Here is a 288,358-nt window from a genome sequence, read left to right as displayed (position 1 = left end):
ATCCTTAAAACTATTTTTCCCTGCTGCAGTTTACTCATAAAAAGTGCTGAAATTTTGCTTCAGTTAATTAGCTTTAATAGGCAAAGATCAGCTAAATCATTTCTTTCATCTGACATTCTACTCTGAGTTGTCTATTTTTGAAAGATTTTGACTCGATGTCATAATAAAACATTAATCATAAGGTTTAATCTTTTTTCTTCAACAGTTACATAAAATATGTGGTACTACATCTTGAAATATTGAAAGCTACTTAATGTTTTGGTAACCTGTTACTTAAATTTTCTTAGGATTGTTTTTTAGTTAAAACTTAAGAAGATCAAGTATCACCTATTACTGGTATACTGTTGAGCAAGTCACTAATTGTTGGCCTCCTTTCAGGAAAAGGAGAGACTAAACGACCTCCCTTTCTTTGTGAACCTAAACTGAGTTATATAGTCCAAATATGTTTTCCTCTATTCAGTTACTTGCCACCCTTACTGTAACAGAGGGGGAAAAGGGATTTAATTTTTCCTTCAGACACTTGAGCCAATCAGTATAAATATTTAAGAAAAAAGAAAAGGCATGGGCATAATAGAATAAAAAGAAGACTGTCAGGAATCAGACCAGAGGTTCCTCACAAAAGTTGAAGGCATGACTGCCCATAATGGCAACCTGGAGGGCCACTGAAATGAAACCCGAGATTGGAAAGTAAGGCTCAGTTACCGCCTGCCTTGGTGAAGGGCCTTCTTCCTCACATTATTGCCGGATCCTTACAGATATTTTCCTTACTTATAGAAGGTTTAAAAAAAATCTACAGAAAATTTGATTTGTCATTGTGTCAGTAGTGTGGCATTTTTGCAAGTCGCACCGTTCACACCTTTTCTACTAAACTTACTTCATTTTTCTAGCGATCTGGTGGAGAAACGTCATCCACCACCATGTATCTGGCATCTGCTTCGCGATTTCTTGGAGCCACTGAAAGGTTAAGTGACCTGCCCTAGGTCCAACCCAGCGGGTGGGAGGTAGAGCCTGCCCACAGGATTCAGGCTGGGCCGCCCCTCACGCTGTACAAAAGTTAATAAAGTGAACTTAGTTCGTTTGTACTCCTACGGAGACACTGCAATGTTGATGCTCTTCATGTGCGTGAGGCAGGGGGCGTGTGGAAAGGAAAAAAGACTGACCTTGGATTCTAGGGTGACTGCCTCACCCCATTTACTGGGCTTATCCCGTGGTGGGGCATTTTAACAGGCTGCCAGTTCGGCGAGGCAACTGGGTAAAAACGGAACTTGGCACTCCCGGGCCTGGAAGGACGAGCCAGGATGGCCTAGCTTGAACCGAGACCCACTTCCTGAGTCCAGTGGCTCGGCCTGCCCGGCAGCGGCCCGCGGCAGGAGGAAGTGCCCGCGTGTCTACGTCAGCTCCGCTGGCTGGACCGGGGGAGAGGCGTGGCCAAGGCCGGCGCAGGGACACGGCGGCGGGAGGGTAGGCCAGCCCTGTACGTGGCCCTGCGCTGGTTGGGCAGGCGCGGGGAGGTCTGGGTCGCTGCCTAGGCCGGGCTGAAGTGAACCGTGCTGCCTGGGAGTGCGGGAGGCCGAAGGGGCGGGGTAGGGGGGGTGGGGTGAGCAGGAGCAGCATGGCGGCGGAGCACGAGCCTCCCAACGCTCAGCCGCGCCGCCGTCGCAGCCGCCGGAGTCGCCGGGAACCAGTGGCCTTGGTGTGTCAGTAGCCAGCCCGCACCCCCCCACCCCCCGGCCGTCTCGTCTGCCGCAGCCGTCGCTCCCTGCCTGAGGGTTACGGGCTGGACAGCCGGCTGGCCCTCCAGACCGCACCAACCGGCTGGCCGGGGCCATGGAGGACGTGAAGTTGGAGTTTCCCACCCTCCCGCAGTCCAAAGAAGATGCCGAGGTAAGTCGGGCCGCTGCCTGGCAGAGATAGGCCTCCCTGGCCGGGTCCGGCCTAGGGGCGCCCCCCAGGCCTCAGCCTGGCCCTTCCAGACTGCGCCTCTGGCCGGGGGCTCCCGGGACTTCCCTGGTTAACGTGGGGTTTACCTGGGAGCTGAAGCGATGACCCCCAAGATCGTCTCACTCCGCGGAGCAGAGCAGGCTGTTGCCCTCCTGCTGCCTCCTTGCCGGGGTGCTTCGAGACGAGCGTGGCCGAAGAAAGCCCTGCCCGGCTGAGGACCTGGGTTTTTCCCTTCTACCCCCCTGAAAGCCGGGCTCGCTCTCGGCCGGGCCCTCCGGGGGGGGGGGGCAGGACTTTGCCAGCACGCTTGGAGTTTTCCAAAGTTTGGTAGACTTCTGAGTGGGGGCGGAGGGAGGGGGCTGAGCATTTCCATCTACAAATCTTGTCTCCTTGAGATAAATGTAAGGAGTAAGGTGACCGAAAGGTACTCCCGAATGCTTCCCCAGCGCTTGTTTTTGTTGGGGTTTACCAAAAGTCCACGTTACCTGATTTGGGGGTGATTTTTCTTAGTCTTCTTGAACATATGGAAATAATTTTTTGTTTTCAGAAGTATGAATGTATGATGCTAGAAAGAAATCTAACATTACTAGCGATCTCAACTTTCCAATCCCAAATTCAACCCAAAAATGTATTTGGGGAAACAAATGAGAGAATTATTTCAAGATGAGCCTGAAAAGAAGCATTTGTTATTCAAAAATGCCATCCTTTACACTTTAAGGGAGCCTGGTGTGTGCAGTTATTTGAGCATTTGCTCTCCTCTGGAAATCAGGAGACCTGAAGGAAAAAAAGTAACTCCAGAATGTGTATTGGTAGAACCACGTTTGAGCTCTTCGAGATATTCTGTGAGAACAGTTTGTCTTTTGATATTAGAATCACTGCCACACATTTTGGTTCACTGCTGCACATTAAAATTTCTTACTGTCATTACCTAGGTCCTAGGGAAGATTTTGAAAATAGTAGGTTTTAAAATCCTGTATTCAAAAGTGGGGAAAAAGAACTAAGTAAGATTTACAGTATAGTCAGTTGTTTTTAAGAACCTTTTACAAGATTATCAAGACATGTAATGTAATAAGTATGCATATTTTGGGGATGCTATTACTTAAGAACTGAAAGCACAGTAATGTCATTTTTATGTTATATTTTTTAAAATCATTTAAGTAATGTGAAATTTATGTAATAATCCTTATTTGGATATTTGCACAGTGAGATTTCTGTGATTTGCGTATTGGTTTATTTTTCTTTCCTGATTTTCCATGTAGGACTTTTAGGCAAATACTTTATGTATAAAATTTGAGCTGTCATAACGATCAGCTAATATCTTGAGTGACAGCATTAAGGGAAGAAGGGTAAGGTAAAGTTTTTCAGTTGTGGCCCTATCTGCAATTTTCTTGGTAAAGATACTAGAGTTTGCCATTTCCTTCTCCAGCTTATTTTACAGATGAGGAAACTGAGGCAAACAGGGTAAAGTGACTTGCCCAGGGTCACAGCTAGTAAATGTCTGGGGCCTGATTTAAACTTAGATCTTCCTTGCTCCAGGCCTGGCCACTCTCTCCACTTCACCACGTACTGCCCCTTGAGGTAGAGTAGGCATTGAAAAGGATGGAAAGAGAATTAAAATACCTGTCATATTGAGGAATGGTAAAGTACCATGAAAAAGTAACTTTAAGTGCCACTTGTTAGATATCAGGATGCAAAAAGATTTCAGCAAGTTAGAATGGTGAGCAAAATATAATATTAGGTTACATTTGGTAAAGTGGGTATTATGTTCTGGCCAGTGGGAATACAAAAACAAAAAATCAAATAGTACCTGTCATCAAGGAGCTTAAGTTATTTACTCTTGGTTTCAGAAACAAGTACAAGATTGAGAAATGAAAAAGGGAGGTTTAGTAGTGTAACTATATTGATATTGCATTATATGTAAAGTTTATAGCGCATCTTATGTACTTTATTGCATTTGATTTTTATAACAGGCTTGTAAGGTAGTTATAACACTTATTACTCCCATTTTAGAGATGTGGAAACTGGATTCCAAATCCTGGAATTAACCCTGGCTTCCCCCACCCCTTTTTTTTTTTTTAACATTTTCCGTTTTACCCATTCAACCAGTTCCTAGGTCTTGTTGATCCTATTTCCATTTTTTTTCCATTTCACTCATACAAATCTTTTTTTTTTTAGTTGACCCTCATCATCTCTTGCCACAACTATTGCAAAAGCCTGCTAATTTTTCTCGATGCCTCCAGTCTGTCCTCCACACAAATACCAAATTGATACTCCTAAAACAAATCTGACCTTCCCCATCCCTAATCATCATGGCTCCTTACTGTCTCTAAGATAAAATATAAACTCGTTAGCCTGGAATCTTAAGACACTCCACAATAGAGCTGCCAACTACCTTTCCAATCATTTTTCAAGTCAAGTCTATACTGATCAGTTTGTCAGGAAACATTTATTAAGAACCTGTACCATGCCGAACAGTAGGTATACCAAGACAAAAGACAATCCATACCCTTGAGGAGCTCACAATCTAATGAGAGAGTCAGTATTCAAATAAATGTACAAACTACATAGATGTGGAATAAATAGGAAATAAAAAAAGGAAGACACAAGTTCTAAAGAGAGATTGGGAAAGACTCCCTGTAAAATGGATTTTATCTAGAACTTGAAGGATGCTGGGGAAGTCATGGAGCTAAGATGAGGAGGGATGAAAGTATTTCATGCTTCAAAGATAGCAAGTAAAAATGCTCACAGTTGGGACATGGAGTACCTTGACTGGGTACATGGGAGGGTGTAGTGTATTGTTGTTGTGTTTATCCTTAGTTGCCAAAGAAGACCATGCCATCAGAGAAATGATATGACTTGCACTTGACTGTTTTGAGTGAGGGAGATCTGTGCAAGGTCACCAGCCTCATTTCTCCTCCAGAGCCTTCTGAATGCAGTGATCAGATATTCATCAGGATGACTGGAGATGGCCCAGGATGCAATGGGAGACCTTGGCCCCTTTAAGCCAAAGTCAGTGCAGTTACTCACTTAGGGTGAGGCCATTCAGTAAATAGGCCTGTTTAGGAAGTATTCAGGGGATGGCTTCTTTAGAGAGTCAAAGAAAAATAACTACATCAGGCTGGGAGGAAAACAGCAACAGTTGCTATTGATAATCAGTCTTAAGCCTGGAGGGTCCAGAAGAACAGGAAGGTGAAGGAGGCAGGTTAGAAAGGACTTTGAATGCCAAATAGAAAATTTTATATTTGATAAGGAGGTGATAGGGAGCCACTGGAGTTTATTGAGTAGGGTAATGACGTGTTTAAGTCTGAGCTTTAGAAGATCATTTTAGGAAAATTATCTGTCCAGCAGATGGATTTAACGAAGCTATTGCAACAATCCAGTTAAGAGATGATACCCTCCAGAACCAAGATGGTAGCAGTGTCAGAGGAGAGGTGAGATCAGAAACAAGACTGTAGAAAGTTAAGAAAATAAGCAGAGAGGCAGTAGAGACACCTAGTGACCTTCCCGAGGAATGTAGCCACAAAAGATAGGAGAGATGAGGGACAGTAGCTAACTGAAATAGAGATAGATCAAATGAGAGTTTTTGAGGATGGGGGGACCTAGGCATGTTTTTAGGTAATCTGGAAGTAGACAGGGAGAAATTGTAGATAAGTGACAAAGTAGGGATGATAGAGGAGGCAGTTTACTGAAGAGAACATGCAGTGGTATCACTTGTATGTGTAGAGGGGATTGCTTTTGCTGGAAAAGCCAGGTTTTCCCATGGGATAGTGGCATATGGATAAATTGAGATGAGCAGGGAAGAAGACCCTCTCAGAAAAGAGGGGAGTGTAGCTAGAGTAAAGGTGATGCTTTGGGAGACAACTGAATATCAGGATTTTCAAGGCTATGGTGTTAATGGAGAATAGAATTTGTTTTGGGGAGAGAAAGAATGCCAAGATAGCATTATCAGATAAGGGAATTTCAGAGTTCATAAACATGGAAGTAATGCTTTTGTAAGTGATGGCAAGATCAAGGTTCTGACCATTTCTGTAGCTGAGGTGGGATGAAGGTCATGAGAAAGTAATAAGTTGAAGAACTGAGAGGTTAAGGTGTTAGAAGGAGTATCCGTGTGCATGTTGACCTAGTTTGAGGGCAGGCATTTGGGAAGAAAGATTGTCAGCTAGGCATTGAAATCATGGAGGGAAAAGTGGAAGTTCCTCTTGGAGCTTGGTAGACAACAGCTAGCAGAATTTTATTGGGCAATTAGATATGAATTGAGTGATCCTCAAAAGAGGAAAGATTACTGAGTGATGGTGGAGGGGGAAAATCTGGAAATGGCAATGGAGAGTAAGAAGTTTTCCAACTCCTCTACTTCAGCTACTGAGTTGGGGCTTGGAAATACAACCAGTGCTGGAAAGGGTGGCCAAGGGAAGCTGTGTTATCAGAAGGGAGCCAGGTTTTAGCGAATGGAAAAGTAAAAGATTTAGAATGGAGTAAGTTTGTTGCCTGTGGAGCAGGCATTCTAGAGAAAACAGTGGGAGGCATAGGCAGCTTTAGAGTGGGATTTGGGGGGCTTGGGGTTGAAGGGGAAGTAAGAATAGGAGTAGTAGGTAGGAATGGAGTGACAGCTGGGGAGACAGGATTTGCTGAAATGGGGAGAGTTTGTCTCTGAGGGATGAGTTTGAGTAGATTTTCATGGTCATTAGGTCTCTGGGTGGAATCTTGCAGTTCAGTTGAATAGATACTTGCTTGGAGCAAGACTGGAGATTTGTTGGAATGGCCTTTCTCCTCTTTCCTAGAAAGTAGTCTGGTGCTTGATGGAATTGTGTTTCTCCTCTTCCAGCAGAGGCAGGAGACCTGGTGTGATGGAATAGTGTTTTCACCCCTTTCCTCCTTTCGCTGTGGAAAATGCCAAGAACTGTGCTAAATTCTGGAAATACAAATACAAACTGAATCGTAGAAAGACAGCTTATAAAAGAAAGCTGGAAGATGGAGGGGGGGACAGGGAGGAGGAGATGTGAGTACCTAATGTTTGAAGACTGTTTTAGTTTTAGTAAAACTGCAGTTTTTTGAGCAAATGATGCTAAACTAATTATCAAACTAAAATTATCATTAGTTTGTTTTTTCCGCCTCAGCATTTTCAGTCAGTATCAAGTGACGTATTTCTTTGTACCCTTTACTGTCTTATCATGAGAAAGATCTGTGCACAAAGAAAGTCTTTTTGGGTCAATAGTTAGGAATATTCCCTAAACATATTAAGGTGTGCTCCATTAGCAGATTATATTGCCTTTAGGTACAATCAAAGTACTAAATTCTTCTATAGTCTAATAAATACTAAAAGCAAAACCCAACACTTTTAAGTTTTGATGGAGGGAAAAATCTAAAACGTCACCTTATTAAAGGAAGCTGAGATGTGGAGGAGGGGCAGAGAGGAGGAGATGTAAGTACCTGGCACTAGAGCTTGGTAAAGGAAGCTGGGAGAAGAATCTGGAGTGATAAAGATCTCTATGATCTTGTCATCTTTCTTAAAATGGAGATTCTGGGAGGAATCAGAGGGAGAGGTTGAAGAGGCAGAGGGTAATTCCAGTTTATGAAACTTCCAGAATGGAGAGGTTTCTGGGGCATGGTAGATAGAGTCAGAGAAGAATTATGTCACTATGTGGGGAATATGATTTTATCTGGAATATAGCTTTATCCATGGTCGTCTTAAAGGTTCCTATGAAAATAAACATTGTCTCTGATTTTTTAAAATGAATACCTGATATTGGAAGCATATATTTTGAACAAAGATCTAGCATTGAAATGGAGAAACAGTAGAGAAAGGTAAAGCAAGAATACCCCATCTTCCTGTTGTTATTTCACTTATTTCACTAGAAATTGGTAATAGGACAAGGACAAAATTAAAGATAGAAATATGAGCAGAGAGGAGTCAAAACTGTCCCTAGTTGTGAATGACCTAATGGCCAAGTGTTCTCATGAAAGATAATGAAGCCATTCTTGGTAATTGGATAGCTTAAGGGACTACAGTACAGGCTTCAGGCTTTTGACATCACTTCTGGTTGTCAGAATAGAAAGCAGCCATGAGGAACTTAAAAGTGTTCTTGATTAGTGGACCACAATGGGCAACTCCTGCAATCGAGCTTCTTTATGCTAAATGAGCTCAGGTGGCCTTAGTGTGTGTCCTTATTGAATATCCTTCTGTTGTGACTAAATATCCTTTTGTTAGTGTTGAATGATCTAGGCGTCTCTTTTCATTCCAATATGTGACACAGGACAGTCCCCCTCCTAGTCTGAGTCAGGTCAGGCCCAGTAAGGAACAACAATGTAAATGAAAAATCACTAAAAGGAAGTTGAACTCTGAAGTAATGGGGAAAAGTCCATGAGGAAAGGTAAAACATACCTTGCCTCCTCATGGCAGAAAAGTGGGATACGGTACTGTGGGGCACAAAGTATTTATGTAGTCTTAGAAAGGTTTCTATATTAAATGTTTTTGCTTCATTGTTCTTTGTCACAGGAGAGGGGAGGATTCATTCTGAAAGTACTTGGAAATAACTAATGTAAAGACAAATTTCTTCAATAAAACTTTTTTTTTTTAAGTACAAGATGGAAAAGTATGGCTGAATATCACTTTGAAAAAGATAGGTGGGGGGGGCAGAGCCAAGATGGTGGAGTAGAAAGACGCACATACACATAGCTCTGAACCCACAACCCATAGAACATCTACAAAAAAGTAACTCACGGCGAATTCTGCACCCAGAGGCCACAGAACATTGGAGCGAGGGAGATTTCTGTTCCACAGAGACCTGCAAACCTCTCACAAAAGGTCCTTCGCGCCGCGGACTGGGCGCCGGGACTGGGAGCTGAGTACAGCCCTGCTGCGGCCGCCACACCGAGAGGAAAAGATCCGAGCAGGCTTCAGGGACGGAATCTCCAGCGGCCACGCGGGTCCCTCCACCCACAGGTGACGAGGGTCGGTGAGAGGGTCTCTTTGGCGGGGTGAGAGGGTCTCTTTGGCGGGTCGAGAGGGGAGTGGGGTGCCCCCATAACTCAGGCCCCTCGGGAGGCAACAGTGGAGACGGGAGCAGACCTGGGCTCCCCAAGCAGGCAGGAGCCTGGATCCATTGTTGAAGGTCTCTGCATAAACCCCCTGAGGGAACTGAGCCCGTGAAGCGGCCCTGCCCCCACCTGAGCACCTGAACTTAATCTCGCGCTGAATAGCAGCCTTGCCCCCACCAAAGGCCCTGAGGCTTGCAAGCAGCATTTGAATCTCAAACCCCAAGCGCTGGCTGGGAGGATCCGGAGGCGAGGTAGGTATGAGGAGAATATTCAGAGGTCAAGTCACTGGCTGGGAAAATGCCCAGAAAAGGGAAAAGAAATAAGACTATAGAGGGTTACTTTCTTGGGAAACAGGCATTTCCTCCCTTCCTTTCTGATGAGGAAGAACAATGCTTACCATCAGGCAAAGACACAGAAGTCAAGGCCTCTATATCCCAGCCCACTCAATGGGCTCAGGCCATAGAAGGGCTCATAGAAAATCAAGTTAGAGAGGTGGAAGAAAAGCTGGGAAGAGAAATGAGAGACATGCAGTCAAAGCATGAACAGCAGATCAGCTCCCTGCTAAAGGAGACCCAAAAAAATGCTGAAGAAAATAACACCTTGAAAAATAGGCTCACTCAATTGGCACAAGAGGTTCAAGAAGCCAATGAGGAGAAGAATGCTTTCAAAAGCAGAATTAGCCAAATAGAAAAGGAGGTTCAAAAGCTCACTGAAGAAAATAGTTCTTTCAAAATTAGAAGGGAACAGATGGAGGCTAATGACTTTATGAGAAACCAAGAAATCACAAAACAAAACCAAAAGAATGAAAAAATGGAAGATAATGTGAAATATCTCATTGGAAAAACAGCTGACCTGGAAAATAGATCCAGGAGAGACAATTTAAAAATTATGGGCCTACCTGAAAGCCATGATCAAAAAAAGAGCCTAGACACCATCTTTCATGAAATTATCAAGGAAAACTGCCCTGAGATTCTAGAACCAGAGGGCAAAATAAGTATTCAAGGAATCCACAGATCACCACCTGAAAGAGATCCAAAAAGAGAAACTCCTAGGAACATTGTGGCCAAATTCCAGAGTTCCCAGATCAAGGAGAAAATATTGCAAGCAGCTAGAAAGAAACAATTCAAGTATTGTGGAAATACAATCAGGATAACACAAGATCTAGCAGCTTCCACATTAAGGGATCAAAAGGCGTGGAATAGGATATTCCAGAAGTCAAAGGAACTAGGACTAAAACCAAGAATCACCTACCCAGCAAAACTGAATATAATACTTCAGGGGAAAAATTGGTCTTTCAATGAAATAGAGGATTTTCAAGCATTCTTGATGAAAAGACCAGAGCTGAAAAGAAAATTTGACTTTCAAACACAAGAATGAAGAGAAGCATGAAAAAGTAAATAGCAAAGAGAAGTCATAAGGGACTTTACAAAAGTTGAACTGTTTACATTCCTACATGGAAAGACAATATTTGTAACTCTTGAAACTATTCAGCATCTGGGTACAGGGTGGGATAACACACACACACATGCACACACACACGTACACACAGAGACAGAGTGCACAGAGTGAACTGAAGAGGAGGGGATCATATCTTTAAAAAAAAATGAAATCAAGCAGTGAGAGAGAAATATATTGGGAGGAGAAAGGGAGAAATGGAATGGGGCAAATTATCTCTCACAAAAGAGGCAAGCAAAAGACTTTTTAGTGAAGGGAAATAGAGGGGAGGTGAGAGAAAAACATGAAGTTTACTCTCATCACATTCCACTAAAGGAAGGAATAAAATGCACAGTCATTTTGGTATGAAAACCTATCTTACAATACAGGAAAGTGGGGGATAAGGGGATAAGCAGGGTGGGGGGGATAATGGAAGGGAGGGCACGGGGAGGAGGGAGCAATTTGAGGTCAACACTCATGGGGAGGGTCCGGATCAAAAGAGAGAACAGAAGTAATGGGGGACAGGATAGGATGGAGGGAAATATAATTAGTTCTTACACAGCACTACTATTATGGAAGTCATTTCCAAAACTACACAGATCTGGCCTATATTGAATTGCTTGCCTTCCAAAGGGAAGGGGTGGGGAGGGAGGGAGGGCAGAATGGCAGACCGAGGCAATTAGAACGCTCGGTGTTTTGGGGTGGGGGGAGGGGACAAAAGGGGAGAAAATGTGGAACCTAAAATTTTGTGAAAATGAATGTTAAAAGTTAAATAAATTAATTTTTAAAAAAAAGATAGGTGGGGTTTAATGATCTGATAGTTAAACAGGTCAACAATGTGATGATATAGCAGCAAAAAAAAAGCCTAATGGAATATGAGGCTGCAGTCATAGATCTGAGGTACTGATGAGTTGATGGTCTTAATGTGTTCAGCCTTGGTCAGGCCACCTCTAGAGTGTTCATTTCTGGGCACCATATTTTGGAAAGGACAGTGATAAGGTGGAAGTCAGCCAACATAGAAAAGAGTTGTTGAAGAATTAACCCAGTGTGCTGCATTTTCATACTTAGCCAAAGGATTTTTATTTCAAGCACAAGGGCAGAACTGAACTGTGGACACTATTACCTTTGCACAAACTTAGTAAAGCTGAACAATTTATATTTTGAGGTTTTTGTGTGTGTGTGTGTGTGTGTGTGTGTGTGTGTGTGTGTGTGTGTGTGTTTTTGAGAGGGGAGGCGAGGCAATAGGGGTTAAGTAAGTGACTTGCCCAAGGTCACATAGCTAGTATGTGTCAGGGGTCTGAAAGCTGAATTTGAACTCAGGTCCTCTGGGGTCTTCATTGTGCCACTTAGCTACCCCTCAATTTATAGTTTTAAAACTAGGTTGAGAAGAGAGAATAAATTGAGTAGTGTAAAGTGTTGAAAGATTAATGTCAGAAAAGGGAGAAGAGATACACAGTAATAGGGAGAGAGGTACGAAATGAGTGATGCATGTCTAATTAGTGGAGGAATAGTGACATCCTTGGGATTGAAATATTCTGGGAACAAGAATGGCAAGTCAAGCACCTTCTCCCTTGTTAAGGAAAACTACTTTTCTTTTTTGCATTTATTTAACATTTAATTTTTCCCCACTTACTTGTAAAAATAATTAACATTTGTTTTTAAACCTTTGAGTTCCGAATTATTTCTCTTTCTCTCTCTACTCCCCCTTCCCTTCCCCCATTGAGAGATCAAGTAATTCCATAGAGGTTATATATGTGCAGTCATGTAAAACACATCCATAACAGTCATGTTGTAAAATAAAAACATTTTTAAAAACTCAAGAAAAATAAAGGAAGTTTAAAAAAGAGATTAGACACTCTCAGTTCTTTCTCTGGGGATATATAGCTTTTTTCATCCTAAATCCTTCAGAGTTGTGTTGGTTGTTTTGCGAGAATAGCTACGTCATTCACAGCTGGTCATCTTACAATATTGGTGTTACTTTGTACCCAGTACATTATGCTTTGCATTGGCCCATGCAAGTCTTTCTAGGTTTTTTCTGAGAGCATCCTGCTCATCATTTCTTATAGTATAATAGTATTCCATCATAATTATACACCCCTTGTTCAGTCATTCCCCAGTTGATGAGTATCCTCTCAATTTCTAATTCTTTACCCCCAGAAAAGAACTGCTATAAATACCTTTGTACATAGAGGTCATTTCCTGTCTTTTGGGATACAGACCTGATAGTGGTATTGCTAGGTCAAAGTGTATGCATGGATGTTATAACCCTTTGAGCCTAGTTCCAAATTGCTCTATAGAATTGTTGAATCAGTTCACAACTCCACCAACAGTACATTAATGTCTCTTTTTTCCCACATCCCCTCCAACGTTTGTCATTTACCTTTTCTGTCCTATTAGCCAATGTAATAGGTATGAGGTAGTACCTCAGAATGGCTTTCATTTGCATTTCTCCAATCAATAGTGAATTAGGGTATTTTTTCATATAGTTACAGATAATTTTAATTACTTCATCTGAAAACTGATTATATCTTTTGATCATTTATCATTTAGGGAATGGCTCTTATTTTTATAAATATGACACAATTCTCTATATGTTAGAGAAATGATGCCTTAATCAGGGAAACTTCAAATTTTTTTTCACAGTTACTGTTGCTAACTGTATTTTCCTCCATCCTATTCCTCCTACTCCCATTTATTCTGTTCTTTCTCTCTTTTCACCCTGTCTCTCTTCAAAAGTGTTTTGTTTCTGACTATATCTTCCTCCAGTCTGACCTCCCCCCCCCCATTCTCTTATTGTCTTCCCTTTCTACTTTCCTGTAGGGTAAGATAGATTTCTGTACCCGATTGAGTGTGTACCTTATTTTTTCTTTCAGCCAATTTTGATGAGAGTAAGATTCACACATACCTCCTCTCCGCCCTCCCCAGAAAAAAAAACAACTGAAGAAAACAATACCTTAAAAAACAGGTCAAATGATAAAAGAGATACAAAACTCCAATGAAGAGAAGAATGCCTTGAAAAGCAGAATTGGCCAAATGGAAAAAAAAAGTAGAAAAATTTACTGAAGAAGAGAGTACCTTAAAAAGTAGAATTAGTCAGATGGAAAAGGAATTATAAAAGCTCATTGAAGAAAATAATTTCTTAAAAATTAGAATTGGGCAAGTGGAAGCTAACGACTTTATGAAATATAAAGAAACAATAAAACAAAATTTTTAAGAAGGAAGAAAATGTAGAATATATCTTATTGGGAGAAAATTTGACTTTTTGGTAAATAGTTACAGGAGAGATAATTTAACAATTATTGGATTGCCTGAAAGCTATGATCAAAAAAGAACCTAAACATTATCTTTCAAGAAACTTAAAGAAAACTGCCTTTATCTCCTAGAACAAGAATGTAAAATAGATCCTGATAGAATCCACCAATCACCTCCTGAAAGAGATCCCAAAATGACAATTCCCAAGGATAACCTATCCAAATTCTAGAGCTCCCGGACCAAGGAGAAAATATTGTAAGCAGCCAAAATGAGACAGTTAAAATATTGTAGATCCACATTCAGTATAGCGTAAGACTTAGTTTCTGTATTCCTGGATCAGAGGGCTTGGAATATGATATTCCAGAGGGCAAAAAAGCTAGGATTATACCCAGCAAAACAGTGTAATCCTTCAGGGGCAGAAGTGGAAATTCATTGAAATAGAGAACTTTCAAGCATTCCTGATAAAACAGGCTGGAGCTGATAGAAAAGTTGACTTTCAAATACAGGACTCAAGAGGCGTATAAAAAGGTAAACAGGAAAGAGAAATCATAAGGGTTTCAAAAAGATCACACTGTTTACATTTCTACATGGGAAAATAATACTTAAACTCCTTAACTCCTTAAAATGTTCTCATTGTTAGGGCAGTTAGAAAGAGTATACATAGAGAACACAAGTATGAGTTAAATTTGATTTCATATTATATATATATATATATATACATATATATGTATCATTAAGGGGTGAGAGAGGAATGCACTGGGAGAAGGGGAAAGGGAGAGGGAGAATGGGGCAGATTATCTGATATAAAAGAAGTAGGTGTGAAAGAGCTTATACAGTGATGGGGGAAGATAGAGAGCAAGGGGAGTATATGAGCCTTACTCTCATTGGAATTGTCACAAAGAGGGAATAACATATGCACTCAATTGGCTATAGAAATCTTTCTTTCCATATGGGAAAGTAGGAGGTGAAGGGGTTGGGGGGGGGGGGGGGGTGATGCTGATAAAAGGGAGAGATGATTGGGAGAGGTGTTAGAATCTTTTGACTACATTTAAGGATGGATGGTAAAAAAAGAGCAAGAATAGGATAAATGGGAAAAATAGGATTGAGGGAAATATGTAGTAATCATAAATGGGAAAAAAATTTTAACAAGTTTTCTGATACAGACTTCATTTCTCAGATGTGTAGAGACCTGAATCAGATTTATAGAAATAAGAACTATTCCTCAGTTCACAAATGGTCAAAGGACATACACAGGCAGTTTTTAGATGAAATGATCAAAGCTATCTATAGTTACATGAAAATATACTGTATAAATCACTATTAGAGAAATTCTAATTAAAACAACTCTGAGCTGCCACCCTGTACCCCTGTACCTCTCAAGTTGGCTAATATGACAGAAAAAGAAAATAACAATAAGAAAATTGAGACTAATGCATTGTTGGTGAAGTGGTATACTAATTCAGCCATCCTGTAAAACAGTTTGGAATTGTGCCCAAAGCATCATACCCTTTGATGAAGCAATGCCACGACTAGGTCTGCATCCTAACGAGTTTAAAAAAGAAGAAGAAGAAAAGGATCTATATGTACAAAAATATTTATAACAAAAGTATAACAAAGAATTGGAAATTGAGATGTCGATCAATTTGGGAATGACTGAACAGATTTTTGTATATAATTGTGATGGTTTCTGTTGTGCTACAAGAAGTGATGAGCAGGATGCTCTCAGAAAGATGGGGAAATTTTGCATGAACTGATGCAAAGCAAAATGAGCAAAACCCTGGAGAATATTGTACATAATAATAGGAATATCATATGATGATCAACTGTGAATGACTTAGCTTTTCTCAGCAACACAATGATCCGAGACAGTTCTGAAGGACTTAGTGATGAAAAATGCTGTCTATCTCCAGATAAAGAACTGATGGAATCTGAATGCAGATTGAAGCATACTTCCTTACTTTTTTAATTTTTCTTGGGTCTTTTTGGTCTGTGTTTTACAACATGGCTGACATGGAAATAGAAATATGTTTTGTACGACAGCACTCGTATAACTATTTCAAATTCCTTGCCTTCTCATGGTGGGGAAAGGGAGGGAGGGAAGGAATTTGGAACTCAAAAAAATTTTAAAGGAATGTTAATTGGGGAAAAATAAAATATTAAATCAAAATTTTTAATTGTAATAGATGGTAGGGAATAAAAAGATTTCCTTTAACAGAGAAGGCATATTTAATACTGTTGAGTAAGCTGTTGAATTTGTAAATAACACAGCAAAGCAAAAAAATAGAAAAAGAGGAAGTGTTATATTTAATAAATGAACATCTGCAATTTACACTTGTTTGGAGACTCTGAAGCCATGGAGGACAAGTCTAATCCTCTTTCATTTAGCAGCCTCACAGATAAATGTCTACTCTAAATTTTTTTCTTCCAAATAGTCCCAGTTCCTTCTACCAGTCCTGGTATTATCTCTAGTAGTCTTACAGTCCTGGTCATCTGCCTCTCATTTTACTCCCATTTCTCAGTGCTTTTCCTAAAGAACACTGGGAAAAGGATGGAATCAAGTGTGAAAGGACCTAGGCTCAAATTCTGGTTCTTTTCACTACTGTAACATTGGGCTAAATGTTGAAACCCTTGAATATCTGTTGTGAGTTTTTTGAATGTGATTAATGATAACATATAGCTGTGTACTGTTAATAAAATCAGAATCACATCTCTAGAAGTTCACTCTATATATTTTAGTTATTGTTTCTTGGTACTTGTCAATAGCATTATCAATATAAAATTATTATTTAATAATCTATGACAAATTTTTTTAAAAAATTATATAGCATACAACTGGGAAATAAGAAATACAAGTAATGGGGTATAGAAATTTATCTTGCCTATAGGACAAAAGAGAAGATGAGGATAAGGGAAGGGAGGGGTGTTAAAAGGGAGGGCAGATTGGTGGTAGGGGTAATTAGAATGCTCGGCGTTTTGGGATTGGGGGAGGGGAGAGATGAAGAGAAAATTTGGAACTCAAAATTTTGTGGAATGAATGTTGAAAACTTAAAATAAATAAATTTAATATAAAAAAGAGAGAGAGAGAAGGACAATGGGACCAGACTGGGACCACACAGAGAATTCTGTGCAGTCCAACCTAATGTCAGAACCAGGTCTCTGCCTGGGCTGGGCCAGGCTACTCTCCAGTTTTCCCAAGAGTTTTTGTCACATAGTGAGTTCTTGTTCCAATAGCTGGGATCTGTTGCTTCCAGGATCAAAACCAGAAACAACACTCTTCCTAACTTAGGCTCCTCTGTCTTGCCTTTCTGATCACTGGCCTATTCCGGACTATTCCACCCTACCCTCCCAAACCCTCTATTTTTCAGCTCTGGGCATTTTCTCTGGCCACCCCCCTAAGCCTGGAGTGCTCTCCCTTTTCATCTGTGCCTGTTGGCTTTCCTGTCTTCTTCCATGTTCCAACTAAAAGCCCATCTTTTTTCCCAACCCATCTTAATTCTAGTACCTTCCCTCTTTTAGTGATTTCCTAATTTTCGTGCATATAGTTTGTACATATTTATTTGCTTGTCATCTCCTCCATTAGATTGTGAGCTCCTTGAGACCAGGGACTGGCTTTGGCCTCTTTTTGTATTGCTAGCCCATAGTGTCTGGCACATAGTAGGTGCTTAATAAATGTTTATTAAGTGTATGATTTTTATTGTCCTTGTTATTAACTTGGTCTTAAAAAAAATTATATAGTGCTGCTGTGTAACTTCTTTTGCTTTTTAAATTGGGAAAATTTTTACTTAACTTTTGGTTTGTGTGTGTTTTTAAGGATTGGACCTATCCCATGAGGCGAGAGATGCAGGTATGATGTTAATATTTAGTCCATTTAATTTATGTTTAGTTTAAACCTCATGGTTTTGTCATGTAAATGCATTAATTATCCCTTTGCTTAAAGTAAATCAGATGCTTAAATCAGATGACCAGCACAATTGAGAGTAAATAATTTTCTACCTAGAATATAGTCCAAAGTATTACAGCATTGACATCTTGATAGAAAATAAGCCTGTTGACATCATCTTGACTGATTATTAGAAAATAAGCTGAGACTCAGCTACAGATTTTCTTGTCTAATTTGTATGAACTTGAGTAAATCAGTTCTATAAAATGAGAATGATACGTTTATAAGCACTTAAAACATTAGATCATGTGTTAGTTCTAGCAGAATTCTATTGTGCCTAATTTCCTTTGGAAAAATATCACTCAACATACTGAATTGAAAACTTTTGATGTGAAAGGAATTAAGTTATTGACTTAATATTGACTTATTCCTGCATGTTGGGAAGCATGCATTATAAGACACAGCTGTTTTCAATTTGCTTCTCCCTTTTTAGTACAAATATTTATGATATTTAATAGAGCTGGACTGCTACATTACACTTAGCCAGTGGGTACTACCATCTAACACATAACCATGGTGAACATTCTTCAACTTTTGTAGAGTAAATGTTTCTTTGCTCTCTCAAGTTTCTGACTTCATAATTTGATGTATTGAGTTTATTTAGAATGGATACCTGTATTTAACACCAGCATTTTTGAGGTTGCCTTTTTAGACTCAGAAGGTACGATTTTAATATTAAATTTGTGGTGTTTTTGTTAAATGTACAGTAGTAACTGTATTCCTGTCATCACAGTGTCTTTTAATGCTTTTGAATTGGATCAAAAAGAAGTTGAGCTTTTTCCTGTAATTTGATCATAGAATCTATCAAGGAATGGCTGATAAGAAGCTATGAGGATATAGAGATGGCATTCTTCTAAAAAGTGGCCATATCTAATGTTTTTACTAGAATTAGCTGTTTAAATGAGTTCTAAATATAGTTCCTAAAGGTAAGGTTTAATGTCTGTTTTAATTTTAGCAAGTAGCACGCATTTTCATTACGTATGTCAGCCATTGGCTACTCTAAATAACAAGAAGCTTTGGAACATATTTTGTACTTCCATGAAAACTCTCAAATCAGTGAACATGATATAAAGTGGTGTGATTTAGTAGAAAAGACATTGGCTTGGGAGTCAGGAACTGAATTTTAATTTTGTCTTTGCTACTGAATTAATAGTGTGACCTTGGACAAGTTGTTTCCTCTCTTGACCTCTTTGTTTCTTTAACTATATAATGCAGTGATTGGGTTTTCTTCCTGCCCTGAACTTAAATTTGATCAGTATTTGTAAATTGGTAATTGTAATTAATTTTTCTTTTAGGAAATCTTACCTGGATTGTTTTTGGGCCCATATTCTTCAGCTATGAAAAGCAAGGTATGACTTTTTTAGGTTATGTTCATAGACATAATTTATTAATTGAATTTTCTGTTACAAGTTATCCTAATAACACAAGAAATCTTTTGAGGGTGGAGGCTATTGAGACAGTGCATAGCCATGGTATCCCAAAAAGTATTAGTGCACTTTTAAGTTTATAACACTTCATAGTTTTGTATAAAGCTATGAATTAACCTGTATCTAAATTTATGAGAGTAGCTAGGTGGCACAGTGAATAGAATACCAACCCTGGAGTCAGGAGGATCTGAGTTCAAATGTGACCCCAGACACTTCTTATAGCTGTATGACCCTGGGCCAGTCATTTAACCCTGTTTGTCTCAGTTCTTCATCTGTAAAATGAACTGGAGAAGGAAATGGCAAATCACTCCAGTATCTTTGCCAAGAAAACCCCAAGTGGGGTTACAGGGACACAACTGAGATGACTTAAATGTAAAAAAAAACCTAAATTGTATTATTTTGCTTTTTGTTTTCTTAATGTTTTATTGAAAAGAACAAATATTTAAAGACTAAATATAAAAATCACTTTAGAAAACTGTTCTGTGCTAGGTTAGTATAAAATTAAATGTTAAAGTTTAAATTAGCTCCTGATTAATTTTCTTTTATGCTAGTTTTTTTTTCATTAAAGGTAAAAGATATAATTTTTTAAATTCCACTTTAAAATGCTTAATTTGGACTTCATTATCTTGAAGGCCTACAAATAAATATTTGCAGTTTAAATTTCAGTTCTGGAAAAAAAGTCTTGAAGGATGTAAGAATTGGCTTTTAAGCATTCTTTACACATTCTCGTGTTTATTTAAGCAGTTAAATATGTTATCAGCTTTCCGCCTAACTTTTGACAATATCGCTGGAATTGTTGAAATACTATGGACTACAAGTGGAGTAAGTAAGGCTAGAGAGCCAAAGCGAGTGAGTATTCTTGTGCGATTACAGAGAGAATAGTACAGAATCCCATTTTAATATATACCATTTCTGTAGAGTAGGGGTTAGAGACTGAACTTGTGATTTCATTAGTAGAGAATACCCTAGATAAAGAAATTTCCTCAACTAGTACAAGTCAGCACCTCTGCAGCTTTTAGTCTTAGAGTTGACTAGAGTGCTGAGAGATTTAAGTGACTCCGATACATTAAACAATTCCTTATTTAACATGCATGACATTTTATTAGCTTCTGGATTGAGATTAGATGGTCAGTGCACTCAAGTCACACTCAGTGTAAGTCTAGTAGGGTTGAAAACAGATGATTGTCACACAGAATATTACAGAAGTGCTTTATAAGGTTACAGAGATCTGAGAGAGCATAGATTTAGAGATGAAAGGCTTTTCAGAGGCCATCTGGGGCAAACTCATATGCAGTTAAGGAAACTGAAGTGCAGGCAAATTAAGTAACTTTGAAAAGGTCAAACAGATAGTAAAGGTCAGAGGAGAATTTGAACCCAGGTCCTCTGACTCCAGAGCTAGTCCTCTTTCTATTCTATTGGGGGAAGACCTTAATCAAGTAGGGTGATGGAAGAGAAGCTTCTTGAGAGAGAGATATCATTTGAGTAGACCTATAAGAATGATTAGGAATTTAACAGTTAAACTCCAGACCCATACAGTGTATGGGACATTTCTAGCTGGATGTCACATAGAAATCCTGAAATAAAAACAGAACTCATTACATTTCCCAACCTGCCTCCAAACCTCCCTTTGCTTCTTACTCCCCCTCCTCCCTGCCCCCTACGTCCCAATTCATTTTTCATTACCCTCCAAGGCTATGTGTTACTACCGCTATGCTCCTCTTGTTCTCTTCCTACCTGTCTGATTATTCCTCCCCAGTCTCTTACTGGTTCAACATCAGTATCATTTGTGGGTGTTCCCCAGGTTTATTTCCTACTTCTTCTTCTATTTTCTGTCTATATTATTCTCTCTTGGTAATCTCATCAGGTCCCATGAGTTTGTTTCTTTGCAGATGACTCCAAGATATAGAGATCTAGTCCCCACATCATCAGTTGCCTGTCAGATATTTCAAATTGGTGTCCTAGAGATATTTCAGAGTCTGTATGTTGCAGTCTTTTCCCTAAAATACTCCCTCTTTCAAACTTTGCTATTTCTCTCACAGATACCATCCTTCTGGGTTATTAGTCTGCCATTATCATGGACTCCTTATTCTGTTATCACACATATCCAATCAGTTACCACTTCTTGTTTCTTCTTTCACAGTAGCTCTTGAATCTGGTCTCTTTTGTCTGCCCACTTAGTTTAGGTTTTCATTGCCTCAGTCTCCCTGCCTTAATACTCTTCCCTACTCCAGTCCATGCTATATACTCCTGCCAAACTAATTTTCCTCAAGCACAAATTTGACTGTCTCCTCTAATGCCAGTGGCTTCCTATTGTATCTAGGATAGTATTTAAAACCATAGTCTGGACCCAACCTGTCTTTCCATCCTTAAAGACACTATTTTTCTGTTTCTTAGTATTCTCAGGACTTAGCACAGTGCCTTGCACTTAAGTGGTAAGAAATCTTGAGCAACTACTCTGTGTTCCTCACTCCTTGACCCTCCATCTCCTTTTTTTGTTTCTTTGTACTTCTCATCTCACTTTCCTGGAATGTACTTACTCCTTATCCCCATTGCAAAGAATCTTTTTCTTATTTTAAGACACGCAGTTCAAAAACTGTTTTCTCCATGAACCTCTTCCTGATCTCCTCAATTGCTAGGGCCCTCCCTATCACTTTGCTTTCTATATATAACTACTTTGTATATTTGTATTCACTTTGCATTTATGCTGTATATATTCATATATGTAGTTGTCTTCTGCATTGTTCCCTGAGAGTTGAAATTATTTCCCTCCTTGTTTTGTAATTCTAGGGCCTAGCATATAATAGACTCTTAATAAATACTCTCAGCTTCCAGTCTTTTCTCTCTCCAGTACATCTTCCATGAAAATATCTTTTAAACTTATTTAAAGTACTCCTCTGCATACACTCTGTATTCTAGTAAACTGACCCTGAATTTGGCATAAAATCAGAAATATATTCCCATGGGAAAATTCCCTTAGCATGTTGTATTGAATACTTTTTGATAGGGAATTAATTTTGATGTTAGCCAGCCCTTTGACATGCAGGACATTACAAGATTTAAACTGTAAGCATCATCTCTGTTATTGTTGAGTCATTTCAGTTGTGCCCAATTCTTCATGACCCCAGTTGGGGTTTTCTTGGCAAAGATACTGACGTGGTTTGCCATTTCCTTCTCCAGCTCATTTTACAAATGAGGAAACTGAGGTAGACAAGATGAAGTGACTTGCGCAGGGTCACATATCTAGTAAGTGTCTGAGGCCAGATTTGAACTTAGGAAGATGAGTCTTTCTGATTCCAGGCCTGGTACTCTGTCCACTGCACCACCTAGCTGCTCTTAACATTGTGTCTTCTTTTTAGTCAATACATTTATTGTATTGAAGGTGTGATAACTGCTGATTCTTTTCTGGTAGGTACTATCAGTACTGTCATCTAATAGACATCTAATAGACTAGGAATTCTTTAGATTTCAGCTTATGTAGCAAAAATATTTATAGACTTTGTTAAGTTTCTAATTTGGCACTAAATTAAATATTAAATATCTCTGTTATTCTTTTTTTCTTAAATTTATTCTATGGACTTAAACACCAATAACTATGAAGAACAGATAAAAAACTGTTAACTTCTCTTAGCATACACTTTTTTAAAAGTATGTATTTTAACCTTAATGTAATAGTTACAAAACAGTTCTTTTTTAGATTCCCTTCTGAACTTCTACTCTCTTTTGGGTATTTTAAAAATGTTTCATTGATACTGTTTGCTTTCTTTCCTTTTTTGTTTTACATCCCTGTAATAGAAGCCCTTCCTAGCTATACTTATTAGCTAATAAGTATAAGTATATATTTTGTGGCCATAATATATCATCTTTTATTATTCTGCTCACTCAATTCTGCCTCATTTGATGAATCTGTATTCATCCCTAACTTTCCTCAAGGTTGAGTTCTTGTGCTACTTCGTACAAATTTTTCCTTATCCCTCTATATGTTAGTGCTCTCTCCCTACTCAAACTATATTATATTTATCTATTTAGATGTTATATTTCCTAGTATAGATCCTAGAAGGAAGAGATTGTTTTTATATCTACTACCTTGCGCAGTGCTTTGTACATACCATGTAGTTATCCCTTCTACATCATGACTTTCCCCATCAAGGGTCAGCATAAGAAATTAAATGGGAATTTGGGGGGAGTTTTGCAGAAGCTGCAGATGACATATGAAGGCCAGTATATAACACAAAAAAGTTTGGAAATTTAGAAATGGATAAAATACATGTATAGTATTGAATAATATCAACATATTTTATCATTTAAAACCTCAATAATTCAGACTTCTTCTCTGGTATGAAGAGGTGATCAAAAACTATTACACAGATTTTCCAGATGACAGGGGGTTCTATGCCCCTAACCCTTGCAATGTGGAAGGGATAACTGTACTTAATAAATTTCTATAAATGGAGTAGAAGCTCTACTAGATGATCTACAGGAATGGAATAAACTTGCCCATCTTGGTATCCCTAGGTTTCTGTCTTCCCAACCCCACCTGAGGACTCATTTCTTCTGTCTGGCCTCAGGTGTAAAAATGGTTATGGTTCTGAAAAAATACAAGGGTTGCAATTAGGTGGGTAGTGGATGGAGTCCTGGGCCAGGACCCAGGAAGGCCTAAGTTCATATTCAACCTCAGCTTTGTGATCTTCAAAAAATCACTTAATTTTTGTTTGCCTTATTTGCCTTATTATTATAATAATACACCTATCAGGGCTACTAGGAGGATAAAATACTCAGGTTATTATGAAGATAAAAAATGAGATCATATTTATAAAGTGCTTATAGCATAGTGCCTTGCACATAGGTGCTGCATAAATCCTAGGAATGGTGATGATGATGGTGTTGATGTCATCTATCTGAGAACCCTGGAGAATCGATGTAAAAGTTTATGTGCTATTTTGTGTCAGTGGTGACCAAGTGGCAGTCAGCTCTGTTAATTGCTTGTAGATGATTCACTTATGTATAAAATGGGGCATATTATGAATCTTAGTCTGATTATCTCTCCCTCTCCCCCACCTTTGTGTTCAGGGAATGTGAATTAATTCAAATTTGTAATCAGTGGTAATGAGGAACAGGAAAGAAGAGCCAGTTCTTGGCAAACGGTCTCAATTTTTTTTTAGCAAAATTAAATTGAAGAGTTCTCAACTGAGGGTAGAAGAAAGGAAGAGATGTGGGAGGTTTGAGGAGGAATGAAAAGGTTTGGAAAAGCCATTGTGATGAGACTCAGTTTGTAAAATAAGTTCTTGTCAGCTCGGAAATTTTATGTATTTATTGCGTGTCTGTTATGACCATCACACTTATATTTTAATTGTCTGGAAAATTCATCATCTTAGTGCTCTTGTAATCCTAAACTATGCTACTGTGATCACCATTTCTGGGTTCTCTGTTATGAATGAATGAAAAAGTATTTATTAAAGTTAGTATGTAAGTTAGCAAAGCACTTTGCTAACTACTGAGGATACAAATAGAAAAGGAAGTCAGTCCCAGCTTTTAGGATGTCACTTCTGATCGTGAATGACAATGCATATAGGAGTTTTTACCTGCAGGTCAGATGAAAAAGCCCAGTTGTCCCTAGCATTCAACAGCAATGCAAGTGGTGATGCATATTCTTTAATTTCATTCCCGTTGATAGAGCCATTTCTGTTTCTAATGTTGAACCATTTGACAATGCCAAGGACTTTGGTGTTGAGATTTTCTTTTCTACATCCTTCAGTACCTCTGGCTGCTGATGAGCTTAGGGCTACATCACCTGAAGAGAAACAAGTTGCTTTCTTGGGCATTTTCTGCAGGGGTTGAACAGATTGGTATAGGGAAGCATTGCTATTCCAGGAGCTTTTGGATTTGGCAGCTTCTTAGTGACACTTGGTGTTGGTGCATAGCAAATCTCTCTCTAAGCACCCCCAAGGCCAGCACACTCCCCCCACAACAAATACACAGAGCATGAGAACTTCATCTTCTAAGAATTTTAATATGTTTTTAAAATGTATGTTTAAGAAGATGTTTCATATTTTAAACTTCTATACTTTTTTTTACAGCTACCTATACTACAGAAACATGGAATAACCCATGTAATATGTATAAGACAAAACATTGAAGCAAACTTTATTAAACCAAACTTTCAACAATTATTTAGGTAAGAAATGTGTGTAGGTGTAATTTGGGGTCGGAGAGATTGGGAAGTGGGATTCAACATATCACATACTAGGCATCAGAAAATCTAATAAAAGCTTGTTGTGGTTAGTGTGAAGCTTTACTGAATGGCCTTCTCTTTGGTTTCAAAGAAAAGTAACTTGTGCCAGGTGATTTTGAAATCAAAATCACTTATGATCATTTATAATTGGGTTTGCCAAAGTTTAAAATAAATTAATTAGGAGTGTCTTCTTAACTTAAATCATGTATTTTCTGAAATAACACTTTATCTTATATACTATTTACTTACAGATAATGCGTATCATGGTTACCAAGCCCCTCAGACACAGAGCTTCCCTTCAGTACCTTAGGATTTAAGCCAGTTGTCACCTAAATAAATGCCAGATTTCCTTAAGAGTAACTTTATATTTCAGTAAAGAGCAATTACCCTTTAAGAAATCATTTCAGTATCTCATTATTTCATATACTAGCTGCCCTAGCATGTAAGTATGAGGTCACTAAATATACTCAGTATAACAGTGATATCTTACATTTGCAATGCTTTTATTTTTTTTATACTCCATTTGCATCTTATTTGAAAAATTCAGAATTTTTTATTTCTAGTGATGTCTTGTTTTTACATTTGTTTCTGATCCTACAAATACCCATCCCTTCTAAAAGATTAAAAAAGAGAGGAAAAAAGGAAAACTGACCAATATTTCTACTATATCTGACATTCTACACCCTAATTTCTCCCACCTCTGAAATAAGAGGAGGGAGGTATGGTTTCATTATACCAGTAGGTGATCTTCTAAGTAGAATTCATTTCATGGCAAATTACTCTTATTTATTTTATGTACATTTCTCTGGGCCATGATAAGCTTCCTACTCAGAACGCAGACTCTTCTTCCAGTCACCCTGAGATCCTTGAATGTGAATACAATATTCACAAACTGAACCTTGCCTTCCTACCTCTAAAGCAGTACTTTTTATTCTCAGTGTCATGACCCTTGTCTTTTCTGCTCTCTAGAACCTTGGTTCTCAGATTTCTTTTGCTAACAGAAAAAAGCATCAAGGCTTGCTGAACTTTTAAGATGGCAGTGGAAAATGGTTCCAGAGTTGTGGAACAGCCAACTCGTCACCTGGGCCTTGAGATTCCTCTGTCTTTCTTTCTCCCTTCTACTGTTTTGCTTTTTTCTTTAGAACATGTGGATAGAAAGCCAAGCTGGAAAGAACAAGTAGCTGAAGGTGAGAATTTAGGATTTCAAGACACACTTAGTGAAACTGGAGGCACAATCTTTGAGAACTACTTCTTAGATTGTCCTAGGAGAGAAGTAAAAACACTTAAAAGGAGTTAGGAACAGCTGGGAGAAATCCGGGTGTCCCAGGGGAGGCATATAGAGTATTGACAAAACAACCAACAACTGAAGGACAGATAAGAATGACCTATTTCTATTCTGGCTCCAGCATGATCTAGTAATTTTCTGAGTGTAGGAAATACTTGAATAGTTTAAAATGTATTTAAATGTTTACAGATCTGAAGATTACTAACTTTAGAATTTTTCTGCGTTGATTGCTTGCAACATAACATTTTTTACAAATATATTCCTGTTCATGTCATGGAAATAGTTGATGTCCCATTTTGTGTGTGTGTCAAGAAACATTGTCTTCTTTGCATATTATTTTAGCATTTTAGGTGTAACCCAGAAGATTTGGAAATGAAAATCCAATATGAAAATTATATGGTCTAAAAACATTCTTTAAATAATAACTTTAAAGCATCTTTTAACATTTTAAAATTTTAATTCACATTTTTTTCAATTAACAACTGTCAACTCTTCCTTTCATTAAATTTAAAAAGAAAACAAAAACACCCTTTGTAACAAATAGACATAGTCAAACTAAACTAACTCCCACATTGGCCGTGTCCAAAAAACCATAAATCTCAGTCTGGACCCTGAATTCATTACCTCTTTGTCAGGAGATGGGTAGTAAGTGTCATCATGGGTACTCTGGAATTGTGGCTGGTCACCACATTGATCTCAATTTTTAAGTTTTTCAAAGTAGTTTATTTTTACAGCTGGTTATGTTATTCTTGGTTATAAGCCTTTATCTTTTGTCTTTGGGAATATCATAAAGCTTTCTGATCCTTTATAGTGGGTGATTGCTAAATCTTATATGATTCTAACTGACTCCTTGGTACCTGATTTTTCTTTTTTCCCTGGCTGTTTGCAAAATTTTTTCTTTGACCTAGAAGTTATGGTTTTGGCCATGGTATTCCTGGAAGTTTTAATTTTAGTGTTTCTTTCAGGAGGTGCTGTGACTGGTGGATTCTTTGAATTTTCATTTTGCTTTTTGATTATAAGATACCTGGGCAGTTTTCTTTTGAAGTTTCTTAAAATAAAGTAGGCTTTTGGGGGATAGGGGGGAGGGGGGGTCATAGTCTCCAGGTAGTTCAGTTATTCTGAAATAGCCTTTCATCAATCTGTTTTCCAGGCATTCTTTTTTTAATACAAGATACCTTATGTTTCCTCTTTTTTTTTTTTAGTATTTTGACTTTATTTCATTATTTCTTATTTTCTCATGGAATCATTAACTTATTATACTTGATTCATTCAAAATTTCAAACACTTTTGGTTGGGTTAGGTTTTACTTATGCTAAACTCTAAGTGTTCTGTGCAAGTCTTTTCCAATATAGCTTTCTTTTTTTTTCAGTTCTTTCCTCAAAGGCTTTCATTTATAAAATCATTTTCAGAGTCTTCACTTTTTAAAACTCTTGTTTCATCTCTTTATTGTAAATAGTATTTTTTTTGCAATTACATGTAAAAGATAGTTTTCAGCCTTCCATTTTTTATAAGATTTTGAGATCTAAATTTTTCTCCTTCCCCTCTTCTCTCCCCAAGACAGCAAGTAATCTGATATAGGTTATATGTGTTCTTACTTCATCTCTTCCCAGAATTCTCGTTGAAATTGTACCCAAGCTATATTTTTATTTGAGGCTTTGACTGAAGATATTTTGAAGTCATTCTCTTTTTTCAGTGTTTATTTATTAGACATCCCTACTACTATAATAGCTCTTTATGATGGGATGTTTTTTTTAACCCATTCTTCCAGTTTTGCTTACCAAATCCAGGCTTTATGTTAGAGACTGGCACTACACACACTTTCTGAAGAGAATATCTGGACCTTTCAAGGCCCTCTTTTGTATTCTTCATATATTGAGTGCTGTGTCCTTCAAGGATCCTGAGAGCTACTCAGGCCAGCTTTCATTGTACCCAGAGTAATCTGATCCAGAGCAAAGTCTGATCACTATTTTTCTGGTCAGTTTTGCAAGCTGACTTGTGTTTGGGCCTGAGCAACATCATTGTGGACTTATCCTGGTTGGAGCTCCAATAGACTGCTACAGTCAGTCATTTCAGCCATTTTAAGGTAGCTGGAAAACTGTAGAACTTCAGAGAGACAAAATTGCAGTTTACTTCTTGATCTGAGCTATCTGCTGTGGTTGTTCAATTGTTTCAGGTGTCAGACTAGGCTGGGGGCTGGTTTTGAGACTTTACTGGGCTCCTGAGGTCAGAGTCACAGAGCTACCACTTGCTTCTCAACTTGTTTTTTGCACAGTACATAGCCTGATGCCTAAGACTGTTCCTTCCCCTACACTGCCACCCTCGGTCTTCATTTATCTCTGGAGTTACGAGCAACAGTTCTGCATTGTTCCCCAAACTGCATCATACCTCCTCCGCTCCCTACTGGACCTTTTCTTGCTCTACTACATAGCCCTAAGTTCTAGTTCAGTTTCTGTTCTAGAAGGCTCTGGTAGCTAGACCCCTTCTCCAGTGTCCTCAGACCTTTTTTTTCTATTTGCCTATGATGACCTAGGCTGGAAAAATTACTCACTCTGATTTTTTTTTTTAAATCTCCAGTCAAGAATTGGTTTGGTCCATGTTTTAGGATTTTGCAAAACGGCTATGACAGGGAACAGGGCCATATTGCTTCTTCCTACCCTTCCAACTTGGGAGGTGTCCTATCAACAAGCATTTATTAAGAGCGTATTAAGAACTATGTTGTGACCTGTGGTTTCAAAGTAAAACAGCAACAGATATCAAGTTTTATTAGGATGTTTCTTTTAAGAAGTTATATGCTTTTAAAAAATCATTAGTAGGAAAAGGGGGAAGAAAAATTTGGAACTCAAAATCTCTTTAAAATGAATACTAAAAATTGTCTTGACCTGTTGGGGAAAAACATGCTATTTTAAAACATCATTAAGCTAGGACTGAGACCAAAGAGAAATGTATCTTTCAATTTTATCTTTTAACTTGACTAAGATATTTAACCACTATGTGTTATTTGATTTTTCTGCTATAAAATGGGAATGATGTTGTTTTTCATATGCCTGTACATGTTCAAATATTTTGAGAATATTTATGAAGCAATATGAGATATAATATGAATACTGAATATTGATTCTGTTCCTCTGCTAAATTTTACATCCATTTAATATATTTTATAGTTAGGGTTTAAGAAGTGTTCATTATTAACTGTTTCTTGTTCCTTTGCCTAAAGGTAATTTAATTCTGAATTGCTTATTTACTTTCAGGTATTTGGTACTGGATATTGCAGATAATCCAGTTGAAAATATAATACGTTTTTTCCCAATGGTATGTATCACAATTGACTCTTATTGTAACTTAGTTTTGAATGGAACTCTGCAATTTATCTAAGGAAATAATATGCCTTCCTGGAAGAATCCAGTAATAATAACTCATATTTCTGTAGTGTTTTAAGGATTATAATACCTTTTTCAAACTGAAATGCTTAAATTACACTGGTTATTAAACTTTATTGGTGCATATATGAACATTATATAAGAAGCCAATTTATATTCACTTTTTAAGGATGACCTATTCAAGAAAACCACAGGTATACTCTGGTTTTCCCTTTTTGATTTTTAAAGGGATTATATCAATCAATGAGCAATATCAAACTCTGTGCCATGGATTATGCTAGGTACTGAGGCTACCAAAAAAATGAAACATTCCTTGCTTTCTCATATTGGACCTGTGAACTTACTGATGTGAAAATTCCTCCCCTAGTAGAGTTAGCTCCAGTTTGGCTGGAACATTACTAGTTGTGGGAAATTCTTGATTTTATGCTGGGAAACTTGCTTCGTCAATCACATTGACTTGAAAAGTTTGATCCTCTTTATGGGAATTATAATATAACCACATTAACAATATGTGGGCTAACTGGTAGTACAGTTTGATTGTTTTCAGAATTGGTTTAAACACTCACACCTGAAGATAGTTATTGAGAGTTACTGGGTCTGAATCTAAATTATATGACAACTCTGGAAATGTCTTGAGGTGTGCCCCAAGGATTTGTACTTTTAACATTTTTATCTGTGACTTGAATAAAATCACAGATGATGTGCTTATCAAATATGCCAGGGGTCTCAATATATCCCAGATAGGTTAGATAACGTGTTTATAATTAAGTACATAAAAGACTCACCTCTACTTCCTTTCCTCTCTCTTCTTAGTTCTGTGCAGTCTTAACTTCCAACCTCATTACTCAGCTGAAACTGATCTCTCCAAAACTGCCAATGATTTAATTGCTAAACCTAATGACCTTTCCTTAATCCTCATACTAATTGACCTCTCTGCATCTTTTGACATAAATTGTCTTTTCCACTAGAATGTAAGTTCCTTGAGGACAGAGATTTTTTTAAATTTTTATTTGTGTTCCCATTACTTAGCCCATTGCATGCATAGTTAGCATTTAATAAATGCTTGTTATTTGATTGACTTATTGATGGAGTCATAGAACCAAGCATATATAAGAGTTTAATATTTTTATCATTATAGCAAACCAGTAATGTCCATAGGTTTATTTTGTTATGTTAGTATTTTCCCAGAGGCTGAGAGTTTTTCACTGTATAATTTGTTTCTGTAGTTCTGACAGGGCTAGTTATGTATGTCTCAGGCTATCAGTGTACCTCAGAAAAAGCACATTAGACATTAACAACACCTCTGCAGTGTATATGAGAAGAGCATTTTAGATCTCAGCCGCTTAAGGGCATCACTGTGCCCATAGGCATATCAGTGAGGGTAATTTTTTCCTAATGCTAGACAATGGTAATGTTCACTCTGAAGAAACATCTGGGAATATTTTTAACATGTACAGGGCATGTTACTTCATTGATTCAATGTGTGCATATGGGTATCATTTAAGAATTTTCATGAGGAGACTGGTTCAGCATTTAGGTAGTGCTTTGAAAAGTTGTAATACCAAAGATACAGTTTTGTTTCTGAACATTATAGAGGACTTGGGAAAATTGGCTTAGTTTTCAGAAGTATCATCATCTGGCTTCATATAAAGGCACCACACTGCAAACCCTGTTACAAGGGAGGCTAAGCCTAATAGATTTCTTAGTCTCGCAGTGAGTGAAAGCTGATTGGGTATCCAAATTAAGTCCAGCACCAGTATAGTGAGCCTTTGTAATAGGGGGCCCACCAGGCTGTATAGGGAGGGTGTGAACCACCCCAAATTGGAAATAGCAGGTCAAAACTTCCATGCCAGTCAGCAGAAATTAGGCCCGTGAATGATTATTGTACTTCTAGTTTGGGTGAGACGGGGAGAACTGGTTTAAAAATAGATAGTGTTCTAATCTGATGACAGTGATGAAACATTCTTAAATATTGGAGTAAATTCTCCATAGCACCTTAGCCCAGATTCAGTAGTGGGTACAATGTAACCAGAGAAGTTCTTTGACAGTTTTGTATTAGTGCTAAAGAAATCATACATGTTTTGAATGTTATTCATTAATCAGAGGACATCAGTAGCATTGGTGATAACTTCTGGAGAGGGGGAAACCCTTTTGGGAGAAGGCTGCCACCTTTGATTCACTCCTTTGTATCAGCTGTGTTATGCTTCTGAAGGAGTCGTGCCCTTACGTGTTTCACTCTATGCAAAACCCACAAATGACCGCTGAGCAAATTGTCATCAAGAGTCTGAGAGGATTTCTGCTGGGGCCGTAGCTATTCAGTTCTATCTGCCACATCATCCACAGTTAACTGCAGCATATCATCATTTTTTATAGTGATGACATTGACCTATCCAGAAGCAAATTAATTTTGTTTTTATTTAGTACAGTGCCTGGCACATAGTAGGAGGCTCTTGATAAATACTTGTTAATTGACCATGCTGTTTAATGAGGAAGCATGGCATAGTGGATAGAATGCAGGTTTTGGAGCCAGGAATACCTGAACTCATGATATATTGGCTGTGAGACTCTAGACAAATCATTTAACCTCTTTATAAAAGGTTCTCCAGGCAACTACTATAAGTTATAGAAAAGATTACAATCTTCATTGGTGGCAGGAATTTCATTATACAAGAGTTCCTTATACCCATGATACTGAAGGTCTAGTCCCTGTCCTTAACACCATTAAACGGGATAGAACATAGTATGCACTTAGATTTGCATTTGAAAAACTAAGTAAAATACTTAAATGCACCCATGATCTTATTGATGTATATATACCTGCTAAGGATACAGATTCCATGCCAGTTGACCTTATGTGATTCTTAACCATGTTTTCCCATAAGTTCCCACCTGACATGCTGGGGGGCCACCCTCACTTTTCCATGACATTGCAAAAATATCAGTTAAGCACAGGGACTCTGCTTTGGCTGACCCTTGCTCTTGTCATGTGACTAGCCCATCTTTTTCACTTGTGCACTTCTTTGGTGACATTTTTTGCTAGTCTTTCTGAAGTCCTTTTTTGTAACGTAGCAACCTTTCTGCTTGCCAGGAGCTTCTTCATTGTCTCCAGCTATCAGAAAAATTCATAGAACTAGAATTATTCATTCCCTAGGAATTCTGGATATATTGGATATTTTTGTTTAAAACTATTTTTAAAAAATCTTTCATGGGTAGTTTTTTGGGAATGCTGCCATTTAGTAGTTCTTTGTTTTGCTGGTAAAATTTAACTTGTCAAGTGAACAAAGTTAGCCTTCATCAGTTACTTAAAAATAATAATTGTTAAATGTTTGAAACTAAGAAATACCCCCATATTCTGCAACTTTATTATTTCTAAAATATTTATATTCTTGAATTTTTTTCAGTTATATGTGATTTATTTTTTGTAGATCTTAATTGTTTTCTTTTTTTTTTTTTTTTTTTGCAACCTTTATTTTTATCCTCAGACTAAAGAATTTATTGATGGAAGTTTACAAACAGGAGGTAAATCTTATTTTCTTTCCTTAATTAATTTTAATTATCAGTGGAGAGGAGTCAAAACATTTTTTTTAATGTCTGAATTACTGGGCTACTGATTAAGAATACGAGATATAGCAAGTTTATTGCCATTTTTATGAGGATGGAGATTTTCAGTGTTGATTATTCTTGTTTTCTGAGCTCATAGAATTTTGTTGCTGTGTCTAGCATTATCATGGTTTAATTATAATATTAGGCTACTGATTTGCTTTAGTGGAGGAAGTTCTTCATGGGGCTCCCTGTACCAATAAAATCACATTTTGCATTAAAAAAAGAAAATTCAACTCAGTATGTAAATTTGTACAAATATCATGGATTGAAGAGGCTTTTGAATTCTTAAATAAAATCTTTGAAGAAGTGTGTTTTGTTTTTAAAAGCCTTTCTTAAAGAGATGACTACTTATTTGTGAATTGTCTTTATAAAGTGATGAGTATATTTTAGTTGATGGTTAAGATAAGTCTACTAGAATACAAAATTCTTGTTTTTCAGGAAAAGTTCTTGTGCATGGAAATGCAGGAATTTCCAGAAGGTATGAGGCTACCCTTTGTGTAAAGTATTTAATTAATGAGTAATTTTGACTGGTTATCCTAAAAATATTTTTCTTTTCAGTGCTGCCTTAGTTATTGCATACATTATGGAAACATTTGGAGTGAAATACAGGTAAGGAAGTATTCCACAGCCTAATGTAGTGTTTGTGGCATGATATTAACTAGGTCCACATAGTGAGAAAAGTTCTGTTAGAGTTATTGATCACCTGCCTGCATTTAACTTTGTAGTCAGCTTCCTTGACAAGAGTAAGATAGTTTGTTAGGAGAACTTTTAATGTTGCCATTTAAATTTACATCAAAAATAGAAAAAAGAGTTTTGTGCGTTTTTTTTTATGCCATACTGGTACTGAACAGATAGATTAAAAAAAAATTTGGTGAGCTAATAAATGTTTTTCGTTTGATAGATTTTAAAGGTTGATTGCATTTTGTTTTATTCTGTTTAAATGTAGGTAGCTAATTTTTCTCACCCAGGATAATCTTTCTTTTTAAAAAAATTTATTCTGAACTTCACAAACACAAAACATTTGCATTTACATTGTAGAATAAAAGGAGGGATTCATTTGTCTATGGAACTGCAAATTTTTACTATGTAGCACTTGCTTTGCTTTTTAAATATAGGATAAATTCAACACGTAACTATTAAAACCTCCCTGCTTGTCTGTGATTCCTTCTGTTCTCTTCACATTTTTTGGAAGCCTATTCATAACCCTTCTTTCTTCCACCCACCCTCATCCAAAAGAGAGAGAGAGAGAGAGAGAGAGAGAGAGAAAAACTCTTGTTTATGTAATGGGCAAGCAAAATGAATTTCCACTTTGGCTATGTCCCAAAGTATAAGCATCATTCTGCTCAAGATAAATTTTCAGAGTCTTCTTTCTAGATAGAAATATGATGTGAATATACATGAAAACTGGTCTTAGCGATAATCTTTAGTGTGGGAAGTTTCTTCATAACAGTCCTATAAATAGGTAGTGTAAATTGAATTAATCTTGTTCTGTAGGTAAGAGAAATAAGGCTCAGAGAAGTTAAGTAAGTAAATGCTTTACTTAGTGTTAACATAGCTAATAATTCTTGCAGCAGGATTTGAATTTAGGTCTTGCTTGATACCATATCATTGATTTCTCTATTTCTTCACTCTGCAATGATACTTTACGTTATAAAGCAGTATTTCTGAAAGAATTATAAATTCATGACGCATAATGGTACATCTTTTTTAGCATTTTTGGTTTTTTTGTTTTTACTCTTAAGGGAGGCATTTACATATGTCCAAGAAAGAAGGTTCTGTATTAATCCTAATGCTGGATTTGTCCATCAGCTTCAGGTAACTTCTGTTACTCCTTTTATTCTTCATTTAGACATTTGCTTAATTAGGTAAGATTGCCCATGCAGTGGTAGCTATAGTTTGGGTGCTGTATTTGATTCTAAAATCTTTAAAGTACTAGTACCTCACTATTTACTATACCAAATTACTATAGTTCTCTCTCTTTACTATAGGTAGATGTAGACTAGAAAGTAATGCATTTAGATAGATTCAGAACAAGTTGATTGGAAGGAATCAAAGAATAATTATAGATATCAGCACTTTGCAGATGGAGATTGATTCTTTTTATTCCTTTTTTTAGTAGGTACTTGTTGATTGAGTAATGTTGATTAATAAATTAATTGTTGTTAATTGTTGATTAATAGTTTGACATCAGGGCATAACCTAGGGATGTGTGCTAGTTAACATTTTTAATAAACATTTAACATTTTTATTATTTGAATAAAAACGTAGTTGGCATGTTGACAGGTGACGATGAACTGGGAAGGATAGCTAACACACTCAATACATTGGGATCCAAAGAGATATTAGCAAGCTAAAATATTGGGCTAAATTTAATAAAATGAAATTGGGGAAAATCTAAAAACTTACAAAAAAATTTCACAACTAGATGATGGAGTCAGAATTATCAGTTTGTCTGAAAAAGATTGGGGACCAAGATCAATATGAGTCAGTGTGATGTGGTAGATAAAAGTCAGTACAATCATGGGCTACATTAAAAGAAGCTTAACTTCTAAGAAATAAGTAATTGATAGTCTCTCTTTACTCTGCCCTCACCAGACCTTGTGTGGAATATAATGTTCAGTTTTAAGTGCCATAGTTGGAGGACATTGATAAGCTGGAAAATGTTCGGGGCAGGGCAACCAAGGTGATGAAGCCCCTTAAATCCAGGACAAATGAGGGGGCAGTTGAAGAGACTGGGGGTGTTTAGCCTGCATTAGAGAAGACTCAGAGAAACATGATAGTTATATTCAGTATTTGAAAAGGTGGGTTAGTTTTGTGCTGTTTGACCCAAGAGACATAGTCAATAGCTAAGAAGTCAATTTAGACCTGATGCCAGGAGAAACTTGTAACCATCAGAGGTACCCTGAAGTGAAATGGAATTCCTTCAGAGGTCATGGGTTTCTTCCCTTCTTTGAATGTCTTTTAGCAGAGAATGCATGACTAATTCTTAACTATGTTACAGTGGGGATTCTTACAATGTATGGTTTGGAGGAGATGGTTGCTGAGACCTTTTCCAAATTTTTAATTCTGTGAAATTACCATAATTTTTATTATAATGATAACCAATTTAAACCAAAACTGAACACTAGGTATGTATAGTAACCAAGCTGATCCTTAAAAAAAAACATACAAAAATACACCTCTCTTCTTTTTTTGCTGAGGTGGGAGACTTAACTGTGGGTGCATAACATTGGTTTATGTGGTATTTAGTTTTGCTAATCTACTACTTACCCCTTCCCCTTTTTAATAAATTCTTTGTTGTAAGACATGAAGGAAGGGATATATCTGGAAATAGAGGATGATGTAAAGACAAAAGATCTTTTTGAAACAAAAAATTTTGAAAAACTCATTTAAAGAAACTCTAACAGATGAGAAATATGCCTAGAGGCATTAAGCTGCCCTGAAACTTAGAAACAACTAGCCTCAAATTATTTATATTCTATAATAAGAAAAGCAAGATTAGACAAGTTATTTAATTTACAAGATTATGAAGCCAACATGGTAGTAGAAAGAGTCAAGATACTGGCTTCCCATAACACTTAAATAAGCATGTGACCATGGGCAAGTCATTTTGCCTCTCTGAGACATGTTTCCTTATCTGTAAAATGGAGATATCTGTAGTACTTACCACATTGGAGCCTTTATAGTAATGATCTCCATAAGAAGAGTGACCTGGGCTTCGCCTGTAGGAAGGTGGGAGACAGCTTGTCCCCAACGTAACCACGCCTACCTTTGTCCCCCAGCCTTCAACCATTGTTTCCCTTTGTTATACAAGTTTTCCCTACTCTCTTTTTTCTGAGGTCAGTTTCAGCTTATTAGGAAAGCTGTAACCTAAATTGACCACTTCCCACAGCAGATCTGCAGCTATTAAAAAAAATTCACCCCCAAACGACCTTATTGCATTGGTAAGTATCCATTGAAGGCAGAGACAAGTGAGAACCTCACCCCTTTTCATTTTGAGTGGATCAGAATGTTACATAGGATGAGCAGGTTTTGATGGATTTTTATCTTAATCATATTCATTGTTACCTTTCTTACCAATTTGCCTGTCTGCCATACTTCCCTGTTAACTCTCTTGGATACCACCAGTCTTCTAGTCTCTCATGTTTTCACAACCTCATATTCTGTTCCACATAGTAGTGGTTCTGCCTCCACATCTCATATCTGTTCTCTTCTTTTTACTCATGCAACCACTGTCTCTTTTCTGTGATAGTCTCCTAATTGGTCTTCTTGCCTCATATCCTCCTCCTCCTCAGTTTGCCCACCACGCAACTCTCAAGTTACAGATCTGACCATCCCTAGTCAATAGCTCCCATTTGACTCCAGGATCAAATATTATTTCATTTTTATGTCATCCTTTTATGACTTTCTACTTGTGTGAAGATTTTATAATGTACGTAATATTTATTACAGTAGTTTGTGTAATTATAAATAAGGAAATGTACTCAGTGCAAGTAATTGTGTTCAAAAATTTTTTTTTTACTGCTAGGGAAGAGATATGTGTTCAAAAAGGTTTGGAGACCTGTTTGTGTGACTTTGAAGAGGGACAGTTTCCCTTTGTTGCTGGTATACCATGAGCGTTGATAAGACTTGCTATCTCAAGTCATCTTTTTTTGGTCCATCATGATTTTCAGTTTGTTTCTTGATTTTTTTTGTGTTTCTCGTGCCAAGCTGTAATTTCCTTTTCTAGTTCTTTCTTACATAGCTCTTATTTCTTCTCCACTTTTTCCCTCTATTGCTCTCATTTCATTTATAAAAACTTTTCAAACTAATTTTTTAAGCTTTTAAAAGTCTGCTTTCTTACTGAACTTGATGTTAGGGCTGAGCTCTTTGCACTTCTGGAGGGAATGACTGGGCTGTTCCTGCTGCTGCTCTCTTGGGGTCAAGTGGGAGGGGATGAGGGTATTGAATTCCATGTTATTACAAGCTCTCGGGGACATTTCAAGCTTTCAGTGCTATCAGAGGGGTCTGATCCAGGGCAAAGTCTGATCAATGCTCTACTGTTCTGCAGGTTTCTGACATGTTTGGGTCTGAGCTGTGGGTTTGCCCCTGATTGGAGTATCAGTAGACTGCTGCTTGACTTAGCCAATGGAAAGTTCTGCAGTTTCTCTTTTTTTGGTCTAGGGCTCCTGCCCTTGAGCTTAGAGATAGAACTGAGACCTTCACTCCTGTTGTTAGAGCCACAAAGCTTATGCTTGCTTTTAAACTTGTTTCTTTTTCACCTTTTATGCCCTTTATAGTCTGTGTCACATCTTTCCAGGCTCATTATATATTACTCACCTTACTGTAGTGTACGGTCAGCCAAACTACTTTGCAATTCCTCATACATGAAACTTCATTTCCTGACTCCATGCCTTTTGCATTGGTTGTCCCAATGCCTGGAATGCCTCCTCTGCTCTATCTCAGAGTCTTTGACTTCTTTTTACACTCATTTCAAGCTTTCGTCCAGCATCGCCTATTTCCTACATTGGATTTTCAAACATTTCAAACTCATTGTGTCCCAAATCAAATCCATTATCATTCTTCCCAAACTACCCCTCTTCCAGACTTCCCTGTTTCCATCAAAAGCATCGCTATTCTTGTAGTCACCCAGAATATCATTTCTTCATTGCAAATGTCTAGTCATTTGACAAATCTTGTCACCTACACATCTCTAGTATCCAACTGCTCTCCATTTACACAGCCATCACCTTATTTCAGATCCTCAGCATCTCTTTCCTGAACTATTGTAATAGCTTATTATTTGGTCTTGCTCAATTTGAATTCATCCTCCACAGAGCTAAGAAAGTGGTTTTCCTAAGTGCATGTTTGACCATGCCAAACCCCACTACACCACTCCCACCCCTACTCCCCATTTAGTAAACTCCACTGACTCCATATTAAGTATAAATTTCTCTGCCATTTAAAGCTCTTCACAATCCAGCCCTGCCTATATTTTTTTAGCCTTTACATATTACCTCTCTCCATGTATTTCACAGGCCTACTTCCCGCTTTTCATGAACAGTACTCCATTTCCTTCCACTGTGCTTTTGCATTTGCTGTCCACAATGCCTAGAATACTTTACCTCCTCTTGTAATCAATTCCTGACTTCCTTCATCCTCAGTTTAAGCTCTCTTCTCTGTATGAGGCCTTTCCTGATACCTTTAACTGCTTGTGCCTTCTCCAAGGTTACCATTTTATATAGCCCTATATGTATATATTGTTCCTTTTGTTTCTTCAGTGCAGGAATTGTTCCACTTTTGTCTTTGTTTCCTTAGCACTTACCAGAGTTTCTGGCATATATAGGCACTTAATAAATGCTTGATTAATATAAAACATCCTTGATTCACAATTCTTGATTTTTAAGGAATTCCAAAGCCAGTGTTGATTTTTGTCAGTCATGCCATATTAATTTGGTGGCATCTAATTGGTGTATCACAGAATTTCACTTGATCTATTTCTCATAGGATTGTTAAAGTTAGGACAGGCATTATCCCTATTTTACAGAATTAATCATCAAAGCTGCTTAAACCCCTATAGTCAGCTAACTGGAAATGGGGAATACAATTTTGGAATTTAGCTCTTATGTCTCATTACTGTGCTGGTGTGTGATGCTATTTGTAAGTCTATTTTTGTTTTTTCGAAAGTATAAATCCCAGCCACATACTTTAATTTGAAATGGAGAATCTGTTGTATGTATTTTGCTATTTTAGGCATTGAAAAACTTGTGTACATTTGCAATAATTTTTTTTCAAATAGGAATATGAAGCCATTTATCTAGCAAAATTAACAATACAGATGATGTCACCACTACAACTGGAAAGATCATTATCTGTTCAGTCTGGTACTACAGGTGAGAATTTTCTCTTAAGGTAACAAGAAAGGTGATATAAACTAGTATTGCTTTTGTCCACCTGAACCAACACTAAGCAGTTACAACTTCCAGGTTGCAACTACAACAGAAAGTTACCAAAATAAATAATTCAGTAGTGAATCATTATGAAAATTATGTAAGGTATACATCAGAATTAACATTTTTCTGTCAGCTTTTGGTGTCATGCCCTCTATTAGAATTGACTGGAAAAAAAACATTTAGTCCCCTAACTAACCAGTTTGATTAATCAATTAATTGGGCAAGGGTTCTTAATGATTCATTAGGCCCTTTTGGCATCTGGAACGGTGAAGTCTATGAATCCTATCTTTGAATGCATAAAGGAATTTATATATTACAAAGGAAACCAAGTATATTGAAATAGTTATCTAACTATTAAAATAAATTCATGGACCCAAGGTTAAGAACTCATGCATTTCTATTAAAGTATTCTTAAAATGCATTTTCTTTTCCAAAATGGTACATTTATATCTAAACTAAATATGAAGTAAGCAATGTTTATTATCTGCCAGCCTATCATTGTGCTGGGCTATTAAAAGAGTCTTCAGTGACTCATTTTCACTTGATATAATTTCTTGAGAGAAAAATGTGATACAGTGGATAAAAGAATGGCCTTATAATTTGCTTCTTTGTTACATAGTGTGTGACAATGGGTAAGTCAGTCTTTCAGTTGTGGCCAACTTGCAGATCTGCATTGGGGGAAGAAGTTTACATACTGGGAGGTTCCTGTGCAGATGAAATCACAGGTTTGGACCACATTTTTTCCTTATTTTCTTTCCACATAGCACAGCTGGTTTGGATTAAAATATTTGAAGATTTTGAGAGGTTTGTCAGGTGATAATTAAACCCTGATTTTATTTTTGCCCAAACCTGTGATTATATTGGTACACAGAGCTCATCTCAGTGATCAAAATTTACCAGTGCAGATTGGACAACTACTCTGCCTCCTAAAGGCTGACTTGGGAGAAAACCCACATTTTGTAGATAAGAAAACTCACTTAATGAGAGAAGTTAAATGTCTCACATAATTAGTACCAGAACCAGGTCTAGAATTCAGATCTTCTGACTTCTAGTAGAGTTATACCACACAGCCACAAGAAAAGGAATATTAGAAAATAAAAGTAGGTAAACAGTCCTACTAAGTAAAGAGGATGTTTCCTATAAAAAAAATAATCTTATATTTTATCAGAATGTGAGATCAATTACTTTCATGTTAGAATCTTCCCATGGAACATAGGATATTCATCAGTACCTACCCCATTACATAACACAGTCTTTAGGGACTGTTCTTTGGAACTGCTGCAAATAATATAATGCAAGAGAATTTACTAATAAAGCTGCCTTTCCTGACCTGTTTAATTTGTCCCTCCATTCCCTGCAGTTTATCCTTTATAAAAACAAAGGAATTTCTTTTGCATTTTTGTTGGGAAGCATTCTAAATAACTGGAAATTGTTGCTGTTTAGTGAGTTGAATGGCTCATATTTGAAAGGGTAGCTTCAAAAAGATGCCTGTATCTCAGAAAGCTTCCTGAACATAGTAGATTCCTCATCTGCAAGTAGCAACTATGAAATGGTTTCTCATGCTCTTTGGCACTGGTGATTACAGCTGTACCTGATATACTTGCTATAGCAAAATAATGTAAAAAAAAACATGAAGTAAAAAAAAAAAAAAAAAAAGAAAAAAAAGAAAAAAAAAAACATGAAGTGTTTAATTTGAATATTATTTTTCCCCAAATCCCTGAAAATTCTAAAAGATTTTCCATATTTCTTACTGCTAGGAAGATCTGACTTCAATCAGTTGTTAGGAGCACAAAGGCCCAAAATATCATAGAAACCACAGTTCGTTGCTTTCTTTGAAGTATTTTAAGACAGTCTTTCAGATTGATATCTCATACAAGAAGTTAAAAGTTTTAAAAATAAAATAACAACATCACTCTCTGCCACGCAAGTCTTTAGTCTCACAATGACTTTTCAGTTATGGGATTAGACTTTCCTGGAATACCCGAAAAAGCCCAGTTTATGTTCTGTTTTTGTTATACTTTCAGGCAGCCTGAAACGTACACATGAAGAAGAGGAGGAATTCGGAAATATGCAAGTTGCTGCAGCTCAAAATGGATGATGGTGCCTCAGACCAGCATTATATAGTGTTTGAATTCCTGTATGTGAAGGGGAAAATACATTAATAATGTAAAATGAGAAAAACACAAGTAGCTTCTTTTCAATTACATGTTGCTTCCAAATGTCTTTCTCTGCAACTTGCTAAAGCAACATTTTAAGAAAATGATGGACTTCTTGAATAGATGGCACTGATTGTTTTCTTTTTCTTTTTTTTTTTTTTTTACACTTTACAGTTTTATTATAAAACAAAATTTTTGGACTTGCAAAGAAGTATTATTGCAATAATGCACTTTTCATACTTGAAAATGTCTTTATTTGTATGATATAAAGTTATTACTTTAAAACAAAATGCAAGTTGGGGAGGCTTGTTTATAAAAATTATTTGTAATTTATAACAATTTACTAAAGAAAAGTTTGTTAAAATTCATTTTGTGTTTATACATTTTTAAAATAATTTTACAATTCAGTTTTATGGTGGAACTTCTTACAGGAATATTAATGCAAGAATCTGCCACATTTTGAGTAAAAGTTTATGTACCTTGATTTTGTTTGGAAACTTTCCTTGGACTTCTGCGATATATTTCAAATCATGTCATTGGTTCAGCTTCCCTCATCACTGCATTGGCTAACCTACGTAAAACTTTTAACGAAAGAGGAAAATACCTCCTTTTGCCAAGTATATAGATAGCACTACTATTTCTGAAAAAAATTGAGTTAGAAGTTTCAAGTGAATTTTCCCATTTGGATTTTCTTTTGGTGAAAGCCAGATGTATCTGTGTTCTTTGGAAAAGTGTCTAGCCTTTTTCTTTTGTCCAGAACTATTCCAAATACAGGTTACAACATGTACACTGTCTTACTTTATTATTTTTTTTAATTCTAAGTAGAAAAGTGCCTTCTATTATTTCTAAAATTAGCTTTATTGTGGCCTACAAATTGAATAGCACTTAGGAAAAGTGAAAATGTTTGCAAAAAATTTTATTATTTTTAGATATCTTAAGTTTTTAAACTGGAAGTATAAAACTTATTGTAACAATTTGGGCAAATTGTTTAAAATGGACATCTTTCCCAACCCATGTTGTGCTATCTTTTCGAGTATGAGATTCTCAGATTGAAGCTTCTCTTTGCAGTGACCTTTGGAATGGTTTCTGGATCAGTTACTTAACAAGTGTTGTTTTAAGCAAGCACATTTTATGGATTTTTGGTTTTAATGTTTTTACTTACAAATATAAAAGGTATTATAAGATAGCATGTATTGCTTTTCCAAAATGTTTAAACAGAAGTGAATTTTTCACCTTTTTATTTTTGTTGGATAGCAAAAACAAAACTTAACCCACTCTTCACTTTTCTCAGTGTTTACATTTAAATGCTTAATGGATTTTCTCTGGTAGGTATCTATTACACCTTGTTATTTTGGACTCTCCCTTTTGTTTCTATCCCATCCTTCTTCTGCTCACCCTATCGCTAAACCTTATGAATAATGCCAGTAAAAAATACATGAAATCATAAAACATTTTGGGAGAATAATTTACTTAATATCAGGTTGTCTGAGATATTTTGTTATCCCGCTTATTTGTTATATGCTTTTGGCCTCCTATGAATGAATGAAAGAGCAAATCAGTTAGTAAATGTCATATGAGTTATATAATCTTTTAAATAACCTAAAATCAAAGGTATAACTCCCACAAAACTGCATAGTAATCTAGAGTGTTCAGTTCTTACTACTTCTGTTCCATTTTGAAACATTAGTGCTAATTATTACATTACCGATTTTCACTGGAGACTTAACCAAAATCCATTTGGTGATGTCAGGTAACAGCTTTTACTTTAAGCGGATCACTGTAGCATTAATAAATGTCATCTAGCTCTTATTGTTAGTCATATTCTTAGTACTTGATACTGCAGCTTCATTCTGTAGTCATTTTGCACTTAATTTTTAAAAATCCTTCATGTAGGCCCAAAAGTTCAGACTTAACCTCTCAAAATTTTGTCTTTTGTTTTGTTATTTCCAACAGTTTAGAGAAATGCATGTACCCATTAATTTCTGGTTAGGTATTTGTCCTTTCGTTTTGTTTTCGTGCTATTTGATTATATGCTACCACTGAAGTGCCTTTGTAGCACTCTTAAGTTAAACAGTGTCTCACAGACTTGTCATTGTCTTGAGAGTGAAATTAATTAATGCCTACAGGAAAATTTCATTCTGGTACTGATTTTCTAAGTCTTATTTTCTTGTTGAATGTTGTTTAATTTGTCGTTTCCTTCCCTCATGGAATGTTTTCCATTCATTTTTCCAACTTTTAGTTTGTGATTCCTTTGTTCTCACTGATACTTAATTATCTAAATTTTTTCATCTAAATTTGATGCATGCAAATAACTCAGCCTATGAACTATGGCAATGAAAACTTTTTTTTTAATACTCCATTATAATTTTTATGATGAATACATATGGCTCTTTCTTTAGGGTTTTTCGGCCAATGTGACTTTAATCTAGGACATAGGTAGGCACAAGTGAAATTAAAGTAAAATTACATCACAGTCACATATATGCACACAGCAGTATGAAAATCTACTTTATTATTCTTTATTGCAGAAGAACATTTTACTAGTGGTTGTGTTTCAAATGTTGGAATTAAAATTTTTTCTTGCTTTTTAATCAGGTCATTTTGTTCATGATACTTTCTCTAAGCTAGAAAAAGTTAAGGCAGTATTTTCTGTTTACTGGTTACTTCTATAAGGTGAGGAATTTAACAGAGAGCTTTTGCTAATATCTCACCACTAATTAACTTCTGAAGCAGAATGTTAGTTTTTGATCTTATCCTTCAAGAGAACTAAGAGGTTACTGTCTGAAAATGTTAAATACTTCCTTCCCCTTAAAGGTCTCTTTTTATTCATAGTAATTCAACTGAGTTAAACCTGAAACATTTAACTAAAATCTTGGGTTGGAAAGCTGGGATATACATATCACGATCTCAATTTACTGTACAGTAAATATCTACAACCAAGTGCATAATTTAACAATGGTGACCAGTCTAAGTTATTACATACTAATACAAAATTTCTTATTAGTGTTCATCTGGATCACTGTACTTTCAGAAATGATTGGTAATTTAAATTCCCAAAAGGGAAGTTTTTACTTCGTTACAAAAAAAAAAAAAGAATTTTCAGCACCCTGAGATTTCAGTGGTTTTTGAATGCTGGAATTTCTTTTTATCCCTTCATGGCAGCTAAAAATCACTTAAGATATTCAGGTTTACATGCTAGCTTCCTCCTATAGGGAGGTATCATACCTCACAGTTCAAGGTGCATCCTGAATTGCTAACATTTTATTGACATGTAGTTGTAATTTACTATGCAGCAAAATTATTCAGAAAGAACAGCCTTGTCTTTGTATAGGTGATGTGTTTAATTTATTCTGCTTTTAACAAATGTATCTTGGACAAAGTATTGAGTGTATAGGAATGCCATAATGCAAGAGGCAACTAGTCCTCGCACAAAATACTAAAAATTTATTTTGTGAAACTATTAAACTCCGTACAAAATAGATTAAGCATTGTGTGCCACTGTGTCTGGAAAAAAAAGAATTTATTCATTTAAATCTGATTTTAGTCACTTGATATCATGAATAAATGATTGTTTTTATATTTTCTGTTGATACTGTGTGTAGTGTAGTCCAATGGTTCACACTTTCCATTTTCTAAGTACCTTTCCTAAGAATATGGTCCAGACTGGTTCAGAATTCCAGTTGTGTAAAAATGTGAATGGGTTTTTTAATGTTTTAGTTTCAGTTTAGTTTTTAATCCAATCTATATTTTTGAAATCACCAAAGCTTGTTTTGATGTTTGTTTTTTTAAGTTATATTTACTCAGACAAAACTATACAAATGGTTTTATAGAAAGCAGAATTATTGTATCACAGAAACTCAGAGTTGGAAAAGAAAGACCACAGGAACCTGAACAAGAAAGCACTTCAGGCATTCCGTTTTCCTTTGATAGCTATAATTACTGGGAAGTCAAAATTGGCCCCTCTGCAACTTGAATATTGCTTAATTCTGCCTTCTGAATTCAAGAATAAATCTGACCCTTCTTCCTTGTCACAGTCCTTCAAATACTTGAATACTAGCTAATTATCCTCCTTGCTCTATAGCTTAGAATTTAGATTCTATTGGAACACTGCGCCTAAGAAGGTCTAGTGAAATGAATCATTGAGAGTAAAGTTTTAATAAATCTCCAGCTTGGGTGTGATTTTTTTTTCCTTTTATTCTGTTTTGGTGCCACTTCATTTCTTTTCAGCATGTCTTCCTCACTAATAAGATAAGTACCTATGAGCATGACAGAGCCACTTACTATTTCACATGTCTTCAAAAAAAAACTGTGGATCAGTTAATTTTGATTTTTCATTAAAACGGGATGGTTTTTATGACTTACTATAAATCTGTTATACTTGGTTCTTTAAAAGTAATCTAAAAAAACAGCATATCCAGAAAAGTACTAGCCATCTTGGTAGGAATGAGAAGCAAAGCAGATACAACAGCAGATGATGAAAACAGATGATCTTTAATTATTTCTCAAACAGCTAATAAATAACACTGACCATTACCTGAGGACCTAGAAGTTCAAGAATTATTAAAAGGAAACAGGAAAAATTTTACAGTTCTGTTAACAGAGTACTATTCATGTGAATAGTAATTTTACATTTTTATTTGATACTAAAAATTAAAAAAAGCAAATACCAAAAAGTGCATATTATCACTGAGAAAATCCCCATCAGATTTTATGAATGCAACAAAAGCAATGTGATTTTCCCACAAAATATTCATCAGAATGTTGATGTGTGCATCAATGAAAAGCTATGAGACATGTTTTCCAGAATTGAAGGAAACCAGAGATTGCCACAATGTGTTGTACTTCTAAAATCAGATAAATACAGATGCCTAGATTCAGCAGAAATGAAATTATATTGACAAGGTTGGGTACATTAAATTTCACAGGTAAAACAGTTACTTCTTACTTTGAATCTCATCATCCCCCCCATATATTCAATAGGTCTTTATCAAATTACATTATTTCAAATGGAAGGTTTTTAATTTTTTATAAAGCTATAATCTGATATTTGCCAACATTATTACTTCCCCAAAATATACCTGTGTTCGATGAGTTACAATGACTAGTTTATTAAGAAGTCAGTTTGCAATTAAACCCATTGTCAGTTTTTTATTATAATTAAACTAGTTAACAATTTTTGTGTACACTACAGGATATTCTTTTACACAATCTTTCTGTTTCATAACAGTAAATAAGATAGTAAACAGATACTCTATACTTTGACTACAAAGAAATAAAACCAAACTTTAGAAAAATACAGGAAAAATTTCAAGTTAAAAATATATTCCTTTGGTTAAAAGTCATCTTCATAACATTCATTTATAGTCTGTTATCACAGCATGCTCCACCAAATCCAATTTAATCTTCTAATAATATGCCAAACTTGCAGACTAAAAACTTTTGTCCAGTATTTTATGGGGGTAAAGGGAGGTGTCACTGGTTTTGTAGCAATAAAATATTTTGATTTTCTAAAAGAATAGCCTAGTTGCAATAAATTTCTTTGCTTTCGTTCTAAAAATGATTCTTGCTATCATTACTTTAGAAACCTGTGAGCCATGTAGTTTTCCTCAGATACGGAATATCCAAACTTTTTGTAGAAACCAACGTTTTGTGGAAGACATTCAAGGGTAATTTTGTAACAGTTCAGTTTTTTACTTAGCAGAGTAAGAGTTGACAATAACCTGAAAAAGAAGAATGAACTCTTAAGAATAAGGTTGTTTTGAATAGCTTTTTGAAAGACAGATTAATTTTTTTATTGCAGCCTTTTTAATGAATTAAATTTTGTGCTTTTTTCAAAGAGTTTTCTCAGAATTAAAATATAACATGATTAAAGTTTATATACGAATTTTCACCTTTATATCAACTGCAAGATTTTTAGATGTCATTCCTATTGCATATGCAAAACAATACAAAATTGTTTAAGGAAATAAGAGGTTTTTTTTTTAATTGCTGCAAATATTTTAAATTTGTCAAAAAACAAAACAGAAATGTTACCAATGATACAAATAAAAACAACCCTTTAGACCTTCATTCTAGCATATTCATACTACTGAAGATCTACTGAAACACTTACGTGGATAAAGTTTTGTTTTTAGCATTTCATTTTAAAAACAAATTCCAATTACTTTTGAGACTTAACCAGGCACATGTTTTAATCAAATAAATTAAGATGAACTTGAAACCAAAATATTTATACTTTAACTATTAAAACTGAAAAAAAAACCCTATAATTAATTGGAACTTAAAGCAAGTAAAAAAGAAAATAAGCAGAAGTTAAAAGTCCTAATTTCCATGGTCGAGAGTTGCCAGGTCTGGAGTCAGGAAATCTTCCTGAGTTCAACCCTGGGCAAGTCACTGTTTGCCTCCGTTCCTCATCTATAAAATGAGCTGGAGAAGGAAATGACAAACCACTCCAACATCTTTGCCAAGAAAACCACAAATAGGATCATAAAGAGTTGGACATGACTAAACAATAAACTTCCCGTGGTCATTTATTTCAATATATCTAAGCATTTTTTTTATTCCTAGTGTTTCTAACGATTGTAGAATTAGTATTCCTGACATGGTAAGTCCAACGTCCTGTTTTTGTACTCATCTTCTGTATAACTTTTAAAAATTTAAGTTGGTGTATTCCTCTTGAATCCTCCTTTTAAAAATCTGTTATAAAAGATTTATAGGATTATATTGGAGAATGAATACAATTTTGAAAAAGAAATTTAAATGTTTTTAAAAGTCTTAAATTGATCAAGTTCCCTCTATTTCTACATCATTTTCTTCAGGCAACAGTTTTCTCTGCCTCATTGTAATTGTTTCTCTTTGTTATCTTCTCATTGAAAGGTTCCATCCCTCTTAATTCCTTCAATCTTGAAAAATGTTAAAAAAAAAAAAAAGTACTCCTATAATTATAAATAGGTTTAAGTATACATATACGTATACAAATGCACATGTATGCATGTATACACATGCTTAAGGATGAAAAATCCATAATGGGTGATTGAGGCTATTTGTGATAAATCTCTAAATCTGAAGTTAGTGTCATAGGAAATAATCATATTCCGCCCCCATTTGTTTTCTGTACCAATGTGAGAGTCAACTGAATGAACTCAAGTACATATACTTAAAGTAAAGATGTGAATCTTTTTGAAAGACAATGTATCACAGATTTAAAGCTGAAAGTTTTGGGACCTTAAAGGTATTGAGCCCAATCTCATCATTTCACAGAATTGAGGTTTACTGAGCTGCCAAAGTCATACAGGTAGCAAGCAGCAGGGTCAGAATTTGAACCCAGATCCTATGGCTTCAAACCTGCTGCCCTTTCTGCTGTACCATAGTGACAAATGGCTAGTCTTTAGAAAACTGTTGAGCCAGTATGGCAGCATGGTGAGTCCTGAGGCCTTTCCAGGAGTCTAAAATCACGGAGTGACATCACAAAGTTCTCTGGGTCCTAGCTAATAATTATTGCTAATTGCTCATATCTTAAAAGTTGCCACCAAAAAGTACTGCTCATTTTACCTTACACTGGAATTCCAAAACTAGCTTGATATTTTTTTAAGTCAGGTATTTAAACAATCAATTTTTAGGAATTTTTAAACTCTTGACTTATCTTCTTGAGTCATTTTTCAGTGGTGTCCAACTCTTTATGATCCCATTCCAGGTTTTCTTAGCAAAGATACTGGAATGGTTTGTCATTTCCTCAGGGTTAAGTGACTTACCCAGGGTCTCACAGCTACTATGTGTCTGAAGCCAGAATTGAACACAGGAAGATGAGTCTTCCTGACTTCAAGTCCAGGGTTCTATCCACCATACCACCTAGCTCTCCCCCTAATTCAGTCATGACAAGAACTCATTCATTATGGATTCAAGAACATCTAATCTACCAAAAGTTGATACTGTTTCTGTAGCAAAATACTTACAGTTTCCCCAGTTGTTTTCCTCTGCATTCATCACTCACAACAACATCTTCTACTCTTCCTCTCTGTGAAAATATTTATCCTTGTGTTTAGTTAAAAAAGGAACCTTTAGTCTGATAAATTAGTAAGTGAACAGTCTTTACTGGCATCATTTTGATAAGTAGTCACATGAAGAGAAATGTGTATCATTTATAAGCTTGTATGGCATCACTACCAGAAAACAGCTTTATGTACTTCCATCTCTATAATATTCCTGAGGCAGTATAGGATTTTGGAAGGAATACTAGATTTGGAATAAAAATAACCTGGGTTCAAATTCCAGCCCTGCTACTTATGACATGTGTGATCTTGGGCAAACTGTTTAACCTTTCTGGGTCTAAATTATTTCTTTTATAAAGAAACAGAAAGATGCCTTGTTTCGCACCAATTCACCTTTTCTTAAAAGCAATAATTTAGTCACAACTTTGCCTTACAGAAACTCCTCCCTACCGAAACTCACACAGAACCCAGCAGCCACATGCCATCATCTTGTTCCCACTTCTACCCCTGACTTGAGGTGCAATTTACTTACGCTCAGGAACTCTCCTCAGAACCATTAATCAATGCTTTAAAACTGGTAAGGCTTTTTAGAAGAGTATTGCTACCCTTAAAGGTACCAACAAGTGTAGCAAGTTCCCTATTAAGTATTCTAGATACTTGCTTCTAGGACTTCATGTACATGACCTGATCTTTTTCTTTACCAAATTCTGAATTTTTGGTCCACTTAGTCCTTACTGACTTCACTCCATGCTTGTTTTTCTTGGTATTTCTAAGCCTACATACTAAGACCAACTCCAATTGTACAACCAACTTCAATTATTAAACATGATTTTACTCTATTTAGGAATTAAGAATTTTTCCAAGGGAACAGATTTTTAATTTTAAAATAAGTCACTGAAAAAGATACATTTCATGGAAATTATTCACAATATTTGTTAACAAAGGGTTTCTCACGAAACCCTATATGGTAAAACACTGAAAGTATTATTCTTATTTTAAAGCTAAAAAGGAAGCTAGCTCAAGCAGATTAAAAGAACTGCCTAGAATCACAAGACTTATAATGCATTTGTCCAGTTTTGTCAAGGAATGTCAACTACTTTCACAGGCCGGAATAAGAAAAGCATACCTTTGCACATGAATGGATGAATTTATGTTCTATTATCAGAGTAGCTGTAGCAACAATCTGCCCTATAGTGACATCTTCTACAACTGTAACATAATAATCCCCTGATTTCCTCATGTGTTCAAATGATCCTGCAGGAACAGGAAAAGACATAATTATATAATAGATGTATAACTTTAGTTGATCACAGAACCACTAGTTCCACCTACTGAGCATTTTAGACTTATTTTGCCATCTTAGATTCAAATTTGAATTAGTAGAGGAAAAAATCATCTATTACGGAAAGTGACCAAGAGATTGAGAAGAATTATACCCAAAAAATATTTTAAAACAATTAAGAAACTATTAACAATAAAAAAATCAATTAAAATAATTTCAAACTTGTTTTTTGATAAGGCAATAATAGTATACATTCAATGGAACCTATGCCACATTCTCTATACAGCATGAGAAATTTCCCAAGCCAGGGCAAGAATTACATCAATCCACACACATACAGAAATGAAGATGTATCAGTCACTTTTGTTCTACTGCAACCTTCAGCTAAGGTAAGCCATATGTAGAGAATGCTTAACTAATTTTTCTATTTATGTTTTCCCAGTTTTGCCAAACGTAGACACACACTGGGACAGAACAAAGCCCACACAAGGAAAAACTTATCTTCCCTTTATTCCTTTTCCAATAACATACAGAGATGTGTACTCACTCATAAACTGCTCAGGGCTGACCATTCCAGTTTCTGTCAGCTGACCAAGTACTTTAAAAAATCCTAATTCAGAAAACAAATTTCATACAAAATGACAATTTTTTTAAGCAAAGGCGCATTTTGGAAGAAACTAAAACCTAGGTCTCTGTTTTCACATGTAATCCCAACTCCTTCCACCCCCCAAAAAAAATCCCATAAATGCATTTAAGTATCACACATCTCTCAAATGGCAATATTTATTTTTAAAAAGAGCATCTATATTGTGCAAGAAATAAAATATAAATGGATTTAATTCATGAATGATACCAATTATCATACAATACACGACTATTTTAGTTACGCCAGAATTTATGGCACTACAATCAAAAAACAGAAACTGCTTTTAAAAACAAACATGGTTTTTCTCAAAGAACAAAATTTTTTTTTTAATTCTTGTAGCCACAGTTATACACCTCACCAAAAATCACATTCTTCAGCTTTAAGTTGGAAATACTTTATGGTTTTTGACAACCATTTTTCTCTAGGTTTAGATATTTCAATTTGCCTAATTTGATGAATGAAAATATTTGTGTATAATCAGTTTCATTTTACAAAAGATTTTTGCACAGTGTGGCTTAACCTGAGAAAAAGATTACTGGAAAAAAGTTGAAAGACCTTATCTACTTAGTAACTTCCCATAGCCTGAAGAGAGAGGTATGGTTCCTTTTAAATCAAAGCACTTATTAGTAAGCTATTTGAAGGGGAGACAAGCAAAAAGTGAAAGTGGTATTCCTCCCAGGAGAAAGGATATTTGAAGAATAGAGGGTAAGGAGAAAAGATGTATCTTTACTGTTCCTCCTGAATTATCTTCACTGGGTATCTAATTTAATGTTGAACATAGTATTTCAACATGCACATTTAAATACAGATTCAAAAATACATCATAAATATATTAACCTTAAATCTTATCATTCGTATCAGTGCTAACTGGCTTTCATTAGCACAGATAAGAGTAAACCAATTCAAGGCATCATTAATAAATGTAATATTAATCGCTACCTCTGTTCAGATCTGCAGTACAAAGAGGCCTCAAAACCAAACCATCTCCTGGGTATGTTGGGGAGATGGCTGGAGAAAATGTTGCAGTATTCTGGCTCCAGTCCACCTCTTTCAATAGACTTGGGTCAAACATAGGTGTTTCATCAGGTTTCATGACTGCAATGAGGCCTGAAATTAAAATAATAATTTATACAAAGAACTTTTTTGTCTTAGAAAAAATAGATTTTTAAAGTTAATATTTCTGCAAAGCAAAGCAATACTTGAATAATACCAAAAAGGACTCAGTGAAATTTCAGTTTTTAAAATGTATGAGAGCAGTTAAGTAATTTTGTCTTCTCAATCCAATACATCACCACATATACACATAGACCCTTTAAAATAATATCTCACATTTATGTTGCAGTTAGCAAAGTATTTTAAATAATATTATTTCATTTGAGTTTGTAGCAGCTCCTCTCCTGTTCTGTCCTCTGGTGTTCTACCCAGAGGCAAGTACACCCCATGGCCAAAAGGTGCCTTTTTTTCCTTTGGGTTTACTGGCTACACTTCTTGCTCAAAGATCAAACCTTAAACCCAATTCGCTCTAGAGCTCATAGACTGGAAAACAAGTCTCCACCCACCTAGCACAGAGTGAATGTCATTACAAAATAGTAATTGTTGCTCTTTTACCTAGAAAACCTGAGGGTCTTCCCCTCCCAGTTTGATTTTTTTTTTATTAAAAGGGCCATCCCCTTTAATACTACTTATTAGTAGTATTACTACTTAACTACTTAAAAGAAGCCTATTCATTGAATGGGTATATCTCAAAGTGAGAATGTGGTAAGACCTTAGCCTGAAAGGGCCAGGGTCTCACATTCCATCCTGGGCCATCTCCAATCATCCTGTTGAATATCAGGTCACTGAACCCAGGTGACTCTGGAGAAGAAAGTGAGGCTGGTGACCTTGCACAGCCTTCCCTCACTCAAACCAAAGTCAGCTGCAAGTCATGTCATCATCTTGATGTCATAGTCCTCTTCGAGAATGAAGGACAAACACAACAACAAAAAGCAGAAAGTCACTACAGTTGAATGAGTGGAGAGGGTGTCAAAGTCTGACCAGTATTTTAGGAAAATCACTTTCGTGACTGAATGGAGGACGTAGAGTGGAGAAAGCAGAGGCAGGCAGACCCACCAGCAGGCTACAAAGGTGAAATCAACAGATCTTGGCAACAGATTGCATGAAGGGGATGAGGGATATTGAGAAGTCAAGAGTAACTCCTAAGAGCATCACACCTAGGTTTTAAGCCTGAGGGACTGGATGGTGTTGTCCTCTACAGTAACAGGGAAAGTATGGGGGGAGGGAAGGGAAGGTTTTAGGGGGAATGATAATGAGTTGTTTTGGACATGCTGAGTTTGAGATCCTATTTGAGGTGTCTGAAAAGCAGGTGGAGATGCAAGACTGGAGGTCAGCAGGGAGGTGGAATAGGTAGCCTGGAGAATTGTCACCATAGAGAAGATAATTAAACCCATGGAGTTGATGAGATCAAGTGAAATAATACAGAGAAAGAAAACAGTCAAAGACAACCATATGGGATACCCTATAGTTAGAGGGCATGATCTGGATGAAGAAGATCCCTCAAAGGAAAATGAGTAGTCGTCAGATAGGTAGGAAGAGAACCAGGAGAGTAGTGTCCCAAAAACCTAGGGAGATGAGAGTATCAATGAGAAGAGGGTGGTTAACAATGTCACAGGCTGCAGGAAGGTCAAGGAGAATGGAAACTGAGAAAAGATCATGGATTTAGCAGCTAAGAGATCAGTGCTAACTTGGAGAGAGCAATTTCGGTGGAGTAACAAGGTCAGAAGCCAGACTGTAAGGGATTAAGAAGAGAGTGAAGAGAGCACAGGTCTTTTTGAGGAGTTTAACCAAAAAGGGCAGAAGAGACAGGACACTAGTTAGTAGAGACAGAAGGATCAAATAATGGTTTTTTCAGGATGGGGGAGACATGGGCATGTTTCTAGGCAGAAAGGAATAAAACAATAGAGAGGAAGAGATTGAAAATAAGTGATAAAAGGGGGAAGACAGAGGCAATAATCTGTTGGAGGAGATCGGATGGAATGGGATTGCTTGAACAGGTAGAGGGGTTGTTGGCTTTGGTAGGAGTAAGGCCCCCTCATCATGTGAGATAGGAGTAAAGGAGAAGAAAACAGCAGGATGCATCTGAGTGATGGGATATAAAGAAGAGGGGAGAAGAGAGTTCATGGCGAATGGCCTCAATTTTTTTCTGTAAATTATGAGGCAAAGTTCTCATCTGAGGGAATGGAAGGACAGGAAATCATGTGAGGCTTGAGGAGGAATGAAAAGGTTTGGAAGAGCCACTGTGGAGGGGACAGTGGGATAGTGACCTGATAAGGCAGGTCAAGTACAACAACTTAGCAACAGTTGAGTTAATGTAACGAACTTAAAGTGGACCCAATCAGGGCAGTTGCTTGATTTTCTCCACCTTCATTGAGCCTCACATGTGTGCAGGGGTGAAAGTGGCAAATGGTGGGAGTGATCCATGGCTGAGACTTGGCAGGAAGTAATTGGTGAAATGATACTGGACTAGGGATTTGAAAGAGGAGGACAATGTAAAGTTGCATTGTTTCACCAAGGGGTCAAAATGGAAAAAACAGGAGAGAATAGCTAGTGCAAGTAAGATGGCCTGGGAGATAAAATAACAAGTCAAGGGATTGGAGGTCATGGTGTGGATGAAAAGTAACATTTTATAAGAGAAATTTGAAAGAAACTTAGTTTTAATTCCTTCCCATACCAAAAAAAAAAATTTCCATTATGATAACAAACTCAGTATAGAAAAATCAAGTGTGTAAATCTCTAACAATGGATAATATTTCCAAATCCAAGTAAGAATACCATTTTTAAAAAATGTTTTTATAAGTTATTTTTTAAGAAAGATTCATCTATTTTCTCCATGCCACAATTTTTTTTATCTATACAGTGAGAGAGTTAAGAATAGATGAACCCTAAAGTGTTTTTCAGCTCCAAATCTTTATTTAAGGTTTTTCCTCACAGGAGTAAAATGTTAATGATACAATCCATATTAGACAAAAATAAAAATGTGACTTAAGTCAATAAGCATTTATTAAGTGCTTCCTATATGTCAGGCACTGAGTTAAGTGCTGAAAATACAAAGAAAGGCAAAAGGTCTTGAGGTGCTCACAATCCCCTGTAGAACACAACATGAAGAGCCCTGTGGCACGCTCTTGGTTAGTGGGTATGACCTGGATGAAGCAAGACACTGAATTCCAAGGAACTATTAGATAGGTAAGGAGAAAACTAGGAATGGTATCCTGAAACTAGAGAAAAGACAGTATGGAGAAGAGGGTGAACAACAGTGTCAAAAGTTACAAAGAGTTCAAGAAGAAAGAGGATTGAAAAACAGCCATTAGATTTGGCAATTAAGAGATTACTGGTAAATTCTGAGAGCAGTTTTAGTTGAATGAGTTCAAATGAATGATGAGATTGGAAGGCAGACTGTTAGACACTGAAGAAGAAAGTGAGAGGAGAGGAAGCATAGGCACTTATTGCAGACTCTCAAGGAGTTTAGTTGCAAAAGGCAGAAGAGGTATAAGACAACAGCAGAATGGATAGATCATGCATGTTTTTTGATGATAGGACAGACATGAGACCTCAGCTAATCAGCTGACAATCTGAGCCTCAGTGTGGTAGAGCAGGCACACACCAACACCAAGACCCTCCACATGCCTTAACACGTAGGGAAACTGGATGACTCCATCTCCCAGAACCACCACAGACTGGGGCAAACAGGCATCCTCCAGTGGCCAGACCTCCATATGCTTCAGTGTAGCCCCAAGCAAACATTCATCCTCCAGCATCATGAGGAATTAGGCTAGATCTCCACAGCTCCAAAAGCCAGTCACCCTCCAGTGGCCAGACCTGCAAGTGCTTCAGCAGCCCCAGGGAAACGCAGAAATACCCACCAGGCTTCAGCACACATCAGACACCATCACTAATCCCCCAGTTTGGCAAAAAGTAAGCTGCCAGACTCCTACAGCCAACACCACCAACCACATACCCCAGCCTACTCCTTCAGCACAGCACCAGACACCAGGGTACCCATGGGCCTCAGGGCAATATCAACACAATACTAGCTAAATAGTTGGGGCCTGCAGTCCCTGGCACAAGAAGCATGAGAAAGTGCCCCTTCCATGCCAGGTGCAGAGCTCAAATTTAAAAGAAAGAAAAAAGGCAAAAAAAATGAGCAAAAAACAAAAAAGAATCTGACCATCGAAAATTATTATGGTGACAGGGAAGACTAAGACACAAACTCAGAAGAGGACAACAATGTTGAAACATCTATGGGCAAAATGCCAAAGAAAACAGGAAGTGGTCTCAAGTCCAGAAAGAACTCATGGAAGAGCTCAAAAAGGAGCTTAAAAATAATATGAGATGCAGAAGAAAAAATGGGAAAAGAAATGAGAGTGATGTAAGATAATTATGAACAGCTTAGAAAGCTATCTAAAAAGCAGAAATGGCCAAATGGAAAAGGAGATACAAAAATCCACTAAAGGAAAGAACTCCTTAGAAAGTACAATTGGCCAAAAGGAAAAGAAAGTACAAAAACTAACTAAGGAAAACAACAACTTAAAAGTTAGAATTGGGCAAGTGGAAGTTAATGACTCTCTGAGACATAAAGAATTAATCTAACAAATTCAAAAGAATGAAAAAATGGAAGAAAATACAAACTACCTCATGGGAAAAACAACTGATCTGGAAAATAGATCCAGGAGAGACAATGTCAGAATCACTGGACTACCAGAAAGTCATAATCAAAAGAAGGACCTGGACAGCATCTTTTAAGAAATTGTTAAGGAAAACTGCCCTAATGTCCTGGAAACAGAGGGCATAACTGGCATTGAAAGAATCCACTACCTCAGGAATGAGATCCCAAAATAAAAATTCCAAGGAACGCTGTAGGTAAATTTCAGAACCATCAGGTCGAGGAAAAATTACAAGTGGCCAGAAAGAAACATTTCAAATACTGGGGAGTCACAATCAGGATTACCCAGGACTTGGCAGCTCCAACATTAAAGGACTGGGAGTGATAGAACATGATATTCTGGAAGACAAAGGATCTAGGATTACAACCACAAATCCCTTACCTGGAAAAATTAAGCATAATATATCAAGAGAAAAAATGGTCATTCAATGAAATATAAGGATTCCAAGCTTTCATAAGGAGAAGATGAGAACTAAACCAAAAATTTGACCTCCAATATCAAAATCCAAGAGAAAGATGAACAGGTAAAAAGGGGAAAAAAACATAAGGAATTCAATAGAGCTAAACTATTTATATTCCTGCATGGAAAAATGATACTTGTTTAATTCTTAAAAGTTCTACCACTAGAATTGTATCACTATTGTACAGCTAGAAGGAATATACATGGACAGAGGATACAGACATAAGGTGAATTTGAGGGAATGACATAAAAAAATTAAGGGATGAGAAAGAGTAGAACAATGGATATAGAAGGGAGAGGTAGAATGGGATAAATTATTTCACATGAAGACCTATTACAGTGGAGGGGAAGATGGGAGGGTAAGCAACAAGCATCACTTGAACCTTATTCTCATCATTTTGACTCAAAGAGGGAATCATATACACAATCAGTTGAATACAGAAATCTATCTTACCTGCCAGGGAAAAAGGAGGGAAGGAGATCAAGTAAAGGGAGTATGGGCACTGACAGAAAGGAAGGCAGATTAGGGGAGGTGGTAGACAGAAGGAAAACACTGGTGAGGAGGTACAGACAGGAGAAAGAATTAGGATGGAGGGAAATACACAGGTAGTAATCATAACTGTAACGTGAACGTAATGAACTCTTTCACAAAATGGAAACAGAAAGCAGAGTGGATCACAAACCAGAATCCTACAATATGTTCTTTACAAGAAACATACTTGAAGCAGAGAGACACGCACACAGAGTAAAGATAAGGGGCTAGAGCATAATCTATTATGCTTCAGCTGAAGTTAAAAATAAGCTGGGGTAGGAATCCACATATCAGACAAAGTAAAAGCAAAAATAGACCTAATTAAAAGAGATAAGGAAGGAAATTACATCTTGCTAAAAGGTATCATAGACAATGAAGCAATAATCAATACTAAACATATATGCATCAAGTAGAATAACACCCAAATTACTGAAGAAGTTAAGAAGTTCTGAAGAAGTTAATTGAACTACAGGAAGAAATAGACAGCAAAACAATATTAATGGGGGACCTCAACTGTCCCCTCTCAGAACTCAATAAATCCAACCAAAAAAAAAAAACCAAGAAGGAAAATAAGGAGATAAACAGAATATTTGACAGGTTAAATATGACAAATCTTTGGTGTGATTCTGACATAAAGGGTGATGACACCATAAGCAAATTAGAAAAATAAGGAATAGTCTAACTGTCAGATCACAACCTAATTGAGATTGAGAGCATTATAAAATGTAAAATAGATAATTTTGATATTAAATTTAAAAGCTTTTGTACAAAGAAAAACAACACAACCGAGATAAGTAAGAAAGTAGAAAGACAGGAAACATTCTTTACAGTGTGTCTCTGACAGAGACCTCATTTCTCAAATACATAGAGAACTGAGTCAAATTTATAAGAATACAAGTCATTCCCCAACTGATAAATGGTCAAAGGATATGAACAGGCAGTTTTTAGATGAAGAAATCAAAGCTATCTATAGGCATATGAAAAAGTGCTCTAAATACTTCTGATTACAGAAATGCAAATTAAAGCAATTTTGCAGTACCATTTCATACCTAACAGATTGGCTAATATAACAAAAAGGAAAATTATAAATGCTAGAGAAGACATGGGAAAATTGGAACACTAATGCATTGTTGGTGGAGTTGTGAACTGATCCAACCATGCTGGACAGCAATTTGGAACTATGCTGAAAGAGCAACCAAACTGTGCAAACCCTTTGATCCAACAATACCACTACTAGGTCTGTATCCCAAAGAGAGCATAAAAATGGGAAAAGGACCTACATGTGCAAAAATATTTATAGCAGCACTTTTCGTGGTGGCAAAAAACTGGAAATTGAGGGAAGCTCATCAATTAGGGAATGGCTAAACAAACTGGGATATATGAATATAATGGAATATTATTGTGCAATAAGAAATGATGAGCAGGCAGATTTAGAGAAAAATCTGGAAAGGCTTTTATGAACTGATACAAAGTGAAATGAGCAGAACCAGGAAAAAAATGTACATTAGCAACAATGTATGACGATCCACTATGAATGACTCAGCTCTTCTCAGCAACATAATAATCCAGGACAAGTACAAAGGACTCATGAAGGAAAATGCTCACCATATCCAGACAAAGAAATGATGGACACTGAATGCAGATTGAAGCATATTATTTTCACTTACTTTATTCTTTCTCAATTTCTCCTTTTGTTTCTTCTTTCACAACTATGACTAATAGGGAAATGTTTTTGCATGACAGCACATGTATAAACTATATAAAACTGCCTACCATTTTTGGAAGATGAAAGAGAATGGAAGGAAGGAAAGAAGGAGAATAATTTGGAACTCAAAATCTTGTAAAATGATTGCTAAAAATTTTTTGACATGTAACTGGGGAAAAAATATAATGCCAATTTTAAAAAATATACCATTATATTAATATACTATAAATTGTCTTATCGTTCCCCAATAAGAAATGCCACTCCCTTACTTTCCAGTTTGGGGCTAGTATAAAAAGACTTGCTCTAAATATAAATAGCGTACCTGTTTTCCTAAATAAAGCCCTTCCAACATTTATCATTGCCCTCTTTTGTCTTCCTTTTCAGTCTGATGATTGTGAGGTGAAATCTCAGAATTCCTTTAATTAACATTTCTCTATTAGTGATTTATAATATTTTTTCATATAGTTCTTGACAGCTGGGATTTCTTTCTTTGAAAACTGCCTATCATTTTCAGAGGAAGAAGTTAAAGCTATCTATAATCATATGAAAAAATGCTCTAAATCACTACTGATTAGAGAGATGCAAATCAAAACAACTCCGAGATACCACATCACACCTTTCAGATTGGCTATCATGACAAAACAGAAAGATGATAAATGTTGGATAAGATGTGGGAGAGTTGGAACACTAATTCATTGCTGGTGGAGCTGTGAGCTGATCCAACCATTTTGGAGAGCAATTGGAACTATGCCCAAAGGGCTACAAAAATGTGCATAGTCTTTGACCCAGCAATATCACTTCAAGGACTGTATCCCCAAGAGATCATAAAAATGGGAAAAGGTTCCACATGTACAAAAATATTTATAGAAACTCTCTTTGTGGTGGCCAAAAACTGGAAATCAAGGGGATGCCCATCAACTGGGAAATGGCTGAACAAGTTGTGGTATATGAATGTAATGGAATACTATTGTGCTATGAGAAACGATGAACAGGAAGACTTAAGAGAAGCCTAAAAAGACTTATATGAACTGATGCTCAGTGAAAGTAGCAGAACCAGGAGAACTTTGTACATAGCAACAACCACAGTGTGTGAGGAATTTTTCTGGTAGACTTAGTACTTCATTGAAATGTATGGCCTTAAAAAATTTCCAATGGGAAGCAAGGAATAGTGTATTTATCAGATCTATGGAGAAGGGAAGAATTCTTTACTAAAGGAGAGATAGAATGCATTATGAAATGCAAAATGGATAACTTTGATTACATTAAACTGAGAAGTTTTTGAACAACCAAACCCAATGCAACCAAAATCCGGAGGGATGTAGTAAATTGGGAAAGAATTTTTACAGCTAAGCTCGGGGATAAAGGCCTCATTTCTAGAATTTATAGAGAACTGATCCAAATGTATAATCATACAAGTCATTCCCCAATTGATAAATGGTCAAAGGATATGAACAGGCAATTTTCAGAGGAAGAAATTAAAGCTATCTATAATCATATGAAAAAATGCTCTAAATCACTATTGGTTAGAGAGATGCAAATCAAAACAACTTTGAGGTACCACATCACACCTATAAGATTGGCAAACATGACAGAACAAGAAAATGAGAAATGCTGGAGAGGATGTGGGAAAGTTGGAACACTAATTCATTGTTGGTGGAGCTGCGAGCGCATCCAACCATTCTGGAGAGCAATTTGGAACTATGCCCAAAGGGCTACAAAAATGTGCATACCCTTTGACCCAGCAATATCGCTACTAGGACTATATCCCCAAGAGATCATAAAAATGGGAAAGGGTCCCACATGTACAAAAATATTTATAGCAGCACTCTATGTAGTTGCCAAAAACTGGAAGTCAAGGGGATGTCCATCAATTGGGGAATGGCTGAATAAATTATGGTATATGAATGTAATGGAGTACTATTGTGCCATAAGAAATGATGAACAAGAAGACTTCAGAGAGGCCTGGAAGGACTTATATGACCTGATGCTGAGTGAAAGGAGCAGAACCAGGAGAACTTTATGCACAGCAACAACCACAGTGTGTGAGAGTTTTTTCTGGTAGACCTAGATTTTTGTAATAACACAAGAACTTCTTACCAAAAAAAAAAAAAAATCCCAATGGAGGATCTCAAGGCAAAATGCCTGCCACACTCAGAGAGAGAAATATGGAAGTCACTCACATATTGTAGCAGATCATGTTTGTGTATGTGTATGTGTTTGTGTATCATGTTCTGATTTGTTATACGATTTCTTTCATTTATCTTAGTCTGACTACATAGCATGACTATAGTGAAAATATACTCAATAGGAAAGTACATGTAGAATCTATACAGAATTGTATGCAGTAGTGGGGAGGGACGGGGGTAGTGGGGAGTAGGTGGGGAGGGATAAAATCGCAATTGTATGGCAGTGATTGTTAAACATTACAAAATAAAAAAAAAAAAAATTTCCAATGGACTCGAGGCAAAACACCTTCCACATCCAGAGAAAGAACTATGGAATTGGATCACAGACAGAAACAAACCATTTTCTTTTATATTATGTTATGTTTTGTTTTGTTTTAGGGTTTCCCCCATTCATTTTAATTCTTCTATGCAACATGCACTTCATAGGAACGTACTTGTTGAACCTATATAAGATTGTAAGCCATCTCAGGGAGGGAGTGGGGAAGGAGAGAGGAATAAGGGGGAAGAAGTGGAAAAAATCTAAGATATATGGAAGTGATTATCAAACGCTGAAAATAAATAAAATAATTCAATTGACAAAAAAAGAAAACTGCCCATCTAAGTCCAGCTCCAAAATGATGAGGCACCAGAAGGTAGAGCTACCTGGCTGCCTAAGCAAGGGTGAAATGGACCAGGTTGGAAACAGAGCAGTTCAGTAAGGGAAAAAGGAAAAAAAGAGAGAGAGGGGAAGGAGACAAACTACTTAAGGTACACACTAAGGTACACACTAGTGTACTATTACTGGAGCTGTGAACTGGAAAGCAATTTATTACTATGTCCAAAGTGGTAAAATGTATATGATCCAAATATACTTTTACTAATCCAGACCACAAATAAATAAGTGAAAGAAGAAAAGTAACTAAATATACCAACAGAGGAAAAGTAACTAAACATACAAACATATTTATAGCAGCTATTTTTGTGGTATCATAAAACTATAAATTAAAAGGGTATACTATTGGGAAATAGCTAAACAGATTGTGGTATATGAATAGAATGAAATGTCTTCAGACATGATCAAATAGAAAATTTCAAAGGCAACTAGGAAGACCACTATGAATTGATAAAAACTGAACAGAACTAGAACAATTTATACATTCTAGAAAATGTATATATACATTTGAAAGCCTTAAGAACTCTGATCAATACAGTGATTAATGAGTCCAAAAGAATAAAGAGGAAATATGCCACTGACCACCCAACAGAGAGGTAATGAACTTAAAATTCAGAAAGACATACATTTTTCGGATACAGCTAACGTGGGAATGTGTTTTTGCCAGACTATGCAGACATGTATTAAGAGGCTTTATTTTTAGTGGTTGGGTTTTTTGGTTTTGATTTGCTCAGTTAAGAAAAGGAATCAGTAGGAAGCATAGATCAATAAGAAAAAACAAAGGATATCTATACTATCATATGCCACATTCATTTCAATATACCTTGTTGGTGCAGTGGTGTTGCTCTGAATTAAACTCAGGCACTGCCAAAAAAGTATAGTGAAAATATACTATATAACTTTGCTACCAAAATAAAAAATTTAAACACAATATCTTGTTTGGGTAAAACTACTATTCATATTACTTTTATTGGAAATGAAACTGGAGTATTTATTGAAAAGAAATAATGCAGCAAGTGCACAAGGTTTAAAGTGACAGGATTTGTAGTTTTAAATCATTATATTGTTAAGACGCTTTTACTGTGTAACAACATATAAAAAAAAGAAAACTGCTTCTTCTTATTTTTTGACCATTTGTCTTTTGAAGAATGGTTCTTAAGTCTTATAAATCTGAATCAGTTCCTTATGTATCTTGGATAATTAACAAAAACTATGCTGTAAAACATTTTTCCCATTACTTGTTTCCCTTCTGATTTTAAGGGTGATAGAATACAAAAACTTTTAAAATTTTTATATAATCAAAATTGTCTATTGTATCTTCTATGTTCCTCTATTACTAGAGCTATCACTTCTTCCATTATATTTAGTAAGTAGTCTTCAGTCTTTCCCTCTCCACAGATCTGAAAGTTATTTCTTTGTAAGTTGCTTATGATGTGCTTTTACATCTAAAATCATGTATTTACTGTGAAATGTTGGTTATACCTAGTTTCTGCTGAACAGCTTTTCAGTTTTCCCAATAGTTTTTATCAAATAGTCTTTACTTTAGGAAATGTAGTCTTTGGCTCTACTGAACACTAAACAGCAATTAACAACTGGAAAACTGCACCACAACATTAATAGAAAGAAAAACACAAATTCAGCTCTGAAGTTCCACCTCACATCTATCAGACTGGTGAAGGTGACAAAAAAAAAAAAAAAAAAAGAAAATGACAAATGTTGAAGGCTCTTCAAGAAAACAGGAACAAAATTGTTTTAATAGTATAAGAATGTATTTTTCAAACCTTTTCAGTTGTACTCTACATTCACGCATTTATAAGGGTACTGTAACACTTTTCTTATTCAGAAATTATTTACTCAAAAGAACTCAGGTCCTCCTGACTCCTGCACTGGCCCTAAATGTCTCACCTCAGACACTTGACACTCATTAGCTGTGTGAACTTGGGCAAGTCACTTAATCCCAATTGCCTTATCCTGGGTCATCTCCAGTCATCCTGGTGACTGTCTGGTCACTGGATTCAGATGGCTCTGGAGGAGAAGTGAGGCTGGTGACCTGCACAGCCCTCCCTCACTCAAAACAAGTTAAGAGCAAGTCATGTCATCATGTCTTCTTCGGCAACAAAGAACAAACACACACTCAAAAGAACATATGCAAGACGAAAAGGTCTTCTGAAAGGTCTGGAGACTGCAGGATATAGTGAAAAGAGCAAAGGTCTAGTAGCCGTAAGACCTAGCTTAGAATTCTGGTTCTACTGAACCAGGGAACAACTGTATCACAGTGTATGTCATTTAACCTGTCCAAGCTTCAGTCTTTCCAGTTGCAAAAAGAGAATTCTAACTGTCCTGTCTCTCACACAGTGTTATATTTAAAGGATAGGAATAGGGACTGAAATTATTTACCAAAATTTATTTACTGGCATAAGGAACCTCCTGGTTGAATAAGCTTTCCCTGCCAATGTAGATTGACACCTTCTCTGCAATTTACAATCTTAGAAAGTTGCTTTGTGCACCAAGAGATTAAGCGATTTACCATGAGTCTCAGAGCCAGAATGGCAGAGGCTGGACTTGAACCCACAGGACGTAGCAGAAGCAGGATTTAAACCCTCATCTTCCTGCTTCACAAGCTAGCTTTCTGTCCATGAAATCATGGTCTAATAATACTCAAATGGATCTGTGACCTCATTTGGGTGTACCCCTCCTCCAAAGGAATGTCTAGGAAGTTTGTTTTTTCTTTCTCTACTTTTGTGTTTGTTTTGACAGACCGGTGATCTCACTGATAAAGAGAACTCCTAGAGAAGAAACCCTCTACAACTTCAAATCTTTTTGAATTTTGACTACTATGAAAGATACAGATCTTCTACGTCAAAGTTAAAAAATGTTATTCAGATTTTTGAAATGTAGCAAAATCTTTACTTAGGTAACGCTATACAATATAAATACATTCAACGTGAGATTTGTTTAAAAGTTTTTTGGGTTTTTTTTAATCATCTGGAGTTCTGAGAGAGGTTAAGTGACTTGCCCAGAAGTCATACATCCAGGATGTGTTAGGCAAGACTTGAACCCAATCTTCCTGACTCTAAGGCCAGCTCTCCAGTCACTCTCCTATACTTCCTTTTACACTACATAGGAGTACTGAGGCTTTGTGGTATAGGGGGCTAACAAACCCAACACACCTCAGAGGATTCTCAATGCTTCACTGTATTACAGCATAATACAATACTGAATTCTAACATGAGTTTTAAATTACCTTAATAAATACCTAAAACAATTATAAAGATTTTCCTGAAAAAGATATTTAAAATAAAAAGTTCTGGTATTTAAAGCAATAAATTTCATTCATCTAGAAAACAGACTTCATAGGGAACACGTTCATCCTCCCAATGAGGCCAGGTAAGCGAGATGTGATATAGCCGAAAAAGTGTGCTAGATTTGGAGTCAAAGAACTTGAAGCTCAAAACTCAGCTCTCATCTCCCTGGGTTTGTGACCCTGGACCAACTACTTTTCTAGGCCTTACTTTCTTCATCTGTAAAAGGAGGGAACTATATTAGATGGTCTCAAGAGTCCCTCTGAGCTCTATTATTTATGCTTCTTAAATATTATATATGTTTAGTGAATGTAACAGTGAGAAGGTACCTTTCAGATCATTTTAACTCATTTTACAAATAGGAAGCTGAGGCCTAGCCAGGTCTAGAACCTGAGCCCAAAACCACACAGCAAATAAGAGGGAGAATTATGACTAAAATCCTGACGTAAAGCCCAGTGTTCCTTCCAGTAACCAGTATGGGTAATCATAACCCCAAGGGAAGTCAGTGGAGCTCTAACTCAAACCTAGTCTATAATAAATATACGCCCTGCAATTCACTTCCATCTGCCTCTGGCACAGCTATACCTTTCTTCCCTTCTGACCTGTAATTCATGCCAGAATCAGTCTTACACTTACTGGGCCATTGGTCTTGCCATATTTATCTAATTACTATACATTTTTCAAATAATATTTACTATCTTCTTTTCCACAACTTCGAGAGTATCCAAAGCATGCATTTTTATCTCAGTTTTATCACAATGCATCAGTCAAATAACTTCTCCACTCTAACACTGCTAGTTAGTGGCAGGGCTAGAACTAGAAGCCACAAGTCATTTATCCACAACCACAGGGAAGAACCTGAGATGATCTAAAGGCTGGTGACTCCCCAAGTGGGAGGAATGTTACGCCCAGCAATCTACACAGCACCCCAAGCTGGCTCTCTCCTTCTCTGAACAATCAAGAGGTACTTCTTCTTCCACTATCTCATATGGCCGACTTCAGATGACACCCCACCAGAGGAGCTCTGCCTCCGTTCAACCTTAGTTTAGGTCGACGTTACCCAGGCTAGAAAAGGGGTATTTGAGAAAGATTCGAAATACTTGAATTCTATTTGCATCGGTGCCACTAGCTGTGAAAAAGCTTTGGGGTCGGCTTCCCTGGTAAAGTACAGGAACTGAACTAGAGGGTTTATAATAGGCCTCATCTCTAAAATGATTTTAACGCTTCCGTTTAAAGCAATAAACTTCACTCATCTGGAACTTGTGCTCTGGAATATGACGAAATAACAGGTGAAGACGCTCCTTGATATAAGAGGCTATCTCCCATCCACTACACTGCATGCAACTGGCTTTTTTAAAGGAACCTAAACAGGATCTCCGAGGGAGGAGGCCACCTTGGTGGGTTTCCTGGGCAGTTTCAACAGCCAGTGAAAATGAACAAAGGGCAGTGCCTCACGTAGCCCCGGGGGGCACCCGCACCCCGCGCGGATGCTACTTGCTCCAGCGCTGACCCAACGTGCAACAGAAGCTCGGGGTGCTCAGTGACTAGACTGGCCTCCCGAGGTCGCCCCACGGAGGGGGACACTTCATGCCTCCTCCCGGAAAGGGCTAAGGTGAAAGGAGCACAAACACCCGCCCTCGGGGCGCTATCGTGAGCGGCGGGGTCCCGCAGGCAGGGCGGCATGTGCGGCCGGGCGCCTCCCTGAGCGCCCCAGCTCCGGCCCGCGTCTCTAGGGGTTCCCTCCAGCGGACGCCGGCGCGGTCTGCGTTAACGTCCCACGGCAGCTCCGAGCGGGGCTGGTAGCCTCGGCTCAGCTCCCTCAGCCGCGGCCGGTCCGCGCTGGGGCCGGAGGCTGGCTCCGCCGAGCGCCGAGCCTGGGGAAGAAGAAGCGGCCGCACGCTCCTAAAGCCGCCTCTCGGCGCTCACCCAGCATCCTCTATGCCTAACCTCACGGAGCGAACGGCGGACCGGTCCCGACACAACTCGGCCTCGACCCCTCTGGCATAACCGCATTCCGCGAAGCGGCCCGGTCGGCCCGGTCCGCCCGGTCCGCCCGGCCCCGCAGCTCACCTGGCGGCGAGGCGTCAAATCCGCATCCGGCTTCCGCTTCGGCTCCGGCTTCCCCTCGTCGCGCTTCTCCCGCGCCCCCGGCGGCGCCGTGGCGGCCCAGACGTGGCAGCGGGAGTGCCCCCGCCCCCTGACGCACGGGCCGGGAGGAGGGCAGTGTCCTGACGGAACCGGACCTGAGGGACTGGGGGAGGGGACGAGGGGAGGAGGGAAGGAGAGAGGTCTCGGGTGGGGTGAAGGCCGGAGCTCCCGGGAGCCCCGGCACTAACGCCACGCCATGTTCTCCCGCCCACCCTGGAACTGCGTCAGCCCGTGGGCCTCACCTTCCGCAGACGACCCCACCTTTTCCGTGGTCTCCGAGCGTTTCAGCCCTGTGGGGGCGTGCGCTCGTCCCAGGAGCAGACTGACTCCGAGTCCCGCAGGACCGGGGTTTTCTTAGCGGCATGAGTAACGAACAGGAAGCGCACAAGTAGCAGATTCTCTTGGCTTCTCCAAGGCTGTTCTCATTTCCCTGGCAAGGATTTAGTCTGGGAAGTCGTTCCCTCCAATGCTCTCGTTTTACTGACGAGTAATAATCCTCTAAGTAGGGAGGTTTCCCGGAACACCTTGGTCCCTCTCTCTCGTCTCTCCTCTCCATGATCTTGGCTCTGCTCTGTACTTATACTATAAATGATACAGTGTAGCATTGGACTTGGAAGAGTTCCAGCTCTGCAACTTACCCTCTCACTAAGGTGACGGAACAGATTTCACATAACTTTTCTTGGCGTCGTCTACTTCTGTCTGTGGACCTCAAAGGATTGTGAGAAAAATAGTCAATTCAACAGCAATTATTAAATAATTATTTGTAAGATAGTGTTAGGACAGTAAGGAAAGAGAGGAAAGACCCTGTTCTCAAGAAATTTTAAAATGTAATTGGGAGAAAGGGGTCAGGAGGAAGAAAATAAATATTCATTGGTCCCTGCCACCATCAGGTAGTGAAATAATTTCTCTAAAGAAGAACCTTGTGGCCTAAATGAGTTCAGGTATCTATGAATAAGTACTTCAAAATAAAAAAGGTCTAACAATTGTTGAAACAGAACCTTGTGGAATTTCAGAACATGGAATTATAAAACACCGTTTCTGAGTGGCTTAAAAGATAAGGGAGGATTATGACAACAAAATTTATGACCTGCATGGCAAAAAATAATGAGCAGAATAGGAAAACTGGAGTCTTCAATGGCAAGCTGAGGCCAAAGAAACAAAAGAGAGAATAGATTGAGAATACAAATACACAGAAGTGAAGGATGAGCTAGAAGAAGAGAAGCAAAAAACTTATTGTAAAAAATTTACCCACTGTATGCAAGTAAAACATACTGATCTCAAAGACAGGATGTATACAGGTAACATAATTTACAAAACATAACAGGACCAAAAAACCTTAACACCACAATGCAGGAAATAATAGAAGGGAACTGTCTAGATAATTAATGAAATGCCAAATGAAAAGATCCAGAGTCTTTCCAGAACATAACCCAAGAGTGCAAACTACAGGGCACAGTGATTAAATTTAATAACAGGTTTTGTAAGCAATCAGGAAAAAGATCTTCAGATACAAAAAAAAAAATTAAAATAATGAAAGACTATTCTGGACCCACCAGAGATTTTAGGAGGGAATGTAACAAGCATGTTTCAAAGAGCAGGAGGCAGCCCAGGATGACCTACCCTGCAAATCTGAACTCAATTATACAAGAAAAAAGTTCAACATTCAACAATAAAGAGGCATTTGAAACATTCTTAGAAAGAAAATAAGACAGGGGAGTCAAGATGGTGGAGAACAGGCAGCAACCCAGCTGAACTCTCTCAGCATTTCCCTATGAACACCTTAAACATAACTACTTTTATATCAAATTTTGAAATGACAGAGCCAACAAAAGGTCACAGTGAGCCATTTTTCCAGACTAAGACAACTTAGGTCAGCAATAGAGTTCTGTGACAAAGGGTTATGCCAGCCCAGAGCACAAGTAGCACCAGTGGTGGGCCATGATGGTAGCCGTGACAGTGGTGGCAGCAGCAGCAACAGCTTTAGGAGCTCTCAGCCCAGAGATTGGTTGAATACAAGGGATTGGTCAATTGCCCAGAAAGGGATTACAGGGGACTTTGCTGACACTGGCTACAGTTGGCACTGATTGATCAGCAACTATTGCCCATACACAGTTCTGGGTTATAGTTCCAAGACAGGAAAGAACACTTCTCACAAGGAAAAAAGGAATTAAAAAGTTTTTGTACAAATAAAAGCAATGTAGCCATTATTAGAAAGAAAACAGAAAATTGGGGAAGGTGAGAGGAATTTTATAGACAGTTTCTTAGTTAAAGATCTCTTATCTCAAATATATAGAGAACTTTGTCAAATTTATGAGAATATGAGTCATTCCCCAATCGATCAATGGTCAAAGGATACAAAAAGGCAATTTTGGGATGAAGAAATTTTTGAATTAGAGAAATGCAAAGTAAAACAACTTTGAAATATCTCACACCTATTAGATCATCTAAAATGCTAGAATGGGAAAATGCCAAATGTTGGAGGTGGTGTGGAAAAATTAGAACACTAATATACTGTTGGTGGGACTGTGAATTGATCCAATTACTTTGGAGAGCAATCTGGAATTATGCCCAAAGAGTTATAAAAGTATTTATACCCTTTCACCCAGCAACACCACTATTAAGTCTGTTTCCCAAGGTGGTAAGGGAAAAGGAAAAGAACCTATATGTTCTAAAATATTTATAGCAGCTCTCTTTGTGGCAGCAAAGAACTGGAAATTGAGATGTCCATCAATTGGGAAATGGCTAAACAAGTTGTGATATATGATTGTGATGGAATACTGTAAATGTGCTATAAGAAATGATGGACAGGTTGATTTTAGAAAAATATGTAAAGACTTACATGAACTGATTCAAAGTGAAATAAGCAGAAGCAAGGGAACACTGGATACAGTAACAGCAATATTACTTGAGGAATAACTGAATGATGAAGCTATTCTGAGTATTACAAATATTCAACTACAAAGGACCCATGAAGGAAGATGCTATCCACTTCTAGAGAAAGAACTGATAAATAGAAGTGTGCATGTATGGTGTGTGTGTGTGAGAGAGAGAGAGAGAGAGAGAGAGAGAGAGAAATGGTGGCCTTCTATAGTGGAGGATAGGGAGAGAGAGAAGGAGAGAGACAACTTGGAATTTAAATGTAACAAAATGAACTAATTTAATTTTCTTTAAAACAGAGAAGAGGCCCCGGTCACTGTTCCAGTGTAGAGGAGAGTACTAGCACTTGTGGCTGCAGAGGAACAGGAGACCTGGTCATAGTTTCAAGGTCAAGAGGAGTACTAGCATTTTTGATTACAGGAGAGCAAGGACCTTTCCTAGGTAAAGACCAGGAGCGCAGGGACACCTCCCACAGGCTCACACCACCTTGGAAGCACTGAAAACTCACAGACCCCTAGAAAGAGCTCTGAAAACAGCAGCATGAAAAAGCCTGAAGAAAGTCTTCCACCCCAAGAGAGCAGAACTCAATAGTAACATAAAGTTCAAAGTCAAGAAATAGACTGGAAAAATGAGCAAGCAACAAAAAAAGAACTTGACCAGAAAAAGTACCAAGGTGGCAGGGAAGACCAAGACACAGTCTCAGAAGCAGAAAACAGTGAGTAAGCAGGCCAAAGCCTCAAAGAAAAATGCTAATTAAGCTCATGTCCATCAAGAATTCCTGGAAGAGTTAAAGAAAGATATGAGTGGTACAGGATAACTTAGGAAAAGAGAGTGATGCAAGAAAATTATGGAAATATAATTAACAGCTTGATAAAAGAGGCACAAAAAATACTGAAGAAAATAAGACTTTAAAAGAGGCTCAAAAATTCATTGAAGAAAAGGAAAGAACTGCTTAAGAAGCAGAATTTGCCAAAAGAAAAAGAGGTACAAAAACTCACTGATGAAAATAATTTCTTAAAATATATAATGTATTTATTTTTCAGTTTTCAACATTCACTTCCACAAGAATTTGAATTCAAAATTTTCTCCCCATCTCTCCCCACTGCCACCCCAAGACAGCATGTACCTCATCCATCCCTTCCTCTAGTCTGTCTTCCCTTCTTTTACCCCCTGAAAATAATTTCTTAAATGTTAGAATTGGGCAAGTGGAAGCTAATGATTCCATGACACATCAAGAAACAAAAGTCAAAAGAATAGAAAAATCAGAAGAAAAGGTGAAACATCTCATTGGGAAAAAACTGATCTGAAAAATAGATCAAGAACAGATAATTTAAGATTTTAATTGAGATAATTTAAGAATTATTGGAGTATATGAAAGCCATGATTAAAATAAAAGAGCCCATACATCATATTTCAAGTAATTATAAAGGGAAAATGCCCTGATATCTTAGATCCAAAGGGTAAAATAGAATCACCAATCACTTCCTGAAAGCAATTCCAAATTGAAAACTCCCAGTAATATTACAGCCAAATTCCAGAGCTCCCAGGTCAAGGAGAAAATATTGCAAGCAGTCAGAAAGAAATCATTGATTTGAGTGAAAAGTGTTTTATTATTGTCATTATCTTTAACAAAATTGTTTCTATGATTTGTTCTTTGACCCACTTATTCTTTAGGAGTAGATTATTTATTAATTTTTAAGCTATACTTCCATGTTCGTTTATTGAATGTAGTTTTATTGTACTATGGTCTGGAAAGTGTGCATTTAATATTGCTGCTTTTCTGCTTTATTGGTGAGGTTTTTGTGCCCTATTATATGTTAAATTTTTGTAAAGGTGCTACATACAACTGAGAAAATGTATGCTCCTTTCTATTCCCATTTAATTTTCTCCAGAATTCTATCATATCTAACTTTTCTAAAAATTCAGTTAATCTCTTTAACTTCTTTCTTATTTATTTTATAGTTAGATTTATTTGACTCTGAGAGGGGAAAGTTGTGATCTCCCACTAGTATAGTTTTATTATTTCCTCCTGTAACTCACTTAACTTTTCCTTTAAAAATTTGAATGCTCTGCCATTTGGTGCATACATATCTAGTATTGATATTACTTCATTGTCTGTGATTCCTTTTAGCAAGATGTAGTTTCCTTGCTTATCTCTTTTAATTAGGTCTATTTTTGCTTTTGCCTAGTCTAATATCATGATTTCTAATCTTGCCTTTTTTACTTTAGCTGAAGCATAATAGATTCTGCTTTAGCTCCTTATTTTAATTCTGTGTGTGTCTCTTTTCATAAACAACTGTATTGCATTCTGGTTTCTAATCCATTCTACCATCCACTTCCATTTTATGTGTGAGTTCATCCCATTCACATTCACAGTTATGATTACTAACTGTGCATTTCCCTCCATCCTATTTTGTTCTGATTTATCTTTCTCTCTTTTCTTTTTACCCTATCCACCTCAAAATTATGTTTTACTTCTGACCACTGAATCCCTTAATCAGTCCTCCCTTTTATCACCCCCTACTCTTTTTCTCCCCCTTCTACTTCCCTGTTGGGTAACATAGATTTCTATTCACAACTGAGGACGTGTGTTTGTTTTCTTCCCTCTTTGAACAAATTCAGATGAGAGTGAGGTTCATATGTTGCCCTTCCACACACACCATTTTCCTCTCCACTGTGAAAGCTCTTCCTTGCCCACTTCTTTTGTGTAAGATAATTTTCTGAATTCTTCCTTTCCCCTCTTCTATTAGTCCATCCCTGTTTCTCATCCATATTTTTTTAAGATCATCCCCACATAATCAGTTCTTTCCTATGCCCTCTGCCTATGTAGAGTCCTTTTAATTGCCCTAATAATGACAGTGTTCTTAGGAGTTGTATGTATTATATTTCCATATAGGATTGTAAATGATTTGACTTTATTGAATCCCTTACAGTATCTCTTTAGTTTTACCTTTTTATGCATCTCATGAGTCTTGTATTTGAAAGTCAGATTTTCTATTCATCTCGGTTAAAAAAAAATCAGAAATGCATGAAAACCCTCTGTTTTATTAAATATCCATTTTTCCCTTTAAGGACTTTTCCCTTAAAGGAAGTTTTCCTGGGTAGGTTATTCCTGATTGTAATCCTAACTACTTTGCTTTCTGGAATAGCACGTTCCAAGCTCTCTGCTCTTCTAAGGTAGTAGCTGCTAAATCTTGTGTGTCTCCACAGTATTTGAATGATTTTTTTCTGGTCACTTAAAGTATTTTCTTTGATGTAGGAGCTCTGCAATTTGATATTCCTGGGGGATTTCATTTTGGGATCTCTTTCAGGTCATTGGTGGATTTAATTTTTTTTTTTTTAATTTTACCCTCTGGTTCAGTTCTGGAGTTTTCTTTATAATTTCTTATATGATGTCTAGGCTCTTTCTTCGATCATAGCTTTCATTAGTCTAACAATTCTGAAATTCTTTCTCCTTGTTCTATTTTCCAGGTCAGTTGTTGTTCCAATAAGATTTTTTAACATTTTCTTCCTTTTTTTTTTTTGTTCTTTGGGCTTTTAAAATTATAACTTAAGTACATATCATAGAATCATTAACTCCCACTTGGCCAATTCTACTTAAAATTGTTTAAAAGCAATTATTTTCATCAGTGAAGTCTTGTACATCTTATTCCATTTGATCAATTCTGTTTTTAAGGAGTTAGTTTCTTCAGGGTGTGTGTGTGTGTGTGTGTGTGTGTGTGTGTGTGTGTCTCTCTTACCAAGCTGTTCATTTTCTTTTATCATTTTCTTGCATCACTCATTTCTTTTCCTATTTTTTCCTCTATCAGTCTTATTTGATTTTTAAAATAAATTTTTAACTCTTCCAGGATTTCTAGTTAGGCCAGTATCAAATTCAAATTTTTCTTTGAGGCTTTGCTTTCTTCTGTTTTTGACATCATTGTCCTCTGATTTTGTGTCTTGATTCTCCTTTTCACCATAGTAGTTTTTTATGGTCAGGCATTTTTTTTTGTTGTTTGCTCATTTTTCCAATCTATTTCTTGACTTTGAACTTATATTAATGGTGGGATCTGTTCTGTGTGTGGGTGTGGGCAGGCACTATTCCAACCTTCCATTTTTTTTGCACACTGCTCTTTTCAGAAATAGTTCTGGACATCTGGAAGTTTTCAGTGTTTCCAAGGTGGTATGAACTGGGAAATGTGGTCACTTCTTCCTTGCAAAAAGATCAAAATTAATACTAACTCTAGTTTCTACTGTATGGATTTCTATTATATTGATTCTATAATGTAATTGATTTTATACTATATTGATTTTATAATTGAGTCTGTGTCTGCCTAAGGCCACCTTACTATGTCCTTGAGTTGAGCACATGAATTTAGCTTTCCCTCTGAGTTAAAGGTATAATTAAAAGAAAAAACTGTTTTCTACCATACTTTATTGGCCTACAAGCCACTTACAATGCCCTCAGGATGAAGATAGATCACATAAGTCAATCAAACATTCCTTAATGACAGAGAGGGGTAGTTACTAACCTCACATGGATGCTAGCCTGCTTTGTTTGATGTAACCAAGCATATTATGCCCACACCCATTATACTGGCTAACCTGTAACCAATCTCATTGTCTTCCCCACCTACTCCCCAAAACTATATTAAAGCTGGTGAGCCCTACCTTAGAGTCTTTTGTTGTTGAAAAAAGCCCACTGACCCAATTTATTAGTTAATGCTAGCCTAACCAGATCATTGGCTTTTGGTTTACCTTAGTTTTCTGATGTAACACTTGAGATTGGAAGTCTCCTGCTTCCCCTTAAGATTGCTCCTCAGGGCCCCTGCTCCCTTGGGGCAGAATATGCTGCTCTTCTCTGGAACTGTGAACCAGAAGTGGGTATAGGCAATGGAGTTGCCAGATAGCACACTGTTCTATGCCCTGTACTAGCGCAGATATACCCTGTGATCTTCCTGACCAGTTGCTTGATCCCTTTCTCATCTCTGGCTTGAAAACTCTCAAAGCTGCTGTTGTTCACACCCCGTGTTACTGTCACATTGGCTCTGGGCCAGCCCCCATGCTGGGTGCTGTAAACCTCTCCTTCTGACCTCTAACTTCTGAACAAGTTGTTCTGGATTGTAAAATGTCACACCCTGAACTTTTGTTGACTGTGCCACTACAGAATTCTATTTGAGATGTTATTTTAAAGTTATTTGGAGGTAAATATTGGTAGAGCAAACTCAACTGCTTTCTCTACTCCACCAATACGGCCCCACCCCCCAGAAGTCTCCTTCCCAATTTTTCTATTAAAGTATGCTATGATTCTGCTGTTCCCTTTTGTGCATAGAAATAAATTACCTATCCCACACCTGATTCATATTACAGATTGAGTACATCCTTGCTTTCTGTCTTCTGGGCAAACTTGTGAACCATACTCTAATTACCATCATCCTTGGAATTCTGAGTAGCCAATCAGTGTAAGAAGGGAAAGCCTTGCCTCTCATTAAAGGCAGATCATCCATGACTAAACTCAGTCCAAAATGGCATAAATGAGTATAAAACAGGGGGCTCAACTGAGTGATCCCTCAGTGCCCTAGAATATATGTGTGATCTTTGACCTAGAAACAGTATTACTAGTCCTATACTTCAGTGAGATGAAAAAAAGAGGAAAGAGACCCTTGTTTATAATAATTCTGTTTGTTTTTAGCTAAGAACTGAAAACTAAAAGATACACATCAATATTAATGTAATGGAGTATTGTTGCATTGTATTAAATGATGAGAAGTACAGTTCCAGAGAAATCCAAGAAGACCTATGTGAATAGACAGAGTTAAGTGAGTAGAATCTGGATGACAATTTTTACAACAATATTGTCAGGAAAAACAACTATTGAAAGACTTAAAAATATGTTCACTAGAATGACTAACCATGATTCCAGATAATGGAAATTATATGAATGCATGCTACCCACCTTCTGACAGAGGGATGCTGGACTTAAGGTGCAAAATGAGTCATTCATTATAAGAAATAGCCAACATGGGGATTTTTGCTGCTGTTGTTATTCCTTCACATACATATTGTTATGGGTTTTCTTTTTTAATTTTTGAGGGAAGATGATTGGAAAGGGTAGGGAGATAGCAATAGGTTTACCAAAAAATGAAGAAGAAAAGAAAGAAAGAGGATCATCAAAGAATTTATTTTTTTAAATGAACAGAAAAGAAAAAAGTAATTCAGAAGGAAATATGAACAGGACAGCTTTGAAAGTTCCATGATAATTTTAGTTGTATATATTCAAAAGTGAAAGCAAGCTAAATATAATAGATTAATTGTTTCATGTACAATTCTTTTTCCATTCCATTTTTTAAATAGAAATATTCATTTTATTTGGTGTTTAAGTTCAGAATAAAACAAACAAATAAGTAAATAGATTGATAAAAAGTAGTGCATGTGCCACAAAGTATCTCAGCAATTTTAAGAGGTCTGATCCAAAAAAGACTGGAGTGCGCTTGACTTAACCACATCCAAAGAACCTTTCAAATCTAAAGACTTCTTTTTAAGGAGTTGGAAGTTATTATCACAAGTTGTTTTGGGTTTTTTTGAGAGCTGTGCTTCTCCTGCTAAACTGCAGAATGACCTCACTCATGTTTGCATGACTGAAAAGAACAAGATGCACAATAAGAGGCTTATTTGTTTTAAAACCCTAAAAGTCCTCTGGAGACCCATAGGTGGCCAGATATGAGTAAGTTTCCAAAGACTTAGCCAACATTCTCTCATATATACCAGTAGTGGCCCTATGCAGATCCAAACAAGTCTTTTGTCTAGTATACAGAAGGTAGCTTAGAGGGTTCAAGAGTGGTCCTATACCAAGAGAATGATGGTCCTAAGAAACCAGTTGTATTTACCAAAAGAGCCTTAAGTGATAGTGAAATTCATTACCTTGAAAACAAGTTGAAGTTCTTGGCTTTTAAGTAGGCTATCACTGAAAAGTCTAAAGACTATGCATATTAAGTAAAGTTGCAAGTTATGTACTGATAATAATCCACTGACATATTCTGACCAGTGCCATGTTAGACACTGCTTGCCAAAAATGGGTAAGTAGACTTGACAGCTATAAATTGAGCATACCCTCCTGGCTAGGGAAGACTAATATGAATACAAATACTTTTAACCCAAATGCCATATGATACTGAAGCTATGTTGATACCCAAGGAAGAAGTAAAGAAGTTATACTGATTTGCTACAAGCAAAAGGCAATATAGCTGAGAATTTGGAAATTTCAGCAGGCGGTATTTTAGAAGCATGTGTGAATCTTGTTTCACTCAACCATATTGTCTATAAATGATTGATGGTAATTGCTGATAAGGGACTGGAAGAAATGGAAAAAGACAAGAATCAGGATAATAATGCTAAAGGACTCAAATTCAAGTTCTCTTAAGATATTACTACTCTTGAGATAATGGTTTAAATTGTAGTTGTGAAACAGTGCATACTAGATTGTCACTAATCTCCCAGTATCAGGAACCTACCTAGAACACATATGGGCTATAGTCATATGGATCAACAGATGACCCTAGAACTACTGTACAGATTTTATTGACCCAGGGGGGCTACAAACATCACTAAGAAGTGTGAGACTTGTGCTTATTGTGTCCGAGAACTTCCAGCTCATTATACATACTTGGAAAATACAGACACTAGCAAACTCCTATGATGTGTCTGCATTGGCTCTCTAGCTCTGGAAGGAGATAGCAAGGACAAAAGCCATGTTTTGGTGGTGACTGATTATTTTACAAGATATGCAGAGGCATACCCAACAAGTAACCCAAAAGCTTCCACACTTACTAAAGTATACTAGGAGAAATTTTTCTCAGCAGTTGGACTTCCTGCCAGGATCCATTTGTACCAAGGCAGAAACTTTAAAAGCACACTACTCAAGGAGATGTAAGCTTTGACTGGCATTAAGGAGTCTACAACTATACTTCTTACTCTCAATGGCAATCCACAGACTGAATATTTCAACTATACACTGCTCAATTTGTTATAGACACTGAAACCGGAATGAAAATCTCAGTGAAGTCAATATGTGGGATTCCTAGTACATGTAAACATGAGAATTATGCCATGCTTTAAATCATATGCTTTAAACTATGCATACTAATGCCTAGGCAAGAACTGTGCCTCCCAATTGACTTGTATATTGGAATAGCTTGGCAGGGATGAAAAGATTGTGGACAACCACAGTTAAGTAGCTCGATGGCACAGTGGATAGAGGGCCTGGAGTCAGAAAGACTCATCTTCCTGAATTCAAATCTAGCCTCAGACTCTTACTAGCTCTGTGACCCTGGGCAAGTCACTTAACCCTGTTTGCCTCAATTTCCTCAATCTGTAAACTGAACTGGAGAAGAAAATGGGATAACTACTCTAGTATCTTGGCCAAGAACACCTCAAATGGGGTCATGGAGAGTTGGATGTGACTGAAATGACTGCAAACAACAACATTCAGGCAGTACATCATTTAGCTGAATGAGAAGCAGAAAGAAGCTTAGCTCCTCACCAAAGCTTTGTCTCAGAGCAATGCTGACAAACATAAACGCCTAGCTTCATTGTCGACATATAACAAGGAATCTTGGCTTCACTAAGAAATCTTGCTTTTGATGAGCCATATGAACTGGCAGGTTAGTGAAAAACTGCATCATACCTAGTTGTGGAAAGTCTGAGCAACTTGTTTGTTGATAAAATAGTTGGAAACATTACTAGGGGCCCTTCATGGACCCTTTACTGCAACCATTTATTGCCTATAGTAGAGAAAATTACAATTTCTGGTGAGTAGAAGGAGACTTACCTTAGCAGACTCTTAAGAAAAAGAGGCTGCCTACCAGTTTTTCAAAGACTGTCTAAACCAGTGTCTCAGAAAGACACATTCAAGTGAGGATTTGGGGCACTGTAACTCAATAACGGTCCAAATAGTGGAAGAAGACTAAACCCTGAGGCAGCACCTCTCCTGCCTGGAACATTTATTGTAGAAACTGCTAGGAGACAGAGATACTGCATAGAGCACAATAACATTGGTAACCAGATTGGACCTTTTACAAGTTGGTCTGTCCTGGAGAGATGAAAATTTGGAAAATATACTGAATCTTAGATTAGGGTGAGATCTCTCATCAAGGGGACCTAGCCACATACCAGAAAGAATTGTCAAAGTATAAAGCTTGTCTGGATAACCCGGCTGTCTCACAACCTACCTCATAAGTGGCTTATCTTGAAGTTGAGACCTAGGGAACAGAATTGGGAAGCCTTCTGCCAGTCCTAGGGTAAAGGTCCCTGCTCTTTCTGAAAAAGCATAGCAGTGTCCCAGACAAGGATTATAGCTAAGCCTGAAGCTGATGAAGGCAGAGACTACAGCTATCCAGTGAAGCCTGTTTGAGTGGGTACAAGTAGGTGCCAGTCTAGGAAATGAAGGTGAGACAAGGGAGAAATTGCTTGGAATTAGGAGAGCCAAAACATAGACAAAGGCCTGTCACAAGAAGCAGATCTAGGACTTAGGAAGTGACTATTTGGGCCAATAGAGTATAAGGAATATTTAGACAGAAGCAATGCTGTTTCTGGTCTGTAGAACCCAAGGTAGAACCTTTTCTTCCCTGGAGTTCCTTCCTGGAAGCCTGAATGAAGCCTTTCCCTCTGGGCAAAAAAGAAAATATTTTTACCTTCCTTTTTTTCAAAGGATTACTTCATCATCAAAGAATAAAAACAGAGTTAAGTTTGTTTTTTTCCAGTCTGTGTGTATTTACTAGAAATGCAGTTGAGAAGAGGCAATTGAGGGGGTACACATCTCCAGAAAAGAGAGATTTCATACTGAAGTGTTTGTTAGGTGCTTGGAGGAAAAAAAATTTAGAGTGAATGATAGATTCTTTGACATAACTTCCCAGAACAAATAAGAAGGTATATTCAGGGTACCCCTTTCTAGGCAGAGTCAGTAGGTGGGGCGAGGGATAAAATAGGAATAGCTGAACAATCTGTTCACTACCCCTCCTCCCCATTGCTACATAGCTGTATACAAAACAAATACAATGTAATTTTATTGTTGTTTTTCAGTCTGTCTGATTCTTTATGGCCTCATTTGGGGTTTTCTTGGCAAAGACAGTGGAGTGGTTTGTCATTTCTCTCTCCAGTTAATATCGTAGATGAGGAAACTGGGCAAACAGCGTTAAGTAATTTGCCTAGGATCGCACAGCTAGTACATGTCTGAGGCTGCATTTGAACTCAGGAAGATGAATTTTCCTGACTCGAGGCCCAGCAGTCTGTTCACTAAGCCACCTAGCTACCTGTGTAATTTTTTTAGGGGAAAAGTATTAGTAGCAGCTGTGATGTGATAATCAGAAAAGTCCTCATAGAGGAGATAGCATTTGAGCTGAGCTTTGAAGGAGACTAGGGATTCTAAGAGCAAGAAGTGAGGAGAGGGTATATTCTAGGCATGGAGAAAAGTCAATACAAAAGCAAGAAGTAATGTCATGTGTGAGGAACAGCCAAAAGGTCAGTTGGCTAGACTGAAGAATCAATATATCAGCCAGTAAACATTTTTATGTTACTATGTGGCAGACACAGCGCTAAGCATGAGGGTACAAAGAAAGGTAAAAGAGAGTCCCTGTTCTCATGAAACTCTAACGGGGGAGACAATATGCAGGTTATATAAAGGATAAATTAGAAATACTTGACCAAGAGAAGACACTAGCATTAAGAGAAGTGGGAAAGGTTTCCTATAGAAGGTAGGATTTTAGCTGGTTTAACCAAAGAAGCTAGGAGTCAGAGTGAAGGAATGTAATATATAGTCAGGTTGGAAAATGAGGTTGGCTTTAGGTTGTGAAAGGTTTTAAATCACAAAGAGAGGAGTCTTTATTTGATCCTAAAAGCAATAGGGAACAGCTGGAGTTTATTGAGTGAAGAGTAACATGGTCCGACTTGTGCCTTAGGAATAACAATTTGGCAGATGTGTGGAAGATGGATTAGAAAGGGGAAAAACTTTTTTTATTAATTCATTTTTAGTTTTCAACATTCACTTCCACAAGATTTTGAGTTCCAAATTTTCTCCCCATCTGTTCTCTCCCCCGAGTCCAAGAATGGAGTGCATTCTGATTACTTCTTAGCCTAATCTGCCCTACTTTCTATCACACAAAACCCCCCTTCTCTTATCCCCTTCTCCTATTTTCCTGAAGGGCAAGATAGATTTCTATATCTCATTGCCTGCATATCTTATTTCCCAGTTGCATGTAAAAATAATTTTAAAAATATTTTTAAAAACTTTGAGTTCCAAATTCTCTCCCTCTCTTCCTTCCTCCCTCTCTCCCCACCCACCCTCATTGAGAAGGTAAGCAATTCTATATAAGTTATACATGTGGAGTCATGCAAAACACTTCCATAACAGTCATGTTGTGAAAGACTATATTTCCCTCCATCCTATCCCATCCTCTATATATTTTATTCTTTCCTTTGACCCTGTCTGTCCTCAAAATGGTTTGCTTCTGATTACCCCCTCCTTTCTATCATCCCCCCCTCCCTCCTTATCCCCTTCCACTCTACTTTTCTGTAGGGTAAGATAGATTTCCATGCCCAAATGAGTGTGTATGTTAGTCCCTCCTTAAGCCAAATCTGATGAGAGTAATGTTCACTCATTCCCTCCAACCTCTTTCCTCTTCCTGTCCAGTGTAAAAGCTTTTTCTTGCCTCTTATATCTGAGATAATTTACCTTATTCTACCTCTCCCTTTCTCCTTCTCCCAGTACATTCCTCTCTCAATCATTAATTTTATTTTTTAGATATCATCCTTTCACATTCAAATCACCTTGTACCCTCTCTCTATACATATTCCTTCAAACTACCCAAATAATGAGAAAGATCTCATGAGTTACAAATATCATCTTCCCTTGTAGAAATGTAAACAGTTCTACTTTAAGTCCCTTATGATTTTTCTTTCCTGTTTACCTTTTCATGCTTCTCTTGATTCTTATGTCTGAAAATCAAATTTTCTATTCAGCTCTAGTCTTTTCATCAAGAATGCTTGAAAGTCCTCTGTTTCATTGAGTGTCCATTTTCCCCCTGAAGTATTATATCCAGTTTTGCTGGGTACATGATTTTTGGTTTTAACCCTAGCCCCTTTGACCTCCAAAATATCATATTCCAAGCCCTTAATGTAGAAGCTGCTAAATTTTGTGTTATCCTGATTGTGTTTCCACAATACTTGAATGGTTTCTCCCTTTCTGCTTACAATATTTTCTTCTTGACCTAGGAACTCTGGAATTTTGCTGTTATATTCTGAGGAGTTTTTCTTTTGGAATCACTTTCATGGGGTGATTAGCAGATTCTTTCAATTTCTGTTTTCCCCTCTGATTCTAGAATATCAGGACAGTTTTCCTTGATAATTTCTTGAAAGATGATATCTAGGCTTTTTTTTTTTAAATCATGACTTTCTGGCAGATCAATAATTTTTAAATTTTCTCTCCTGGATCTATTTTCCAGGTCAGTTGTTTTTCCAATGAGATATTTCACATTGTCTTCTATTTTGTCATTGTTTTAGTTTTGCTTTATAATTTCTTGATTTCTCATAGAATCATTAGCTTCCCTTTGCTCCATTCTGATTTTTAAGGAATTATTTTTTTCAGTGAGCTTTTGGACCTCCTTTTCCAATTGGCCAATTTGGCTTTTTAAGGCATTCTTTTCCTCACTGACTTTTTGGACCTCTTTTGCCACTTGGGGTTAGTCTATTTTTAAAGTATTATTTTCTTCACTATTTTGGGGTCTCCTTTAGCAAACTTTTGACTCATTTTTCATGATTTTCTTGCTTCACTCACATTTTTCTTCCCAATTTTTCCTCTATTTCTCTTCATTTTCAAATTCCCTTTTGAGCTCTTCCATGACCTGAGACCAATTATTATTTTTCTTGGAGGCTTTAGATATAGGAAGTTTGATTTTGTTGTCTTCTTCTGGTTGTATATTTTGATATTCTTTGTTATCAAAGTGAGATTCTATAATCTGAGTTTTTTCTGGTTTGCTCATTTTCCCAGTCTGTTACTTGACTTTTAACTCTTTGTGAAGGTAGGGCTCTGCTTCCAGTGTAAAGGGTGTACTATCCCAAGATTCAAGGGTTTTGTGCAGCTATTTTTAGAGATACTTCTAGGGACCTGTAAGTTTTCATTTCTTCCAAGGTTGCATGATCAAAGGAGAGGTGTTTACTATTTTCTGGGTCTGTGCTCTGGTCTGTGAGTGATCACAACCACTCTTTTCTTGCTTGGAACTGTGAGGAAGATTTGCTCTCTATTGCTGCCACAAGCTCCACCACACCAGTGCTGCTCCTCACCCCAGAACCGCCACTCAGGACTGCAATCCAGATCCAAGCACAGGTAAAGCAACAAAATTATGTCTCAGCACCAGCAAAGAAGTCCCTATAATCCCCCTCTGATCAGGCGCTTGGTGCCCCACCCCACCCTCTACCATCTATGGGCCAAGAACTCCAAAAGTAGCCACCATCACTTCTGACACTACTTCAGGACTAGGACCAGACAGCGCTCCTCTCTCACCCCGGTTTGAACAGAACTTTTCTACTGACTTTCTAAGTTGTCTAAGTGTTTGTGGGTTCTGAAGTCTGGAAATTGCCACAGCTGCCAGTGATTCAGTACCCTGAGGCCTGTTGCAGATTTGCTGGGGTCCAGTCAGTGCTGACATGTTTTGTACTGGACTCTTCTCTCAGAATGGTTGCAATAGACCTTTCCTGCTGACCTTCCAGGTTCACTCTGTCATTTTGTGGGTACTGCCCTAGAATTGATTTAGAGTCATTTTTTACAGGTATTTGGAAGGGTTTGAGGGAGAGCTCAAGCAAATCTCTGCTTTTATTCCACCATCTTGGCTCTGTCCCCCCAAAAAACTTTTAATAAAAAGATTGGGAAATTATTCTAATATATCAGGCAAGAAGTGATGCTAAAGTGATCCTTGTGAGCAGAAAGAAGATTGGACAATGGTTGTAGGGATTTAATCGACAAGACTTGGTAACTAATTGGATGGATATGTGAGGAGAAGGAGAATAAGATACCGAGCTTGAAAATGTGAGTGACTGGAAGGATGACGGTGCCTTTAACAATGAATGGGAAGTTCACAAGAGGAGTGATTTTTAGGGAAAGATGATGATTTTAGATTTGGATATGCTGCATATGAGATGACGACAGGATATCCAATTAGAAATATCCAAGAAACAGTTGGTAGTGAGTAGTTTGAAATGCTATGTACACATCATTTGTAGCTTTTGTAGTTTTTTCCTCATTATCTCCCTTAAGAATCCAGACTTTTAGTTTTCTCAAATGAATGTTATTGTTTTGTCTATTTATATACATTATCTCCTCATTAATCTGTTATAGCACCAAATATATGAATTAGTTCTAGGTAGTTTTTAAAAAATAAAATTATTTATTTTATGTTTTCAACATTCGCTTCCATAAGATTTTGAGTTCCAAATTTTCTCTTCATCTCTTCCCCCAATCTAAGACAGCGTATAATATGATATAGGCTCTACATATACATTCATATTAAACATATTTTCACATTAGTCATATTGTAAAGAAGAATTAAAACCAATAGGAGAAACCACAAGAAAAGAAACAAAAAAGAGAGAGCAAATAGTATCCTTCAATCTGCATTCAGACTCCATTTTTCTTTCTCTGGATATAGACAATTGTTGGGGATGTAAGCTCAGTTTTCACGTGAACAGTCTCGGGCAGGTAAAAGTGAGGACTTCTAAATCTCAGAGTTCTCACGAGGCCCCCCAGGGAACAGCTGGGGATTGAGGTGTGAAACACAAGCTATCTTGTGTCTTTCCACCTCTTCTCAGTGGGAAACTTGCTGGGGAGAGCATCCCACCCTTGAAATTGGTCCGTAGTCTCAGCACACCTATTGTTAATTAGCTAAGGGCTGAGAGTACATACCGTATTCACGTGCAAACTATGCAGCTGGGAGAGCTTAAGTAGGGACAGGAAAGCCTGAAGGCCCTCTTCTTGCTGTGGGGCCCTTAGAGGGAAGAGGGCCCCTCCCCTCTTCTGCTCCCATCCTCTTGCTGTATGATCATTGCCACTTGGGAGAAGGAGGGTTCCTTTCTCCTGGGGAAGAACTCGCCCTGCATATGGAAACGTAACTAAGACCCTGAATAAAGCCTAATCCTTGTTTGACTCTGAAAAGTCTCTTCTCTCAATACGTTTATCTGGATGGCCACCGAAGACCAGTGAAAAGGTAAGAAGACTCGGGTAGCCCTCGGCCTCTAGATCAAACAGACAACATTTTCCATCATGAATCTTTTGGAGTTGTCTTAGAACCTTGCATTACTGAGAAAAAATGTCTATCAAAGTTAGTCATTGTACAATGTGGTTATTACTATGTACAATGTTCTCCTGATTCTGCTCACTTCACTCAGTGTCAGTTCAAATAAGTCTTTCTAGATTTTTCTGAAGTTTTCCTCCTCATCATTTCTTATAGCACAATAGTATTCAGTCACATTCATGTGCCACGGCTTGATCAGCCATTTCCAACCTGATGGGCATCCCTTCAATTTCCAATTCTTTGCTACCACAAAAAGAACTGCTAAAAATATTTTTGTACCTGTGGGTCCTTTTCCCATTTGTATGACCTCTTTGTGATACAGACCTAGAAGTGGTATTGTTGGGTCAAAGGGTATGCACAAGTATATAGCCCTTTTGCCATAGTTCCAAATTGGTCTCCAGAAGGGTTGGATCAGTTCACAACTCCACCAACAATGCATTAGTCTTCTATTGATCCAATTTACTTCTTAGCCAGTACCAAATAGTTTTGATGATTGCTGCTTTATAATACAATTTAAGATCTGGTATGGCTAGGCCACCTTTCCTAGCATTTCTTGTCATGAATTCCCTTGATATTCTGGACCTTTTGTTCTTCCAGATGAATTTTATTATTATTTTTATAGCTCTATAAAATAATTTTTGATAGTTTGATTGGTAGGGCACTGAATAAGTAAACTAGGTAGAATTGTCATTTTTATTATATTAACTTGGCCTACTCATGAGCAACTGAGGTTTTTCCAATTATTTAGATATGACTTTATTTGTCTGAAAAGTGTTTTGTAATTATATTCATATAGTTCCTGGGTTTGTTTTTGCAGGTAGATTCTCAAATATTTTATAATTCCTACAGAAACTTTAAATGGAATTTCTCTTGTTTTGGAGGTTTGTTCATATGGTATAGAAATACTGATAATTTGTGTGAGTTTATTTGATATCCTGTAACTTTGCTAAAGTTTTTAATTTATTATTTCAAGTAGTTTTATTTGCCTATTCTAATTCCTTTAGTTTATTTTTCTTCTCTTATTACTGAAGCTAATATTTCTAGTACCATCTTGAATAACAATGGATGTCCTTATTTCACCCCTAATCTTACTGAAAATGCTTCTAGTTTATCCCCATTAAATATAATGCTTGCTGATAGTTTTAATTAGATGCTACTTATCATTTTAAGGAAGATTGCATTTATTCCTAGGCTCTGTAGTGTTTTTTAATAGGAATGGGTGTTGTATTTTGTCAAAAGCTTTTTCTGTATCTATTAAGATAATCACATGGTTTCTGTTAGTTGTGTTATTGATGTGGTCAATTATTTTGCTAATTTTCCTAATATTGAACCAACCCTGCGTTTCTGATATAAATCCTACATGGTCATAGTGTATTATTCTCAAGATAAATTGCTGTAATCTTTTTGCTAATATTTTATTTAAAATTCATTAGGGAAACTGGTCTGTAATTTTCTTTCTCTGTTTTAACTCTTCTAGGTTTAGGTATCAGTAGCATATTTGTATCATAAAAGGAATTTGGTAGGACTCTACCTACTTTCCAAAATAGTCTATATAATATTGGAATTCATTGTTGTTTAAATGTTTGATAGAATTCACTTGTAAATCCATTTGTCCCTGAAGATTTTTTTCCTAGGGAGTTGATTGATGGCTTGTTCAATTACTTTTCCTGAAATGGGGATATTTTATTTCCTCTTCTGTTAATCTGGGCAATTTATATTTTTATAAATATTCATCCATTTCACTAAGATTACCAAACTTATGGGCATACAGTTGGGCAAAATAGCTCCTAATTATTGTTTTGATTTCCTCTTCATTGGTGGTGAATTTACCCTTTTCATTTTTGATACTGGTAATTTGCTTTTCTTTTTTTAAAAAATTAAATTAACCAAAGGTTTCTATTTTTTTCATGAAACCAGCTCTTAGTTTTTATTATTAGTACAACAGCTTCCTTAATTTCATTTTTATTAATCTCTCCTTTGTTTTTCAGTATTTCTAATTTGGTATTCAACTAAGGATTTTTAATTTGTTCTTAAAAGCTAGAGTTTTTTCAGTTGCATGCCCACTTCATTAATTTTCTTTCTCTATTTTATTTATCTAAGCATTTAGAGATATAGAACTTCCTCTAAGAGTCATTTTTGCTCTATTTCATAAATTTTGGTATGTTGTATCATTATTGTCGTTCTCTTAGATGAGTTATTGATTGTTTCTATGATTTGTTGTTTGATCAACTCATTCTTTAGGATTAGATTTAATTAGTTTACAATTAGCTTTTAGTCTGTCTTTCCATGGCTCTTTATTACATGCAATCTTTATTGCATCATGATCTTAAAAGGATGCATTTACTATTTTACCTTTCTGCGTTGGATTGGGAGGTTTTATGCCCTACCACATGGTCAGTTTTTTTTGTAAGTGCTATGTACTGCTGAGAAAAAGGTACATTCCTTTCTATCCTTATTCAGTTTTCTCCAGAAGTCTACCATATCTAATTTTTTAAAAATTCTATTGACCTCATTAACTTCTTTCTTGTTTATTTTGTGGTTAGATTTATCTAATTCTGAGAGGGGGAGATTGAGGTGACAATGATTATCAAAACTAGTATGGTTTTGCTATTTCTTCCTGTAACTTCCTTAACTTCTTTTCTAAGAATTTTGATGCTATACCACTTGATGCATATATATTTAGTAATGCTATTACTTCATTGTCTATGGCAGGATGTAGTTTAGCAGGATATAGTTTCCTTCCTTATATCCTTTAATTTGATCTATTTTTGCTTTTGCTTTGTCTGAGTTCAGGATTGTTACACCTGCTTTTTTTAGCTGAAGCATAATATGTTCTCCTCCAGCCTTTTACCTTTACTCTGTGTGTAGCCCTCTGTTTAAAATGTGTTTCTTGTAAGCAACGTATTGTAGGAGTATGTTTTTTAATTCATTATGCTATCCGTTTACATTCTATGGGATAGTTTGGGCCATTCCCATTTACAGTTATGATTACTATCTGTGTCTTTCCATCCTATTTCCCCCCTTGTATGCTATTCTTTTTTTCTCCCTTTCCCTCCTTACTAGAGTTTTACTTTTGGGTACTGTGTTCCTCAATCTACCCTCTCTTCTATCAGCCCCCTTCCTTTTCTTTCCCCTTTCCCCTCCTACTGCCTATAGGGTACCTGATGAGAGTAAGTTTCCAACCATGCTCATCTCCCTCCTTCTTTCCCTCTACTGTAATGTATCTTTGTGACTCTTCATATGATGTAATTTACCCTTTTCTGCCTATTCTTTCCTCTTCTCCCATTACAATCCCCCTTCACCACTTAATTAGGTTTTTTTTTTATCATCACATCAAAGTCAACTTATGCCCTTACCCTCTGTCTATGTATATCCCTTCTAAATGCCATAATGAAGATACAGTTCTCAAGAGTTACAAGTATCATCTTACCATGTAGGGATGTAAACAATTTGCCCTTATTGAATAATGTGTTTATTTTTTTCTTTCCTGTTTATCTTTTTATGCCTCCCTTATGTCTTGTATTTGAAGATCAAATTTTCTGTTGAACTTTAATCTTCTCATCAGGAAGGTCCCCTATTTCATTGACTGTCCATCTCCTGCCCTAAAAGATTATGCTCAGTTTTGCTGGGTAGTTGATTCTTGGTGGTAATCCAAGCTCCTTTCCCTTACAGTATATCATATTCCAAGGCCTCTAATCTTTTAATGTATAAGCTGTAAGGTCTTGTGTAATCCTGACTGGTTCCACAATATTTGAATTGTGTCTTTCTGGATGCTTGCAGTATTTTCTCCTTAACTTGATAATTCTAAAATTTGGCTACAATATTCCTTGGAATATTTTGGGATCTCTTTCAGGAGGTGGTTGGTGGATTCTCTCTTAAAAAAAAAAAATTTTAGACTCAAAGACCAGAACACAAATACAAAATAAAAAAAAGAAACAAAAACATATCATAAACTTAAATACTGGAACTTAAAGAAAGAAAAAAGCCATGTTATGTGCATAGTAGAACATGAGAGGATTAAAAATATGTAATAATAAATTTTCATTTCAAGAAAATCTGTATGATAAATACTACATGTTGGGTTGAGAACTGTCCATCTTTTCTTTGCTTCCTTGTAAGTTTTCTTTTGTTCTCTGTTGTTCTCATATCATACTCAGGTTTACCCCAATTTTTCATATGAACTACCCAATTATCAATAAGAATCTTAGACATATATTTTACAATTTACATATATAGAAAGTAAATAGTCTATCCTTATGAATCCCCTATGATCAATCTTTGGTGGGTAACATATTTCTCTTGGCTCTTGTATGTGAAATCTTCTATTAAGTTCAGGTTTGTTGTTTTTTTTTAACAAAATCTTGAAAGTCTGATAGTTGATCAGATGTTCATTTATTTTTTTCATTCAGAATTATGCTTAACGTTTCTGGGTATGATATTTTCAACTGGAGCCCCAGTTCTTTTGCTCTTTCTTTAATGTCTCTGCTCCTAGGTCTTGTATGATTCTAATTGTGGCACCATCATGTTTAAATTGTTTTAATCTTGATATTTTTAATATATTATCCTTGAGCTGGGGGGTTTTAGAATTTGACTATGATATTCTTGTGAGTTTTCCTCATAGGATCTCTTTTAAGTGGTGATTTATGGATTTTTTCTATTTCTACTTTCTCCCTTTGCCCTAATGCTTCAGTACAATTTTGTTTAATTATTTCTTTTATTGTATCAAGATTCTTTTTTTATCATAACTTTCAATTAGTCTGATTATTTTTATGTTTTCTCTCCTTCATCTATTCTCCAAATTTATTGTTTTTTGATGTTTCACTTTCTCTTCTATTTTTTATTATTCAAATTTTGTTTAATTATTTCTTGATCTTTTATCATTTCTCTGTCTTCACCTCCAATTCTAATTTTCAAGGTGTCATTTTCTTCCTTAAGATTCTGGATCTCCTTTTCTAATTGGTTGACTTTCCTTTCATAATCTTTTTCTTTTATTAGATTATTATGTTTTGAGTTTTGTTTGTTTTTTTTTTTTTTTTAGTTTTTTCTCCATCTCTGTCATTTGATTTTTAAAGTCATTTTTCAAGATCTATGAATTTTTGGGGGCAGGTGACCATTTCATATTATTCTTTGGGGGTTTCTTTACTTCAATATTCTCCTCTGAAGATAAACCCTGGTTTTCTCTATTCCCATAATAGCTTTCTATGGTTGGATTCTTTCTCCTTTGCTTGTTCATTTTTAGTGGTAATAGTTTAATTTTTGTGATCACCTCTAGCCCTGAGGTATGGGAGATGGTGACTCTTGCCCTAGATCTCCCTTCTAGCCTACAACAGTCAAACCTCCAACCTCTTGTATATGCCCACAGATAGGGTCTTTCTGTCCCAGTGGTTCTGCACTAGCCAGGTGTGTGCTTTTCCCTTCTCACTCCTGCTGCTCTTCAAAGCATAACTGGGTCTGAAATTCCTTGTCAGCAGAGTATTCCTCAGTCTTCCCAGGCTCAGATGCCCAACTCCCCTCACTATCTTGGGGTTAAAAGTTCCTGTGGCTGTGGGGCCAAGGCAGCCTCTCAAACCAATCAACCCCAGAGCTTGCCACTTGTTGTTAAAGTGGACCTTCACCTGGAGTTGTTTACTCTTCACATGTACCAAGTCTTATCCTGGGATTTTTCTTCTGATCTTCTCAAATTGTCCCAGGAAGACCCCTGTGCTGTTCCTATTCTTATTTATTTTTACTTGCACTTTATTTGTCATAAGATGTGATTGGGGAAATCTTGAAAACTTGGAATTTTCTGAACTACTCCACCATCTTCCCAGATTCCTCTCCTTTGGATTCTTTTAATGACTATTTTACACTCTGCTTCTAGAGTATCAGGGTAGTTTCCCTTGATGATTTCTTGAAAGATGCTGTCCAGACTTTTTTTTTTTAATCATGGCTTTCAGGTAGACCAATAATTCTTAAATTATCTCTCCTGAATCTATTTTCCAAGTTAGTTGTTTTCTCAATGAAGTACTTTATGTTTTCTTCTATTTTTTCATTCTTTTGATTTTGTTTGACTGATTCTTGATGTCTCGTCAAGTCATTAGCTTCCACTTGCCCAATTCTAATTTTTAACAAATTGTTTTCTTCAGTCAGCTTTTATACCTCCTTTTTCATTTGGTTGACTCTACTTTTTAAGGAGTTGTTTTCTTCAGTGTACTTTTTCTTCATTTTGTCCATTGTATTTTTAAAGGAATTGTTCAATTTTTCTTCTACTTCTCTTACTTGACTTTTAAAATTCTTTTTGAGCTCTTTTAAGAAGGAGTTTTGGGCTTGAGACCTGTTCACATTCCCCTTTGAGGTTTTGGATGTGGGTATATTGACAATGTTGTCCTCTCCTCAATTTGTGTTTTGATCTTTTCTATCACTATAATAATTCTTGATAGTCATTGTTTTTCTTTGTTGCTTTTTGCTCATAGCGTTTGCCTTCTTCCTGGCTTTTAAAGTCAGTCTCTGCTTTTGGGGTACAGGGGGACACTTTCCTATGCTTCTTGTGCTAGGGCCTCAGGTGCTGGCAGCTAGAGGCTGTAGGAGTCTGGTAGCATACCTAGTGCTGAGCTGGAGCTGGTGGTGGTGGCTGGTGTGTGCTGAAGTCAGATAGGGTTTTTCTGTTTCCCCAGGGTTAACTGAAGCTCCCAGGGTAGGGGGTGGGGTGGGAATAGTCTGCCCTCTGGAGGCCACCTCCTTACCTGGGACTGTGCCAAAGCATAGGTAGGCTCAATTGCTAGTGGATGCCTATCTGGGGGTGCACATGGTGGTTCTCTGCACTGGTGTCTCCAGGTTCCCCCGTATGGGTGCTTGCCTGCTCCACCACCCTGGGACTCAGGATCTCCTGCAGGTTTGCTGAGGTGGAGCTTACTGCTGACTTGCTGGGAGGCCTCCTATTCTGTACTAGTCCCCTTCAGCCACAGCAAGAGGGATGTTTTCCATTAATCCTTCTAGCCTCCTGAGCTAAAAACCTGCTGTACCCTACCTTTCTGCTAGCTCCACTGTTCCAGGACTTTTCCTGGGGCAGTGTTTTCTGGGCTCTTAAAAATCAATAAGCGAGGGTGAGAGTGACTTACTGCTTATTCTGCCATCTTGGCTTCCAGAAGTCTTAATTTTTTTGCATTGCCATAGCCAATATATCTTCAGTTATTTGTTACACCTTATTCCTATTGACTGTATTTGTATTTCTATCGATAGTAGTTGCATTTATACATCTTGTGTGTGTCTTGGTATGTTAACGCTCATTTTATGCATTTTGTATTTGTTTTGAATGATATTTTTCTGATTATTATTTCTTCCTACTATTAAAAAAAGTGCTACATAGAAATGCTGGCAAAGGGTGTGTGTGTGTGTGTGTGTCTTCATTCCTCCCCAGGTCACACTTTTGACTCTACATCCTTTCTCTACCGTGCCAAAGAAGCTTCTTCCTCTGGGAATACATCACTCTTAGACCTGTACATCTCTCTGGCCTGTGGTATTTTGTTTCTTTTAAATGGCAATTCATTTATGACTTGCTTAATTTCTTTTCCTTAGATTCTCTTTTCCTTAGATTGTTGAAAATTACTATTTCTTGGTTTGTTAGTTTGGATATTTTATCTTTTTGAAGATACACATTAATTTCCCTTTATTTCTCAGGTGCTTTTTGTGTATAACTATATATTAGTTGATAACTTCTTGTGTCACCAAGGCAATATTCACAGCACTAGTAGTGACTATGAATATGTCTGCATAGTCCTCAATTGCAAAGTATAACAGACTCCATATAAAGGGCAGAGGAAAAACATTTAGACACCAGAAAGCCAAATCCTAGAACCAGAAAGCCAAATCCATCATAACAACCAAGAAGTCAATACAGGCTATCACTGAAGGGGGGCAAAGCCATTCCCAACCCTCCCTGCCCCCTGCTGGGACCTTCCCACAAACAAACACTCAGGACCCTAAGCTGTGCCTGCCTGCCTGTGTCCTTCCCAGCTCTGACTAGATTGACCAGCTTCCTCCCACTTCTGCTTCACCTTTCCTGTACCAAATTTTCAGCAAGCTTCTCCCACCACATGTGACTTAGGCTTCCATGTGATCTAAATAGGTCACATTGACCAATTAATGAATGGGAAAGATCTTCCCATTTACATTACCATTACACTTCTTAAAATTCCTAATCTCTTGTCAATCTACATTTTTAACTTGCTAACAATTTTCTTCTCTTTTTCTTAATTAATGTAGATAATGGTTTACTGATATTCTTTTCAATTGACAATCTACAAGAAATTAGCTCAGTTCTATAACATTTTCAAACTTCTTTGTTTCTCCTTTAATTTTCAATCTCTTCTTTTGAATTTATAGCTCGTTTTCTGGTCTTAAAAAGATCACATTTAACTATTCATCCTTTCTTTTTCCATTTATATAAATTTTCAGAAATATAAATTTTCCTATAAGGAACATTTGATATGTTGTTTTATTTTTATCATTACTTTTAACACAGTTATTTATGATTTCCACGATTTGTTCTTCAACCGATTCCTTATTCAAAATGTTACTACTTAATCTTCTTTTAGGTTTGTTTCATTTACTCCCTTTTTCTTTATTTGTTTGACTATTTATGGTATTACATTCTACAAGAAAACATAATATAGTATCCACCTCTTTGCATTAGATTATGATTCATTTATCAATTAATTAGTCCTTGAGAGCAGTGACTGGCTGATTTTTATCTTAGTGCCTAGTAGACAATATCTAGAACATATGGACACTTAACAAATGTTGGATGATCGATTGTTTATGTTTTAATACATGATTAATTTTTCTAAAGATATGAGATACCAAGAAATATGTTTTCTTAATATTTTCATTCAGAAGTCAGTTTTATCAAACAATTTTTCAGCTCTGTATTTTTTCTTTGTCAGATGTACTCAGCTTTTAGAGCATAATATAAAAATCTATTATTGTGTTTTTATACACTCTCTTTCCAATTTGCTTAGCTTTTCCTTTGAGAACTAAGCTACTATACCTTTTGGTGTACATATTTAATGTTGTCTTTGTCATTGTCTAGGATGCCTTTCAACGTTGTTTTTTATTTCTATTATGGTTTCTGTTTATTAACTTTGCTAGTTTTTAATGTTTACTTATCTGAGACCATAACTGCAAATCCTATATGTTCAGAATTACCTGATGAATAGATTTTATTCTACCCCTTCATTTTCTCTCTTTCTCTTTAAATGTTTCTTGCACTTAGTGTATTTTGGCTTTTGCTTTTATATCCATTCCTCTATTCTCTTTTCTTGTAGAATTTGATGCATTCATATTTAGATTTATGAATTTGTTTTCCTCTATTATATAATGTATATATCTACCTATATTTTACACAAATATATGATTGTATGCACACATAACGTATGCATGTATACACACGTGTTGATTACTGTTGACTACTCTGGCCCAGGGTTCTCTGGTACTCTTAAGGTAAGTGTCTAGTTTCTCTGACATTGGTTCCAGCTTCCACTGATGGGGCTCTGCTAATTCTAATTTTTGCAGCCTAGTTCCATTTAACCATTTAGGATTAGCTTTTACAGAGGAAGATTTATTTGAAATATATATATGAAGAACAAATATACAGATATCCTCCCAACACCTGGGGTGTGTGTGGGAGAGATAATTCCTTCTTCCTCAATCTCCTCATTTTGGAGTGGGAGAAGGGGACTAGGTTCACAATATGCTCAAATCAAAGTACCAACCTCCATGTGTAAAATAAATCATTGTGCTTAAGTCCTAAGCACTCTCACAGTTTCCTGCTGGGACTGGCTGAAACGTCTTGCTGGGAATCCTGCCTGAAAAATCACCATGGCTTTGATGGGGCAAAGATTCTGGAAATCTCATTGAATCTTCCCACTTAATCTGGCCTTTCAAAATCAAATCTGTTACCCTTAATCTAGCCAGGCCCTCCATTGTCTGTTACCACTAGATTGCCCCACCTGATTCCCACCCAAACCCTCCATTGTCTGATACCTCCCAACTGCCTCTAGTTATCTCCCACCCTTGATTACATCATTACCTAAATCTCATCAAGATTCTCCTTAGGACCTCCTGGAGACTACTAGACCACCTCTAGATCTTTCCCACAGTCTTTCTGTATATAAATTCCATTTTGCCTCCTTGAAAGTGCTCAGATTCAATCTAGCTCTGACTCTGTCTAGCTAATATTCTATCTGGCTAGCTTAAGTGTCACAAATGGTTAGGTTTCTTAAGAGTCAACCCAATATGGCGAACCTTTGACAAATTTTATTTTACTTTGGCTGAAAGAAGGCTTGAGTCGAATTCATTCGGTAGGACCCAGCATGTTGGTATTTTGGGGTCCTGAGCACCCCAAACCTCAATAGCTTGATTCGGGTCCAGAGATCCCAATGCCTCTATCTAGAACTGAAAAGTTTTGTAGAGTCACAGGTCCTACAAGGAGGAGGGGAGGAAGGTAGTTTTTCTCTGAATTCAATCAGTTCATACTTATCTATGTTGTGGTTGTAACAGGACCTTTCACTCTCTTGGATGCTATTGTTGAGGTCTGAGGGGTGCTGCGGGACCCTGAGATACAAACATGCTGGGTCCTGCTCAAATGAATTCGACTCAAGTCTTTTTTATTATTATTTTTTAAATTAATTTTATTTATTTTCAGTGTTCTACAATCACTACAATATAACTTAGATTTTTTCTCCTTCCTTCCCTGTTTCTTCTCTGAGACAGCATACAGTTTTATATAGTAGAGTATCTACACATACATTCCTATTAAATACATTTTCACTATAGTCATGCTGTGTAGAAGAATTAAAATGAATGTGTTGACGTGAAAACTTGGTTAAAAAAAAAGGGCAACAGGCTAAATGCATACATTTTATGATTTAATTAATTAATCAATTCCCTATTAAAGACAACGGTAACATAATGCATTATGGAGCCAGAAATGTTCTGGCTACCCAGTGCAGAAATCTTCTGGCTTATATACATTTTGCCGTGAGAAAGGAACTCTCCTAGTTGAACAAATCATAAATTCAGTAAGACAAGACAATTAACAAAGTAATGTCGGTTGGGCCTTGCGATTCCAGGCTGTGTAAATATATGTCTCTGTGACATACAATAAGAAAATCCCACCAGGCTTCCTGTCCTAAACAGGTACTCGAAATAGCTGACACAGGAAAGGGTAAACAAAGTTCAATAGAAATTACAACCTAAGATGTCTATATTTTCTTTACCATTAATATGCCATAACATAGTATATGTCTATAGATAATAAGATATAAAGGAAAGTCTCATTATTCAAGATATAGTGTCTTAGGTTAAAGGTCTCCTTAAGGAGTGTAGAGTCGGCCTTGGCTGGCTTTTGCTGACATAGGAAGAGGCACTCTCTGAGTTTACTTCAGAGAGAACAAAGAGATTATTCCAAAATTTTATATTAAACATTATCAAATGGGAGAAATCATATAACAAATCAAAACACAATACACACACACACATACACACACACAAATTATCTGCTACATTTTGCGATTGAATTCCACAGTTCTTTCTCTGGATGTGGGAGGCACTTTGCCTTAAGAGACCATTGGGAATTTTTTTTAAGTCCTTGCATTGCAATGAAGTTCCAAGTCTAACAGGAAAAACTCTCGCACACTGTGGTTGTTGCTGTGCACAAAGATCTCCTGGCTCTGCTCCTTTTGTTCAGCATCAGATCATATAAGCCTTTCCAGGCCTCTCTGAAGTCTTCCTGTTCATCATTTCTTATAGCAATAGTATTCTATTACATTCATATACCATAATTTATTCAGCCATTCCCCAATTGATGGGCATCCCCTTGATTTCCAGTTTTTGGCCACCACAGAGTGCTGCTATAAATATTTTTGTACATGTGGGATTCTTTCCCATTTTTATGACCTCTTGGGGATACAGTCTTAGAAGTGATATTGGTGGGTCAAAGGGTATGCATTTTTTGTAACCTTTTGGGCATAGTTCCAAATTGCTCTCCAGAATGGCTGGATCAGCTAACAACTCCACGAACAATTAATTAGTGTTTCAACTCTCCCCCACATCCTCTTCAACATTTATCATCTTCCTGTTCTGTCATGTTAGCCAATCTGATAGGTGTGATGTGGTACCTCAGAGCTGTTTTGATTTGCATCTCTCTAATCAATAGTGATTTAGAGCATTTTTTCATATGACTATAGATAGTTTTAATTTCTTCCTCTGAAAACTGCCTGTTCATATCCTTTGACCATTTATCAACTGGGGTCAAGCCTTCTTAAAGCCAAAGACAGACAAAGTTTATTAACGATTCACCATATTGGGTTGACTCTTAAGGAACCTAAACATTTGTAAAGCTTGTATTCACAAGGGAGCCAGATGCAAATCTCAGCTAGATAGAGTCAGAGCTGGAGGGGTTTAGGGAGGGTCTAGAGGAAAAGTCCAAGGAGGGGGTGGCTGGTCAAGGGTTGGAAACAGCTGGAGGCAATCAGGAGATATCAGACAATGGAGGGTTTGGGTGGGAAGCAGGTGGGGCAATCCAGAGATAACAGACAATGGAAGGCCAGGCTAGGCCAAGGGCAACATTTTTGAATATGAAAGGCCAGATTAAATGAGAGGATTCAGGAGGACCAGGTTACAAATTTGAGTATGAAAGACCAGGTGGGGAGATTCTAGGGGAGTTCAGGGAGGTTTCCAGAGTCTGAACCCTATCATTATGATGTGGGAAAGAGAGTTTGTTTCCCAGTTTTAATATGGCTATGCAGCCAGTGGAAAGAAGCTACTCCCACCTATGTTGTGGGATGATTTTCCAGATGGCTGCCACCAATTTAGGTGATAAAGCCCTATTACAAACAGAACAAATGCAATGTAACTTGTATAGTCTTTACTGAAAGATTAGGGAAAAGCTTCTTGTAGGAGGAAGCACTTGAACAGAGCCTTAAAGGTTAGAAGGGAGAGCATTTCAGAATAAGGGTATATAGAGTCAGGTTGACAGGATAGACAGGAGCCAAGAAAAAAGACTTTAAATCCCAAAGGAGTTTGTAAACAAAGGGATTCCTGGAGGCAAGAGTCAATAATCATTAAGCACTTACTTTGTGTTCAACACTTCACTAAGATTTAAAGATAAATAGATAGGCAAAAATACATTCAAAGAGTAATCAGAAGTCAGGAGTTTTCTGTTTTTCCTCTTAAAATTCTGTTTTTAGAATTTCATTTTTCTAATTCTTCCTGGGCTGACTTTCCTTGTGAAACTTTAATCCATGAACTTCTCTATCTATCCTTCCTTGAACCTTTTGAAATCTGCTCTTTCAAGATCCAGGGCACATGTCAGGCTATTCTTGGCTTTCTTCCCTATCACAAACTCTAGGAAGGAACAGTCACCTCTTCCCAAGATTACCCTTATTTTCATCCCAGCAACCAATTCCTCCCTCTTGGTGGGACTAAGATCCAGAATAGGATCCCTCTTCCTTGGTTTCTTCACTTGTTCAAATATTACCATATAAGGAAGTTAAAAAGTTAAGTGCTCTGATTTTGGCATACAAAACACCAGCTGACATTTGGATAATTGAAGTTTCTCATTACAGCGATGGCATATCAGGGTTTTTATTGGTTTTCTGACTTCATCTATTCTTCATTCTGTTCATGTAGCTTGTAGTATGCTCCACATTGTAGTATGTTCAATATTATTAGCATTAGAATGTATTTCTCCTTCCTCCCTTCCTTAGTAAATGCCTTCCACCATACGCCTATGTCTCCTCTGAGTCCTGAATTTTCCCAATAAGTATGTTTTAATGTATACTGCTAGCCACTGTTTTATTCTCACCCCACCCTCAATCTCCTCTTGAGATAAATATTTCTTTCAAATAACTTACATCCATCCAAGATGACACATTTCTGCCATGTATCTCATCCCATTGACTCTCAGGGATGTCATTTTCCTTCTTTTCATTAGGATCTCTCATTTCTCATGTTTGTTTTTGAAATTTTGGATATTAGCCTATAGAAATTTGAGGGGTTTATTATTGATTTTTCTTGGACTGCAGGTGGATGGCTCAGTGAATAAGTTGCTGGGCCTAGTCAGGAAGACCTAAGTTAAAGTCTTACCCCAGACATGTACAACTGTGTGACCTTGGGCAGGTCATTTAACCCTGTTTGCCTCCTCTTCCTTATCTGTGAAATGGGATGAAGAAGGAAATGGCAGACTGCTCCAGTATCTTTGCTAAGAAAACCCCAAATGGGGTCACAAACAGTTGGGCATGGCTGAATGACAAAAATTTTCTTGGCTTTTGTCTCCATGAACTTCTGAGGGACTCAACAAAAGTTCTTTTTTCTACTGTTTAGTTGGTATCTAGTTTGGTGGTTATACAATGGGCTGTGATCCAGAAATCTAAATCCTATTTTCAGCTTCACTTTTCTGTATCACTTGTCTTGAATGGGCAGCAGAAAACAGCATGTCTACCCTTATCATCACTGATTCCCTGCCTAAGACTTCATAATAAATGTAAATGCTGTTCAGGTTACTTTTAACACTATACTCACATGATTCATCAAGAATTTTTAGGAAATTCTTGCAACAGTCTAAGCAAATGGTAAAGTAAGATGTCTATAGGATTGGAATGGAGAGAATAAGACTGAATGTAAAAGATAAGATACAAATAGAATTCAACTGATCAAATTGAGAGGTGAGAGAGAATAAAGGGTCAAAAGTAACATTAAGGTTTGAAACTTGGGAAATTAGGTTATGGCACAGACAAAAACAGCAACATCAGAAAAGCAGGTTTCAGGACAAAGACAAAATAGGCTCTAGTCTGTTCTTTACCTGATTTCCCCCCAGAATTCTAAAGAAACTTCTTCCTCTGAAACATTAATTTTTCCTTAATATACTCAAAGGACTCATTAGCAAGTTCTACCTGAAATTTTTGCTACTGAGTCCAAGTGCAAAAAAAGGTAAGTGGAATTACACAGGTTGGGATTATTTATAATCTCTGGCAGTAGAAATGATGCAGAAAACTAAACCCTGGGGTCTGTAGAAAAAAAGGGGACAAAGAAGGAGCTACCCCAAGACCAAAGTATCCCCAGGCTCCACTTACACAAATATTTAAACTTCACCTTTTACGATTGAGTGGGATAGGTTTAGTGAAGACTTCTCAGATTGTAATTCTTTTCCCAGGGGTGAGGTAAGACCGAGAGGCTCAAGGTTACTATATTTTTAGAACAGAATAATTCCATATAAGGATATAAAACTATGTAGTACATTAGGGTCTCAATGATTGGATAAAGTTTACCTAATTCTTCAATGTTTTCATTTCAAAAGGGATTGGTTAGATTTCATGTCTAGAATGTAAGATCATATTCTCAGCTAATGAGAATAATGGTCAGTGGGGGGGGAGGGACTTGTGTTAGAGTCTATATAAATCACTTCCTTTTCTTTGTCTTCGGCTTTCCTACTCCAGGTGAACTGCTGTAGGATTGTCCAGATTCTCGAGAATCGAATAAATCGCTTTTCTGTCATCACTTTGAGAGGCCTCTGAGTAATTGATTTATGTAGGGACCTGAGCCATCCCACACACGATTAAGACCACAGGTTGAGACCCATAGGAACCCAGAGTCCCGTGGGAGTGGAAGACTAATTTGTATTCTCATTATCTTGAGTGAGATGAGGAGATTGTGAAGACTTTTCATAATAAAAATATGGGGAATATTGGATTTTCTAAATAAAATTTCTCTTCCATAAGGCCTCTCTCCCTGGATACCCAAGTTTCAGGTATCCAAGGTCTGTGGACAGTCAGTTGGTTCCCCCCCACCTTACCAGCTTTCTTTGTGACAGTGCTGTGGGCTGTAGCCAAACTTGGAAGTTACTCAAATCTCCCCTTTGTTTGTTGTACTGTTGCCACCATCAATGCTACCAACTCCTGCTTCTCCCCCTCTCCTCTTTTCTAAAGCCACATCAGCAGTTAAGTTAGATATTAGATGAGGCAACTGTGTTGGGATAGGTGAAGATCTCCCAGGGTTTGTCTAGTTTTTCGTGCTTCGATTGTGAGCCTCCCAGCCAACGGAGAGGTGGGATAGTGGGGAGGTGGGATTCTCTGCGTTAGGGTATAAAAATTGTGCTTTAATTTCCATAAGTGGCCTCCTTCTATCAGGTTCCCCTGACCTGGTGGAAGGACATCCCTTTCTTGAGAACTGTAATAAATCTTTTTCTTTCTGTTCTTATTGAGAAGCCTCTTCATTTATTTAAAATTTTGAGTAAGGGTCTTTTTATCCCACACAATCTTAATGGCATTTAGGTCAGGCCATAAAGCCCACTTGTGGCTTGATGTTGAAGGGGTTTAATCCTGCCTGGAAGATCGAGAAGAAGGACAGGAAAAATTGGATTTCCTGCTCTAATGCAATGATATGTGTCCTTGGAATCCCAAGACAGAACTTTGAATGCCATTTTCCCACAGAAATATCATTACGTGTGTCATAGTTAGGATTTATAATTAGTACACTATAATTGAGGAAGCTGAGACAAACAGAGGTTACAAAACTTTCCTAGGGTCACACAGCTAGTAAGTATGTGAAACAGATCTTCCTAACTCCAGGTCCAGAACTCTATCCATTTACTTAATTCACTAATTCAACAACTATCTGAACAACTGTTGAAATTTGGATTATCTCTACATTGTTATAGGTTGCTATAAAGAGAGCTAAGGTATTTCATGCTAAGTGGATAGCATAAATTTTTGGGGAAAACTTGGGCCCTGTTCAGCAAGTCTGACTGAAATAAAGAGGACTAATGACTAACATTTACTCACTGTATTAAAGCTTACAAAACACTTTCCCCACAAGGACCTATTGAATATAAGCATTATTATTTCCATTTTCCAGGCCCAATCAATTTTAATGGCTTGGTCAAGCTTTCAAACCTAGGAGGTATCCAGGATTTGAACTCAGTTTTCCTAACAGTGGCAACGAGGCCATTTCATGAGGTAATTAATGAAGGCCCAAATAACGGTGGTGACAATGCAAACACTTACAGTGATATAAATTTAGAAATACAAATTATTTTATAGTAAGTATATCATAATTCATATTAAACTTCAATATTTCAAAAGATCTGTCATTCTATACGCATGAGAACTTGATCTCCAGCATAAACATGTCTAACATTGCACTAAGAGTATTTTCAGCTTGAGAGGATGTGCCTGAATTTGTGCAGCTTTGCCATGATCTTTCATGCCATGATAAATCACCAGCAAACTAATCTGTAATAGCTGGAGACAATATTAATGATGGAGAACTGGAACAAATTCTTCACAAATTACCACAACTTGAAATATATGTGAAGAAAAGGAAACAACTAACAAAGTATTATCAAGTTTAACTTTTGTTCCTAGTCAATATAATAGCAAAGATTATCCCATCAACATCTGAGTATTTTTCTAAGGGTAATGGCTATGTCTTAATCTCAATAAAGACTTGGCTATTGTCAAGGAGAAAAAACAGGAATTAGTTATGTTCATGACTTGGTTTTTGCTTTGTATCACAATTAATTATTCATAAGCATTTTTGGCCTTGATTATCAGTTATCTAATGAGAAAGCATTTAAAAACTTTAGTTTCCTGTAATAAAATGACTTCATAAGATCTAATGTCTAAAAGTCCAGAGAAAAGTTCCTAAAAGGAAAGCTGGATCAAGAAAGATTTCTAAGAAAAATTCTGACAATGTACTTAATAACTATTTTGATCAAGAAAAGTGGGGAGGAGTCTAAAGTAACCAATATAGTTACACAGGGACTGTCTGTTAAGCTTTGCTATTAAAAAATTCTGCTCAAAGTCTGGAAGCAAGGTCATTCAATAGAGGATGAAGGCAAAAGAGAAGCTGGTCCTATAAAAAGAACATCAAGAAAGCTAAAGCTGAGTATGATCTGGGGCTTCTGAAAAATATTAAGGATAACAAAGAGATCTTTTAAAAAAATCTTTGATGGGAACAATTCATTCCTTACTTAAATATATGTGAAAATGGGTGAAACAACTAGAAGAAAACAGAACTACTTAATTTCTACTTTGCTCCTGGTTTACCCATCATGGCAGAAAGACTTGAGGGAATTAAAATGGAAGAAAATGGAAGAAATGGTAAGAGAAATCTTAGCTACCTTCAATGAATTCAAGTCACCTGAAAAAATGACCTTTCAGGATACTGAAAGAACCTGCAAATGATTGTTAAACTACTGTTGATGATCTTTGAGGAATTAAGACACACCACAAGATTACGCATAAGTGAATGTCCTGAATTTCAAAAAAGGGATTTCCATAGTTATAGGGCAGTGAGCTCAACTTGGATCCTTGGTAGTGATGAGGGTTAGGAAGATACAGGAACCCTAAAATTGGAGATCCCTGTCTGCGCTGTCTGGAAAAGAATTTGCAGATTCAAGCATTCTTGAGGTCAAGGTAGTAAAGATTTATTACGCTTTTCAGCGGGCAAAAATTTTTAGGGAAACTGCAACCTTAGAGGGGTACAGTTAAAGTTTATATAGGATATTCTATAGTAAAACATGTTCCAAATAGCAAGATTAGGGAGTGGTTAAGGAGTGGTTAGTTCTTAAAGGAACATGCACTTTTAGTATCTACTGCAAAGATATTTTACCCAGAGTTCACCAGGAAATAGACCAAGGGGGAGCTACATGGAGGTGTGGTTTTAGGCCTGAAATGTCACTAAGTCAACTAATGGTCAGGGTTGACTGAGAAATACCCAGGCTGCTCCCATCAATGTCTTTATTGGACAAGATAAACCTGGGAGTATTCGTATGTCTAAGTCTAGGATACGTATGACTGGCCAGTGAGTAGTAAATGTCATTATGACCCAGTAACAGTTCAGCCACTTCAGCCAGTTTACAGCTAGTTCAAGCTAATAAATTCTATAGGTGAAGCTGGCTGCTGTATCAGGAAGAGAGGTCTAGGGCAGGTTATCTTTGGATTGGGGAGAAACAGCCTGTGATAGTGTTTTGAGGCTAGGGAGAAATGTGATTTTTTAGAGAGAAATGTGTTTTTAGAATTGGGCTCCAAGCACTCCACCAGTAAAATTCTAGATCACTTAAAGGGATGATTTGTGTAGCCTAAGGGGTAAGTTTAACTTCATCCTTTTTCTTTCTTTCTTTCCAGGGGACAGGACTACTTAACAAAGGACTAAGGAAATATTATAGAAACTATTCTGCAACTTACAGTTTTAGAGGTATCAGAAGATGAATTCAAATTCAGGTTTTTCAAACTTTAAGGCCAATTATCTACTATGCAATGTTTTCTCTCTTAGAGAAGAAAAAATATGTGCAAATAACTACAATGTTAGGAGTATGAAAGAAATGGTAGAAATATGCAAAGTAACGGAAAGAACATTTCTGTCTGGGATGGCCTGAGATGGCATTACAGAGAAAGTGGCAATACAAACTTGGTCCTAAAAAACAGGAAGAATTTTAATTAAGTAAAGATGGTAGGGAGAGGGGCTGACAAACAAAGGCATGGATGTAGAAATGAGTATTTGGGGAAGAGCAAGTAGTTCACATTTACTAGGGAGTGGGGGTATACATAGAAAACAGTGGAGAGATAAAGGTGGATGTTCCTATGGTCAGGCTATAGAGAGTCTTAAACACCAGACTTAATTATTAATTATGTAAAGAACTGAAACTCACTACAGATGCTTAAATAGGATAGATGTGATAGATAAGTATCTAAAAATCCAGAAGCAAGGAGACCAGTTAGAAGGTTATGCTAAGGTTAACCTTAACAGGCTGTTCTGCAATAGCAGAACAGTGAAGGTATGGAGTAATAAAGACCTGAATTATGGAAGTATAAATATAATATAACATGAAATATAAAAGAAAGGAAGGAGAAAGAAACAATGCAAAGAATCAAGATCAGAAAGCATGAAGGAATCAGAGGAATCTAAGATGGCTACAGTTTAAGAGGAGAATGGGAAAGCATATTACAAGCTTAAAGCTAAATAAGATGATCTTTTCATTAAGCTATTCCTTTTCATTTAAACTTTAATGAAAAAAAAACTCCAGGTATTACAGGGAAAAAGACTGTCGTTACTTGGCTATTCATTTACACTGACAGAACTAATACACTGTATTAGTGATTATTACTTTGTGGTGACTGATATCTGATATTTTTGTCAAAAGTTTATTTTTAATAAATGAAATGATAATAGATTCCCAGGCCAAGTGGTTGAGTTCTTAACAAAGGAATATTTTTTGCCATGACACTGCAGAATTTTGGTGACAGACTGCCACCAAAGCAAAGGGTAATACTAATAGCCAGACGTTCTTCTTTAGAAAAAGTAAAAGTTCATTTTTGGTAAACATAACAACAGAAAACCAATGTTAAATGAAAGAGTTTGCTTTTATTTAAAATAAAATGCATTTATATAGTTTTTAAACAACAGGATGTTGAACGATACTGGTAATCCACTTCTTGGCTCTTTTCTGGCTTATGTAGGATTTGGAATTCTCTAACTAGCATCAAGGCAGAATGCAAGAGTGCAGCAGGCTAGAAATGCCAAGTTCTGAAAGTCAGAGTGAAGGACACTGTGGCGTAATCATCACTAGTTATAACAAAATCATACTTAATTTAGCAGAGATAAAAAATGCATTGTTATAATTAGTTTCTACCAAGTTGATATACATAGTTTTAAAAGCATATAATTAATGGTGATACTTTATCTAAGCCATTTTCCCTGGCTGATCAGTGATACTAGTTTTAAAAAACTGTACAATTTTATAAAATTTGTGTTTGTACATTAGTTATACAAAATGCATACTTCATAGACCTTTACTTCATATTATAATGCAAAAGTTGCATATTTTAGGCAGATAGTGAATATGCTGGTGAATACTGCAAGTATTTTATACAATATGGTGTAAGAATAAAAATAAAAACACAAAAAAATGGAAAAGGTTAAGAGAGATAAAATAGGTATAACAGAGTTAACATTATTATCCTTCAAGTTCAAACACAATGACTCTTCCAAAATTTCAGGCCATTTAGGTAGCGATAAAATAAAGTCTAAAACACGCTACTTCTAAATATGAGGCCAAATTTACATATACAATAAAACACACAAGTTAAACATGATAAATAGTCTTCATATAGTTTAAGCCCGGATGGCATTATAGTAAATGGTTTGTATTTCTTACAATCTGGCTAGCTTAAATTGATGAAATTTAGTTTTTGATCTGCTCATCACCTTGAGGTTTACAGCTATAAGCACTGTTTGTCACATACTGTTGTCCATATGTAGTATCATGATTGCTGATTAATGGATGTGCCTTTTTGTGTACATAATAACTTTTGATAATTAATCTTCTGATAAGGTTAAAAAATTTTTCATGATAAGAGATACATTTCAAGCTTACTTTATTAAGCAGCATATTTCAAATAACAGCTTTTAAAGTTAAATATTGATAATGGCTATGAGGTTTCATTATAAAATACATTCAACTCACACCCAACCACTTGTAAGTTTGTAGAACATCTCTTCATCTAAACTTTCATTTTGGTCTTTGGCACGTGTTGAGAGGAATATGTAGCCTCCAATGAACTCATGAACAACTTTACAATCCACCTCAGTACAAATGAAAGACAATCGCACTTCATCAGCAAACTCTACTGTAACCTAGAACGAAAGGTAAAAGAGGCTTAAATAGCTTTGTGTATTCAAATAAAGCTATTTGTTAATTCCATTAATTTTTATAAATGGAATTTTCCATTAATTCTAGCAGCAGCTTTGTTTTTCCTTCCTAATCTGTCTTGATTATAGTCACATCCATGTCAGACAGCTTTATTTGGCTGAAGATAAGAAAATTTATATTAAATATTTACAAAGTTAGTGGTACTCAAAATATTTACTATTTAAAAAAATTATAAACTAATAATGCCTTTCAGTTATATAGGTTGCTGTTCAGTAAATAAATCATGCTCCTCTGTTTAATCTTTTCATGTTCTAGAAAGAAAATGAATGCAAAAACATTTAGGTCATTAAGTTACAGCTTTCCCAGTCTCTGAATCTAAGCTGGTGATTCAATTAATGAGAAAGTCTCTTGAAGTCCTGGGAGAAAATCTACTTCCTGTGTTTCATTTGACATTTGCTTTAGAAATTTAACCTTTAGGTCTCGGAAACCTTAACATCCTAGAATTGGGAACTATAGAATGGCACTGCTAAGGATTTATTAAAAAAAAAAAAATCATACCATGACACTAAAGGATACTATTACTCTAAATCAAACTTTTCAAATTATCTTTTTACATAACTTGACTATATCCCTAAAATATGTTGTTAAAAATTTATGAACTCTGTTCATTTTAAAATACCAATGGACCCCAATATCAAATGACTAAAATGGATACGAAGAGGAAATGGCCCTGGACCTTGATTTCATTGCTATAAGAATTTCCATTTGAGGAAACTCTCTACCAACACAGGCTGGTACCTTCCCTTCAACTTATTTTCTTACAATCACTTAGAACTGTGTTGCCAAACTCAAAAGAATCTATAAATAAGTATCCCTGTAGGTTGTATATTGAGTTAGTTTTAAAATGTAATAATATCTATGTTTTATGGCATTTTTATTTTGTTAACTATTTCCCAATTACATTTTAATTTTGTTTGGGGTGGGTAGAGCCAAGATGGCAGAGTAGAAAGATGAATATACTCTAGCTCTTACCCCACAGCCCATAAAATACCTTTAAAAAATGACTCAACAAATTCTAGAGCAGCAGAAGCCACAGAAAGACAGAGTGAAAGAGATTTCCAGCCAAAGGTAACCTGGAAGGCTGACAGGAAAGGTCTATCGCATGGGACACTTAGCAGAGCAGAGCCCAGCCCAGCCCTGGCTGTGCCGCACTGGGAGGAAGAGGACCGAAACAGGCCTCCAGGGCAGAATCCCCAGCAGGGAGGGTCTCAGATCCCTCAACTCACAAGCGCCAAAGAAAGCTTCAAAGGTCAGTGAGAGGGCTTTTCCATTTGGTCAAGAGGGGAGCAGGGCCCCTCCCCAGCACAGGTCCCAAGTGGCAGGCGCCAGCATCCATCTGTGAAGCACTTGGCCTAAAGCCCCTGGGGCAATTGAGCAGCTGATCTGAATCTCAGCCCTGAGCATGGACAGTCCTGGGGTGAGGAGGAGCACTATGACCCTCCTCTTGAAAAAGGATTCAGAAGTCAAGTAACTGGCTCAGAAAATGCCCAAAAAAGGGGAAAAAAAATAAGACTATAGAAGGTTACTTTCTTAGCGAACAGGTATTTCCTTCCACCCTTTTGGATGAGGAAGAACAATGCATACTGTCAGAGGAAGTCAAGGCTTCTGCATCCAGTACTTCCAAAATGAATATGCAATGGGCTGAGGCCATGGAAGAGCTTGAAAAGCGAGTCAACAGCTTGCTAAAGAAGACCCAAAAAAATACTGAAGAAAATAACACCTTTAAAAATAGGCTAACTTAATTGTAAAAAGAGGTCCAAAAAGCCAATGAGGAGAAGAAGGCTTTAAAAAGCAGAACTAGCCAAATGGAAAAGGAAGTTAAAAAGCTCACTGAAGAAAATAGTTCTTTAAAAAATGAGATTGGAGCAGAGGGAAGCCAATGACTTAATGATAAACCAAGAAATTACAAAACAAAACCAAAAGAATGAAAAAAATAAAAGATAATGTGAAATATCTCATCAATTTTGTTTGGGTCACACTCAGGAGTGTTGAGGGCTTCATGAAGCCTGTGAGTAGCATGTTTTATAAATTTAGTCTATAGTACAGAGAGGTTAAGTGACTTGCTCAGGGCCACACAGCCACAGTATGGAAGAACTTGAACCTAGGCCTTTCTGTCTTTGAGGCATCTGTATTTGTTATCATTTGATACTGGAGCACATTAGCATTTAAAGATAAACAGAGTTCCTTAGTCTTGAACAATGCCACACTGCTTTTCTTTTATAAAGAAAAGAAGTGTGGTTTCTAAACTTAAGGATATTGCAGTAACAGTGATGTCTTTAACAATCTTTTATACTTACTCTACTTTCCTGCAAAAGGGCTACATAGATTAAGAGAAAAATTTACCTACCATTTTTATTTCCCAGTTTACATTCCACTGTTTCATGTTGCTGAATCTCCATGTTTTAATTGCATCTCCAGTGCTGGCATCCATCCTAATCAATCTATTATAGGCAATGCCAATCAGTTCTTCTTTCTTGCCCCCCTGAAATCTGTAACATTTATTTATATAAGTGAAAGATACCCATATAAAATATCTTATTTTCAGTTACTCAGTGGGCTTAAATAGGTGGACATGCTACTAATTTAATAACACTGAAGTGTACATTTTATTTTTGTAGGAGTGAAGCAGAAAACCTGGTGAATTTCTTTTTTTCTGTATATATAAGATCTGTAAAAGTCATAAAAACATTACATTTTAGTGGAGCTTAAGATTTATTATTAATCATGGTGTGTTCTTAAGCAGGAACATCATTTTAGTTAAATTTCTTAATACCATGATTAGTAAAAGAGATATAATTCAATTTAACGAGTATTTATTAAGTGCTTTCTATGTGTCAGGCACTGTGCTAGATGATGAGGACACTAAGACCAAAAAAAACCTCTAAAAAAATGGTTCGTGTCTTCCACGCAAACAGGAAAGTTAGGGGGAGGTTTTGGGGGGTGGAATTTGGGCATTTTGAGATGTCTAGCTGTCAATTGTTTTATGGGTCTGGAGGTCAGGAGGAACCTATGTGCATAAATTTGGTAGTCACCTGCACAGAAATGATAGTTGAACCCATGGAAACCGATGAGATCAGCAAGAGAGTTAAGTCAGTCAATAAACATTTTTTTTAATGCTTTTTTTCCTAGTTACTTGTAAAAACAATTTTTAACATTCATTTTAAAAATTTTGAGTTCCAAACCCTCCCTTTTCTGCCCCTTCCCCCAATTGAAAAGGTAAGCAGTTTGATGTAAGTTGTGCATGTGTAGTCATTTAAAACATATCTGGATGTTAGTCACGTGAAAGAAAACACAGACCAAAAAAATCCCAAGAAAAATAAAGAAAAAGTATGCTTCAGTCTACATTCAGATTCCATCAATTCTTTCTCTGGAGATGGATAACATTTTTCATTTTAAGTCCTTCAGAACTGTTTTGGATCATGTATTGCTGAGAACAGCTAAATCATTCACAATTGATCGTATAATATTGCTGTTACTGCACACAATGTTCTCCTAGATCTGCTCATGCCACTTTGTATCAGTTCATGTAAGTCTTTCCAGGTTTTTCTGAAACCACCGTTTTCATTATTTTTACATTACAATAGTGGTCCATCACAATCATATACAACCACTTATCCAGTCATTCCCCAATTGACAGATGTCTTCTCAATTTCCAATATTTTGCCACTATTAAAAGAGCTGTTATAAATATTTTTGTACCTCTTTTTTTTTTTCTTTTTTATCTCTTTGGATATAGATCCAAGTGGTATTGCTTGGCCAAAGAATATAAATGGTTTTATAATCCTTTGAGCATAGTTTCAAATTGCTCTCCAGAATGGTTGAATCAATATACCATTTCACTATGTACACTTCAGTGTATCGATTTTCCCATATCTGTCATTTTCCTTTTCTGTCATATTAGTCAATCTGACAGATGTGGAATAGTAGCTCAGAGTGTTTGCAATTCTCTAATTAATATTGAATGCCTCTAATCTTTATAAATTTGATTTAATTTTCTCTTATGTGAGAAATGAGGCCTTTATCAGTGACACTTGCTATAATTTTTTTCCACAACTAAGATTATCGCATATTTTCCTCCATTCTATCTCCATTTATTCTATTCTTTCTCTTCTTCCACCTGTCCATCCTCAAAGTATTTTGCTTCTGACTACCACCTCCCCCAAACTTCCCTCCCTTCTATCAGCACCCACCCCCTTCTATAATCTCCTTCCCCTTCTAGTTTTCTGTAGGGTAAGATATATTTCTATACCCAACTGAGTATGGTATGTTACTCCCTCTTTGAGCCAAGTCTGATGAGAGTAAGGTTCACAAACTGCTCCCCTATCCCACCTCCTCCACCTTCCCCTCCACTGCAAAAGTTCTGTTGTACCTCTTTTATGTCAGATAATATACTCCAGTCTACCTCTCTTTTCCTTCTCCCAGTGCATTCCTTTTCCTCACCCCTTAATTTTATTTTTTATACAATTATCCCATCATATTCAATTCACACCTGTATCATCTGCAATCCCTGCAAAGGACTAGGGGGAGTTGTTTTCTGATTTCTTTTAGATCATGATGGTTCTCTGTAATTTTGCAACACTCCCTTTCAATTCTTTTTTGGCTCTGCTTACTTCATTCTGCATCAATTTATGCAAGTCTTTCCTTGATTCTCTATATTCATCCATATTCCTTGTTTCTTACACCATGGCTTTTTTTTTTTGTTCATGTATCGCAATTTGTTTAAACCATTCCCCAACTGATCAGCATCTACTTGTTTTCCAGTTTTGTTACTAAAAATGTTCCTATAAACTGGCGAATATGGGAACTCTCTTTTTACCAATGTCTTCCCTGGGAAGACATACTGGAATCTCTGAGTAAAACTGTATGGATATTGTAGTCATTTTATTTGCATGTTTCCAAAAATTGATTTTTGGAAACTAATTTGTAACTAATTTACAGAAACAATGATCCTGTATTCATCAGATCTAATAACCTTTTCTCATTCTTTATCTTTCTTGAATCATCTGCCATTTTTGAAAATGTTGCTCCCCCTGTTTTCCTGAGTGCTCTCTGTTCTTTAGGTTTTTGTGACGCTGCTTGCTTCTGGTTCTCCTCCTACTTGCCTGCTCCTTCTCAATTTCCTTTGTTCTACTGGCATTCATGTGACATCTACTAACCACGAACGTTCCTCAAGGTTCTGTCCTGAGCCTTTCCTTTTCCCACTTTCTCACTTGGTCACTGAATCAGTCCCCATGGGCTGAATTATAATCCCTCTAATGCCTCTCCTAAGTCACACCACTAACTTCTTTCTGGACATCTCAAATTGAAGGTCCTGGAGGCATCTCAAATTCAATAGGGAAAAGAGAACTCATTATCTTTCCCCTCAAACTGTCACCTCTTCTGAACTTTCTTATTACTTCTGAGAGTACCACAATCCTCCCAGTTACCCAGGCTTAGTGCCATTCTTGACTTCTTGCCCTCACTCATCCCATGTAGCCTATACGTTAATATTCCCTTCATGTCATTTTCTGTATATGTCCCCTTCTCTTCATTAACACAACTACCATTGTAGAGCAAGTAGGCTCAGAAGCCTTCAATAATGCAACAGGCATCTAATCAAACTCCTTGTCTAAAGTCTCTCCCCCTTTAGAACTTCTTGGGAGATAAGGGTCTTTGGATTTCTTTGTTTACTGTGCCTGATATATATTAAGCATTTAATAAATGTTTGTGGACCTGACTATTCTGGAGGTGGGGGTGGAAATAGAGAAAGGAGAGTGAGGAGTGGTCAGAAATATAGGAAAACCAGAAGAGAGCAGTGTCATGAAAACCCAGAGCAAAGGAGGTCAACATTGTTAACTCTTGCAGAGAAGTAAAGAAGCATAACAACTAGGTGAAAGCCAACAAAGTCAGCACTTCCTAGGTTATTGGTTACCTCAGAAAGAGAAGTTTCAGTTGAACGTTCAAGTAGACTGCAAGGGGATGAAAAGTAACTGGAATGTCAGGAAGTGGAGGCAACAAATATAGACAGTTTTTTCTAATAGTTTGGAGATGAAAAGCAAGTGGACAATGGTTTGAGTGGATGCTGGGGTCATATGAAAGTTTTTAAGTATGAAGAAGATGTATTTATTGGTAGTAAGGAAGAAGCCAATGTAAAAGAAGAGAACAGAAATTAAAGAGGATGAGAGAGGGCAATCTGCTAGAGAAAATGGGATCAATAGCACACATAGAGAGTCTGAACTTGACAAGGAGAAAAGGTCACCTTTGAGGATCAGAGACAAAAGAAAACAGAGAATGGAAGATGATGTTAAAGGTTAGGTTACAGATGTGGAATTAGAGAGAAGAGAGAGCTCATGCTAGATGACTTCATATTTTTAGTATAAATTCATAATTTTGAATTTGAAGCTTATAGTAGTACTTAGCAGAGTCACTAACCTTGCAATAAAGTGTGTGATGCCAAATTCTGGTAAAGACTGCCAAGCTTGAATAAATCGCATTTTGGCTTCAATAAGACTCATCTGAGCTACATTTTGATGAGCTTCCAGGATTCTTGCTGTGATCTGTATATAATTAAACATCACCTTTACTATTAGTTACTTATCTTTAAAGAATTGTTGTTATGCTAAAAATATGCATGACAAGAATATGAACTAATTAGTTACATAATAAAAAATTGGTATTAATATCTAATGCTTAATTCCATATATTACCCCATAACAAATATAAAAAACATTATGAGACATAGCTGCTACTTGAGATGTCTATTATAAGTTAAAGTATGGCGATGCTTTTATGTGAAATAAAAATAGTTATTCTGTCCTACATGATGTTTTCTCTAAAGAATAAATTTGGCTTCAAAATCTAAGTATGGAATGAGTTATTGAAATGAAAGTTTCTAGCAGAAGATATTTGTTAGCAGTTTTTCAGTATTTAAATAACTAGAAAGCATTTTTTAATTTTTAAGTAACCAGAAAAAACTGTAGCCTTTTTTTACATTACACATATATATGTGTGTGTGTGTATACACACACACACACATAAAACCAGTGTAGATACAAGAGTAGTGAAATTATTCTCTGTATGTGTCTACTTTTAAATACTGTGAACTTACCAAATCTCTTATATAGCCTGGCTGTGGATGGCAATGGAAGGAAAGAAAAAAGAAGCAGAAAGAAAAAAAAAGGAATCAGAAAATGGCAACAAAGCAAAGAAAAAGTCACAGTCAACTGCAAACCAAAATTATAGCCAAAAATCATGCAAAATTCCTTAGGAAGAAACCAAGCAAAATGAATGTAAGCATGAAAATGAAAACAAGGAAGCACAGATCCATTTTTATTTCAGAACTATACTAGGAACTATTTGAAATCATTTAAAAATTTTGTGTTACTAAAACACTAAGCTTCTAACATGTGCACACCATTTGTGGGGAGAAAATACACAAGAGAAAAACACCACTTTTTATCTCGTTTCCAAGCTATAACTGGTTATAGTAGAACTCATTATTTTTAAAAGAGAAAACAATATAAATATTCAAAATAGTTCATTACCTCAAAGGCAGTAAAAGGTAATACCATCCATGCACTACTCTTTCAGATAAGTAAAATAAAAAATCAGGTGCATTAAAACATTACAATGAACATACTGTTTCTAAAATTAAAACAGTAAACCAAAGCCTTCAATTACCACCTGCTTTTTGAATCCTTTTTCCTGGAGAGAGAAAAAAAGCACTATTGTCTAAGACTCCAGGGACTATAGACATAAAAAAAAAGTATCCTACTCAAGCAGACAACATTTATCAGATGTAAAAGCTGAGCAACTCTTGTTTTTTTTTAATTTTTATTTTTTTACAGTTTTCAATTTATTTAGTTTTAGTTTTCAATATTCACTTCCATAAGTTTTAAATTTTGTCCCCTCCCTCCCCAAGATGCATGCAATTTGATAAGGGACATACATTCCTATTAAACACATTTTCATATTAGTCATGTGAGCAACTCTTTTCTTAAGACAATCAGTTTATTATTAGTTTAAAATACATCTATGGCAAGTCTTATAGTGTTAATCTTTGTGTGGAATGTGAAATAGATTTAAAAGACTAAGATGAAATTAAATTTTGACACTAATGATTCAAAAGTATGCAATGCATCTCTGATCAATATGGACTAATAGGGGTAAAGAGTCATAAAGAGTAATCGAGTTCAGTGGTTTTCAAATTTTTCAGTCTACAAAGTACTTTGGTGCAATAAAGTCCTTATAGACCTCCTCCTCATTCCCACTTAGTATTGAATAAATAAAAATTAATTGATGGCAAGAATGCTATGCTGTGCCAATGAAATAAGTCACTGATGACAGAAACAAAAGAATAAAGGATATAATTCTTTTAAAACATTACTATAAAAAGAAACCAAGATCTGTATGACTGGGAAGGCCTTTAATATAGGTCTTGATTTATGGCCCACTGACTATTCTGAAAGATAGATAACTATGGCATCTTAAAGATCTATGGAAAAAGGATTTCATAATTTGATTTGAATATCATTAAAATGGTTGGTAGCTCTTGCTAACATATTTAAGCTTCTTACATGATACTAATTTGATAATGACATAGCATGTATACTAATTGCTAAAAGCTGTGGATCTGCCTTGATGGTTTTTGAAAACTTATCTTTTAGAAACTGTATCCTATAAAAATATCTCTTTATGGAGTATTTTTTGAAAGAATTATAATGAATTTATTCTTTGCTTGACTTTTTAAAACTCTAATCAACATTCCATAAATATCTCTAGTATAGCATTTTTTCCCTTCCTTACTACTTTCCTTACCACATATTACGTGAAAATCTCACTGTAACTTGAATCTTCTGAAATGCCAAGATGAATGCTGAATGACTGAAACTTCTGAGAATTTCCTTCAAAGGAAATTTATTTTATTAATTACTATTAAAAAGGGAATTTAAAATCTAAACTGAGCGAAACTACATTTAGTTTTCTCTGTCTACCTGGTATGAAGCAAAGAATGATCATCAAGAATTCTAAGTAAAAAAGAAAAATAAAGCTAAATTTGAATTCTAAAGACAAAGACAACAAAACTGTATTAAAGAAATGAATACCTGTTTATTTCTGTACTTCTTTAGGTATCGAGGTGACACCAAACATTCAGGATTAATATCAGTGGTGACTTGTTCTGGTATTAACTGAGGATCTGGATTCAAATGTTGCATCTTCAGAAATGAAAGAATGTTCTGAACTTCTAAGTTATAAGAACTGTCTGCCATTGTCTTGCCCTTGGAGGCTAATCTGCAGGCTGCCATCCAGTGTGCATATTGTTTTTCCTACAATTGCAGAGAAATTTAATAATAAAATTTAAGTAAGCATAAGTACAACAAAATTTAAATAAGCATGAAAAACACAGTAATAAAGATGAGTTTCATTGATTATATGGACCCTACATATGAAAGTGAGAACCAAGATTTATATTGTACTTTAAATGAAAAACTTACATTGTCGCAACGAAGCCAGATTTCATTCATACCCTCTGCGACTGGAATTAGGAGCTTAATATTAAATTTTTGACCTGAAATGTTTACATCTGGAGTAACTTCACATCCTATAATTTAAAATGAAAAAATTATTTTTATTTTTTTAAAATTACAGTAAGTATGTCTTCCACACAAACTCATTAAGGATAGCTTAAATTTACATTTATAGTATTCTGCTTGTGGTGATCTAAATGTTCTTTGGCACAATTATTTTCTTTATTAAAGGAATTCTCATCTTACATAGGTATTTACAAGTGATTTCTTTAAAGAGCAATTACTTTCAAAATAAAATGTGAATTACAAAAATTTCTGGCAGCTAAGTGACACAGTAGATAGAGGGCTGAGCCTGGAGTCAGAACTCATTTTCACTGAGTTTGAACTCATCTTCGAGTTCAAACAGACTTACTAGCTGTGTGACCCTAGGCAAGTCTCTTAATCCTATTTGCCACAGTTTCTTCATGTGTAAAATGAGCTGGAAATGGCAAACTATTCTACTATCTATAAATCCCAAATGTGCTCATGAAGAATCAGACATGACTGATACAACTGAACAGTAACAACAAATTCAATTCACAATATTTTAGGAATAAATTTGTTAAAATGATATACAACTGCATAAATGAGAAAGTGGGAAATAAAACTCAATTTCAGAATTGCTTTTTCTGGGAAAATTTTCAGGAGTAAAGATTCTGTTAATTACAGGAATCCATAGTGTTGATATCTTAATACTAATACAACTACGGGAAACGTGAATCAATCAATGCTTATTTCAGAGACCACACAGGATAGGAACTCTGTATTTTGTTGTGTGTGGAAGATGATATGGTGAAAGTTCCTATTTTTATAGCTATCAGGAAAGAATATATGAGCTCATAAGGAAGTTCACAACAGAAAAAAATGAGATAAGTTCAAGAAAAGCTTCACTCAGAAATCATAATTCTAATTTTCATCTGAGAATAACAGAAGAAACTTTTGAAATCTGGTATCTGTGGAAAAAACTTCAAGAATATTACCAAATCACTACCTCTAATTCTTCTGTGAAGAAAATTCAAAGAATATATTCTTCTATGTACAAAAATATATGAGATGAAAATATGAAAATCTATCCCTAGAATTTCTTTTAAATGTTCCTCCTTACTATTAAGTGAAAGTAATTAAGTATTTTGTTTTAAAAGGTATACTTCTAGGCTGCAGGCCTATAATAAAAATTAGCAAGGGGAGCATTACTGATTCAGTTTAGTGATGTCAAACTAGAATACTAAAGTTAAATAAATTATTCAATGAAATAGACAAATAAATGTGGCAACGATAACAACAGTAACAATAACAGCTAACATTTATATAAGGCTCACTATGTGCCAGGCATTGTGCTAAGTGCTTTACAATTATTATTTCACTTCATCCTCACAACAGTTCTAGATGGAAGGTGCTTTTATTATTCTCATTTTACAGATGAAGAAACTGAGGCAAATAAAGGTTAAGTGATTTTCCCAGGGTCACACAGCTAATAAGTGGCTAAGACTGAATTTGAACTCAGATCTTCCTGACTGCCCTAAAGGAGGTTACATTCTAATAAAAGCTTATGGCGATCAGGTGAAAGTATTAATGATGGGACAGAGTGTTTGTGGGCAGAAGAGTATGAAGCAGTGGATAGGAAGCAACTGAAGATTAGAGAAACAAGAAATGATTATGGGAATAATCTGCTGGAAGAGACAGGAGGGGAAAAGTTTAAATAGGGAAATTAGCCTAGATAAGGAGTCTTCAGAGACTGAAAAAAAAAAAAAAACGGTGAAAGGGAGAAGGTAGAAGTGAGGTCAAGGAGTTTCAAGAAATGAAACAGGGAAGAGGGAGTTTATGGCAAATGGACTGTTGAAATGTACGTAGTGATCCTCAAGTTTCCAGACTGATTTGCCTTCCAGATAGTGTTAATCTGTCTTTCGTGAGGGACGTCAGCAAGTTTGCTGCATGAACTTTGATCCCATCCCCTTTGCCTCTAATCTTATTATGCAATGGCTTGTCCTCTTTTGGAGGTGTGGGCTTATTAGGATTGTCTTTTTTATTAAAAAAAGACTGTATTTAAAAGTAGCCCTGATTCAAATATTGTGGACTGGTCCCTTGTGGCCAATCCACCAATACAGTACTTCTGCCTTCGTGTTTTTAATAAACTTTAAATATTCCCTACCTGAGTTTACTTCATTATTGAGGGCAAAAGCCCAAACAAAGATTTTCTTTTAACAGGTCTTCTGATGAAAAAGTGAAAGACTTAAGAAGATTTAGAAATGCCATTTTAGAGAGTGTGATGATCAATTAGGGAAGTATAAAAGAACTGTCTTGCTGAGGGTCCAAATGAGATTATGTAAGTTTGTAGTGGATCTAGTCAAATGTAGTGTATCTAGGCAAAGCAGTTCATCATTCAATAGCAGGTGAGTACATACAAAGGAGAGAAGGTGGTTGGAATAATCCTGAGTTAGTACTAGAATGACAACAGGACAAAGAAAGAATATAAAAGATCAAAGAATTCAAAGAGTATATGTCGAACTGATTAATGCTTGGGTCAGCTTTGGAAAGGGAGGAAAGTGAAGCTAGAGTAGAGATGATGGCCTGAGAAATCACTGTGGAGTAGAAGGATCTGAGGTCCAAATAAAGATATAAAATAGATTTTATGGAGAGAGGGAATGACAGAAGATTATGGATAGATGGTGGAGGACAAGAAATGTCACTTCAAAAAGCAGTGAAAAGTGGCTGAGGAGAAAACAATGCTTCTTATAAGCTTGGTGACACATCTAGCTAAGTAAGATTTTTGGGAGAACACTTGAAGTTGAAATCAAATGGACAACAAGTGGACAAAAATGTCAAAAACATCACCGTTCTATTGGTGACTGGCATCACTACAATTAGATTGTCACCATTATACATGTACCATGTGAGAAAATGACAGGATCCATAAGATGATGAAGTTACGAAGAGGAACTAAGCCTCAATAAAAATATATAGAAGAAATCCAATTGAAAATGATATAACTTTACAAGCACTCAAGGACCAATTAATTTTCAAGATACTCCCAAGAGGAAACTACAAAATAATGGAGAAAATTACAAGATGATTTAGTCAAGAAAATGTAACCAGAAAGGCAATGATAACTACCAACTCACATACCTTCTTTTTCAACTCTATAAAATTTTTATGATGGTTAATGTGTTTAACGTGAGGATCCCCAATTATAAAAAAAAACAAAGATTCCTCTATGTCTACCATTTATTGATTAAAAGTGTTTCCCTTAAAAAAACAACCTGGAATGTTCTCAGACCTGGTAAACTCTCTGGTTCTTTTAAATTCATACAAGAATCTAAGACTTATGTAACTATATAGAAATAACTATTCGATAATCCACAAAGAAATGATATCAAGGTGTTAAACCTAAGATGTTTGCCACTGCTATGGTAAATGGTTTAAGAAGCAAAGGATTCTTTATTGATGTCCAAAGGCACACAAAAATTTCATTAAAAATTTTTTTACTGATTTTTAAAAATAATTTCTGAAAACATTCCTCTCCTTTTCCTGAACACAATTTTTTAAAAATTGAAGAAAAAAGATGGAAAAAAATAGCTTGGTCAAACTAAGCAATACATCAACTGACTCAGACACCCACACTCTCTGGCAAAGAAGGAAAAGAGGTGCATTTTCTCAACTCTTCTCAGGGCCAGTGTTGGTAATTATAGTCAAATAGTGAGTCAAGAAGCATTTATCAAATGTTGATTACGTGCCAGGTAACGAACGTGTTTAGCATTAGAGATACAGAGAAAGCCAAAATCAGTTTCTGCCTTTAAGGAACTAATGCTGTAGTAGAGGAGGCAGTAAGTACATAAATACATACAGTGTAGATGGAAGGTAATCTACACGGATTGGGAAAAGCCTATTGCCTAAGTGATCATTCCAGGCACAGAAGACAGGTAATGCAAATATCATCTATGAGGAACATGAAGTAGGTCACTGTAGCTAGACCACAGAATACACATGGAGGGAACCAAAGAATATAAAGGAAGATAGGAAAGGGCCAGGTTGTAAAGCATTTTAAATACCAAACAAAGCATTTTATAGTTAATCCTCGAGGAATAGGGAATCGCTGGAATCGACTGATTATTAGGGTAACATGGTCAAACCTATGCTTTAGGAAAATAATTTTGGAAGTTGTGTGGAAGACGTACTAAGAGTGGAGATACTTGAGGGAAGGAAACTAGCTAGAATCTTATTGCAGGGGTCCAGGTGTGAGATAATGAGAGCCCACACTGAAGTGGAGGCTATTCAAATGGAAAAAAGAACATATATGGAAATGTTGACACGAGTTGACAAGATTTGACAAGTTGCATATATGGGGTGAATGAGAATGAGGAGTCAGAATAAAAGAAGTTTTAAGACTGGGAGATTAGGAAGATGATAACGTCTTCGCAGTAATATAAAAGGTGAGAAGAATGGAGGGTTTGAGGGGAAAAGATAATGAGTTCTATCTTTGACATGTTGAATTTAGATGCCTATAGGGCATCCAATCTGAGATGTTCAAAAGGCAGTTGGTGATGTGAGACTAGAGCTTACAAGAGAGACTAGGGGTGGGATATATAGATCTGGGAATCATCTTGTGATGATGACTGAACCCATGGAAGCTGATGGGATCATCAAATGAGGAAGAAGAGAAAAGGGACCAAGACAGAGATTTGAGGGATATTCATGATTAATAGACATGACATGAATGAAGATCCACCAAAGGAAACTAAAGAGTGGTCAGATGGATAGGAGAAGAACTAGGAAAGAGCAGTGTCACATAACCTAGAGAGGAAGGAGATCAATTTCTTTCCAAATGTCAAGTCAAGGAGGATGAGGATTTAGAAAAGCAATTTAGCAATTAAGGAAACAATGTTAATTTTGGAGAGGACAGTTTCAGTTGAATAAGGTTAGAAGCCAGAGTGTTAAGAAGAAAGGAAATAAGAACACCTAGAGTAGATAGTTTTTGCAGTTCAGTTCAGCTGAAAATGGGAAGATGTCATCCAGTGGGGATAGTAGGACCAAGGAAGAAGTTTTTTTTTTAATAAGGATGAAGGTGACATGGGCATGTTTTTAGGCAGAAAAAAAGGAGCCTTTACAAAGGGAGATACTGAAGATGAGAGAGAATGGGAGGCAATTTGTTAAAGAAGACGGGAGAAGATGGGATCAATGTTATATGAAAAGGAGTTGGCCTTGGCAAAGAGAAGGGCCACGTCTTCTAAAGCAGTGAAGGAGGATACAGTGGAGGAAGAGGTTTGAGCAGTGTGAGAAAAGGAAGAGGAGACAAAAGAGAATTTTTCGTAAATGGCCTGAATTTTTTCAGTGCACTATGAGGTGAGGTCTTTATGGAAGGTGTGAAGATAAACAAGGTTTGGAAAGGTGAAATGAAGGTTGTAGAGAGTGGAATGCCTAGCCACAGTAAAGGTTCAGTTGAGATAATACAGCATAAATTTTCACGGACCCAGTCAAGTTTTGTGATTTTCTCTCTCTGTTAAGCACTGAAGGAGGCACATGATAGTAGGGATTCAGTGTGGAGTTTGACAAGAAGGCAAGAGAAATGACAAACACAGCTGATAGTCTTGTTTTTTGTCCTTCATTCTCAAAGAGGACCATGACATCAGAAGAATGATGCCATGACTTGCAAGTGAGTTGAATTTAAGTGAGGGAGGGCTGTGCAAAGTTACCAGTTTCACTTTCTCCTCCGGAACCATCTGGGTCCAGTGGCACGATACAAATCAGGATGACTGGAGATGGCCCTGAATACAGTGGGAGACCCTGGTTTTTTTAAGCTAAATTCTCATTTTGACTGAGTTCAACACTTATTTGGGGATTAAGACTGGTTAAGAGATGAGCCGAGGAATGGCCCCTTTTATCTAATTTTAAAAAACTCAATCTGGTAGGTGTTTCTGGCCAAAATAGAAACAATTATTATTTATATTCACTCTGAACCACCAGGGCCCAAACAATGACCACTAAGTGGGCTTGGGCTGGGACCTATTGTTGGCCAATCAATGAGAGCCAGAGTGAATTGCATTTAAGGCATGATCTTTAAGAAAGAAATCTAGCCTGTAAACCCCAAGATATCCTAGGTTTGAGTCATCAAAATTTACATTCCTTTGGTCAGAGCACCCATAGATAAGGGTGTGTGATACCTCATTTGGAAGGGAGAGGTAAGAGGAAAAAGGGGAAATGAGAGAAGAGGGCAGGAGAGGGGAGGAGAGTAGGAGAAAGAGGAAGAGGAAGAAGAAAAGGAGGAAAAGGATTGAGTTGCCCAACTGGAACTGTTCAGTGGGGCAGCTCAGATTACTCACAGGTTGTTGTTTGTCCTTTATTCTTGAAGAAGACCATGACACTAGGAAGATGATGACCAAAGGATAATGTAGAGTTAATGGGAAGGAAAATAGGTAGTGCAGGAATGATACTTTGGGGCAGAGAAAAGCCACAAAGTTACCCGAACTCTCCCCAGTTTCCCTTGGGAACAATGTTAAATTAATCTTCTAAATGAATTCTGGAGTAACAGAACCCACAAAAAGACAGAGTGAAACAACTGTCCAGCTTAAGACAACTTCAAAGGACTTCAGAAAAATTATGTCTCACTTGCATCAAAGGGAACTGCAGTCTAGTGTTTACAGTGCCTGAGCAAGCCAGTGGGAAGCTCTTAGCTACAGCACGGATCAGCAACTGAGGCCCCTGGTTCTGGCTCAGCAGGTCAGTTTGACAGCTGGTCAGCTGTGAGGCCTCCAGTTCCAGCATGGAAGGTAAACTGCAAGCCCTGGAACACCTGGCATAAGAGGCATGACTAGGCTGGGCCAGTGCCCAGCCCTTGAGGTCCCAGCACACAAAACCAGTGACCAGGTCCCTGGCCCCTAGCACAAGAAGCTTGGACAACGCCTCCCCCCCCCCATACCCCAGAAGTAGAGCTCAACTTTGAAAGAAATGAAACAGAATAGAATATGAGCAAACCCCACCCCCAAAAGAGCCCTGATCATAGGAAGCTATTATGGTGACAGGAAAAATCAAAACACACTCAGAGGAGGACAACAATATCAAAATGCCTATGTGCTAAGCCTTAAAGGAGAATATGAATTGGTCTCTAGCCCAAAAAACCCTCTTGGAAAAGCTCAAAAAGGATTTTAAAAATCAAATGAGAAAGGTACAAGAAAACTAGAGAAAAGTAATGACAGTTACATAAGTAAATCAACAATTTGGAAAAGGAAGCACAAGTGACTGAAGAAAACAATTGCTTAAAAAATAGAATTGGCCAAATGGAAAAGAAAGTAGAAAGGCTAACAAAAAAAAAAATTCCTTAAAAATTAGAATTGGGCAAGTGGAAGCTAATAATTCTATGAGATGTCAAGAATTAGTCAAACAAATTCAAAAGAATGAAAAAAGCAGAAGAAACTGTAAAACACTATATGTAAAGTGGATTTTAGTGTATGTAGGGTGGATTTTGTTATTCTTTTTTAGATAATAGTTCCCAAGATCCATGGCCATAGTAATCTCTAGTTCCCAAGCTCATGGTTTGTAAACATCTTCATCACATTCGTACATCATATTATAATGATAAATAATAAGCATTTGAGTTCAGGTGGTATGTACCCACTGTGACTCTGCAGTGAGATAGAATGATGAATTAATGTTGACTTATGAGGCTGTTACTGGTAAACTGCCTTCTTTATCTGTTACCCTATAAATCAAGTGGGCACTGGTCAGTAATTGGGGAATAGGAATGCACAAGGGGAACGTGCATGTGTGTTTGCCTCAATCAGTTCCCACTGAGGTTTACGGGGAAATGCACAAGCTGGAATGCTGTGTGTGCCTTAACTGTCCCCCATTAAGGCTTGGGAGGATTTTTTAATGTGTATTAGTTTCGACTGGCCTCCCTCAAGACTTAGGAGACCTGTATGAGTAATAGCTCCTACTACATTTTCACTGGCTCCTGTGAGAAGAGTAATCAGTGGATGCTGTAGGAGTTGGTGCTCCCATCATCAGCAACCTTCTTGAGAAGGCAAGAATAAAGTAAGCTTACTTAACTGCTTATTATGTCTTCCATCCTGTCTTCCTATCTGCCTGGATCAAGTGAACCTGCTAGAATATCTGCTAGAAAAGCTCCCACTCTAGTCTCTCCTATCTGACCTCACTGGAAAAATAAGTGATCTGAAAAATAGATCCAGGGGAAATAATGTAAGACTTACTGAACTACTTGAAGGTCATAATCAAAAGAGGAGCCTGGACAGCAACTTTCAAGAAATTATCAAGGAAAACTGCCCTGCTATCCTGGAAGCAGAGGGCAAAATAGTCATTGAATGAATTCACCGATCACCTCCTGAAAGAGATCTCAAAATGAAAACTGCAAGGAATATTGTAGCCAAATACCAAAACAATCAGATCAAGCAGAAAATACTGCAAGCAGTTAGAAAGAAACTTCAAATATCATGGAGACACAGGACATCACATGATTTAACAGCTTTTAAATTCAAGGATGAGAAGGCCTAGAATATGATATGCTATAAGGCAAAGGAGCTTGGATTACAACCAAGAATCAACTACCCAGTGAAACTGAGCATAATCTTTCAGGAGAAAAGAACATTCACTAAAAGGGGACTTTCAAACTTTCCAGATGAAAAGACCAGAGCTGAACAGAAAATTCGATCTTCAAATACAAGAATCAAGAGAAGCATGAAAAGGTAAATGGAAATGAAAAAAACATGCTATTTAGTAAGGTTAAACTGTTTACATGGGAAGATGAATCTTGTAACTCTCAATAACTGTACCTTTATTAGGGAAGCTAGAAGGAGCATACATAGACAGATAGGGTAGGTGTGTTGACACTGATGTGATGACAAAAAAAATTAAGGGGTGAAAAAAAGGATTGTACTGGGAGGAGAATAAAGGGGCAGAAAGGGTTAAATTATATCATATGAAAGGTGTGAAAGACCCATTACAGTAGAGGAAAACCAGAGAGTGGATGAGCATTGATTGAACCTTAACTGTCACTGGATTTGACTCAAAGAAACATTAACATACACACTTAGGTATAGAAATTTATCTTAGCCTATAGGGAAGTAGGAGTGGAAAGGGGAAAAAAAAGGCAAGGGGGAGCTGACAGAAGGGAGTGCAGACTGAGGGAGGTGGTAGTCAGGGAGGAGGAACAGGTTGAAAAGAGAGAAAAGTATGAAATGGGGGGAAAATAAGATGGAGGGAAATGCACAGTAATCATAACTGAATGTGAATGGGATGAACTCTCCCATAAAATTGAAATGAACAGAAGAGTTGATTAAAAACCATAATCCTACAATATGTTGTTTACAAGAAACACATCTGAAGCAGAGAGAAACACACAGAGTAAAGGAAAAAGGCTGGAGCAAAATATATTATGCTTCAGCTGAAGTTAAAAAAAAGAGCAGGGGTAGCAATCCTGATCTCGGACAAAGCAAAAGCAAAAGCAGATCTAACTAACAGAGACAAGGAAGGAAACTACAGCTTGCAAAAAGGTACCACCAACAATGAAGAGCAATACTAAACATATATGCACCAAGTGGTATAGCATCCAAATTCTTAGAAAAGAAGTTAAGGGAGCTGCGGGAAGAAATAGACAGCAAAATTATACTAGTAGGGGACCTCAACCTCCTCCTCTTAGAACTAGATAAATCTAACCACAAAATAAACAAGAATGAAGTTAAGGAGGTGAATAGAATTTTAGAAAAGTCAGATATGATAGACCTCTGGAGAAAACTGAATGAAAATAGAAAGGATTAACCTTTTTCTCAGTGGTACATAGCACCTACACAAAAATTAACCATTGAGGCATAAAAACCTCACAATCAAACAGAAAAAGAAGAAATGTTAGCTGTATCCTCTTCAGATCATGATACAATAAAAATTAAATGTTTAAAGAGCCATGGAAAGGTAAATTAAAAATTAATTGTAAACTAAATGACCTAATACTAAAGAATGAGTGGTTCAAACAACAAATCATAGAAGCAATCAATAACTTTTTCAAAGAAAATGACAACAATAAGTAACATATCAAAATTTATGAGATGCAGCCCAAGCAGTTTGTAGGGGAAATTTTATCTCTCTAAATGCTCAAATGAATAAAATAGAAAAAGAGGAGATCAATGAATTGGGTGTACAACTAAAAAAGCTAAAAATCTCTTATTAAATATCAAATTAGAAATTCTGAAAAATCATAGGATTGATAAAATTGAAAGAAAATCATTGAACTAATAAATATAAGTGCTAGTTTTATGGAAAAAAACCAATAAAATAGATAAACTTTTGATTAATTTGATTTAAAAAAAAAGAACACCAAATTACCAGTATCAAAAATAAAAAGGATGGAAATTAACATTAATTAGGAGCTATTTTGCCCAACTATATACCAAAACAATCTGACAATCTAAGTGAAATGGATGGATTTATACAAGGAATGTAGTCTGGTTCAATATTAGGAAAACTATCAGCATAATTAACCAAGCTAATCATAATTAACCATAATTAACCAACAGAAATCATATGACTACATCAACAGATGCAGAAAAGCTTTTGACAAAATACTGCACCCATTTCTAATACAAATACTAGAGAGCATAGGATTAAATGGAGTTTTCTTTAAAATAATAAGTAGTCTCTACCTAAAACCATCAGCAAGCATTATCTGTAACTAGGATAAGCTACAAGTTTTTCTAATAACATAGGGCTGAAACAAGGATGACACCTTTATGTCTTTGATCTCCTTGGGGTATACTCGTAAGCTGTGAGATTTGGGGGTTAAAGGTTATGGACATGTTAATTACTTCTTTCAAAGCATAATTCAAAAGTGCTTTCTAGCATTACTAGATCAACTCATACCTCTACCAATAATGCACTAGTGTGCCTGGTTTTCTGCAGCCCCTTCAAATGGACTACTTTCCATCTCAGTTCACTTTTGCCAATTTGCTGAGTATGAGGTAAAACCTCAGGTTTGCTCTGTTTTGCCTTTTTCTAATTATTAGTGATTTGAAGCAATCTTTCATATAGTAGTTAATATTCCAATTCTTCTTTTGAGAACTCTTTGTCCATATACTTTGACCACTTACCCATCTGTGTTTCCAAATTATCTTGGATATCAAATCCTTATGAAATATGTGATGCAGATTTTTCCTCATCTGACAGCCTCCCTTCTTATTCTAACTACAGTTATTTTAATCATGCAGGAGTTTTTCAATTTTATGTAATTAAAATTATCTTATATCATTTCTGATTGCCTCTATCTCTTATATGTTATGATTAAGAACTCATGACTTATCATTAAGTATGGTTAAGAACTCTATGGCCATAGCTATGAAAGATAACTGATTAATTCTAATTATTTAATGGCATAAACTTTGATTCTCAAGTCTCACATGGATTTTGAGTTTATTGTGCTACACGGTATAAAACATTGGTCTAAAGTTAATTTCTGCTAAATTGCTTTCCAGTTTTCCATAAAATTCTTACAGGACATCATTTTATGGGGGACACTAAAAAATCTGTAGCCATACAAGAATTGCTTGAAAAAACTGAATATTTATCCTAGGGAATGTAAGATTTAGGGAGGATCATCATGATAACAACATGAAAATGTTATGAAGAAGAAGGATTATTAGACTTGTTTTGCTTGGTCATAGCAGGCAGAACCAGGAACAATAAGAAGTGGCAGAAAGGAAAATTTTAGCACGATACAAATAAAAACCTCTTAAGACTTTTAATAACTGAGTGCCTGAGGAGATAGAAAGTTCCCTGCCACTAATAAAGAATGTATGATCATTTGTTCGGTATGTTATAGAGAGTATACCTCTTAGAACATGGGTTGTATTGGATGGCTTTTTGTCTCTGATTCTGTGTGATTCATGGTGATGTGAAAGACATTAATATAACTATCCACAATGGAAAAACAAATTTTCCAGGCAATGATATGCAGCTTAAACAATAGCAAGCAGAGGGACAATAAGGTGGGTCCAGAAATGAGGAGGAAAGAAGACTGAGGTATATGGGATCTGGGAAACGTTTTGACATTATTTTCAACGAATCCAAAATAACTGAAGTTGCAAAAAGCCATTCCTAACACCTTACAAAACAGAACTGCAGTAACTCAAAAGAAATGTGAGATGTGCAAATTTAGAAATATCCCCATGCCAAATGTCATATGAATTTTTTATGCTCGACCTATGGTAGAGTCTTCCAAGCTCATACTGGTCTGATCAGCCACCATCAGACACACTGCACCTTGGCCCTGATGTAGGGATGTCATTTTGGTCTTCTTCAAGCACTAAGGATAACAAACCAGCCACATCCTCTTGTTGATACTGTAATGACTGTGGCAGCTAGGCAGTGCAGTGGACAGAGCACCAGTGCAGGAGGCAGGAGGACCTGAGTTCAAATCTCACCTCAGACACTTTGACACTCACTAGCTGTGTGACCTTGGGCAAGTCACTTAACCCCAACTGCCTCATCCTGGGTCATCTCCAGTCATCCTGATGAATATCTGGTCACTGGATTCAGATGGCTCTGGAGAAATGAGGCTGGTGACCTGCACAGACCTCCCTCACTCAAAACAAAGTCAAGTGCAAGTCATGTCATTATTTCTCTGATGATATGGTCTTCTTTGGCAATGAAGGACGAACACACACACACTGTAATGACTGCAAGTTATAGAATACCATAATTCTGAGGAATTAAAATTTTCTGTTTTCCCATTAGTAAACAAGCTGCACTATGTAACTGAGGCCAACTTGTACACAAGAAGTAGCATTATCACAGATGTAGATAACTAAAAAGGATTAGATCCTCTCTGGACAACTTCTGAGAAAAAAATATGAGAAATCACAGAGGATTTAATAAAATTCAATTCATTTCAACAAACATTCAGCAAGAAGGAGAAGGCAAGAAACAGCTGTGATCTATATCAGCGGAGGGAAGATTATAATAAAATCATGCGTCCACCTAAGTACAAAAGTAACTTAAAGAAAAAGATACACAAAGGACCAAGTCTAAATACAAGCATAGTGGTTAAGAAAATGATAGAAATTCAAGCGGTTTGGAGCTTTGCCCAAAGAAGTTACTAAACTATTTATTAAACCACTCAACCAAAGGACACCACTAAGCCTATAACTCAAAAGAGATACAAGAAAAAGGAAAAGGTGTGCTAACATTTACAAACAGCCTTTTTTGTTCTGTCAAAGACTGGAAATTAAGGGTTTGCCCATACACTGAAGAACGGCCAAGCAAAATATGAAATATGAATGAAATGTATTGTGCCAAAAGAAATGGTGGAGGGGAAGTTTTCAGAAAAAACAAGGAAAGATTGATCTCAATCAGTTCTGATATGAAATGAACTGATGCTGACTGAGTGGAGTGAACGGAGCCAGGAGAATAATTTATAGTAAAACAACAATGCTGTAAAAAAAACAACTTTAAAAGACTAAGAATTCTGATCAATATAATGATCCAGAATGATAAGAATCAATGCAATGATCCAGAAGACTGATATTGAAGAATTCTTAACAGAGAGGTGATGGACTAAACATTCAGAATGAGAAATAAATTCTTGGACATATGCGGCCAATATGGGAATTTATTTGGCTTGATCATGCATATCTATTATGAAGCTTTTGTTTAGCTGTGGGGAGTGGAGGTGGAGGTTGAGAGAGAAAATACATGCTTTTCATTGAAAAAATAGCTTAAAAATTAAAGCAAACAGTATTAATACTTTAATGCAGAATTTTCCCTCCCTTTTTTCAAAGTAAAAACATTAAAAACATTACTAGTGAAACTAGTAATAATAATACTATTTATATAGTGCTTTAAGGTTTACAAAATGCTTTACAAGCATTATTTCACCTTTACAACAACTCTGGGAATAGGTGCTATTATTATCCACATTTTTACAGATAAGGAAACTGAGGCAAATGGAGGGGTTTTTTTTTTTTGAGTAACTTGTCCAGTTGCTGATAACTAATAAATGTCTGAGGAAGGATTTGAACTTAATTCTTCCTGACTCCAAGTCTATCACTTTATCCAGTGCACCAACTAGCTGCCTCTTTTCATCCTTTTTTATTTCACTTTGATATTTTATTTCGCCAAGAATTTTTCATTAAAAACTAACACTGGCCCTCCCACCCCAAAAGCTCTGCCTCCCAAGAGTAAATAGGAAATTTGTATTTGGAAATATGTATTGTATTAGGAAATATGCTATGTATACTATTAGATACACACCTAACATTTGCAAATAAGAGTGTATACTGGATAAAGCACCGCAAATTCTGACATGAAAAACAAATGCTTTCAGTAGGTATATCTTCATCTGACAATTACAAATTCATAGAGAATGAAAATTCACAAAGAAAAAATAATTATCATTGTCTCATCTCCCTAAAGGCAGGTGTGTGGCCTTAGGCAAGTCACTTAATTTACTAGGCCTCAGATCCCCATGTGTAAAATGAAGGATTAAACTTAGAGAACATCTCTAAGGTCCCTTCCAGCTCTCAATCTATAATTTTATGGATTTATGCAAGAGTGAAGTGGAAGAGTACCAGAAACCATGTGAAAGTGAGAGATCAAATCCAGGTATGTGTAAATGAAAGTTTTCTTACCTCTCAGGTTCATTTGGTGAGCAGGAGTTCCACTGGACTCTTCCTTACTTTTGTAGCAAGAAATAGATGTATCTTTAAAGGTGCACCAGTACTGCTTATAACCTTTAAGTGTCAACTTCTTAGGCCTGCGTATTAAACACAATTCAGGAAAATATAAAAATTAGCAGCTTACTAAAAAAGTAGTTTCACCAGCCAAATTTTATAAAGTTTATTGACAAAGGTGTCGATTTTCTCGGATTTCTTAGAACAAATATAACTCTACAGAGAAGCTATAATTCCCTAGGTTCTAGGAATAAACACATTTTGCATTTTTTTGTAATAAAAGATTTATCCTGGCATAGAAAAAGTCTCATACCCTAATAACTCTAATTTTTAGCAGAATTCACAGAAATAAACAGAAATTTGAGTGGAAATATTAACTAAGAACCAAATAATAAATATTTTCCTAAAGTAAGAATCAACTAAAAGAATGATAATAATAGTGAACTTATATTACGGTATATTTAATTTGATGTGTAAAAAGTGCATTCTCATTTGATCTTTCTAACAACCCTGTGAGGTCAGAATTAAAGGCACACCCTACATTTTGCAGAGGAGGAAGCTGAAGCTCAGAAAAGTAAAATGATTTGCACATGACCACAAAGCTAGAAAATCCTGGAGGGGAGATCTGAATATAGGTGTCTCTTGAGATTTTAAGTCTAAGAGCACTCTTTCCCCTACACTGAAATTCTGGCTAGAACAATCTTATTATGACAACAGGCAAATATCAAAATAATGATAATAATAATCCAAATAATTTCACATTTAAATCACCAAAGGACACTAAAAATTTCTAGATATGGGTTTCCTGCAATCTAAATTTAATAAATCAAAAAAATCAAGTTTTATCATTTAACTGTAAAATATACTTTTCTAGTAATTAGTTTTCTCTAAAACTGGGTATCTAGGGTTACCACAGGTCAGCTTCCCAGCATTAAGTATATATGTTGAGTGGGAGGTGTGAGCCTTGGGAGTGGAGCTCCCCTAGGGCCGCCACTTTCCCTTGCAGTAAGGACCACCTTGCTTACCCTACACCAGAGAGTAAACTCCAGAAGTTTTGACCTGAAATACCTACAACCCTGGGGATTGCAGGGTCAACCTAGGTCTGCACATGAGCTGATGAGTTGATCATCAGCTATTTTTTCCCCTGGATTTTTGACTCTTCCACTATGCTTTCCCCACTTCTCCCTTTCCCAATTACTCCCTCCAGCCCTCCCTCCAACGTTTTTGGCTTCTCTTCCCCATTAGGCTCTATGAGGGAAATATCTTTTTTATATTCATATACCCAGTGCTTAGCACAGTTGCCTGGCAGATACCAGATACTTAGTAAATGTTTACAGACTGACCAATGGGTTCTTTACCTTTTTTCCTTTTCCTGTCATTGCTCAGTTTTCTGAATATTGAGGCTCCTGTATATTTGGTGTGGAAGGAGAGAGAACTTCCCCTTCTCTACCATCTCAAGTCTCCTCATAAATGCTATACGGAACTTCTACAAAGTATGCTGGGAGCTCTCCCTGCTGTCCCTTATTCTTTCTACATGATGATAGCCTATTTTCTTTTAAGATTAGATAGATTTCTTAGATGAGATCTTTCATGTAAGGGTTTCTTAACTGTTTGGGGGCCAAGGACCCCATACAGTAGTCTTGTGAAGCTTATGGACTCTTTCTCAGAATAAAATTTGTTGCCTATATTTAATGAAAGGAAATGCTAAAGTTAAGTTAGCGTTTGTGAAAATTAAGATAAGATTTTCCCTATCCAAATTCATGCACTCCATGAAATCTATCAGGTTAAGAACCCCTATTTTATACCATCATATAAGTAATATGCTACTTATACCTGCTCATAAGTTTCTCCTTTGCATTTTGAGTTATTTATAATTCTAATTTGTGAAAGTTTGTGCTATTTCATGATTTCCAGACATAGATCATCCTGGGGAAATACTAGTATTTTAAAAAATGGGCTTTTACATATTCAAAAGGAAGCAATATAGAGAAACTAAAAAACTAACAAACAAAAAAATTTTTGTTTGAATGGATGAAATATCTGGGATACCATCAGCAAAGAAACACACAAGAATTATGTGAATATAACTCTAAAACATTCTTTACAGAAATACAGACCTATATAAGTTTACAGATATTAATTGCTCATGGCTAAGCCATGCTAATATAATAAAAATGATAATACTAGCTAGGTTAACTTCTTCAGTGCCATAACAATCAATATACCAAAAAGTATTTTAGAGAACTAGAAAAAAATAACTTCAAAAATCAAAGGGAAGAAAAAAAGGTCAAGAATTTCAAGAGAAATAAAAAAAAATTAAGAAGAAAGAAGACTTGGCTCTGATGTTATACTACAAAGTACTACCCATCAAAACAACTTGACTCTGGTTAAAAAAACCCAACACTGATCAGTGGAACAAAGTAAGCAAACAACACACTGAAACAAATGGACAGGGGCAGAGCCAAAATGTCAGAGTAGAAGGATGGACCTACTCTAGCTCTAGCCCCATAGCCCACAAAATAATTTACTTTAAAACACAGTAAAAAATGACTCTGAACAAATTCTAGAGCAGCAGAAGTCACAAAACAACAGAGTGAAAAAGATTTCCAGCCCAAGACAGCCTGGAAGGCCAAAAGGAAAGGTCTATAGCAGCTGTGGTTCCCATACTTCTCAACCCACAATGCCAAAAGACAGCTTCAAAGGTCAGTAAGAAAACTCTTTCATCTGGGTGAGAAGGGAGCCTGGTCTGGCCCCAGCCCTGGCCCCAGGGTGGCAGCAGCATCCACTTTTGGAGCTCTCTGACTAAAGACCCTAGGGAAATGAAGCACCTGATCTGGGTCTCAGTCCTGAGTGGTGGACCTGGGGTGAAGAAGAGCAATAGTACAGTGGAGCTTGTGAAGACTCTGGAGAGGGAATACTACTCACAGATCCTGTGCAGAAGAGTGCTTATGGTTCCTCACAGACAAGGGTGCAGTCCAGGAGAGGAATAAACTCCTCTCCCTTGATTGTGCCACTTTGGAGGAACTGAGAACTTAACAGGTTCCTAGAGTATACCCTCCACTTGACAAAGGACTCAAAAGTCAAGTAACTGGCTGGGAAAATGCCCCAAAAAATGAAAAAAAAAAAAAGACAACAGAAGGTTACTTTCTTGGTGAACAGGTATTCTCTTTCATCTTTTTGGATAAGAAAGAACAAAGTGTACCATCAGAGGAAGACATAAAAGTTAAGGTTTCTACATCCAAAACCTCCAAAAAAAATACACAATGATCTCAGGCCACAGAAGAGCTCAAAAAGGATTTTGAAAACCAAGTAAGAGAGGTGGAGGAAAAATTGGGAACAGAAATGAGAGTGATACAAGAAAATCATGAAAAGTAAGTCAAAAGCTTGCTAAAGGAAACCCAAAAAAATGCTGAAGAAAATAACACCTTTAAAAATAAACTAATCCAAGTGGCAAAAGAGGTCAAAAAAGCCAATGAGGAGAAGAATGCTTTAAAAAGTAGAATGGGCCAAATGGAAAAGAAGATTCAAAAGCTCACTGAAGAAAATAGTTCTTTAAAAATTAGAATGGAGCAGATGGAAGCTAAAGACTTTATAAGAAACCAAGAAATTACAAAACAAAACCAAAAGAATGAAAAAATAGAAGACAATGTGAAATATCTCATTGGAAAAACAACTGACCTGGAAAATAGATCCAGGAGAGATCATTTAAAAATTATTGGTCTACCTGAAAACCATGATCAAAAAAAGGGGCTAGACATCACTTCCAAGAAATTATCAAGGAAAACTGCCCTGATATTTTAGAACCAGAGGGTAAAATAGAAATGGAAAGAATTTACCAATCACCTCCTAAAAGAGATCCTAAAAGGAAAACTTCTAGAAATATTATAGCCGAATTCCAGAATTCCCAGGTCAATGAGAAAAATATTACAAGCAGCCAGAAAGAAACAATTCAAGTACTGTGGAAATACAATCAGGATAATATAGGATTTAGCAGCTTCTACAATAAGGGATCGAAGGGCTTGGAATATGGTATTCCAGAGATCAAAGAAGAAATAGGATTAAAATCAAGAATCATCTAGCCAGCAAAACTGAATGTAATACTTCAGGGGAAAAAATGGAATTTCAATGAACTAGAGGACTTCCAAGCATTCTTGTTCAAAAGACCAGAGCTGAATAGAAAATTTGACTAGGGCAAACAGGAAAGAGGAGCCTAAGAAACTCATTAAAGTTGAACTGTTTACATTCCTATGTGGAAAGATGTTATTTGTAATTCATGAGACCTTTTTCAGTATTAGTGTAGTTAGAGGGAATATATATATGTATATATACATATATGTAGGTGTGTATAGGTATGTATATATACATGGGTATATGTATGTATGTATATGTGTACACACATACACAGACAAGAGGGCAAAGGGTGAGCTGAATATGAAGGGAGAATACCTAAAAAATATAAAATGGACTGTTGAATGGGATGTACTAGGAATAAGAGAAAGGGAGAGGTAGAATGTAGCAAATCATCTCACATAAAAGAAGGAAGAAAGAGCTTTTACAATGGAGGGGAAGAGGGGGAGATGAAAGTAAATAATTGAGCCTCACTCTCATGGAATTTGGCTTAAGGAGGGAATAACACACTCAATTGGATATAGAAATCTATTTTATCCTGCAGGAAGGCAGAGGGGAAGGGGATAGAAGAGGGAAGATAATAGAAGGGACAGCAAATTGGGGAAAGGGATAATCAGAAGCAAATCTTGTGGGAGGACAGGTCAAGGGAGAGAATGGAATAAATGAAGGGCAGGATAGGACAGAGGGAAATGTGGTTAGTCTTTCATAACATAAGTATTATGGAAGTGTTTTGCATGGCTGTGCATGTATGACCTGTATTGAACTGCTTGCTTTCTCAATGAGGATGGGTGGGGAGGGAGGAAGGGAGAGAATATGGAACTTAAAAGTTTTAATAATGGGGGCGGAGCCAAGATGGCGAAGTAGAAAGACGCATATACACATAGCTCCGAACACACAAACCACAGAACGGCTAGAGGGGACCAACCCAGGGCAAATTCTGCACCCAGAGACCACGGAATATTGGAACGAGGGAGATTTCTGTTCCACAGAGACCTGCAAACCTCTCGCGGGGGGTCCTTACCGCCGTGGACTGGGCGCCGGGACGGGGAGCAGAGGGCAGCCCTGCCGCGGCCACGACACCGTGAGGAAAAGATCCGAGAGGGCTACGGGGACGGGATCTCCAGCAGCCTCGCGGGTCCCCCCACCCACAGAGGGACCTGCAAACCTCTCGCAAAAGGTCTGTCGCGCTGCAGACGCGGAGCCCAGCCCGGACCTGTGGCGGCCGCGGCTCCAAGAGGCACAGATCTGAGAAGGCTCCAGAGACGGGATCTCCAGTGGTGGCACAAGCCCCCCCACCAACAGGGGACTGACGGGGGTAGGTGAGAGAGTCCCTTTGGCGGGCTGAGAGGGGAGTGGGGTGCCCCCATGGCTCGGGCCCCCCCAGGAGATAGAAGCTGAGAGGCGGCTACAGACAGGGGCTCCCCAAACGGGCGGGAGCCTGGATCCATTGTGGAAGGTCTGTGCATAAACCCCCTGAGGGAACTGAGCCAGAGAGGCAGCCCTGCCCCCAACCTGACCACCTGAACTTAACTCTCACACTGAATAGCAGCCCTGCCCCCGCCAAAAACCCTAAGGCGGGAAGCAGCATTTGAATCTCAGTTCCCAAACGCTGGCTGGGAGGACCAGGAGGCGAGGGGGGTGTGAGGAGAATATTCAGAGGTCAGGTCACTGGTTGGGGAGAATGCCCAAAAAAGGGAAAAGAAACAAAACTATTGAAGGGTACTTTCTCTGAGAAAAGACACTTCCTCCCTTCCTTTCTGATTGGGAGGAACAATGCTTGCCATCAGGCAAAGACACAGAAATCGAGGATTCTGTGCCAGCCCACCCAATGGGCTCGGGCCATGGAAGAGCTCAAGAGGAATTTTGAAAATCAAGTTAGAGAGGTGGAGGAAAGACTGGGAACGGATATGAGAGGGATGAGGGAGAAGCATGAAAAGCAGATCAGCTCCCTGCTAAAGGAGAACCAAAAAAATCTTGAAGAAATTGGCACCTTGAGAGCTAGCCTAACTCAGTTGGCAAGAGAGGTGCAAGGGGCCAATGAGGAGAAGAATGCTTTCAAAAGCAGAATAAGCCAAATGGAAAAGGAGATTCAAAAGCTCACTGAAGAAAATAGATCTTTCAAAACTGGAATGGTACAGATGGATGCTAAGGACTTTATGAGAAAGGCAGATATCTCAGAACATACCGCGCAGATTCGAAAAATGGAAGATAATGTGAAATATCTTATTGGAAAAACAACTGACCTGGAAAATAGAATCAGGAGAGACAATGTAAAAATTCTGGGACTACCTGAAAACCATGATCAAAAGAAGAGCCTAGACATCATCTTCCATGAAATTATCAAGGAAAACTGCCCTGAGATTCTAGAACCAGAAGGCAAAATAAATATTCAAGGAATCCGCAGAACACCGCATGAAAGAGATCCAAAAAGAGAAACTCCTAGGAACATTGTGGCCAAACTCCAGAATTCCCAGGTGAAAGAGAAAATATTGCAAGCAGCTAGAAAGAAACAATTCAAGTATTGTGGAAATACAATCAGGATAGCACAAGATCTGGCACCCTCTACATTGAGGGATAGAAGGGAATGGAATAGGATGTTCCAGAAGTCAAAGGAACTAGGACTGAAGCCAAGAATCACCTACCCAGCAAAACTGAGTATAATACTTCAGGAGAAAAAATGGTCTTTCAATGAAATAGAGGACTTTCAAATTTTCCTGATGAAAAGACCAGAGCTGGAAAGAAAATTTGACTTTCTAACACAAGAATGAAGAGAACCATGAAAAGGTGAACAGCAAAGAGAAGTCATAAGGGACTTACTAAAGTTGAACTGTTTACATTCCTACATGGAAAGACAATATTTGTAACTCTTGAAACATTTCAATATCTGGGTACTGGGTGGGAGTTCACACACACACACATGCACACACGCACACATACATAGAGACAGAGTGCACAGAGTGAATTGAAGAGGATGGGATCATATCTTAAAAAAAAAAATGAAATCAAGCAGTGAGAGAGAAATATTGGGAGGAGAAAGGAAGAAGTTATATGGGGCAAATTATCTCTCATAAAAGAGGCAAGCAAAAGACTTATTAGTGGTGGGATAAAGAGGGGAGGCAAGAGAAAAACATGAGGTCTACTCTCATCACATTCCACTAAAGGAAAGAATATAATGCACACTCATTTTGATAGGAAAACCTATCTCATAATACAGGAGAGTGGGGGACAGGGGCACAAGCAGGGTGGGGGGGAGGATGGAAGGGAGGGCATGGGGAGGAGAATGCAATACGAGGTCGACACTCATGGGGAGGGAAAGGACCATAAGAAAATAGAAGTAATGGGGGACAGGATAGGATGGAGGGAAATATAGTTAGTCCTATACAACACAACTAGTATGGAAATCATTTGCAAAACTAAACAGATATGGCCTATATTGAATTGCCTGTCTTCCAAGGGGAAGGGGTGGAGAGGGAGGGAGCTAAAGAAGTTGGAACTCAAAGTGTTAGGACCAAATGTAATGTTCTTACCACTGGGTAACAAGAAATACAGGTTAAGGGGTCAAGAAAGCTATCTGGCCCTACAGGACAAAAGAGAAGACGGAGACAAGGGCAGGGAGGGAGGATAGAGGAGAGAGCAGATAGGTCACAGGGGCAATTAGAAAGCTTGGGTTTGGGGGGGGGGAGGGGATAAAAGGGGAGAAAATTTGTAACCCAAAATTGTGTGAAAATAAATGTTAAAAGTTAAATAAAAAAAAAATTAAAAAAAAAAGTTTTAATAATGAATGTTAAAAATTGTTTCAGCATGCAACTAGAAATTAAGCTATATAGGCAATGGAGTATAGAAATCTATTCTGCCCTACAGGAAAATAGAGGGGAAGAGGGATGGAAGAAGGGTGGGTGATAGAAGGGAGGACAGACTAAAGGAGAGGGTGGATGGGGTGCATGCTGTCTTCTGGTGGGGGATGGGGAGAAAATTTTGAATTCAAATTCTTGTGGAAAACAAATAAATTATATAATTTTAAAAAAGAAACAAATGGACACATAACAGCATAGTGTTCAATAAACCTAAAGATGCCAGGTATTTGGGTAAGGTCTTACTATTAAAATAAAAAAAAAAAATTGGGGGAAACTAGAAAGCAATTTACATTTAGACCAAAATCTTATACCATATACTATAAGTACCAAATGGAAAAATGATCTAGATATTAAAAATAATATAAAAAGATATATAAATATATATAAAGCATACATAATATAAAAAATAATATTAAAAAAAAGGCACAGCCAGGAGAGCAGAGCTTCTTAGAACACTGGCCCTATTTCCAGACTAAGCCCTGAAGCCATCATCTGAGAATGTAACTACAGGCATATCTTGTAGATATTGTGGGTTTAGTTCCAGACCACCACAACAAAGCAAATATTACAATAAAGTAAATTACATGAATTCTTTGGTTTCCCAGTGCATATAAAAGCTATGTTTACACTATATATAGTCTATTAAGTATGCAGTAGTATTATTTTGTTAAAAAATGCAGATGCCTTAATTAAAAAAAACTTTATTTCTAAAAAATGCTAACCATCACCTGAGACTTCAAGTAAGTTAATCTTTTTGTTGATGGAGAGTCTTGCTTCAATGTTGGTGACAAGTGGTGACTGTGAAAGGTTGGAATGGCTGTGATAATTTCTTAAAACAAGATAACAATGAAATCTGCCACATCAATTGAGTCTTCCTCTCATGAAACATTTCTCTGTAGTATATGATGCCACTTGATAGCATTTTATTTACAGTAGAACTTCTTTCAAAATTGCAATCAATCCTCTCAAGCCCTGCTGCCACTTCATCAGCTAAGTTTATGTAATATTCTATAATATTTTTGTATCTGAGGCAAGAGGGAGACCCAAGCAGAGGGAGAGAGACAAGGGAACAGCTGGTTGGTACGACTGTTAAAACATACAACATTTATTAACTTCATTATTTTATATAGATACAGTTCCTCAAAAATTATTGACTACAGACCACCATAACACATATAATAATAATGAAACAGTTTGAAATACTGTGAGAATTACTAAAATGTGACACATGATGTGAGTATATGCTATTGAAAAATGGCACTACTCAATGCAGGGTTGCCACAAATTTTCAGTATATAAAAACAAAACAAAACAAAAAACCAACCCTGCAATATCTGCAAAGTGCAAAAAACAAAGTATGCCTCTACTGTAGAGAAGGGGCTAGCCATCGCCACCAACTATAACCTATAGGGCAGGCAAGCCAACCTAGCTGAAGCAACAAGGAACCCTAAGGGAGAGACAAAATGAGCATGTGAATCAATTTCATGGAATACCAGTGCCACCTCCATTGTCAGTCTTGCTTGAACTCCTGCAGTATCATCGTGAAAAGTTACCTCTATGGAGCAACTACTTCTGAAAGTGCTGATACCACCACTTCCTTAACAACAGCTATCAAAGACCCAGAAAATAAAATCATCTGTACCAAAGTCCTTGGTACTGTCAAATGGCTTGAATGGAAAAAGGAGTGAGGAAAGGAATGGTCCAGGAGGCAGTGAACAAAGGAGAGGAGAGAAACACACACACATACACACACACAAACACAGACACACGCAGAGATGGCATGCCTTAAGTGCTTTACAAGCATGTGCTAGCTACTGTTCTAAAAGCTGGGGATACAAATACAAGCAAACAAGAAAATCCCTACCCTCAAGGAACTCACATTTTAATGAGGGAAGACAACATATATAAAGAAGGAGATAGGCATATCGAGGCAGGTGAGGAAAAGGAGATGGAATTTGAGAGAGAGAGGGAGGAGGCATGCCTGGAGTCTTTCCCAAAATGGTTTTCTCAGAGAGGGAGTCAATAATGAGCAATGAAGAACCTCAGGTTAGAGGTTTACCAGGCTGAAGAGAAGAAGAAAATAAAATCTGGATTTCATATGATTTTATTGGTGGAAACGACATTTAAGAAACTACATTACTATTAGCTTTGCTGATGTACCCTGAAGACCATGGCACATTTTCACCTGACTTGCAGCTGAAATCTCTTTTCCATGCTGTCTCCTACATTAGAATGAGTTTCTTGAAAGCAGGGGTTATCTCCTTTTCATTTGTATCTGCAATATTTAGTACAGTGCTTTGTATGCTGAAATGCTTAATAAGTACTTCTTCCTTCACTCATATAACTTAATTTGGCAGTATGTCAAGTTTTCTGCATACTTATTTTCCTCTTTACTCCTTTACTACTTTCTGAGGCAATGCTATTGCTAATATACTGCAATGCCCTTCGGTCATATTTTTTAATTTTTTTTAGTTCGTACCCCACAACAACCCTCCCTTTGTTTACCATGTCTCTAATTGGCAAGAAAATCAAGAACTCGCTGGTTCAGGCAGCATCTGGACTTTTTTGGTCAATTCATTGAAATGACTATTCAAACTTTGATAATGATCAAACTTCTTTAAGAAATAGCAATGAAAATAAGTGCCTTTATCTTTTACATTTTTGGGCACAAACAATATGTTTCCTTGAATAGGGCACATAGATCTTAGAATTTTAAATGTTGCAATTCATATTTTTTAAATCTTTCTCCTTTCTTGGAATTTGCTACTGATTCTGATCTTTGTTCTAACTAGTGAAAAGTAACTCTTATATAACTTACCAATTCTGTTTCCTGTTTGTTAAGATGGTAAATTTCACCCTTTGTGATACTGTTTGGTCTTTGCCAGATATATCTAGGACCTCCTAGTGCTCTTCTTGAAGACAATTAATGATGTACTCAAAAGCCTTGTATTCTACAACACTGAGCCTCTTCCTGTAACATTCTGTTCAACATGCTTTTTGTTATTCTTCCCTGTGCCTGCTTCTATACTGAAATTACCCAATTTGCTGCCTTGACTTAGAACATTTTGTGGAGTTCTTTGGAGAATTTCTCTGTTCCTTTACTCTTTGGCAACAGATTCATCACACAACCTTCATTGTGTTATTTTTATGTACATTTGCAACGAGCACTTCAAAGAGTTGCATAAAAATGATGATTCTGCTCTGGTGCACGGTAATATGAAATCCTCCTATTCTTTTACTTGCTTCTTCAAGAAGAGCAATTAAATAGCTTTCCATTTACCTATATCTTCCTTATATCTTTCAGTTTCATTGGCAGCAAGATTTTGTATTTGGATATTGCTTATTTTATCTAGCAGTATATCTGCTAGTTGTTCATTGCATAAATATATTGTATTTATAGTACCAATGATTAAATTATTGTTTACAGAGTCTGAGAATTCTATGATTCAAGACCCTTTGCCCTAATTTATGCCATAGTCACTGAAACAGCGAAAGAGAACTAAGGGCCATTTTGTATTTTTTTAGGTTTGTTTCATGGGTTGTCAAAGCAGAAGGATTCGTTGGCCAATCCAATGGTAATGAGCAACTCTTTCGTACAATCTAATACAATAAGAAGTTTTCAATTTGGCATGAATGAAAGGAGTTCCTTTACCAATGAAATGATACATCTTTGATGCACTGACAATTTGATAATAATATGATTACACAGTTATAATTAGAAGCATCTTTCTTTTTTCTTATTGCCACAGACAATTATTTTAGATATATATCTGCCAGCAAAACAAAAGTTAAATATTTTTTAAAAACCTACTTACTTGAAAACTTTAATGTAATCAGCCAGTTCAGGAATGGAAGTGATGTCTCCCTAAAAAAGAAAAATTGAAACAGCTATGTATAAGTTTGAAATTTAGTTCTAGTTTTCTGGTTTCTAAAACAATTTGCATCTGACATCAAGAATTATTATCTCAGGTACAAAATTTTATACAAATGTTTATAAATTTCTGAAGGTATGATGAAATGGGATCCCTCTTAAAAGGCAAGATTTCTAAAACAGAAAAAAAAGGAAGTTTAAAAAGGAAGTGAAAATTTGGAAGACTAGTTATTTCCATGATATAAAGTAAAATAATGGTACTTCAAAACTGCAAAATTTTAAACTGAATTTGGTAATATTATATGAACAAATCAATCTATAAGCATTTATTAAGCACCTATGGTTTTACAGGGAAACTGGAGATTCAAAGACCATAATGAATATCCTTTCCCTCAAGGAGCTTACATTCTACACAGAAGATGATCAGATCATTTGGGGAGAATGGGTATATATCTTAAGCTAAAAGCTTAATTTCTATGTTTTCTAAGTGTCTAAAATTGCAAGCCTACATAATCCTTAAAAATTTCTAATGATTTAATTACTATATTTTCTTATAATACTTAAGAGGCATAGTTTTTTCAAATGGGTGAAATTAAGTATTCCTCTGCAAAAATTAAAGGTTGACTGAAGGGATGTTAAATAGTTCAAAATTGAGGAGGAAGTAAGTTAAACATGTTGGAAACATACAGAAATAATTTTTAAAACTGAAAACATTTGTGAACACAGGTTTCCCCTGCAAGTGGCTCATGCAAACCAAAAGTCTCAGTGTAGTTTTAAGCAATTAAGGTTTAAAATTGCTTCAAGACTTTTGGAACACTCTGTATGAGCAAGGTATCTTCTATGAGCACACCTTTCCCTCCCCCTGGCCCGAAGAACTTAAGTTGCCCATGACTTAAGCTATGAGGGCTCAAAAAATAAATTAAGATTTATTCAGTTAAATTGTGTCTATGGGATTTGACCGAGGTCTACCCAGGAAGAGTTCATTCTAAAGTTCTTGTTAACAATAATACCAAGAGAAAAAACCCCAAAAAACAATAAATAACACCAAAGCCTGAACCATTAGAATTTATGGAAATGGAGGAGCTTAGGCATACCAGTACTAGTCACTGCCATGAGACATTATAGAAGGATTATCCTTAAGGATCCCAAACGGAAAGATCAATGCAGATAATGTAAAGATAACAGTAAAAGCTGTATTAAATTTATGTTGCAGAAATTTAACACTTAGCAAAACCCAGGCTTGCTGAATAGAATCTTTCATGGGCTGAAACTAAAAATCTTTATATTATATTATCCTTTATAGTATAAAGTTGCCAATATCTCTTACTTGCTCAATTCATTGGCCTTTTCTCAATTTTTATCCTTCAACCAATCAATTAATAAGCCTTTATTGAGCACCTACTATGTGGGAAGTCCTAGGGATATAGCAAGAGGCGAAAGATAGTCTCTGCCTAAAATCTAATAAAGCTGACAATATGCAAAGAATACATAAAAAGCAAGCTATAAATAGCTATAAACAGGAAGGCATTAGAATTAAGAAAGATTAAGAAAAGAAGGCATCCAGTAAAAGACTGGATTTTGGTTAAGGCTTAAAATAAGCCAGGGAGTCAGTAGGAAGAGCTGAGGAAGGTCAGGGTTTCAGGTATGGGGGACAGTCAAAGAAAAATCCAGGAGTCAGGAGATGCAGTATGTTTGTGAAACAGTCAGGAGGCCAGTATCACTGGATCAAAGAGGGGAGGGTAAGGAGTATATGCAAAGCAGTTAAGTAGCACAATGGAAAGGGTGCCAGGCCGTGAGACAGGGAAATTCAGTTTCATGAGTTCAAATGTGGCCTCAGACATTTATTAGCTGTCTTCCTTAGTTCCTCATCTATAAAATGAGCTGGAGAAGTAAAAGTCTAGTATCTCTACCAAGAAAATCCCAAATGGAGGAAAGGGTCAGACACAAGTAAAACAACTGAACAATAAAAAGGGGTGTAAGAAGACTGGAAAGGTAGGAATGAGTTAGGTTATGAAGAGCTTTGAATGCTAAACACAGCATTCATTTTGTATTTGATCCTAAAGGCAACAGGGAGTCACTGGAGTTTACTGAGTAGCAGGGGTGGGGATCAAAATGATCAGACCTATGCTTTAGGAAAATCATTTTGGTGTTTGAATGGAGAATGGATTAGAGTAGAAAAATATTTTAGGCAGCAGATCTACCCAGAGGGTATTACAAGAGTCAGGTATAAGTTTGTGAGGGTCTAAACTAGAGTAGTGGCATTGTCAGATGAGACACTGTGGGGTAGAGGGGAGGTATTTGAAAGAGGTTGCAAAGGTGGTGTTGATGCCTTGGCAAAAGATTGTACATGGGGAGTAAAAGAGAGAGAGTGAAGTCCAGGATGACTCCTAGATTGTAAGTCTGAGGAATTTGAGGATGGTGCTGCTCTATACAGTAAAAGGGAAGGAAGGCGTGGGAGGGTTTAGGGGGAAAGATAATTAATTCCATTTTGGATATGCTGAATTTAAGCAGTCCACTGGACATCCAATTCAAAATGCTGAAAGGCAATTAGAGATGCAATATTAGTGATCAACAGCATCTGGGGCAGGACAAGTAGATTTGAAAATCATCAGCATAAAGATGATTAATTAAACCTATGGGAGCTGATGTGATCACCAAGTGTAGAGGGAGAAGACAGCCTAGAACAGAACCTTAAGGGTGTGATCTGGAAGAGGATATGAAAAAGGAGACAAAGAAAGAACAGTCAGATAGGTAGGAGGAGAAGCAGGGGAGAGTAGTGTCCTAAAAACCTAAAGCAGGGCTGGGGAGCCTTGAGGCCAAATGTGGCCCTCTAGGTCCTCAAGTGCAGCTGTTTGAGTGAATCCAAACTTCATAAAATAATCCCATTAATAAAAGAATTTATTCTGTAAAACTTGGACTCAGTTAAAAGGCCACATCCAAGGATCTAGAAGGCCATGTGTGGCCTGACCTAGAGATAAAAAAGCAAAGAAAGAGTGATCAATAAAGAAGAATGACTTCAATTTTTTCAGTAAAATATGAAATAAGGATCTCAGCTGAGAGAGAAGAGAATGGGAATTCATGACAGATTTGAGGAAGGATGAAAACGTTTGGAAGAGCTGCTTTGGAAAGTGAGACAGAGAGTTGATAAAGGAGGGACAGTAAGATTGCCTGAGAGGAGTGAGGGCCTACTTGAGGTTGTGCAACAAAAACTTGTAGTGGACCTGCTCAGAACATTTGTGTGATTTTTTTCCTACTGTCATTCAGCAGCATATGTGCAGGAGCAAAGGCAGTGAACAGTGGAAGTGATATCAGGCTGAGGCTTGGCAGGACATGGAGGTTAGGGACTCAAGAGAAGAGGATGGTTCACCAAGGAGTCAAGATGGGGAAAATGGCTAATGGAGGGGAGGTGGTTTGGGAGAGAATTGAGGGGACAAGGGATTGGAAGTCACAGTGCAGGTGAAGAAGGGTTTTGTAAGGAGAGGCAGAAGGAGAAGTAAAAAGTAAAAAAGTAAAAAGATTATGGTCAGAGAAGGGGATTTCCGAATTCTTGAATGTGGAGATGGTACATTTATGGGTGATGGCAAGCTCAAAGGTATGATCATCTGCTCATGGGAAGTGAGTAAGAATGCTCTACCCTTCATCTGAATCTCTTAGTTTGAGTTGAGATTACCTTCTATTTATTTTGTATATATGTTGTATATACCTAGTTACTGACATGTTGTCTCCATGTTAGAATGCATACTTCCTGAGGGCCAGGAATCTTGTAATCTTACTTTGTATTTCCAGCAATGAACACAGTGCCAGTTATAGCAGTTACATGCTAAATAAATATATGCTGACTGACTCACTGACCACATAAGTCAAAAATATCCCTGACAATTCAACCAATAAACTGGACAGCAACCAGAGTATTATCATAGACTGCCCACAATTGCCCAGATATAATATAAAAACTTAATGTTTTCAATAGATGTCACCAGACTAAATACTCAATGTAAAAAGCTTCCAAAATATAGAGACTAGCTAGGAGTAATCAAAATCACATAGAAACAATGAATTATGTATCATCCATATTGCCCTGTCAGTTAATGGAATTGTACCAAGGAGATTTTCTGTAACCCTACTAATGATAAGCTTACATTCCAATACTTTTTATTCAACTACAAAAAGCAGTCATTTTTTCCCACCTGTTCAATAGTCCAAAGAACATCTAAAATAAAAGAATGGCAAGATTTGAAAAGGCTTTAGAACTATAAGAGTTTTAAAATTAATAGATGTGGCCATATCTAACACTCACAATCTTTAATGTACATGCAGTGAAAAGTTTTCAAAATCAACAAGAAAAAGTATATATTATCTCAATGTCTGTTACTGGTATTGGGCTAAAGATACTTTCAGTCACCTTACAGAAAATGGGTTGACATACTTTTACTGAGTAACAAATAGCAGTCATTTTTCCCCCACCTGCTGCATAATGAAAAAATATTAAACATAAAATAGAAAGACAACTTTTCTCAGTTCCACTTTTGTCTGAACTCCACTGAAGTTAAGTTGAGAACTTAGTATTATAAGGTTGCAAAGTGCTTTATGTTATTTTTTTTCATTTGATCACACTGCACAATGTGAAGCTGCATTATAATTTCCAGTTTACAAATGAATTTACTGAGGCTCAGAAAACTTAAGGGAAGTTATTAAATGCATATTTAGTTCAGAATGCTAATCAGTGCAGTGACCAATCATGATTCTGGAGCATCAATGATGAAGTATGCTAACTACTAAGAGAAAGGTGATGGTCTCAAGATTTAGAATGGGGCATATACAGTTTTAGATATAGCTAAGGATTTTGTTTCACTTGATAATGCATATTTGGTACTTTTTTTTCTTTTTAAAATTGGCATGTCTAGAAGTTGAGAGATAGAGAAAAATAGGGAATAAAAGCAAGCTAAAAGAAAAAAAGTGATAAAGGTAGGATTTGGATTCCAGTCTCTCCTTACTCAAATGCTAGGGCTCTTTCTCGTATACAGCACTATATCACAAACATGCACAGTCTCATAAAATACAGCAAAGTTCTACAGAAAAAAGGCACAGTGCTATGTGTATTCATAATCAATATTATATTGTTAAACTAAGTAAAATTTACACCTACCAGAATAGTTGATGTTTTACCTCCTTCCAAAGTAATCTCCAAATCAGACAGGGCAGCATCTACCTCATCAACTTCTTTTTCACTGTTGTTCAAATGATTCTCTGATGACATGATCGACAGCTTATTGATATGATACTAGAAAGAGAAATTATGCATTATAATTTCCTTAATATTTAAAAGAGAATCAAAGTAAGTCCATTCTAAATATCATGCTTTTACTTGCAAAATATATAAATGTTTTATGATTCAATTTCAAACTTCCTTTACAAATTTTTTTTACAAATCTTTTCCCTTTATCTTCCTGAATATGGAGGTCATACTGACAAACTGTTCCTAAATCAACAGAACTTAAAATCAATTCAAGAATTTTGGGACAGAAAAGGAAGCCATACGAAGAATGCTCTAAACACATCAAAATCCATATCTCAAGGATTACAGGCAGTATTTGTGAGGGGCATGGGGGAGAAGGGAGGGAAGGGATATGATAAACAACTTACAATAGCTAGCATTTATATAGCGCTTTAAGATTTGCAAAGCACTTCACAAATTTGTAAGGGGAGAAGAAAATATATAAATAACATAGGATAGTTTCTATATAGTACTTTAAGAGGTGAAAAATATTTTGTACGTATTATCTCATTTTATCCTCACAATAACCCTGGGAGGAAGTACTATTATTCTCATTTCATAGATGAGGAAAAGCAGGTGGAGAGAGGTGACATACTCCCATAATCTGAGGTTGAATTTGAACTCAGGTCTTCCTGACTCCAGGTCCAGTACTCTATCTACTGCATCACTTAGGCCCTATACAAGAATAGAAGTTTTAGGACAAACAAATAACTCGAGAAAGAGAAAGTAGAATGGAAATAGCCTGATTACTCTACAAAAGGTCACTATACTTAACATTTAGAATTGACAGTAATTTCTCCATCTTGGAGAAAGGCAAAACCTGTTTCTTGATTCACCTTTAATTCAATGTAGAAAACATTGCTATTAAGTGATATTTTCCCCTAGAATATGATCAACTAGATGCAAAGAATGGCCATAATCCCATATATAACTTGGACCTACTTTTGAATTCATTTAGCTAAGTGTTTTAAAATAAAATTTAACAACTGATTAAGCAATAGTGTGAAAACAATTTAAAAACTGAGGGAAGGTCTACATGTAAATCACCATATCTTACGTATCTACTAAATAACCTCTCCAAATATACTAAGTAAAACCACAAAATTAATGTCAATTTACTCAATATAATGTTTAATTTTCTATTCAGAAATATAAATTATTTGGAAGTTTATCTTCAGATTTATTAATATCTAACAAGGTGTTTAAAATTATTATTTGTGTCAAATTTGCAAGCTTAGTTTTATATACCATTATCCCATCCTGTCTATAGGAATTATAACAGGAAATAAATGAATAAAAAAGTAAGTCAAATGCAATGATTTTAAAAATCCTATGCATTTTTTTTAACAATTTCTTGTTTCCACTTATAATTCCCATAGCAAAAGGTTAGGAATACTGTATTTAGGATATTTCTATAGTTTAAAAAACAAATCAAAATAAAGAGTGATTATTAGTCCTTTGTCTCACCTACCTGTAAAGCTGCAAACATCATCATTTCTTCTTCCGTGCATTCGATTTCCTCTAAGAGAATAGCCCATTTGGATTGTTCATAAAGCTGGTTGATCCTGATTGCATCATACTGCAATAAATGAAAGTACTTAGTACATCTAAACCAAAAAAGTACGTCAGAACTTTGTAACTCAGAAGCCTAATTTCCAAAAATCACTAAAAAGCTCAAAGATATGTTCCTTCTTTCTGTTAACTGATAAACTAATTCCTTTGGGGAGAATGTACTTTTTTAGGTTTGGCTATTTGTAAAGATTGAATATACTGAAACAAAATATATCAAATACTTAAAAACTGTCAAGTAGCAATACTTACTTTTATATCTAAAAGTTTTCTTTGATTTTTATTCAATACAAACTATCTGAAATGTTTAAAAAAAAAAACAACCCAGTTTCCTCATACATGAGCACATGTACCCCACTTGTCTTTCTGTCAAAAACATAAGAAAACTCATCAAATTGGTTAAAAAGTCAGTTAGTTGTTTTAAAATTTGTTACTGCTTTTTAAATTTTAGCTTTAGTTTTTGTTTTTCCATAAGTGAAAGGTGATTTTGACTCCATGAGGAAATGGTATGGTAACAGAAGTACAACTTAAGATATTAGCATAACTATTGACTTCTAGAAACAAAGAACTTGTAGCTTGACCACATTAGAATGAAACAGTGAATGAGAGATTAATGATTTTTTGTGAATTCACTGCAGAGACATAAAATGTGGTAGGCCCTTGAGAACAGCAAACACTGCAACTAACTAGAATAGCGGTTATAAGTACATTGATCTATTCAATCATATTACTAAAAGAATAATAATTTTAAAAGCAATTATTTTAGAGTATGAATAGACACATTTTTTTTGACATTTCTATGTACATACCTATGTATATGTGTATATAAATTTAATTCTGGCAAAAATGACTGATTTTAATTGAATACAATGCTTATGTGAGCAAATTGAGTGAAACAGTTTTTGTCATTTTTAATCTTAAGAATATATAATAGGTAAAACCAACATCTCATTAATCAAAATTATTACCAACATTGACAAAACCACAAATTAAATATTTCATCTTATTTTTGCAAGTATATGTAAAATTTGGGTATTATCTGAATTGCAGTTCTGGCGTCTTATTTGCATATGGACATTTTAGTGAAAGAGACAGTATGATAAAGAGCTGGCTTTGGAATAGGGAAGATCTTGGTTCAAGCCCTGAAATATATACTGGCAACAGGACTTTCAGTAAGTCTCTTAACTTCTAAATACTCCAGGCAAATCTCAAAAACTGTAAACTTCAGAACAGTTGCAGATCTTCATTGGGAAGAATTTATTCACCAAGAATTCCTTAAAACAATAAAATTACAGGTCTAGTTCACTTTAGCAAAAAACTGATCAAAATGAGTCTAGTTGTTTCAAGTAAGTAAGGGTAGGGGTCATGGGAGGAAGAAGGAGCCTTCCAGAGTGAGTAGAAAATATAATATGAAGATCTAGTGGTGTGTAATGTGTGTTAAGTAAGCCAGATTCTGATATCTGGCTCTAATTCACATTTTGTTGGAGAAACAAAACGCTGGCATTTGACAGAAGGGACAGCTTCCTCAAATTAAGTTTTCTCTAGCTGAGAGAGGCATAATAGATTTTTTTGCATCTGTAATACAACTTCAGTATGTTAAGTGGTTTTTCAATGACTACAGAAAAAATATCATCATAAGCAGCATTCTGTAGTAACTGGTAGGAATTTTGTTTTATCTTGATGATACAAAAAGAAAAATAAAAAGAGTAGATTATGGAAAACTACCTCATAAACAGGCACAAGTCTATACATAAAGGAGAAACGAGTGGGGGCGCAGGAAATTGATACTCGAACTTTACTCTCACCTGAAATGGTCAAAGGAAAGAAGAATGTATACACCCACCAGACTGGGGGAGGAAATATATTCACTCAGGGAAACAGGAGGAAAAGGAGAAAAGGAAAAATTTGAAGGGGAGGAGGGGTTGTTTAGAATGGAGGAGCAATTAGACTTAGGCAAAACAAACTCTTAATCAAGGATATACAAAAAAGTTTATACCTGTTCTTTAAGGTGGCAAAGAATTGGAAACTGGGGAGGGTGCAAATCAACTGAGGAATAGTTGAACAAGTTACGGAATATAAATGTGACAGAACACTATTTGTACTTTAATAGTTTCAGAGAAACTTGTCAAGTAGGATACGTATGAATTGATGTAGAGTTAAATGAACAGAACCAGAATACTATACACAGCTATATACAGTGTAAAAATAGTAAAAAGACAGATAACTTTGAAAGACTTAGAAACTCTGCTCAGTCACAATTTCTGAGGACTCAGGATTTAAACATATGGTCCATCTCTTAATACAGAGGTGAAGGACTAAAGAGTGTAAAATGAGATTTTTTTTTTATATAATTAATTTAGAAATGGGTTTTGTTCTTCTTTCTCAACTACTAGAGGGGAAAGGAAGATAAGGCAAATTTTTGCTAATTGAAAAATATGGAAAATTTTTATTACATAAAATTAAAAAGTTTTTTCACAAATAAAACCAAAGGAGCTAAAATGAGAAGAAAAGCAGGAAACTGAGGGAAAAAAATTTGCAGCAAGTTTCTCTGATAAATATAATGGAATAAAACTTATAAAAGTAAGAGTCATTCATCAATTGATAAATGGTCACAGGATATGAAGAGGCAGTTTTCAGAAGAAATTAAATTTATCAATAATCATAGGAAAAATGTTCTAAATCACTAATGACTAGGGAAATGCGAATTAAAACACCTCTGAGGTACCACCACACATCAGAAATGATGAATATTAGAGGGGATAAGGGTAAATAAGTACACTAATGAAGTGCTGGTGGAGCTGAGAACTGGTCCAACCATTCTGGAAAACAATTTAGAACTATGTCCAAAGGAATATAAAACTGTGTGTACTTTTTGACCCAGCAAAACTCTCACTATTTACACTCCAAGGACATCAAAGAAAAGGAAAGGACTCATATGTACAAAAAATATTTAAAGCAGCTTTTTGTGGTGGCAAAGATTTGAAAACTGAGAGGATGTTGGGAAATGGCTGAACAAGTTATGGTACAGTACTGCGATGGAATACTGTACATAAGAAACAATGAAAATTCTCAGAAAACTTATATGAACCGATGTGAAGTGAACAGAACCAGGAGATAATCTGTACAGTAACTGCATTATTGTGACAATAATCAACAATGAAAGACTTAGTAACTCTAATCAACACAATTAATTTACCACAACTCCAAAGGACACATGATGTAAAATGCTATTCACCTCCAGACAGAGAATTAATGGACTCAGAGAGCTGAATGGAGCACATTTTTTTCCTTTCTTTACTTTTCTAGCTTTTATTTTTCAGAACATAGCTAATGCAGAAAAGTTTTGCATTTGTATAATGGGTATTGCATTTCTTGCCTTCTTAATGGATAGGGGAAGGGGTGAAAGGAAGGAGAAAATCTGGAACTGAAAATAAAAAGAAAATGAAAACAGACCCCCCCCCCCCCTAAAAAATAAAAATTTAATTTAAAAACCCGAAATATTGTGAAATCATGGCCAAGTTTATTTCCATGGGGGAAAAAATAAGAATGAATCTCCCTCTCTTCTTTGCAGAGGCAGGGCACAACAGATATGGAACAGTAGGTATTGTCAGACTTGGTTGGTTTTGCTGAAATTATTTTCTTTTTTTATTTTTGTTATAATGAATGATTTTCTGGGAGGGATAAGAGTGGGTAAATATGAATTAGGAAATGGAGATGAAATAAAAATAAAGTATACCAATAAAATTTTTACAAAGTATTTGGTTTTGTGTTAATAATCAGTATGCAAAGTATATGCATTAGTTCAAGACCTGATTTATAAAATCTGCTTTTTTAAATCTACAACAAATGCATAAAATGGCCCTTCCCCTTCAAAAAAATTCTGAGTACCTTTGGATTCAAGTCAAAAAAGCTGTAATATTTAAACCGGAGTAGTAAGGCTTCATTTTCCTTCACATCTTGTTCCATGAGAGATCTTGATGAATCCAGCCATCTGTAAGTAAACAACAAAGACAGTGAAAAGTCAGAATTATTTTAATTCCTATGTAAGGAAAATATTATCATCTATAGTTTTAAACGTACCCTTGATTTATTTTTGCCTTATCAAGAAGAGCTTGTGGTTTGAACATTTTTGCCAAAATTTCTGGTGATGTGATTGGCTGACTGACAGCAAGTATACCAGGATTGCCTTCTGATAAAGCACTATCACCAAACCAAGCTGAAGTTGGTGACAGAGGGCTTCCATCATGAGCATCATAAGTTGGAGTCATCGTCTTACTATAGAGTCCAGGGCTTGAATATATGCTTCCTAATAACAGAAAATGAATAATAAGTTGGAGGTATAGAATTTTAACTTTTAGCACTGATTATTCACAAATGTTTATAGAATAGTAACATTTTTTCCCCAAGGTCAAACTATTGTACCAGTTTTAAAAAATACTTGAAACTTACTTTAATTATACTTACTCATGAATATGTAAATAGTTGGAAACCTTAAAAACAGAACTTAGTTGTTGGGAATTCTGAAAAGAACTTCAGTTTTAAAAGAATCAGAATGGAAGTCAAGAAGATAGCTGTGGTAAACAGAGACCAAGGAGATTTACTGAGGTAAGGCTCACCTTTCAAAGGGCCGATGTAAAGAACATCAGGGCCTACAGGAAAGGAAAGAAAGGAATTCAGAAGCAAGGAAAGGAGAGGACAGAACCAATCAGTGGTAAAGAAAGTGAAAGAACAGTCATAAAAAATTATACAAATCTTTAACAACTTTTATCTAATGACAAATAAAATTTCAATTTTTCAGTTAAGAACAAAAGAAAGGATTATCACCAAGTTACAATGAGTAAAAAAGATTTTAACAGATTCAAAGGTGCATTCCAAGTCAATTTATTTAAAGAAATGTGTTTTCCAAAATTAATCATTCAAGGTAAATAGATGCCCTTACTTAGCCTAAGAAGTTCACATAAATCAAGGGATTATTTTTGCATTATTTCTTAAGTAGGTAAAACACTTTTAATTAAAAATATGATTCAAGTTAAGATGCAGTTATCCTTAAATGCCCCCAAATGATTGTACACACACACACACACACACACACACACACACACACATGCACAAATTCTCTTTTCAGCCTATAACTTAAGGCTCACCAAAAAATGGAAGAATATAATGACAATTATACTGACAATAAATTGAGTACATGAAGTGTTGTTCTAAGTATGTGTGCTCCCTCCAAAAACATAATAGGGACCCTTCTTCTGGTTCTGTTAGCTACATGATAAACCCATTTCCTTTCTCAGTCATTCAGTCTATTGATATCTTCTATGACACTTGTTGAAGGAAGTCATTGGTGGTAAATTTGCTGCAGGCTATGCATATCAACCATACATATTTCTTTTGCCTTTTGAGTTGCCTACAACTTTAGTTAATCTTCAGTTGTGTTTACATGCTTCACATGGAGGTGAAGCTTCTCTGAACATCACTAGGATAATACTGGTGATAAAAAGAAGGGTTTTTCTTCTATTAAGTAACTCAGGTTACTGAAAGCAAGATTCAATTTTCCTGATACATCCTAGAAAAAAGAGCACTAAATTCAGAGTCCCCTGTGTAATCAGGAGCAACTGTAGGCTGGTGTCTACATATATAAAATTAAGTAGTGGTGGTGATGGGATGTCGCAGATAATTTTTTTCAGCTTTAAATGATACATTCAAATTATCTTCAACTATTCAATTCTGGGCCCAGTTCACCATTCTTCTAAAACACTTGCCCAACATACCTACTTACTCTTAGGCTAAAAATGTGCCTTCTTCTCAACCTTAACTTTTCCTTTGGTTTTTATTCTCTCTTATTTATTTTCAGTCTCCCCCTCTCTACTACTTCCTTTTCTGCTGCTCATCAAAAGACAAATATCTCTTCATCTTTAACACAAAATCCTCACCAATCTTATCGTATCTTCAAGCTTCTTGTCCTCTTTCTTCCCTTTCTCAGCCAACTTCCTAGAAAAAGCTTTCTATTCTTTTTTTTTACCTTACTTTCTTCTCAGCCCTGTGGTTTATGAATTCATCCATTAATCGAAATTTTTCTCTCCAAAGTTACCAACAATCATAATCTAACTGTCAAATACAATGACTTTTTTTTCTCATTCCTCTTCCTTCTTGACTTCTCAGTGGCAACTGCACTGTCTGGTATTCATTCTATCTTCTCTGGGTTTTACAACATGACATCTTTTTTGTCTTTTTTCATCCCTGTTCTTCGTTCTTTTTCTATACTGTACCTTGCTGACCTTATCAGCTTCGCTTTCTCCTAAGACTCTGCCTTGTATCACAGACTGCTTATGGGCATTTCAAAATGGGTATTCCACAATCTTCTTAAACTCAGCATGTTCAAAACAAAACTCATTGTATTTTCCCCCAAAAGCTATACTAATTCCAAACGTGTCTGTCAAGGTTATTACAATCTTTCTAATCATATATGTTCACAACCTCAGCATTATTCTTAACTCCTCACTCTCACTCACACAATATCATATCTTGGGACAGTAGATAAGAGCAAAGTCTTGAATCAGGAAGACTGTAGTTCAAATGCCTCAGACACTGATCTGTGAGACCCTGAGAAAGTCACTTAACCTGTCTGCCTCAGTTTCCTCATCTGTAAAATGGGGATAATAATAGCACCTATCTCCTGGGGTTGTTGTGAGGATCAAATGCGATAATAATTGTAAAGCATTTAGCACAGTGCCTGGCACACGGTAAGTGATATATGTGTGTGTATATAAATTATATAAAAATTCTTATTAAAATATTGTATATGAATATATTCTGCCTCTACAATGTCTTTCACGTTACCTTCTCTCCACTTATATATTCCGTCACTCAACCTGTGTTAAGCCCACAGCAATTCTTGTTTAGACTACTGCAAATGGTCTCCAAATTGGACTCCCTGACTCTAGTCTCCAAACCATCCTCCAAAGACACTTTACTCAAGGGCTATTATCTCCTTGCTGAAAAATCTCCACAGGCCCTAGGATCATCTCAAGATCAAATACAAACTCTTATTTAACATACAACCTGAGCCCATCCTACCTTTCCAACCTTATTCTTATCGGCATTCTCCTCATGCACTCTATGTTCCAGCCAAACTGTCCTTATTTCTCCCACACAGCATTCCATCTTCTATCTCTGTGCTTTTACAGTACATATCTCCAATCATTGAAATGCACGCCCCTTCCCTCCTTATCTCTACTTCCAAAAATTTTATATATCCTTCAAGGCTCAGTTAAAAAAACCACCTTCTATATGAAACTTTCTCTCCAGTTATTAGTTCCTCTCCCCTGACCTCCATTATCTATTTTATACATACCTATATGTAGTGTCTCCTTACCAGACTTCAAGCTCACTGAGGGCAGAAACAGCTTCACTTTTGTCTTTGTATCCCAAGTACCAAGCACAGTGCCTGGCATATTGTAGGCAATTAACAAATGCTTATTGACTGATTTGGTATTTATTTTGTCTTTGATCTAATCAGCTGATCTGACTGTATACAGATAGCTTATTCTGACATGACTCCTACCCCTTAGTAAGCAACTGTTTCCAGTGTAGGATATAGTTAAATTTCTTTTTATGTGTGATATTATTCAATGCTTATTATATCCAGTGCCTGACTCTTTGAAGTATTCATTATATGCAAACATGAGGCTTCTAAAGATATCTATAAGATTTTGACTTCTTAATATCAACTACATTTTTCAAAATATATATATTTATCCATCCTTCCCTGTACCTACCTTCATACTAAAACTGAAATCACTGGTTATCAAACAATTGGACTTTATAGGACACTACTGAGTTCTTCATAGAATTTCTCTACTTCAACCATTGCAACAGATGTTAGCACATATGCAGTAATTATCTTCATAGTGGTCTTTGTATCTCAGTCACCTAGGACAATGGCTTAATAAGTGTCTGTTGATCTACTGATATCTTTGTTTTATGATGATATAAACTTCATTTAGTATATTGTTTGTCTTTTAGGTGAAAAAAACTATCCCACTTAGCTGCAACTTCTTTGTCTTTTTGTTTCATAGAAAGAATGTCAACATAGCTGAAGAGCTCTTCTAATAGTGAATTAGTAATTTAACAAAAGACTAAACATTATGAGTACCTTAAATTAATAGTTTGGAGATAGTGTAAGAACTATGTGATTTTTAACATTCTCTAGCACCAGTTCTACCACAGTCATGGAACTGAGGTTATTTTGTTTTTTTAATAAGTTTATTATCTAATGGCCTATCTTCTGATGATGAACCTTTCTGTTCTCTGGCTAGGTTAGTCCTTGGATAGCAAATACAGCCTGTCATTTACTGGAACCATAATAAAACTGCTTTTGTTTGGTAGAACCTGTCAGAATTTGTGTTCTTCTACCATACCTTCTGGAATGAAAGATTACTTTCATGCTATGAAGAGGGATCAGTTTAAATCTAAATACCACAAAGTATCCTAAAATGAAATAAAAACCTTAAGTGATTTATAAGTGATTTGTTTTTTGGCTGATAATACTTTATTGTCACTCACTCAATTCATCTGGTCCAAAATCAAATATACCACTTAGTAAGCTAACACAGTGGTTAACAAATTGTACTAGGGTTCATCTTTGATTCCAGAAGCTGATCCATTAAAATTTAAATATAAACAAGTAAAGGCTCAGTAATTTTACTTGGAATTAAAAACAACCAGGATAAAAACTGTTACTACAAACAATTGTTTTGTAGTAATAACCAATTAGAAATTACAGAGAATTAGGTAGACAACTTACAAGCAGTGAACCATAAATGATCAATAACAGAACCTTTCTGTAAAACTGATCCTAATATGATTTTGTCATATACTCAATTCAATGGATAATTCAATGTTCCACCTACACATAAGGAACTGGGAATATAAAAGTATAAGTAAACGAAAGTTTTACTCTCAGGGACTTACAACTGACGAAGACATATGGCAAATACACAAAGAACTCTTATTCAATATAGAATGCATGTAGGAAAAAACGAAAGTGTTATTAAAATCTTGAGGAAATAGAAGTTACTTTTAGTAGGGCAAAGTTAGAAAAAGCAGAAAAGGAAAATGATAAAGAATATGAGGTGAGCCTTGAAGGAAGAGGAAGATTCCAATTCACCCTCTGAACTACAAAACAGGGATAATTATAGTTCCTACTTCAGAGAATTACTAGAGGGAAATTAAAATGCATGGAAAACACATTGTAAACCTTAAATGTTGGATTACTATCATTATGCTGGAATTTTATCATAGTGGAATATGTTCCACTCATTAGAGACAGCAGAGGTGGAAAAGGATAAGATGAAATCAGTAAACAATCATCATCTGAGTTTCTTTAGAACACAGATCAAATTAAGTGGATTAATGCAAAAATAAATTTCTAGCTTTGAGTTAGTTTGTTAAGGGCATAGAGTGCCAGATCAAGGAGTCTGAACTCTGTTCTACTTTATGCCAGTGATTCCCAAGTTGTGATCCAGTGGTTAGTGAGGTCAAAACTATTTTAAAATATTATTAAGACAATTTAATTGTAAATATCCACAGATATATAACCCATTATGAACCTCTGGGGGAAAGAGGAATATAGATGGAAGCACAATCATTTTTAAAAGCATAAAAGGGTTGTAAGATTAAAAAATCAGAGAACTTCTACTGTAGGCAATAATGAGCTGAAGAAAGTTTTTAGGCAGGAGAGTGACATGTACAGATATGTATATTAGTAAGATTCATTTGGCAATTAACCCGGATGAACAGGAAATAGGAGAGATCAGTTGAGGTCATTTAAAAAAATTAACTTAAGTTTAAAGATAAACATGTGCAACTTTGGGGAGAAGGAGAAATATCCTAAAATCATAATGCTATTTTCTATTGTTCATATTATTATTATTATTAATTTATTTCTAACTTTAAATCAGTGACATAGGACATTTCTGTCATTGTTGTTGTTCAATTGTTTCAGTAGTATCTGACTTTTCATGACCTCATTTGGGGTTTTCATGGCAAAAATACTGGAGTGATTTGCCATATCCTTCTCCAGCTTATTTTACAAATGAGTAAACTGAGGCAAGCAGGGTTAAATGATTTCCCCAGGGTCATACAGCTTTCACTTATGTGAGACCAGATTTGAACTTATGAAGATGAATCTTACTGACTCTAGGCCTGGCACTCTATCCACTATAAAATAACAATGACAAACAAAAGAAAACAATCTACCATTTGATGAGAAAGAAGACCATTTGAAACTTGAGGAAAACATAGAACCATGTTCCTAAGGTGTTTAAAAGAAAAATGAGAATTATAAGATGAAGGACAATCAAGAAAAGAGGAAAAAAAAATTTATGTATCATAAGTTCCCCAGAAGAATGTGACATGGCAAAAAAACTATAACATCATAGTATAGGAAATAAAAAAAGAGAGTTTCACAGAACTTCTGAACATAAAAAATGAAATGTCAATTAAAAGAGTTCGTAGATCACCTCCAGAAAAAAAAAAAACACCACAAGGCTGAAAACACCAAGACAGTGTCTGGCATGTATAGTAAGCACTTGATAAATGACTTACTGGTGTATATGTAATAAGAAACTGCCACATGTTGGGAATACAAAGATAAAACTGTCCCTCTCCTCAAGGAGCTAACATTATACTGGAATATACAAAGATAAGAATAATATAAGGTAGGTAGCAAAAGGGCCAGTGAGAAAACAGAAAAAGTACTGAAGGAAAATTCAAGGAGAGAGATGGCAGTGAGCTATACCTTGGAAGAAGATGAGGATTGTGAAAGGCAGAAATGAGAAAAGAGTACATTTTGGGTATGAGGAATATCTTGAGTGAATTCACATTGACAAGATGGAATGCTGAGTTCAGAGAACTGTAATACAATCTGAAATGTAGATAATGAAGGGAAGTAATATGAAATAAGGCTTAAAAGGTTACAGATATTTCTATTTTTTCTTATAGGCAAGAGAGAATCACTAAAAATGAGAGATTGTGAGAATGAAAATGGCATCACAAAGATTATTTTGGCAGCTCTACAAACAACAGACTGGAAAAGCTAGAATCTATGCAAGTGGTGATGAAGGGCTCATCTGTGTTTGAGGGCTGTGTAAACAGAGACAAATACATGCCTGAGGCTGGAAAGGTGGAATTGACAGGCCTTAAGAACCTACTGCATTTTAGGGGGTAATGTAGATGCAAATATTAAGGATGATTCTGAAGGTATGGATAGGGGGCAGGGCAGTGATTGAGAGAGTAACTGAAGAAGTACTGGTAAACTTAGACTGGGGAAGGTCAAGGCAAGTGGGCAAAATAAGTTCAATTTAGATATGTTGAGCTTAAAGTGCCAATGGGACATCAAGGTAAGGATGTCTGAGAAGCAGTAGGCAAGAAGGTTTGAAGTTGATGACGGAGGGACACTGTATATTATCAGTAAATGTAACCCTGACTCTTGACTTGAATATCATTAATGTATGTACTAGCAGGAGTCTTTTCAATCATATATATAAGATACCATTCCAACATGATCAAAAGGTGCCAAAGGCTGAGAATCTAAAATGAACTTTATCTAAAAAACAAAACAAACAAGTTTACATTTGAAGCTACATTTCCAATTCTTCATTTTATAAAATAGACAAGAAATGTGGGAGGATGGCAGCATGTCTGAACACAGAAGTATAGATTCTTGCAATAAACCCTAGAGAAAAGTTTAAAAACTGCACAAAAAGGAACAATGATTAAAGAGGCGATAAAGAATCTTTCCCTCCTCATTTCAGCTTCTGGGCTTCCTTCAGCTCAAACCATGAGACTTTTCCTGGTCCCTTCTACTTCCCTTTGAGATAATCTACCATTTAAACTGAACATATCTTGTAAGTACATGGTTGTTCACAAATTGTCTCTCAATTAGAATGTTTCTTGAGGGGGCAGAACCAAGATGGCAGAGTGGAAGCACGGACCTGCCCTAGCTCCCCTCCCAATCCCTTAAAATACCTGTAAAAAATGACTCTAAACAAATTTCAGAGAAGAAGCCACAAAATGACAGAGTGAAACAGACTTCTAGCCCAAGACAGCCTGGAAGGCAGATAGGAAAGGTCTATCACATTGAGCTCGGAGTGGAGCACAGCCCAGCGTGGGCCACACAGCACAGACAGGATTCGAGCAGGCTTCAGGGTGCAGAATCACGTGCAGCTGCTCAGGTTTCCAGATTTCTCAACCCACAAATACCTAAGAGCTTCAAAGGTCAATGAGAAAGCTCTTTCACCTGAGTGAGAGGACAGCTTGGTCTGGTCTCAGCCCCAGCCTCAGGGCAGCCAAAGCCACTGCAGGCAGCAGCATCTACTTCTGGAGTTCTTGGCCTACAGACCCTGGAGGAACTGAGCAGCTGATCTGGGTCTCAGTCCTGAGTGGCAATCCTGGGGTGAGCAGGAGCACTAGCATGGTGGAGCTGGTGGCGGCTGTGGAGAGAAAATCCTACTTGTAGTTCCAGGGCAGAAAGAAGTGTTTTTGGCTGCTTACAGACCAGAGCGTAGACCAGAAGAAGAGTAAACATGTCTCCCTTGACTATGCAACTTTGGAGGAACTGAAAACTTATAGGTTCCCTAGAGATATCTTGGAGAACAGGTGCACAAAACAGCTGAAACGTAAGGTAGCATACCCTCCACTTGACAAAGGACTCAAAAGTCAAGTAACTGGCTAGTAAAATGTCCAAAAAGAAGAAAAAAATAAGATTATAGAAGGTTACTTTCTTGGTGAAAAGGTATTTTCTTGTATCCTTTCAGATGAGAAAGAGCAAAGCATATAATCAGAGGAAGACCAAAGCATATAACTGGAGGAAGACCGCAGGGTCAAGGCTCCTACATCCAAAGTGTCCAAAAAAAAAAAAAAATGAAATGGTCTCAAGCCACGAAAGAGTTCAAAAAAGATTCTGAAGATCAAGTAAGAGAGGTAGAGGAAAAATTGGGGAAAAAAATGAGGACAATGCAAGAAAATCATGAAAAATGAGTCAACAGCTTGCTAAAGGAAACCCAAAAAAATTTTGAAGAAAATAACACCTTTAAAAATAGACTAACCCAAATGGCAAAAGAGATCCAGAAAGCCAATGAGGAGGAGAATGTTTTAAAAAGCAGAATTAGCCAAATGGAAAAGGAGGTCCAAAAGATCACTGAAGAAAATAGTTCTTTAAAAATTAGAATGGAGCAGATGGAAGCTAATGACTTTATGAAAAATCAAGAAATTATAAAGCAAAACCAAAAGAATGAAAAAATAGAAGACAACGTGAAACATCTCATTGGAAAAACAACTGACTTGGAAAACAGATTCAGGAGAAATAATTAAAAATTATTGGTCTACCTGAAAACCACAATAAAAAAAAAACCCTAGACATTATCTTCCAAGAAATTATCAAGAAAAACTACCCTGATATTCTAGAACCAGAGGCTAAAATAGATATTGAAAGAATCCACCGATCGCCTTCTGAAAGAGACCCCAAAAGGAAAACTTTTAGGAATGTTGTAGTGAAATTGCAGAGTTCTCAGGTCAAGGAGAAAATATCACAAGCGGCCAGAAAGAAACAATTCAAGTATTGTAGAAATACTATCAGGGTAACATAGGATTTAGCAGCTTCTACACTAAGGGATCGAAGGGCTTGGAATATGATATTTCAGATGTCAAAGGAGATAGGATTAAAACCAAGAATCACCTACCCAGAAAAACTGAGTATAATACTTTAGGAGAAAAAAATGGAGTTTCAATGAAATAGATGACTTCCAAGAATTCTTGTTGAAAAGATCAGAGCTGAATTGAAAATATGACTTTCAAATACAAGAATCAAGAGTAGCATGAAAAGGTAAACAGGAAAGAGAAGCCATAAGGAATTCATTAAAGTTGAACTGTTTACATTCCTACATGGAAAAATGGTACTTGTAACTCACGAGACCTTTTTCAGTACTAGGGTAGTTAGAGGGAACATGTGTGTGTATATGTATATATACATACATGTACATATACACATATGCACACACATATAAACACACAGAAGGCACAGGGTAAGCTGAAAATGAAGGGAGAATACCTAAAAAGAAATTTATTGTTGAGTGGAATGTTCTAGGAGTAACAGAAAGGGAGAGGTAGAATGCAACAAATCATCTCAACATACAAGAAGCAAGAAAGAGCTTTTGCAATGTAAGAGAAGAGGGGGGAGATGAAAGGAAATAATTGAGCCTCACTCTCATGGGATTTGGCTTAAGGAGGGAATAACACACACTCAATTGGACATGGAAATGTATTTTACCCTGCAGGAAGGCAGGGGGGAAGTGGATAGGAGAGGGAAGATAATAGAAAGGACTGCAAATTGGGGAAAGGGATAATCAGAAGCATGAACACTATTGTGGGAGGGTCAAGGAGGAGAATAGAATAAATGGAGAGCAGGATTGGACAGAGGGAAATGTGGTTAGTCTTTTATAACATAACTATTATGGAAGTGTTTTGCATGTTACACATGTATTACCTGTATTGAACTGCTTGCTTTCTCAATGAGGATGGGTGGGGAGGGAGAAAGGGAGAGAATATGGAACTCAAAGCTTTAATAATGAATGTTAGAAACTGTTTTAGCATGCAACTGTGAAATAAGATGTACAGGCAATGGGGTACAGATTTCTATTTTGTCGTACAGGAAAACAGAGGAGAGGGGGATGGAATAAGGAAGGGTAATAGAAGGGAGGACAGACTGGATGGAGGAAGGTGTGGATGGGGTGCATGCTGTCCTGGAGTGGGAAGAGACAGGGAGAAAATTTTAAATTCTAATTCTTGTGGAAGTGAATGTTGAGAACTGAAAAGTAAATAAATTAATATATTTTTTAAAAAAAGGATAGGAACTAGATCTGTGACTTCACTGGTATGGAGAACTCCTGAAGGAGGAAACTCTCTCCACCTAACATACAGCTTAGTATAGCTCTAGAGAGTTGCCTGGGACTCTGAGAATCCATTGACTTGACTTTAGCCACAATCATTGCTATTATATGTCAGAAGTGGAACTTGAACCTAGATCTTCCTTCAAACTGAGGCTAACTCTCTAGGGTTGTTGTGAAGAACAGAGTGATCATTTTGCAAACCTTAAAGCAGTATAAGGACAGCTAGGTGGCAAAATGACTAGAGTGACTGGCCTAGGGGCAGCAAGACTCATCTTCATGAGTTCCAATCTGACCTCAGACACTTACTAGCTGTATGACCCTGGGCAAGTCATTTCACCCTATTTGCCTCAGTTTCCTCACCCATAAAATGAGCTGGAGAAGGAAATGGCAAACCACTCCAGTATTTCTGCCAAGAATACCCCAAATGGGGTCACAAAGGATCAGACACAACTGAACAACAACCACAAAAGCAGGATGGAAATGTTAGCTATTAGGAGCATGAGTATATACCATGCCTCTCTGGAGTATCTTTTAAAGCCTAATTCTAAGGTCACCTCTTCCAGAAAGCCTTCCCTGATGCCCTTTCCAACCACCTTTAACCCTCTGACTGTTCCTTTCCAACTGACTTCTCACCATATTATTGTGTATTTTCTTTACTGTTATTTTATGCTATGGAAAGCAACAGAATGAAAGCTCCTTGAGGGCAAGGATTGTTTCATTTTTCTTTGTAGCCCCAGCACCTAGCATGGTGCCTGAAACATATTAGGTGCTTGATAAATCCACGTTAAAAATTGTTCTAACAAGTAATTGGCAAAAATACTTTATTACATAAAAAAAGAATGTTTCTTGAGGGCAGGTACCATTTATTCACTCCTACAGTAAAAAATACTTCCTCAAACATGGTAAGATCTTTAGTAAGTGCTGATGATGGTAATGATGAGAAAGATCTATATGTTTACTATTCTATAAAATCCAGAACTGACAAAAAGATTGGCAGAATCCTACAAAAGGGAGTCAAGCCAGGGCAAGCAGAAGTCAAAGCACAAACATAGACTAAGAGACAAATTCAGATCAGTTCAGAGCTGAGGCAACCTACCAGAGGTGCAGTAGGTGACAGCAGCTAGGTGACAGCATTAAGCAGCCATGTAGACCCAATGGAAATAAAGCAAAAGATTGGAGTCAAATCAGCAATCAGGCAGCCCTGCCAGAGGCATATCAAGAGATGTGACAATACAAGTCCTAATGTAGCACAACATGCAGTGCCTTAGCAGTTCAACACCCAACAAGCCCTGCCCATAGCACAGAAAGTAATAATGTCAGACCAGTGCCCATGCAATTAAGGCAAATGAGTCAGGCAACTCAGCACCTGTGGTCAGAGAGCCTCAGTCTGAGTCAAAGCAATAAAAAGGGCCAGAAAAGCACTTGGGAAGCAAACGCCTTGGGTTTCCCAGGAGGCCTGCTACAAGCACTGTCAATATCCCAGTGGGATTTTTTTAAGCTCCCAACAAGGGACAGAACAAAATCTAATTTCAAAACTGCTCAATAAGAAAGAGACAAAGAAGGTGGCAAGGCCAAATCCTTAATCATGCCACTAGGAGACTGGGCTACAGCCTATTAATTCCAGGACAAAAAAGAGCACGCCCATATAAATAAAGGTTCTAGACTAAGATGGCAGAACAGAGAAAAACAGTACAGCTCAGTTCTATTCCACCATTAAGTAAATGTATTACTAAATATCTCATCCTTTAAATAAGCGGTACACATGATCAAAATTCCCTTACGGATGAAAACAGAAGTCTTCAAACCGCAACAGAACACAAAAATTAAAGTGAAGGTCTTGACTTTTCCCTGAAACTCCACCAAGAGGGAAAAAATCCCTTGAAGGACTAGAATGAACATGGCAGACTTTGGTATAGAGGTAGAAAGAAAAATCTATGTCCTGAAGGGGAAAAAAAGATACTTCAGTGTAAAGAAGAAAAAAATAGCCTCTGCTCAGGTTGGAAGATGATTTAAAGGGAAAAAAAAAAGATTATGGGAGAAAAAGACCTTAACCTCTCTACTTTATGTAGTAGAACTATGGCTATTATGGATCCCACATCAGAACTCTGATATCCATGGTAAAAGAAAAGGTCTAAAGAAAGATCACTGGCAATTGAGGAAAGGTCCTCGATTTGATTTTATCCTCAGAAAGCTGAGACATAGACAATAAAGGGCCACTGATAAAAATAACCAAATGAATTAGAGATGAAATAACTTACCATAAACAACTGATAGGTCAAAGAAGAAAACAGAAATGGTCATAATTTCATTAAAGATAATGACAACAATGAGACAACATTCCAAAATTTGGGAGACACAGTCAAAGTAGTCCTTATGGGAAAATTTATATTTATTTATATTAATTCTTCTATTAACAAAAAAGAGAAAGAAGAGAATACTAAATTGTTAATGGAACTAAAATAGTAGAAAATCAACAAATTTTTAAAACTCTAACACCAAAAAAGAAATCTTGAAGATGAAAATTTAATTTAACAAAACTGAAAAAAAAACCCACAGAAATAATAAAACCAGAAGTTAAAAAATAAGATGGCTAATAAAATTAGTTAATTTAATTTTTAAAAAAGACAAAGGAAAATCATTAAAAATAAAAATGAAAAAGAATTCATAAAATGAAGACAAGAAATTATTTTGTCAAATAAACAGCAGCAAAATCAACTACTTAAAAGTAAATATTTACAAAAATATAAACACCCAAATTAACAGAATAGAGAATTTAAACAACCCAATATCAGAAGAAAAAATTGAACAAAAATGAAGTTTCAAAAGGAAAAAAGGAACCATGACCAGATGGGGTCAAAATGAATTCTACAAAATATTTAAAAACAACTCATTCCACTATTACATAAATTGTTTACAAAATAACCAACAGAGAGGACCTTAACAAATACTTTCTATGACACAGATATGTTCCTGATACATAAACCAGAGAGAAAAAGAAAATTATAAGCCCAAATACCTGATAAACATAGATGCGAAAATTTTCAATAAAATATAAGCAGATTAAAACAGCATACTACAAAGATAATATAATACAGCCAAGTTGTATTTTGAAGAGGAACTAAGAATTGGTTAAACATTAGGAAACTATAAACTTATATATCATATAACCAAATCAAGAAAAATCATGATCATGATGCAGAAAAACATTTTGACCAGATAAAAGACCCATTTCTGTTAAAAACACGAGAAAATATAGGAACAGACCTTTCCTTAAAATGATACACATATCTAAAACTAAAATCATGTAACAGAGAACTCTTTCCAGTAAATTCAGAAACAAGGATATCCACTATCACTGCTTCTATCTGACTAAGTACTAGAAATGCTGGCTGTAACAGTGGAGACCAGAAAAGAAAAAGAACTGATGGAATAACTATAGATAAAGAAGAAACAAAATGATCACTTTTCATAGATATGACAATGTACTTAAAGAACCCTAACTCTAAAGAGTCAAACAAAAAAAATTAACTGAAAAAATTATTAATTTAAACAATGACAGCAAACTTACAAAGATATAAAATAAATCCACAGAAATCATGAGCATTTCTTTAAAACAGCAACAAAACTCAGCAGGAAGAGCTATAAAGAGAAATTCCATTTAAAATAGCTAAAAAATGCATAAGATATTTGGGAGTCTACCTTTCAAGATTCAAACAAGAACTATATAAAAACAACCACAAACAATTGTTTATGGAAATAAAGGGCTAATTAATTGGAAAAATATTATTCAAGAGTAGGACAAGTCAGTATAATAAAAATCACAGTACTGTGCTGCCCTCTACAGTAAAAGAGAAGACAGGCAGGGGGAAAGAAAATGAATTCAGTTTTGGACATATTGAGTTCAAGGTGTCTATAGCACATCCATTTCTAGATGTCTAAAAGGTAACTGAGGATGTGAGACTGAAGGTAAGCAGAGAGGTTAAGGCTGAACAAGTAGATTCCAGAATTATCAGCATAAAGATGATAATTAAATCCATGGGAACTAGTTAGACCACCAAAGTAGTATAGAGGGAGAAAAAGAGTCTTGGGCCCCTTATGGTTAGAAGGAGTGACCTAAACGTAGATCTAGCATCCAGACTAAGAAGGAGTGGTCTGATAGGAAGAGGAAGAACCAGGAGATAGTGATATCCTGAAAACCTTGAGAAAAGACAGCATCAAGGAGAAGAGAGTAACCAACAGTGTCAAAGGCTGCAAGGAGGTCAAGAATGATTATGAAGAAGCCATTGAAAATGGCAAGTAAGAGATCACTGGTAACTTTGGAGACAGCAGTTTTTGTGGAATGATGCAGTTGGAAACTGGATTGTAAAGGATTAAGAAAAGAGTGAACGGAAAGAAAGTGAAGGTATCTATCATAGACATTCTTCTCAAGGAGTTTAGCCATGGAAGGTAGAAGAAACATAGGACAACAGCAAGGATAGAAGGATCAAGTGAGAATTATTTTGAAGAAGGAGACATGGACATATTTGTAAATAGTAGGGAAAGAACCAGTAGACAGGAAGATATTGAAGACAGGTCAGAAAGTGAGGATGATAGATGGGGCAATTTGTTGGAGAAAGGGTTAGAATGAGGTTGCTTTTACAGGTAGAGAGCTCTGCCTTGGTTAAGGAATAGGGCCATCTTTTTGTATGTGAGAGGGGAAATGGAGGAGATGTGGAAGGAATCTATGCAGTATGAGTCAGGGGAGAAGAGGGAGTGCATGGCCTAGAAAGGATCTAATCCTAAAATGCATTAGAATCCTGGAATCCAACAATAAATTGCCTTTAGAAAAACACACTTGAAACAAAGGTTCACAGAGTTAAAAGGGGAACTGGAGCAAAATCTATTACACTTAAGGTAAACTAAAAAAAAAAAATAAAGGTAGTAATTGTTACTTAAGGAAGAATGATTTTTTTTGTTTTTGACTTGGTAAAAGAGACCATTTTTGGCCTCATTTCTTACCTAGCCCTAATCACTGGATGGGCATTGCTTCAGTCAAACTGAGATGTGGGAAAGATTTTAGCTTCAAAAGGCTAATGTCTCCCACTGCATCCTGATCTATATCTCACCACTGGAGATGGATCTGGAGGAGAAAGTGATGCTGATGACTTAGAACACCTCTCCCTCACTTAAATCCAATTCACTTGCATGTCAAGGCATCACCTCCTTGATGTCATGGTCACAACAACAACCACCTTCTGCAAGAACCTTTCCTCATCCCCCTTAATGCTGGGGCCTTTCTTATAAGATCATATCCCATTTACACTGTATATACCTTATTTATATGCAGTTGTTTGCATACTATCTTCCCCATTAGACTGTTAGCTCCTTGACAGCATGAATTGTTTCTGTTTTCTTCTATCTCCAATATTTAGTAAGGTGCCTGACAAATTATTAAGCACAATAAATGCTTGACTTGTGTATGAATACCTCCCTAATTTTATCTTTGATACAAGCTGATCTTGTAACCAAGTACAATACTTTAGATTTATCTCTAATGAAATTCACTTTATTAGATTAAACCCTTTTCTCTAGTCTGTCAAGAATTTTCTGGAGTCTTGAGTGTCATTTAATTCATTAGCTAACTCTTACAATTTTGTGACATCTGTAAATCTTATTCAAGTCACAGATTAAAATGTCACATAGCAAATAGTCAAGCAGAGATCCCAGCTAAACTCTACTTGAGTTTCTCCAAATCTAGTCAGTTCTAAATCCATCTAATTTAGGTTCTTAACCTTTTTTTGTACCATAGGATCCATTTGGTAGTATGGTGAAGCCTTTCTACAACTTTCTCAGAATATTTTAAAATGTATGACATAAACTACATGGGATCTCACAAAAAAGCCAATTATGCTGAAATAAATTTAGTAAAATATTTTTAAAAATAAGTTCACAGGCCCCTTAAGAGCCCCTGATGTAACTCTACTATCATCTCTTCTACATCTCTCTGTAAGAACAGTATAAAACGCTTTAACAACAGTTTGTTAAAACCAAGTAAACTATATCCACAGCCTTCCCTCATGTACTAGCTAAACAACCATGCAGATTATTCTCTTCCCTATTTTCAAAATCAGGACAGTCTGCCCTTCTTCAATCTTGTGGTCCAGTTTCCACCACCTTTCAAATCACTGACAGTGGCTCAACAATTACATCTGCTAGCTTTCATTACTCAAGGATGTTGTTCATTTGCTCAAACGTAATTTGAATTCAACAAACGCTACTAGGGTTTATCTATATCCTTATTTATTTTGGCCATCAATTTCCTATTAGTGTCTTTTCCAGAGGAATGGAGCAGCTCTGTTGTGAGTTACCATCATTCAAAACAAAGAGGACCTATTTCCTCTTAGATCCTTTTTCTCCAAATTAAAAAAAAAACACTACTCTTTTGCATTTTCCTTAACTTCTCTCACTAGACTTAGATTTCTGAATGCTAGCATTCAGAACCATGCTAAGCTCTAGTATTGATCTTTACATGGGTCTTAACTTCCTTTAAAAGGCTAATGGAAGATTTTAAAAGTAAAAGGATATTTGGATATGTCTGTAGATGGAAAGAAAGGAACCACTGGAAAACGATATCTTAAAGATGCAAGAGAAGGTGAAAAATGTTGGCTAATGATCCTAGAGGAAGTGTAATAGGATAGCATTAAATGCTCTAAAATGAATGAATGAATGAATAAAAAAATAAAAGTAGTAAGCTGTGGAAAACAGAAAGACAGTATCTCCTTAAAGACAAGAAGGAAGGAGGAGCAGGCAAATGACTAGTGACCAAGAAAGCTAATGCAGTCATGAAAGGCACTGAGAGACAGAGTATCCAGGACCATGATAGCACTGTCAGACAAAATTGTCCTTGGATCCCTTGAATAGGTACTGCAAATAACCATAAACAGTGAGACGGAAAGAGGTTAACTATAGTTTATTCACTCAGAGTGTGACATACTATCAGAATTTAATGAACATGTATCAGTCATAATTCAGTCAATGAGTGATACCATGCTTGATGGTCTTGTGAAAGTCACTTATTATGAGTTACAAAGGAGGAATGAGTCCTAGTTAGCTCATTCCCACTACCTCAAAGAGACCCATTTATCCTTAGTCAGTCAGGACAAAGAAGAGAAGATTTCCTTAGGCTATTAAAGTCTTCTTGCACAGATAAAGCAATTGCAGGCAGAAGAGAGATACAGGAGGGAAGTGTTATTGTTGTTCAGTCCTTTCAGTGGGGTCCAACACTTTGTGATCCCATTTGGGGTTTTCCTGGCAAAAATATTGAAGTGGTTTGTCATTTCCTTCTCCAGCTCATTTAACAAAAGAGGAAATTGAGGCAAACAGAGTGAAGTGACTTATCCAGGGTCACACAGCAAGTATCTAAGGCTTGATTTTTTTACTCAGATCTTTCTAATTCCAGGTCTAGTGCTTTATCCATGGTACCACCTCGCTGCCCCTAGGCCTAATGCAAATTGCTCTTGCCAGTCCTGAGTCAGGGGAGGAAAGGGCACAGGATAGCTGTTTTCAGGTATTTGAAGATATTTTAAATAGAAAAGAGGTTAGATTAGAGATACCACAGTGTATCCAGCCTGGAGTCTAGAAGAGTCATCTTTCCGAGTTCAAATCTGACCTCAGATACCTATTAGCTGTGGGACCTTGGACAAGTCACTTAATTCTGTTTGCCTCAGTTTCCTCATCTGAAAAATGAGCTGGAGAAGGAAATGGCAAACCACTCCAGTATCTTTGCTAAGAAAATCCCAAATGGAGTCACAAAGAGTTAGATACAACTGAAAAATGACTGACAGCAACCACAAAATTTAGCCTCAGAAGTCAAAGCATGAATTTAAAAGACTTCTTACCAGATCTTGTTCTTTTCAGGAAAATAAGAGGCAAGGCAATCTCCTGAGAACCAAGGCAATATATATAAATTTGGGGACTTGGGAATGAAAAAGGTTTGGAAAAGTCAAAAGAATAATTAAGTAAAAGAAAATAAATCACTATTAAAATATATATCCTAGCAACAGATAAGGCCCAACTGATATAAGCAAGATATTGTAATGGAATCTGATGGTATAGTTTTGAGACTGTTCTATAGCAATAATCAGCCTGGCCTAAAAGCAGGAACACTGAAAGCATACAATGAGGTTTAAAACATCTATGTTTGCAGTTGGTCACTTTATATTGGTATCCATTCTAGCCTGATTTAGCATTTACTGTCTATGCTGGCTGTTAACCATATGCCATTATACTCAATTTTCCAGTTCTTTCCCATATGTATGTTTTTTCCTTGTAAATATAAATTCCTAATGGAGAGTAAACTTGTCTTCTACCCTTTTTTATATTCCCCAAATTATAGAGCATAATGCTAGTCATATACAAGATTTTAAATAAATATTTATTGCATCATCAAACTATACTGAAAAATGTTCTGCATTAGAAGTGAAAACCTGATTTTTCTGACAATTTCCACTCATTTATCCACAAGTTAGTTATTTGGCAACTTTTATTACTTTAAGTATATTTCATTGGCAATGATAGTTTTCTATTCATATAAATTACCATTCAATTTATTTATCTGCTACATTAATTCTTTAGTCATTACAAATCAGTGACAACCAAAGAATATGAATAGATAATTTTCAAAGAAAGAAACCCAAGTTATCAACTGCCACATGAAAAAAATGCTCTAAAAATTAAAAGAAATCTAAAAAAAAATTAAAAAATTAAAAAAAAATTAAAGATGCAGGTTAAAACAATTCTGAAGTATGACCTCACACCCATCTAATCGATAAAGTTGACAAAAGAAGGAAAATGACAAATGCTGGATAAGCTGTGGGAAAACATGCACTTCTGGTAGAGCTGTGAACCAGTCCAACTATTCTGGGAAGCAATGTGGAACTGTGCCCAAAAAGCTATTTGACTGTGCATACTCTTTGACTCAGCAGTACTGCTACTAGGTCTATCACTCAAAGAGGTCAAAGGAAGAGGAAAAGGATAAATATGTTCAAAAATATTTATAGCAGCTTTTTTTAATGATGATAAAGAATTAGAAACAGCTGGGTTGTTCATTAATTGGGAAATGGCTGAACAAACTGTATATGGATATATTACTATCATGCACTTAAATATGATGAAGGGGGTGGTTTCAGAAAAATCTGGAAAGACTTTTATTAACTGAGGCAACATGAAGTGAGCAGACCAGGAAAATAATTTATACAATAACAGCAATATTGTAAAGATAATTAACTAAAAAGCTCTCAGCAACTCTGATGAACACAATGAACAATTTCAAAAGATTAACAATGAAACATGCTATCCCATCTCCAGTTAAAGTTGATGGATGAATCAATCAATCAATACGTATTAAGTGTCTACTACGTGTCAGCTATTAGGTGCTAGGGATACACAGAGAGGCAAACGACTGTTCCTGCCCTAAAGCAGATTTCAGTCTAACATGGGAAGCAGCATGCGCAGAAATATATACAAAGAAAGTAATATACAGGATAAATAGGAAATAATTATTAGGAAAGCCCTAGAATTAAAAGGATTTGGGGAAGGCTTCCAGTAAAAGAAGGGATTTTAGATGGGACTTAAAGGAAGCCAGGGAAGTCAGTAGTTGAAATTGAGGAGGAAAAGCACTGAAGCCATGGGGGATAGTCAGGGAAAAGTCTGATGGGTGAGATGGAGTATCTTATTCATGAAACAGCCATTAGGCATTCAGTGGTAATTGGAAGATTTTGTATTTGATCCTGGAGGCAATAGGAAGCTATAGGAGTATACTGAGTAGGGGAGTGACATGGTCAGATATGAGCATTAGGAAAATTATTTTGGTGGCCAAATGGAGGATCGACTGGTGTGCATAGTGATTTAAGGCAGGCAAACCAACCAGCAGCTACAATAATGGTCTAGGCATGAGGTGATGAGGCCCAGCACCAGGATGGTGGCTTTGTTAAAGGAAAGAAGGGGTAGTATAGGAAAGATGTTGCAGAGGTGAAATTGGCAGACCATGGAAACAGCTGGGATATAGAGGGTGAGAGATAGCAGGGAGCTGAGAACAATTCCTAGGTTCTGAGCATGAGGGGTTGGGAAGATGGGGCTGTCTGCTACAGTAATAGGGGTTGGAGGGAAAAAAATAATACATTCTTGTTTTGGACATGTTTAATTTAAGATGTCTACTGGACATTCAGCATGAGGTGCCAGAAAGGCAATTGGAGATTGCCAAGAGGTCAAGACAGAGGTCAACACAGAGACTGGGCAGGAGAGATAGATTCAAACAATATAAACAAGGTAATTAAATCCATGAGAGTTGATGGAATCACCAAATGAAATGGCATGAAGAAAGAAAAGAGCTCAGGAGAGAACCTGAAGGACACCCATCGTTAGAGAGTGTGATCTGAATGAGGATTCACCTAAGGAATAGTCAAGTGAGAGAACCAGGCAATAATAGTGAACTGAAAACCTAAAGAGAAGAGGGTATCAGAGGGTGATCAACAATGTCAAAGACTGGAGAAAGGTCAAGAATAATGAAGTCTTAGAAATGGCTATTGAATGGAGGTTCCACTTCAGGAAGTCAAGATGGCAGAGTAAACCACTCTTACCCTCCCTTACTGACCTCTGAAAGCCCAGAAAATGTCACTCCAGAAAAAGTCCTGAGCCATCAGAAAAATGAGGTGCAGCAGCCGAGGAAGCTTGGGGAATTAACAGGAAAGGCCTCTCTCTCTCTGGGGGAGGGAGAGTAGTACAGGACAGGAGGCACCCCAGCAAGGTAGGGGCAAACCCCACCTTAGGAAACCAGGGGGCGATCCCAGGGGTAGAGCAGATAAGCACCAACACCAGGACCCCTGAGTGCCTCAGTACAGGCAGGGGAACAGGTAGACACCAATTTAGAAAACCACCATGTGCACTGGCTTTCTCCAGTAAAGCCCGCTGCAAACCTTAAAGCTAGTTATTAATATTTATTATTCTTCTATTGTAATTATTTTTAGGATTTTTTTGTGTTCCAGCACCATCCTCCAAATAAGGGAAGCTCCTCAAAAACAGAAATTAATTGAACTCTTATTTAACTTACTGTCTGTATACACTTAAATCAATATGAGCAACAATTTCCTAATCTGTATAATGGTAATAATACTTTGTTTTGAGAAAGGTGTTATAAAGCTATTACTTTTATTATTTTTCCTTGTATACCAGTCTCATCACTACAACTAGATTATAAATTCCTCCCATGACTATATTAGCCACAATGCCTTTGCCATGGTATGTATTCAATTATCTGTCAATGATAAAAGAGAAATAAGCCTCTGCCTTCCAATTTTATCCTGTTGTATCTAATCTCTTGCTGGCTTACATGTATTATTCCTACACATGTTTTTCTCCTCCAAATGACTTGAGCAAAATAATCTCAGGATGCAGTTACATAATATTTCTCTTCTGTTCCTAAAATACACACTCTGGATTGGAACATGGTCAAAGAGAGTGACACCAGTAGATCAGGCAGCAATGAAGTGCACTTCAGTAAGAGAAGGAATGCAGGAAAGAAGAGAGGGAAGGCCAAAGAAAAGGCTCTGTGCCCTTATTGGAGCTGTGAGTACAGGATCAGATATTTAGAGTGGGAAGAGACTAGTGAGGTCAACTAGTCCCCTCCTTTCTAAATGAGAAAATCAAAACCCTGAGAAGTTAAGTAATTTTTGCCTGAGGTCTATATTGTTATCTACTACTTTCTAAATATCTTGAACATCAATTGGAAAAAGTGCTCCCTCCCCCTAACCAAAAAGTGAATATTGACTCATGAGAATAAAAATAATCAGTTGATTTTAAGTATCTGGTCTCTCACATGTTATAATATTTAGGCAATAAGCATCTGCTAACATTTCTAGAACATAAGTTAAATAAAACTAGGCCTAAGGGAAAAATTGAACAGATGGTCTTAAATAATAAATTCTAATATCAATACTCTTCATGTTAATTTTTTAAAAGAAAAATGTGTCTGTTGAACAACTCAGGCATCTGCTACAGACAAAAATGTTTAGTATGGCAGTAATGTTTTATTTATCTAGATTAGCAAAAAGAGAAAAGAATGAGCAACACTAAGACAGTGACATTTTCAAATATATATTTTAATATATTTAACACTGAACATATATTTAATATTAATATTTAATATATTTTTAAAAATATCAATGAAAATTGTGTGCTGTTGAAAAGGTTTTTTTGCTATTTTAAAGTTTACTGAACACTTTTCAAGTATTGTAGTATCAAGTATCAAAAGTAATCATACTTTTGTCATGCTAATTTTGCAAATAGCATGTACCAAGAAAGAAAAATTCATCAATGGACTGAAATGAAATAAAAATCAGATATACTGGGAAATACCATAAAAATCAGCTCCATAATTTTCACTTTGCCCTCAAAATCTTACCTGATCCAGGCGTGATTAGTGGTCCCTCTAATTCAAGTGCCTCATCTTCAGACTGTTCATCTTGTTTTTTCTTTTTTTTCTTTGTAGGATCTCTGGGTTTTTTCAAGAGAGAGAGTTCTTCAGGATGTCTGATATCTAATAAGAAAAATACAAATTAAAATTCTTCACTAGAACAAGAGAAAGTTTAAGCATTTACAAGTTTAATAAAGTTATCTATTACTAGTTTGCATCAAGACAAAAAAGTATTTTTGCCTTGAAAAGTGTAATGTCAATTTAAATTTAAATAAAATTTAAATTCATTAAGAGGTCCATGTGATCTGCCTGGGTTGCATAGAAGCCTGAATCACATGAATCAAGTCACATGAAACAGGAAGGGGTGGAGCAGGAAGAGTGGAATAGGAAGAGGCAAGCTGGAGCAGAGAGGATATTGGTCAGAGCAGTCAGAACTGAGAGAGAGAGAAAGGCAGATAGCTGGGCTTGGGAGTGTTTGGGGGAAGACCTGATAACGTATATAGACTTCTTAGTTACTATGATGGGTTTGGCTTTGTGGTGTCTGAATAAATGTTTTGGTTCTATCTTCCATGTGGATAGTCTGTTGTATTTCATAATTCAGAATTGCACCAGAATATTCATGTAGGCACTGTGAATTATCACATTGGTGCTACAAAAAATTATACAAAATTTCCTGTTCTGTTTTTCCACAGATTACTTACAACATATATGCTTTTAACAAATCATGTGTTGAAAAAAAAATTAGTTGCCGAGATGTCAACTTGAATTGGTAGGAGTTTCCATATTTTGGAATTCTAATTAAGTTAAATCAATGCCTATCATATGTTTTTCATATCCATCTTTCAGTGGAAGGAGAGGCAGAAAAGAAAAGAAAAAGATCTGAAAAAATAGAATTCTTAGTGAGTGGTAGCAATGCCTTTAATCAAAGTATAAGTGAGTGTGACATTTCAGTATTTGTGATAAAGCCCTAACATTCTATATAACTGCATATATTGCTGAAATGTTGACCTAAAATATATCATTTTAGGCCTTAGTTACCCACATTTCCCATTTGAGACACAGTCCAGGTCCATATAACCCGCCAAAATTTCATAGGCTTCTCCCACCTCCTCTCTTCATCTCAAACCAGCTCCTAACTCTTCTCTGAGCTTTAGCCACATATCACCAACTGCCTATTAGACATCTCAAATGCCATATGGCCAAAACTGACCTCATTAATTTTCCCCTTAAATGCATACTTCTTCCAAACTTCTCCATTTTTGTTGAAGGCATTATGATTCTCTTAACCTTTCAATCTGTAACTTTGGCATTAATTAGGACTCCTCATTTTGCCATAACTTATCTATCCAATAAATTGCCAAATCTTGCTACTTCTATCTCTACAACATCCTACAAAATCAACCTTTTATCTTTACTCAACTATCACTTTAGTGATAGACCCCCATCAACTCTCATCTAAATCAGAGCAAGAACCTACCTTACTCTAGTCCATTCGCCACACTGCTTAACACTGCTTGGCTAAGTGATCTTTTTTATGTACAAGTGTAACCATGTTACTCCTATGCTCAACAAATTCTAGTAACTTATTACCTCTAAAGTCTAATATAAACTCTTCTTTTTTATTTTTAAAATGTTTCATAACCTGACTCCACCCTATTTTTCCAGCATCACTGGATATTACTCCCACTATTACACCGAGATCCAATCCAAGTATAAGTCTCCATACCTTTGTACAGGATAGTCCCTCATACCTGGGGTGCCTTTCTTCATCACCTTCACTTCTTAAAATCCTCAGTTTCCTGATTTCCGTCAGCTGTTGGTACCTTCCTCTGCATGCATATTAAATACAAAGTGTTTTGGGTTTTTTTAAGAGGAAGGTACCAACAACTGACAGAAATCTGGAAACATTTTGCAGGAAGTTGTACCTGACTTTTCCACTAAAGGAAACTGAGGATTTTAAGAAGTGAAGGTATGGAGACAAGAGACAGAACATCACATAAAGGAAATGGGTCATTGGTCAGTTTATTAGCAAGGTTATAAACAACATGAGGTAGAGTAATGTGTGATCAGTCTGGAAAGAGAAACTGGAATCAGACTGTGAAGAGCTTTCAGTACCAGACAGACAAGCCTGCATTTTATCCTGAGCAATGAGGCTTCTTGAGTAGAGGAATAACCTGGTTAGACTTATCCTTTATGAACATCCCTTTGTCAGCTACACAAAAGGAATGGAGGCAGAGAGCCTAATTAGGAGGCTATCAATATAATCTAGGGAAGAGGTGATACAGATCTGAACTGGCGTGGTGGCTATCTGACTAGATTGGGGATAGCTAAGAGTAACAAGCAAAAAAAAAAAACCAAACCCTTTATCTTTGAAGGGTTGATAATAAAACGAGAATTAAAAAGAAAGTAGAAGAGCTAGACAGATGACTGGGATCTGTAAAGAGACAAAGGCAGGGGAGTGAGTACAGAACATTTCAGCTATAGATTATTAGAATTATTTCTGCACCACATTCTTTGTGAGGTAGGGGATGTGGAAGAAGATAGAGAAGAAGAAAAAAGAATAAGATATTATGATGGAGGGCAATACATAATTAAAAATAATAACACAACAGTCTGGCATAGTGGATAGAGATCCATCCTTGAACTTAGGAAGATTTAGGTCCAAATCCTACCTTTGACATACACTGGTTGTGTAACACTGGGCAAACTAGCTTAATTTCTCTGCTCTAGGCAATTCTCTTAAGAACAGAATTTTCAGAGAACATGCCAAACTGCATTGGTACATGAAGACTCTTCACCAGGGAGTCCTCTATAATAATAAAATTACAGATCCAATCCCTACCCTTATTCTAACGCTGAATGTAAAAAGGATAAGCTTACTCACAAAATGGAGGAAGTTGGCAGAAGAAATTAGACAGTAAAATCTAAAAACACTTAAAACACAAATATCTCTAGAGTTAAATTAATAACAATAATAGTATTTGTATGGATCCTACATGATAGGCACTGTTCTAAGAGCTTTACATATATCATCTCATTTGGTGCTCATAGCAACCCTGGAAAGCAGGTGGTATTATTATCCCCATTTTAGAGTTGAGGAAATTGAGGCACATAGAAATTAAGTGATTTGTCTGAGGCTGAATTTCAACTCAGCTCTTTGTGCCCAGCACTCTATCCATTGTAGCACCTAGTTGCCTTAAATTCATCAGTCAGTTGCCATAAAATCATTATCATTATCATCATCAAGTCTTATTACATTCCTCTTCTTTCTTCCTCCTCCTTCTACCCCCTTTCCCCTCTTTCTTTTTCCTTTTAAAAAAAATTATTACTAAAATTTAGGGGAGAGAGCAGAACATAACACTTCAAGCAAATTTCTAAAAGTGGAGATTGATGAATAGCTATTAAAAGAAATAAACAGGGAAACTACATGACGCTTAAAACGATCAACACATATTACTCATTGACATGGAATCAAAGTAACTGGAAAAATGTTAACTGAGAAATAGCAAAACTCTTACTAGTTGTGAGCTTCAAGTGCTCTTTTCAGACTTAGATAATAAATCTAATTTTTTTTTAAAGTTAACTAAGAAAGAAGCTGAGGACCTAACAGATTTTTAGGTAAGTTAGAGAGAAAAGATCTCTGGTAAATTCTGAAGAGTAAAAGAAAGAAATATACATATTTTCAGCAGTGCATGACACATTTATAAAAACTGAACATGTATTTAGCTCACAAAACTTCAAAACCAACGTAGAAAAACAGAAAGCACATCTTTTGTGGACCACAGTGTAATAAAAACTAGATTCAATAAAGGGCTATTGAAGAAATTATTAAAAATTAATTAGAAACTAAACAACCCTAAGGAAAAGTTAGGTCAAGGAATAAATCATAGAAACAACAGATAATTTCATTAAGGATGATGATAGCAATGGGACAACATAGCAAAATGTTGGGGTTACAGTTAAAGCAGTCTTTGGGGAAAGTGTACACTCTACTTATAAACACTTTCACCAATACAAGAAATAAAGAATAGATCAAAAAATTACCCATCAAACTCAAAAAATTTTAAAAGTCCAATTATAATGGCAAAATTGGAAATCCTAAAAATCAAAGAATAAACAAAACTGAAAGGAAAAGAATCATAGAATTAATAAATATAACTGGGTACTCAGTTTTTTAAAAAAATAAAACAGATAAATCATTATCAAAAAACAAAAAAGTAAACAAGGGACAATATAAATGAAATGGATTTATATGTATAAAAATGAGATACTGAAATTGATACAAATACAGGATTTAACTCAATCTTGAAAAAAGAAATTAAATAAGCCAAAAAATAAGCTCCCAAAGTGTGGAAGAAATACTCAAGACCAGATGGATTTACAAATGAACTCTCCAAGGCATTTAAAAGTTATTTGAAAAAAAAAGGAAAAGATACTACCAAATTACTTCTATAATAGAAGCATGATTTCGATAAATCAGGGAAAATAAGAGAAAGCTTCAAATCTAGTAAATATTGATACAAACAACTTAAATAAAATATACCAAGGGATACTATAGACAGTAACAAAGATAATATATGATGACCAGATTGGATTTATACCAGGAATGAAAGAATGGTCCAATCTTAAGAAAACTGTAACCATATGACTGTGTTAATGACAAGAACAACAAATATCATACGATCTTTGAAAAAAATAACACCCATTCATATTGAACACAAGAATAAACTCATCTTTTCATAATGTTAATTATACCTAAATGCTAATACTCACCTATAACTATAACAATGAGGAAACATTTTATATATAATGAGGTAACCAGAAGCCTTTCCAATAAGATCAATAGCAAAGCAAGGATATCTAGTACTCTTTAGAGAGTGCTAGAAATGTTGGCTGTAGCAATAAAACAAGAAAAAAGAAATTGGGGAATAAGCATAGACAAAAAAGGAAAAAAAATGATCATTTTTTGTAGATATATAATAGTGAACTTAGAGAACTCTAAAAAGTCAACTAAAAAACTAAATGAAATAACTAGCAAAGGTGTATGATATAAAATAAATTCACATAAATCATCAGCATTTCTATATATAGCCAACAAAACTGAATAGGAAAACATAAAGAAAGAAATTACACTGAAAACTATTACAGAGTATATAAAATACCTGGGAGTCTACCTGCCAAAACAACTGGAATGGACTGCATGTGAGAAGACCTTGAGGCATGGGGCAGATCTTTTTTGACACTGATTCCTGGACACTGGCTATGGGGTTGGCCCAGCACTCAGGTACCTAGAAAGAATAGGACTGGACCATCAAAGGTTCTCCCTTTTGGGGTCAATGGAGGAATTTTTCTGATGCCTACAACTTTTTAGCAGACACCACTATAATGATATGGAGAGTTTAAAGTATCATGTTCCAGATGTTAAAGGACCTAGGCTTACAGCTAAGAGTAACTTTGCCTAAAAAAACCAGTATAATTCTATAGGGCAATTATTAGACTTTTAGCGAAAGAGAGGACTTCCAAGCATTCCTGATGAAAAGACCAGACTTGTATAGAAACTGTGAAGTTCAAACACAGAAGTTGAGAAAAACACAAAAAGGTAAACATGAACAAACAATGAATGATAAAGGGCTAGGTATTCCCTCTGAACCATATCATCAGGGATTGTAATGGGAGTCTAGTTTGAAGGGAAAGCATGGGAATGGTTTTGTTATATGTTGATGATTTTAAAAAGAAAGAAAAGGGAAAGGAAGAGAAATTATACTAGGGAGAGGACAGTGAAAAGAAGGCTGGGAAACTGGAGCACAGAGGCAGTTTATACAAACAAGAAGGAAGGAGGGAGTGAACAAGCTAACACTTGAAATTCACTTTCATCTGAACTGGTCAAAGGAGGGAATACACATGCACATACAGTTGAGTACAAAAATACATTTCACTCAACAAGGAAACAGGAGGAAAAGGAAGAAGGGTCATTTTGAAAAAGGGAAGATAAAGGGAATAACCCAAAGCAAAACAAACATTTACAATTCTTTCTGAAGTGGCAAAGATTTGGTATCTGACATAATGTCTATCAATTAGGAAATAATCTGATCAAGTTACAGTACATACATGTGAGGGAACACTATTATGCTATAAGAAATGATAAAAGGAATCATTTCAGAAAAACCCAGGAAAATTTGTATGAACCAATGGACTGAAGTGAACAGAAGTAATAGAACAATTTATATATCAAAAACAATATTTTAAGAACATGCGAACTCTGAACAACATAATGACCAACTTATTATTCTAGAGGAACATGCTACCTACCTCCTGAAAGACAACAGACTCAGAGTGCCGAATAAGGTACTATATGGTGTGTGTGTGTGTGTGTGTGTGTGTGTGTGTGTCCGTGCGTGTGTATGTATATATGTATTTCAGACATGGGCAAAGTGGACATGTGTTTCGATTTACTATAAATGCTTCTAACAGGATTCTCCTCCCCAGCCTAGCCTGGATGTAAACCTGAAACTGGATAGTGAGCCATGGGGCTGCCAGATGGCACTCATTTCTATATCTTTTACTACCTCAGTGTTTCCTGACCAACAGCAGAGCCATAATTGCTGGGTAGTGGAGTGCTCCGTGCAGTTCAGTGGTGGCCAGATCCCATCCCACAGACCTCTCTGTTTCCTTATGCTGACCTAGGCCAGAAAAATGACTTCTTTTCTTGGATTTCCTAATCAGGATTTGGTTTACTGTTATCCAGTCCTATCTCAAATAATCTAACCACTGACTGAAAAAGACATCTAAATTTCCAAATAAGTTCCCAAAACATCTTAACACACCAAAATATCCAACAGACCAAAAGAATTAAATTGTGAGAGTAGCTATGTGAATGATAACAATGAATGACTGATACTTTTAAATCACTTTAAAAGTTTGCAAAATGCTTGACACACTAATTGCATGACCTCAGGCGTGTCACTTATCTCTGATCAAACCATTTAAACTTCTCTGGTCCTCAGTTTTCTGCACACTAAAATGAGAGGGTTGGATTAAATCATCTATGACATCCCTTCCAGTTCTAAATCCTATAAAGTTTTTAAATTTAAAAATTCTTAATACCATATTTGGCTATTATAATATTAATGCTTCTTTATTTTTCTTTTTTATAACCCTAAATCTGACTCTCTACTTAGCACTCTCCAGAGTATTTTGTGCTATTAAACTATTACTATTAACCACTAATAATTTTTAATTAATTTCCTTATTCCATTCAATCAAAACTGAAAAGTCTAACCTTTCAGCCTTCCCTGACTAAAATTAAAACTATACCCAATAAGCTTTCCATATCCTATATTTTGTAAGTCAAAAAGTTACATCATCTTAAAAGGAAAAATACCTATAAATAAAAGTCTGAGGAACTCAAAAATTAACAAGTCAGTCACTACACTTTAAAATTCAAAGAAGAGATGGAGGTAGGGAGGAAAGGAATACGTCCAAGTAAAAAAATCTAACACATAGTGTTGAGGTTAGGGGTGCTCGAGACCCCAAAATAGCAACATGCTGGATCCTGTCCAAATGAATTTGACACAAGCCTTCTTTTTAGCCAAAGAAAAAGTTTATTAAAGATTAGCCATACTGGGTAGGCTCTTAAGAAGGGAGTCTAAGAATCTGTGAACTTTGTAGGGACAAGAGGGCCAGACTGAATCTGAGCTAGATTGAGTCTGAGCACCTTCACAGAGACAAGAAAGATATTATTTAGAGAAAGACTGTGGGAAGGATCTAAGAGTGACCAAGTAGTCCAGAGTGACTGGAGCAGGGATTTTTGGAGGGTCTTGTAGGGAACAAACAAAGGAAGGCTAGTCTAAGGGCAACAGATATGAGTATAGATATTTTGACATAATCAAGAGTGGAAAATAGCCAAGGCAATTGGACAAGATGATAAAGAAAAGCTCATGGCCTCAGGCAAAGCCATATCAAGTGGGAAGGAGGGTTCAAGAGAGTTCCCAGAGTAAGTATCCCATCAATAGTATTCCAACAGGTTTGATCTTGAGAAGGGTTGCCTTCTCACATTTATACATGCAATAAAGCAAAAAAAAAAAAAAAAAAAGCAAGTAAGAGGTTATGCCCAAAGGGGAATGTAACTAGTTTTCAAAGGAAGAAATGTAATTCTTAGGCTGCATCATTTATAGTGCCCAGTTTGGGAAGAGTGTTAAATAACTTAATTACATTCTTAAAACATTTACGTTAAAAATGAGTAAAAGTTTAGAAAATGTCAGCAGCTAATATGAATTACTGTGTCACATCTATAATGTTCCTAATAACTAACAATGTAGGAAAGGAAATAGATTATTTATCTTTTAAATAAACAGAGTAAGGTAGTAAATGCGGTTTTTTAAATGTATATTATACTTTTTTATATGTAAAAATATGGTATTATAAAGGTCACACATTTTATTAATAAGCAGGTTTTGTCAAAGTTTAAATATACAAATAATACTACTAAAAATTCAGTTCTCATCTGAAAGAAAGTGACCACTCTTCTAGTAGATGCAAGTACTGACTTTAAGTTAAGTAGCTAGTTATACTGAAACCAGAGTGTCAGCATGATAAACCTTTGATTATGGAGAAGCATATAAATGACAAGAAAATGCAAAACTACTTCAAAACATATTCCATTTAAAAGCCCAAGTTTCAGTATTACAACTAATGAAACTCCAGTGATTATCAAACATGCACTGTTATTTAAACTGAATTTAATTTAAACTGAATTTAATTTACACTGAAAAGTACCTTCTTTAATCTTTACAGTTTTCAAGAACTGAAATCCAAGAACACTAATTATGTTTAGAAAATAACAGCCATGATACTAAATTGACTTAAAACTTTCACTTTTGCTTTTTCCTTATTCAAATATGAAAAGCCTTGACCTCTTGTCCGCAATGCCATTCAACTGTCTTCCCACACCAACAATGGCCTGAAGAAGAGTTTTTCCATTTTTTAATTTGTCTACCTTTCTATGGAAATCTAGGGTTTATACACAATTTTGTCGGGGATATAAGATTCCTTTCCACAGTGCTTTCTACAATAAGACAATCTATTTTTTCCAATTCTGGTAAACAAATATCTTAAACGAGGCAATACAATTACTTTTTTTTTGAATGATGTGGCAGAACTACCACTCATGAATACAAAAAACTCTTATGAATAGGATTTGCTTTTCTTTGTATCCTATGGTTGAGGCCCCCAGTCAATTTAAATAGCATAGCCTCCCTAAAGTCAGTGACAGTGGATAAAACAGCTGACAAGTGAAAACACTAGAGAAAATTTAGATTATCTGCATGGAAGTTACAATTCAAATCCAGATTTCACATACCAAGAAATGAGTCCTATCCCAGAACCTGTGCTTGTTTAACTCATAGTCGATTTAAGTCAAAAGATGGAAGTAAACCATTGCATTCAAAGAAATAGGACTTAAAAGTACCCTAGAAGACTTTGTTCAGGAAGGCAACGGGTACATCAAGTTCCATTCTCTTGCATGTATTAGATATTTTATCTCTATGGAGCAAAGAGGAGGAGCATATCAAAAGGCAGAGCATATTGGCAACACGCAGCATATTTTGTTTAGCGCCACATTTCTTATCCTCCTACCGGGGAATATCTCTTTGAAAATGCAATGCATTTTAAATATGATTACTGGAAAAAAAAAGGATTGTATTTGGAAAACTTCCTCTTAATCACAAGATTTTAGAAATACATTCTTCAACAAGTGAACATTTAGTTCCTGAATATTAATTTAACATATTCAAAGAATGCAGAGATTGAATGCTAGTTCTGAATTTGAAGATTACAAATTTTTATGAGAGATTTATAAAAAATTCAATTTTATGAAGGTACTTTCATTCAAATTTGGTACCTTTTCACAAAACTTTTCAACTTTTTTCCATCAACTAACTTGTTTTATTGATATTTTCTTCAAAAAAAAAAAATTGTCACTTGCCAATAATTCTCCCTGTCCAAAGAACCTTCTTCTTAACAAATAAGTAGAGTTGAGCAAAACAAATCTCTATACTGGATAAATCTGAAAACATAGGACTCTGTCCATACTTACTGTCCAACAACTGTCTGCCAATAGGTGAGGAGCACTTCATCCTGGTTTACTTTTCTTTTGAGTTTTTCCTGTTCTAGATCTTCAACAGTTTCCTTTGACCTTGTTAAAAAGAGCTCTCTTTACCTCCCCCCCCTCCCCAAAAAAGAACCTATATGGGCAAAAATAATTATAACTGCATTTTTTGTTGTAACAGAAACTGGAAACAAGTGAGTACCCATCATTTGAGAAGAATAAACAAATAATGCCTCACAAATAAACTGTGGAATGTTATAAAAACGGCAGATTCAGAAACACTTGGGGATTCCCAGGAGAAGTGGATTAGAAGTGTGGGGATATTGACAGTGTTGAAAAGAAAGAAAAGAGTGTCACTGAAACTTTTTTTTTTTAGTGCATAGAAAAGAAAAGAAAGGAAGAAAAGAGGAACCAAGAAGAATAAAGATAGGCACTCTTCTAATCTCTCCCCCAAATCCCTCCAAATATCTTTTAAAAATGACTCAAAATAAATTCTAGAGCAGCAAAATCCACAAAAAGACAGAATGAAACAAATTTCCAGTACAAAAGAACTGGGTGTGTCAACAGGAAAGGTGTGTTGCACCAGGGTAAGAGAGGAGCACAGTCTAGCACAGGCTGCACCCAGCTCCGGCCAGGGCCCAGCAAACCCAGAGCAGGTCAAGGGAGTGACTAAATCAGGAGTAGGAGCAGTGGTTTCCACACCTCGCAGCCCACAGACGCCAAAGACAACTTAGAAGGTCAACAGGAAAGGTCTCTCTCACTCGGGTGACAGTGGAGCACAGTCCAGTCCAGGCTACGCCATCACAGACTCAGCTCCAGCACACCAGGGGCAAGCCTTGTGAGCAACTAAATCAGTAGCGGCAGCAGCTGCTTCTGGAGCTCTCAACCCACAGATAGTAAGGGGGGGGTCAAATGATTGGTCAGAAGGAGTTTACAGGGGTCTTTCTACTGGCACTGAAGCAGTATTCAGTTGCTTTGCCCATACTGACATCCAGGTCACAGTCCTCAGTAGTAGCAGTTCCAGGGAAAGGAAGAACACTGGAATAGCAGAGCTTGCATCCACAGTGAAGCAGGGACCCTTGTCACAGGGGCAGGGCAGTCACTCACAGACCAGAGTATAGGCCAGGAAAGGAGTAACACCTGTCCTCAGATCAAATCACCTTGGAAAAACTGAAAACTTAGAGGTCCTTAGAAGTATCTCTGAAAACAGCTGCACAAAACCCTTGAAGCTTAGGAGACAGTGTGCCCTCCACCCTGGAAGCAGAGCCCTTCTTTAACAAAGAGTTAAAGTTAAGTAATAGACTAGGAAAATGAGCAAACAACAGAAAAAATTCTGACCTTAGAAAGTTACTATGGTGACAAGGAAGATCAAAACACACACTCAGAAGAAGACAACAAAGTCAAAGTTTCTCCACCCAAAGCCTCCAAGAAAAATATGAATTAGTCTCAGGCCATGGAAGAGCTCAAAAGGGATTCTGAAAACCAAATAAGAGAGGTAGAGGAAAAATTGGGAAGTGAAATGAGAGTGATGTGAGAAATTGAGGAAAATGAGTCAACAGCTTGATAAAGAAGACACAAAAAACATACTGAAGAAAATAACACCTTAAAAACCAGACTAGGCCAATGATAAAAGAGGTCCAAAAAACCAATGAGGAAAAGAAGACCTTAAAAAGTAGAATTGGCCAAATGGAAAAGGAGGTGCAAAAGCTCACTGAAGAAAGTAGTTTCTTAAAAATTAGAATGCAGTAAATGAAAGTTAATGACTTTATGAGAAATCAAGAAAACCAAACCAAAAGAATGAAAAAATTGGAGAAAAGGTGAAATACCTCATTGGAAAGTAACTGATCTGGAAAACATATGCAGGAGAGATTATTTTAAAATTACTGGACTACCTGAAAGCTATGACCAAAAAAAAAAATTAGGCTAGACATCATCTATTAAGAAATTATGAAGGAAAATTGCCCTGAGAGTCTAGAACCAGAAGGTAAAATAGAAATAGAAAGAATCCACTGATCACCTCCTGAAAGAGATCCCAAAATGAAAACTGCCAGGAATATTATAGCCAAATTCCAGAGCTCCCAGGTCAAGGAGAAAATAGTTCAAGCAGCCAGAAAGGAGCAATTTTGGTATCACAGAGCCACAGTCAAGATAACACAAGATTTAGTAACTTTTTTATTAAAGGATCAGATGGCTTGAAATATTATATTCTGGAAGGCAAAGGAACTAGGATTACAACCAAGAATCACCTACCCAATAAAACTGTGTAGAATCCTTCAGGGGCAAAAATGGGCATTCAATGAGATAGAGGACTTTCAAGCATTCTTGATAAAAAGACCAGAGGTGAATAGAAAATTTGACTTTCAAATACAAGACTCAAGAGAAGCATAAAAAGGTGAACAGGAAAGGGAAATCATAAGAGACTTAATAATTTTTAACATTTACATTCCTAAATAGGAAGATGATATTTGCAACTCATAAAATCTTTCCCATTATTAAGGTAGTTAGAAGGAGTACATATAGACAAAGGGCAAAGGTGTGAACTGAATATGAAGGGATGATACGTAAAAAATAAAATTAAGGGGTGAGAGAAGAATGTACTGGGAGAAAGAGAAAGAAAGAGATAGAATAGGGTAAATTATCTCACATAAAAGAGGCAAGAAAAAGTTTTTACAGTGCAGGGGATGAGGAAGACGGTGAGGGAGAGTGAGTGAACCTTATTCTCATCAGAATTGGCTCAAAGAGGGAAAAACATACACACTCAGTTAGGTATAGGAATTTATTTTACCTTACAGGAAATCAGAAGGAGAAGGGGATTAAAAGGGGTGGTGGTGATAGAAGGGAGGGCAAATCCGGGGAGAGGGTAGTCAGAAGCAAAACACTTCTGAGGAGGGACAGGGTGAAAGGTGAGAGACAATAGAATAAATGGGGGAAAGGGGACTATGCAATAATAACTGTGAAAAAACTGTGAAGCAAGTTTCTTTATAAAGGTCTCATTTCTCAAACATACAGAGAACTGAGTCAAATTTATAACAATAACAGCCATTCCTCAATTAATAAATGAACAAAAATATGATCAGTTTCCAGATAAAGTAATCAAATATTTATATTTATAGCAATATGAAAAAATATTCCAACTCACTATTGATTAGAGAAATGCTAATTAAAACAATTCTGAGATAAAACCTCATAACTATTACGTTGGCTAATAGGACAGAAATGTTGGAGGGGAAGTAGGGAAAATGAGATTTTAATGCACTGCTGGTGGAGTTGTGAACTGATACAACCATTCTGTAGAGCAATTTGGAACTATGACCAAAGGGTTATAAAACCATGCAACACCCTTTGACATAGCAAGGAAAAGGACCTATATGCACAAAAATATCTAAAGTAGCTCTTTTCTGAGGGTAAAGACTTATAAGGTGAGGAGAAGCTCATCAATCGGGGAAAGGCTGAACAGGTTGTGGTATGTGGTTATAATGAAATACCATTGTACTATTAGAAATGATGAGCAGGCTGCTCTCAGAAAAACCTAAAAAGATTTGTATGGGCTGATGCAAGGTGAAAGATACTAGATACAAAGTAACAGTAATATTATAAGATGGCCAGTTATGAATGACTTAGCTGTTCTTGGCAATGTATCAATCCAAGACAGCTCTGAAGGACTCATGATGAAAAACGCTACCCGTTTCTAGAGAAAGAACCAATGGTATCTGAATACAGATTGAAGCATGATTTTTTACTTTATTTTTCTTGAGGATTTTTGGTTGTGTTTTCTTTCACAACATGACTACTATGGATATGTTTGCATGATTACACATGTATAACCTATATAAAATTGTATGCCTTCTTAATGTGGGGGTGGAGGGAAAGGAGAGAATTTGGAACTCAAAGTGTTAAAAATGAATGTTAAAAATTGTTTTTACATGCAATTGGGGAAAAATAATATACTAAATAAAGTTTTTTAAAAAAGAAAGAAAAGAAAATTATTCAGAAAGGGTCACAGACAAGCACAGTAATGTTGATATTAAATTGTTAAAGTTAATGTAAGATTCACAGTTTCATATAAAATCTTTTTTTCTAGGAAGAAAAAAAGCCTTCCAAAAAGAAAACAAACCCTTTTACAATTCAAAGAGAAAGAAATTTGTTTACCTTTGAACACATTTATATCACTAATTGAGCTCTTTTATATATTAACCAAAAAATCTAGGAAAAAATAAGAAACTATATCACACAATACAGTTAAGAAAGTTTTATATTCAGGTCTCTCCAAAGATACATTTATTTAACTTTTCTATATTACAAAGCAGTAATAATGAAGCTATCCATTAACTGACTAAGAAAAAGAATAGTAGATCAGTGAAACAGACTAGGTACAAAATACACAACAGTAAAATGACCATAGTAATCTAGTGTTTGACAAACCAAAGATCCAAGATTTGGGGGCAAGAACTTACCATAATGACAAAAATTGCCAGGAAAACTAAGAAGCAATTTGGCAGAAACTAAGCATAGACCAACATCTCATACAATATACCAAATAAGGTCAAAATGAGTATATGAATTAGACATAAAGGGTGATATAAGTAAATTAGAAGAGCAAAGAAAAATTTAAATATTTATTTATTATTTAACTATCTATGGAGACAGAAAGAGAATTTGTGACCAAACAAAAGATAAAGAGGATCATGGGAAGCAAAATGGATAATTTTGATTACATAAAATTAAAGGGCTTTCCACAAACAAAATGAATGCAACTAAAATTAGAAGGAAAACAGGATGTTGGGAAAAAATATTTAAACCAAGTTTTTCTAATAAAAGCTTCATTTCTCAAATATAAAAGGAATTAAGACAAATTTATAAAAATAAGAGTCATTTCCCCAACTGATAAATGGTAAAGGATATGAATAGGCAGCTTTTGGAGAGAGTAATCAAAGCCATCTATAGTCACATAAAAAAAAATGCTGTACATCACTTCTGATTAGAAAAATGCAAATTAAAATAACTCTAAGATACCACCTCACACCTGTCAGATTGATTAACATAACATAAAGGGGACATCAAAAATAGGGACATTAATACACTGCTGGTAGAGCTGTGAATTAATTCAACCATTCTGGAGAACCAACAATCTGGCTTTGCCCAAAGGGCTAAAAAAACTGTGCATACTCTTTGACCACTACTAGGTCTGTATCCCAAAGATATCAAAGAAAAGGGAAAAAGACTTATTTGTACAAAATTCTTTATAGAAACTCTTTTTGTGGTTGCAAAAAAATGGAAAATAAGGGAATGCTCATCAATTAGGGAATGGCTAAATAAGTTGTGGTATATAATTGTGATGGAATACTATTATACTGTGAGAAATGACAAACAGGTTTTCAGGAAAACCAGGAAGACTCATATGAACTAATGCAAAATGAAGTAAGCAGAACCAGGAGAATATTGTACACAAAACTAATAATATTTTAAAGATGATCAACTGTAAAAAACATCTACTCTAATCAATACAATGATCTAAGACAATTCTTAAGGACCCATAATGAAAAATACCATCCACCTTCAGACAGAGTACTGATGAACTCTAAGTACAGACTGAAGCATATTTTTCCCACTTTATCTTTCTCCCACTTTTTTTTGTTTTTTTTCCACATGGCTAGTGTGGAAATGTTTTGTATGACTTCACATGTATAACTAATACTGTTTGCCTTCTCAATGGGAAGGAGAATATGGAACTCAAAAACTTTTTAAAAGAATGTTTAAAAATTTTCAAAAGAAAAATAAAGGGTAGCTATTTGTAACACCGTGGAAAACAATAAAATACAATGCTGAATATTTGCCTCTTGTCTCAAAGCAAATAAATCTAGGCATAGAATTCAGATTTCTTTTTCTTGTGCATGAACCACTAAGTAAGAATGTTCCCTGAGTCAATGGTATTTTGACATGAAATAAAATACTTCTCTCTTTACCAATTCACCCATGAAAGCTCACATACAACACTCTTCCCCAACCCCATAACAAATACTAGATCAATAGGATTGAGTTTCAAAGTCCATTCTCATACACAGAATTCATATTAAACTAAAATGTTACCAACAATGACAGTTCTTCATGTTCCAGTCCTTTAATTTAGGATATTGATTTTATGTTAAAGCCTACTCTGAATTAGGAGAACACTTTAGTTGATCTCAAATGAAGATTTTGCTTTTCATATACAATAAATCAGGAATTTTTAAAAGGATTCACTTAGTATGATAGGTGTAATAAAAATCACTGTGAACAACTAAAGACTGAAGAATTAAAATGGTAAAATTAGGCTACAATTCTGTATTTTAAAGCCCAAAAAATAGTTCTTTACAAAACTACAAAACTTGCTTTGGTCAGGTACCAAAAACAAAAACAAAAACAAAACCCCAACAATTTTCAACACAGGGTACCTATCTTTACTGCTCATATTTTTTTTTTTTTTTATGGCTGAACATAAAATTGTTCTTTTTTGCAATATTCACTTTTGATGTGCGTTCCTTCTGTTTACATTGTTGTCGACGTTGTATAGGTTGGTTTTGTCTCTGCATCAGTTTATGTAGCATGTTAACATGCTTCTTTAATTTTTCACAGGCATCATTTTTTACAGTACAGTAATATTTCATTATAGACATGTATTACATGACTGAGTAAGCCAAAAACAATCCACATTTCATTTCAGAACTCAAATTGCCAGACTCTTACTAAGGAAGATGCCACATTAATGATTATTTCCTTTGGAACCTATTCAGATCTTCCATAAAGAAAAAAAGTGATGGAAATCCATCAATATCATGAAAATCAAACACTGCTATATTTGAAGAAAGAAGTATAAAGGTCATGTTCCTTATACAATGATTTTTATCTATTTCCACTTTAAAATGGAGAAAGCAACCAACATAATAAAAATGCCAATATAAAAGTTAATTACAATTTTAATTCTATACCAATTGTATTATAAAAGGAATATCATACAGAATTTGGACACTCAAAGATTTATCAAGAGAAATTCTGAAAGGACCAAAGGCGGAACAGTACTTCCAAAGAGCAAACTATATTCCAAAGTAATAATAATCAAAACCATCTGGCAGTCATTAAAAAAGAGAAGTAGGCCAAAGGAACAAGACATTGTTCCTTGAAAACAATGGAAACAATGAAAAAATCAGAAACAATGAAACTTAATCCAGTGTTTCATAAAAGAGAAAACATAAGTTACTGAGAAAAAACTCCCTATCTGATAAAAAGTTCCGTAAAAACTGGAAAGCAGTCTGTACACAAGCACACAGGCACACACAAGCACACACACACACACAAAACATATATATACATACATACACACATATATATATGGAGGTAAAATGTATATCTGCTACATACATTTATTATATATGCTTATTTCATATACACATATATGTATATGACCAAAAGCCATTCCCCAAAAGATAAGTGGTCAAAGGATATGAACAAATAGTTCTTAAGGAAGAATTGCAAACTACTAACAACTTTATAGAAGAATGCTCCCTGCAAATTGACATACATGACAAAAGACACAGCAGTCAATGTTGGAGTGGTTGTGGGGAAGATAGGCACATTGGATAGAGCTGTGAATCAGTAAAACCATTCTGCGTAATTCCAAACTGGTTACCAAAATGGCCACTGATAAGAAGAAAGTTTCCATAAACAACAAAATATTTATAGCAGAACTTTTTGCGACAGCAAAGAATAGAAAACAGAGTGACACCTATTGATTAAGGAATGGTTAAACTACTGAAGTACATGACTGTAATGGAATATTACTATATTATAGAAATAATGAACGTGATAAATTCAGAGAAGCATGTTAACATTTACATGAACTGATGCAGTAAAGCAGAGCCAATAAAACAATATACACAATGATTATAACAATGTAAACAGCAAGAATTACATATACCAATCAAAAGTGAATGTTGCCAAAAGAACAAGCACAGTTCAAGAGACAGGATAAGATATTTCCACTCCACACTTTTGCAGAAGTAGAAGGTCCCCAAGTACTGTACATATTATGAGACTTTTTTGATGTACTGATCAACAATTCTGATTTTTTTCCTCTTTCTTTTTTTTCATCTTAATATTTGTTATAGGAGATGACTCTCAGGGAGTGGAAGGAATGCCAGGGGAAACTATGGGGATATTAAAATGAAAAATACATCACTTAAAAATGTATTTAAAAAACATAAGGAAACTGAAACTCAAAAAAGATAAATAATTTACCTAAAGTCACAGCTACTAAGGAAGAGGACACACTTAAACATAGGACTTTTGTCTCCAAGTCCATTACTCTTTCCACTACATGATACTGAAAAATCCACAATATATTCCTTGACTTTTCACCCTGCTTCAATAACTATATATCTTAAATTATAATAAAGAACATAAAGGAATGGGGTCAAAATCCAACATTTAGGAAAAGTATATTTTTATATTTTAATTTCCTTAGGAACTTCTGAAAGGATTTTCTTTTTGCAGACCTGGGATCCAGACTCACAATTTCACGGTGTAGAAGTTCCCTGTCTAAAACTAAGTCTCAGAGAGTAACCTGGACATTGAGAAATTAAATGCATGCCTTTCAACTATTCAGTGGTGAAAGGCAAGACTTGAACTCAGCCTTTATTGGCTTTCTTTCTACTGTTTCGTGCTGCTCCTCAATGAAAAACATGTCAGCTAAATATTCAGCACACAGATATAGAACGCTGATATTCAGGGCATTTTAAACAAAGAAATGAAGTGATACTTACTAAAAGTCTTACAGATGTCAGAAACAGCTTTGAACACTCTATCAGAGAAATTCACTTTCACCTTCACATACTTCATGTTTGGGAGCTGTAGGCGAAGCAATTTGTGCTGAGGTGTGAACTGAAGTTTAGCATCAGCTTGTATACCATATTTATCCAAGGTCCAATGAGTCTTAAGTAGCCAAGTTCTTTTCTTTTCCCACCACAAGGCATGATCTGACCAATCTTTTTTTACATCTAGAAAATAAAAATAAAATAACATACCTCAGATCATTCAGATTATTTCACAAAAAAGAAATCAATGTCTAAAAAAAACTTTAAAAACTTCATTCACACCAATGACAATAGTTTATATAGTTACTTATAGAACACTTTCTTTACAACAATACTATGAGGTAGGCAGAACATGAACAATCCTCATTTAACATGATGAAACAGAACCATGCCCAGAATCATAATTTCCTAAGTGTTACGTAGGAGAATAAATTCTAGATCTTTATGATTCTAGGTCCAGGGGTCTTTTCTCTGTATCATAAACATTGACTGAGCATCTACTAGAGGCAAGGCCCAGTGCTGTTAGTAGGTTAGTAGCATCTTTAATTATGTTTTACAACATACTTGATGAATCTCAGGTTTTCTCAGTATATCCACCACCAGAAGTTAAATCTTTTCTAAAACTCTGCAGTGTTCAAGCTAGTAATGAGCCTCTAGTTAGCAAATCCTCAAACTTCAGTCATATGTGAGTCCCATATTTAAAATATATGTATATACATATATTACAGGAAAACTGAATAAAAATTCAACCTGGCACTTCCAGATTTAAAAGTCAATAATATACATTTGTGGGATGCCTAATTAATATATAGCATGGTAGATAAAAAGAGGCATGCATTTATGCACACACATATGTGTATATGTATGTATTCCTTTGCAAATTCTTATGGCTATGGAACACATAAAAAAATAACATTTCAAGGCAATATAAAATAAGGGCCAAATGAGTAACATGGATATAAGTTCTATCCATAAGAGTTAAGAAAAGGAAAAGATCACTGTAGTATACTAGGAAAATATTCAAGATGGTGGGAAGTTTATTTTTTTTTCTGAATTCTATTTATTCTTCAGAACACAGTATCAGAGAAGAGGGTATTCTGTAGTAGAGACAAAGTTCATGAGCAAGGAGCTTTAAGTGCTCTGTAAGTAAGAAAATAACTCACGAAATACACTAAATACATTACAATATAATCAAGAACTTAAGGAAGAACATATGTTGCTGTTCAGTCATTTCAGTGGTGTCCAACTCTTCATGATCCCATTTGGGGTTTTCTAGGCGAAGATACTGGAGTAGTTGGCTTTCTGGTTCATTTTATAGATGAGGAAACTGAGGGAAACAGGGTAAAGTGACTTGCCCAAGGTCATACAAACTAGTAAGTGTCTGAAGCCAGATTTGAACTCAATTCTTACTGACTCTAAACCTGGCACTCTTATCCGCTGTACCACCTAGCTGCCGTGAAGAATCTATACCTCTATCAAGAAAACAAAAATACTAAAACACACTTCACCAAAGGATACACATACAAAAATCTAAAAGAACAACATCCAACTTCCTTTCCCCAACATAGTATTGGCATAAATGGCAACAACAAAAATAAAAAAGTTTGTTAACTATTTAACAGCTTTGTGTAATCAAATGAAATCAAACACAGAAAAACAAGCAACTTTTCACAATCCTTGCCTACTCTTGAAAAAAGGCAACTGTAACAAGATCCGACTCCAGCTACTTTTAAAAATGGAAATAGGAAGGCATTCAATGGTACATTCTCCACTTAGAGATAGGAGTAAGAAAGAGAGGGACAGAGTACAGATACATGGCTCCACCAATATTTTTAAAAATGAATTTATATCTTTTCCCCCAAAATCTCCCTATTTCTATTAACCACCATCCTTCCATTTCTCCAAGTTAACAAATTCTGAGTCTTGGAGTCTTCTGTATCTCATTCTACACCCTATCAGTTGCCAAATATTGCTAATTCTATCTTCATACCTGATAGACTTTTCCCCTTCTCTATACTCACACGTAAGTCACTACTTAATCCAGGCTTTCAACTCTCAACTGGACTATTACAATAGTTTCTTAACTGATCCCTCTACCTCAAGTTTCTTACCCCTCTCTAACACCTTCTCCACAGAGATTTTCCTAAATGATTTTCCCAAAACACAGTTGTGACTATGTCATTCTCTTAATCAAAAAACTGTAGTGACTTCCTATTGTTTCTAGAATTAAAGACCAAATGCTCTGGCTTTCCAAGGCCTTCATAATGTGCCTCTAGCCTATCTTTTCAAGTTTACTGAACATTACACCCCTCCATGAACTCTACTATTCAGGCAAACTGGCCTACGGCCTACTTAATATTGCTTGAATTTATCTCTATGACTTTTGGACAGGGACCAGATTTCTGTCTTCGAATATTAGAAAGGTTGTCATGTGGAAAAAGCATAATAAATACAAGGCAGTTTTTGAGGGGGAGGAGAGAAGCTCTTACTTACAGTATCAAATACCTGTTCTCACATTAATTCTTTGATTAACTGTCAGCTTCAAAACACACATGAATATCTTTTGATTTTCCAAATGCATTCATACTAACCTCAGAATCTGAGGATTGTAGGAGTGCTAGAAAATTTAGCATATCTCGGTATCCAAAGTATTAGGTAGACCCTCTAAGGACTGAGCTGAATTAATTCCTTCCTTCCCTCCCTCCCTCCCTCCGTCAATGGTAACTGTTTCTCTTTGGAACAGCAACCCTGAGGATCTTCCTCTTCCATCTTGATTTTTTTTCCCTTTTTTTCTAATTAAAGGGGCCATCCCTTGACTCACTTCTTAAGGAAGCCTATTCGCTGAATGCGGTCTATCTCACTCAAAGTGAGAACCTGAAAAGGCCTTAGCCTAAAATGGTCAGGGTCTCCCATTGTATCCTGAGTGATCTCCAGTCATCCTGATGAATATCTGATCAATGGATCCAGTTGGCTCTCCAGAAGAAAGTGAGGCTGATGACCTTGCACAATCCCCCCTCACTCAAATCAGTCAACTGCAAATTATGTCATCCTTTCTCTGATGTCACAGTCCTCCTTGAAAAAAAAGGAGAAACACAACAACAATCCACAATTGATGAATTTTCAGGTCCTATAATTTGATTCATTTCAGTTTTTGCTCTAACCAGAAAACAGCCTAATCAATAATTATTGAAAACTTAATTACACAGTTTTTTTCCCAGGCTAAAGTTTGTATAGTAATTTGTTCAAAATAATTTGAGATGGATGACTTGGGAAAAGCAACATATCATATGAAAGCACTTGATAAAAAAGTTTTCAAAATGGAATGGATTAATATAATGACTACTTTCCATTGTAGGAAAGAAGTTTATTCGGCCCATACTGATAAACTGAAGGGCAAGTAGGATGATAAAAGGCCTTGAGACAAAGACATAAGAAGACTAGTTGAAGGAACTAGAGATGTTTAGCACTGAGAAAACTTACGGATATCAGAGGAAACTAGGAAAAGGGCTAGATTTGGACTAAGAGGCTCTGGCTTCAAAAGCTAGATCTACTTGTTACCTATGTGACCTTAGGCAAGTCATTTAACTTTTCTGATCCTTAGTTTCTCATTATGTAAAACTACATAAATTACAAGATTCCTTTCAGCTCTAAATTTATGATCCTATGATCCACTATTTTCTCTAGATTATTTTCTCTAGATTTTCTATTTTCTCTAGATTATGTGTATTTGAACAGGACACTGTCTATTGATACCCTTCTCTTCCTTTAAGGCTCAATTAAGTTGCCCTTATTCATAAATACTTCCCTGATTCCCCCCTTCCCATCTGAAAATTCAATTTAATACAAGCCCATATTAAGCTTGTATTTAATAATGACAGCAACAACAATTACTACTATATACAGAACACTAAAGAATATAGTGCTTATCTCTGAGGAGCTTATATTCTGGACAAATTCAAGATAATTTAATGAGAGAGGCAGAGCACTAACAAAGAAATTAGAAAAGGTTTAACTTGGGTGACACATGAGCTGAGCCTTAAAGAAAGGTAGAGATTCTAAAAGATAGAAATGAGGGCTTCAAAACTTTTTATAGCACTTTGTTTGAACCTTAAAATATTTTGCCCTTATAATATTCCTGTATCAAATATATTTGTGTATATGGCTGCTAGGTAGAGTGTCAGGCCCAGAGTTAGGCCTGAGTTTAAATTCAGTTTCATACATTTATTAGCTATGTAACCTTATCCATTTTATCTCAGTTTCCTCATCTGGAAAATGGCACCTACCTCCCAGGGTTGTTGCTAGGATCAAACGAAATTGTATTTGTAAACTGCTTTGTAAATCTTAAACAACTATTTAAATGCTAGCCAGCTAGTTATTATCTTCCCTATTGTGTTGAAAGAACTTCAATTGTCCTTTTTTATTATCTTTGTACCCAACCTCCCCCCTTGCACCACCCTATGCCAAGTACAGTGCTATTGTACATGGAAGGTTCTTAATAAATGTTAATGGAAATGATAAAGCAAAAGAAAGAAAGGAGGGGTGGAATTAAAACTTACAAAGGAATTAGTAACCTTGAAAAATTACTGCAATACACAAGACTAGAAAAATCCTATTCTCCTTGAGATTCCAATGATTTCTTACTCCTTTAGTTCATTGAAAACATTATTCTGTTCATTTCTACAATAAAATAATCCTTTAAGGCTTTCTGCTTAGCTAGTAACTACAGGGAGAACGGTGAAATTTAAAACAAAAAGTTAGTTATAAGAAATCTCAAAAGTAATTATTCTTGCAATTCACTGAAATGGAAAGAGAATTTATTTCTATGGTCTTAATATTTAGTCAAGTCCTATTTAAGCTCCAACCTTGATTCTTTTGTTAATTCCTAAGGCTATGAAGCACATCAATTTCTCCCCCTTTCAAAAAGAAGCCATAGGTTCCTCTCATCTCTTTCTCTTAGAGAAAAACCTCAGGGCAGAACAAGAGTGGTACAAAAAAAAATCATTATCTTGCACACCAGGGTAAAAAGAGTTCATCTACTTTTGTTTTCTTTTAAGGTTTATTTTAGAGTCAAACGTCAGAACACAAATACAGAATACAGAAGAAATAAAAATGTCATAAACTTAAATATTGGAACTTAAATGCAAAGTAAGAAAGAAAAAAAGCACATCATGTGCACAGCAGAACATAAAGAGAGGATTTGAAATATGTAAAAATGTTTTCATTTCAAGAAAGCCTATATGATAAATAATACACTGTGTTGAGAACTGTCCAGCTTTTCTTTGCTTCGAGTAAGTTTTCTTTTGTTCTCTGCTATGCACTTTTTCACTTTGTTCTTCCCCCCCACAAGGCTACAATTAAGTTTAGATGTTTCTTTATACATATAGATATGTATATAAACATATATATACATAGAAATATACTTACCCAAACAAATTCTACTCCTCTCTACTTTACTTCTCTACTCTCCTCTACTTTACTTCTACCTGCTATCTTGCCCTCCTATTACTTACATACTCCTCTCCAGGGATCCCTCCACTATACTCCTATTCCCATAAATCTAAATACCCGTCTATACCCACCTTTTAGGTATTCCTTCCCCCTCCCCTCTAAAGATCCCTCTCTCGTCCTCTTCCCTATGTTCCTAGCTTTATTTCTTCTAAACTTAGAAGACTTTTATATTCTTCTAAATATATATGTATTGTTTCCTCTTAAATCCATTCCCAATGAAAGTAGATCAGAACTACCAGCCCTCCCCCTCATCTAACTGCCCTATATTGATTCTTCCTCTTGCATCTCATTTGCATAAAATAATTACTCTATCTGTTCCTAAATGGTTTTACTCTTTAAAATCATATTATACTCACATTTTCCTCAATCCTTCTTATAAGCTACCCAATTGTAATAGTAATTTAAATGGGAAGATCTTACTCATTCATTAATAGGCCCATGTGACCTGCTTAAATGACAGGGAAGCCTAAGTCACATGTGGTGAGAAGAGCATGCTGAATGGATGGAACAGGAAGGACGGAGTAGAACTGAGAGGAAGTGAGTAAGAATAATTAGGGTGGAGAGAGATAGGACATAGGCAAGTAGACAGCTAGGCTCCTGAGTGTTTATTTATTTGTGGGAAGGCCCCAGCAGAGGAAGGGGAGAGGTTTGAGAATGGCTTTGTCCCTTGCAGTGCTAATGGGTATTGACTTCTTGGTTACTATGATGGATTTAGCTTTCTGGTGTCTGAACAAATATTTTTCTTCTGCCTTCTATATGGAGAGTCTGTTACAGTCTGCAATTGAGAACTACACCAGCATATTCATAGTCAGCACTAGTGCTGTGAATACTGCCTTGTCAATATATTTGGTGTCATGAACAAGATGACAGGATATAAAGTCTCTATTTGGAGGCAGAAAGGATTTAGAGGAAGAAATGGCTATCACAGCATGGTAAGACTGCTGGTATACCTCTCTAGCAAGGGAATGGGCTAAAAGCACTAGACCCTCTGAAAGCTGGGAAGTGAAGTTACAAGAAGAGGAACTTAGAGACTTTGAAAGGTATTTGCAAAAAATACAAATAAAACCAATGACTGAGCTGGCAGGGGTATGTAGGAGAGGCTGGATTTTATTAACAGGTTACCATATCATATGTAAAAGGAGAGACAAGCTGCTGAAAGAAAAAATTCAGAAGGAAAAACAGTTACCTAGTCTGTATGGGAATTCTCAGCATTTGGGCACTCCTTTAAAAGAACAAGCTGAGGGGTTTTAGGTGGAAGAAAAGTATGTTCACTTAGCTAAGAAGAAGCAGGAGGGAAAAGGAAGTGTGCATACAGCCTTTGGACAGATCCAGTCTAATTGCCAAGATGGTGACTGCGAGGGGAATGCATGGGCAGAAAATGTAACTAAGTCCGAGTTAGAAAATGAAACAATGTTGCAGGGGAAGCCTTCTAAGGTCAAAGCTTGCCCCATACTAAAGTCAAAACAAGAGAACCACGCAGGGAACATAGTAATTAGGGAGATAATTGAGGATTTTAATAAGCAGGAAATCACAGATATTTTGAGTTGGTTCACTCAAACAATGGGAGAATTGTTAATATCTTGGATGGTGACAATCACTGATGAAGGAGCTGAAGGAGTATCAATAGATAGCATGGATTGCTTGAAATTTTTTGGTATGAGTCAGAATCCTTTTGTACACCAAGCCTTTAGAGATTACAATATGCAAGGAGGTAACAAAATGACTAATCTGTTAACAGTATTATACTGACTCTATGTGACTGAATGGAGACAGACCTTGGCACTGAGGGGCTGTATAAGAAAGTTAAAGGAGGAGGTAATGAAGACTTCCTTAAAGATCAGAAATACAGATGCATACTATGATACCCCCTTAGCACCTTCTCATAGGAATATAATAGTGAAGACAGCTTGTCCTGCTTACAAACATTTACTTTTGACTCTAATAACTGAGGAAATAGGGCACCTTCTTTTGGGGTGCTGGACAAGACTTCACAGTTAAATGATTTAGGACACTGGGTAAAAGATAAATTTCCCCAAGAGAGAAGAGTAAATAGCAGTAGATTCAAAGTCAGAATAGATTGGTAAGAAAAGAATTGCTGACTGCTCTACTGAGAGCAGGGGTAGATTTTGGAAGCATGGGTGGTATTTTCCAACTAATGAACTATATAAAATGTACCAAGAAAAAGCATTTGATACTGGATGGAATAGAGAAGTAAGAACCCTTATATCCTCCTGAACCCTTATATCCAAGTTTATCACACCTTTAGGGAGAATAGGAAACTGGCCAAGCCCCAATTAAGATTAAAGAAATACATAGATAGGATAACAGTCTCCATATCAATTTGACCATATATTGAAAAAATGTATCAAATACTGTAACCAGGGCATTAATAGATACTGGGGCAGAGACCTCACTTATATATGGTCACCCTGATAAGTTTAAAGATGGAACTCCTATCACCATCACAGGACTGGGAGGGGCTGAAATATCAGTCAGACAAGTCTAACTAATGATGAAAACTGGGCAATTACCAAAGAAAGAATATACCATGATATCTGTACCCATTCCTGAATACATCATTGGAATGGATATATTGAGAGGTATGTCTCAATTTAATCCTGTCTGGCCAGTACAAAAGTCAGATGGGACACGGAGGATGACAGTGGATTATAGACAACTGAATAAGATAACTCCTCCCTTGTATGCTGCTATTCCAAATATCATAACCTTAACAGAAAGGATCCAGAAATATGATGGGACTTGGTATGCAGTTAATGATTTAGCCGGTGCTTTCTTTACTATCCCAACAGATTCCAAACAATGGGACCAATTTACTTTCCCTTGGCAGGGCCAACAATCTACTTTTACATGCTTGCCCCAAGGATATCTGCATAGCCCCACTATTTGTCATAGGATTGTGGCTGAACATTTAGATGAATTAGAGCTACCTGGTGTACAATTTACCCACTACATATATGATACTATGATATAAGGAAAAAAATGTAAAAGAAGTGGAGAAGAGTTTGACACTTTTAATTGAGCATATAAAAAGCAAAGGGTGGCAAATTAACCCTGCAAAGATTAAAGGACCAGTTAAAACTGCAAAATTTTGGGGTATACAATGGAAGAAAGAGCTGTGAGAGATTCTCCTACAAGCCTGACAAAAGATTCAGGATTTTCCTATCCCCACCAATAAGAGGCCCAAAAGTTTATAGGATTATTTGGATGTTAGCAACATCACATATCACATATAGGACCGATTTTGAAACCCTCATATAAAATTACTGGGAAAAAATATGAACTTGAATACTGATTGACTACTATAAATTGCTACTCAACATACTGTCCCTACTTTTATGCCAACTAGCAAAATGGGTCCATTGGACAGCTGGTCATTTAGGGGTCCAGGCTGCACACCAGGGGGCACAAGACTGATGTATTAGTATCTCTCACTCATTGTTAAAACAAGTAGCAGAGGAATGTTAAATATGTCAGTTGGAAAAGGAACAAACACTGTTCCTTGGGTAGTAACTGGAGAGATAGCAAAGGGAAAAGTACTAGCCCAAATTTGGCCATCCTAAGATAAAGGATGCACATTTATATGTACTTGTGTTGACACCTATTCAGGTGCACTAATGGCTTGCCCCTATAAGAATGTGACCCAGAAAAACACCTATAAAACTCTAGACATCCTAAGTTTATATTATAGAACCCCAATGCAGATCCAAAGTGACAATGGGTCAAATTTCAAAAAGGTAATGAAACGAAGAGATACTGTGTATTAAACAACATAGAATGGATATGTCATATTCCATTTTATCCACAAGGGTCTGGGTTAATTGAAAGAATGAATGGATTATTGAAAAAACAATTAAGAAAGTTAAGTTCTATTAATTCTTATCAACATTGCAAAGATAATTTGTTCGCTGCTTTATATAATTTGAATAATAGATCATTAGGAAGAAGTATACCTCTAGCCAGAATGATGACCCCAAATCTGCAAATTAGAAAACAATACATATAATCCCAAATACTGAGTATTGGACTGTCCCAGCACTGTGTCCAGGAACACCTACATTGTTTAGAGGACTTCAGGTTGTATAGGAAATAAGAAAAAATCTACTGGAATATGTATGAGAATCTCCCAAAATAATTTTCGACAGATATTACCTAAATCTAGATTAGCAGCTTGAGGAATACATGTATTGGCTGGAGTGATATATTAGAATTATCAAGGAGAAATTATTATGACATTCCAAAATTGAGGTGAAGAACTCATACAGTTCTGTAAAACTGACAGAATAGTTCAAGTGATTATTATTCCTTGTGAAACAATACCCCTCGTGAAAACTGACCCTCCTTCTGAAGTAACTCGCAGAGAAACTGAAGGACTGGGCTCTACTGATAGAATAAAACTGAAGCCAGACGATGTTCCAAAGGCTGCAGAAATTATAGTACATGGGAAAGATAATACCGTAACTGCTGTTTAGACAGAAGATGATTACTAAATTGTACCATTAACTAATATATTCTCTCTCCTAATAAAAGAGGCTATGATAGTGGGTTCATGGATTCCAGAAGCACAGCTGATCATGTATTTACCCTGCTTTTGGTTATTGTCTCTTTGTTTCTTTTTGATTTTCTGTCTGTTAAACTTGTTTGCTACAGGCTTAGTACCCTCCACTTGCAGGTGCCTGATTGCTTAAGCCAGATGTCACCCCTTATCCACATCTCACCCCTGGACCTGGCATAGACCAGACTGACCAAACTGACCACTCTAATGGGACTTCTTAGGGCAGGAACAGCTCTATGCCCAATCTCATGAGGAAGTAGTCATGGAAGAAGAGACTTTTGTCCCTTCCCCAAAGATTTTGGGCCCCATCCATTTGAGGGGGGAATGATGAGGTGCTAGTGCTCAAGATATTGTTTTATGTGCCCATTTTGTGTGATCCCTGTTATATTATTGTAAAGTTCTGTTGAAATGAGTTGCATACAATATTGTTTTATATGCTTATTTTCTGTTATCTCTGTTAAAGTTCTGTTGATACCAGTTGCCCCACCAACCTATGTAACGAATGTGAAGATCTTGGGCTTGAATGTAATGGTAATTTAAATGGGAAGATCTTTCTCATTAGTTAATAGGCCCATATATCCTGCTTAAATCACATGGAAGGCTAAGTTACATGTGGTGGGAGGAACCTGCTGAACAGGTGGAACAGGAAACGTACAGGAACTGATAGGTGAATAAGAGACAGAACTGAGAGGAAGGGAGAGCAGTTAGGGTGGAGAGAGAGAGAGAGGCCACAGGCAAGCAGACAGCTAGGCTCCTGAGTGTGTTTGCTTGTGGGAAAGACCCAGCAGGGGAAGGGGGAGGCTTGGGAATGGTTTTGTCCCTTGCAGTGCTAATGTGTATTGACTTCTTGGCTACTATAATGGATTTGGCTCTCTGCTGTCCAAATAAATGTTTTTCTTTTGCCTTCTATTTGGAGAATCTGTTATACTTTACAATTGAGAACTATGCCTGCATGTTGATAGTCACCACCAGTGCTGTGAATACTGCCTTGGAGATACACCAATTATTAATAGAAATCTTAGACACACATTTTACATATATAAAAAGTAAATGAAACTGTCTGTCTTTATTGAATCCCTTGTAACGAATCTTTTGTATGCACCTTATATTTCTCTTGGCTCTTGCATGTCTAAACTTCTTTTAACAAATACTTAAAAGTCTGACAGTTGATTACACATACTATTTTTTCATTCAGGATTATGCTTAACTTTGCTGGGTATGATATTTTTGGCCAGAGTCTCAGTTCCTTTGTTCTTCAATATACAGTATTCCTAGACCTGCAGTCCTTTAATGTCTCTGCTCCTAGGTCTTGTGTGATTCTAATTGTGGCACCATCATACTTAAATTCTTTTAGTCTTGCTGCTTTTAATATTTACCCTTGAGCTGGGGGTTTTGAAATTTGTCTATGATATGCTTATGAGTTTTCCTCATAGGATCTCTTTTAAGAGGTGATTGATAGATTTTTTTTTTCCTATTTCTACTTTCCCTCCTTGTGTTTATGCTTCAGGATAATTTTCTTTAATATTTCTTATATTATTGTATCACAATTTTTTTAACATAGCTTTCAGTTAGTTCAATTATTTTTATGTTTTCTCTTTTTGATCAATTCTCCAAATCTGTTTCACTTTCTCTTCTATTTTTCATTGTTTGTATTTTAATCATTCTTGTTCTTTTATAATTTTGCTGGCTTCATCTTTCCCAATTCTAATTTTAAAGGTATCATTTTCTTGCTTAAGATTCTGGCTCTCCTTTTCTAATTGGTTAACTTTACTTTCATAATCCTCTTGGTTTTCTTGGATTATTCTTTCTTTCTTTCTTTTTTAGTTTTTCCTCCAATTCTGTCATTTCATTTTAAAAGTCTTTTTAAAGATATTCTATGAATTCTTTTGGGGTAGGTGACCATTTGACATGACTCCTTGGCGGTTTCTTTACTTTAATATCTTCCTCTGAAGATGAACCTTGAGTCTTCTCCATTCCCATCATAGTTTTCTGTGGTTGAATTCTTTTCCTTTGCCTATGCATTTTTAGTGGTAATAGCTTAATTTTTGTAATCACCTTTAACCCTGGGGCATGGGGGATGGTGCCTTCTGCCCCAGATTTTCAGTTCTCCCTTCTAGCCTGGAACCAAAGCCAAATTTCCAAACTCCTGTAAATGCCCACAGTCAAGGGCTTTCTGCCCCATTGCTTCTGCACTCACAGGGTATGTGCTTGTTCCCTCTCACCCCTGCCACTCTCTCAAGAACAGCTACATCTGGCATTCTTTGTCAGCAGTAGTTCCCTCAATCTTCCCAGGCTCAGGCACCCAACTCCCCTACTATTCAGGGAATAGAAGTTCCTGCAGCTGGGACTAAGGCAGTTTCTCAAACCAACCAACCCCAGGGCTTGTTAAAGTGGACCCTAACCAGGAGGTGTTTACTCTTCATAGCAACCAAACCAAGTCCTGGGATTTTTTTTCTGATTTCAAATTGTCCCAGGAAGATACCCTGTTGTGCCCCTATTCTTATTTATTTTCACTAGCACTTTGCTCGCCCTAAGTTGCTATTTTATCTCTTTTGTGGGGGATAATCTTGAAAGCTTTGAATTTTCTGACCTATTCCACCATCTTCTCAAAATTCTCTCTTACTTCTTAAAACAGACCTTCCAGACTGGATTATATCACATTTTACAAAGAGGTCATCTTAGAAAATAGTCCAATCTTTCTAAACAAAAGACTATTCTACCTATCAATTGAGGGAAAAACTGTTACGGTAAGAAAAAGAAGCATCACTTTTGTGACCTATTCACTTATATAATAATATCTAAATAAAGAACAATTTATTTCCCAAGCATAAGTTAATCCTAAACACTTGATTATTTTGCTATCTTTAGTATTACAATTATGTTATAGCCTCACTCTAAAACCATAGTTAAAAATTTTATTTTGAATGGCATCTGTGATTAAAGGCTTTAAAAACTTTATTAGTCAAAAGAAAAAATGACTTTAAAAATCAAATAACAATGGTAGTGGGGGGAGGAGGGAGGAGGATGAGAATGCAACACAATTAAGAAACAGAATAGCTATGTAAAATAGATATAAAAAATATTAAAGAAAATATCTCCTTAAAAAATAGAATTGAGCAAGTAGAAGCTAATGACTCCATGAGATATGAAGAAATAATACAGAAAAAGAAAAAAAGAATGAAAAAAATTGGCAAAAAGGTGAAATATCTCATTGGGAAAACAACCAGCCTGCAAAATAGATCGAGGAGAAATAACTTAAGAATTATTGAACTACCTGAAAGCCATAATCAAAAAAAGAACCCAGGTATCATATATCAAGAAATTATAAAGGATAATTGCCCCAACATCTTAGATTCAGAGCATAAAATAGAAATTGAGAGGATCCACCAAGCACTTCCTGAAACCATCTCAAATGAAAACTCCCAAGAATACTAGCCAAATTCCAGAGCTCCCAATTTTCCAGAGAAAAATACCAGAAACAACCAGAATGGAATTTTTTAATACTGTGAAGCCACAATTGGGTACACACAAGACTTAGAAGAAATCAAGATAAAGCAGAGGTCTTGGAAATACCGTGAAATTAGAAGAGATTAAGACAACTACGTAATAATATAAAATGGATTCTATGTCAATAAGAATTCTAGTGAGAGATACGGTCAAACTGATAGAGTGGTAGGCAGCAATATAGAGAACTCCATATACCTCCCTCAGAACAAATCTAGAGAATGCATCAGCCTGAATACTAATGGAAAAATCCAAAAAAGTCATAATGAGTCATTTGTTTATCATAGTTTGGCATAGGGAGACAGAGAGGTATGTGGACACTGTGGATAGGGTCAATCCAGGAGCATGCTGTGTTCAGAGTATTCAAGTGCTCAAGTAGAGGCGGTGTACCACAACAAGGGGCAGTCCAGACCCTTACCAGGGCACTGTGAACTGGCAGTTCTCTCACCTATTATGCAGTTCCATGTCATAGATCCTGGGCAGACTGAGAAGAGTATCTGTGCATATGGGTGGTATTCTTGGGTAGGAAGCCCGTGGGTGGTGTACCAAAAAGGGAGGAAATTCAGAAGTCAGCAGCAGCAGTATAGCTCAGATGTCAGGCACTGAGCAGAGTCTCATTTCCAGCATCTACGCCAGGCCACAGAGGAATAACCAGAGCGGGAATCACAGACCAAAGTAGAACCTACAAGTCTATGGCTCTGAACCAACAGAGCTTAATAGCTGAGAGAGGGGGTGAAGCTAGCAGTGGTCTACTCTTGCTTAGACACATACCCAGTCAGGAACTTGCAGAACTCAGACAACAATCAGACTTCACCTTTGATCAGAGCACTTTGGGAGCACACCACTGAATTCTACTAAGGTAGCTAACTCTGTTTATCTGTATAAACTAAGCTAAAGGATCTTCTACATTACCTTTTGCTGTGTACCATATGCCTAGAATTATGCTAGAACTTTGATTAGGGGAATTTTAACTAGTAACTACTCTAAAAGAATACCAGATAAGGTAATTTTTTTACATGAGCACATATCTAATATCTTATACATTTGTATAAACCTCTTCAAAAATTAGCTGTTTTAGTGGGTTAATTTTATCATTTTTTATGAAATCAACTCAGAAACTCAATACAACTTAGTCCTTTTAAAAATGTATTATTTAAAATATTTATAAAAGATCACATTTTAAATTTAAATATTTATAAAAGATTACATTTTAACTATTCTTTCCTCTAAATTTTTCAATAACATTTACCCCAAAGCTAAGATTCTGACAAAATCTCCTCTTTAACACATAAAATTAAGAATTATAGTGTATGGGAAGTAAGAAAGTTCTGTTGTCCACATTCCTAGGTGATAAGGGTTGTGACCTAGCATGGACAGGTTAGAGGTCAGAAACTAATGGGCAGGCACAAGGAACTGTGTAAGGAAGGGCCTATTAGAGAGGAGAACATGAAGTCACATGCCAGGGAACAGTGTTGCAGGAGATTCAAAGTTCAGAAAACAGTATAAGAAGCCCTATCTTCCTGCACGTGTTGTAGTCTTCCTGTAACCTTACTGGGGGAAGGGGGGGGGGGGGGGCTCCTGTCCATTCAGGGGGAATGGACATAAAGATGAATAAAAGCTTTCCTGATTTCACAACAGGTATTGTTCTTTATTTAAGGTGAGCATGCTTCTCACTGTTGGGGGCTTGTTAGACCGGTTAACTTCTAACAAAGTAGATTAAGGGGAGATATATAGTGCTGGTATGTAAAGGAGAAATAGACACTTAGTAGGTAAACCCCAAGGAAGACAATGATCCACAACAACTCCAGGTAAAGTCCAAGAGGATAAAAAAAATCCTGGCTGCAAGGCTAAGGGTATCTCAAAGAAATGAAGCAAGAAATACAAAATGGAATAGCAAAGAGAGCAAATGCCTTTGAACAGATGGTGAAAAACTATATGCCCTGAAAATTAAAATAGGCCTCAAAAGAATGGGGGATGGGGAGACAAAAAACCCACCCCAAACTAGAAAATGTAGGAAATAATATCAACCATTATCCTAGAAAACCAGTTAAGAACAGAGCTGTCTAACTATTTTAAAATCATGACTAAAAAAGTACAGATAAAACAATTAAAGAACTGTTAAATGAAAACTACCCAGAATTCTTAAAACAAAGTGAAATTACAAAAAAATCCACTGGTTACTTCCTGAAAGAAACTCCAAAATGAAAACTCCCAGGAACCTCAGCCAAAATCCAGAGCTTATAGGTCAAAAAATACATATTATAAACAGCCAAAAAATAAAGAATTCATGTAGCAAGGAAATTAAGGATTATACTCGACAGCTGCCACTGAAAAGGAGAGCTCAGAATGATATTAAAAAGACAAAAGAGATAAAGGCTTCCAGCAAAGGGCAAAGCCAAACATAATCCTACAGGGAATGGGAGTGGTAACAGAGAGAAGGAATGGGAGGCTTCCTAGCATTCATAATGAAAAAGCAAGAACTGAGTAGACATGGAACATGAAAAGGCATACATATTTCTTAACTGTTAGAGACCCATGTGGGAATGAATTATAGTCTTAAAGTCATATATTCTATAAGTCATAAATGTAAAAATGACTGAGGGCCTGTGGGTGGTTTCGTTCTATTGTAATGGTCTTTGGAAAGGACAAAGAACAATACAGAGAAAGAAAAGAGGTAGGGGAGGGAAATCACTATCACAAAATAAGATGAAGAGTATTTAAACATAGAGGAAAGGGGGGGGGGGGAACCAGGATACTATGCACCTCACTTTTTCCTAAATGGCATAATGGAATATTGAAAACAATTGCATGTGCACATACACATTTGGTATAGGAATACATTCAACTGAAAGGAGAAATAGAAGGGGACAGGCATAAGAGGAAGGAAAAGGGGTCTAAGAGAAAGGATGGGATAGGAAAGGTATAGTCAAAGACAAAAAAAGGCTTGAAAAGGGGTATGTAAAAGATAGAAAGAAAGGAAAGGAAGAAAGAGTAAAAACCTGGGATCAGGTACAAAGGAAGAGGAGATATAACAGGAAATAAACCATTTCTTTTATAAAGCACAAGCGTCACAAAAATTCCCTCTCTTTTACCACTTTCTAATTTGTAAAGAAGGGACAACTAGGTGACACAGTAGAAAGAGTGCCAGATGAAGAGTGAGGAAGACATCCTCCTGAGTTTAAATCTAGTCAGACACTTACTAGCAGTATGACTCTGGGTAAGTCACTTAATGCTCTTTGCCTTAGTTTCCAAATCTGTAAAATGAGCTGGGAAAGGAAATGGAAAACCATTCCAGTACCTTTACCAAGAAAACCCCAAATGAGGTCATGAAGAGTTGAACACTACTGAAATGACTGGACAAACAACAATTTTTATACAGTGTAGCTAGGCAGCACAGTGGATAGAGTACTGGTTCTAGTTCAAATCCAGATTCAGATACTTACTAGTTGTATGACCCTGGGCAAGTAATTTAAACATGTCTGTCTCAGTTTCATCATTTGTAAAATGACCTGGAGAAGGAAATGGCAAATCACTCCATTTTCTTTGCCAGAAAAGCTCAAATGGGGTCATGACTAGTCAGATGTGACTGAAAAGACTGAACAATAATAACACTTTGTAAAGGGAAAGAGGAGTAAAGAGAGGGGGAAAGGGCACTTGAGAACAAAATAGAGGAAAATACATGTTTAACAATCAAAACACTGAATATGAACAGGATTAACTCACCCATAACACAGAAGAGGACAACAGAATGGATTAGCAAATATGTTTTTACGAAAAACACAAAGATTCATATGGTGTTAACATGAGGGGCTACAGCAAAATCTATTATCCATCAGTCAAGCTTAAAAAAAGGGGGGGGTGGCAGTCATAGTTTCAAATAAGGCTAAAGTATACATACACATGATTTAAAAAAAGAAAATTACATTGGACAACATAAAGATTACTTGATACTTATTATATAAGAACCAAACATTATGGCATCTTAATAGTTAAAGGAAAAGTTAAAGGAATTTCAGGGGAAAATAGATAGTAAAATTAAAACAATGTAGAGCCAAAACATAATGCCTTCAGGCATAGACAAATCTAACAAAAAGAGAAACAAGAAATTGAGAAACTGAGTAGAACTTTAGAAAAATCAGAAAAGATAGATCATTAATGATTACTGAATAAGAACAGAAAGGAACTTATATACTTCTCAAATGTACAAAAACAGATCATTTATTAAGGTATAAAAAACCTCACACAAAAAAAGTTAAAAAGTAGAAAAAGTAAACATCTTTTATGGATCATAATACAATAAAAACATATTCAATCAAATTCAATTAAAAACTAAATGGAAACTAAGTCACATAATAAAAAACTGATAAGTAAAAAAAATATAGACACAACAGAAAATTTCATCAACAAAAATGGCAAACATGAAATGACACATAGGTAAAACAAACATGGGAAACATATCTCTAAAAAGAAAAAACAAATCAATAAATTCAGCATACAAGTAAAAAACTTAACAAATCAAAACACCTTCAACTAAGTAACAAAGTAGAAATAACAAAAATTAAAAGAATTAATAAAATTCATAGCAAAAGGTCAGTTGAATTGAGCAATTAAACTAGGAGCTGATTTTTTTGGAGGGGAAAAGAAAGAACTAAGACAATAAAAAGTTAGCTAATCTGATTTTAAAGAGAAAACCAAATTGTTAGTATCCAAATTAAGAACTCAATTAAATAGGAAACAAAGAAGATTATTTTGCCCAATTATATGCTTTTAAAAAGTGATAATTTAGATGAGATGCATGGATACTTAAAATTATAAAATGCCCAGGTTAAAAGAAAAAGAATTTAAGTAACCCAATCTCAGAAAAAAAAAATCTGAATAGCCCATAAATGAACTCCCAAACGAAACTACAGGACCAGATGGCTTTATCCAAAAAAATTATTTCCAATATTACATAAACTATTTATAATAACAGGAAGACATCTTTCCAATCTCTTTCTATGAAACAAATGTGGTCTTGATACCTATATCTGAGACAAAGCAGAAGAAGGAAACTTCAGACCAATGTACCTGGTAAACACTGAAATAGAAATTTTACATAAAATATTAGCAAGCATAGAAAATACAACACATTAAAATACTATATACGATGACTGAGTTCAAAATGTAGGGCTGGTTCAAAACAGGGCAGACTATAAATACAATAAATTATACTAACATAATAAATAATAAGAGTCATGATTATATAACAGATGCTGAAAAGTCTCCTGATAAAATTCTTTACTAGATTCTGCTAAAAACAAAACCCAGTAGGAAAAACCAGAAAAAGAAATTGCATTCAAAGAGACTTGCCAAGATAACAAAGCAAGAGGAAGCAACACAATCCAACTCACCACTAAAATGCTCAACAAGAACCTAAAAAGATATATACCATTGAGTCCAGATCAGTAAATCCAAGAAAAAAATTAAAGTGAGTCATTTCCTGCTTAAGTCAACACAGAGAGGTTTACAAATGGGGTTTCTAGCCACAAGCACACTGTGGGGACCATTAAATTACAAGGATTGAACAAGGGCCTGCCTGCAGCTGTTCACCATGGCCAGAAAAAGAGGTTCCAGAGGAAGAGGGGTCTGACTTGTGTAGTAGGTGCTAAGTAGAAGAGCTATCATTCACATTCCAGATATTAATCAGAGATTTAGCAGAAAAGGAGGGAGGATCTGGATCGAGGGGTGGAGGTACAGTCCCAAGTTGTGATCCTACACACCTTAAGTAATATATAAGCAATGAACAAGTACAGATGCAAATAGCAGCTAAGTGGCTCTGACCCCATTGTAGAGTGATAGCCCATACAGGACTCTAACCCAGTTGAAGCCTACACTGAAATAAACAGAGCAAGAAGCATATACCAAAGAAGGTCTTACAGCTCTGTCACTCTGAACCTACAAAGATTTCCAATTAAGGGGATATTGGCTGAGGCTAGCACCAAATCCCTGAGGCTCCAACTTGGGGTGAAGTCACAGTTGTGTTACTCAAACACAAGTCAAGAGTTAGTACAGCTCAAAAAAGGTGAGAAGCACACAGTCTTTGCCCTAGATCAGATGGCTCTTGAAAAATTAAAAGTCTGCAGGTACCTAGCCTGAGCTGTAGTGGAGAGAGATCACCAAATACCCAAAAAATCAACAGCCAAAAAAATTAGCAGCAAGAACCAAGCAGGCACAGAACAGACCAAGATTTGCCCAAACAGAGAAAATGTAGTGACTCACTTTAGCTCCCCCCCAAAGTGCTCCAGCCACTTTTAAGTATTGCCATAATACAATTCCTGGGGCAGCAGAACTCACAAAAAGATAGAGTAAAATAATTGTCTAGCCTAAGACAACTTAGAAGATAACAGGAAAGGTCTGTCACACCTGGGTGAGAGTGGAGCACAGTTCAGCCCAGGGCAGCCCAGACTCAGCTGCAACAAACCAGGAGCAGGCCTTGGCAGCCACTGAATCAGTAACAGTTGTTTCCAGAGCACTGAAGCCCATAGATAGTAAGGGGGCCAAAAAACTGGTCAGAAGGAGATTACAGGGGAATTTTTGCTGGCACTGAGGCAGGACTCAGTTGCTTTCTTTGCTCATAGTGGGATTCAGATCATGGTCCTCAGTAGTAGCAGTCCCAGGGAAAGAAAGAACACAGGAATAGCAGAGCTTGCATCCACAGTGAAGCAGGGACCCTTGTCACAGGGGCAGGGCAGAAAAAGAGTGCTTGTGGTCACTCACAGACCAGAGTATAGGCCAGGAAAGGAGTAACACCTGTCCTCAGATCAAATCACCTTGGAAAAACTGAAAACTTAGAGGTCCTTAGAAGTATCTCTGAAAACAGCTGCACAAAACCCTTGAAGCTTAGGAGACAGTGTGCCCTCCACCCTGGAAGCAGAGCCCTTCTTTAACAAAGAGTTAAAGTTAAGTAATAGACTAGGAAAATGAGCAAACAACAGAAAAAATTCTGACCTTAGAAAGTTACTATGGTGACAAGGAAGATCAAAACACACACTCAGAAGAAGACAACAAAGTCAAAGTTTCTCCACCCAAAGCCTCCAAGAAAAATATGAATTAGTCTCAGGCCATGGAAGAGCTCAAAAGGGATTCTGAAAACCAAATAAGAGAGGTAGAGGAAAAATTGGGAAGTGAAATGAGAGTGATGTGAGAAATTGAGGAAAATGAGTCAACAGCTTGATAAAGAAGACACAAAAAACATACTGAAGAAAATAACACCTTAAAAACCAGACTAGGCCAATGATAAAAGAGGTCCAAAAAACCAATGAGGAAAAGAAGACCTTAAAAAGTAGAATTGGCCAAATGGAAAAGAAGGTGCACAAGCTCACTGAAGAAAGTAGTTTCTTAAAAATTAGAATGCAGCAAATGGAAGTTAATGACTTTATGAGAAATCAAGAAAACCAAACCAAAAGAATGAAAAAATTGGAGAAAAGGTGAAATACCTCATTGGAAAGTAACTGATCTGGAAAGCATATGCAGGAGAGATTATTTTAAAATTACTGGACTACCTGAAAGCCATGACCAAAAAAAATAGGCTAGACATCATCTTTTAAGAAATTATGAAGGAAAACTGCCCTGAGAGTCTAGAACCAGAGGTAAAATAGAAATTGAAAGAATCCACTGATCAACTCCTGAAAGAGATCCCAAAATGAAAACTGCCAGGAATATTATAGCCAAATTCCAGAGCTCTCAGGTCAAGGGGAAAATAGTTCAAGCAGCCAGAAAGAAACAATTTAGATATCACAGAGCTACAGTCAGGATAACACAAGATTTAGCAGCTTCTATATTAAAGCAGTAGATAGCTTGGAACATGATCTGGAGGGCAAAGGAGTTAGGATTACAACCAAGAATCACCTACCAAGGAAAGTGAGGAAAAAATGAGTAAAAAAGGATATTCAATGAAATAGAGGAAGTTCAAGCATTCCTGATGAAAAGACCAGAGCTGAACAGAAAATCAGACTTTCAAATAGAAGATTCAAGAGAAGCATAAAAAGGTAAACAGGAAAGGGAAATCACAAGGGACTTAAGGCCAAACTGTTTACATTCCTACATGGCAAGATGATACTTGCAGCTCATTAGAACTTTCTCATTATTAGGGTGGTTAGAAGGAGTATATACATATATACATACAAAGAGCAGAGGTGTAAGTTGAAAATAAAGGGATGATATCTTAAAAAATAAAGGGGTGAAAGAAGAATGTACGAGAAGAAAGGGAAAGGGAGAGGTAGAATGACATAAATTACCTCACATAAAAAAGGTAAGAAAAAGTTTTTACAGTGGAGGGGAAAGGGAGATGAGGGAGAGTGAGTGAACCTTACTTACTGGAATTGGCTCAAAGAGAGAATAACATAGTGTATTGTTAATGTATTTGCTTTTGGATAATGGGAAGATCTTTCCCATCCATTCCTACCTGCTTGAGTCACATGAAAATCTGAGTCACATGAGTCTGTAGTGGGAGGAGCTTGCTGAATGGGTGGAGCAAGAAGGGTGGAGCAGAGCAGGGAGGAAGTTGGATACAGCAATTAGAGCTTACGGAAAGAGGAAGCAGACAGCAAGCTGTGAGTGTTTGTGGGAAGGCCCTAGCAGGGGGAAGGCTTGGGGATGGTAGTGTACCCTGCATTGTTACTGTGTATAGATTTCTTTGCTACTATGATGGATTTGGTTTTCTGGTGTTGGGATTTGGCTTTCTGGTGTTTAAATAAATGTTTTGGTCCTGTCTTCCATGTGGAGAGTATTATATTTTGCAATTCTAAATTATGCTGGCATATAGGCAGCTATGAATATCGTGCTGGTGTTACACATACACATTCAATTGGGTATAAAAATCAATCTTACCCTACAGGAAAGAAGAAGGGGAAGTGGATGAGGGATGGTGGTTGATGTAGAAGTGGGGCATACTAGGGGAGGGGGTAGTTAGAAGCAAAACACTTTTGAGGAGAGACGGTGAAAGGAGAGAAAGAATAGAATAAATGGGGCAAGGCAGGCAATGAGAAAGAAGAAAATACAGTTAGCAAAAGTAAGTATAAAAAAAAAATTGAAGCACGTTTGTCTTAATCACACATATATAGAACTGTGTTCTTTATGAGAACACATTTTATATTTATTTTTATTTTACATATTAAATTAAAATATAAAATATGTTCATATTTTATATTTATATTTTATGAGAACACAAATTTATAAAAATAAGGGTCATTTCCCAATTTCCTCTTCTCATGGAACCAAAATCTACCTTCCTATAACATTTATCCATTGTTCTGCCCTCTGGAACCAAGCAAAATAACTAATTTCTTTCATGTTACAGAAATACAAATATCTGAAGACAGTGACCATATTCACCCTGTCATTTCTTCTCTAAATTAACTCCCTTCTTTCTGATGTTATTTACCTACTCAAAAATAATACACAGTTCTCTAATGCCTACTATGGTTTAAAATTTTTAACTGCATTTAAAGCCACAAAAAGACCCATATAGTTTTTCAATTCCATTTTCCCCTACTATCTAAAAGCACACTACATTTCTGACAAACCTGACCATTTGCTATTTCCCAAATACACCTTTTTCCCTCTGCCAATACTCTATACTGTTCCCTTCTCCTGGGAACACCTTTCTAACAGAGCCATTTTCTGTCAAAGTCCTTTAAACCCCAACTCAAACGTTATTCTCCTCCATGAAGCCTTCTTTGATATTCACAATTAAATGTAATTTGTCCACCTGAACTCTTATTAATGTCTCTTTAGAGCACATATTTTGTGGTCTATCTTGTTTATCTCTTTACTTATCTTACCTCCCCTACTATATTTAAAGTTACTTAAAGATATTCATCTCTGACATCTTAGCACCTTAGGTACCCAATAAATGTGTTGAATCAATGAACACCCTATCAATTACTCAAGCATTTATTAAAGGGCTACTATGTGTCAAACACTCAAACCCTGTGGATACAAAAACAAAAATTAAACAATTTCTGACCTTGAGGGGCTTACAGTCTTGCCAAAAGACTTATGTACATATAAGATATGTACAAAAATGGGAGAATTTGAGGGGAAGGAACTAACATCTGGTAGGATTAAGAAAGTACTAATATGAAAGGCAGCACTTGGGCTGAGGCTTGAAGGAAATTAGGGATTTTAAAGAACAGAGGTAAAGAGGAAGTGTGTTCCAACTATGACAGATAGTGCAAGGCATAGAGGGCAGGAAATAAAGTACCATTCATGAAGAACAGCAAGAAGGCCTGTTTGTCTAGATTCTCATGGAGTATCTGCAGAGAATAAAGTGTAACAAGGGTATAGCTAGAGGCAATATGTTAGTAGAGTAACATAATCAGTGTTGTGCTTTAGGAAAATCGGCTTGCGTAGAGGATGAACTGGCCTTGTGTAGAGGATGAACTGGAGGCAGAGACTTTTAGATGTAGTGGGAGGTTACTGCAATTGCTCAGGTGAGAGATGATAAGGTTCTAAAGGTGATGCCCTTTACAAAAAAGAAAAGTTCCAAAGAGGGATTAGTTTGTGAATGAAAGACAAAGGAACTGAAGCAAACAGGATTAAGAGACTTGCCCAAGGTCACACAGCTAACAAGAGTCCGAGTCCATATTTGAATTCAGATCCTAGCTGCCCTGGATGAAAGATAAAAACTATAGTTTTACACACATAATGTTTGAGATACCTGGACAAAGATGCAAATGGATCTGTGATCTCATTTTGAAGTTCCTTCAAACAATACAGGCAACAACCAACCATGCCTGCTCGTCTTCTGCAACTATTATCCATGTCAGCCCATAAGTTCACCATAGGGGATCTATCTAGTGTACTGAAGACCTTCCTCATTTTCTTCTGACACTGACAGAGTACCAGTAGAGTTAATCAATCAACTAAAATTTATTGAGCACTTAAATGTGTCAAAGAGTTCACGTTTTAATAGAGGAGACAACATGAAAACTATACATATATTTATGTACATACATGATATTTGCAGAGCAGACAGAAGATAATCTCAGAAATAAGTCACTAATGAGAGACTAAGGACGGGGAAGAAAAAGAGAGGAGAGCAAGAAAAGACAAAAGACCTCTTACAAAAAATGGGGCGACAACAGACTGTCCTGTAGCTCTATTCTCTATCTCTGTGACTCCCCACACCAAAATTCCCTTCCCTAGCCAACACTCCCCTCTATTTCCTTCCATTAGAATATAAGATCCTATAAGGAATGTCTCATTTTCCTGTCTCCCCATAGTCAAATATATAGTAAGGGCTTTTTTATTTGTTCATCTCACCAATAGAAATGAAATGTTATCTTCTGCCCTAAATATAAGAAGCAGCTTGGTCCAATGACAAATGTATTCCTACATTATAGGAACACTAAAACTTATTTATCAAGAGATAAAATATCCAGCTTCTACAATGCTGATAAGTACAACAGTATACTGCTAGGACTTCTAGTTAAGATAGCAACATGAAAGGTTTACAAAAGCCCAGATCCCCAACATAAATCCCAGTATATTTCTTAATATGACTTCAAAAAGACCAATATAAGAAAAGAAATGCGTAACTTCCTCCATATGGACAAAAACTGCCCAAAAAAGATAGCTTAGAAGACTTACTGGGGTGGAGGGAAAAAGAAAGGAGGAATAAGAGCTGGAAAAGGATCCCAACAGAGAAGTCAGCTCAAATTACAAAAAGCAGATTCAAATTCAACCATCATTCTAAACAGAGAGATTCAAGCCAGTGGAAGTTCCAATCATTAAGGACCTGAAGCCAGAAGGCCTCAGCCAATGAGAAGAAAAGTAAGAGGACCAAATGATATAGGTCACTGAAAAGGGAGTGTTCTTTGGATGATTCTTCAGGCACTGTGTGCCACACAGCACCACCATAAACAGTGCCAACTCTGCTTCTGGATGCCAGTGCCAAGCAGACTGTGCAGGGCACCTGAGATGATCATGACTTTAAACCCAACACTGTGGCCTGTCAAGGGTATAATAGAGGGCAGAAATAACTCCCAACTGGGGATTATGCAAGAGAAACAAGTCTGACTGGGGCTAGAACATGCAGTAAAACACAGAAGACAGACTAAGACAGGGCATAGGGACTGACACTTTCTACCACTTCTGGACAGGCCAATGGTGTCCAGATTACAGAAAAAACAGGATCAAACAAAGCCTACCTCACAGATATACCAGAAAGGACTGGGTGGATCAGAAAATATGAAACAAGAACTAAGGCTGAAAATACCAGTAAAATCAAAAACAATAAAGAAATTCTATGGGACAATAGAACCCAAGACGTAAATCCAAAAATGTAATTCCACAACTACAAACACAGCCTCAGACAAGAACTACAGAGTAGCTGAAAATCAAGTACAAGGTAAGGAGATTATAAATGCAATTAGGGTTCGAGAGGAAAAAAAAACCATGAAAATAGATACCTTAGAACAGAAGGTAGAAAACCTTACCCAAATACCAGACTCTAAAAAAAAGAGAGCAATGAAAATTCAATGACTCCATTTGAGTCATTGAGTCCAACAAGAAACTGTTACAACAAGGTAATCAGAACAAAGTTAAAGGACTGAAAAAGTAGAAGATGTAATCTACTATGAAAAATGTAAAGTATTTACTAAAAAATAGGGCTAGGAGAAGTAAAATAAAAATCAGACTGGGAAAACCATGACCAAACAGACCCTGGACACCACATTTCAAGAAATCACACACAAAAAAACCAAACCACCCAGATCTAGAAGGCAAACCAAAACTATATCTCTTATGGAAGAAGAGTAGCATTTCTGAGGGAAGAGTCACAAGAAAAATAAGCTTCTGATCACAAAATTGTTGGGGGTTTTTAAAAAAGAAAATTTAAAAACTAAAGATTGGTGTCTGGGTTTGACAAAGAGAGGAAGAAAGGTCAGAGGACTAGGAAAAAAACACGTAAATTACATGCTACTAGTATTAATCAAATTCTTTCTTTTTCTCCTCTCCTTTTCTTCTCTATGAAGAGGCTAGAAAAATTAGAATATAAAGGATGAAGCCAAAGAAATCCTTAGGAAAAAAATTTATCTTTCATTTTTAAACAGGGAGAAAGAACAGACTGATGAATTGAGCATGCAACTAAAAAAGTCAAAAGGCAACAAATCAAAAGATGACAATAAAACACAAAAATAAAATTCAAAATTCAAAAAAAAATCAAGAATTTTAAAAATGAAAACAAAAAAATGAACTGGTAAATAAAACCAAATTTTTCAAAGAAACTAATAAATTTATCTGAAGCACAAGGGTCAAGAATCTCAAGGTAAATACTACGGGGGAAGGAAAAAGGGAAAGAGGAGAGGGCTAGAAATACCAGATCTCCAACTCTACTATAAAACAATAAACTAAAAACTATTTGATACTGGTTTAAGAAAAAAAAACTTGATGTGTATATATACACATACATACACACACACACACACATATTCCTATAGAAGCAAATGAACTTAGTAGTTCAGTGTACAAAGATCCCAATGACAGTAATAAAGACTCACTATTTGGGGGGAAAAGACTTCCAGAGAAACTGGAAAACAATTTGGGAGAAATCAGGTGTAGAACAACATCTTATATTCATACCAAGACAAGCTCCAAATGAATACATGACCTAAATATAAAAGCACATCATAAGCGAACAGAGAAGGAAGAAAGGAAAGTACTAAAACTATTCTCTCCAAAATTACCAATGAATTTTTAACTGCCAAATTTTTTAATGGCCTTTTCTCAGTTCTCATCCTTCTTGACCTCTCTGCCACCCTTGACATTCTGTCAGTCACTCTCTTCCCCTTGTTATTCTCTTCTCTATAGATTTTGTAACACTCTCTCTCTCCTAGTTCTCTTCTGCACTCTTAAGCATGAGCTAATTTTGAGTGAATGAAGCATGTAAAATTATACGATTATAACAGTGTAAAGTAAAATAACTAAAAGAATTCGATCAATGCAATGATCAATTCAATTCCAGAAGACTGATAATGAATAATGCTTCTCATCTCTTAACAGAGAGGTAATACATTAAAAGTACAGAATGCAACATTTTTAAATAGGGACCAACTGTGGATTTGTTTTTTATGATTATACAATTTTCATCTCAAGGGAGGATTTATTGTTGGTTTTTCAGGGGAGTTGTGGACAGTAAGTGGGAGAGGACACTAAGGGATAGTGATAATGATATTTTAAATAGGAAGAAAAGGGGAGCATCAATAAATCTTTTTAAAGTAGAAGATAGTACAGAAGGCGACTCAGACAAGAAGGAGAGTATTAGAAATACCATATTAAATTAGTATAAAATGAGGAAAAAACCAAGCTACACATAATGAAGATTTACAATATTTTTCTGTTCACTGAACAGCTCAGTGTTTGTGTTAGTTGATACTTATGTTCATAACAATAAAAAGGAATTTAAACAATATAATATACTGCTATCAATTACTTATATTGATATATACTAAGCCTAGATTAATTCAAATTTCCCATTATGCCAAACAAATCTTAAAGTCCTTAAAAAAGGAAAGTATTGATTTAATTAGGCCTCAACTGCCTCAATTTCCTGTGTGTGATAGAGAATATTACCACTGTGGTATTTATGTGAGATTAATACAATAAATTCACATTTATGAAGTTTCATTTCCTCATTTAGGAAAAATTAAAACTCATTTCAAAAGAATATGGAAAACTGCCAATTTTGAAAATTAAGACAATCAGCACAGACGGTATAGAGGAGACCTGCTAAGAGAAGTTATTTACTACTATATAAAAATAAATTACTGAAGTGAGATTTCAGATTTTTCTCCTTTCTTTCCTAATTTAAGACCTATCTCCTCTAAAAAAGTTAGCTTTTGAAAGCTTGACTGATTGACGGAGATGGATTCTCTTGTTCAGATTGCTGGTGGCAACTGAGTCTCATGATCAAGCCATGTTCTCAGCAAGAGGAGCTAAAAACTTCTAGCCCAACACTTCATTAAATGTCCACCAATCAGGGTTGATTTTTACTTGTCAGAGGCATTCCCTTTAAAAAAAAAACATTTAAGGCTTTCAGGCACTCCAGAGTGTGTCTTTTTTTACTGAAAGAAACCACTGACCATCAATTTGTTGATTGCGAGCTAATTAATAAATTATTAGTTTTCAGAAAGTCAGTCTCTTGGGGTTTTTCATTGGTTAACATTTAAAATGTTCAAATGTAAAAAATTGTGCTCTAAATCTATTCAGAATTAAAGTATGTGCCTTAAGACTAATTGAAAGAATAGTAATGATTTTCCCAAAACATGAAGTAAAGCCCTTGTGATACGCTATACATATGCACTTACAATCTTTCTAAAGGTATCAACTCTTTTATTTGTACAGACATAACCTAACTAACCTTCATTTCCAAGACACTTACCTGAAAATTCAAAATGTAACTTCCCACAGAAAACTTTACACTGAGCTCTGAGCTATTAAAAAAAACCATGCATATCATAACATACTTGAAGTATATACAGTACTACAGAACCTATCACAGAACAAAGTTGTAAGGGAAAATGTATTTAAAGTTCCAACTTGATATACCAGGTACATCTCCCTCTTCCTCCAATTTCCTATAAAATTAGTTAATAAGCATTCAGTAAGCTCTACTATGCACCTAACTCCAGGGACTGAGGATGGAGAGGCAAAAATGAGATAGCCTGCTTTCAAGGTACTAAGATTCTGACTAAGGGGTAAAAACTCTCCTTCGTTTCATCTCTTATGATACAAGTAACCTGGGACAGTAAAATACATGGGGAAAGGGAAGGTATTCTGAAGCCTGTGTATTCCCTTTGGATAGATTTTCTCCACTTCCAGGAATGCCTCACCAGTCTCATTAAAACAACCTATTGCTTCCTACCAAATTTCTAAACTTCTCCCATTCTTCTCTATCTGCCACCCTTCTCCCTCCACAAAAAATTTCAGATTCTTTTCACTAATATGAAAAGCAAGAACTGAGTGTGCCTTTTTTGAGATTTTCCAAATTTTTTTACAGTAAGCATCAATCAATAAAGAAGAGTCAAGTGATAAAAATAACAAATAAGGGTCAATGTTCTAAAGCTTCAAAATGTCTTTAAAAGTCCCTTGCATGTATTTACATGAATAGAAAACTGAACCACAATCTTCTATTCCATGTTAAAAATTATTTTTCTGGTGGCAAAGAACTGGAAATTAAGGGGATGCCCATCAACTCAGGAATGGCTGAATAAGTTGTGGGATATGAATGTAATAGAATACTACTGTGCTATAAGAAATGATAAGCAAGCAGATTTCAGAAAAACTTGGAAAGACTTAACAGGAACTGATGCTGAGTGAAATGAGCAGAACTAGGAGAACATTTGTACACAGTAACAGCAACACTGTATGATGACCAAATTTGATAGCTTTAGTTCTTCTCAACAACACAGTGATCCAAATCAAGTACAGAACACTAATGATGATCCTGATACGAAAACGTGGAACTCAAAATCTTATCAAAGTGAATGTTGTAAAAAGCCATGGGGAGAATAAGGAGGAACCTAATTGGGGCAGTGGGAGAGGTAGAACTATCAATAATTTTTTAAAATTTATTTTATCTTTTTCCAATTACATATAAAGATAGTTTTCAACATTCACTTTGAAAAGATTTTGAGTTCCAAATTTTTTTCTCTCCTTCCCCTTTCCTCATCAAGATAGCAGGCAATCTAATACAGGCTGTACATGTACAATATTAAACATATTTCCACATTAGTCATGTTGTACAAGAAGAATCAGAATAAAAGGGAAAAACCACAAGAAAGAAAAAACAAAGAGAAAACAGTATGCTTCAATCTTCATTCAGCCTCTAGCTTCTGGGATAAGAACTCACTACTTGACAAAAACTGCTTGGAAACTGGGAAATAACATGACAGAAACTAGGCATAGATCAATATCTCATACCATATACCAAGATAAGGTCAAAATGGGTACATGATTTAGACGTAAAAGCTGATACCATAAGCAAGTTAGGAGATCAAGGATTAGTTTACCTGTCAGATCTGTGGAGAAGAGAAGAATTCATCACTGAACAAGAGATAGAGAACATGATGAAATGTAAAACAAATAATTTTGATAACATTAAATTAAAAAGAGATTGCACAAACAAAACCAAGGCAATCAAGATTAGAAGGAAAGCAGAAAGTTGAGAAACAATTTTTACAGATAGTTTTTCTGATAAAGGCTTCCTTTCTCAAAAATATAGAGAACTGAGTCAAATTAATATGAATACAAGTCATTCCCCAACTGATAAATGGTCAAAGGATATGAACAATTTTCAGATGAAGAAAATAAAATTATTGTATTAAAAAAATGCTCTAAATAACTATTGATTAGAGAAATACAAAATAAAACAGTTCTGAGGTACTACCTCACACCTATCAGATTGGTTAATATGACACAAAAGGACAATGATAAATGTTGGGAGAAAATGTGGGAAAATTGGAACCTTAATGCACTGTTTCTGGAGTCATGAACTGATCCAACCATTTTAGAGAGTAATCTGGAACTATGCCCAAAGAATAATCAAATTGTTTGATCCAGTAACACCACTACTAGGTCTGTAATCCACAGAACTCATAAAAAAAGGGAAAGGACCCACATGTACAAAAATATTGGTAAAAGCTCTTTTTGTGGTGGCAAAGAATTGGAAATTGAGGGGCTGTCCATCAACTGAGAAATGATATACTATTGTGCTATAAGAAATAAGGAGCAGGCTGATTTCAGAAAAACCTGCGAAGACTTACGGGAATTGATGCTGAGTGAAGTGAATAGAACCAGTAGACCACTGTATACAGTAACAAGCAACATTGTGAAATGGCCAACTTTGATAGACTAAGCTCTTCTCAGCAGTACAATGATGTAAGACAATTTCAAAAGACACATGATAGAAGATGCTATCCATATCCAGAGAAAGAACTATGGGGTCTGAATGCATACTATTTTCACTTTTTTATTGCTTGTTGGTTTTTCTTTCTTGTCATTTTTCCCCTTTTGTTCTGATTCTTCTTTCACAACAGGACTAATGTAGAAATACGTTTAACATGATTATGCATATATATCCTGTATTAGATTGCCTGCTGTCTTTGGGAGGGGAGAGGAGAGGGAGAAAAACTTGGAACTCAAAATCTTGGAAAAATCAATGTTGAAAACTAGCTTTACATGTAACTGGGAAAAATAAAACACTATTAAATAGGGGTGGGGGGAATAGCCCTGGACAGTTGTTGTTTTTTAAAGATTTCTTGAAATATGAATAGGCTCTCATGGTGGTCACATAGTCTGTTTTTCAGGTCAGTTGTTTTTGTTATGATACCTTACACTTTCTTCTCTTTTTTCACTGTTTTGACTTTTAATGTTTCTTTCATGTAGTCACTGGCTTCCATTTGGTCTATTCAGATTTTCAGAGGGCAAGTTTTTGTATCCCTTGTATCAAACTGTTCGTTCTTTTTTCCATAGCTCTAATTTTTTTCGTTTTTTTCCTCTAGCACTCTTGATTCAACATTGACAAAAACATTTTAAACTTTTGATTCATATCTTTTAAGAATTTATTTGAATATATTCCCATCTTCTGTTTTTTTTCAAGGCTTTGTTTGTATGTTTTGGAGTCATTCACTTCTGGGTTTGTGTCATGAGCATGTCTCTCATCACATTCTTACAGACTACTTTCTGACTTCAGATTCAGTGTTAGTGTTAGGCTCTGTGTACTTCTGGAATGAAACTCTGGGCTGGTTCTGTTGTTTTCTTGGAGTATTGAATGTTGTATTGTTACAGGCTCTCAGGAACAGGCTGAGGACCTGTGAGCTTTCAACACTCCCAAACTGGTTTGTCTCAAGGTAAAGTCTGATTACTGTCCCCTTGATCTGAGTTAGGTTTTAGTCTTAGAAACAGAATGCTACTGGGCTTAGCTACCATCAGTCAACTAGGAAGCTCTACTGGTTCAGTGACAAAATATCAGCCTCTTCTTGGGTTTGTGACTGCTTGCCCTAGTTATCAGAATACCATCACTGCTGATTGTTTCTGAATTTCTTCCTTTCTCAGTATATTGCCCAAGGCCTCCCTGCCTAAGAATGTCACCCCATAGGTCACTTCATCAGTTTGCCTTGGGTAGCAGATGCTGTCCCCATCAAGGTGCCCCTAGATGTCCAGGGGGTGGGGTGGGGTGAGTCTGGTATGAGTCTGGGACCTCCCCTTGACCTTGAATACAACTTCTCCCTGAGTTTTTAGAGTACCCCACATGGGCTACTCCTGGCCACTGTCCCCAGTGTCCACCAATCTCTGTCTTCCTATACTAACCTGGGCTAGAAAAATGACTATGACTTTGTCTTGGATTTCCCCATTAGGACTCAGTCTGGTGCATTTTCTAAATCTGTGTAGAGGAGAACTCGCTGTATTGTTTCCTTCTAGTTTGTCACCTTGGCTCTGCCTCCAAACACTTTGTTTTTGAATACAAAATGAGCAGTGCTATTATTCATCAATATTTCAGAGGAAAAATAGCAAACCTCCAATCTTCCTTTTCCACCAAAGGAAGTCAACTCTGGGCACTTTGTCAAAGAAGCTAAGATTAAAGTTTCTGAAGTAAAAAGGAGCGTAGGTATAATAAGAGTATGGACAGAAAAGGAAAGTGAAGAAATCCTGATGTGTTTAGCTTTCATTTTTTTCCCTTCATATTTCCCAGCTTCTTAGTAAAAGGAAATTCCAAGAAAAGCAGAGGGAACTCCACACCTATCAGACTAACATGACAGAAAAGGAAAATGACAAATGCTGGAGGGGATTTGGAAAAATTGGGACACTAATGCACTGCTGGTGGAGTTATGAACTAGTCCAATCATTCTGGAGAGTAATAGGGAACTATGCCCAAAGGACTACAAAACTGTGCATACCTTTTGACCCAGCAATAACAAAACTAAGTCTGTGTCCCAGTGACATCAAAGAAAAGGGAAAAAACCTATCTGTACAAAAATCTTTATAACAGCTCTTATCGTGGTGGCAAAAAATTGGAAACCAAGGAGATGCCCATCAACTCAGGAATAGCTGAACAACTTGTAGTACATGATTGTGATGTAACACTACTGTGCTATAAGAAATTATTGAGAGGGAGGTGGGGGAAGTGCAACTAGGTGACATAATAGATAGACCAACGGCCCTGGAGTCAGGAAGACCTGAGTTCAAATCCAGGCTCAGATACTTTCCAGCCATGTGACCCTGGGCAAGTCACTTAAACCCAACTGCTTCCCACCCCAAAAGTAATGATAAGGGTGATGAAATGATGAAAAACCTGGGTAGAGTTATATCACGCCTGCACAACCTTCGGCCTACCAAAGGATTTCAGGTGGCCAGCAAAAAACGTAGAGGAAAATCCTTTGACAGGCCACAGGTTGTTCAGGCTGATGTACACAAACTGACACAAAGTGAAGAGAGTTGAATGAGAATATTGTTCACAGTATTGTAATGATGTGAAAGACATAGTTTCTGTGATCAATACAATGATTCACAACAGTTCCAAAATGAAAAATGCCAGGAAACTTGATGAACTCTAAGAGCAGATCAGAGCATTTTTTTCACTTTCTTTTTCTTGACTTTTTTTGTGACATGGCTAGCATGGAATTATGTTTTACATGACTTCATATACTCTAAAATATTTATGGCAGCGCTTCTTGTGAGAGTTTAGAATTGGAAACAATGTAAATGCTCAACAATTGTGAATGGCTAAATAAACTGTGGTACATGAATATAATTGAGTATAACTGCTATTAAAAATGAACTGATGACATATTTATATACATATGATATAAAATTATTAATATAGAGAGACATAGAAAGACCTATATAAACTAATGTAAAGCAAAGCAAAGGCAAGAATACAGAGCAAATACAACAATATAAATAGAAAGAACAATAACACACCAAAAGAAAAAAAAGTAAATGAAACACAACTATAAAGACAAAGTAGGGCTCTAATGAAGAGATGAGAGGACATCCCCAACGCAGCCCTCTATGGAGGTGGGAGGTCCAGAGGTGTTACACATTATTTTCAGATTTTTTTCAATCTGACCTTTGAACCGACCTTTATTTCCCTTCTGAAAAATATTATTTGTTACTCTCTGCATGGGTTAGGGAAAGTGACACCTGAGATAACTATCATGATATAAAAAACAAGATATCAATAATAACTTTTTTTTTTAAAAGAACTGCGAGAAACTAACAAGACTAAACCAAGAATAACAGATCTATCTGTTGTTATCTTTCATCTCTAAACACGTAACATATATCTAGAAGTAAGTGCAGCTTGGAAACTGAAACTAAGTTTCTTTTGGATTTTTAACTATTCAATATTGATCTTGAGTTTTCTTTGATCTTTCTAAATAATCTCTAGAATAGCAACTAGGAAACTTTCATTTAAAAAGCATTTCATAAATACCTCAGAAATAATGTTTCCATCATAATATTTTAATGATGTCTTAAAGCTATCTTGAATCTAAATACTGCTTCCATACGTATACACAGTACCTTAATAATGACAATGCAAAAGTGGGAGAGGATGGTAGGGGAAAAATTAGTTGGAAAATATGGCTCAGGATCAGGAAGTGAAAGAGGACACCAGGCCTGTAGACTACAAAGGAGCCTTACATCAATATGTCATGATGAAATAAGACTTTTTTTTTTTAAAGAAAGCTGGAAACATCCTAACAACAAAAAGACTACATTTTAACAGAGAGGAAAAGACTATTTACCAACATAGAAGCTCGTTTGTGAATTAATTAATTGATACATGAAAATAACAAAAATTGACACTAAATTAGACAAAAGATGAGAAGATACAGCTTGCAATTTAACCTCTTTTAATCAGCTATTGATTTTAATCTTCTAAACGTAAGAACTGAATAAATTAACAATCTACAGAGACTATTACTATATCCTATAAAAATTTCAATATAACATATCCCTCACCAAGATAAAGCCAAAGTAACTTTAAAACAGCTAAAGTCAGCAAACATGATCTCTTTGTCAAAAAGAGCACTCTAGAGCAAAGTCAGTTTAGACTATAACCTCATTATAAAATCTTACAGAAGCTTAAATATCATCATGAAGTCAGCCTAAAATATAATCAGTTTTTTTTAATTGGGGAAATTATGTTTATGCAGCTTAGTCAGGAAATATGTTGCTATACACAAGCTATATTTCAAATTCACTTAATTACCAAAGCAGATTTTTAAAAAAATTCTTGCAACTATTTTCATGGTACTTTTGAGAAGAGTATGGAAGCTCACTGTGGCAAATGTCCAAAAGAGTAACAAGGCCTCCAATCTATGATTATCACAGACAAATCACTTTTAATCCCTACATTTTGTCAACATTCTGTCTTAATATGGCAGATAATACAGAATTAAATCATAAAGTGACTTTATTTACAAAAACAAGCCCTCCCTTGAGATGCATCAGTTAAACAGACTAGTGAAGAAAAAAATAAACTATAGCTAGAAATGATGAAGCAGAGGAAGAAAGATACAATAAAAACGATGATCTCCAGAACATCAGTTTCCTGCTTTCCTACTTGAGTCATGGCCTATAAACAGGAGACTTTCCTAGGATGCTAAATAACCGAGGACAGGAATTGTTTTGTTTTTGTCTTTGTATTCCTAATACATAACACACTGCCCTTTCTATCTTTTCAGTTCTTCTACACCTTACTCTCCCCCACATGATCCATGATCCAGTGATGCTGGATTTCTTGCTATTCCTAGAACAAGACACTCAATCTCTTGAGCCCACACGTTTTACTATCTCTCACACATGGAACTCTCTGATTTCCTTGTCTTCAATTCGTGGCTTTTTCTTTAAGTCCCAGCTAAATTAGTTTTACCTTCTGCAAGAAGACTTTCTTAGTTGGTACTCTTAGTACACTGCGTCTTAGATTATTTTAGGGCAGGGTCAAGATGGCAGAAAAAAGGCAGGGATTCTTCTGAGCTCTCCCAAAGCCCTCACCAAACAACTTTAAATAATGCTTCAAAACAAATTCTAGAATGGCAACAGAAACCACGAAAGCGGTAAAAAATTTTTCCAGAAAAAGACATCTTAGAAGATAGACAGGAAAGGTCTGTCACACTGTGGTGAGAGTAAAGCATAGACCAGCACAGTTCACCCTGGCAAGCCAGCAGCAGGCCATGGGGGCAACCAAATAGGTAGCAGTGGCTTCCAAAGCTCTCAGCCCTCATATGGTAAAGAGGCTGGACAACCAGTCAGAAGGAGAATACAGGGGTCCCTTAATACCCGGCACTGGGTTCAGGACCCTATTGCTCTGCCCATATGTGGATCCAGGTCTCAGTCCTGGTTCACAGTCCTAGGATAAGGAGGCGCACTCAGAGGAGTAGGGACCCTGGTCACAGGTCAAGAGCTGAAAGGAGTGCTTGTGGTCAGTCACAGACCAGGAGTGCAGTGACCACACCTCTTTTTCAATAATGCTACCTTGGAAGAACTGAAACCTTACAGACCCCAGAACCAGCTCTAAATACAGCAACACAAAAAAACCTGAAGTTCAGAACAGTGGCCCTCCATCACGTAAGCAGAATCAAATTTTAACACAAAGTTAAAAGTCAAGAAATAGGCTGGAAAATTAGCAAACAACAAAAAATGAACCTGACCTTACAAGATAACTATGATGACAGAGAAGATCAAAACACAAACTCAGAAGAAGACAACAAAGCCAAAATTGCTACATTCAAAGCCTCAAAGAAAAATGTGAGCTGGTCTCAGGCCAAAAAGAATCCCTGGAAGAGTCCAAAAAGGATTTTAAAAATTAAGTGAAAGGGGTAGGGGGAAAATTGGGAAAAGAAATGAAAGTGATGCAAGAAAATAATGAAAAAAGAGTCAATAGTGTGTTAAAGAAAGCACAAAAAATACTGAAGAAAATAACACCTTAAAAAACAGAATAGGCCAAATGGTAAAAGAGGCACAAAAATTCAGGGAAAAAAACAATTCCTTAAAAAGCAAAATTGGCCACATGGAGAAAGATGTACAAAAACTCACTGAAGAAAACAACTCCATAAAAAGTAGAATTGGCTGAATAGAAATGGAGATACTTTAAAAGCTCACTGAAGAAAATAATTCCTCAAAAATTATAATTGGGCAAGCGGAAGTTAACAACTCTATGACATCTCAAGAAAAAAACAAAATTTAAAAAATGAAAAAAATAAAAGAAAATCTGAAATATGTCATTCAGAAACAACTGACCTGGGAAACAGATCCAGGAGAGATAATTTAAGAATTACTGGATTACCTGAAGAATACGATTTAAAAAAAAAAAAAAGAGCCCAGATATCATCTTCCAAGAAATTATCAAGGAAAACTGCCCTAGTATGCCAGAATCAGAGGGTAAAATAGAAATGGAAAGAATCCGGTAATCATCTCCTCAAAGAGATAAAGCCAAATTCCAGAGCTGCCTGGACAAGAAGAAAATAGTACAGATGGCCAGAAAGAAGCAATTCAGATATCATGGAATCACAATCAGGATAACACAAGATTGAGCAACTTCTACATTAAAGGATTGGAGGGCTAGAATATAACATTCTGGAGTGCAAAGAAGCTAGGAATAAACCAAGAATCACCTATCCAGCAAAATCAGGTATAATCCTTCAGAGGAAAAATAGATATTTAATGAAATAGAAGACTTTCAAGCATGCCTGATGAAAAGATCAGAGTTCAATAGAAAATCTGACTTTCAAATACAAGAATCAAGAGAAACATAAAAAAGTAAACAAGTAAGAAATCATAAGGGATTCAATAAGATTAAACTGTATACATTCCTACATGGGAAGATGATACGGGCAGGTAAAAGGAGTGTATATATATATATATATATATATATATAGAGAGAGAGAGAGAGAGAGAGAGAGAGAGAGAGAAAGAGAGAGAGAGAGAGAGAGAGAGAGAGAGAGAGAAAGCACAGGCATGAGTTGAATACAATGGGATAATTATATTTTAAAAATTAAGGGGTGAGAAAGAGGAATGCACTGGGAGAAAAGAGGTAGAACAAGATAACTCATCTTATATAAAAGTGGTACAAAAGAGCTTTAACAGTAGAGGGAAAGATGGGAGAAGTTGGGGAGGGGGCACTTGAGTCTTACTCTCATCAGAAATGGCTCAAAGAGGGAATAATACATACACTTAGTTGGGTATAGAAATCTGACCTGCCCTATAGGAAAGTAGGTGTTGAAGGATCAAGAGAAGTGGGGAGGAGGGTTAACAGAAGGGAAGTTGGTTTGGGGAGGCAGAAGTCAGAAGCAAAACACTTTTGAGGATGGACAGGGTAAAAGGAGAGAGAGTAGGATAAATAGAGGGAAATAGGATGGAGGGAAATCACAAAAATTATAAATATGAAAAAATATTTACAGCAAGTTTCTCTAGTAAAGACCTCATTTCTCAACTATATACAGTACTGAGTCAAATTTTTAAAAAATGAGAGCCATTCCCCATCTGGTAAATGTCCAAAGGGATGTGAAGTCAGTTTTCAGACAAAATAATCAAAGTTATCTATAATCCTATGGAAAAAACAATCACTACTGATTAGAGAAATGACAATTAAAATAACTATGAGGTATCACCTCACACCTATCAGATTAGCTAACAGGGCAGAAAAGGAAAATGACAAATGGTGGAGGAGATGTGGGAAAATTGAGGCACTAAGGCACTAAGGCTGGTGAAGTTGTGAACTGATTCAATCATTCTGGAGAGCAATTTGGAACTGTGCACAGAGAGCTATAAAACTTTGCAAGTCCTTTGACCCAGCAAAACCAATTTGAGATTGATATACCAAACAGATTAAAAAAACAAAAAGGAAAAAGATCTATATGTACAAAAATATTTATAATAGCTCTTTTTGTGGTGGCAAAGAATTGGTGACTGAGGGAATGCGACTGAGGAATGGGGAATGGCTGAACAAGGTGTGGTATATGATTGTGATGCAATACTGTTGCACTGTAAGAAATGATGAAGGGTATGGTTTCAGGAAACCCTGGAAAGATTACATGAACTGATGGAAAGTGAAATAAGTAGGACTGCAAGAACAATGTACACAGCAATATTTTAATTATGATCAACTATGAAATGACTTAGTTATTCTCAGCAATATAGTGATCCAAGACAATTACCAAAGGACTTATTATGAGGAACACTACCCATCCCCAGAGAAAGAATTCATGAAGGCTGCATGCTAAAAAGTTTTTAAAACCTTATTTTTCGTGGTGCTTTTTTTTGGTCTGTTTTTCCCCCCAAAACATGACCAATAAGAAAATAAATGTTCTGCATGAATGAACATGCATAACTCATATAAAACTGCTTGCCTTCTCAATGAGGGAGAGAAAGGAGGAAGAGAATTTGGAACTCAAAATTTTAAAAACATGAATATTAAAAACTGCCTTTACATGCAATTTGGAAAAAATATTAAAGAAAAAAAGAAAATGTTTAATTTTATTATGTATTACAAAAAAATGTATACTGGTGTATATCATGTTCTGCATGATGATATGAATGGCCTTTTTTTTTTCCTCTTCAGAAAAAGACAATTTACTTTTGGGGATCTCACTTCTAATAAGAACAATCTCCAACTATAAATACAATATTCTTTGGACAGCTAGTATGTTACAAACTCCAGACTTCATTTTAATCTTTTCTCATCAAAAGTATTCATTTCTGTTCACCAAAGAATTTATTTTGTAGTAACATACTTTCAAATTCCATAATGTAAATCAAAGAAAATCAAACGCTATACATAAATTTTAACTCTATAACTACTTATAGGAATATTATCAGAAGACTTTGGCCTATCTATTGATATGAGAAAAATCATGAGTTAAAACAATGTGTATAGTCTAGTCCATTGTATACAAAACCTAAAATACTTATATCTTGGAAAGGCATTCTAAATGGACAATGAGCCCCAGAATTGACCAAGAGAAAAATGAGCTGGATTACTTTTCAGATATTGTGTAGTTCTACTAAAGACCCCAAGTTTCTACTTGAAATAAATGCCATTCTTTTCAACATCAGTATTGTTTCACGTGAAGATGGATGCAAATCACAGAGTATGAGCCACCAAAAATTAAGTTGTGAGTCATTCAAAAGAGTGGTAGGGTCACATGGTGACCAAGTACATTTGCATTTTATTATAAGATACAAACTCCTGAATAAAAGGCATAAAAAAATCATCAGGAGGATGTGCGAGTGAAAAAGGGAAGTGGGCTAGTCATGTGATTATGAAATGTAACCAATGGACAATCCATATACTTTACTTATATCTATGCAATATCAAAAGACTTACTGGAAGGCCCCCTGCTTACGGGGAGCCTCCAGTGAGGATTTATAGGAAGTCAATGTCAGCCTCACTGACACAGATGGGTTACAATTGTACAAATTTTGCAGATCATTTAGATCACAAATTCAATGATGGCAATACTGTGTCAAACAGATTATTTTGGATCTTGGAAGAAAGCAGAATACACTACAAAGAGTGGACTTCAGAGTCAGAAGACCTGGGATAAGAATCCTCAATCCAACCCTTACTAGCCATGTGGTCAAAAGTGACTTGATTTCTCTAAGCCTCAATTTGCCCCTCTGTAAAATAGGGATAACACTTTATGTACCTATATACATATATGCTCATTCTCTCTCTTTATATACATATATCTGTATATACATATACACATACGTAAAATATTTATTAGATTTCCACTGTTTCACATGTCTTTGTATACTTAGTGCCTAGCATAATGCACATTAATAAATGCCTGTTGATTACCTGACAAATAAATTAATTTTAATTACTATCATTATCCTCTGAGTTCAAAATGTAAAAGGTAACATTTCATTTTAATGAACTTAACCAAAAATGATCCAAGTTCCAATTAAATAAGAAATCACTGCTACTATATAACTAAAGGCATTATTTGCTCTGGTTCATTATTTAAATAAAGCAAGTGCTTCTATTTATGCTATAAATTATAGTTTTACTACCAAGCTGTCCTAAGGGGTTGATGACAGAACAGGAGAGTCAGCCTCACATAACATTATGTTGGTTAACATGAAATTCTGTTGAATATGCCTAAAATAGGGTTTATTATGGTTACAGCTCTAGAACAACTGAACTCCTAACCACCAACTCCAGACATTTCTTCTGTCTTCATCTTCCTTGCCTTGCAACTCTGGCCACCCTTTACCACTATAAAATATGTTCTTCAACAACTTCTGAGATATAACGTTTCCTAGGTCTCCTACCTATCTGTTCTTTATGTTTTCTTTACTAGTCCTCTTTTCTTTCTAATCCTTTGGAAATACCCACATATGTTCTTGGTTTTCTTTCCTCTCTTAACTCTCTCCCTTAGCAATATTATTTGCTCCCCACATATTCAATATCTATGGTCCTCTATGTAGATGCCTACCAAATTTTTCTCTAGTTCTGATGTGTTTTCTGAGGTCCTACTCCCTATTTCCAACTACCTACTAAGACCTCTCCATCTGGCTCACCATCATCTCAAAATAAACATGTCCCAAACCAAGATCACATTTCCCTATAAACATATTCCCTTATGACCTCCTTTTCTCTGGACCAGATTTACGATTTCATTGCTATAGGGAATTCCCTCTACCATGGAGTTAAGCTCCTGCTCTTCTACTTAGGGAACTGGTGGGTAGGAGGGAGATCTAAGAGAGCACTTCTGTGAAACTGTGGGTCAGGACCTCATATGGAGTTCACATAAGTGAATGTAGGAGTCATGAAAAATTTGGCAACAGTAAAAGATTTCCAAATGTGTAATGACCAAGAATTAATTCAAAATAAAATGTGTAATGAATCCAAGGGGCTTCCGGCAGCACTTGACCATGTTGCATCATGCAACTTCACTGCAGCCATGGCTCTGAACATACAGCATGTGCCCTTTGCACTGCACATGCTATCTATCATGTCACACAATGCCAATGAACACTGCCAGAAACGCCTCGGCTCAGATTTGAGACTATTGTATGTTATGAATTTCAGCGTTTTTACAGTACATACAAAATCATTAAATGAATTTTGGCTTGGGATTAGAACAGAATTTCCAACAATTTCTGAAATGGCCCTAAACATACTTCTGCCAATTTTGTACTACATGTTTATGAGAAGCAGCATTCCCAACACTGATGATTACAAAATCAAAATTTCAATCAACTCTGAAAAACACTGAAGATGCTCTACATCCTGCAGTATCAAATATTTCACCAAGATTTAATTCTTTTTGTAATAAACAAGCACACCCATCTCATTCGCATGCAAATTTGCTTTCATCTTTAATGAACAGTAAAATTAAATGTATGCCAAACAATTGTTTCAAAATAAATTTATGATTTATTACCAATAAATGTTTGACTTGCATACTTATTTTATATACCTATGTACCCAATATCACATAAAAATTTCTCAGGCAAAAAGGGGTCACAAGTGGAAAAAGTTTGAGAAGTCCTAGTATGAGATTAAGTGACTTGGCCATTGCCATATGACCTGTATACATCAGGGGTAAGACTTGACTATGCCTTCTTGACTCTGGAGCTGGCTGTCATTTATATCACAATGCCTCTTTCCTCTAACCTCCTGATATCATGTAAATGGTCTTCTATGTTCAGAACTTTGGAGTTATTTTTTACTCTTCCCTCTCTCATCAAATCTTGTTCCAAGTTCTGTCAACTCCACTTCTACAAATCACGTGCAAATCAATCAACAAGGATTTTTTTAAGCCCTTGCTTGCTTCATAGTAGGCACTGCACTAAGCACTAGGGAAACTAAGAAAGGCAAAATATAATCCCTGCCTTTAAGCAGTTCATATTCTAATGGTGGAGACAACATACAAATAACTCTCCACATAAAAGATATATTCAGTATAAAGGTAAGGTAATCTCAGAAGGAAAACACTAGCAGACAGTGGGACTAGGAAAGGTAGAATCTGAAGCGAGTCTTAAAGAAGGCCAGGAAAGCCAGGACGTAAATACGAAGGAGAGGATTTTAAGCTTGGGTCACAGCTGGTAAAAAAAAAAAAAAGCAGAGTTAGGAGATGGAGGGTCACATCTGAAGAATTAGGCTAGTGTGACTGGATCAAAAATAGTATATAGAAGACAGTAAAGTGTAAGAAGACTGGAAAAGTGGGAAGAAGCCATGCTGTGACAGACTCTAAATCAGGGTTGCACAACATACAGCCCTCAACAAAGAATTTAAGGCTGCCCTGAAAAAATGTAGAGTTGCCAGTGCACACTCTCCTGTTTGTCACATGACCTGTGGCCTACTTTAATTTTGGCCCCTACCTACTGACAGATTGTGCAGGTCTGCTCTAAATGCCAAAGAGACCATTTTATATTAATCCTGGATGTAATAAGGAGCCACTGGAGTTTAATGAGTAGGGGGGTAGAGAGGAATTGTGACACAATCAAACCTGAAATTTAAGAAAATGTCTTTGGCAGCTAAGTGGAAGCAGAGATGGAATAGTCTTAACAGGGGTGGGGAACTTGTGGCCTTGAGGCCACATGTGGTCCTCTAGGTCCTCAAGTGCAATCTTTGACTAAATCCAAACTTCACAGAATAAATCCCCTTAACAAAAGGATTTGTTCTGTAAAACTTGGACTCAGTCAAAAGGCAACCAAGGATCTAGAATGCCACATGTGGCTTTGAGGCCACAAGTTCCCCACCCTGGATTAGTAGACTTAAGGAAGTGAGATCAATAAAAAGGTTATTGCCACTACCCAAGTACAAGCTCTCATGACTACACACCTGGATTATTTCAAGTCTTCTTACAGATCTTCCTACTTCCACTCATAATCTGGTGACTTCCCACTTTTCCAAGCTTTTTCTTGTATAACATTTAGTACTTGTATTCCAGCCAAGGCACCCACCCCCCAAAACACATATAACACACACACGCATGCGCGCACACATATATGCGCACATAATTCCTGTATATTCCCAATACCTGTAATGCCTTCTCTCCCCATGTTGATCTGATGAATTCCTCCTTATTCTTTCAAAAGTTCCATTCAAGTTCTACCGTACCAGGAAGCTTCCGCTGATTCTGATCCCCATATTAGACTACATTCCTTGAAAACAGAGATTATGTCCTACCTATAGCACCTACTTCAATATTCTAAAATGAAACTGTAAAATGTTTTGCAAATTTTAAAATGCCCTAAGTCAGTTATTATTACCATTTAAGCTTTTTATCTACCCCAAACACTGACACAGTGCTGTATATCCAATATTCTATATATTTGTTATTATCCTGACAGTAGTTGTCTTACCAGTTCATCTTATGAAACAAATATAATGCCTCTTAAAAATGATTTTTCTAACAAGGGTCACTTATTAAAAGGACAAGAATCCCTGATGCAAACATGTTTCCTTTGGAAGAAAAGGAAATCAAGGACATTCATATTTGTTCTTTTTTTTCTCAATCTCAAATATTAATCTATCATTGATGTTAGATGGTGAAGGGCCACAATTTTTTTAAACTTTAATAAGTAACTGGTTGCTGTCTTTCATGCTCAAAGAAATCCAAAATGGTAAGTTGAGAGACCAATGCAAGTTCAGAAAGCTCCACTACAGATCAGGCACAAACAGTCCATATGAACATCTGGAGTGGAGAAGTCTAAATTTGCACATCTCACATTTCTTTTGAATTACTGTGATGCTGCTTTGCACATAGAACACAGTACCTTCTTTGCTTCGGAAATGCCATGGTGGGTGGTCCTATACCAGTGTCTCCCTGTTTATAGCTACAATCTTAATTACCAATATTTTTACCAGACCAGTTAAGAGACAGATATATGTTAGGTTAAGAAATAGTTAGATGTTAGATGAATTTTTTTCAACATAATTAATAAAATCAAATTTTCAAATGGTCACATTGCACACTTGTTCTAACACTATTCTCAGAAATAACATTCACTAGAAATAATATTCTTTCTTACAAACGAGGCCACCTTACAAAAAGGTTCTTCTGATATTTCTCACATTTCCCAATCTTACCCTGTCATTTTTCATCTATGCCTTCATTTAAGTTGTGCCCTACTTGTGGAATGAACTCCTCTCCCCATCTCTGACTAGTGTTTTTCAAGGGCAAGCTTAGGTGCTACCTCTTCCAAGAAGTTACCCCTGATACTGCCACCTAGAAGTGATCTTTCCTTCCTCAAAACTTTTAAGCACTTTACTTCGATTTCTCCCTACCATTTATGCTAATATGCAATGTATTTATTTTTGCCCATACCTCATCTTCCCTCCTAGACCATAAGCAGGGGACTGTGGCTTGTTTCATTTTTAAATGCTCAAGGACAGTGTTTTAGTAAGGCACTTAACGTTTGCTAAATTAAATTAAAATTCCTTGAATATAGTTCAGAACATACACAGTTATTCTTCATTCTGTCCTATGCAACATTAAGCATTACACACCCAGGTTTCAATGTGCTACGAATTCAGCAGATTCCCTTCAGTAGACCCAACAATTCCTAATATTCGACCTTGTACATACAACTTATTTATGACAAATTTACTTACTGTGAAAAACTACTCTTAAATGTTTGAACCATTTAATAGGATAATATCACTAATTATTGTATCACAACTACAAAATACACTACAATATATACATACATGGGGGGAATACATAAAACACAACCCCTTAAAACATTTTTCTTAACTAAAAAGTAATCTACTCAACATTCTGTTTCAGATGAATTTTCAAACTCCAAACAGTCTCTGACCATCTCTGCAAAACCAAAAGATTCTTGCATATTATGTAGTATAGCTTTACTATTCTCTGGCTATATCAAGCTAGTCTGTGTCTGCAAATTTAATATTAGTTTAGCAAACTCTGCTTAACATATAGCTTAGATTGCTATTAAACATGTAATAAGCATCTCCTATGTGTAAAAAATGTAAATACACATATAAATATTAATCACCTTCTATATGCTTATCAGAACGTTATACTTTCCCATGTAAACAATGTTATAAATGATGGATAAGTGAAAAATTATTTGTAGTACTATAATTCAAAGGTAATATGCATTAAATGGATTTTTCAGGGAATGACAGAGTGGTCCAAAACCCAGTTATAACATTGTTTCTATAGAGAAATGTGTCCTAAGTTCCAAATATCTGACTTACCATTTACTTTCCAGGGTTAGTGGGAGGAAAGTGCTTCATAAACCATAAGTACTAGGGATAATAAACTGCTATTGTTGTTACAGTTTAGGAACTCTTATTTAGGAACTCTTTCTTTTCTTCATAAGATGGGGGACTGCCTTATAGTTATATTACACTCAAAAGTGACATAAATGCTAAGTATCAAAATAGTGTCTTTGATATGGTGGCAAACCCTTACACAAGTAATTGGTGAGGTTTATCTATTACAGTCAAAAGAGCAGTGAATATGATGTCAAAACATAGGCTGGAAGAATCCCTTTGTATGACCTTAGGCAAGTCACTTAATGACTCCGTTCCTCAGGTTCCTCATCATAAACTGAGGTTAAAACTAGATGATATCTAAGTTCTCATTCAGTTCTTAATTTGTTATTCTAGGATAAATTCAGAAAGACCAGCAGCTGATGGTAAGCACCAGCTACGTTATCAGATGGGTCAAACACTTCTCCAGAGCTTCTAAAAGAAAGATGGATGAAACACTAAATGCACTAAATCACTGCCTACAAGAACCTCCTATTACTAGAAATTTCACGATTTAGAACACAATTTAAATATTCTGAAATACTGATAGATTTCATATTAGATCAAACTATACCAACATCCTGATACAGGAAAAGATAAGAAACAACAAAAAATACAAGTCTTTCTTTTACCTTCTCCAACATTAAACATTTTTGATTTTGTTTCTCTTTTTACATTAGAGCAAAAAGAGTTTTAAACAGGCAAATAAAAGATCTGGAATCATTTAGATTTCATAGTATTAATACTAACTAGTCAGTTAAGAGCAGTAAAAACTAAATCCCAAAGAACACTGATTTCATGCCACATACGGTGGGGGAGACATAAAGAACACGGTACTCACAAATAAACCCTTAAATTAACTTTTTTGTAGGATATAACATATTCTTATTTTTAAAATACATAAAATGGTCCTTCCTTGAGGCTCCCCTCCCCCACATACAAAAGGGGCATTTCTCTCCAGTCTTCCACCGTACAGGCTTAGAACATGGATAGACATTGCTACTTAAGGGCTTTTTTATATGTCCAACTCACCGAGTTTCTCCACCAACTTGAGCATCACCCCCCCAATATGCACCTCCCCTGTAACTCTCAGGGTAACATCACGGTTCAGGTCCGTCACATGGACACTCAGTTCCCACGTCCCATCCGCATAGCAGCCATCTGGCATCCTTATCCCGTCCAGAGCCATAGCTCCTTCCTGTGAGTGGAAAGGAAATGGCCCTCGTAAGAGTTACTCTCCAAAAGAAGACAAATCCCATGGAGCCCTAAAAGGCAGGGCGGAGGAAAACTGGAAAGAACAGGCAACACCAAGGGAAAGGTCGCACTAAAGAGTGCAAGAAAGCGTTCTCTCCCCTGCGCTTCAAAGGACTGTCTGAGGAACGACCGGGAGAAACGCGTAAGGGTGCAGGAGCCTGGGGGTTACCAGTCCCGACACGCCCTTCCCCCCAAAAAGCCATTCTCCGTCTTCCCCAGCCGGCTCCGGGGAGACCGATCCACAAGCCTTCCTAAGACGACGCGGAGCCTCGGGCGAAGCCAGGGAGCAGGGCCCCAGCCCCGCCCGCCCTGCCCACTGACAGAAGCCCGCTCGGGCTGGGCTCCCCAAGTCCCATTGGAAGCCACGGGACCCGCTCCGCCTCCCGCGAAAGCCTGGACCGTTGTGTTCACCTGTCTAGACGCAGCCCAGTCACCCCCCGGCCACCCGCGCAGAGGAGACACCGCCCGGGGCTGGCAAAGTCCCCTTCCCAGCGCCCCCCACTCCCGCCCTACCCCACGGCTGCAGAAACGTGAAACTCCAAACTAAAAGTCCCCACCGACGTGTCCCCTCACCGCGCGGATCCTCCGGCCGGCAGCCGGCAGCAGGCGGACAGAAGGGTCGGGCGTGGTCCGCGCCTCGGGCGGCCCGGGAGCGGCGGGCCCACCGTCGCCCTCCGCGTCCCCTCTCCACAGTCCCAGATGGCTCGTCGAGGTATCTCCCGGCCTGGGCAGCTAATGGAGTCTGGGAGCCCCAGTCCCGTCCCCCTCTCCTCCCTACCCACTTCCAGCGGCTCAGCTCCACCCCTTTCCTCCCACCTCTTCTCCTCCCCCTGGATGTCTCGCTCCTGGCAGGGCCCTTTCTTCTCCCAGAGAGGACAGAAAAGCGGCTTCTGCCCTAGACACCGCTTAGACCTGGTCCGGCTTCGCCCCCAGCCCCCCACTCCAAGCTGACCGGCAAAGGGTTGGAGTCTAGGCTTGAGGGCGTTGGGGGAGGGTGGAGTGGTCTGAGTGGGAGCTTTGGGGGGTGGTTCTAGGGAAGGTGGGAGGAACGAGAGGCTGGAGGGAAAGGAGGCGGGGGGGGGAGCGCGGGGGAGCTGCCTGCAGCCTCAATCACAGCTAGAGGAGCCACTGCCCTTTTATGGAAATGAAGGACCCAGTACAGGGAGGGAGTCCAACATCCGGGCTTTCGGCAGCTGGATCTTGAGGGGAGGGGCGTGGAGGTCTTGGCTCTAGGGGTGGGTGGGCAGTAAAAAAGCTCCTCTTGACTAGCTTTTTACTTCTAGGGTAAAGGATTTGCCAAGTTCCTGCTTGTTCTTATATTAGTTCTTCTTTCAAAGCGAAGGGGAGAGCTTCTCTGTGAGAAAAAACCACAGAAAATTCCCAGGACAAGGCTTCTTCTTTTAGGAACAAAGTTCCCTCTGGTTAGGTCCCATTTCCCAATCCCAGAACTTCACCAAACGTAGGTTTCCTGTGCCCTAGGCATTGTCACGCCCACGATAGTGCCACGCCCCCAATCCAGAAAATCTGAAGCAGGGCTGGGGGGTGGGAGGGGAGGGAAATGGATGGTTTGTCCATTTCACTGATATTCGCAATCTTTGCACTGAATCTCCAGGGCAAAAGATCAGATGGTCAATTAAACCCTGGTTAAAGGGGAAAAATTTTCCTAGCCAGCTCCAAGCCCATTCTGGAAAGGCTCTGAAATTTGAGAGGCTTGTGAACAGCAGAAAACTACCACCTGACGAATGTCCTGCGTAACCCATAACTCCATGCTGAATTCAGAGAACGTGGAATTTGGCTTTAGCTCTCATTCAAAATCCCTAAACTGGGATATTCGAGAAATAACCCTAAATAACTTCACTACTGAAAATAGCGTCTATTATGTCATACATGTGGCTGCTTCCTCCAACAAGGAATATTGCATCCCCTTTGTAACTTAGTAGTCTTCTAGAATTTCTTTGGCAACAATTCTGTCTAAATTAATTTACTTATTCAGTGCTGTGCCAACCACACTACCAAAAATTATTTTATAGAGCTAGAAAAAATAATAAAATTCATCTAGGAAAACAAAAGGTCCAGAAAATCAAGAGAATCAATGAAGAGATGCTAGGGAAGGTGGCCTAGCCATAAGAGAGCTTAAATTTTGTTATAAAGCAGCAATCATCAAAACTACTTGGTACTAGCTAAGAAATAGAGTGGTAGATCGGTGGAAAAGTTAGATGCTTAAGACATAGTGGTCAGTGACTATAGTAATCTACTGTTTCATAAACCCAAAGATGTCAGCTTCTGGGATAAGAACTCACTATTTGACAAAAGCTACTGGGAAAACTGGAAAATAGTGTGGCAAACACTGGGCATAGACCAATGTCTTACACAAACTGGGCATAGACTAATGTCTTACATCATATACCAAAATGAAGTCCAAATGGATACACAATTTAGATATAAGGGCTGATACTATAAGCAGATTAGGAGAGCAAAGAATATAGTTTACCTGTCAGATTTATGGAGAATGGAGGAATTTATGACCGAACAAGAGATAAAGAACATTATGAAATGCAAAATGGATCATTTTGATTACATTAAATTGAGAAGTTTTTGCACAAACAAAGCCAATGCAACCAAGCTTAGAAGGGAAGCAAAAAATTGGGAAATAAATTTTACAACCAGTGACTAATAAAGTCCCCAATTTCTTAAATATATAGAGAATTGAGTCAAATTTATAAGAATACAAGTCATTCCCCAACTGATAAAGGGTCAAAGGATATGAACAGGCAGTTTTCAGATGAAATTAAAGCTATCTATAGTCATATGAAAAAATGTTCTAGGTCTATATCTCAAAGAATCATAAAAATGGGAAAAGGACTCACATGTACAAAAATATTTATAGCAGCTCTTTTTGTGGTGGCCAAGAACTGGAAATTGGAGGGATGCCCATCAATTGGGGAATGACTGAACAAGTTTTGGTATATGAATGTGATTGAATACTGTTGTGCTATAAGAAATGATGAGCAGGCAGACTTCAGAAAACCTGGAAAGACTTATATGAACTAATGCTGAATGAAGTGAGCAGAACCAGGAGAACATTGTGCACAGTAGCAGCCGCATTGTTCTATGACTGACTGATAGATTTATCTCTTCTCAGTAATGCAAGGACCTAAAACAACTCTAAAAGACTCATGATGAAAAATGCCATCCACATCCAGAGAAAGAAACATGGAGTCTGAATGTAGATTGAAGCATACTATATGCTCTCTTTTTTTGTTTTGTTTTTTCTCCCTCATGGTTCCTCCCTTTTGTTCTAATTCTTCTATACAACATAATTAATGTGAAAATATGTTTATTAAGAATTTATATGTAGAGCCTATATCAGATTGCACACCAACTTTGGGAGGGAGAAAGAGGGAGGTGAAGAAAATTTAAAACTTATGGAAGTGAATGTTGAAAAATAAAAATAAATAAATTTGTTCTTAAAATTGCTTTGGCAGAATTCGGCATTCTGTAGCTAACCTGGTGAGATATTTTTCTGGTCATAGTTAGGCTGATTTTAAGACTGAAATGATGTTGCATTCTATAGCACAGCCTTCCAAAATCTACCTCCTTTGTTGTTGACTCATCAAAGTAGGACTTAATGGAGCACTCTACCATAGTCTTGGTTAAAAAAAAATAAGTACAATACACTGCTCCTAAACTAACTCACCCAGTCCTTTAATCATTTAGAGAAAGAGGAAATAAGCATTTACTAACCAACTACTACCTAGCAGGCACTGTGCTAAGAAAGTCAGATCCTTATGAATAATGAAAATTCCCTCAAAGCTTAACAAATTCCCCCAAGGTCATACCTCTTCATCCCAGTGACTCGACCAAGCCCTACTGGTTATCATTCAGACGCCATTCCCTGGTCCCCAATGCCTAATCCCTCCTTTCCCATCAATAAACCCCCTTCCAGTGTCCCACTCTTTCCACCGTGCTCTCTGAAATACCTGCTCCTTAGGCAACAAACTTGCTTTCATCTTAAATCTTTTCCTTTCTTTTCAGTCTACTGGCTCTCACTGAGACTTGGCTCCCTGGTTGCCCTTTCCAGTAATACTTTCACTCCACTCCCTCCCCCCAATTCCCTTAAATACCCTTATCAGAGTTCCTCAACTTACTCATTTCCCATCATCTTCTCTTTTAGTATATAAAAATAGTTATATCCTAAATCTTACCAACACCAAGAAATGCTCCATTTGTTCATGACCACTGAAATTCCCTTAACTGATAACAATCCTTTGTCATTCCACCTCTCCCTCTGCCTTCTAAGACCAAATTCTGCTTTTGCCCACCTGGTAACCTCCAATCTCTCAACCCCTCAATTCTCTCCCACATTTTCACCCCTGAACTAGTTATATTCTCCTTCTTTCCCCATCTTGACTCCTTGGTGAACAAGTGCAACTGTACCTTATCCTCTTTTCTCCATGCCTCCTGCATAGGCATTTTTGTATCAATGATATTGCCCTGCCAAACTTCAACCACGGACCACTCCTTCTATCTACTACCTTTACTCCTACACATGTGCTACTGAATGAAACTGGAGAAAACCACAGAACTTCTATGATTTTATGTTACATAACCTCACCTGGGATCTGGCTGCTGATCCTTTTATACCTCCATAATTAACTCACTATCCTCCTTTACCACTCCCAAACCTTTTCATCTCCTTTCAAAAGTCTTTCTCCCACTCTCTCAGCTGAGAACCTTGCCTCATATTTCACTGAAAAAATTGAGACCATTTGACGAGAACGAATTTTATCCCCTCCTCATCTCATATGACCCTGATGCCTTCTTTCATTATGTCCTCCTTCACCACAGTCTCACATGAAGGACCCTTCTCCTGGTTAAGTCAAATCCCTCTGTATGCACAAGTGATACCATTCCATTCTATGTCTTCCAGTAGATTTCCCCCTATATTATCTCCACTCCTTATTTTCAATTTCTTCTTGTCTACTGGATTCTTCCTTACTGCCTATAAACATGCTCCATTTTCCCCCCAACCTCAAAAAACTCTCATTTGATTCATCCATCTCTGCTTATTACAGTGTGATAGTTCTCCTTGATTTTTGTGACTAAACTCCTTGAAAAGGTGCCTCCACTTCTTTTCCTCTTACTCTCTTACTAACTCTATACAGTCTTTCTTCAGACTTTATCATTCATTATATATGGTAAAATTGCTCTCTCTAAACTGACTAACAATTTCTTAATTATCAAATCAAATCTCAATCCTTAGCCTTCTCTTCAGGCCTTTCATCTGTCAATCACATTTTTCTCCCTGATTCTCTTCTGTGTTTACATAACTCTGGTCTTTTGTCCTACATATCTACCTACCACTCCTCAGTTTTGCTGCATTAGATCATACCTACCACTAATGCACTGTGTGTGTCCTAGGTCTTCTCTATACTATTTCATTTCATGGTCTCACCAGTTCCCATGGATTTAATTAATCTTCTCTGTCCTGATAATTCTCAAATCTATGTATCCAGCTCTAACTTCTCTACTGAGTCTCCAGACTCATATCTCCAATTGCCGATTTCAATATCTTGAATTGGATGTCTTGCAAACATCCTAAACTCAACGTGTTCAAAACTGAACTCGTAATCTTTCCACCAAAAACCTTCCCTTTTCTAAATTTCTGTTACTTTCATCCCTATCTTTCAGTCTTACAACCTAAGTGCTAGTCTCAAGTACCCCCACTCTCTCATTTCTCATATCCAATCTATTGCTAATGCTACCACTCTGATACAGGCCCTTATCACCTCATGGCTGGAATGTTGAAATGGTCTGCTCTTAGTCTTTCTGCAACAAGTTACTCTCCACTCCAGTACATCTTCCACTTACTTGTCAAAGTGATCTCCCTAAACTATAGCTCTGACTGTAATATCTTCCTACTCAATAAACTCTAGTAATTCCCTATCACCTCCAGAGTTAAGTGCAAAATCCTCTGTTGAAAACCTTTTACAATCTGCTTCCCACCCCCTGTACACACACTTCCTTTCCACTCTTCTTATACATTATACTCATGTGCCTCTCATATACTCTACAATCCAGTGACACTGACCTCTTTGCTGTTCTTCACTGGCTGTCCTCCATGACTGGAATATTCTCCCCTTCTCTTAGCTTTGTCCCCTCCTACTTCCACATTGGGCAACATGTGTGTGTGTGTGTGTGTGTGTGTGTGTGTGTGTGCGCGCGTATGTGTATGTACGTATTCCCCACCACTGTCAAAACTCTTCCTTGCATATTTCTTTTATGTGAGAAATTTTTCCCTATTCTTTCTCTTCTTTCCACCTTCTCCCAGTGCATTCCTCTTTCTCACCCCTACGTTTTTTAAGATCATCTCAACATGATCAATTCACTTCTGTGCCATTTATCTGTGTAGATTCCTGCTAACTACCCTAGTAATGATAAAGTTCTTAGAAGTTACATCTATCAGATGTAGATGAAGATCCCACATAGGAATGTAAACAGTTTAACTTTATTAAGTTCCTTATGATTTTTCTTTCCTGTTTACCTTTTTATGTTTCTCTAGAGTCTTGTGTTTGAATGTCATATTTTGTACTCAGCTTTAGTCTTTTCATCAGGAATTCTTGAAAGTCATCTCATTAAATACTCATTTTCCCTTCTAAAGGATTATTATTATTATTTTGCTAGTTTATTCTTTTTTTATAATCCTAGCTCTTTTGTCTTCTAGAATATTATATTCCAAGACTTTTATTAGCAACTGCTAATTCTTGTATGATTCTAACTATGGCCCCACAGTATTTGAATGGTTTATTTCTAACTGCCTGAAATATTTCCTCTTTGACCTAAGAGCCCTGGAATTTGACTATGATATTCCTGGGAGTTTGTATTTTGAGATCTATTTAAGGAGGTGGTTTTTCAATTTTGATTTTGTCCTCTGGTTCTAAGATACTGGGGCAGTTTTCCTTTGTATTTTCTTGAAATACGTAAGTTCTTTTGGGGAGCATGACTTTTCAGTAGTCCAATAATTCTTGAATTATTTCTCCTTGATATATTTTCAGGTCAGTTAGTTTTTTGATGAGATATTTCACATCTCCTTTTATTTTTTCATTCTTTTGACATGTCATGGAATCATTAACATTCACTTGCCCAATTCTAATTTTTAAGGATTTGGTTCCTTCAATTAGCTTTTGTATCTTTTTTTACATTTAGCCAATTCTGTACTTTAAGGAGTTGTTTTCATCAGTGAAGTTTTGTACGTCTTTTACCATTTGGTGGTCTGCTTTTTAAGGAGTTCTTTTCTTCATTGATGTTTTACGCCTCAGTCAGGTAAATATAACATACCTCAAATGGTAAAACCATTTGGCCAGTTCTGTTTATTAAAATGTTATTTTCTTCAATTTTTTTTCTTCTTTAAAAAAATTTTTTTTAAATTTATTTATTTTTAATTTTCAATAGACACTTCCAAAAGATTTGAGTTCCAGATTTTCTCCCCATCTTTCCCCTCTTCCCACCCCAAGACAGCATGCTTCTGATTACCACTTCCCCCAATCTGCCCTCCATTCTATTACACCCTTCCCTTCTCTTATCCCTATCTCCTCTGTTTTGTTGTAAGGCAAGGTAGATTTCTATACCCCATTGCCTATGTATTTATTTCCCAGTTGCATGTAAAAGCAATTTTTAACATTTGTTTTTAAAACTGTGAGTTCCAACTACTCTCCCTTCCTTCCTCCCCACCCATCCTTATTGAGAAGGCAAGCAATTCAATATAGGTTATACATATATAGTTATGCAAAATGCTTCCATAACAGTCATATTGTGAAAAATTAACTATATTTCCCTCCATCCTATCCTGCCCCCCATTTATCCTATTCTTTTTTTACCCTATCCCACCTCAAGAGTGTTTACTTCTAATTGCCCCCTCCTCTAATTTACCCTCCCTTCTATCATCTTCCCCACCCCCTGCTTATTCCCTTCCCCCCTATTTTCCTGTAGCATAAGATGGATTTTCATACCAAATTGAGTGTGCATGCTATTCCCTCCTTAAGTCAAATGTTATGAGAGTAAGGTTCACTCTTTCCCTCTCACTTTCCCCTTCTTCCCCTCCATTGAAAAAGCTTTTTCTTGACTCTTTTATGTGAGATAATTTGCCCCATTCTATTTTTCCCTTTCTCTTCCCAATATATTCCTCTCTCACCCCTTAATTTTATCTTTTTAGATGTCATCCTTACCTATTCAACTTACTCTGTGCCCTCTGTCTATATGTATATAATCCCTCCAACTACCCTAATACTGAGGAAAGTATCAAGAGTTTACAAGTATTCTCGTTCCATGTAAGAATGTAGAATTTCTCTTAGAATTTCTTCCTTAGAATTTCTCTTTCCTGTTTACCTTTTCATACTTCTCTTGATTCTTGTGTTTGAAAGTCAAATTTTCTATTCAGTTCTGGTCTTTTCAACAAGAATGCTTGAAAGTCCTCTATTTCATTGAATGACCATTTTTTCCCCTGAAGTATTATACTCAGTTTTGCTGGATAGGTGATTCTTGATTTTCATCCCATGTCCTTTGACCTCTGGAATATCATATTCTAAGTCCTGTGACCCCTTAGAAGCTGCTAGATCTTGTGTTATCCTGATTGTATTTCCACAATACTTGAATTGTTTCTTTCTGGATGCTTGCAATATTTTCTCCTTGACCTGGGAGCTCTGGAATTCGACCACAATATTCCTAGGAGTTCTCCATTTGGGATCTCTTTCAGGAGGTGATTGGTAGATTCTTTCAATATCTATTTTACCTCTCGTTTTAAAATATCAGGGCAGTTTTCCTTGATAATTTCTTGAAAGATGATGTCTAGGCTATTATTTGATTATGACGTTCAGGTAGTCCAATAATTTTTAAATTGTCTTTCATGGATCTATTTTCTAGGTCAATTGTTTTTCCAATGAGATATTTCACATTGTCTGCTATTTTTTTATTCCTTTGGCTTTGTTTTATTAGCTACCATATTCACCATTCTAATCTTTGAGGAATTATTTTCTTCAGTGAGCTTTTGGATCTCCTTTTCCATCTGGCCAATTCTGCTTTTTAGGGCATTCTTTTTCTCATTGGCTTTTTGGATCTCTTTTGCCATTTGGGTTAAGTCCATTTTTTAAACTGTTATTTGCTTTAGTATTTTTGTAGGGTCTCCTTTAGCAAGCAGTTGACTCTTTTTTCATGATTTTCTTGCATTACTCTCATTTCTATTCCCAATTTTTGCTCTACTTCTCTTACCTGATTTTCAAAATCCTTTTTGAGCTCTTCCATTGTCTGAGATCAATTCATATTTTTCTTGGAGGTTTTGGATGTAGCAGCTTTGGCTTTGTTGTCTTCTGTTTGTATACTTTGGTCTTCCTTGTCACCAAAGTAAGCTTCTGTAGTCTGTTTTCCGTTTTTGCTCATTTTCCCAGCTATGTATTTGACTTTTGAGCTCTTTGTCAAGGTAAACTTCTCTGATTCTGGTAGAGGTGGGGGGTGGTGTACTGTCAATCACTGGATTTCCCCACAATCTGTGGACCTAGAGCTCCAGAAACGGTTGCTGTTGCTGCCCCTGCCCCTGCCCATGCTCCTGCTGCCCAGGGCTCCTCTTCTGTAGGTTTCTCCACCCCCTCTACCATCCTGGGGCTGGGACCCGACCACTCTACTCTCTCACACAGGTCCCACAGTTTTTTTGACTGACCTTCCAATTTGTCCTTGGTGTTTTGGGGTCATGAAGTCTGGAAACCACCAAAGGTGTCCCCCCAAGATTCAGTCCCCCCAAGGCTTGCTCAGGTCCCATCTGTGCCAGCATGGCCCACACTGGATTGTGCTCTGCTCCCAGTGCTGTGTGATAACACTTCCCTGGTGACCTTCCAGGCTGTGTTAGGCTGGAGATTTGTTTCATTGTGTCCTTCTGCAGGTTCTGCAGCTCTAGAATTTGTTTAAAGTCATTTTTAGCAGGTATTTGGCTGGGTTTGAGAGGAGAGCACTAGTAAATCTGTGCTCTTACTCCACTGTCTTGGTTCCACCCCTCTTTAATATTTTTGTGCCTCTTTTACTAAACTGTTAATTTTCTTTTCATAATTTTCTTGCATTGCTTTCCTTTCGTCCCATGTTTCACAACTTCTCTTATTTGATTTTTAAAATCCTTTTTTTAGCTCTTTTTAAAAAAGTCTATTTTTATGCTCTTCCAAGAATTTTTGTCGGGCTTATACCCCATCTTTATTTTTTTGATGCTTTGCTTATAGATATTTTCATGTTATTGTCTCCTTCTGAATTTGTCTTTTTCTTCCGTCTTACCATAGTAGCTTTCTGTGGTTACTTTCTTTTTTTTTATTCTTTGCTTATTTTTTCCAGGCTATTTCTTGACTTTGAGCTTTGCTAGAGTTGAACTCTGCTCCCCAGAGAGGTGGGGGTCAGGGGAATTCATTGTCCCAAGCATTAGACTTTTTCATTCTGCTATTTTCACAACCAGTTCTGGTAGCTGTTAAGTTGTAAGTGCTTCCAATGTGGTGTGACCCAGGGAGAGGTGTGGTCACTGCTCTCGTGGTCTGCACACTAGTGCTTACCCAGATAGAGGCCTAGTCCTTTGCAACTACAAGTGGAATGTCACATGTGAGGAATAATAAGAAAGATCAGCTAGTCATAACAACAGCTAACACTTATATAGATCTTTAAATTTTTTAAAGGGCAGCTAAATGGTATAGTGGATGGAGTACCTCAAACACTTACTAGCTGTGTGTCCCTGGGCAAGTCACTTAACCTCTTTTGTCTCAATTTCCTTATTTGTAAAATAAGCTTGTGAATTGGATGAAACTGGCCTCTAACCTATAAGTGGCCAGAGCTGAACAGAGCAAGATAGAGACAGAAGAGTCAGGAATCAAACAGACGTTTAATCTCAAAGTGAGGGAAGCAGCTTGTAAACAAGGACACGTGTGCCAGATCCCCGCCTTTGTCAGGGGTCCTACTTTAGTGTGATTGAACCTTGATTTATGTACTTGTGGCTAGACAGAGAGTCTCCTAGAGCAATGGGATGAACACTTCCATGATGTTCTCAACAGATCATCATCCATCAATTCTGACACTATTGACCATTTGCTTCAGGTTGCAGTCAATCCCTCTCTAGCTGAAGCTCCAACTGAAGAAGAGGTTTTGAATGTCATTAGGCTCCTTTAATGTGGCAAAGCACCTGGTGCTGATTCCCTTCTAGCTGAGATTTACAAGGTAAGGGATCCATTGCTCATACAAAAACTGACTGGAATTTTCCAGGTTATATGGCAAGAGGAGGTTTATCCCTCAGGAGTTCAAGGATGCCTCCATTCTACTATTGCTATAAAGTTAAAGGAAATAAATTGTCTTGTGACAATCACAGGGGAATCTCTCTCTTAGTTATTGCTGGCAAGATGTTTGCCAGAGCCCTTCTTAATAGGCTGATCCTTCACCTGGAATATTGTCATCTAACTGAGAGCAAGTGTGGCTTCAGAAAAGGCTGAGGAATAGTAGATATGATGTTGGATATGGTGTTTGCTGCTTGATAACTCCAGGAGAAATGCCAGGAGGAGAACAGAGGTCTGTACACAATGTTTGTAGATCTAACCAAAGTCTTTGATACTGTCAGTTGTGAGGGTTTATGGAAAATTATGTCAAAATTTGGTTGCCTGGAGATGTTCATCAACATTGTACATCACTTTTATGATGGTATACTTGCCCAGTTTCTGGATATCGGACAATGCTCATGCTTTCCCAGTTAGCAATGGAATGAAACAAGGCTGTGTGCTTGCTCCCATGCTTTTTAGCAAGATGTTTTTAGCCAAGTTGTCAAATACTTTCAATGAGTATTGAACACAGCATCAAGGTCAGCTACCACACTGATGGTAAATTCCTTAATGTGGAAAGGCTACAAGCCAAGATCAAGGTGGAGGGAATGTTGGTGCATGATTTTCTGTTTGCAGATGATTGTACACTCAGTGCAGCCTCTGAATCTGAGATGCAACAAAGTATGTGTCAATTCTCTGCTGCTTGTCCTAATTTTGGCCTAATAACACCAAGACAACACAGGAGCTCCATCAGCCACCACCACACCATCCATACTTGGAATCGTTGGTTACAGATGGTAACTGAAGGTCTACAGAGCCATTGTGCTAAAACTTCATTGTTGTATGCCTGTGAAACCTAGACAGTATACCAATGCCATACCAGGAAACTGAATTGCTTCTATTTGAATTGTCTTAGGAAGATCCTGAAGATCACCTGAACAGGATAGGATATCAGACACTGAGGGTCCTTACTCGAATTAAATGCCAAGCATTCAAAATCTGCTTCAGAGAGCACAACTGGGATGGGCTGTCCATGTTGTTTGAATGCAAAATGTATGCTCACCAAAAAGACTATTTTATGGAGAACTCACACAGGGCAGGTGTTCACATGGTGATCAGAAGAAATGATACAAGGTAACTCTCAAGGTCTCTCTTAAGAACTTTGAAATTGATTGTGTGACGTGGGAGACACTGACACAAGATCGCTAAGCATGGCATGCCCTCATCAGAGAAGGTGTTGTGCTTTATTAGCAAAGCAAAATTGAAACAGCTCAAAGGAAATGCAGGATGTGCAAATTTATAGAATCGACGTCAAACGTTCACATAGACTGTTTGTGTCCAACCTGTGATAGAGTATTTTGAGTTCAAATTGGTCTGATTAGCCAGAGTTGCACATACTGAAACTTGCATAGTGGTATCATTTTGGTCCTATTTGAGAACAAAAGATAACAAACAAATAACCAAGGAGGATATCATTCCTATATTATCATTTGACCACAAATACAGGTTAAAATTGTAGGATGTTCATACTTACATCCTATTACAGTAACTCAGAGATGTTCCAGTATCAATCTATTATTTAATAGACTTAGCATTGTGCTTATGAAATTTCTTGATTATAGAAATTTGCTATAAGAGGAAAAACAGGGACATTGTTGTAACAATGTCATATATCCTAACATAGGGGAAAAGTCCTTTAGTTCTATTTGATTCCAGGCATGAGTCATATCTGGCAGCCAATCATGTAGTCACAGTATAACAAAAGCAATACTCAAGATTAACTAGGTGGAGAATTTTCCTTTTTAGAAAGGAAAAAGCACAATGGGAAAATAGAATCAGGAGGATCCTACCTAACTCATGCCATAATCATCCCTGAAACTTTTCTTAGGCATAGACATCCACCTTTAGAAGTTCCTGGATGGCAACACATGCCATTTTCTACTGTTGGCTTCCGGACAATTCAGACAACTATCCCTGTAATCAAAGCTCAAATAATAGTAAATTATAGTCCCAAGAATTTTTAACTTAAATAGTAACATTTCACTAGCCACAACTTAGTGCTTGAATATCTTTCCTGATGTTTCTCTAACAGTTAACATTTCATTTATCCTTTACTTATAAATTAAAACTATCCATTTTCTGAGGCTTCAGACATACAACAAATATCTGATAGTTGACCCATCACTGATATGTTGAAATTACATCTTTAAATCACCCAATACACTTCCACAATAGTCAAGAATTTTCAAACGAAAATTCACTATTATAGTAAACTTACTGTTGCTATTATTATCTTTTATAATAAAATATATCTCATTAAATATTTAAGTTTTCAAACATTTATTTCTGTCACGTCTTCTAAAAGCCCAATTCATGTGTAACAGTATCCAGATTAAAAATTTGTTTTGTCTAATAACATTTCTGTTACAAGTTTCTCAAATTTCATAATATAAAAAAATTTACAAATACAATAATGACATAAATAATAAACTTCAGATAACATCAATTGCATTTCCAAATTATCACATATAAAAGTCATTGATCTTATTACTTTGGCACTTTAAAACCACTTTAGAGTTATCAGGTATGGAACAATTAAATTCAATTATGCAAATAATAATAATTTAGTGCTTAGCATATCCATCACTCTGTTAAGCACTTTGTAATCATTATATTATTTTGATCTCACAATAGCCCTGAAAGGTGGTACCATTATTATTTTTCTCTTTACAGATCAGGAAACTGGGACAAACAGAGATAAGATAACTTGCCTAGGATTCCCAGATAATAGATTTCTGCAAACAGAGCATAATTTAAGTTTCCCTACATTTTCCCAGCATTTTTTTTGGAGGTGGGAGGGGAGGCAATCAGGGGTAAGTGACTTGCCCAAGTTCACACAGCTAGTAAATGTCAAGTGTCTGAGGCTATATTTGAACTCAGGTTCTCTTGACTCCAGGGCTAGTGCTCTATTCACTGTGGTATGCTGCCCTTCAGCATTTCTTAAACACCTGTATTTGGGAGTCTGATCTGAGATGAGAGGGGATCACAAAGAGAGGGTCTTTTGACCTGGGAGAGTCACAGGAGTCTCTTTGGCTTAATCAGTCTTCTATTTTTATGGTCATAAATGTCAAGGAAGCGTTAACAGGAGGTTGCTATAAGAAGAAAACCATTTGCCTATTTTCTTCTTTTCGTCTTTCTGGGATTACTTCCAAACTAGCTGCCTTCCTTCATTGTTTTAGAAAAATAAAGCCATCAATTTTCAAAGGAAAATGATACTTACTTTTAACTTTCATAAAGTTTAATTCTTATTTTTCTTTAAAACAAAATATGCAGAATACCCCAAAATTTACTATGATATTTCAGAAAAGAGTGAGTTCTTAGAATTACCCCAAGGTCCTAGGAGGTCTCCCTTACAATCCTAAAATGATAAATCTTCAAACTCTTCAATCTGCTAAAATGTTCTTAGTAGTTTCACAAACTTGAGTTATCTGACTTTATTTCTGTAATTACAACATGTCCAAAGCTGAAATGATAGGCGAAAAAAGTGTCTTGCAGATTTTTTTTCTTTTTCTCTTTTATTATAACCTAATCTTCTGTGGAAAGCCTAAATGGGAGTTAGTCTTGCTTATTGGAACAATTGCTTCAACCATAAAAGTTCATTAACTTTTTTCAGTGTTCCAAACTCTCTGGCTACAGCCTTTAGAAGCTTTTCTGGCTGGCTTCATTTTAAATCTGTCAAGGTAACAGAATCTACATAAACATTTTACATGACACAAACATTTTACATTTTACATTTTACAAAGACACAGACAAAATGACAAGACAGATACAAATAGACACGATAATTTTAATAGAGTGCACAATCACAATTCTAATTTTAACCTGTTTGGCTGAAGCACAAAGTTACTGAGGTGTGTGTTTAGGCATGCAGTTACAATTTTACAGAGGCATACATAAAGGCCAATTTACAGAGGTGTGAAGTTAAGAGAGGACATCCATATCAGAGTGACCTGAGACAAACCAGGTCACTGGAGGGGTCCTGGAGTTTTCCTCAAAAAGAATGGTGAGCTCAACCAAGGTGGGAGCTCAGAGAATGAAGCAGGAACAAGGACAGAGGACTTACCAGATGAGGATGGGGAGGTCAGGCTCCAGAGAAATAAATCTCTGGTGGCCCCTAGTCAATTGCCACTAGTCCTGGAAAGTCTAATGATCTGGTTCTATGTCCAATCCCACTTCTGACACCAATTAATGCCAATTGAACCAAACCAGCAAATTTAGACCTACACAACTTGTAAATTTCTTTGAAATGCAGGTAGGTTAGACTAGAGATAGACTGCAGATGGTTGGTTGCTGTGAGTCACGTGACAAACAGAAGAGTACACAGTGTCAACTCTACATTTTTTTTTCAAGCGGCCTGAAATCCTTTGGCAAGCTGTATATTGTGCAGGCCTACTCTAACTTGTGGGTGGCTAGAGCTGAACAGTACAGACCTGAGACAGGATTGTCAAGAATTACACAGAAGTTTAATTTCAAAGTGAAGAAAATAGCTTGCAAGGAAGGACACATGTGCCAGAGCCCCACCTCTAGTGGGGGGGACTTCCTTTAGTGTGACTGAAGTTTGATTTATATACTTGTGGCTAGACAAAGAGTCAAACAGTACAGTGTAGCAAGAGTAGTGAGGCACAACAGCAATAGAGAGACAAAGTTGTCTATTGACAAAATGTCCACTCATAGCAGGGCTTCTTGTCTGGGCCTGTGGGTACTTGCCTAGGCTCAGGGACCATTAGTTCTAGAGGGTGAGTGTAAAGGATTGTTGTCATGCCAAGCTCAGGACACAGCTTAATTGGTGGGACTTAGTTTTGGAAAACAGGGTATCTCTTAATATTTTGACAAGCTATAGAAGAAAATGGCCAATTGTAATGTTAATTAGAGTTAAAGATCTTCCCTGCCCGTTAATAGACCTCAGATACTTTTTTTTAAAAATAATAGCATGTTTGCTTCCAAGATTTATTTATTTAATTAATTTATTTGTTTTCAGTTTTCAACAATCACTTCCATAAGTTTCAAATTTTCTCCCCCTCACTCCCCAAAATAGCACTCAATCTTAAACGAATTCTACACATACATTCTTATTAAACACATTTTCACATTAGTCATGTTGTATAGAAGAATTAAAACGAATGGGAGAAACCAAACCAAACCAAAACAAAACATAATTCAAGAGAAAATAGTCTGCTTCATTCAGTATTCTGATTCCATAGTTCTTTCTCTGGATGTAGATGACATTTTGCCTCAAGAGTCCTTTGGGAATGTTTTAGATCCTTACATTGCTGTGAAGGGTTAAGTCTATCAGAAACAGTCCTCACATACTGTAGCTGTTACTGTATATAATGTTCTCCTGGTTCTGCTGACTTCACTCAGCATCAGTTCATATAAGTCTTTCCAGGTTTTTCTGAAGTCCTCATTTCTTATTGCATAATAGTGCCCCTTTACATTCACATATCACAGCTTGGTTAGCCATTCCCTAACTGATGATCATTCCCTCGATTTCCAGTTCTTGACCACCACATTGTGGTACACCACAATTTTGTACATGTGGGACATTTTCTCATTTTTATGATCGCATTGGGATATAGTCCTAGAAGCAATATTGTCTCAGATACCTTTTGTTAATTTCTAATGAGGCACTGGGCCCTGAGGGTCATGCCCTTGAGCTCTGAAAAGTGTATATATATTCTGAGGTGAGGTTTTACTTTGGGGCTTAGTTTCTGGAAGAAGGTTCATGTGCCAGGTGAGACTCTGGGTAGCCATGAAGAAGCCCCTCAGCTTTTAAAACCCAGATGTTGGTGCTTCTCTCTCAGGTAATGATGTATGTATGTAATGGTCAGACAGTTAGATCTGTCTGTTGATCTGTGATGTAAGTATTGCTTATAGTCAGACAGTTAGAAGCCTTGTCTGTTGGTCTTTTTTTTCTCTGCTTGTATTTTCTGTTGGTGAATGTAAGTAAAATAGATTGTTGACCCCTCAAAAGTTGCTTTCCTCTTAGAAAAGCAGATCTAAGAACCTGTACAACAGGCCCTTTTGTGTATGCCAAGATACTTACTGATAACACCAACTCCAATATCTTTGACAAAAAAAACCCAAAATGGGGTCATGAAGACTTGGACACTACTGAAAAACAACTGAACAAAATTTATAATGTCTTTTACATATCATTTAAAACTCACAACAGTCCTCCAAGGTTCTTCCCATTTTATTGATGTGGATATTGATTCTGAGAGAAGTTAAGTGACTTGCCCAGGGTCATACAACCAGCAAGCATCTGAAGCAGAATTTGAACTCTGGTCTTCCTGATTCAATTTGGCATTAGTTAAGTCCTACCTACTTTACATGATTGCTGTGAAAGTCAGTTAGGATAATGAAAACCTAAAAAATGCTACCTAAATAACTGTTAAAGACCTTGGACCCAGATTTTAGTAGCTGCCTAGAATCCTTTCTTCTCACCAATATACTCCACATATAGTAGTTAAAATTCTTTTCTTCAAGCACTATTTTTATTATGCTAAAACCCTTTTTTCAAGGCTCTCTAGTGGCTCTTTATTTCTTGTGCCATCTACATTCCAAGGCTTTGGAGTCTGGAAATGGGACTCTCTCCCCATCTCATGGATATCCCATGTAAAGGTGATTGCTTCTTTCTGCCTTGATGCTTTTGTACAGATCATTCTGTCTGCCTGGAACAATCTCCCTTTTTCCTCTCTGCCAAGCCAGAGCAACATAGTATAGTAGGTAAAACACTGGTCCGAGAGTCAGAAAGACCTAGGCTAAAGTTTTGTTTTTAGTACACTGGCTATGTGACTCTGGGAAAGTTACTTAATTCTAAATTACCCTTAAATCTGCCACCGATTTGAATTAATGCGATTTTTCTAGGTTTTTAAGATTTTTATTGTAGAAATAAAAAATTGGTCGGGTTCTCCAATACATTTTAATTCCAACATTTGGTGACAAAAGAGAAAAAAAGAAGAGCGCCCATGCATAAAGTTTACTTATTGAAATGAAATTTATTGAAGAATATTTTAATAGCCTATCAAGGGCTGAAGAGAGGGGTGCTGCAGACCTCTAAGTCTGCATACAATGAGGTTGGGTTGTGGGGTGGGGGTTAGAGAGGATTATAGCTCACAGAAATGGCTTTTCAGTTTTCTCCTTTTGTGCGGAAAAAGTCTATGCCTGCTATGAGATGTTCAGTTTTTCTTCACTTTGTAGTGGTCTAGAGAACAGTTAATGGTGAGGAAGCAACGTGTTATTGTTACCTCAGCTTCAAGATCTGTGCTTTGGGAATATCTAATTTATCCTATGATTCTCTTTGGGATTATTCTCATAAACATATAAACTTGATTTTATAGCCTTAGCAAAACTCTGAGAAATTTTTCTGGGATCCAGGAAACATATACTTCATGCTAGTATTCATAAGCTCATAACCTCCAAGCCTTAAAAAAAGCCACAAAAACCTAACAAAGGTGTCAAAGTTTATACATGGCCTGAATTACTGATATTATTTATTAACTCTCCTAAGCCAAACCACTGAAAGTGCAATAGCTTCATATATTGATGTGTATTATATCAATGTGGTTAACCAACCCATGATTAGAAGGTTTTTGTTCAGTTGTTTTAGTCATGTCTGACTCCTCATGATCCCATTAGGAATTTTCTTGGCAAAGATACTACAGTGATTTGCCATTTCCTTCCCTAGCTCATTTTACAAATGAGGAAACCAAGGCAAACTGAGTTAAATGACTTGCCCAGGGTCACACAGCTAGCTTTTGAGGCCCAATACTCTATCCATTTTGCCACCTAGCTGCTTCCTAATTAGACGGTAGACATATGGGAATAGGTAACAACACAACCTCTCAGTGTCCCAGGAAATTCTTTGAGACTACAAATTGCAAAACAGCTCCACATCAATGAAATCACAGATTGTCCCCCCTGCCACTTCCACACAAAAAGAATGTTGCCTATATCAAGTGATTGAAAGAAAAAAATTATTTTTTAATAGTTGTGTTATTATGTTACTCTAAATTTGAAACAACTAAATTATACTTTCACAGATTTTATTTTAATAAGTCAGAAGCTTATACTTCAGCAATAATATTACTCAAGAAGGCAATATTTTAAAGTTAATTATCATTGTTAGCAATTATTGAATAAAGACAAGAGCATCTGATCACTTCTATACTTCCCTAACAGTGATCTAATCTATTCCTTGTTTTTGAGGTTGAGGTGACAAAGTGAACTCTGATTTTTCTTTAGTTTATTAAGTGTGACTGTACAGGGTTTTCCCAAATTTTTATTTCCACTTGGCATTACTCAATGTTTCAAATTCCGAGACATGTGAAACTCTCTTCTAGCAACTCAAGGACAAAATAAGAATTACAATGCTTACATCATCCTGCAAAGTAGCTCAGAAGTCTTCCCAGTGTTTGGAAAAACAGCTTAAGCTTTATATGGAGCAATATCCAAATAAGGTGCTAAACAATGGACTTAGATCACACTATACCTAACAGATCTGCCTTCAGTTCAGCTACTGAAACTGGGGATCTTGTCTGCCTTCTGCCTTTTTTCTGAGTTTACTAAAATTGTACTGTACACTTTCTTTTCAAAATAAATACACAATACCTATAGTATTCACAGAATTTGTGTTTTGTGTATGCTTGCTTGTGTGTACAGCATTTTAGAAAATTTGATAAAAAACTAGTTAGCTGCCAATTAGAGAATGTAATTTTTCTTTTCAATACAGGATAAGAACTCTATTCTCGCTGACTTTGTCATGAAGGGAAGGAGATGATAGGGAGAAAAAAGGGTGGAAGGTCACTTTACTAGAAGCAGAGGTAGATAGTAGCACTAGGCATAAGTTAGAAAGGAGTGAGGAACTGAGAGTAGCAACCCTTCCCTACCCCACACTCCAAACCTAGCACTCTCAGTTTCCATTCCTTGCGACCAAGTGGACATTTGGAAAGCAGTTTCCACCCATGTATGAGTCATCACTAAGGAGTTTGTAATGAGAGATGACCAACACCCAGCAGAGCTGAAGATTTAGTAAATGTAAACGAAGGATCAACCTATCCCTCTACCTCTGTTTTCCTTTCTGGCCTCTCTCTTCTACCCAGCCTCCATGCAACTGTAAGAACATTTCCTGGGCCTCTGGATGTCTTTTGCTCTTGTGTATTTACTTTTTCCCAATGTTAACTGGATGAGTATTGCATGGTAGATATGTGCAAAACTAGACATGACCTTGTGAGTTCCAAAGGTCCAGAGGCTATGGATCACGGAGCTGACAGCAAAGGAATCTTCTTTCTCAGTGCGCCAGTCACTGACAAGAAAACTGACCCAAACCTAGCCCTTTAGCCAAGAGAGTTGTAAGGAAAATGCCCAAACAAGGTGAAACTGCGTTATATTATGATGAGGTTTAAATATTAGCTTCCCAGCAAACTATAACAATGTAAATTAAATTACTGAGTTCTATTCTAATCCTGTTCATTTAAATTGTGATTCTTTTATCTTTAATATTTCTTTATGTGTATATATGAGAATATATACATATTATATAATTACATAATATAAAAGAATATCTCTTTTCCTAACCTCCCTTTGGGGAAATCCCTGGACTTGTGTGTAATAATCTAACATACCGTAATTAAAATCTTCTCTACAGTAGCTAGGGTGAAATACTTAATGAATCTACGAATGTGAAACAAGGGAATACTCCCACACACACCAGAGAGGCCAGGCTCCCCAGGACTGAACCCAATCAAAATCAGTCTGGGACAGGGAAGAGCAAATGTCTCAGTCCCTGTGGGCTAAGTAAAGCAATACCTTAAAGAGAGAAAGGCTATATAAAAGATAGTCCAGGAAGAAAAATTCTGAAATAACATTTCAAAATCAACAAGCATTTTAAGGAAACTAAGAAGCCAAGAACTGTGGTAGTCACTGGAAATACAACAACAACACAATTTATATTTTACCAGGGGGATACAATATGTTCACAGCTAATTACACCTCCCAAGAGATACATATCCCCAAACCACATTGACCTGTCACCTTGGGATATTGACAGCTGGCAGAATCATGAAAAACCTTTCGAAGGAAGTAGCATTTAGGTTGAGCCCCTTAGGAGCTGGTGTCTAAGTGAGGAAGCATCTCAGTGGTGGGGTACAATTTGTGCAAAAACATAGAGACAGGAGTTAGAATGTTGTATGGTGAACCGGCTGGAGGTAAGATTGTAGAGACAGACTGAAACCAGGTTATTAAGGGCTTTAAATGACAAACAAAAGAGTTTATATTTTAATCTAAAGGTAATGAGGAACCACAAGCTTCCTAAGAAGAATGTTGTGGTCAGATGTGTTTTAGGAACATCAATTTATCAGCTGTGTGAATAATAGATAAAAGAAGGGAGAGCTTAGAAGCTGGGGAATCACTTAGGAGGCTTTTACAAAAGACCAGAGAACAGAACATTTTCAAGAGATGTCTTGGAGGTAGAATCATTGGACCTTGGCAACTGATTGGACGGGTAGAATGAGGAAGTATGAAGAATTAAGGATGACTCCTAGGTTGTAAATTTGGGTGATTAAAAAGAATGGTGGTGTCTTTAAATTCTGTTTTAGACATATATAATTTGAAATGACTATGAGATATCTAGTTGGATATTTCTAATAGGCAATTGGTGATTTGAGACTGAAACTCAGAAGACAGATAAGGATTAGATATATGTCCAAGAGTTTTCTAAGTACTTCAGTGATAAGATCACACAGAAAGAGTTTAGTAGCACTTGCTTTTGATGTTGTAGATCTCAAAAGGTGTATTTTTTAAAATTTTTATTTATTTATTTTTTCAAAAGGTGTATTTTCATACAGGAAACTTAAATATAAATTTAAATTGGGTTATCATGTATTTTTTTGTTGTTGATGATGTTTTCCTTGATTTGAATTTTAATCACAGAGCATTTGGAAATTTTTCTGAACCCTAATTTAAATTTATCGCACAAAACAGCCAAGCATTTGACAATTATCTGAGTCAGTTGATAGGTATTTGTTCAGTGCTACTTATTTCAGTATTGGCAGGGGCTGTGAGTTTAAAAAGAAGTATGTTTGTGATCAGGGAACTTCAGTTTAGTAACAGAAAAGTACAAAAAATAATTAGCATTTAATTCAGCATATAATTAAGACAGCATGACATAAGAGAAGGCATAGTGGAAGAAGAATCTGGAGACCTGGGTTCTAGTTGAAAGTCTGTTAATCAGTACAGCAAAGTGTGTGTCTGATCTTAAGGAAGTTACATTAGCTTTCTGGGTCTCATTTTCCTCACCCATAATAGGAGGAAATTCAACTAAATGCTAGCTGAGGACCATTTCAGCTCTAGTCCTAGGATTCTAAAAGGGACAAATCACTGAGCACAGAGTGGTCAGAGAATCCTACATAAAAGAGATAAAACTTTGCAATGGTAATTATGAGAGTTAAAGATCTTCCCCACCCATTAATGGGCCTGCGCATTAAGGGAAGTTTGATTAGGGGAGATTTATTTTCTAGAAAGGCCTATATCTTTTGTTAATTTCTAATGAGGCACTGGTTCTCAAGGGTTGTGAGGCCCTCTGGCTCTGAAAACTGTATGAACACTCTGAGGTGAGGTTTTACTTTGGAGCTTACTCTTTGGAAGTGTTTGGCCAGATGAGACTCTGGGTAGCTTGGAAGGAGCTAGGCAACCCGGCGCCCCCCTCCCCCCCCCCCCCGCCCCGCCCCTTTGAAAACCCAGATACTGGCTCTTCTCTCTCCGGTAGCTATGTACATATTGCATATGGTCAGACAGTTGGAAGTCCTGTCTGTTGATTTTTATTTCTTTGTATGTCCATCTTGTGTTTCATTGAGGTATGCAAGCCCTTCTGCTATGACAAGACAGTGATCCCAGAGAGTGTGTATTTGTTTACCTAATCTAATAATGTGTATAACTTCTCTGACTTTTGTTTATTTGGATTAATGTGTTTTCTTTTTATGTGCCCATAATTTTTATGTACTAAGTGTTTTGTGGGAGTGTGACAAGCTGGCAAAGTAAGCAAAAAATTAAGCTCCCCCTGGGAGTGATTGGGGAAAGTTGTTTTTATTTTGAACCTCAAAAAATTTGTAATATTAGACTACCAATATTTGAAGTGTGGTAGATAGATATAATTCCAACCCAATACTCTTCTTATAAATAGTCAGGTGACAGAGCCCTCCTTTAGCTCTCCACAAAGACAGAAATAGAATTCTCCTTTAGAGACAGAATAGGCCAGATAACAGATCAGATATCTACATGACACACACAGCCTGCCATTTTATGGTAGCTGTCCACATCTATATTATACTTAAGGTGGGAAAGCATGTTCAGATTCTGATTACAGAAGGAAGGGGCAAGACTATGGAAAGCTTTAAATGCCAAACAGAAGAGTTTATATTTGATCCTGGTCTTACTAAAAGGGAAGAATAACATATTCAGAACTCTGCTTAAGGAAAATCACTTTGGCAGTATAGTAGGGGATGGAATAGGAAAGATTTGAGGCCAGGAAACTAACATGAATATTACTGTAATAAACTAGTGGGAGGTGATAAGAGCCTGAACTAACCTGGTTGCTTTATGAGTAGAGAGAAGGGGATGTGTATGGGAGATGTTGTAAAGGTAGAAATATTATATCTACAAAGATTGGATGTGTGTGATTGGGGTAAATGAGTAAGGAATCAAGGATGATGCCAAGGTTGCGAATCTAGGTGAATGAGAGGATGGTGATGACTTAGAAAGTAACAGGGAAATTCAAAAGAGAGGAGAGATTGGAGGGGACAACGACTTTTGTTTTGGAAGTATGAATTTGAAGTAACTATGGGACACCCAATTCAAATTTTCTGAGAGACAGTTGGTGCTATGTATCATGAGAGAAATTCTGAGAGACAAAGTTCTGAGCACAGTCCAGTTATTAGCAAGGCTAGCAATTGCCAATAAATGGGGTCAGTGGTCTCTCAATGATGAACCCCCTTATCCCCCTGAATGAGTTCTGGCAGAGTCTTTTATGGTGATTAATAAGATGAGAGAGTAAAGTCTCAAGCAGAATAGGTTTGTCTTCTGAATGGCTAGAAAGTAAAAACCTCCCACATCAGTTTGATATTATAACATTTGGACCTCCCCTTCTGAAATTCCCTTAACCATAAACAAGTGATTCAGGGAATTTGGGAGTCACTAGAGCAGTTTAGATTGAATTAGCTTCACATTTAGGCTAAACAAGTTTCTCTGGAATATGGGTGAGGGGTAAAGTTACAAGGGTGGAGGTATAAGTCAAAATACAGGGGTGAAGGTACAAGTCATGAGACAAAGGTGGAGATAAAAGTCTTAAAAAGAGAATCATGACCCAAGTGACCTGAGGTAACCTGAGTAAAATTAAATCTAGTTTGTTTAAATCTTAAAAAAATAGAATTAAAAGTCAATTCAGTTTCAAAATTCAAGACCCCTCCTCCCCCTCGATTCTTAGGCCAAGCCTCCCATGAATTACTTATCTTGATTAGTTTAAAAAAATATATAGTAAAAATCATGTATGTCTATCACTCCATGTTTAGTAAAGCTTAAGTAATGATTACAGAAGCAAAAGTACGGTGAATCATGGTGAATCACCATGACTTTCTCAGAAATCAATTTTTCTAAGCCAAAAGGTGATTATGAAGCCTAGGGCTCAGAGAACCCTGTGACATGACACAGGCCCCCTGATGGACTCACTTGTAGTTCAGGCTAGTATCTTGGCTTGTTCTAGTGCTATAACTCCAACATATGGGAATAGCAGCTAAAGAAATTTTATCCCAGGTATTCAACTTTAATGGGACTAAAGCATCTGGTTTAATCTTATAACAATTCATCCCTTGGTCTGTGAAACCACCCATGGCTGATGCATTGACAAACTCCTTCTGGGAAGTCCCCTTCAGTAAGCAGGCCTTATAGAGACAGTGGTGCATAGGGAAGGAAGGAAAGGAAAAAGTGAGCGTTGAATCTCCTTTCTAGCAACCAATTTTTGTTGGACATTTTATCGGTACATCATATCTTTGGGCTCAGATTTCTCATGCATTTGTCTGGCTTTTGAAAACATCTTCTCTTAGGCATTCTGGGATAAGCCTGTCCTCAGAGCAGCTCTGAAGTGAGTGGCTTCTCCAGAAGATCTGTTTCTCTAGTTCAGGTTACTTAAAGAGATTTTTATGTGTTTCTGCTATAATCTTTTGCAAAGCAGACCTTCATACAACTTAGTATACTTTCCTAAATTTGATTTTCCAACTCAGCATCAGGAGCCCATAATTTACCCAAAACGCCAGAGAAATTTACCTGTTATAACCTAAGTCCTGTACCTGATATGGGCACTGATATCAAATGGCTAAAGAGAGAATCTTAAAAAGAAATCCATGAGGGTCGATGAGCCTTTCTAGGTAATGATGAATATTTATCAGAGTAGACATATATGCTAGGGTGCATAAAAGTAAAACCCTCAGTTTTACTACTTGTAAGTGCCATGTGATGTAAGTTAGCAAATTGTTAGGCTGTTGGTAAGCCAAAAACTAAACATTTTAAAATATCACAGAAGGTTGGACTTTGAAACTCATTAAGTTAAGCTTTTAAAATAAATCTTTTGCTTCATTCAACTTTAAAAATACTTTTATTCATTTTGAAATTAAATACAAAAAAAAGCATTTTCATGTGCACAACAAAACACAAAAGAAGATTCAATATGAAGCTATGAATCTTCATTTCACACTGCTTACTTTTTTTCAAAAAAACTATGTAATGAATACTATATATTATTTTCAAAACTATCCTGATTTTCTGTGTTTCCTTCTGAGTTTTCTTTTGTTTTTCTGCTGTGGCACTTTTTAATGTATTTTTTTCTTCCTTACTCTCCATTCCACACTACAGAAGGCCACCATTTGATACACATATGTATATGTATATGTATATGTGTATATATATATATATATATATATATATATATATATATATATATATATGTAAAACCATACTATACACACTTCTGTTTATCAGTTCTTTCTGTGAAGGTGGATAATATCTTCCTTTATATGTCCTTTTTAATTGATTTGATTTATTTATTATATTCAATGTAACTTAGTTGTTCTTTTAAAAATAATGGTGTTAGTGTACAACATTCTCTTGGTTTTACTCATTTCACTCTTTATTATTTCATGCAAGTCTTTCCATGTTTTTCTAAAATCAAGCAGCTCATAATTTCTTATAGCATAGTAGTATTCTATCACAATCATATGCCAAAGCTTGTTTAACGCTTCTCCAATTGACTCAATTTCCAGTTCTTTACCACCACAAAGGTTGCTGCTATAAATATTTTAGAACATATAAGTTATTTTCCTTTTTCCCTTTACATTTGTGAATCACAAGGTTACTAAAATCATTTACTGTATATTGCATTTCTTCTCTGATCTTTCTATTTCTTAGACAGTGCCAGGTTGTTTTGTTAATTACTGTCTTATAGTTTAAGATTTGCTGCTGCTAAACTTTCTTCCTTTACTTTTTAAAAATTTCTTTGATATTCTTGACTTTTTGCTCTTCAAAAGGAATTTTAAAATTATTTTTTCTTGCTCAATAAAATAACTTTCTGTTAATTTAATTGGGATAGCATTGAATAAGTGGATTAGTTTAGGAAGAATTATTTTTATTATATTGACTCTTTCCATCCATGAATAATGAATATTTCTCCAATTTTTATTTAAATTTAACTTTCTCTGTATAAAAGCATTTTATAATTATGTTCAGACATATTCTCAGGTATGCTATACTTTCTATATTTATTTTAAAATGGGGTATTTCTTACTCTTTTTTGTAGAGTTTTTGTTGGTGATGTGTAGAAATGCTGATGATTAATGTGGGTTTACTTTATATTCTGTTACTTTGCTAAAATTATTAATTGTTTCAACTATGTGTGTTCGTCCTTCGTTGCCGAAGAAGACCATCAGAGAAATAATGACATGATTTGCACTTGACTTTGTTTTGAGTGAGGGAGGGCTGTGCAGGTCACCAGCCTCACTTCTCCTTCAGAGCCATCTGAGTCCAGTGACCAGATATTCATCAGGGTGACTGGAGATGACCCAGGATGAGGCAATTGGAGTTAAGTGACTTCCCCAAGGTCACACAGCTAGTGAGTGTCAAGTGTCTGAGGTGAGATTTGAACTCAGGTCCTCCTGACTCCTGCACTGGTGCTCTACTTAGATACATATGTTATGCAGCTGTCTTGAATTTCACCTTGTAGTGATATAGTGATAATAGTCTGTTTAGAAACATTTATTCCTAAAGGTTGAGGAATGAGCAGCACAGACTGATCTAGCCCCTGAAATTAGCCTCTCAAAACTAGGATGTGAAAAATGATTGAAGATAATCATCTACCTCCCCCCACCTTCCAGGTCTTCTTTTCTTCTCAAAAATATTTCTATGTCTTTCAACTAATTCCCATATAGCATGTTTTCAAGTCTCTTCAGCATTCTGTCCATTGACTATGGACATGCTAAAGCTTGTCAATGCCTCTTCTAAAATGTGGTTCTCAGAACTAGGCTTGAGATGTGGTCTGATCAGAGAACAGTACAGGGGTGTTCTCAGCACCCTCACTTTAGATATTCTATTTCTATTAAAGCATCCTAAGATTGCTTACTTTTCTTGGATTTCTTGTTACACTGCTGAGTCAAAATGTGCTCACAGTCAACCAAAACCCTCAGCTGTTTTTCAGATCAACTGCTTTCTAACCATCCTACCAACACATCACTCTCCCATAACACTTCATAGATCATTTTCTTAATAATTCTATAAAGAAGATACTGAAAGTATGAAGATCTGTATTTTTTACAAATAATGTAAAGTACCTTTGAAGATGGGCAGTGAATTGAACCCAGAAATTAAAAGGAGGAGAAATCAGGTTGGATTACATTTTGGAAAGGATACAGTGCTTTTAGCAATATCAAGCTTCTCCCTGCCATAAAAATCCTTTTTTTGGTACCAGTATTTTTCCTATAATACTGTATATATACAAATTATGAAACAACATAATCTCAACTGCTCATTTCCCAGCCCCCATAACTCAACTGTGCTAACAGCTTTATTTCTGTGCTATAAATTATATTCCAGGTATAAATCCCATTTGACCAAGGCTCAGTAATATTTTAAGTTGAATCTCTAGGATTTTCCAAGTATATCATTATATCATCTGCAAAAAGAGATGGTTTTATTACCTCGTTGCCCATTCTGATTCCTTCAGTTTCTTTTTCTTCTCTTATTGTTATTGCTAGCATTTCTAATACAATTCTGGATAATATTCATGATAATATGCATCCTTGTTTCACTCTTGATCTTATTGGGAAAGCTTCTAGCTTATCCCTCTTACAAATAGTGCTTGCTGATGGTTTTTGGTAGATTTTTTTTTTATCATTTTAAAGAAAAATTCATTTATATCATGCTTTCACATGTTTTTAATAGGGACAAGTTCTATATTTTTTTAAAAACTACATTCAATTTTGAAAATATTTTACATTACATCTTTATTCTACACCTTTATCTAAGTGTAATTTTACCCTTAGGAGGACACTACTTCTATATCAGCTTGAAAGAATGAGATATTTCAAAAAAAATATCCCCTCATACATTAACACATAATTCTCAAAGGGTTGAAAAGCTCAAAAAATTATTTAGTTGGTTGGGATATGGAACTGATTTTATCTACTGACATCTTAGTGTTTTCAGTGTAAGCCCTTCAGTAACTCAGATGTCTTAGTGTTCAACACTTAACAATAAAAGTTTTCCCCAACTGGAATGACAATAAATCTTAATTCCCCCCTTAGGAGGAAAATATCCTTATGTTATCAAAAATGGTAGCATATACATAGTGCCAATTAATTAATTATAAACTAAATAATAACCATCAAAAACAACAATTTGGAAGCATGTTACTTAACATGCTTTATCACCTAATAGGTGACAAAAACTCCAGGGAAGAGTGGGTTACCTGAAGGAATTCCTGGATCCCAGAGGTGTTGGAGACAAGTGAAAAGTAATCCTTAGGAATCTGCAGGAACAAAAATCACCAGGGAAGCACAAAATAGTGGTAAAATAACAGGAGATTTCAGCAAGAGGAAAAAAGAGTGCTGTGTTAAGTGTCAATAGTGACCCTAGCAAGTGGATGACAAGCAGAAGAACTTACTTGCAGCATTCAGATATTTCAGTTTTAGTCAATACAACAATAGATTTAGCTCTGATACAAATTATGAAAGATCTCCTATAGGTCACTTCCCTTGAGTATAGAAATTGCTGTGAAAGGAAAAAAGAGGGTGATAGTTATGATGATGGCAAGACTGTCCCCTCAAGGGCACAGACTGACTTTGCATAAGCCATAACAAGGGAAAACTCCCTTAGCTCTGTTTGACTATGCACCAGTCATATTTAACAGCCTATCATATGGCACAGTCCCACAATTATTCACAGGGCATTATAGCCAGACTCAGAATTAACTAGATAGGAAAAGTTTTCAGTTTAGAAAGAAAATAGCAGAAGGGGAAACTGAATCTAGAGGACCATACCTTTACCGAAGCCTAGGTCATCCTCTCAACTTCCCCTGGGGACAGACATCTACTGTAGCAGTTTACAGACTCAGCTCCTTTTGGGCAGCACATGAAAGTCCCCTTGAATGGTGGACTCTTGGTTTCATGACAATTCAGACAATCATACCTGAAATAAGCATTTAGAATAATTTGTAATTACAGTTCCACGGGACTGCAACCTCAAATAGCAAAGGTTCACTACTCACAGTTTAAGGCAACGATAATATTTCTGGGCAGCTAGGTGGTGCAAAGATAGAGTGCTGGGCCTGGAGTCCGGAAGACTCACCTTCTTGAGTTCAAATCTCACCTCAGACTCTTATTAACTGTAGGATCCAGGACAAGTCACTTAATCCTGCTTACCTTAGTTTCTTCATCCATAAAATGAGCTGGAAAAGGAAATGACAAATCACTGCAGTATCTTTACCAAGAAAACCCCAAACTGGGTCATGAATAGTCAGATGCAACTGAAATTACTGAACAACAACAACATTATTATTTCTCTCATGTTCCAATGAGCACAAATAAGGACATTTCATTTATCCTTCATCGGTAAATTAAGAATAATCACATTCTGGACTTTCACATATACAGTGAGTAGTTGTCTCAAAACAAAGCTAGTTAAGAAAGTTGAGGAAAAGTTAAAGAGAGAAAAGAGTGGTAGAGGAAAATTTGGGAAAATAAATAAGAGTAATGAAAGAAAATTATGATAACAGCTTGGTAAAGGAATGTATTGTTAATGTATTTTTGCTTGATTTGAAGATGTTTCCCACCCATTAGTAGATCAATGTGACTTGCTTAAATCACATAGAATGCAAGTTACACATGGGGAGAGGAGCTTGCTGAACTGGGTGGAATGAGAAGGATGGAACAGAGCTAGGAGGTGTTGGTAAGAGCAGTTAGAGCAGAGGAGAGAGAGGACACAGGAAGGCATACAATTAATATTGTGAGTGTTTGTTTGTGGGAAGGCCCCAGTAGGGGCGGAGAAGGGGAAGGCTTGGGATTGGTGTTGTCTCCTACAATGCTAATGTGTATTGACTTCTTGTTTACTATGATGGATTTGGCTTTCTGGTGTCTGAATAAATGTTTTTCTTCTGTCTTCTGTATGGAGAGTCTCTTATACTTTGTACTTCAGAACTATGAGGCACATTCATGGTCCTCCCTGGTGCAGTGAATATTGCCTTGGCAATATATTAAAGAGGTACAAAAATACTGAAGAAAATAACACCTTAAAACATAATTAGCCCAAATGAAAAAAAGTGGTACAAAAACTCATTGAAGAAAATAATCTTTAAGAATTAAAACTGAGCAAATGGAAATTAATAACTTCATGACATAACAAGAAACAATGAAACAAAGTCAAACAAATGAAAAAATAGAAGAAAATGTGAAACATCTCACTGGATGAACAACTGATCTGAAAAATACATCAAGCAGAAATAATTTAAGAATTGTTGGATTGCCTGAAAACCATGATCAAAAAAACCCCTAGACATCATCTTTCAAGAAATTGTCAAGCAAAACTGCCCTGATCTCCTTACATAAGTAAGAGATGTAAAAAGACACCTCCAGTCTACCCCTTTGTGGAGGTGGGATATCCTTCATGCCTGTCTGTTTTTTTTTAAATAAATTTTTATTGCTATTTTCTGTTTCTTATCTCACCATAGTATCCCATGTATTCCTCCCTTATTGCTTCCCAGAAATCCGTTCTATATGACAAATAACGTTTTTCTAGAGAGAGAAAAAAGTCAGTACACCTGATGAATAAATTGAAGAAGTCCAAAAGTCTGTGCAATGTGTAAACCTATGGCACTCCCACCTCCACAATGGGATAAGTTGAAGGTGCCTTCTTACATCTCTTCATTTGAGTTCTATTTGGTATTTATCATTTTGTTTCATTTACATTTGATGTTTTGGTGTGTCATTCTTTCCATTCATATAGTTGTCATGTTGCATATATTATTTTCTTCAGCTCTTCTTCATCTTGCATCAGTTTATAGAAATCCACATAGTGCAGAGAAATACATATATTCTTTTGCTTTTCCATTAGAAGATACCATAGGTCAGTCTTTAAATTCTAGTTTTCCTTTTGTTTATCTTTCTATTATACTTATCCAGAACTGATGCAAGTCTCTTCACTATTGTGCTGCTAGCCATATTTTCTTAAAGCTCAGATGTTTCTGTTATGATTTCAGATGTTAAGGCATTTGGAGTGTGTAAGTTTATTACTGATATCAGTCTTAAATTCTTCCCTTATCCATAGAACTTACAGGTAAATTTTTCTATGCACCTTCAATTTACTTCTAATATCACCTTTATGTCTAAATCATGTAATCATTTTGACTTTACTTTGATATATGGTGTGAAATGTTGGTCTATGCCTAATTTCTGCCAAAATGCTTTCCAGTTTTCCCAATTTATTGTTGTTGTTCAGTCCTTTCACTCATGTATGATTCTTTTGTGAACCAGTTTAGGGTCTTGGGATTTTTTTTGACAAAGATACTGGAATTGTTTGCTGTTTTGTTGTCCAGCTCATTTTACAGATGAGGAAACTGAGGCAAAGAGGGTTAAGTGACTTCCCCATGGTCACATAACTAGGAAACGCTTGAGGTCACATTTGAACTCAGGTCTTCTTGATTCCAGGCATGGTGCTCTATCCACTGTACCACCTAGCTGCTCTATTTTCTCCAATAGTTTTTGCCAAATTGTGAAATCTTACCCCCCAAAACTTGGATCTTTGGGTTCATCAAACACTAGATTATTGTGATCATTTACCACTTTGTATCATGTGTCCAATCTGTTCCGCTGATTTAACACTCTATTTCTCAGCCAATACCTGATTGTTTTCATGACTATTGTTTTGTAATATAGTTTGAAATCTGGTACTGCTAGGCTGCTTTACTTCACGTTTTTAAAAACTGATTTTGTTGATATCCTTCATCTTTTGTTCTCCCAGATGACATTTGTTATTATTTTTTCTAGCTTCATAAAATTATTTTTAGGTAGTATGATTGGTATGGCACTGAATGGGTAAGTTAATTTACCTACAATTTTCATTTACATTAGATTGACTCAGCCTACACACAAGCAATCAATTATGCCACCTTTATTTGTGGGAAGAGGGTTTGGCAATTGTGTTCATACAGTCCTGGGTTTGTCTTGGAAGAGAGACTCTCTAATATTTTCAATGTCTTCAATTATTTTAAATGGAATTTATCTTTCTAGCTCTTCCTTCGGTGTTTTGTTGGTAGTATATAGAAATTTTATTTGCTGAAATTTTATTTGTATGGGTTTGTTTTGTATCCTGCAACTTTGCTGAAGTTATTAATTGTTTCACCCAGTTTTTTAGTTGATTCTCCAGGGTTCTCTAAGAATACCATCATATCAATTACAAAAAGTGATTGTTTTGTTTCCTCATTGCCTATTTTTATTTCTCCAGTTTCTTTTTCTTGTTTTATTACTATAGCTAGCATTTCTATTACAATACTGAATAATAGTGGTGATAAATGGACATCCTTGTTTCACCCAATCTTATCAGTAAATTTGTCTCCATTACAGATAATGTTTGCTGATGGCTTTAGGTTTGTGGAGTGTAGGGTGTGTTCAGGGAGGATCAGTACCTTTGGTGTAATGACTTACCAAGTCCTTTTCCGGGCCGCTTTCCACCTTTGGTGTCCACTTGTTCCACCCAACTCTCACAGAGTGGGAGCTGCAGCATGCACAGTGGCCACACCCCAGTAAATCATTTTGGCATACGGGTTAGACTAGGTTGAGGGTAATCAAGGGGTCCCAAACCCATTGGTGATTTAGGGGGGTGTCTACTCCAAATATGTGAAGATTCCCCTGGTGGAAGGGGTGGATGAGAACATTTTATACCAACGGCCATGAAGGCAGCTGAAACAGGCAATGTGGAGTGCTTAGAGCTTGGTAAGACACCGAAAACACCAAGGTCATCCACTGCACCCTGAGCCATTGCCAGTCATCTTGACTCTGTCCTGCAACTGGATTATGATGACTCTGGAGGAAAAAGTTAGGCTGACAACTTTGTGCAACTCTGCCTCACTTAAATACAAGTTATGCACCAATCAAAAGACATCATCCATGCCATTTTACTATTATATCTCAAAGTCCTGTGGTGACAGGCAAGTGATGAAGCAACAGATGCGGATACAGTGGGAGCTGTAGTCACAACCCTGCACACAGGTGGCCCAGGCCACAGGGTCATTTCTCACTGGAAGCAGCAGTGAAATTTGGCAGCCCCTGGGTGTCTGAGCAGCCTTTTAAGGTTCATACTGCTCATCTCCTGGTATGAGGAAGGGGGCTAAGAAAAGGTGTCCTAAAAATTCCCTGCTTACTCAATGCTGGTCTGATTACCATGGCAGGCAAGGAATCCCACTCTGTGGTTGAAACACAAAAAAATGTACAAAATGTACAAAAACATTTGCAAAGATGATTCCACTCACCATTGGCACAAGGAACATGCACACACTAACAGACAACACAAAATCCAGTAGACCTGAAAGATGAACTGCTGTTGCTCTTGCAAGATAACAAAGCTGGCAAATGAAGGACAGCTTACTGAAGTTGGAACTGGATACACATTTTTTCTGGAGTAGCCATAATGAAGGGGAGTGCCATGAAGCTGGCCCAGGTTTTGCAATCAAAACTATTCTAGTTAGCAAGCTGGTATGCCTGCCAAAAGGAGTGAATGACAGGCTCATGACAATGCAATTGCCACTTACAGGAGAAAGCCATGCCACCATCATCAGCACCTATGCTCCCACCATGATGAGGTCAAAGAAAAATTTTATGAAGACCTAGAGACCCTTATCATCAATGTGCCAAAAGAACACAAGCTAATCATTCTGGGTGACTTTAATGTTAGAGTAGGCTCAGACTATCAAACTTGGCAGGGAGTCCTAGGGAGGAATGGAGTTGAAATCAGCAACAGCAATGGTCATTTCCTGCTGAAGACATGATCTCATCACCAACACTGGTTTCCATTTACCTAAAAGCAATAAAGCTTCATGGCAAACACTGGCATCTAACAGACTATGTGATTGTAAGGAGAAGAGACAGCAAGATGTGAGAGTGACAAAGGCAATGTGTGGTGCAGAGAGCTGGACTGATCATAGATTTATCCTTTCCAAGCCCCTAAATATTCACATTCATCAAAAGTGCCACCCCCAAGGCAAAATGACTACCAGAAAATTTAATGTCAACAAATTAGAGGTCTTCTAGGAGTGTGAACAGTTTGTTGCTAATTTGGAGGGAAAGTTGAGCCAACACACAGTTGGTAATAGTGGAGCAGAAAAGGAGTGGGCAGCTTTCAGAGATTTGGTGTACAGCACAGCATTTGCTCATTTGGGTCAGAACACTCCCAAACACCAAGACTGGCTTGATGAAAATGATAGGGAAATCCAGAAGCTGCTAAATGAAAAAGGAGAACTCCACATGATTCACCAGCAGGATTGTTCATCCACCTCTAAGAAGGCAGCATTTAATTTCATCAAAAGCATAGTATAAGCAAAGCTTAGAGAGATGCAGGATTCCTGGCTCAGTAAGAAGGCAGAAGAAATTCAGTTTTATGCTGATAGTATCAATCTAAAGCACTTTTATGATTCCCTGAAAGATATTTATGGACCAAAAACCTACGGTGCATCACAACTACTCAGTGCTGATGGAGTCACATTGATTAGTGATAAGGACATGATCCTAGAGAGACGGGCTGAACACTTCCATAGTGTTCTCAACAGACCATCATTAATCAATGCTGAGGCCACTGAACATTTACCTCAGGTTGAAGTCAATCTCTCCTTAGATGAACTTCCAAATGAAGAAGAGGTTTTGAAGGCCATTAGACTCCTTTCATGTGGCAAACCACCTGGTGCTGATTCTATTCCAACTGAGATTTACAAAGTAGGGGGACCATTGCTCATTCAAAAGCTGACTGAAATTTTCCAGGTTATGTGGCAAGAGGAGATTATTACCTAGGAGTTCAAGAATGGCTCCATTGTCCATCTCTATAAAGGTAAAGGGAATAGATTGTCCTGTGACAACCACAGGGGGTTCTCTCTCTTAGTCATTGCTGGTAAGATTCTTGCTAGAGTCCTCCTTAATAGTCTGATCCTTCACCAGGAAGATGGTCATATACTTGAGAGCCAGTGTGACTTCAGAAAGGGCTGAGGAACAGTCCATATGGTGTTTGCTGCCTGACAACTCCAGGAGAAATGCCAGGAATAGAACAGAGGTTTCTACACAATGTTTGTAGATCTGACCAAGGCCTTTGACACTGTGAGAGCTTATGGAACGTTATGTCACACTTTGGTTGCCCAGAAAAGTTCATCAGTATTTTGTGTCAATTTCATGATGTCATGTTTGCCCAGGTTCTGGATAGTAGTCAATGCTTTCATGCCTTCCCAGTCACCAACAGAGTGAAACAGAGTTGCGTGCTTGCTCCCATGCTTTTTAGCATGATGTTTTTAGCCATGTTGTCAAATGCTTTCAACGAAGATGAACATGGCATCAAGGTCAACTACCATACTGATGGTAAGTTCTTCAATTTGAAAAGGCTACAAGCCAAGACCAAATTGGAGGGAGTGCTGGTGCATGATTTTCTGTTTGCAGATGATTGTGCACTCAGTGCAGCCTCTGAAGCTGAGATGCAACAAAGTATGGATCAATTCTCTGCTGCCTGTGCTAATTTTGACTTGATAATTAACACCAAGAAAACACAGGTACTCCACCAGCCACCACTACACCGTCCATACATGGAACCTTCAGTTACAACAAATGGAGAAGTTTTGAATGCCGTGAATAAGTTCACTTACCTTGGTTGTGTACTTTCCAGGGATGTACACATTGACGATGCAGTTGATATACACATTGCCAAAGCTAGCTCAGTGCTTGGGAGGCTCTGAAGAAAAGTTTGTGAGAGAAGAGGTATTAGACTGACTACCAAACTGAAGGTCTACAGAGCCATTGTGCTGACCTCACTGTTGTATGCCTGTGAAATATGGACAGTCTACCAGGAAACTGAATTGCTTCCATTTGAACTGTGTTAGGAAGATTCTGAAGGTCACCTGGCAGGATAAGGTACCAGGCACTGAAGTCCTTGCTCGAGCTGAATTCACACTATTCTTCAGAGAGCGCAACTCTGGTGGGCTGGCCTCATTGTTTGAATGCAAAATGTACTCTTGCCAAAACGACTATTTTATGGAGAACTCACGTAGGGGCAGGTGACAACATGGTGGTCAGAAGAAACTACTACAAAGACACTCTCAAGAACTTTGGATTTGATTGTGCTACGTGGGAGACACTGGCACAAGACCTCTCAGCATGGTTTGTCTACATCAGAGAGGGTACTGTGCTCTATGAGCAAAGCAGAATTGATAATACCTAAAGTAAACACAGGATGTACAAATTTGGAGTATCCACCCCAAATGTTCACACTGACTGTCTGTGCTCAATCTGTGGTGGAACATTTCGAGCACATATTGGTCTGATCAGCCACAGTTGGACATGCTGAAACTTGAGCTTATCATGATGATGTCATTTCGATCCTCTTTGAGAATGAAGGACACCAACCAACCAACCAACCAACCACCTTATCATTTTAAGAAAGATTCCATTGATTCATATAGTCTCCATGTGGTTTTTCTTTTTAATAATGGATATGATATTCTGTCAAAAGCTTTTTCTGCATATATTGATACAATCATATGTATTTTGCTGTTATTATTATTGATATGGTGAATTTTGCTTTTAGTTTTCCTAATATTCAACCAACCCTGCATTCCTGGCATGTATCTTACCTCATAGCGTATGATCTTTGTGCTATTGATATAATCTCCTTGCTAGTATTTTATTCAAAATTTTTCCATTTATATTCTTTGGCCCATAGTTTTCCTTCTCTGTTTATGCTTTCTCTGGTTTAGGTATCAAAACCAATTTTGTGTCACAGAAGGAATTTGACAGGACTCCTTTATATATTTTAAAAAAGAATTTGTATAGTATTAGGATTAATTGTTCTTTAAAGGTTTGGTAGTATTGATGATAAATCTATCTGGTCCTGGGGATCATCTATGATTTTTTTCAATTTCTTTTTCTAAGACAGGGTTACCTAGGTATTTTATTTCTTCTTCTGTTAATATGGGAAGTTTATATTTTTGCAAATATTTATCCATTTCATTTAGATTTTCAGTATTTCTGACATGTAATTGGGCAAAAAACCTCCTAATAAATGTTTTAATTTCATCCTCCTTAGTGGTGCATTTACTTTTTCCTTTTTGATGCTGGTAATTTGGTTTCCTTTCTTTTTTTTTTTAAGCCACATTAATCAATGATTTATTTTTTTAATTAATGGCATCCATTGTATTTTTTTTCATAAAACCTAGTTTTTTAAATTAGTTTAAAAGTTTTTTAACTTTTAATTTTATTAATCTCTTCTTTGATTTTTAGCATTTCCATTTTGGCTTCTAATGGGAAATTTTTAATTTGTTCTTTTTCTAGTTTTTTAGTTATATGCCCAATTCATTGATCAGATTTTTCTCTTTTACTGATGAATACATTTAGAAAAAAAATTTTCTCTTAAGTACTGCTTTGGGTGCATCCCACAAATTTTGGTATGTTGTCTCATTGTTGTCATTCTCTTTGAAATCATTGTTTCTCTGATTTGTTCTTTGATCCACTCATGCTTTAGATTTAGATTATTCTGTTTCCAATTAATTTTAATCTACGTTTTCACAATCCTTTATGAAATGTAGCTTTTATTGCATTGTGGTCTGACAGAGGTGCATTTAACATTTCTGTTTTTCTAATAATGATAAAGTTCTTAGAAGTAATATGCATTGGGAGGCAGAGTCAAGATCGTAGAGACTCATCCAAGTTTGCCCCTAAACCTGTCCAAATACCTTTAAAAATGACTCTAAACAAATTCTAGAGCAGAAGTTATTTGTATCATCTTCCCACATACAAAGGTAAATATTTTAACCTTATTAAGTCCCTTATGATTTCTCTTTCCTGTTTACTTTTTTATGTTTCTCTTAAGTCTTGAAAGTCAAATTTTCTATTCATCTCCAGTCTTTTCTTCAGGAATGCTTGAGAGTCTTCTATTTCATTAAATATCTATTTTTTTTTCCTTGAAGGATTTCTGTTTTGCTTGGTAGGTTACTCTTGGTTGTAATTCTAGCTCCTCTGTCCTCTAGAATATCATATTCCAAGATCCTTTAATTAGGTAGCTGCTAAATCTTGTGTGATCCTGGTTGTGTTTCCATATTTGAATGGGTTCTTTCTGGCTACTTCTTTTTTGAGTGGGAGCTCTGGAATTTGTCTGGAATTTCCTGGCAGTTTTCATTTTGGGATTTCTCTCAGGTGGTGATGGGTGGAGATTTTCAATTTCTATTTTACCCTCTAGTTCTAGGATTTCAGGAAAGTTTGGCTCCTTTTTTATTATGGCTTTCCGATTGTCAAATAATTCTTAAATTATCTCTCCTTGATCTATTTTCCAGGTCAGTTGTTTTTCTGATGAGATACTCCACATTTTTTTTTCTATTTTTTATTCTTTTGACTTTGTTTTATTGTTTTCTGATGTCTCATGGAATTATTGGTTTCCATTTGCCCACTTCTAATTTTTAAGGAATTATTTTCACCTGTGAGCTTTTGTACCTCTTCTTCCATTTGGCCAATTTTGATTTTTAAAGTGCTATTTTATTTAGCATTTTTGTGTCCAAATAACATTTTTTCCCCTTTGAGGCTTTGCTTATAACTGTTTTGGCTTCATCATCTTCTGAACTTTTGTCTTGATCTACCCTGTCACTGTAATAGGGTTTTATGGTCAAATTCTTTGTTGTTGTTATTGTAATTTTTCTTGCCTATTTCTTGTCTTTGAATTTATTAAAGTTGGATTCTGTTCCCAGAATATAGAGAGAAGGGAGCACTGTCCTAAGCTTCAGGCTTTTTCTTCTTTTTTCTTTTTTTAATGCTGTTTTTAGAGCTAGTTCTGGGGGTTTGGAGGTTTTTGATTCTTCCATGGTGGTGTGACCTGGGGACAGGTGTGATCACTGCTCTCCTGGTCTGCACTCTAGTTTTTAGGAAGAGCTCCTGCTCCCTTGGGATTGCAGTGGATATTGCCCTTCAGGGTCCTTGCTTCTTTGAGACTGAAAGTGATTCTTTGAGACTGAAAATGATTCTCAACCCCTTTGCTCCCTCTTGACCAAAAGTGCTCCTCTCTGCTGTTGAACTGTGACTATGAAGTGGGTATGATGGGTTACAGGCCCACACTGAGACCTTTATCTCTTACCCCAAAAGTTTTAGTCCCATTTGTCTGAAGGGCACTGGAAAACCTCACCTGGAAAAACTCCTTGGATTTCCCCACTTAATCTGACATTCTCATAAGCTTTTCATGATCTCTATGCCCAAATCTCTGTTATACTTCCCACCCTTGATCCTATCAAAATTCTATTCTCCAGGCTACTGGTCACTCCCATCAAGATCCTACCTAGATTCTATCTTTATTGACCCCAGGGTACTGGTCATTCCCATCAAGACCTCTAGACACCTCAGGCTACTGACCACTCCCATCAAGACCATCCCTGGAACCCCCAGACTACTAGACCACCCCCAGAACTCTCTCACAGTTTTTCTGTATATAAGATCCTTCTTATCTCCATGAAGGTGCTCAGATTCAATCTAGCTCAGATTTAATTTTGCCCACTTGTTATACAAGTGTTGCAAATATGCAAATCTTTAATAAACTTTGTTTTTCTTTGGTTGAAGGAAGGCTTGGGTCTAATTCATTTGAGCAGGACCCAGCATGTTGGTATTTTGGGGTCCCAAGCACCCTGAACCTCAACAGGGATAGACAATGGAGATGCCAAACAGCTTCTGGTCCTATGTCCAGTGCTAGCACAGGGGTCCCTTTTAATCTCTTTCTGACCATATGGCAGCTCTCTTTACCATCTTTGGTATGAGCACTCCTAAAGCTGCTACTGCTTCTGTTATCACTACCAATCCCACCACTGGTGTTGCTCCACATGTGCTCCATCTCCATTTCACAGATCTCTCCTTCCAACCTCCCAAATTGTCTTGGTCTGGAAACTCTCTCATCCTGACTTTTTATAGGCTCTGCCACTCTAGAATTCGATTTTAGGCATTATTTTAAAGTTGTTTGGAGGAGAATGTTTGGAGAAATTGGCTGAATCTTTCCTCTACTTTCCTATCTTGGCTCTGCCTCCACTTGCCTCTCTCTTGATTTATCTACTTATATTAAACCTCTTTTGAGTTTTCTTCCTGAGATCTTTGGTAATTTCAATTCCCCCTATCCTCTTATTTCTCTCTATTACTTACTTTCTGACTCTCTCTTTTCTCTCTAATGGTGACTTACTTGAGGGATGGATGTCAAAGAGTCTGTTTCCACCCATGCTGGGAAATTCATGGTACACCAGTCAAGGTCTTATGGGTGGAAAGAACTGGAGTGCCACCCAACAAGCCTTTCCCAAACCCCAACACACACACACACACACACACACACACACACACACACACACACACACACTGTCCCAGTGTCCTGTTCTGCTCCCTCTATTCCTCAGTTCTCTGGTCTGAAACTAGCAGTTCAGAGAGCTGCCATGCTTGGTACTATGGTGTTAATTTTTGTAGTTTGAGTCTCTCAGGTTCTTGGGAGGAAGGGTGGTGCGATGTGGTGTTGAATTCCAATTCCAGCTCAGACACGTGTACTACCCCTTTCCATCTGTTCCCAACTTTCCTGCAGAGATCTTTTGAAGCATGGCAGCCACAGTATTAGCTATGTAGTATCAGCAAGCTTCCTTGGTCTGGAGGACAAC

The 288,358-nt window shown here is 36.7% G+C and overlaps 3 protein-coding genes across 12 annotated transcripts; 1 reads left to right on the top strand and 2 right to left on the bottom strand.

The window, feature by feature from the left end:
* Positions 1 to 1,539: 1,539 nt before the first annotated feature.
* Positions 1,540 to 43,095, top strand: STYX (serine/threonine/tyrosine interacting protein). 2 transcript variants are annotated; one of them, XM_072629700.1, is made up of 12 exons: positions 1,595 to 1,884; positions 8,720 to 8,881; positions 17,474 to 17,506; positions 18,898 to 18,951; positions 25,104 to 25,201; positions 29,792 to 29,852; positions 33,403 to 33,439; positions 33,962 to 34,001; positions 34,082 to 34,132; positions 35,266 to 35,338; positions 40,302 to 40,395; positions 42,480 to 43,095. In XM_072629700.1, the coding sequence occupies exons 1-12, from the start codon at positions 1,828 to 1,830 to the stop codon at positions 42,551 to 42,553; spliced, it is 834 nt and encodes a 277-aa protein (XP_072485801.1). In that variant the 5' UTR covers positions 1,595 to 1,827; the 3' UTR covers positions 42,554 to 43,095. The 2 variants fall into 2 exon arrangements, with proteins under 2 accessions (XP_072485802.1, XP_072485801.1); XM_072629701.1 differs by lacking the exon at positions 8,720 to 8,881 and having other exon boundaries at positions 1,540 to 1,884.
* A 3,988-nt stretch (positions 43,096 to 47,083) lies between these two features.
* GNPNAT1 (glucosamine-phosphate N-acetyltransferase 1) lies at positions 47,084 to 69,282 on the bottom strand. 2 transcript variants are annotated; one of them, XM_072629702.1, is made up of 6 exons: positions 69,151 to 69,282; positions 53,467 to 53,634; positions 52,429 to 52,491; positions 51,726 to 51,853; positions 50,564 to 50,625; positions 47,084 to 48,331 (listed from the first exon to the last, which is right to left on the bottom strand). In XM_072629702.1, the coding sequence occupies exons 2-6, from the start codon at positions 53,618 to 53,620 to the stop codon at positions 48,184 to 48,186; spliced, it is 555 nt and encodes a 184-aa protein (XP_072485803.1). In that variant the 5' UTR covers positions 53,621 to 53,634; positions 69,151 to 69,282; the 3' UTR covers positions 47,084 to 48,183. The 2 variants fall into 2 exon arrangements, with proteins under 2 accessions (XP_072485803.1, XP_072485804.1); XM_072629703.1 differs by having other exon boundaries at positions 69,028 to 69,156.
* A 38,517-nt stretch (positions 69,283 to 107,799) lies between these two features.
* Positions 107,800 to 247,701, bottom strand: FERMT2 (FERM domain containing kindlin 2). 8 transcript variants are annotated; one of them, XM_072629691.1, is made up of 17 exons: positions 247,115 to 247,701; positions 246,320 to 246,485; positions 198,366 to 198,599; positions 179,454 to 179,588; positions 156,686 to 156,718; positions 156,150 to 156,375; positions 155,958 to 156,060; positions 151,972 to 152,079; positions 150,372 to 150,506; positions 145,170 to 145,219; positions 133,331 to 133,455; positions 118,641 to 118,747; positions 118,251 to 118,472; positions 116,255 to 116,275; positions 115,579 to 115,703; positions 111,515 to 111,656; positions 107,800 to 109,091 (listed from the first exon to the last, which is right to left on the bottom strand). In XM_072629691.1, the coding sequence occupies exons 2-17, from the start codon at positions 246,474 to 246,476 to the stop codon at positions 108,918 to 108,920; spliced, it is 2,097 nt and encodes a 698-aa protein (XP_072485792.1). In that variant the 5' UTR covers positions 246,477 to 246,485; positions 247,115 to 247,701; the 3' UTR covers positions 107,800 to 108,917. The 8 variants fall into 8 exon arrangements, with proteins under 8 accessions (XP_072485792.1, XP_072485795.1, XP_072485793.1 ...); XM_072629694.1 differs by having other exon boundaries at positions 247,358 to 247,567; XM_072629692.1 differs by having other exon boundaries at positions 247,099 to 247,300.
* Positions 247,702 to 288,358: the final 40,657 nt, after the last annotated feature.

Source organism: Notamacropus eugenii, chromosome 1, assembly GCF_028372415.1.
Source record: "Notamacropus eugenii isolate mMacEug1 chromosome 1, mMacEug1.pri_v2, whole genome shotgun sequence".
Lineage (NCBI taxonomy): Eukaryota > Metazoa > Chordata > Mammalia > Diprotodontia > Macropodidae > Notamacropus > Notamacropus eugenii.
The sequence above is the reverse complement of the archived record's forward strand: the minus strand, read 5'-3'. Positions and strand labels throughout refer to the sequence as shown.

What these genes read in the sequence shown, in the direction of transcription:
- STYX (XM_072629700.1), top strand. Translation starts at nt 1,828, where the DNA reads ATGGAGGACGTGAAGTTGGAGTTTCCCACCCTCCCGCAGTCCAAAGAA. An exon ending in CTTCAGCTATGAAAAGCAAG is followed by an intron (nt 18,952 to 25,103) that starts GTATGACTTTTT and finishes TTTTTTTTACAG; the next exon opens with CTACCTATACTACAGAAACA. An exon ending in TGTTCAGTCTGGTACTACAG is followed by an intron (nt 40,396 to 42,479) that starts GTGAGAATTTTC and finishes TTATACTTTCAG; the next exon opens with GCAGCCTGAAACGTACACAT.
- FERMT2 (XM_072629691.1), bottom strand. Translation starts at nt 246,476, where the DNA reads ATGGCTCTGGACGGGATAAGGATGCCAGATGGCTGCTATGCGGATGGG. An exon ending in TTACATCGGCCCTTTGAAAG is followed by an intron (nt 156,376 to 156,685) that starts GTGAGCCTTACC and finishes TTCTGTTATTAG; the next exon opens with GAAGCATATATTCAAGCCCT. An exon ending in GTAAAACATCAACTATTCTG is followed by an intron (nt 145,220 to 150,371) that starts GTAGGTGTAAAT and finishes TTTCTTTTTTAG; the next exon opens with GGAGACATCACTTCCATTCC.
- GNPNAT1 (XM_072629702.1), bottom strand. Translation starts at nt 53,620, where the DNA reads ATGAAACCTGATGAAACACCTATGTTTGACCCAAGTCTATTGAAAGAG. An exon ending in TACTGCAGATCTGAACAGAG is followed by an intron (nt 52,492 to 53,466) that starts GTAGCGATTAAT and finishes TTTCTGAATTAG; the next exon opens with GATTTTTTAAAGTACTTGGT. An exon ending in CAGCCCTGAGCAGTTTATGA is followed by an intron (nt 51,854 to 52,428) that starts GTGAGTACACAT and finishes CTGTTCCTGCAG; the next exon opens with GATCATTTGAACACATGAGG.